The following is a 288,358-nucleotide window of genomic DNA, read 5'->3' as shown; positions in this document are numbered from 1 at the left end:
GGCTTTGTGGGAATCTCAAGAAATGTTCAGTCTATATTTCATCATTTCCTTGAACAAGTTGTTTCAGAATGGTAAGAGAACATAGAGATGTCTGGACCATTGATTGTAACCTTAAAAGAGAACTATTTTAATGCAGAGCTGTCTTTTCGAGTGTAAGCTCATTCACTGCCAACAGATACAATCCAGCACTTCTCAAACTTCTACTAAAGTTCTATAAGATGTCTCTGTGTTTTTTTTTAAGACGGGCATATAGCAGGTGTCTTCTATTAAGACCTGGATAGATGGCTAAACATGTTTTATATATAATATTCATAACAATGTATTAACTACACAGTTTCATTTGTAATTGAAAAGTAATATTTTTTATTTCATTATTATTTTATTATTAGTTATTATGACTTCAAACTATATGAATTCTATGATAAATTAGAATCCTTACATAGAAAGCTAGGTTTTCAGGTGTTCATAAAATGACACAATAGTTTAATACAAAGTCCAAAATTAACAATTAGACACCAATCACCACTTTTTTAGCCCGGTGCCAAGTAGCTGCAACAGCAAATCATAAAACATCCAAAAATAGTTACCGGCACTCCAGGGACTTCTTTAAATAATCACTCGAGAAACTGCAGTTTTCTAATAGTTTAATATATATATATAATATATACATAATCTTTTTTAGGAAAACTTTTGCTAATTGTTCATATGACACCTAGTACCGTGGAACACAAAAGCCTTCACTTACTTCTTTAATAATATCAACTTTTTTAACGTTCCTAATTTCTCAAGGAATGCTTAATTGTCAGATGGATTGATAATGTTTTGTGATACTTATGAATTCCCAAGTAACCTGAAGAGGAGAGAATAGGCCATTAACTTGTTTAAGCTGAAATAATATATGCATCTAACAAATGTAGTTTCTTGGGAACAGCAAACTGTTGTTACTGTACGTATTGTGCTTATTTCATCTTATGCATTACCATTAATATAAATGTATAAACTGTAAGTGTGGCTGCTTGAACAAACTGTAAGGGAAAATACACAATAACTTGAAACCTAATCACGAATAACAGATGTGCACCAGATTAGTCAAAACAATGATTTCCTTTATTTATTTATGTGTATGCTTTATTATATTTACTCACATATGTGCTAAATTGATACAATTTTTTATTTATAGAAAACAAAAATACGGATATAAGTATTTTATATTTATGTTCTGTCACTTTAAAGTCTTGATGAGAATTTGCAAATGGCTGGCAAGTGGATTAAGGATGTATGATCTCTCAATCCTGTTTAATTTACTCATAAAAATTCCAGTAGGTAGCCTGTCACCACACCATATAGCTTAATGATAGGTCTTTATTTTCTGTTTATTATAGGACTATTTTAACCCAGTTTCCTATCAGTTAAGGTGATTTGCATATCTTTATAAAAACTACACACTTTATCTGTATGCAACCATAATCTCCCCTTTATGGGCGATAGGATGTAAATTCCTTCACCAGGGTGCTATGGAATCCCACAACATAGCTGACTTCATTTTAATAATGTTAAAAATAATCCCAAATATATTTTCCATACAGGTTTAGGGCTTCTCTTAAATTATTCAAATACTAAAGCAATAAACAAAACTAAATATTAATGACATATTTATAAATTTGTAGCAGACATGTCATTTCCTATTCTCCTCTACGATCAGTTTTGTTATCCTTTGTCTTCCCAATCTATGTAGCTATTACATTTTATTTATAGAGCATCAGTAGATGCTCTAGGACTATTACAATAGTAGAAAGTGAAAATGACAACACCATTAAAATTGACAATATACAAAATCAACAATACTAATAACCATACCTGGGAAGAGTGAAGCACCTATTTTTCAGGTCACTACAGAGAATCTTCATGTCATAGGAGTGACGCCCCACTCCCAGCTTATTTCCGCTTTTACTGCTTACAATTTGTATGTGTTTGGGACTACCCCCCCACACAATATTGGTAAATCCTGCAGTCTCTACACTGAGGACGGAGGATATAACAGCACACTCTGTGTCCTCCAGGGGTGCATTGCCACAGTGATCACCATTTTCAAGGCTGATGTACCATAACCGTGCAAAAACCATAGGATGTACTATTATGCCCTCGGTCGTTTGTATTCAAGAACATAATTGTATGTCTTAAGGCGTTAAACAACCTCACTTATTAATGTACTATTATATAATTCATATTTTACCCAGTTTTTACTGGCCTAATCATATTTCTTTCCATAGTTCCATGGTTCTCTGTGCTTAGCTTGCAATATTTTGTGTATTGCCATCTACACTTTCTCTGTGTTTAGCCACATAGTGGTTTGGGTTCACTAAATAGTGAATAGCTCTACAAAAGGTGGGGTAGAAGCTTTAAAGAAAATTATTAGGATTGTTTCCTCACTTTTACTGTTTTGTTTGGTAGATATAATGTGTGTATGAATGAATATACTGTATATATATATATATATATATATATATGTTTTTAGGTCATTGTTTTAAATATAATTGTCAAACACTCATATGCATACAACTTACTGGAGACTAGTATGTTCGGTACCCACAAAACTTTTTTATAGTTGGATATACAGAGCACTGCTCCATTAATTTCTGCATGCTTGATGAAAACCTATTTCAATATGTTTGTAACCAAAACATTTTTTAGAAAAACATGCAGCTGTTTTTAATGTAATATCAATGGATTTGTGAGATATTTCGTTTTGATCCTGAGGTGATCAAAAGACAATCTGCTTACCATAAGTATAATTTCACATAATTCACTAAGACATTTAAATTGTGCGTAGGAATGGGAAGCAATTGTTTATCATTCTCATTTCTGTGCTCATGTGTGGATTGTTTTGTTACAATTAAGAACATATAGAAACAAATGTGATTTCTAAGGAAGATTTATTTTTGTAGGCAAATAATTTGCATCTGAACTTTTTGGATGAATTACAGATTTTTATGAAGAATTTTAAAAATGTGCAATAAACATAGGCAACGAAAATATGTTTTCTGTGTGAACCAAAGCAACACAAATATAGTTCACTCTCATTCTCGTTCACTCTCTCGAAAAGTTTTCCTACCTTCTCTGCCAACAACTTCTGCCAATCATCTTGTCTTCTATCTTCTCCGTTCTCTTCTATCTTCCTCTTCAATCTTATATCTGCTATCTTCACTCACATCTCCGCGGACATAACCTGGCAGGAACTTCCGACAAAATGGTGGTGCTTGTGGTGACATCCTCTCTTCCCATCCTCCAATTAAGGGAGAGGACGTCACATAAAGAACTGTCATTTTGCCCCCACTTGAGATCTGGGCAATATGGTGGTGCTTGCTGTAACATCCTCTGTGATCCTCCAATCGGGGGAGAAGACATCACCTAAAGCCATGTCATTTTGCCCTCAGTTTGTACCCTCTACAAGATTCTACAAGGTCTAACTCACACATGAGGTCAGGCAGTGTTAACCCTGTAAGGACAGCTTTGTTTTTATTTTATTTTTTTACCCTTTACAATTGCTGTTTTCAAATGTTTGCATTGTTTCGATTTTGCTGTAAACTTCTTCTCATTTAGTGTATCCACAATATAAAAAAAAGTAAAAAATTGTGAATTTTTTTTAACTTATCTACAAAAGGTAAGGAAAAAACCTGCTAAATAGATTCTAATATTTGTCCTGAATTAAGAAATATCCAATGTTTTTGTTTCTTTTTTGTAAGTTTTAACCCCTTAAGGACCGGGCTCATTTTTTCTTTTTGTACCCTGTGGGACCGAGGCTGTTTTAATACTTTTGTGGTGCTTGTGTTCAGCTGTAATTTTCTCCTCACCCATTTAGTGTACCCACATAAGTTATATATTGTTTTTTTTCAGGACAAGATGGGCTTTCTTCAGATACCATTATTTTGATCATATCATCTTATTTACTATAAAAAAAAATAAAAAAAACATGGTGAAAAATTGAAAAAAAACACATTTTATGACTTTATTTGAAAAATCTTTTACTCACCTAAAAAAGCAAGTAAAAAAACTAGCTAAATAGATTCTACTACTTGTCCTGAGTTTAGAAATACCCAATGTTTTTATGTTTTTTTGCTGTTTTTTGTAAGTTATAGGGCAATAAATACAAGCAGCGTTTTATGATTTCCAAACCTTTTTTAACAAATCTGGTCAGTCTGCTTCCATCTCCTCTTTGGAACATCTTTGAAGCCGGTTAACTCAATTTAACCCTGTCAAACCATATATTTTTGAAAACTAGACATCCCAGGGTATTTCAAATGCTGTTATTTCAACCCTTCCCATGGAACAGTTATACAACCACACTTTGTCAAACTTTGTAATAGTAATTTTTTTATTTTTTTTCCACACAAATTGTACTTTAGTTATAGATATACAGGTCCTGGTATATGTCACTGTCAAACAACACCCCAATGTGTGTTCAAGAACATCTCCTGAGTGCAGTGATACCCCACATGCATGGGTTTGTCGTGTTGTTTGAGATTTAAAATGCCACATTTGGGAAGTGCGCTTTTTTTCTCCATTTTGGTTAGTCTGTACCTATGCCCTATCTTTGAACTCGGCCACTCCAATTTACCCCATCAGCCATTTTTTTTTTATATTAGACACCCCTTGGGTATTTGAAGTGCTTTTATTTTAACTCTTTGTTGAGATTTTTGAGAAATTTTAGCACTTGCTCAAAATAATAAACTTAATTTTTTTATTTTATTTATTTATTTTTTATATTTTTTTACACATTTTGCTGGTACTGGATGGTTCCTCTAGTGACATCACTGCATAATTCTTTTTAAATGTTAGCATATTTTTTTTATTTTATTTTTTTTTGAATATTTTACTAATCACATTGTGATTAGAAAGCTGAGCTCCATTGACTTGCATGGTTGAATGCAGTACCTGTATTCAACCTGCAAGTGGAGCCAGAGTTCTCTAGAGGGTCTTGCTGATGGTGAAGATCACCGGCAGCAGTCACAGTCCATCCAGAGGTAAGTGTTTGGTGTCGCTGGATGCCTCCTGATCGAGGCATTCCAGAAACACCATTTAAGTTTAGGAGGTGATCGTTGATCGCCTCCTAAACACTTTCAAAATGGGCATCCGCCGCCGACAATGTATGGCGGATGTTGACGCCCCGGGGAGGGGCCAGACATGGCCCCCGATGCCGATCTCAGCGTTACTGAATGCCTCAACATCGATCGTTGATCACTTTCTAAGCTTATTTAACTTTTTGACGGTTCAGGACCGTCAAAGGTCGTTAAGTGACCGTTTTTCCGTGACGGTCCTGAACCGGCAAAGGTCGTTAAGGGGTTAAGGCAATAAGTACAATAGCGTATTGCTATTTCAGAACTATTTTTTTAAAATCTGTTCATACTACGCTCATGTACTATTTGTGAGATCTTTGAAGCCATCAAAAAATATATTTTTGAAAACAGACAATCCAGGGTATTTCAAATATTAATATTTTAACACTTTCCTTCCACCAGCCTTTGTCGGCATTTGTGGTAGTAGTATTTTCTTTGTGTTTTATAACACATTCTCTTTAGGTATGAATGTACAGCTCCTGGTATGTGTCACTTCCAAAAAACACCCCTATATGTGTTCAGCAGCATCTCCTGAGTACAGTGATACTACCCATGCATAGCGTCGCTTGGGGGCTAAAAGGCCACATTTGGTAGGTCCACTTGTTTGTGGAAATTTTGACATCTGGTCATACTGTGCCCATGTCCTATTTGGGACATCTTAGAAACGGCCAATTCAACTTCTCATCAATCAATTTTACAACTTGCACATAAAAATAAACTTTTTTTAATATTTTTGACTTTTTTTTCATTTTGACTGTGAAGTTGCCTCCTTAAAAATGTGTGTATTATATCTAGTAGTGCTATAATTTGTCTCCCTTTTAATTTGCTCACTAGTATGTAAATGATGACGAGTACATAAGGCCCCTCATCTCATCTCTTGAGCAGCACATTAACAGTAATGTCACCCATACCACTCTTGCTATGAGCATACTCCTTTAATCTGATATCTTTTCCACCAACTCTATTTATTCCAGCGTCACTGCTCATGACATTGTTATTATAAATATGCTGGAGCAAAATGCAACCTGCTAGGGTGGATGCATATTGGGGAAGTCTCCAGCTTTGGGATGGAGAAATCTGGGAGAAGCACTGCTTCACTGGTTCTCTGGGTCAACACCTGAATCCTCTGGGTCAAGGGAATGAGGTCACTCCCTGCCCATTTCTACTTTAAATGGGAATGGTTCCTACGATGTCAGCGAGGATCCCCACTTACATCAGGGGGAACGCCCCAGACATCAGCAGGAACACCCCTGACATCAGCATCATGTAACCACAATTATAATAAATATATATTTGACTAAGCTTGATGTTTTTTTTATATTTTCTGTTTTTTGGAAGACTTGACAGGGCAGTCATCTTTTGGCTATAGCCCCATATTATTTCTGTTTAAAATTGTTTTGTAGTTTTTGCTGAACATAAACTTTTAAGTACAAGTGTACCATGGTTTCTCTCATTTTTGTGTTTGGTAATAACAATCAGACTTTGTGTCGCCATTTAATACCACTGTTTCCTGCGACTCTCACATAAGTAATTCTTTATGTAGCAACCTCAATTAATTATATGAGAGTTTTTCTACATTCTGTTAATCTTTTCACTGTATATGTTTCTAAACAAGTGGCAAATAATATGTTAGCATTATTTTAATTCCTGTTATTACACTAACACCGTATGTTCAAGCCGATACTTTGTGTCATTTAAAAGATGTCATTTATTTTTCTGCTTAGGCTTGAGACATAAAACACTTGGTATGTTTATTTGTTTGTGGTTAAAGACTATTATTTTGAAAAGGCAGGGATCACAACTTTCCCATTTTTCAGTCGACCCCTACAACTACTTGTTCCTGTATCTTCCTTGTTCAGAAAGGGCCCTTTAACCTCGGCCCTTTAAAAGAAAAGTTAAACCGGCACAAGGAGACAGGTACGGCGCAGTGTCACATTATGTTACGTCACGTGACCCCATGGTGAAACCGAGGCTGCTTGCACATTGGAGAGGTAAGGTGGTACAGGTGAGAGGGAGGAGTTATATATGTTTGTATGTATGTGAGCATGAATGTCTATGTATAAGTGTACGTGAGCATTAATTTTTATGTATAATTGTAAGTGAGCATGAATGTATATGTAGAAGTGTGTGCATAGATGTGTAAGTGGTGTGAGATAAAGTGTGTGTTAGCATAAGTGTTGTGAGAGGGAGTTTGAGTTAGAATGAGTGTGTGCATGTGTGTTAGTGTGTAATGCATTCCGAAGAGGAAGAGCCCATTGTGCAGGGTAAGGTACGGGGTTAATAAGGACAACTGAAGCCAACCGAGATCAGGAACACTAGAAAAACACCAAAATGTTAGAGCAATCTGAAGTCAAGGGTAACAGCAAGGAGCAGAATCATAGATTATCTGAGGTCAGCAACAAAATATCAGCAAATATAAAGAGACTGTAGGTATTGCAGACAGGGCACCAAGCAATGAGGAGAAAGAGAAGTTGCCTTTTAAATGTTCCCAGGGATTGTGCCTTAGAAAGCGGTTCATGACTTCTGATCCAGGCAGCAGTAAGAAGGAAGAGAAAGCGACACACGTGCTTCTTAAGACACATCTGTTTTGGATGCTGCAGAGGTAAGTAATGGGGAAGGATCCTGGCGCACAGGTGAAGCCAGGTGTTCAGGAGAGGCGCTACGAATGGGCGCCTGATACAGTGAGTATGAGTGTGTGTTATAGTATGTAGATTTGTGTAAGTGTGTTTACATGTGTGTACCAGTGTATGTTGGAGGGGGGGCAATCATGGCACAGACAAGCTGTTTGAGGGAAAAGATGACACAGATAAACTATTTGAGGTTTAGGGGCATAAGTGACACTCACAAGCTGGTTTGGAGCAAAAGTGGCACTCACAAGCTATTTTGGGGTAAAGGTGACACGTGTTTCCGCACCGGAGCCCTGTAATTTCTAGTTACTCCCCTGCATATAACACTTTTTTAATGTTGTTGAACTGTATTAGAACCATATGGTAATAATTACTGTATATTGATGAACATGGATTCAGTTTAACCTGCTGCTTCACTGGAATTTCAGCCACAACACACTGGTGTTGCTCACATTTGTTTTTCTAACTGGAGTAGTGACAGAACTGTTTGACTCCTTATCCTTGTTTTACTGCTAATCTTTTCAGGGATTTAGTGACCTTTTAATTGGCTACATCTGCATACTGATTAATATGTATGTGAGATATTTTAAACCATGGTTTATTTCAGCTGTACCAGTGGGCATGTTTTATAAATCGACACTTATTTGCAAAATAATGTTTGAAAACCAGTTTATAAAAAAGGCAATTAAATGAACATTGTACTTACAGAAAAATAAACAAAATATCCTGTACCATTTCTCTTCTACTAGAATCTGAATGTAAGTTCTACCCTTGTAATGGGAATTTTCATATTTCCCAATTATTTAAGCACAGGTAAAAGAACCAAATCAATTGATTAACATATGCTCTCAACCTATGACCCATAAGTCTATAGGAGGCACGATACAATGTGATGGGGTATCTGTCGTTAAAGGATATTGTCTGGCTTATCACGCACACCATTAATCAATAAAGAATGAATACTGACAAGGAGGTATGTCTTGTGAAGGTTGAATATGTTTGTTCATTTATCTTATTTCAACCACATTAACTATGTAAATAGGAATGTTTAGCGTAATCAAAAAAACCCACTTATTTACACAATTGATAAATGTTTATTTACAATGTATCAGTTCCACCATTGGGAAACTGCAGGCCTTACATAATAACTATAATTCAATCCCTAAAATGATATGTAAACAATTTTAACATCTAATTATAATAAATAATCACATTTATTAATATTAAAATGCTTAAGCTGGAATTAATTGTGTTATTAAAGAGACACTCCAGCTATCATATGCACTTTCATGCATATGATAGCTGCTTGGTCCTTTTAAACTTTCATGTTGTCTGTTTTGAAAATGCGGGAAGAATCCCCCATATGCATTTGCACCTTTTACCAACCCCCAACTAAATGTCTCACAGGAGATGTGTTCAGTACCTATAAAAAAGGAATAAATAGCTTGGTTCATAAAGTAGAGGAGAGTCATTATTTTTTAATTTAAACATTTATATTCATATATTATTTCCCTTTTAAATAAAAAAGTATTTATTTTTTAAATTAAGAAGATTTTCTTTGATACCATTTAATTTCTCGCCTAGATATCATATATCAATATTATTTATACTGGATGCAATATACTGAGGTCATTCATGTTGCAGGTTTATCACTAAATGTAGAAGGAATGGAATCTTAAGTGTTTAAGAGAGCTTCTATAAAATCTGTTAAAAATGCGAAACTGAAGCAAATATAAAATAACTAATCCAGATCTCAGGGATTTAATCTCCATATGGGAGTGAAATTCATAAAGACAGAAAAAAAAATGTATAAATGTATAACCAAGATTCATTATATTTTCTCAGATTCCCTTCTGTGTCATGGAGATGAGTTGTTGGTTCCTGCTTAGTATGCGGGAAGTCTATCTACTGACAGGTGCTTTGGCTCACACCTAATGCTCCACAGTCCTGCCCCTTTATCTAATTTATATATGTCTCCAACCATATATAATAAAAGGACCACCCCAGCGATAATGCGAAAGCTAACATAAGGATTACATACTACTTCTGTAATGGGAATTTTGCTAAATAATGGAATTGAACCAAAGCAGGAATAACACTCGCTATTTAACTTAGTCATGGTAAAATGATATCATCCATTTTTCAGATTTAAGCTACTGCTTTAAAACAATGATCATAATTGTATATTTTTCAATTAAAAGTCTACACAAAAGTCTCTTTGCCCTGCCAGAACACATAAGGTACATTTCAACTGCATGTGTTTTCTAACTATTTTAAAATTTCTGAAGCATTAAGATTTGAAACAGATACTGTAAAACAGCACACAGAATGTCAAGTGATAGGAGCTATACATATGCTTACATCATTTGCTTTTAATTGAACAAGAAATCCAAAAATAATACATGTCTGAATTTACACACTCAATCATAGTGTTTTCTCTGATAACATAAGGCTATTACAAAAAAACTTAATTAAAGAGAATTGCCATGTCAGGTTCATTTTTCCCGAAGTTCGTATTGGAAACCATGCAAGGCTTTCCTGAGCCAACCACCTTTAGAATTTTTCATTAAATTCAAGCTCAGAAAGATTTACATATCATGCTCCTAAACCCTAATTAAGAGCAATTCCACTAAACACCTAGCTATTCAGAAATGATCTGAGAATTCTAATTTCATGAATATATTTTGTGATATGTGGTATGATTTCCCACTGATCAACACTTGGTTGATTTCCAAGTGGGGGAAATGTACCATATGTTGAGGAACAGAAAATACAACATTGTTGGTTTAGGTCAGCGTTGTAGTTTTCACCAAAGTGAAATCCCTCCAAATGAGTTGATTTCATGTAAAAATGTACCTGTATATTTTAATCCAGAAAGAATAGCATATGACCTTGAAGAGAGAAAAAAATTACAAAACATCTTTGTACCAAATCTTAAGGTCTACTTACAAAACTGATACAAAATGAGAACCACTTTACACTATATGTGCTAGGCATAAAAGCCTCTCAATGTCACCAAAAACCCTTTTAGTTACTATTTTCTGTATGACAGTTTCTTACTGATAAAAGATAATTCTATGCCCACGATTACTTGTACAAATCTCGATTTTGACATTTTTAATAATAGATTAAATATAGATTAAATTACTATAAAATCTAATTACGTGTAAAATGTGTGTTATTATCCTTGTAGACAAATTGTATACATAGCATAGGTTATTTGACTAGTGTAAATCAAACTATATATAATGTAAATCCCACAAAAGACATTTTCTTTTTGAGAAAAGAAAAATAGTAGATGGTCTATTTTAATGATATCCATATTGTAATGTTGAAAATAACATTCTTTCCTTTCTCTGTGTCTGGATATTTTTCATCATCTCCTTTATAACAACATAACTGTTTTGTTAGTTTATTAACAAGAATTTTGACACAGTCTGGGCTTATACGTGTGTGGATATAAGCAAATTAACATATATTACAATGGTGAGAATATCAATAATACACACTGATTTTTTTTTGTAAAACGATTACAGATGACACTTCTAATACCTTTATAAAGTTGTTTTTTTAATGGGATAATGGGAAGTATCTGGCATATATTTATCTATTATCTTAATGATTAGTGATAACAGAACTACTAAAACACAAGGAAACATTAGTCTGTTTAACAATGTGTTGTTAAATGTTTAAGGGGAATTCTACTGTAAATTAATGTACTAACACTGAAGTACTTAACCCCTTAATGACAAAGCCCGTACATTGCCCTTAAGGGGTTAAGAGAGGTGGATGCAGCAACACATTCTCTTGTACGCTACCATAGGCCTGACCCAAGGCAGTACCTCTAACTGCTACTGACATGGCCATTCCTAGTGTAGATGTGGGTTGGTTGGGAAAATCACACTTATAACTTTTGATTATAACTTATAACTTATAACTATTGAGCAGCAATGCCCAATAGGGAGATCTGCTGCCATTTTTTGGCTGAGGGGGTGCTGCCTCCCTGGGCTTGCTGCCTTAGGTCTAGTTGGCCTAGGCCAGAATATGCTGTCGGTGGGTGAAACATTTTCCCTATCCCTTAAAATCAGTGGAAAGTAGCACTTTGTAGCCAGTGAAAAATTCCATGGAAAAAACACATTTCCTCCAGTCATTGGTCATTTGTGTCACTTTGTAACATTGTGATGCATTTACCAGTTCAGGAAACAGAGGAATTGTAACTTCAGTCAGTTCTCCCCAAGGGATTTTAACCGGCAAAATAGTTACCTCCATGGTAATTCCTGAATGAGTGCTTTTTTCCAAGTAGTTTTTTTTCTTCTATATACGGTGTGTAAATAGTACGTTCTGTGGGCTAGTGAGAAAAGCCGACACCAACATTGTGCAGATGGACTTCCACTATTCCACACAATGGAGGCATTTTGTTTTGAAAGAAGATAAGCATACTTTGGTATAAGTATATTATAGCATATCAGTGTTCACTCTATGCAAACTACTATGGTACAGATGTACAAAAAGATCTAAGCAAGTATTGCATTTTATTCAATATAGTTTACAAAAATATTCAAGGCACAGTGCCTTCATTTTTTAACATATTTTCCATCAAGATTAAAAAGAAGCAACATATTGGTGATATTTTTGTGTAATGCAGGGTGTAATTATACTTACAGTCTGTAGGTGGCGTTCAAGTAACATTCAGACACAAGGGTTCTATTGGTTATTCTAAACTAAATAATAACATGTAAGTGTCCTTAATTGGGAATATTCCTTCCCAAGTTATTTTACATGTTGTAACAATTTAGACCACATACCATTAATATTCTTGATTCTGAGCCACTGGAATATTTGATCTTTTTCCACAATCAATGTTTGTTGGGCTGCTAAGATATAATGTGTCAAATATTATCATATGTATTTCAGTGGCATAATTGCCAAGACCAATTTGATTTAAAGCATTGGGAAAAGTGATAACTATAAATTATTTTTATTCAAGTGTAAAACTTTAATTGTTTGCAACCCTATTTCACTGAAAACTGCTATGACTTTGGAATAACAAAAACTCTTTCGTGATAGTTATAAGTAAGGGGCAGAGTAGATGAAATATATGTTATGTATGTTGCTTTAAATAGTTTATACTAAGTATATACAGTATACTTTATGTGTAATAAAATTTAATTTCTTGGAATCATTTATATAGCTTGATGACATTCTCATCAGTGACTATAATTAGAATTTCAGTTGTTTTCTGATTAGCTAAAAGCCTCAAAAAACACACAATAAGCCATTTTTAAAAATACAAGACTTATTTTCAGAAATACATTTTAGCTTCCTCCATTGTAGTATTTTATATAAAATCAGCATATGTTAATGCATTACTGACCCTAGATCCAGTTTATATAAGCTTATGTAATTGGTTATACAAACAAGGGAAAGTGACAATGGTGATATTCTTATTTATCATGTCACAAACACAATTCTGCTACAATACCAATGAATTTTTTTTCAAAAATGTGTAGTCTAAAGGATCAGTGTTGTCTATACTGTGCAGATAGATAGATTTATTCCCAACCTCTTTGGGATTATTTGTTTTATGGTTAGACCGTCGCCTGAGATAACAAAGGGCGATTATATAGATGGCAAGGTGCAGCACTTTTGGCAAATGTGCACAACACTAGGTCGCACACAGAAGATCTTACAACTCTGTGAAAAGACTCTCGGTTGAATTGTTGCAAATAAATGGCAAGGGAGTCTCCAAAAGTTTGAGACAGAACCCAGTGCCACCTACTACCAAATTTAGAGAACTTGGGTATAGAAGGTGAAGCCCTGACACAGTATGCATATCCTAATATTTGTACTAAAGAACTGTTCTCAGAGCAGTCCTACTGACTGTACAGACATAATTCACCCACAGTGTTATAGATTGCCAGCTACAGTATGCCAACCACTTGGGCTATCAAGAAAGAATCTGCTATTTCTACATTTATAATTTTAATCAGATTGTGAACAAAGCAGCAGAATGTTTCCCACAGACCATGACATAACGGAAATAGTTTCAGAAATATTAATTTTGACCCAATAGGGAAAATTTCCATATATCATTAATCTAGTATAACCATAAAATATGAAAAAAAGGATTCACTTATCTAAATGTTTCACATAAACTTATTTTATTTTCATCTTTATCCTTGAATAACTTCTACAAGGAGTCCAACAGCTCAAGTCTGCATGTAATTATACAGAAAGTTTTCAAAATTTGGTTTCTTGAGTATGAGATAGAAATGTAATTCCTTTTAATTCATATATATAGTATATTTATCTCAGTATATATAACTGCAAATAAGACATACTTTACCCCTACTTACTGAAATTGTGTTTATAATGTGTAAGAGAATAATCACTGACCTGACAAATTCTCAATGTTTTTGTCATTCACAACTTTCTACTGTATAAAAGTTCTGCACAAACTGAAGGTTCTCCTGACACTTTTTGTTTGATTTCTTATCTTGTCTGGCTTTAATGTCAGACAATAACCAAATTCAAAAAAATCTCAATACTGGAGTAATCCTGGAGTATAAATGTGCTAACCAGTTTAATTCCATCAGAAGATTCACAATCATGAAAGCTACGTTTCTGTATCTGGAAATATTTACACAGAGATAATTTCCCCATAAATGCAATTATTTTGTTCATCCATGTGAATTTATCCCACAATGGAACTGGAGAAGGACAGAATTGTCCTTAATAGTTTAAGATGTCCATGATTCGATTCAAATGATGACAGATTTACAGTCTGTGTCTCGTCTAGAGATATTGTAATTATTTGTGCTGGTGTCTTCTCTTCTAAGACCAGATGTTTCTGTCAAGTTTGTCTCATATTTGTGTTATTGTCCAAACAATACAGAGATAATTATAAAATACTACTTCCCCATCCAATATATATATAATGAGGCACCTGTGTGGCAGAAGGGGCTGCTTAACCCTAACGTTTGGTCAGAACCTGCAAATATGCATAGCACAAAAAATCTACAAAATAGGGGAACCCACAACCTACCTGGGCTACTTTGATATAGTGGCAGGCTAAGCAATATATGGCCATTTAGTGAGTTGGAATCCCCAATATTTATGTATTAGATTAATGTTTTTTGAATGGTATTTCCTGGGTGTGTACTTTATTCTTGCTTTGTTTTAGGATCAAAAAGCTAGACGTTTTCACTAGAGTGAACTTCTACAGGACCAAAAGAACTAAGTGGACCTAGCACAATTACCAGTATTTAAAAGGTCACTCACTATGACATCACAACGCATGATTCAATTAGACACGCTCTTTATACTGAATCAAATAGTCCAAAATGCATTGTGTAATGGATGACTGGTTGTTACACCTACTACTAATACCTACATCTAATAATCAACTATAACAGTAACACTGTGATCCTTTCGTGATTTACATTTGTAGCAAATAATTGTACAGCCTGATTGTACATCCACTACAATCCTCAAGGCTACAAATCAAACTAATAAATATATATATTTATATATATATATACATATATATATATATATATAGTAATGGTCTGTGGATCAGACTGCTATCTAACTACAATAAAACTGTAGTGTCCCGTATTTGAAATATACACATTGAAAATGATATACATACACACAAATACATTAAAATAAATAGTTCTTTCTGATTGCTAATGAGAAACAATAGCACACTATTTCATCTACAATCTGAGGATAAGACAGCAATGATAGTGTAGCCCATCCCCCTATTCGGAGAGGTCAACTGATTAGCAATGAACAGCCATAAGTCAAACCTTCACACCATGTGTACTGTTTTTCTAGAGTTCTAATCAAAATACAATCTTCTATTTTTGAAAATGGGACTGGTTTGTAGAAAGAATTGAATCTCTGTGAAATATTCCTCAAAGTGCCAGCATCCTTTTGCTACTGCAGAACACATTCGCATTACACTAAAAGACAAAATAAATGAGCGTAAATGGTTCTAATATCGAAATTAAATTTTATGCCGTTTAATGTATAAATAAGATTCACGACAATGCAGAGACAAAAGCATTTAATTGCGCAACACATAGACAATGTAATGGAATGATTTAATATTGTTTAGGAGACTCCTGCTGCACTAACAATATGTTATAGTGGCTTAACTATGGACTGTGATTAATCTGTACATTTCATGCAACCTTGCTACATGAATAAGTTTTAGACAGTTTGTTAAAATTTCGCTAGTTTAATATTTGTAAGTGTAAAGAAAGGAGTTTAAGCTGCAAAGGAATGCAGAGATCTGATGTTCTACTGCTCATGTATCTATCAATCGAAAAAGATCAAGTAAGGAGATCAAGTTACTGGTTTGTTTAAGTAAGAAAGGTCAACTGATTTAGTCACTGAGTTTTCACCTCACTTTTTTTTTTAACTTTCACCCTTTTGTAGTTAAAATGAATTGATATATTAGGTGCAGATTGATAATTGTCTAATTCTAGAGCAATCATTCTTTTACTTTATCACATTAGGGGATTTTAAAACAAGATTTATCAGATGCAGACAGTTTAAAATTAAAACCAATCTCCTGAATCCTTATATTCCCCTTATATTCTATCTTTTTTTAAATTAAATTAAGACACCATTTAATTATCAAAAAATACTTTTGGAATGTTACCATACGTAAGCCATTTAAAACTCACAAAGAAACAGTTTTTCTTGTTATATTGTCATACTGTGCATAAGTCTCAACATTTAAATGTATAATGTTTTATGGACCAAAAATTTGTCTTTCTGACACATAGTTATTTGTATAATACAGTTGTTTGGGGAATAACGTGTATTTAGAAAATAGAAACCTATAAGAGAATTTATTTTTCGTTACATAAAACAAATGCCCAACAATAAGAATCTGACAATGAAGTGCCACTGGATTCTTTATATTTTGTAGCTTACTTACATTGCCTTGGGATGGTATTTTTTTTTGTGTTACTTCCATAAAAATTGATAAAGCCCTTCCAGACCTCCAATGCACAGTAAACTCTGGATATAGACAGCAGCGACCAAGAAGGTCCAGATTTACTAACCCTAAGATTAGCTTTTTTTCCTAAACTTTCAGGCACCTGGTTGCACTTTAGCACAAAATTATCATGCCATGTCAGAAAATGATCTCTTCCTAAAATTCTTAGATTACATGAAATACCATGGAGCATCGATTGTTTAAGTATTCTCTGGAAAACTGCATGATTGAAATTTCCTTTGCTGGTGGCACCGGATTTGGAAAATTATCTGGAAAATACAGGGCAAATGTAATATTAGTGTTTACCTTTGCGTTCTAATAAATACAATACTGAGTATCTTTAGCTGTTTCACAGTAAAAAAAATATGGCAGGGCTAAATAATGATTTCTGAGTAGGTTTCCTCGAGCTATTCACAAGAATTTAACATTTGTTTTTGAGTAATGCCTCTCTACCTCCTGTTAAATGTGGTACATGAATTTAGGAATGCATTTGTTACTGAAAAGGCTGTCCTAAATATGGAACAACAGTAGATACAAAAATAGCATTCATCTCCTTTGGGATTTTTTTTTACCTATAGCATAAAATATGAATGTTCAAATGAACTGCACATGATTACAAAGAGTTTCATAATGACTGCAAAATCTTCTGTGTAATCAATCCTGAACTATGTCTCCACTATATGAGCAATGGAAATCACCTGCATAGGTAATTATATTGTATGCAATATACAATAATCAAATGACCCATATGAAAAAAAATTATGATATAGAATTTTATTACCATTTGATTATTGGAATGATTTTATTATTGGCATTCTGAAAATGTGTCCGTTTTCCTATGTTTATATCTGAAAGGTCCAGAAAACCAATGTATATAATGAATTAACTGAGGTTAGAAATAAATTTTGTGTGCACATGCTTTACACTCCTAATCATTTCATATTTTCAATATACAATAAATACTTCGAGGAATTCTGGCACAAAACATCATCATGTTTTAAGCATAACTAATGAATTACTTCATTTTGTGCCGTGGCTTGACAACGAAAACCAGGAAGCTCCCCTGCTGCTAGCTTGTTATCCTAAAATATCTGTGAAAGTGGTAAAAGGAACTTCTTCACAGGAACCTGTCAAAGAAACTAATAACAGATGTTAGATTCAGTGTTCAAGGACAGATGCCACAAGAATTTATAGACTTCTTATGACAAGGTTTGAAAAATAACATGTTTTAAATCTTCACGTGCACAAATTCTTCTGGTCTACAGGCCCTTCATATCTCTGAAACCACAATAAAGGCCATTGTTATAGCAATGAGCAAGGATGTGCTATTTAGGGGAAAAAATTATTTTTCAAGTGTGTTCTAACACAGGTAGAGCATACTGCGTTACACGATAGGCATTCAACAGAATATGATATAATATGGAGAAATTAATGTACAAGGGTCTGGACAGAGGGCTTCAATGCCCTCTAGAACAAAGCATATCTAAAGAAAAATTATATGTACTAGCAGATTAGTAAATTTATTGATTTTGGACTGTGAATATGCATTCTTATTTTTGGAGGATAATCTCTATAGAATGTAACAAGCAAATAATAGACATTTTTGTTTTGTTGGGGCATAAAAATATTTATTTTAAATCTTTGTCTGCTACTCCTCTGTATGCGTTATAATAATTATTTATTATTATAAGCATGTAAAAGAAACACAGAAAGCATCCAGTCATTATATAAATATTACCTAAGGTCTCTCTTTCTCATTGGGAAGAGATGTATTGGGACAGCTATCTTCTATGTATGCATTGACATCTGTCTCCTTCGCTGGTTCCTCTCCTTTTCTCCATGATCTGCCAATAGAGCCTCAGACACAAGAATTCGAAGTTGCCATGTTCCAGTCATCCACTGTATGATACCACTTAACAGTAATACCCAGTAAAACAGTAGTGTTTTTCCACAAACTAGTCATGTAAAATTGCAAATGATAGCTGATTAATTATGGTTATTTAATTATAACTTATTATGTCTTAACAATTATGTCTATAGTTCTGCCTAGTTTACTGATTGTTGGGATGGTTACATTGAGCACACGTGATAATGATATGATGGGAAAGTTGAACTACTAAGTATAGTGAGCCACGCCCACATCATATTTTAATCAGTCTGCGTGTCATATATGCATGGATTGCTTCCCAACTATACAGCACACATATTATGATATATGTTCATTTGATATTTTGGAGGCCTTACTAAAGAATTTGGAAATTGCTCGACGACCCTGATTATAAGACAACCCCCCAAAATTTGAATATTAATTTAGAAAAAAAGAAAAAGCCTTGATATAATACTACCCTATAGGAAAAACGTTTTATTAATAAAAATATTAATTCACATGTAACCTATTTTTTCATATTTAATAAAAACTATGAGAAAAATGCATTTTATTTGCCAACCTGCCCCGCAGGTATGCACTGCCCCACGGCTTGCTACTCTGCCCCCCCAGATATGCCTTAAACCCTCCCTAATATGCCACTCTGCTCCTCCGATATGCCTTATTCCTTGAATTAAATTTAGGCAGTAGAATTACTTAACTTTTCATGGTACCTTTTCAACCATATTATTTTTTCACATCTCTAACAGAACCATTAGTTACGTAGAGAAGTTATCATAGGGATGGGGATGAAACTGGAGTATATTACATACTTTCAAACTGTTCTGAATTTCCTGGGACACTTCTGGGACATCAGTAGTGGCAAGTGTTGGGTACAAGAAAGGTTGGGAAGATCACGGATCGCCCTCTAACCTTCAGACCTCTGCTTCAGTGCACCTAACACTGTGTGCTGGTGATTGATGTTGAGCTCCAGGATATGAGACCATCTGCCAGCTCTCAGCATGGAAGTCCACACACAAAGAGGGAATGCTGAAGAAGATGTCTGAAGGAACGGACCTGTCACTTCCACCGCAACTTGTGACACAAGACTTAAAGAAGAAAAAAGCAGAAGGAAAAAGGTAAGAGATAGGAAGAACGGTAAGATATGTGTAGAAAGGTGAGAGATTGGGGAGAAAGGTGTGGTAGATGCTAGGGAAAAAGGGCAGAGCTAAAGAGAAATGAGAGAAATGGGAAGGAGAGATAAAAAGAAAGAGACAGTGAGAAAGGATTATATAATGAGAAAAAGAGAGATAGGGATTAAGTGGGACATAATGAGAACGGGGGGAAATTTGGGTATGTTAAGGCAAGTGCGTTGATGCAAGGGCAAGTATGTTAGTGTACAACAGCAAGCATGTATGTGTGTATGGCAGAGACGTATCTACCGAAAATAGCGCCTATGGCAAGCACTGAAATTGCGCCCCTGTCCAAATATCCAAAACCCATTTATTAGCCCCTGCTGCCCATATATATATATATATAAATATTAGACCCTGCTGCCGATAGCAGGTATAGATCAACACACAAACCCAAATCAATTGAAATTCACTTGTGATCTCAGCACTGAAGGTATATATCAAATAAACAGAATCAGACATACAAATCCTATATTTGCAGGTATACAATAATAATATATGAAACGTAGCATCGCAGGTATAGATCAAATAAATACATGGAAACAGCATTGCAGGTATTAATCAACTGAATAAGACATATTAACCCTGTATTTGCAGGTATACATAAATAATGTATGGAAACATAGCATAGCAGATATGGATCTACAGAATAACACAAAAACCCAGCTTTGCAGGTATAGATCAATTAGAATTCACATAAAAACACGACATTAAAAGGTATATTTAAAACCCCCTAAATTACAGGCATAGATCACAGGTTGCACACCCCAAAGCCAGCCCTGGCGTCCACACTGCCCGCATAGAACCTGACCAGCACCCAGATAACACACATAAGATTTGCCATCTTTGTCCCCAAATAGCCCAGCACAAGTCAACTTTGTCCCCAAACAGTCCGGCCTGTGCCATCTTTGTCCCATATACACCCTGCCTGTGCCATCTTGGTCCCCAAGGCTCAAACCTCCTGCTAGTGCCATCTTTGCCCTTCCACAATTATACATCTATGATACACACAAACACTTTTACAGTCACTCACTAATTCACACTTTCATTCAGACAACTCATCCACACATTAACTCATGCTCTCCCTCATTCAGACAATTCATCCACACAATCAGTCATGCTCTCCCTCATTCAGACAATTCATCCACACGTTAACTCATGCTCTCCCTCATTCAGACAATTCATCCACACATTAACTCATGCTCTCCCTCATTCACTCATGCACCCATTAATCCACTCTTTACTTATATCACTTTCTAACCCCTCTCCCTCCCTTATCACTCCCTTACCCCTCTCCCCCCCCTTATCACTCCCTTATCACTCTCTAACCCCTCTCCCTCCCTTATCATTCTCTAACCCCTCTCCTTCCCTTATCACTCTCTAACCACTCTCCCTCCCTTATCACTCTCTAACCCCTCTCCTTCCCTTATCACTCTCTAACCCCTCTCCTTCCCTTATCACTCCCTTACCCCTCTCCCTTCCTTATCACTCCCTAACCCCTCTCCCTCCCTTATCACTCTCTAACCCCTCTCCTTCCCTTATCACTCCCGAAACCCTCTCCCTCCCTTATCACTCCCTAACCCCTCTCCCTCCCTTATCACTCCCTAACCCCTCTCCCCCTTTGTAGTTCTCACCTTGGGGTCCAGCGACGGGAGAACAAGGCTTCTGCCTTCTTGCACTGCTGCGGTGTCCGCTGCTTCACTGCTGAGCGCCTTAATATGACATCATATTTCGGCGCTCAGCACTGAAGCAGCGGGCACCAGCGAGCGGCTTTTAAACGCTGTCTTTTTTTTTTTATGAGGGGGAGAACGAGAGGCGCTGAGCGGTTGCTAGGCGCCCCTCTCTCTCCTCCGCATCAGAAAAAAACAGTGTTTAAAACCCGCTCGCTGGTGCACGCTGCTTCACTGCTGAGCGCCGCAATATGACGTCATATTGCGGCGCTCAACATGAAATGCCGGCACCGGGACGGAGGTAGGGTGCTTGTGGAGGAGAATGAGGGGCGCTGGGCGGTTGCTAGGCGCCCCTCTCTCTCCTCCGCATCAAAAAAACAAAGAACAAAAACAAACAAAAAAACGGCATTTAAAAGCCGCTCACCAGCGCCCCCTTTCAAATGGCGCCTATGGCACGAGCCATAGTTTCCATACCCTAGATACGCTGCTGGTGTATGGGCAGACATTTGTAAGGGCAGTATACTGCTACTGTTTTGGGGGTAAAGGGAATAGAACAGGGGTGTCCAACCTGCGGCCTTCCAGCTGCCTGCAGGACTACATCTCCCATAATGCGCAGTCAGCTAAGGGGCTGACTGAGGAGTATCGGAGATGTAGTCCTGCAGCAGCTGGATGGCCGCAGGTTGGACATCCCTGGTATAGAATGATTCACTGTAGCACACATTTAACCCCGGGGCACTATTTAGTATTGTTTTAAATGTCACTGTTTGAACCATGAACCATGTCAAGGCCTATCATTGGTTAAAATGAATGTGTGTGACTATAGGTGTCAGTGCACAGGGTGAAAATGTTTCTGTCAGTATACAGGGTTAGAATAAGTGTGGGGGTGACAGTGTACAAGTTTACAGTATGTGTCAGCATACAGTGTTAGACTGTGTATGTGAGCAATTATTTTTGGGTAGCTGAGCAAGGTACAGGGCCGGATTAAGAGCATCATGGGCCTGGTGCTGAGGATTTTGGTCTGCCTTTTTATGGAAATAAATAAAATAGACAGAATCTTAACGCCTTGGCATCCATGTGTACTGGATAAAAATATTGCAAGATAGAATCTTATGTGATGGGATTGGGAATACATCCGTGTGGTGAGTTCATTGAAGAATAGGCAGGGTAAGTGAGTGGCATTAGCATTCTTGAATGTGTATCTAGGTATGATAGTATGTGCCTCTTTATGTCATTGCTGACATTTGTTTTTCTGGGTATGTTAATGTGTATCTGGGTATGTGATTGTGTGTCTGCTTGTGTGTCTGGGTAGTATGGTAGCATTTGAAATACTCATGGGGTGTCTGCTTTTCAAAAATGTATTGTTTGTTGGGATAAATTGAATTGGCCGCGCTAGGACATGGGCGCAGACTGACCAGATGTTAACATTTCAGAGAAAAAACAGACAAACCTATTCATGGGTGGTATAACTGTATTCAGAAGATGTTGCTGAACACGTATTGAGGTGTTGTTTGATAGTGACATGTACCAAAAACTGTAAATTCATACCAAACTAGTGCAATGTTTGCGGAAAAAAAACACCAAAAAATGACTACCACAAAATTTTACAAAGGGCGGAAATAGAATAAGTGCATGGAAAGTGTTACAACGTTTGAAATACCCTTAGATGTTTTCAAAAAAATATATGATTTCATGGGGCAAATTGAACTGACTGGCTTCAAAGATGTCCCAAATATCACTATTGAGAGTGTGGCTTGACGTGGCGGGTGAGCTTAATTATGCTTTGGCCAATTCATATAACCAAAACCTCTCATTTATATTATGTTTATATATTTGTTGCCAACTTTATTAGGGTGAGAAGCGCAGACAGTATTTTGTTTTTTGTATAAGATGTCCCAAATAGGCAGAATTACCAGATTTGAAAAAATTAAGGTTTTGAAACAGCAATATGCCCTTTAAACCTTTCAGGGCCGGGGTTTTTTCTTACCAAGCTTGTACATGTTTTGCTATGTCTTTATTCAACCCTGATTGGCCACTAGCTAAAATGTGGTAAAAATTAGGAAAACATTTCACAGTTTCACCTATAAAAACTATAAATAACCAGTGCTAATGAAAAAACTCTAAAAGTGTATTTAGGTATTCGTCCTGTTTTTTGAAACACCTCATATGCCTGGTATTTTAAGTTGACATCCCAAAGTATTTTACTAGGGGAATTTCAACACTTTTGATTTAACCAGTTTAGTGTCAATTTTAAACATTGCAGTAACATTTCATTTTTCACAAACCCATTCTATCCAAACACAGTATTTCAGTAAATGTATTTCCCTGGGTACATGAAATTACTGAAACAATTTGAGATTGGTATCCAGAAACACCCCCCTGAGCACAGGAATACCACATATGCATGGGTAGGGCATGTATTTAAGGCACTGCAGGTCCAAAATGGAACATGTGCATTACAGTTTTCAAACATGGAATTTTGACATATCAGTTTGCTGGGTCCAGGTCTCATTTGAGAGACAGTAGAGGTCCCATGTTTCATTTTAACCCCCTAAAACTATATATTTCCTAAAATCAGACAGCTCAGGAAATCTAGTTAGGGGCATATTAGCCTGTCCCGTGCAGCCGATTCGAAACCAGCACCTTCCAAAGTTAGTCTAACAAAAAAGCAAACATTTGAGAAATTATTATAAGTATTATAAGAAAAAATATATATTGAGTGTGTGGGCAAAGCAAGAGGTGCTGGCCTAGGAAAATTGGATAAAATGTTTTATCATAAGAGGTAAAGTGTAACGATTGGATGAGGAGGACCCCGGATGGCCGAGTGAGCCAGGAAAACAGGAACCAGGAGTAGCCAGGAGAGCTGGAACCGAGAATCAGGTCTGGTAACCAGTAAAGCAGGAAGCCGAATCAAATCCAGAAGAGTAGTCAAACAAGCCGAGTCAATACCAACAATCAGAGAACAGGAGCCAAATCAGAAAACAGGAGCAAAGTCAGCAAGCCGGGTCAAACGAAGAAATAGTCACAGCAAGTCGCACAGGAAAACCACAGAATACACCAACCAAGGGTGACCCAGAAGAGGAAGTCCAGGTTTAAATAGGGACAGGTGGAGGTGTGTCCTGCATTAAGGAGGTCCTCCGAGGTTATAAGAACACGTTACAGATGTAACGTGTAATATTATGTTTTGACCACACGTAGCGCTGTGCTACCTGTTTGCCGTGTGGTCGGCCACGTGGTGAAGACACCGACCGGGTAGCGGTGGTACTCGCTGCCCGGGAAGCCGGCCGAGGAGGAAGCGTTGCAGGACTGGCCACGGCGTGGGACCGGAGAGGCAGGTAAGTCCTTACATAAAGTAATGGTAAGTACTGTGTGTATGTGCAATGGCAAGTCACTGGGTGTCCAGTGGTCCCTGGAAATGTTTTTTAAATGTTGGCAACTATCAAATTGGCTCATATGAGCCTTTACAAATTTTTTCAATTGAATGATGCCCACGGGGTCAACATAGACAGGAGCGGGCCCTGACAGGGTTTCAGAGCAGGGCTAGGCCAGGGGGTCAGGTAAAGTTCAAGAGGAGGGGGAGGGGCTGGCCCAGAGACTCAGGAAAGAAGAAGCTAGCCCAGAGACTCAGGAAAGCAGAGCCTCACCTGGAGACTTTGGGTCAAACTAGAGATTTACCAGTTATGTTCCCAGATGTGGAAAATTATATTGTAGTTGAGGAGGAATTCAAATAAAAAAAAAGTTTTCTAACTCCAATAACTAAAGAAGGCATGCACCAATTATCATACATTAAAATGCAATAAACTCCATGTGAAATGGACTTCAATATGCATTTAACATGAAAATAGGACTAAAGTGCTTCTTTAATTTTGGTTAAAGCTCAATCAAAATGATTTACTTGTTGTCTAGTCACCTTTGAAATAGACTAGAATATGACCTGGTGCAAATGCTTGAGATGACTGATATCCAGTTGTCTATGCAGCAGTTAATGGTTTTAATTAACATTGTGAACTTGAAAATGTAACACAGAATACCAGTTAGCCACTCACCGCATACCTACAGTGTCTCACGGAATTTGCATGCTCAACAGACATGTCACAAATGTTAAGAAATAAATGACAACTAAACAAATGCAGCTGGAAAACACAGAAAGTACACATATGTTGTCCAACATTCTTTCAGCCTGAATTTTGATTAGATACAGAACTCATAAGCTTTATCAGACTGCATAGTACATACATATTGGATTGATCAGTTTGCATGGAACTCATATACCTTGCTTATTATTGCAATTCCTTATGATTCATTGCTAAGGTTTCTTCCACACTTTGTGCAATCCTAATTCTTTTTTTTTCTTTTCATTTTGAGGAATTGAAATAGGCTCCAAAATGCTCACATCAGGTGTTTTACTGAAGCAAATGATCTCATGTGTACAATAATTTCTTTGTAAATGTAATTTATAGTATCTGTGTACCTGTTTAATGCAACATCTGATGAATGTATTAAAATATCTTGCCTTGGCTACATAAACAAAGACTAGCAAGCATTACGGGGGCACATTCCAAAAAGATTTACATTAATACCACTTTCTACAAAGAATCAATCGATCATTTGTTTAAGGAAGGTCTAATAAACAAGCCTGACAGTAATGATTTGTTTTTATGTAGTCTGAGAAATGCACAGATTTTGTTTTAAGTAGCTGATAAATAAACATATCTGTAGCTACTAAGTTCAAATTACTTGATGTTTGGAAAAATGGGAAATGCCTTATAAATGTCTAGTGTAGACTGTAAGGAGACATATATGTCATCCTTCTCATATAAAACGTAGGCAATCTTCCCCTTCCTTCCTCTCATAATCATCTCCTTCCCATCCATCTCTACCTGTCCTTAAACATCACAACTGTGATCCTGCCCCATGCCAACTTAACATCACATCATCTGTCCTACTTTTGCTGAGCCATTTTCTGGACAATATTTGGAGGGTGACTCCGGGAGAGTCAGGGGTGTGTTTTTTTAATTGACAAACAAAAAATGTTTTGTTCATTAGAGAGAGAAAAAAAGTAATTTCACACTTGTAGATTTCCTGAAGCATCCCAAGCCCTCTGTAGACATTCAAATTTGTATTAATATACATGTTTTTCCTGTGTATGTACCAAATACATTTGGGACATTGTTTCTTTTTGTTAGACAAATGTTGTTTACCTTGGGAATGTACATTCCTTTATCTTGATCCCCTCCTCCTTTGGCCTCCTACAGCAATAACTCTACCCCCTCTTCTAACCTAAACTATTTTCTCTTAAACATCACTCTCTTTCCCCTATTGTAGCTTTCCTGAAACATCTCAAGTACTCTGCAGACGACCATCTGAAACCAATAACTAACACACACACACATATACACACATGCCCAGACACCTACAATAACACAAGTACTCACACTAACACGTCCATACACATACACACTTACACTCACATACATAAAAATCATTGAATGTGAGCCTGAGTAGATAGCTATGATAATTTATTAATTAGGTGCATATAGAACTTCTAATAAGCTGTCTTCTGTACAGCCTATAGATTGTATATAGAATACCCGTAAGGAGCAGAAGTTTTCAATATATGCATTTTATTCACGTATCCAAAAATATTATTTTAATAAGTTAATGAGGAACAACCTCAATGTACCAAGATATAATAGATCTACCAATATATCACAAAACAAAATAAAAAAGTAAAATAAGAAAAAAAATGAATAGAAAAATGAGATCCCAAAAATATACAAAAGGTATAAAAATGATGTCATAACGTCCATATGTGTATATCTGTTGATTATAGTAATCACATCTCCTCCTGTAGAAATAGAAAATATAAAATCATCAAGCCACTGTAGTATTTAAATAATTGATTTGACCAGTTAATATATGTTCAAGGTAATAAATTAATTATAGCTTCTCTATCAGGGAAGAGGACATCACTGCAAGTGCCACCTTATTGCCCTTGCGATGACGTGTTCTTCCCGGTAGGAGAATTGGTGCGATGATGTCCCCACAAGCTCCACCATATTGCCCTAGTTCATGTGAGAGCAAAATAATGGCACCTTATTGCGGCCTTATTGCCCTTGCGGTGACGTGCTCTTCCCGAATGGAGGCTCAGGGAGAGCATGTTACTGCAAACACCACCATATTGCCCTCAGCTGACGCTTTTGGCGATGCCCTCCTACCCAATTGAAGGATCATGAGAGGAAGTCACCGCAAACGCTATCATTTTGGCGGAAGTTCCCGCTGGGTTATGTTCGCAGAACTAAGGATGAAGATAGCAGATAGTAGAACAAGGTTGACTCCAGGGCTCTGTGTGGGCCAGTCAAATTCTTTTCACACAAAAACTCATTCAACTATGTCTATAGATCTTGCTTCGTGCTGTCATGCTGGAATACAAAAAAGTTTGGGGAAGGCTCTTTTTCTATACCAGTCATCCATGTCAACTCACGTGGTCAGTCCATGAAATGAGCATGATGTATGTAACAGCAACCACTGTTACTTTACATTCACATACCATTTGCACCATACATACAGTGCCATCTTTATGTCCAAATACCTTAACAGTGCCAATTCTGTCCTTAAACAGCTTGTCTCTGACATATTTGTCCCCAAACAGCTTCCATATTTGTTCTCAAACAGATTAACAGTGCCATATTTGTGATCAAACTGCTTACCATTGCCATATTTGTCATTAAACAACTTAACAGTGACATCTTTGCCCCCAAACAGCTTAACAGTGTCATATGTGTGCCTACACAGCTTAACAGTGCCATCTTTGTGCTCAGTTTGTCTCTGCAATCTTTGTTACCAAATAACTTCCCACTGCCATCCTTATCCCTGGACACCTTGTCTCTGCCATGTTTATCTCTAACCAGCTTAACAATTGAGTCTCTTATTCTTGCAAGGTCTGCAATTTAACTGACAAGCGCTCACAGATCCCATCATCCTTTCACTAGAGGGTGACCAAACAAGACATGTATAGCACAGCAAAGAAAATTGTTGAAAAATGCAAAAAACAGAGGGTATAAGGTTAGAAAAAGATTAGAATAAAGGTTAGAAAATGAGATATTAAAAATACATATCCATCACATCTGTTTTATATAGTTACCTATTTTTCTTATACATTTTCATTATTACGTTTCAGTTTCTTGTTTGATAATGTCGCATACCAGATCAGATGAAATACTCAACCTGATTGATTGATTTAGAGAAAACCCCTCATTTTGAATCCATAGCAGATGAAGATGAAAATAGATTAGGATAACTGAAGAAGAAATAATAAATGGACTTTTAAGCTACAACATCCTTCTAAAATATACTGAATAATAATAATCACCGTAGTTTTCAGCAACTAATCAATTTATAACAGATATTATCAATTTGAATTTCCTGAAAAAAAAATTGTATTCTATTTAAATGAAACATTCTTAAAGGGTTACATTACATTTATAGCATCAGCAGATTCCATAACACTGTTACAATAGGGTACAGTGAAAGTAAATCCGAATTAAAATATCATTATTATATCTTAAACAAGCTGGTACAGAAGGAGAAGAGGGCACTATTTTTGCAAGCTTACAATATAGAGACCATAGAATTTTTCAATGGCACATTTGAATCTAAATTATTTTGCATTTGGCTTTTATGTGTTTCCCAACGCAGCTACACAGACTGCATTAAGGTTAAACAAAGCTAGGTCAGAATACCAGAACAGCAAGGTGATCAAACACAGCCAGGTTGGGATACCAGAACAGTATCGGGGTCAAGCGAAGCAGGGTCAGGATACCAGAAGAGCAACATTGACAAATAAACCAGAGTCAGGATTCCAAGGCCAGAAGCGTTGTCAAACAATGTATATAACAGGACAATAGTGAGGTCAAACAAAGCTGGGTCAGGATACCAGAATAGTAAAATAGCAACTCAAGAAGACACCAAAAAAGAGTACCTTCCATCAGTGTCTGGGCCTTTATATACTTAAGCAGGAAAAGAAGCGTCACTAATGTGCAGCATCATTATATCACCTGTGAGATCTGATCAAGGACAGTTGCCAGGGACTCTCCCTCATTGATGGATACAGAGCTCTGTTAGGTAAGTTGTTACACTGACAAAGATTTTATGATTTTTCTTTTGATATATACTAATTAGGAAAAACGTTGGTAATTTGATTTATGTTTTATGTCTGTTTACAAGTAAATGTTTGTGGTAATTTTTAACTTTAATATTATTTATTGATTTATATGGTTAATGAATAAAAAAACAGAACAAGTAGTGTAACATAAAAAAATTGGATTTACAGGAGAAAAGATGAGGAGATAACTGCTCAAATGATTTTACAATCTAGTAGGATTACAGGAAATTCCTCATGTATTAAGGGCTATGCTGGCCCAGCATAGTTTTATCAGTGAGATTTCTTCAAATATTTAGTAAGACAGAACCAACACAAGGAAGAGACTCACTAACATTAGTGAATAAACCCCTACCCTATGTCTCGTATATGCAATGTTCGAAATGTTAAGAAATATTTAATGAAAAATAATGTAAGAATGCAGTAAACAGATGAAAGAACTGGAAACTTGGAGGAAACCAGATCGTTGTTTAAAAATTATGTTTGTTTTAACTTGTTCATCATTCCGGTGATGGAGCTTGGAAAATATTGCCGGCACTGCCAAATCTTTGTCCAGTGGACTTCATGTAAGAGCAGGGGAATTCATTTAAAGACAGGATTTAAAATTTCAGCACTGCGCTAATTTTTGTGGTGCAAGTTTTGGAACTGTTTTCCTTATTAACGTGGTAATTTCACCAGCATTCCCTGGTGAGAGGGTGTGGGAAAAGGTTTTAAAAGTTTAGCAGCCAAAGCAAAACATATACAGTCGTGTGAAAAAGAAAGTACACTCTCTTTCAATTCTATGCTTTTACATATCAGGACATAATAACAATCATCTGTTCCTTAGCAGGTCTAAAAATTAGATAAATACAACCTCAGATAAGAAACACATGACATATTATACTATGTCATGATTTGTTCAGCCAAAATAAAGCCAAAATGGAGAAGCCATGTTTGAGAAACTAAGCGCACCTTATGATTTAATAGTGTCAGGAACCACTTTTTCACTGCCTGAACCATGGCTTTTTCATACATGTGGTATAGAACTCTGATACCACTAGTGGCCACCCTCCGCCCTCTGGAGCACTCAGAACTCAATTACTGGGATCAGGTGTGCCTTGTTACCTGGGTCGAGCCCTAGTCAATACATGCAGCTGGGCCTTGTTACCTGGAGTACCCTGCCTTTATGAACCTGCCCTGCCCTTCAGTCAGGGCCTTTGTATTGAAGTCTATGGACCTTCCTGCTGTGGCTCTGCACCTGTACTGTTCCTGGTTCCCTGCTTTGTGTCCTTCCAAGTGGACTCCTTGCTTTGTGTCCTTCCAAGTGGACTCCTTGCTTTGTGTCCTTCCAAGTGGACTCCTTGCTTTGTGTCCTTCCAAGTGGACTCCTTGCTTTGTGTCCTTCCAAGTGGACTCCTTGCTTTGTGTCCTTCCAAGTGGACTCCTTGCTTTGTGTCCTTCCAAGTGGACTCCTTGGTTTGTGTCCTTCCAAGTGGACTCCCTGCTTTGTGTCCTTCCAAGTGGACTCCCTGCTTTGTGTCCTTCCAAGTGGACTCCCTGCTTTGTGTCCTTCCAAGCGGGCTGTGTGCCTTTCGTGCCCGTCCAAGCGGGCTCCCTGCCAAAAGACTTATTACTGGTATTTTATTTTGCCATATGTCCGGTTTCTTGCTTAGACTGTATTACCCTTATTTGCTGGTCCTGTTATATACATAACATACACTGCATTACCTGGATTTCTGCTTGTGGTGTCTTTGTTTGCATAATCATGCACTGTGGGTTACAGACTGAACCCCAAGTATCCCCTGCGCATAAGCTCCTACCTGACCTGATCACCCGAGTCCTGACAAATAGCTTGTAAAACCAACAAGCAATAAATTGAAGTATTCATTTTCTGTATGTCATTACAGTCTCTTACATTGTTGTGGAGGAATTTTGAGTCACTCTACTTTACAATGGTACTTAAGTACATTGAGATTTCTGGACATTTGTTTATGCAAGGCTCTTATTAATGTGCCGCCACAGCTCAATCAGGTTAAGGTCCGGACTTTGACTGGGCCATTGCAATACGTTACTTCTTTTCTTTTTCTGCCATTCTGTTGTAGATTTGCTGGTGTGCTTGGGATCTTTGTCATGTTGCATTACCCAATTTCAGCCAAGCTCTAGCTGTTGGACAAATGACCTCATATCTGACGCTAGAATATTTTGGTATACAGAGGAGTTAATGGTCGACTCAATGACTGCAAGTTTCCTGGGTCTTGTGGTTACAAAACAAGCCCAAATCATCACACCTCCACCGTCGTGCTTGACAGTTGGTATGAGGTGTTTGTGCTGATATGCTGTGTTTGGTTTTAGCCAAACGCCGCGCTGTACATCATGGCCAAACATCCCCACCTTGGTCTTGTCTATCCAAAGGACATTGTTCCAGAAGTCAGGTGCAAACCTGTCTAAAAATCTCTTTTTAGAGAGAACAGGCTTTCAGTCTTTTTCTAATTGTTCAGTCATGAACTATGACATTTAACATTCTAACTGGGGCCTGTAGAGTCTGAGATGTAACTCTTGGTGAATTTACTTGGAAGATTTGCAACTGTCTTTGAATGTTTCCCAGTTTTAAATAATCTTTCTAACTGTAGTATAATGATCATTAAGTTGTTTGAAAATGCCCTTATAAACCTTCCCAGATTGATTTGCAGCAGCAATTGCTTCTCTAATATCATTGCTGATGTTCGTATTGTGTTAACACACACCTGAATACTCCAGACCAGCAAACTGCTAAAGCTTTGGCCTTTACAGAAGTGGTCACATTTGCTGATGATCAATTAATCATGGGCATTTCATTAGCAGCACCTGTCTGCTAGTTTTTTACACATGGCTTCTCCATGTTGGCTTTTTTTTAGTTGAATAAATAATGACATTGTGTAATATGTCATGTGTTGTTGTTCATCTTAAGTTGTATTTATCTAATTTTTAGATCTGCTAAGGAAGAGATGATTGTTATAATGTCCTGAAATGTAAAACCATACAATTTAAAGAGGGTGTACTTTCTTTTTCATACAACCGTACTTCAAACATTTCTTATTTAGTATTTAGAAAACTATTCCACTGTTGGGACAGGCAGAGGAATTTAGAACAGCAATTCCTTGATCCCAATTTCATTATGAATTATGTGACATCACAGAAGTGATGTCTACCTCCCAAGCTCCACCCCCATCTTCAGAATAGAAGGGGTAGAGGTTCTAATATAATATATATATTATAATATATGTTATATCTTCATCAGGGCTCAGTTCATGGACCTCAACTCTTCTTCATCTTCACCTCTTAACTTGGACAACTTACATCCTCACGACTTTGCTCTCTCCTTCATTCCTCACATCCAGCCCCTCACCAAATTCTTCTGCTTTTACCGGAAAAACATCTCCCAGAACTGCCCATTTCTCACACAAGAAACAACCAAAATACTAATTTCATCCCTTGTGATATCCCACCTGGATTATTGCAACTCCCTACTAACTGGTCTTTCCCATCTTTCACCGTCCTCAACACTGCAGATAGATTGATCTTTCTGTCACCATTCCTTATCTGCTGTGCCTCTTTGCCAATCGTTCCACTGGCTCCTCATATTCTTTAGAGTTTAATTCAAACTCTTGATCCTGACCTATATAGCCAGCCCTTAATAATGCCATACTCCCTTATATTTCTACCCTCCTATCCAAATACACCCCTAACTGCCCTCTTCGTTCCCTTTCATGACCTTCATCTACCAACATTACCTCTTCCCACTCCCGCATCCTGAAGCCCACGGGGGCCAGAATGGACTAGAGTGGGCCCTGACAGAGTGCTGAGCAGGGGTAGGCTAAGGCAGGAATTGTGGATTTTAGGGGAGGAGTTTTGGTAGGAGGATATTTAAGTTTGGTGATCACAGGGGTAATGATCCATTTTGTTTAACCTTACCTGGTGTTGTTTGTCCCCTTCCCCCTCCCCTTATGTGGTTGAGTTTGTGGAGTGGTGTTGCTGCATTAGTCACAGTCGTGGGCGGTAGCTTGCCAAGTATCCAAGGGGTTAATGTGGTGGTATGATCATTGGTGGGAGGTTCCTTGCAAGGAGTGGTGCTCGGAACCTCAGGTCCGGGTTGGGGCATCCTGGTATGTCCCCTCCCAAAATTGGTGTGTGGTATGGTACCTCGATAACTTGGCAAGCTAGGTTGGTTTTGGTTACGTCATTGTCTCTGTTAACGCATCTATGTTTATTTCAGGTTTTACAGGACAATGACTGTTAAATAAAACGGCTGTGGCCTTTTCAAACCCATCTTGTGTGTTTGTGTTTTATTAATTGAACAACTCAGCTGAGCCTGGCCCGTGAGTCGAAGCTACATCTGTCAAGGATTTCACCCATGTTGAGCCCTTTCTCTGGAATTCTCTTCCCCGTTCTGTCAGATTTTCTCCTTCATATGCAAATTGCAAAATCTCTCTGAGAGCTTGCCTCTTTTGAGAAGCATGCAACCTTTTCTCATAACACTCTCACCCACCATCCTGTCTAAGCCATCTGAAAAACCAACAACCTTGACGGCTCATCCTGACCCAACCAACTCATCATTATCCAAGCAATGGATTCACTTCCCCCTCAACCTACTAGACTGTGAGCTTGCAATAGCAGGGCCCTCTTCTTCTTTTGTACCAGTTTGATGTGAATTTGCACTTCCGACTCTGATTGTAAAGTGCTACGGAATCTGCTGGCGCTATATAAATAATTCAATGGAACCAAAGAGGGGCCCATGAACATGAATTTCTCCTGAGGAAGCCGACACATAGCTCGGCGAAACGCGTTGAGATATTTACCGGATTTTATCACGGACATATAGACTACTTTCTACGGACTTCACTTACCTTCTGCAGTCTCGGTGGAGACTTTTTTACCCACTGCTTGTATGCATAACCCGGTTGTTATGCCAACCTGCTTGTAAGTTGCTCTGATTCATGTATTAAAAATATTGTTTGAATTTACAGACCCCACGAAGACTCCAAGGTCTTTCCGATGAGCTGTTTTTAAAGCTAAGTTTGTGAGTGCAATTCACACTCCATATATTTCATTTACTTAAATTTATTACACTATTTTGGAATTTTTTTTTTTTCTCTACATGGTCATGTGCCCCTCTTTGGTTCCATTGACTTTTTGAACACTTATGAGGAGTGTTATTTGGGAGCAGCAGAACTTGTAGGGTATTTATTTATTTATTTCTTTATTCACACATCTACAAGTGAAGGTGGTTTCTTCGGTTTTTGCTATATAAATAATTGTAAGGTAGTCAACAGAGAAGGGAGGGAGACAGAGAGTGTGAACAAGAATGACATAGTGAGAGTGAATGTGGGGATTGGCCAAAAAATGTTAACAACTTAAAAATGCCCCCTGATTTTCATTGGAACGAATGTGCACATAACATTATTCCTTGCCTGAAAACGAATGGGCCCATTTGCACATGTTTAACCCCTTCGTGACAAAGGATGATTTTACTTTTTGTACCCTTCGTGACAATGGCCGTTTTAACATTTCTGCGCTGCTCGTGTTTAGCTGTAATTTTCTTCTTTCCCATTTACTGAACCCACACACATTAGATATTGTTTTTTTCAGGACAAGAAGGGCTTTCTTTAGATGACATGGTTTTGATTGTATCATATTATTTACTATTAAAAAAAGTATAAAATATGGTGAAAAATGTAGAAAAAAATGACTTTCTAACTTTTAGTTGAAAATTTTTTTACTCATCTATAAAAGGTAATAAAAAACCTGCTAAATAAAGTCTACTATTTGTCCTGAGTTTAGAAATACCCAATTTTTTTATGTTTTTTTTGCTTTTTTTCTGCACGTTATGGAGCAATAAGTACAGGTAGCGTTTTGCTATTTCAAAGCCGTTTTTTTCAACTCTGGTAATTCTTCCCTCCATGTGCCATTTCGGGTATCTTTGAAGCCGGCCAATGCAATTTACCCCATCAAATCATATATTTTTGAAAACTAGAAAGCCCAGGGTATTCCAAATGCTGGTATTTTAACCCTTTCCAAGCACTTATTCCACCATCAGCCTTTGTCAAACTTTATGGTAGTAATTTTTTTGCATTTGTTTTTTTCACACACATTTTACTTTAGGTATGAATAAACAGGTTCTGGTATATGTCACTATCATAAAACACCCCAATATGTGTTTAGCAACATCTCTTGAGTACAGTGATACCTCACATGAATGATTTTGCCTTCAGAAGATCCCCAGGTAAGTGTTTGGTGTCGCTGGATGCCTCCTGATCGAGGCATTCCAGCGACACCATTTAAGTTTACGAGGCGATCGTTGATCACCTTTTAAAACGGGCGTCCAATGTTGACGCCTAGGGGAGGGGCCAGAGATGGCCCCTTTCTGCCGATAATGGTGTTGCTGAATGCCTCGAGTTTCGGTGCAGAAAACGTAAATAGATCGCTTTCTGCACCCGTTTAATGACGTGCCGGTCCTGGCACGTCATTTGTCGTTATCGACTTGAATTTCTGTGACGTGCCTGGACCGGCAATTGTCATCAAGGGGTTAAAAGCCTTTCCATGCCGGAGAAGAGACGCTTCTCTTCGATCTGTAAATAAATTAAACAACTTCATTAATTCAGGCAGTATTCTTTTAGACTGATCTAATGTGAGATTAGCTGGCTAGGATGCTGGTAGGAAACCCTGATCCCTGCTGGCATACAGCTATCAGAGCCTATGATATTAGTGTTTCTCTCACTATAAAATGCCCCGACTATTTTAATTGTGATTTAATTTATAAAAAAATCATCTGATGAGCCTTTTGGACCATAGTTACCATTACACTGAGCCAGAATACTGATAAGAGTAATAGGAGTTGTAGCGGAGAAAAGCAGGTACAAAAAAGGGCATGCATATTTTACTCTATAATGTGTTTGCTTAACACAATTTACAGCTTTACCCTTTCTTGTGTGCTTAAACTGCATTGTATTGTGTACTAACATCTACCTGTGCTGTATGTGCAATTTACATATGTAAATATGTAGCCAGATCTATTAGGCACATTTTTAAAGTGGATGGGGCTTCTTTGGTTTCCATCATTTTTATGTGGTTTAACTTTTGAGGGAGAAATAACATACATTATTTGTATTAAGAAAATAATGAAATGGCCTGAGCCCGACATAAGCCACTATTTTTATTTCTACATTTTTTATATTTATTTATATCTATCAGCCTTACCTCTTCATCAGAAGACTGACTTCCAGCATTCCTAGTTCTACTATTCTTAGTTTGAATCCTCTACAAACCAACTTAAATATTATCCGATTGCTTGAGTAAAGAAGCCTTAAAGTGTATTGGCGTTTAAACTAGTATTATATGTCAATACAGAATTGACTATATTTTAAATGCAATAATGCAGTTTTCTCTAGATTGTAAACTCCTTTGAGCAGGGCCCTCCTCCCCCGTTGTTTCTTTAAGTCAAATTGTTATGCTATATACTACTTGTTATGTCCTGTCCACCCATTGTACAGCGCTACGGAATTTGATGACGCTATATAAAACAATAAATAATAATAATAATCGACAAGTGTTACTGAAATAAATCCTACAGCTTTACCATAGAATAGATTTCTATTCTTATTTTTATGTCATACAAAAAAGGACAGTATATGTTTTATGTTTCTAAATACTATGTAATAAAACATTTATCTATTTGTTAAAATAGACCTTAAATTTTATGAAAAAGATTCACATGCTAAAAGGTTAGTTTAAGGACAGCTTATATATGTATATTTGGAGCCAACATAAGTCTCCTTGAGAGAATCTGCTGTAAAAATTACATTACCGTTTTGACAGGGGCAAAAGTATTTCCAAATGATTATCAGATACCACAATAATGTATGACTATGGTATGCTCTTGCCAAGATTAACAGTCTTGTTATATAAAAATAGGCAAAAAAATACAGGAAGGAAACAGTGATCCTATAATGTGTAGAGGGAAATATAGTACTATTTGAAAGCATGGGACTTTCTAGAACTTGGATGCAATGCTACTTACTAAACACTTTGTATAGTTATATAGCTGGAGCCGTATAATAGAATAATTTCTGACCAAGACCATCATCCAACATAATTGTGTGTATGTATATCATGGCATACAGTCTTTGTACCACTTCCTGTGGCCGCCTTCTACCTATATCACATTTATGAAATAATTAACTAGTGATTTATTTCTACTACACGGTACATAAAACACAGCGACCAAATTCTAAAAAGGCGATACATATGTAAGTTAATTTATAAGGTTTATCAAGATTAAATGGAGCAACAGTGGTTCAGACTGCTAAGTGCAGAAATATCACATCAGACTATGTCTGTTTACAGCTTCAGATAACTTTTTGTTATGTTGATGGGTATATATTATTTAACAAGATAATACGTTGATATTAATAGTAGACTTGCGCATTCGTCTTCGGGCAAACATGTAAACGAGCACGAAGAGGCCGTTTTTTTGTTCGTGCCGAAGACGCGCCAAAGAGAATACAGTGCCGGCAAAACGTAGGAGAAGACAAAGACTCACAACCACGAAGAATCGAAGATCCTTCGTGATCGTCTTCGTTTTTGCCGCGCAGCCGCCACTTTAGCTTAGTGGGCTTGAGAGTGTCTGCCTAGAGTTAGACTAGAATACTAATATAGCTTTAGGTTTAGCATAGTAGTAGGATAGGCTCTTAGGCTCGTGTAAATTCAAAGTCTTTAATTTTTTTTATCCCCTTTTTTTTTTTCTTTTTTTTTTCGTTTTTAAACACTACACTACACACACAACACAAAATTTGAAATGGATCCTCCTTTTGGGACTAAGGAGAGACAAGCTCCATCTGCCACCACCACCAGCACCACCACCAGTTCTAAGATGCAGCCTTTGCGTCAGTCTGGTCGGCCAAGTAGGCCAAGCTCTCGCTTATCATTTGGGGAAGCATTGCTTGAAGGATCATCAAGTAAAGGAAAGGCACCAAAAGCAGGCAGTAGTAGTGCAGCTAGGCCCACAAGCTCTATGTTTTTTTACGGAAAGCCTTAAGCACCAGAAGTACATTCAAAGTTAAAGGGTAGCACAACTAGTACTTCTACTAGCCCAGTGAGTACAAAGAAGTGCCTTTTGCCCCAAGCAGCATCTTCCCCATCCACGAGCAGCATGCAAGGTACCAAGCAGAGCCAAATTAGCAGCAAGACTCAGAGGGGTCCCAAACCAAAGTGATCTCATTCCTTTGTAGGAAATGACTAGTGCACAATTTTCTCCTGAGCCTCCACCTTCTCGGCTACGATCATCACCATCACCACCACCAGCAGCAGCAAAACCTAGCAAATCTAAAGTTAAAGCAATTAGCAGTCCCACTATGGCCAGTACTGTTACCACCAGTCCCACCACCACTAGTTCTGCCTCTGTTCATCCACCCCGATCAGTAGGAGCAGCACCCAAGGCACACTACAAGGCTATGCGCGCCCCAATTTGGGAGCACTTTGAAAATGTTGAAGAAGGGCGCTATGGAAAGTGCAAACATTGTGGGAAGCTAATAAGCAGAGGGAAAGTGTCTGGCCATTTTACCAGTGCTAGCATGAAGCATCACCTCAGCACTCAACACAACGCTGTGCTATTGGGGAAAGATGCAGAAGTAAAACTTAGTGCAGGCAGCATAGCTGGTGGCCGTGGAAAAACCCCACCAGCTGCTTCTGAGCCGATAGCAGCAGCAGCAGCAGCTAGTCCTGGCAGCCAGAGACCAAGGCAGGTTGGAGCACTGCATGTCCAGCCCACCCTGGAACAATTTGTGGCATTGCAATCCAAAAGGTCAATGCCCAAACAGCAGGCCAATAAAGTAACGCTTTCAAACAATTGATGGCGGCTGTGGCTCCACAATATACAGTTCCGTCACGTTCCACTTTCAGCAGGAACATTGTCCCCTCATTGTATCGGTCCTGTGTTGCAGCAGTGAAAGAGGAGCTTTCCAAGACTGCTGGTCAGTCTGTTCATTTCACAACAGATTTGTGGAGTGCACCTAGTGGGCAGCATGCCTTTCTTTCTTTGACAGCACACTGGTGGCAGCCCGGTGTGCCCAAGGAAGCTGCTGCAGCAGGCTACCGATCATTCCTTCTCCATGCAGAAGTGATGGATGAAAAGCACACTTCCCAAAATATTCTGCATGCGATGAGGAAAATGTTTAGCCTTTGGGTGGGAGCAGAGGCAGGCACCAATGTTGAAGTTGGTTTTCTGGTAACTGACGGAGGTGCCAATATGGTGAAAGCGCTGCGAGATGGTCATATTGTTGATGTGCGCTGTGCAGCCCACATCATCCATCTTGTAGTGAAGGCAGCAATGTCAGAAGGAACTAATGTGGCAGCAGTAGTTCTGTCCCGCTGCAGAAAGATCGCTGGGCACTTTCACCATAGTGTTAAGGCTAGCCAACTTTTGAGGGAAGAGCAAGAGAGGTCAGGTCTTCCCGTACACTGCCTACGTCAGGATGTCAGTACACGGTGGAACTCCACGTTAGACATGCTGGAGAGGATTTTGGAGCAGTAGAGGGCAATCCATAATCTTGCCTCAGAGCACAATATTGGGATTACATCTCCATTGAATAGGGAGGATTGGACAGTGATCGCCCAGCTAGTGGCAGTCCTTAAACCATTCAGGGATGCCACAGAAAATTTAAGCTCAAACACTGCCAGTCTGGCCCAGGTAATCCCAGTGTTCTCCCATCTAGGCAGCAAGATGGATGTGTTCCTTGAAAACCGTGAGGCTGTTCAAGGTGGCACTCTACATCCTGACGTAGCAGCCATAGTCAGGAAGCTGAAGGATCTGCTAAAAGTACACCTTCGCAAACGCATGGAAGAGAGTCCCGAAATGATGCTAGCATGCCTTTGTGATCCAAGAATTAAGGGAAAGCTAGCTTTGAAATTCAATGTCCTCAGTAGCTACCAGGAGCAGTTGGTCAACAAGGTGCGTGACTGGCAGCGTAAAATGGGAATGCTGTCCGAGGAGGGAGAGGTGCAGGAGGAGGAAGAGATTATGTGGTCTGCTACTCCTAGCAGCAGCATCAACAGCAGTGCCACAAGCATCACAACAACACAGCTGAGTGGAGCAGCTGCGTTTTGGGAAGAGGCACTCTGGACCATCTGACAGAGCTAGCAGCAGAAAGGAGAGTAGTGCTGCTGAAATGGTCAAACTTTACCTCTGTGAAGTTCCTTCTGCACCTAATGTTGATCCTCTTAGCTACTGGGATGAAAAGAAGAGTGTGTGGCCTGCACTCTCATGGGTTGCGCAGCAGCTTCTATCATATCCGCCAACCACTGTTCAAAGTGAGAGCGTGTTTTCTATGACTGGAAACATACTGAGTCCACAGCGCTCACGCATGGCACCTCATCTGATGGAGCAGATTGCCTTTCTTAAATTCAATCTGCCCAAGTTGGGTTACCCAGCTCTTAGCTTGGAAAGTTTTTCTCTAATGTTTAAGGTAGTTTCTCCCCCTGGTTGCACGTGTTTGTGGTGTGGCAACGTCTGCTACCTCCGCCGGTGTAGCCAATTTATGTTAGGGCCTAGTGTCTGAGTTCTGGAAGTCCGCTCCCAAACGCCATGGACTGACAGACTTTGATGCTTTGCCCTGGGGTGAAACAGGTGAGCGGGTCGTCAATTGCCCACTCATTCGCCTTTCCCAATGCTGCTGCTGCTGGTTGTGGTGCCAGCGTCTCTTCTCTGCCAGTTCGCTTCCTGGCTAGTGTCATGCCTCAAATGTCCAAAATGTTTAAGGTAGTTTCTCCCCCTGGCTGCGTCTGTTTGCGGTGTGGCAACGTCTGCTACCTCCGCCAGAGTAGCCAGCTTACGCTAGGGCCTAGTGTCTGAGCTCTGGAAGTCCGCTGCCAAACGTCTAGGACTGACAGTTGTTTGGATGCTTTGCCCTGGGGTGAAACAGGTGAGTGGGTCGCCAATTGCCCACTCATTCGCCTTTTCCATTTTTCAATGCTGCTGGTGGTGGTGGTGGTGCCAGCGTCTCTTCTTTGCCAGTTCGCTTCCTGGCTAGAGTCATGCCCAAAATGTCCCTAATGGTAAGGGTAGTTTCTCCCCCCTGGCTGCGTCTGTTTGCGGTGTGGCAACGCCTGCTACCTCCGCCGGAGTAGCCAGCTTACGCTAGGGCCTATTGTCTGAGCTCTGGGAGTCCGCTGCCAAACGTCTAGGACTGACAGTTGTTTGGATGCTTTGCCCTGGGGTAAAACAGCTGAGTGGGTCGCCAATTGCCCACTCATTCGCCTTTTCCATTTCCTTTTCCATTTCTTTTTTTTCCGTCTGCTAAACATAACACACACAATAACACATATAACACAGTGACATAACACACATAACACATATAACACAGTGACATAACACATAACACATATAACACACACATGTACAATTCACAAATAACAAGGACCTTTCCTCTTGTTATTTGCCCTGGCCTTCACTTCTACACTAGCATTAACACTATAACTCACACTTCACCCTATAACATTTTTCCATCCACATAGCTGCCAACAGACCCAACTTTTTCAGGGACAGTCCTGCTTTTTTTCTGTCTCATCAAATTTAGCTAAACTAGGTATGCTAGTGCACATAGGTATAGCTGGGTAGGGTAGCACTACAACATTAAATAAATATAATAAAGTAAATAATAATAAATATAACTTTAAAATAAAATTCAATAAACCCATTAAAATTAAAATTAAATTATTATTTAGACATAATACATCTTTAACCAAAACAGTGCACTGCTAATAATCTTAAAAATAACCGTACATTAACCCTAAGCTATTTTTTAGTTCTTGTCCAACATTTTTCCATTCGCATACCTGCCAACACACCCAACATTTTTCTGGACAGTCCTGCTTTTTTCCAGTCCTGTCCAGTAAAAGTTGGGTTGTTGCAAAGTATGCCATTATAAATAGGTAGTAAATGTTAGCCATGTATGTGGTCCAAAATCAATTTAAAAATGTAAAATAATCCCTATTCTTTTATTAAACATCTATGGATGTGTGACTGTGTATGATAAAAACAAAGGAGGCCAAGTTTGTCTAGGTCATTTTGTGTACAGTACATCTCGGTACGTGTGTGTAACTTTATTGGTCGTTTCGGCAGGGGACTCGCCTGCCATCAACGAATGAGGTGCATTCTGCAGTTCTGCAATTCATTTGTTGATGCCAGCCCAACCCCCTTCCGGCGACCAATAGAGTCGCACACACGTACCTTCACGGCGCAAACGCATCTGCTGCTGCTGCTCCGATGTGTTCTTAACCCCGTATTAACCCCTGCTACGCAGCCGGGAGGAAACGAAGATGAAACGAGCATGAAGAATGGCCACGAATATTCGCCCGAAAAGAAGACAGGAACGGGCGAATATTCGCGGAATACGAAGGGTTTTTTTTCTCCGAAGACGAGTACGAAGACGAACACGAAGAGCCCCCTGGTTCCCAAGTCTAATTAATAGGCTGCATTATTACTGAAAAATGCCATTTTCATGTGAAGCAACTATATGACAAATGGATTTTTTCTACATTCTATACAGGGGTGTGATTTCAGATTTCACTCTTTAAATATAAAAGTCAGTGCATATTGAATGTCTTTTCACATTACTTTGCCCAAAATTTTACAATGCTGTTAACAATTTTTTTTTGTATTAGTAATGATTTCTGTCTGTGGTTGTTAACACATGCAAGGCAGAGTTTGCAATTATATCCTTTGATTCCAATTTAAGGCCAACATACTCAAACGTCAATGTGTTTAACAGATTATTGGCAACCAATACAGGGTTCATGAAGACCACACCCCATAATTCATTGGAAAATGAACAGCTGAAATTCGAAGCTGAGAAATTACGAGATATCTGAACCATAACAAGTCAATGACCAACAAAAAATTTAGATTGCGTGATTTTTAATGCTTCTTAAAAGCCTGGCATATAACACTACTCCCAATAATCCAAATACCATACTAAAGATAAGAACATAAAAAGGAACAGCAGATTGATACCTCCCAACAGTCTATCTTTGGGATACTTTTTATCTGTCCCGAGGTTACTGTTTGTAAATAGCTCAGAATGTTTCTGGGTTTATGTGAAGCACAGTTTTTTTTATCAACCCTAAAAGTGAATGTGTGTATATATATATATATCAGAAAACATGTAACTAAAGCATATGTCTAAATATTTCATAGTTTTACTCAATTAAAAGCTATGAAATGGTCGCAGTGACATAAGCCTTAGTAAAGCCATGACCATAAGCCATACAATGGTTCTGGCTATTTCAAATATTGCAAGCAATGTAGGTATAGAGGTTAGTATTGTACACCAGGGGCTATGCTGTAAGAACTGTAAGATTTACTGTAAGAACCCATTAAAAGGTTTAATATCCTCCTCTTCATCTTGTACAAATACAGTAATATATTGTTTTCCGTCAAAATGTAAACTAACCATTTAGGTATATATAAAATAAATAAGAGGACAAAGGAACACAATATATTGTATTATATGTGTGATTTCTTAAAAGGAACAAAAAGAAATACACTTACAATATTTGGAGCTCATAAAACAGCTTCAATTTGATGCGCTTGGGCGGTATCCATAAGTGGGGATCATCCAACCCAAGCACATCAAATTGAAGCTGATTTATGAGCTCCAAATATTGTAAGTGCCTTTCTGGCAGATGCCAGCTGGATTAACACAGGCGTTTTATGCTTTTGCAGTGTGGAGCGTAGATACTTATCTAGCCCAATGGCCGCACACTCAACTACCTGAGATTCTGCTATTGGACACCGACCCACCATGCATTTGCCAGGTGTGCCAGATGGCCAGCCTGGACTTGCACTACACCAGGCCAACTAAGCTCTTCCAGCAACAGAAGCTCTCTGAGGTTTGACCTTCCTACTGCATGGTGACGCTGAAACACAACTCTCCTGTCAACTTTGTGTCTACCTTTTCTCTTCATATGCACCAGGGTTAGAGTCAGGATTCTAATATTGGGTATAGATGTGCTTCCAAGTATTATAGAACATAAAACTGCCAAGAATATGGCTTGATTAAATGCTTTGCTAAAAAAAGCAAAACCTGTGGAATACAAATTTTCATGAATTTTCAGAATAAAATATAAATATTGATTTGATATTCATTTTCTTCTGTTTGCTTGCCTGTGTACTAGTTCTTGCCTTCACCTGGATTTATTCTGATGCTCCGTTGTCCAGTTTCTGCCCTTGTGTTCCGGCATCCTATGCTGAACGTTACAATAGCATATATACAATGTATTTAATCTATTGAAGAATTAAGGGATCTAAAAAAAATAAGATTTGACTTTGGGAACACTCTTTATGATCCTTGTGACTATGCATACCTTTCAGTACTTTACTAATAAAAGGATAACTACTTAGTTCCAAATAGTCAAAAGGAAGGACCTCATTTTAAACAGCACTTACTTGTCATTATTCATCAGGCTAGAGGGGGAGCCTTTTAGAGGTAGCAGATCCAAAGATTTCCTCCCTTGTACATATGTTTTTACTTCAGTTGTTTTTTAATATGTTATCACTAAAAAAAATTCTGCATAATATGCACTGTATTACCACCTGCTAAATATCATGCAAATACCATATCAAATATTTCACTTTTTACGTACTTAAAGAGTGCCAAAACAGCTTTTCACATTTTCAGTTAATTTTAATCTACTTTGATTGTTCTGCAATCATTCTTCCTGGATGATGATATAGGAAATATTGATTAACAGTCAAATATACAAGGGCAACCATTTACTTGAACTATGGAAAATCAGCAGCTATTCCTCACCTGAGAGGCCAAGCTAGTAGAGTAACTAAAACATTCCACACTTCAGACACTTTATCTGGGCAAAAACCCAGATAGTAGTAAATAATAACCATGTTTATCTTACAGGTATAACTTGGTTTTGCCCTGGCAGCTGCCTCTCTTGGATGTCCCTGTACGTAATAGATATCTAAGACATGAATATATCAAGTCAGCCTTAATTGTTTTTTTTTTTTTTTAATTGAAAGTAAGTAAGTGTGTGTGAGCATGGATTTTTTTAAACTAACAATAAATGCAAAACTTTGCCTTGCAAAATTATTCAGATCACTTACTAATATTACCTAGTAAAAATGGTGCATTGATGATTTTGTTCTGTTTGATATTTTAAAACTAAATTATTGTAAGGCAACATTAGTTTAATTTTTTATTACATTTTATCAAGAACAATTGAAGTATTCAAATCCAGTTTACACAGATCATATTGCACCAGCGGGGACGCAATTACCTTTACCATTAACCTCCACCTGTGAACTGTTAAAGTTGCTGTCGTATGTCAGAATAAAACCAACACCTTGGAAGGCTGATTGGTTATGCAGTTGATGGTAAGGAACATGAAAGTGGGAATATTAAGTATCTTAAGTGTCATTTCTTTGAATAAAACCACCCAGAAAGTAAAAAACAAACAAACAAAAAAAATTCATGGTATAGCCTGTTTAAAATTAGATCAAAATAAAACTAGTAGAGTATGACAAATACATTATATAAACCACACAACAAAATATAATACCAAATAATTACAAAACACAAGTAGATATCTACGTATTTGTTATTTTCTTCTTATTTGGTATTTTTTTAAAAATAAATTATTTTCATTTGAAGTAGAAATGCATGTATTGAGTATTCTCACTTTTATTTTAGACTTGACATGTCTTTAAGTAATAGCTCTTAAATAGTTGTGATGGAACCTTAAGGGAAAAAAGATAAGTGTATGAATATAACCAAAGCAAATAGGTATGAACATTTATCTAAATAGAATAATAAGTGACTAAATTATATAAAGATTTAGTCACTTTTAGTTACTTTATGTTCAGATTTAAGAAATACTTATTACATTGCTTTATAAAAAAGATACAACATTAAAAAAAATAAACAATGGAAAAGAACAGTTGAATTTAAGTTAGACAGATTTTTTTCAGAACCTTTTCCAACATGCTTGTTTGACATTTTACATCCTGCTATAACATCTGGACAGGTGTAATATTTTTATAAAATACATTTTGTTGCTGGAGAAAGTCTTGAAATGAGGGATGGTCACTTGGAAAACGAACAAAAATTAATATATTTAACATTGCAAAAGTATGAGTTGGTTGTAATTATGACTTGGCTATGCACTATATACATTTATTGTGTACAGTATAATGGCATATTTCCAAAAGTCCATTAGTGTTTCACAGGAGTGATAAAAGTTATGCCACAAACACTTAATATGTGGTATAAATAGAAAAATATACTTCAGTAAAATGTGAAAGCATTTCTTCCTGTTAAAATAATCAGAACTTTTAGCTTTGCTATATAAATGATTAGTAACAAAAAGAGATTGTCCTCACTACACCTTAGGAACTTTAACATTCTTAAAACCATGTTTGGTGTTGTGGAAATGGAGATTTATTGCAACTATAATTGCTTTAGCAGTAACTTTGGGCCTATATACTATAATTAAAAACTTCATACTTCAAACTTTAAAACACCTTATTCAATGCCGAAAAAGAAAGACACAGAGAAACAATCCTTGATTCATAAGTGAGAACGTCTAGGGGATATGACAAGGGCATGGGGCTGGCATTGTATATGTACAAAGCTAGCCCCAGCTTCATTTGAAGGGGTGGGAAGCAGGCAGAATGTGGTCAGAGAGTCCAAACATTGTACCATGTCTAGAGATTAAAGGAACTGGAGCCCTGAGGAAGCAGTGTTTCACCTGAAGACTTGTGTCGAAACCTGCTAAGTTCTTCTTTCTCTGGATTGTAGGGAACTGTATTTGCTTCTTGGAATGGCACATGCTTCCCCCAAACACATTAATACGCACTATTTTTATCCACATGGATGTTGTACCAGAGGAAATGTTGTACATGCAGGAAATGTTGCAAAAGCTCAAATGGTCATTTTGCCAATAATTTCAGTTTTTTAAATGAAATTTGGATACACCCAGAATTAAAACGGGTGTGAATTTGTTTTCATTCAAGTTTTGTGGAAACCTTAGAATTCTTAAATCCTTAAATCTTCCTTAATAATTCCCACTGTAACTCCCAGGGGCATACAGGAAACCGGCAGTTTGTATAATTGATTAGTCTAATCACATCCTTATAACATTAACCTTTAAGGAACAATATGGAATGAACTTGCTTTGGAATGAACCAAACAAATAAATTGACAATCTAGAGGGAATGATGTGGAGAAAAATCTAAGGTACTTACAAAGAGGGAGAAATGAATGTAGGAGTTGTATCAGTGGGAGATAAGTTCTTGCTGAATGGGTTGTACGCTGCGCTAAAACAGATTTTTCTTGAATATTGAAGGGGAGGATGAAAGCTGGAAGTTAGGTCAGAGTGAGTTCTAGAGGTATGAGGCAGCACAAGTGAAAAGGTAAAGTGTAAAGATCGAGTAAGGGAGTATTTTGTTTTGAATTTAATCTATGAGGTAAAAGAGAGTTAGTGGAAGGCTTTACAAAGTGGGAAAACAAAAGAAGAACGTTATCTAAAGAAAGATAAGCCTAGTAGCAGTATTTTGGATATTTTGCAGTTAAGACTGGAGACAATAAGGAACAAATTAGGGTTTTTGTGGCTTGGGTTAGGAAAGGGTAGATGCAAGAAATGTTTTTTAGGTGCAAGGTGCATGATCTAGTGAGGATTCAAGAAAAAGACAGCTTTTATTGAACAGTTATATGATTCTTAAAATGAAGCTATTTTTATTTGAAAGTGATTTGTTGAATGTTATATTTATGTTTTTCTCTTTTGATGAAAAGGCACCATGTTACAGCCTTTAAACCCTTATAACAAAGGAAGGAAAATCAAGTATCTTTCTGATTGCCTTGTAACGTTGCTTTTAGCTCTAAAAATGTTTTGCATTTATACTTTGGTGCACACCAAGACAAGGTATATTTTTACAAAACCGGAATGTATATAAACCTGTCTAATCACCGAGTAATGAAACATATGTAGGCGCGAATTGCCAGATATTTTCTCATAGTCCATATTTATAATCCTAATGTCAAAATGTCCTGTTACTCGATAACTGAGTATGTTTATGGGGATTTTGTTTTACAACATTCGTAATGTGTTGACTAGACAGTACATTTTTCTGTCCTGATAATGTTATGGGGCTTTCTGTTTAGAAGCAAACTAAAAGCATTATGTGGCAATGTAAGTGGGATAAAAAGGTTAATATTTGAAGATATATTTTGTTATGTTCAATGTGCATTAAAAGAGGAGTTTGGAAATGTACCCATTATTTTATTGAAGTATGCAAACATATTAAAATTAATAACTATGCAACAGATTTTTCATTACTCTGGGGAGGGCAAAGACTGTGCAACTAAATCCTTATTGGACAATAGCCCAAGATTCACTAACGCTATATATTAGCACGTGAAGTGTGCATGATGCTGTGAACACTATGTTAGCAAATGTGTGACGATTGTACAGTACAAGGCCGAAGAACCACAAGAAAGAGAAAGAACAGCCAATTGCTGCATGAGCACTAATGAGCCATAGAAAAACAACTCGCATCACACAAATATACAGGAAAACAATGTTTCTAACCCCTAACAACTACAATTGAAAAACATAAAGCACAGCATCCAGTGGGTATGTGCAGACTTAATTTGTGAAATATTTAAGGTATCAAATTAATAATTACGATATGAAATCGTAAACCAAGCAAGAGCCTTAACAGTATATACAGTAGATAATAAACATACTGGTACTTAAGTTCTACTTTGTCTATAAAGCCATCACCATAAAATGACTATTTGCTTAAAGATTTTATGATTATAACTGTTGATGTGATAAGAGAGATGAAAACATTTTAGCATTTAGAATTGTTTTACAGACTTGTTTACAAAGATACAAATCCACAAGAATGGAATTTGCTAAAAGTATATTAATTAGTAGAGAATTAGGGGGGTTTTTATCCTTAATTTGGTTAAAGTGTAGGAAAAATAGGAAAATGCAACTAGATTTTTTCCTGAATCGTTTGCTTATTTTTCGGAAAACCTTCTCGTCTCTGTTTTGAGTTTGATATTGTTATGTATCTGTTACCTAATGAGTGCTGAATTTGATTAAAAAAAGAAAACTTTTGTTGAGTAGATGCTTTATTCCTCTGCTTCCGTTCCCTCTACAGTGGAAAAAAAATCTTTCCCTTAATTCAGTCCACATCTATACATATGCCTGAAAGGAATACAATTACACAGACATATACACATGATATGTTACATTAATTGTTATGGGTATTTTTGTTGCATGAGTATTTTTTGATGAATCTTAGAGGCAGGTACTTCCTACAATGAATCATGGTAATAACCAAGCTGAGGGTCAGAATGAACAATCACAGAGTTTCGTAATCTAATCGACAACAAGAGAAAAGCCAAAGACCTCACCATGGATCACAGCTGAAAGGTGTTTATTATAAAAAAAGGTCTAGATTGGAAGCAGAGGCATCAAACTAGAACAGGACTAGGCAGGAGCAGAACCAGAGATAAGCCACGAGTCAATACAGGTAGCTGATACAACCACAGGTTGGGCGTTATAAGGGGTTAAGTACCTTCCCCCAGTAAAGTTACTGTGTTGCACACCAAGGCAAGCCTGAGGCTCACCTTTCTCTAATTTGGGAGTTAATTGATATATGTTTACAATTTAAGATATGTAACCAGTATACAGTAGCCACAGAATCTCTAAAAAAAATAATTAGCATTAGGGTACTTTAATATGCATTGTTAAACACCTGTAAAAATAATAAAAAACATTTACCTTAAAGGAGAAGCTTGAGGGTGCAACAAGTCCCCCCTGGGAACAGCTAGACTGCACCATCATTGCCCTCACACAAATTACACACACTTACTCATACTCACTAACACACACTCAATCTTACCCTACTTACACATCCATGCTCACACACACAAAAGTACACATCTGTGTTTACACATACACACAAAACTACACAACCATGCTCACACACCTCCCACCCCCTCTTACCAATCCCGTAGCTTTCTGTCCGGCTGCTCACACACTTTGACACCACGAGACGCTCCTGTCTCCCCGTGCCGGTTTAAAATAGTTTAGAAAGGGCCCTTCCAACCTGGATTGGTGTGGTCCAGGATGGAAGGGCCATTTCTAAACAATTTTGAACCTATACGAGGAGACAGGAAGAAGGGGTCAACTACTGTAACGACAATGTGCAGTAACATTCACCAAACCAACATTGGAGTTGACTGGTAAGCATATCACATGCTAGAACACATCTCTTGTATGACAACTTGGGAGAGGTACTCAGGGAATAGTGCAAATGCATATGGGGTATTCTGCAGAATTCCCCCTAACTATTTCTAAGGGGAACATCAAGTTAATTGAAAGGTACCTACCAGCTGTCATATGTATTAAAGTGCAAATGATGGCACTTTTTTATTATCTCTTTTAACTTACAATAAGTATTGCTCTACACCGATGTGTAAATATCTGACCTCTGGTCATATTGAAAACTACCTGATGTGAGATTCCTTTTACTAAATTATTTTAAAATCCAACTGTGTTTGGTAATAGACCAGTAAGCCTTACATCAATAGTTGGGAAATTAATGGAAACCATGCTAAAGGATAGGATTGTTAAATATTTGGAAGTAACTTGGAAGTTTGCATGATCCGAAACAGCACAGGTTTACTACAGGAAGATCTTGTCAAACTAACTTAATCTATTTTTTTTGACTGGGTAACTAAGGTAATAGACAAGGGAGGAACTGTTGACATAGCATATCTAGATTTTAGTAAATCATTTGACACTGTCCCTCACAGAAGACTTGTAAAAAAAATAGCAGTATATGGGTATGGATGCCAGAATAGTTGAATGGATAAGCCAATGGTTGAGTGATAGGAGGCAGAAGGTTGTAGTTAACGGTTTATATTCAAAGGAAGGACTTGTCACTAGTGGGGTACCTCAGGGATTAGTATTTACTTTTTAACATTTTTATTAATAATATCACAGAAGGTCTTAATGGTATGATATCTCTTTTTGCAGATAATACAAAGGTCTGCAAGAGAGTAGACATTCTGGGTGGAACAACTCAAATGGCAAATGACTTAAGTAAATTGGAAGAATGGTTGCGAATGTGGCAGCTGCAGTTTAATATTAATAAATGTAAAATAATGCACTTGGGATGTAAAAATCCCAAAGCAGAATATAGCATTGGTGGCGCTGTACTGTCAGTAACAACAGAAGAGAACAGGCAAGCTTATTTTAAAAGAGGAACAATGTTTGAACAAGAGGTCATGGTCTAAAACATGAAGGCTTAGATGTAATGTAATTTATACAGGCATGGTATATACATAAAGCTTTCCTCCCTATAGGACCAGACCAAAGACGGATAGAAGTTTACATCGGGAAACCTGGGCAGACTAGATGGGCCAAATGGTTATTTTCTGCTGTCAAATTCCATGTTTCTATGTGTTGGTTGAACTGTTACAAATGTATATTTATTGAGGGTTGTTAACTGTGCTCATGTGCAATCTAATTCTGTCCAGTTTACCTTTCCTAGCTTTTTCCCATTTCCCTGAGGGAAAATAAACATATAGTGCTTTTGATATATGTAAAAAAACTATTCAGCAAAAAAGATAAAACATCAGTTATAGAAAATATTACAAAACATGATAAATAAAACAAGGGTCAAGAAACTGCCCCCATAGGATATGAAGTATTTCAGACAATTTTTTTCCAAAGTACTTTGGGAAACTTGATGTGGTTGCCATGGTTATACTTGTAAATAGTTCAAGACTGGCCATATTCCATTAACACATTTAGAACAATTCTATAGAAATGGTGCAAGTATAATAATAGAAATGGCTCCACAGAGATTATCAGATAATCTCTGCATTTGCTTTGAGAGCTATTTGCTGGTACTATGTTATAAGGATATTTATGGAATCCATTAAAGCAAGCTTGGGTGACAGACGCCATTAAAGGTGTGATTCTAGTTAAACAAAACTTTCACAATTAACTGTTGTCACCCTTAAAACCGTAACGCATTTCCTAATGTTATAGCAACAAGGCATTTTAAGTGTCTTCTGTGTCACATGGCCATAGATTGCAAGTAGGCAGTATGTGAAGATTAAAAATATTGGTCGCCTGCAGGGGCCTCCTTTGGCATCAACCAATTCGTGGATGCTAGAGGAGGCCCCTGCCAGCGACCAATAAAGTCATTCTAATGGCCCTTTAACTCCTGACGGCGAACCTACGGATTTCCACTCCCGTTAACCCCTGCGATGCTGCGTAGATAGCGGGAGTGAAAATCCATAGGTTCGCCGTCAGTAGTTAAAGACCTTTAACTCTTGGAGCGGGGAGACCAGCGGTCTCCCCCGGCCAAGTTGTGGCACCAAGAAGTCTGTACGAGCGACTCTATTCATACCAAAGGATTGTGTATGAATAACACCAGCTCTTTTGAATTCCAGGTACTATTGTGAAGATCTTTTCTTCACGGCCAATATCAGACTGATAAACAGAGATAACAATAAACTCTTAGTTTTCCACTGGGAACCTTTAATCAAAACTGTAGCGATTTGGATCACCAAATTACGTCTTTTGTAACCGTATCCAGTTATTTAATTATAAGATTATCACTGATGTCAGGATGTACAGAAGTTTTATGTATATGCTAAGCAAATCTCTCCTAGCTGTCACCATAAGCTCAGATGAGATGTAAAGCAGTAAATAATACTATTCAATGGAATGCACACTGTTGTATAACATAAAAGAAGGAGTCTATAAACAGTTGATGAGTAACATTTCATGTGTGCACATTTTTATCTGACGCATATTTTATTTATTGATATTTCATAAAGTTGTGGGCACATATCGCTTCAGTGGTTGTACACATTGTACAGAATGCTAAATTTTAATTGAGAGACTATCTTCTTGTACATTTCTTGCTGTTTCTTCCTTTAACAGAAGAAATGAGAAGAAGAAAAAATGTAATGCTTAGCCATCTTATCATGGGCTACAAAATAGTTGGAAGGAAGTTAAAAATGACCCATGTGGTCCTGTGTCTTGGCAGCAATCAGACATGGAGAATATATTTATCACTCTGTTTTAAAAGCTTGCACTAAATCTTTACCGATGCTAAAAATAAAAACTTCAGCCAAAACCAGTGATAGATATTGCAACCCAATGGCACAGCTCCCAATGTCAAACTACCAGATGTGGGATATATGACGAAGAACATTGTGAGTAACCATATCAAGGCAATCAGCTGCTCATTGAGTACAAAGTTAAACGTATATGAATATTAGTATTTATAAACAAGTGAGAATGGAGCTGTTATTGTGTGGTTTGGTCTTTGTGCTGTGCATTTCAAATTATGTAGTATATATGCTGTGCGTTTGCATATCACTAAAATGCTTACTTTAGTTTCTAAGCATATATATATATATATATATATATATATATATATATATATATATATATATGAACTGTGAGGGATGTACCACCTTTAGCTTACTATTTAATGATCAGCTTTATGCTGTGTCATCATCAGTGCAACATCTACCTATCTAATATAATATTGGTGATTTTGTCACACTATATGTCCATATATTGTTTAGCCCACCACGGCATCAAGGTACCCTTAATTTCAGTAAAATAATAGCACACAAGCTTTAGAGTACCAAAGGTCACTGTGCTGTCTCATTGTCTGTAATGTCCCATTAAGCCCATGCAAAACACTTGCTCAGACACCAACCAGCACAAAGTGTGAATAAATCACTGGGTTTGGGGAAATGTGTGTTACTATTATTTTTTTAATTCCCTGCAGAGAATTCCCTTGTTATTTATTTATGTACTTTCCTCAAAATAATCTACTTTCCAAAAATCTAATCATTTGTAATCTAAAAATGCAATAGTTATTAGCTTTTCAGTGACTTTTCAGAATGCTTTTCTGTGACTAACAATGAATCAACATTAATGGAAACTGGAACCCAAAATCCAATTTGTAGTATATTTTACAAAAGTCATGTTCTGCAGATGTAAAAAAATCATCTTTAAATCTGTATCTATCACCAGCAATAGTCTTTCTCTTTTTGTTCTGATGTTGCAGGGGATGCCTGTCAGATCTCACTAGTATACCGTCGTTATTAGGACACTAGTCAGTCATTTGCAGCTGGGTACTTGATTACAAATAGGGTCCTTATAAGTGATTTAAAACAGAGACTTTAATCATGAAAAGTTAAGATTTAGATTATCATTTTTCCCACTTTTAATTTGTCTTTTATCAGGTCACAAAATATTATGCATAAATATTTTTGTATATAGACATAGAAATTGACATATATTAGACCACTTTATTCATACTAAACTCTTTTATCAACTATAGTCAAAACAAATCAGATAGTTGAGATGTTTCAAGATATTTGCTTTTTAACAAATCATCAAGCTAATATTAAGACCCATTATATTGATGATGTTTTCCTCCTAGCTTTATGTTGTGCGTAAAATTTTTTGAAAAAAGCATCTAAAGGTGTAGTTACTTACTCAATAGTAATAATGTCGATTCTCGTATCTTTCATGCGTCTATATAAAGTGTACCATCACTATACAACACTAGATACATACAGTATGCAGACATAAGATGCAGAGCAAATTGGGCAACAAACACAGTAACACACAACTTAAGATACTGTCAAATATAAATTATCATTGCATATAGCGCCACATTCCTGCATTTTTGTTACCAATTAACCTTGCTATTGTGCCCTTGTCTGTTTAGAGTTTATAATTGTCCTGAGTTTTCCTCAATGTGAAGGGGAGACACTAAATTCAGTAATACATGTTGTTATACCCTCACTGAATATTAATAATATCATTAAGATCTAGCATGTAGTCCAATGACCTGAACAACCATTGAACAGCTGAAGCCAAAAATACCTGAGAGATATACCGTCAGAAGGCTTTATAGTTCAAGAAGGAAGATGGATATTACATCTAATCTGCAGGTGATCCAAGCAATCTACAAAAAATACACAGCTTAATGTATTTAGGAATTGTATGATTTCTACCAGCTAAACTGTGCCATTCAAGAAGGCTTTTGGGCATAAAAAGATAGCTGATATGGCTGAGGGTGGAGGATGGGATGCCATTTATTTAATTTATAAATGAAATAGTGATATAAATATGTCGGCATTGTTCTGCTAGACACAAGCCATTAACTAAACCATTCCCAGAATAAGATATCATAAAAAAGCTAATTGATTTTTTTCACAAAAAATGAAGTGTTTGAGAACATGGATGGACCAACTATCATTTTGGATGATAAACACATAGACTTAGCCAGTGATATAACAACCTTTCCCTGGTGATGCCATTATCAATTTCTACTTTTTGTCAAATTCATATAGTCAGAGTGGTTTGTTCCATTGTGAAAAGAAATGGAGTCTGTAGTCTGTTTTTCTTTCTTCATCCTGTGGTTTGAGTTGTATTGCAACATTCTACTAATATTCATTGTGTAAATAAATTAACATTCAAATAGAATGCAGCTGATAGCTACAATCAGTTCAATGGAATTTATTCTGTGGTCTGTACTAGGTTTGACCTTACATGTTTCACCTTAAAAAATGGAAGTACAAGGCAAGGTCATGTTACACTGCTCATTATTACATTTCAGAACATTAACATTAATACACAGAGATGAAGTTGAAACAGCGAGACTACTTTCAAATGTTTATGAATACAGTAAAAATAAACATTACATATATCATCTTTATATTAGATCTTTTGTACAAATGAGTTACAGCCTTTGAATTGTTGACTACCCTTTTTACATGCAAAGTGTTAATTCTTATGGCATCCATGACATAGACTCTCTCCTGGCTCAAATGCTACCTCCCTGACCATAAGTTTAGGGTGTGCCTCAGGGTTCCATTCTGGGGCAGTTACTCTTCTCTATTTATTCTCTGTTTATAAATCCACTCTAAAACTGATCTCTTCTTTTGCATTTCAGTATCACCTCTATGTTGACAACGTGATAATTCACCTTTCTTACTTCTTGCCCTGTTTTCTAACTCACTGTCTCTCTGAAAATACATCTTGAATCCTGGCATCCATCTCCTCTAACCATAATTTTTGATCTCTTCATCACTGTGAAGAATTCCACAACCTTCCCAAAAGAGAAAGTCCTTTCCTTTACCCCTCACATCTATTCACTCAACCAACCCTCCCACCTTCACCTGAAAAACCTCTATTCAAATGTTTACTCTCCTCACACAAAAGACTACTAAAATCCACATCACAGGCTCTCATACCCACCCACTCTCACCAACAGAGCCTTTAACACCCTTCTTCATTCTTTCCACAGCTTTATAACTCCTTCCTTGTCAACTATGTAGAATCTTATTCTCTGAAGTTCTATAAACCATATCAGACACCCACTCACTTTAAAAACCTATTCAAAGAAACATGCGCCTGCCATCTTGAATGTAGTCAAGATAGCCCTTTTCAGGCTTAAAAGACTCAAGTGTGCTGATTCCTCTTAATCTGCTTTTATTTAACGTCAATTAAAACAAATTTTTGGTCCCAACATTGTTCCCTAAATACCTTAAGCAATGCTTCTCTGTGTCAGAATCTCCCTCAGTCCTCTAATGGCATTGAGTGGATCTATAGGAGCGCAATCTTAATGAAAAGTCTCAGACCCAGTAGGATTAATAAAACAAAAGGTCATGACATAGCAATAAACAGAAAAATTTGAAACAGACTTGCAAGCTCTGAATGAGCATAATGCAGTAGAGGGCTCATGATGTCTCTATTCAGAATTTGCATAAAAGTACTTTCATATAGCAAGGAATTAATCCTTGATATAAACAAATATATATTTTTTTAAATTTCTATTTGAGAACTTTGTAACTGGAAAACAAAACACACTTCCCAACTTATGACTCTGTGTGGCCACAGTGATATGCAGGGGTTAATGTTGTTAGTGAGTGAGGTACTGTATTATGAATTTTCATATCAAAACATGGAATACATTTTATGAAAATTGAAATCTGTATCTTATTATACACACGTGCCTATATAGTAGGAATCAAACATGAAGCCGAACTGAATTGTGATATACGTAGTGGAACAAATTTTGTTATCTGTTATCTAGGGGATGTTTTCATTCATAATACAATAAATAGACACTAGATTTAAGAACCATAAACCAGATGGGATCTTCCAAAGCACGCTTTTGAATATGCAATATATGATTTTTTTTTTAAATAAAAAGTATGGTGTTGTAATAAAGTGTTTCCACATTTCTGAGTATGAAAAGGGATATGTTGATTTGAATATTTGAAAGTGCTTGTAGAATGATTTGGATATAAAATAATTATTGTGATTTTATAAGTTTGGGTCAGCAGTAGGCATTGTAGCAAGGGGTGCTTTGCTTATGGGGCAACAGTTCAGTTTTTCAGCACCAGGAAAGATAAAAAAGTTTTACTTTTACTTAGACAATCACCTTACTTTTCTATTTAAAGGGACACTGCAGCCATCATATGCACTTGAATACATATGATAAGTGTGTGGTCCCTTTAAATTTCCATGTGGTCCATTTTCCCCACCCCCAGCTAGATGCCCTGCAGGGGATGCATTCCACCAAATTAATTTCCCTACTGGCACTGGGGAATGATGCATGAAGGCATCATGTATAAAGACTTTACATTGATTTCAACGCGGGCACTTTCCTGACACTGATTGACAGCTTAAGCAGCCAATCAGTGTTTATGTCAGTTTATTAAGGAAAATGAAGATTTTGCAGCTGCAAATTCTCTGTCAGATAATTGTTTTCTTTTACATTTTTTTGTGTAGAAGAACACATTAAAGTACTCACAATTACTCACAAGTACTCACAATTAAATATGCATTCTTCTATAGTAGGGTTGTCAAGGTTATTACACTGTTCCTTTAATAATGTTTTCTTGTTTAGACTGCAAGGCTAAGCTCAACTCCCGTTGAGTGATCATATGGCCCAGTTACACTGTGACTAGTCAGTACAGCTTTCGGCAACCTTACGCAGCACAGTGCATCCTTACGAAATTAAGCATTAAGTTATGATGTTACATCTCTCCACTCAGCACACACGGAGGCAGCATTGGTAGCAAGAGCATAGTTGGGGGCTGATGTACTGCCTTTAGTTAATCCTAGGTTAGGCAAAATACACCACTAATTGTAGTTACGGTATTTTATATCTGAAATACACATTGGAGCAGCTTAAATATGAGTATTCAATTGAGTTGAAACTAAGTATCCAATGACCTGCTGTATCTATACTCTAAGTATAGAGTGTGAGTATTTCTAAGGACAATGGTAGCAGGGCCAGATGGGGCCTGACACTTTTAGGCCTGAGGCCACATGCTAATCACTCAGCCTTTGTAGGGCTGCATGTATCCAGCCGGTGTCCAAGCAATCAATGCAGAATCTGCTGCGCAAGTGGAGATAATGGTTTGTGGGAGGAACCACCCTGCATTGGCCCTATTGCCTGCTGCCAGATTTTGGCCAGCCTTATAGATTTGTGAGGTTGTGGGACATTTCTTCAAGTCAAAAAAAATAATGTTGGCAAGAATATTTATTTCACAAATCTTTAACTGTATATCAACTGGAAAAAATATTCTACAACAAAAGAATAAAGTTATTAATTTAAATAAATAACATTTACTGAACAGCTATGGTACAGCATAATTCCCACCACTATACACTAAGCCAGACATTGACGTGGTAGGAGTCTGCCCCTAAAACAGCCTGCGTGTGCCACCGCTGCCCCTTTAGCAGCCTGATTGTGCCACCACTGCCCATTCAGCAGCCTACCTGTGCCAACTCTGCCCCTGAAGCAGTCTGCCTGTGCCACTGCTGCCTCTGAAACAACTTGCCAATGCCAAGTCTGCCCCTGAAACAGCCTGTCTGTGCCAACTTTGCCCCTGAAACAGCTTGCCCATGTCAAGTCTGCCCCTGAAACCGCCTGCCTGTGCCAACTTTGCCCCATAAACAGTCAGTCTGTGCTTACTTTGCCCCTGAAACAGCCTGTCTCTGCCAACTCTCCACCCTAATCAGCCTGCCTGTGCCACATCTGCCACCCTAATCAACCTACCTGTGCCATTTCTGCCCCTAAACACTAACTTACTCTCTACTAACTTCATTCATTCCTTCACTCACTCAACTATTCCTGCTCCCTCTGCGCAGGAAAAGAGTTTCCTCATACAGTGCGTGGGCGCCACAGCAGTAAGCTGTGGACTTGTGTTAGGCGGCCATCACCCTCCTGATGAGTGGGACCCAGGGCTGACCGCCCCCCTCCCCCCTTTAGGTACGCTACTGGTGCTATCAAACACTGCATGGTTCTAGAAAGCTATTTTGAGATGTCTTATCGCTTTTTTTATCTTCATTCTGCACTTCTCCTGTTTATATCTTCTTCAATGCACCTCTTTTTTACTTTGTCCATTACGGAAATTGATTGTCCTTTATGAAATCCCATATAATCTATAGTCACTATATGGAGGACATATGGGAGAATGAATGATACTCATGTATTTCAGTGTTACATAACTATGGAACCTTTACAGCGAGAGATTTTTTTAAAAATTCGACAAAATCCAGAGCTTCCCTAATCTATCACCACTCTTTTGAGAACAAAACAAATGAGACCAGGATTCCTCTTCAGATTCTCTACATTCCACAGTGGTAAGCCATACTCCATCTTAGATTCTACTTTTAGAAAGGGCATCTTTTGAGATCAAGGGTTGTCAGAGATAACCCCAGGAAAGGATGGAGCAAATTCAAGTTCTGACTTTATTCGGTTAAAAACCTGAATACATTTAGTCACAGGGGGGCAAATTTAGATCCAATTGATAATTCCTTTGTAGTGTGTAGGCAAAACCGTTTACAGACTTATTTAACCAGTCACTATTTACAGGATTAGTTCCAAAAGACTGGATGTTGGCAATTGTGGTACACCTCACGAAAAAAGGTAGCAGGGAAGACACAGCCAACTATAGAACAGCAAGTCTTATGTCAGTAGTTGGAAAATTAAAGGAAACCTGCCACGCACAGCAAGGTTGGAGACACTGATGCAGGTAGGACACAGGGAGCAGACAGGGTCAAGGTCAAGCCGAGGTCAGGATGCCAGAAGTCAGGAGTAAAGTCAAACACTGAACTCGAAAACCAAAACGCGCACTGAGGAATAGCACTATGAAACATAGGCACAACCATCAGTGGGCAAGGTCTTGATGTCCACTGAGGGAATATAAGGGATGGGAAGTGACTAGGCACCAATTAGGGGTTTTGGCGCCAAAATATGGAAAGTCTGATGTCACTTCCCATTTGGTGGAATCCGGCAGCCATCTTGAGTGTGGCAAGACCATAGCCTATAAGTATAGGCGCCTGCAGTTCTAGGTCTTGCCACCAGTATGTATTTCTGTATTTCTCAGTATATGTGGTGATCATTGTGCGTTGTTCTCCCTCATGTCCTACCCTGTCTGTGCCTGTCACATGCCCTACCCACGGACTTTAACCCCTCGTATCCCGGACCCCACCAGAGTGCCCTTTCATGGAGTAAACCCACAGGTGTGGGGTACAGACCAGGGGTGGTTCGGAGAGGGAGCTTCCTGTAGAGTCCCGGTCGCTTGGACCTCCAGGAGAGCGGAGATCAGCCGGTGCGGTTACCATATGCATGCCGGCTACCTCGCGGTCCGTTCCAGGGAAACATTGAACTGCTGCCCCTCAGGGTCCCCTTGGCCAATCGCAACGCTTTTTGGACAGGATATCCTCAGGACCCTGAGCTATCCATCGGTACCTCGGGGTCAGAGCCGCTCCTTCGGGATCACTCAGAGAACGACGGCTTAAGGTTATCCAGACATTGCAGGGCTTGTTGCCCTGAGAATGGCGCCAGGCTGTCTGGGCAGGGCGGGAATATGTTTAAGTCCCTTGCACTGTCAGACTGTATATAAGGCTGTGTGTTTCCAAATAAAGTGAGTCCTGTTTTCACCTCAACATGAGTGCTGTCTGATACTTGGGGTGGGCTGCTATGATCCCTTATTGTCCTTTTCAGGACAATCGCCACACTGTGTAGCTCACCTTCGGCTAGCCACAGTGCCGGTGCAGCTCTGGGCTGCTAGGATCATTTATTGTCCTTTTCAGGACAATAGCCACACGGTGTAGCTCAGCTTCAGCTAGCCACAGTGGTAAAGCAGCCCTGTTGCAGCGGTGTCCCCCCTTCTCTCTGCAACGCTGGTTCTGTCTGGCGATGAAGGGGTTAATCGCTGGTATCCTGATGGCCATGGGGAGAAGGAAGTAACGATTGGCGGGAGTACCCAGTCGGGGTACAGGTCGTTCCATTCACCGTATATTTATTCCTTTTTTTTCTGATGGGTGACCTAGTGAGGGCTAATTAAAGGGATTATTTATGTAATAGTTTTGCATGACTTCACATTGCCATTTGTTTCTGTTCCAGATTAGCAGATATATTTACCTGTAACCCAGCTAAACTGATCTTGTCTCTCAACAAGCTTTGTGTTTTTTTTAGATCTGAATAATATCTGAAACATGTGACTGTGGTTCAAAATAAAGTCAGACAGCCAGAGAAAATGTAATTATATTATTATATCACAATTATCTACCATACTAGAGAACTTAATCACATGTAATTTTGATATCTTGAATCCCTAGGCAAAATGTATTGTGTATATAATGGAATAAAATATGTAGCTTGATTTTAAGAGTAAAGACCTATACAGTGCAGCATAGGCATACATTAAAATGTAACGCTGTACTCAAAATTGGACATGCAATACATGCAATACACTTTTAAAAGGACAATTCAACACTATACTATGCATATGATAGCTAAGAGGTCCTAGTAAGAATAGTGTAGATTCCATTTGAACAAGTAACATGGGAATACTATATATATATATATATATATATATATATATATATATATATGTATATGTATATATATATGTATATGTATGTATATATATGTATATCTATGTATATATATATGTATATGTATGTATGTATGTATATATATATATGTATGTATGTATATATACATATATGTATGTATATATATATATGTATGTATATATATATATATATGTATATATATATATATATATATATATATATATATATATATATATATAGATATAGATATAGATATAGATATATATATATATATTGCAATTTCCCTGCTCTCTTTGATTAACTGCCGAAATGCATTGGAATTGACTGGAGGTTATCAACTAGTTGTGATAGAAGCATATATGACATGTTAATATGTTGTAGTGCAACAAAAGTAGTTGATAGGCCAAGCTGGATGAGAAGAAACTTCATGTTATTATTTTGCAAGCAAATTAATTCTAGATTTACAGCATTGCTCCTTTTCTTTTATATGATTTTCATCAAGTACTGGATTTGTAAGCAACAATGTTATCTTGCGTTTGGAACTTAAAGTAAAAACTGTACGTTAACACATAAATGGGATATAGTTTTTTTGTGATAATGTAGTGCTTTAGGTGCATTTTTCCTTTTATGTAAGATTTAGTAAATGTAGGTAAATGCATCTTTGTTTCCTGGTATTTTACAATATAATTTGTTATCCCTGCTACTTGTTCTGATAAATGAAATCTAATATTGATGAAGTTTGCCAACTACTCCAAAAGGTTATACACATACAATTGTTTTAGTAAATATAAATAACTATCATACATTAAAAGCATTGTGATTTATCCATGGTACCTTTAAAATTAGTATTACATATGTTGTATGACATCAGCAGCAAATCACCATACATTTACAGTATAGCTTTTTAGTGATGTTGCAGAGACAAACATCTCATTACCAATATGCATTCATGTTTTCTTGATCTTAGGAGATTTCATAAGGATCAAGCAACCACTGCCTTCATCCATCATTGCATGTGTGACAGCACCAAAAGATTTTTAAGATCACAATCAATTCTTAGTAATGGCCTTTTCTGTAAGAGAAATGCTGGGGATATCAATGTGTGAAGAGTTAAAATAAAAATCAATGAATTGGGAGGAAGTGAAATAAGTAATATACACCGATCGGCCATAACATTGACTATCTGCTTAATATTGTGTAGGTCCCCCTTTTACAGCCAAAACGGCCATGAGCTGTTGAGGTATGGACTCCACTAGAACTCTTAAGGTGTGCAGTGGTATCTGGCCCCAAGACGTTCGCAGCAGATCCCTTAAGTCCTATAAGTTGCAATGTAGGGTCTCCATGGATGCATCCTGGTGCCATGTGTTCTCCAGGTAGCCGACGCACACGCACCTGGCTATCCACGTATTGTAAAAGAAAACATGATTCATCAGACCGGGCCACCTTCTTTCATTGGTCCATGGTCCAGTGCTTATGGTCACATGCCCATTGTAGGAATAAGTAGGAATAACTTACTTTTTGTCTGGACCTGTACAATTTCTTACATAGATATAATCCCATGAGGAAAGCTGGCAAGATAGAAAGAAATTCTGATTTGATGAGGTTATGAAATTATTAGTGAGAGATAAGAGAAGTGAGCTCAAATCAAGAGAAGGGGTGATAATACATTATTGTAAACTAAATCCAGTAGCGTACCTAGTGGGGGGCGGGAGGGGGGGTCCGCACCGGGTGTCGCTCATCAGGGGGGTGCCAACTTGCCGGCACCCGGCACTCCTCCAGAGACGGACAGTAATGTCCGCCGCTGGAGGAGAAGGCTCGCAAGGGAGCGGTATCGGAGGTCTTTAACAGACCTCCGGCTCCCTTGAGTGATTTTAAGCCGGCTTAAAACCGGCTTAAAATCACTCAAGGGAGCCGGAGGTCTGTTAAAGACCTCCGATACCGCTCCCTCGCGATCCGCGCGGCAACTGCTGCTGTGCGCCGGGGTTTGTTGTCAGATCCCGGCGCACAACACTGAAGCCGCGCCCACCGCCGTCCGTGCCCCGGAAGAAGACAGAAGAAGAGGAGCGAAGAGGAAGAAAAGGAGCTGACTGCTGTAAAAAGAAAAGAGGAAAGGTAGGAAATCATTCAGTGAGAGTGACAGTGAGAGTGGATTGGTATGTGTGGATTGGTATGTGTGGAATCTGTGGATTGGTATGTGTGGATTGGTATGTGTGGATTGGTAAATGTGGAATCTGTGGATTGGTATGTGTGGATTGGTATGTGTGGAATCTGTGGATTGGCATGTGTGGATTGATAAGTGTGGAATCTGTGGATTGGTATGTGTGGAATCTGTGGATTGGTATGTGTGGATTGGTATGTGTGGATTGGTATTTGTGGATTGGTAAGTGTGGATTGGTAAATGTGGAATCTGTGGATTGGTAAGTGTGGATTGGTAAATGTGTGAGAGTGATGGGTGTTATGCTGTACCATTTCCAATGTCTTTTTCATTATGCTCTAAAGTACATCATAACTCCCATCACTCTATACTGTTCCATACAGTGGCAGAGCTGGGAGACAGAGGCCTTGCACCCCCACCGCAGGACTCCTGAAAGGTAAGTGAACTTCAAAGGGGGTAGAGGGTAGATAGTTAGGAGGGGGTAGATAGGGAGAAGGGAGTGAGACGGAGGGATAGGGGGTAGATAGGGAGAAGGGAGTGAGACGGGGTAGATAGGGCAGAAGGGGGTGAGAATTAATGAATTTGTGAGAATGCATCAATGAATATGTGTTTGTGTTAATCATAGGTGTATAGTTGATTTGTCAAAAAGGCAAAGATGGTATAAGCAGGGTGTTTATGGGACAAAAATGGCACAGGCAGGGTGTTTATGGGACAAAGATGGCACAGTTAGCGTGTTTATGGGACAAAGATGGCGTACACTCGGCTGTTTGGGAACAATGCTGACTCATGCTGGGCTGTTTGGGGGCAAAGATGGCACGTGTGTGTAATTTGGGTGCTGGTCAGGTTCTATGTGGGCAATGTGGGCAATGTGGACTCTGGTTTTTTTGGAGGGTTATTAAAGAAAGCACTGTTATATGTTCAGTAAATGTTATTTAAACGTGTTTATTTTACTTAGAAGTTATTAATTTATTTTTTCTCATTTCTTGTTGTTTACAGTTGACATACAGTTTACAAATTGGTGCAATAAATATTCTTGCCAACATAATTTTGTTGATGTCTTTACATTGGGGGGGGGGGTGCCACTTACAGGATCCGCCCCGGGTGCCAAATACTCTAGGTACGCCCCTGACTAAATCACACACGTTAAAAACTGTGCTGTTATAGGACCTTAAAGAAACCCGTAAGCATTAAACTCACATGATCTTAGCTTTAACTGCCAATATTTTCTCAATCTAACTGATTTATTTAATTGAAATAAACCTAGAGGTAAAATAACAGGTCTATATTTTTCACCATTATATAAGCAAAACCTGGGATAGTAGTTGCTAAACTATATCATCCCACATACACCGGTAATTTCATTGCAAAACATTTAAAATCTAAATGAAAATAAAAAATTGACAAGGTTACATAAAATATTTCTACCTAAATGCATAGTGGACATTTTATAGCAATTCAAAATAGTGTGCATGTATATGCCTATAATCTTATCATCAGGAAAAAATGTGTTATAATCATAGAACTTGTCTTAAAACAAAATAGCAAAATAGCAAAATCTAGCAATAGAAATTCAAGTTCATATATATACATTTCTTATTCCTAAACTTACATACCTTCCTAGAATTGGAAATATCCCTTATCCATTATTCATGCCTGTAGACGTACTTCTCATCTGGAACATTTGAAAAGGCAGTAGGATCAGCTAGTCTCATAATTTATCATATACGTCAAATGCATTATCACAGAACTCACTAGACCTATCATGTTTAAACTACATGAAGTAATTTACAGCTTCCCTTTAATAGCCGTCCAGGATGGAGATCATTTGACAGTGATTCTTTGATCATGTACCACATAGCAAAAAGAGATCTTCAAGGGCCTGAAGTGCTTCCTTTGAGAAGGAAATATAAAATGCAAGCAATGTTTCAAATATATTTATGTTAACATCTAAAGGATACAGATCAATGGCTGTAGATTTAAAAGTGGAGGCTGTGTTAAGTTTATTTCTTCCTTCGTCCAAAAGTATGATTTATTTGAGCTATTTAAATAAAGATCCCATGGGTGGCAGACCAAGCAGATTCGCTAAACATGGTTTTATGGAAAAGTTATGGCTGACAAGTATGGCATGAAAATGACTCCTTGGAGATAAGCTATATTTCTGTGTTTTTATCTGTAAACTAATTTGTTTTGTCAGTAATGTTTAATGTTGCAATATATATTCTTAATGTTTCTTCTTGGATGTATATTTTTATTGTTTATTGGAAAAAAAGGACTAAAATGTGTAATGCAAAAACAAACAGATACATTATATATGTATATATATGTATATATATGTATGTATATATATATATATATATATATATATATATATATATACACATATGTAGTAGAAGAATTATTAAACACTTATCTACAGACACCAGACAAGCTAGAAGGCTTGCTTTTTCCTTCAGAAATGGCACTGCCACAACTGCAATAGATTCTGGGTAGGCGCGTGCAAATAAGGTCAATAATTATCACCTTTTGAAGACAATGTAAGCTGAAATGATGTAAGTCAAGGCTGAATTTTACATAGACATAATAAAGCTAAAAATGGGTTTAGGCCTATTCGGTATCACGCATGGGTTTATCGACTGATTTATATACATAGCATGCATTTTACCAAATTCATGCTTTTTCATATAAATCTCTGAAAACGAGGAACGATCCTCAAATAAGCAAATTGAAAATATTGAGAAAATGATGTAAGTCAGGGCTTAGAAACACACTTACTCATAAATGAACCTTCCTCAAAAACCGGGCATGGCTCCTTCAAGCCCTGCCCACTATGTCATAAACCAATCATTCTCAGTGTTCCATCCGAAGCCTCATTGTGATGTTATCAGGAACAGAGGAATCCAATAAAAAACACAGAGGATAATGTATTTATTTATTAAATTATATCAAAGATATATATTATATATATATTTATATACTCATAAAAGAACCTTCCTCAAAAATGGGCGTGGCTCATTCTAGCCCTGCCCACTATGTCATAGACCAACAATCCCCAGTGTTCTGTCAGCAGCCTCATTGTGATGTCATCAGGAACGGAGGAATCAAATGGAAACACAGAGGGGAATGTATTTATTTATTTATGAAATTATACCAAGGAAATCAATTATTCAGTGGGTATGGCTTGAAGGTGGGCGGTGTCTTCAAAAACGCATTCAGAAAGGAACCTTCCTCAAAAACTGGGTGTGGCTCCTTAAAGCCCCCACTACATCATAATGCAATCTTTTCCGATGTTCCATCAATAGCTTCACTGTGATGTCATCAGGAACAAAAGAATGAAACGCAATTAGAGAGGAGAATGTATTTATTTATTAAATGCTATTATTTAGTGGAATGATTCAGTGGGTGTGTCTTGAAAGTGGGTGGTGCCTTTAAAAACACACTCACACTCGTAAAGGAACCTTCCTCAAAAAAAGGGCTTGGCTCCTTCTATGTCATAAAGCAATTGTTCCTGATGTTCTCGTCAACAGCTTCATTGTGATGTCATCAGGAACATAAAAGTAAAACGGAAATATACAGGAGAATGTATCTATTTATTAAATTCTAGTTGAATGATTCATTATTTATTTATTAACTGCTATTATTTAGTTGAATGATTCAGTGGGTCTGGCTTGATAGTGGGCGGTACTTTCAAAAACACTCCTACAAGAAGCTTCCTTTAAAACTGGGCGTGGCTCCTTCAAGTCCCGCCCACTATGTCATAAACCAATCATTCCCAGTGTTCCGTCAGCAGCCTCATTGTGATGTCATCGGTAGCACAGGCTATAAATAGAGCGCAAGACTCATAAACAGGTCATTGCTCAACAGAGCAGGCGACCGTGAAGATGTGCAAAGCCGAGCGCGATGTGTATCTGAGCCAACTACTGTGTGTGGGGTACATTGGAGCTTTTATACTCCTCTGTATCATATTATTAACACGCAAAAAGAGAGACGACTCTCGCAGACAACGACATGGACCCGGACTCCATCTGCACCTCGTGCATTCTCTGGTCAACAACTCCATGTTCCAGAATCAGATGGAACACAGACGGTCCATGTCCTGTTTTATGGACAGACTCTCAAGTCTGGAGGAACATCTAAAGCCAGAAGGTGACTACAGGAGGCGGAGGTATGAAAATCAGTCACCAGGACACAGGAGAGAACATTGTGAGACCCCCTCGAGAAGCTCTCAGGTGTCACGAGAAGACATATCTCGGAATTATTTCAATCTGGCTGAAGACCACGCCCATGGCCTGTCCCAGGAGAACAAAGAGCTCCAGTCAGTTATCAACAGCCTTCGTAGGCAGAACGAAGAGCTGACAGAGCGTCTGGAAGGCATGAGTAAGGCAGTCCCCTTGCTTGAAGAACATGTGGCCTTGGGATTCAAGACCTGCAAGACAGATATCATGCCATGGAGATGTCCTCACGTGAATCTATTGAAGCGACCGAGGAACTTGACAATGAACTGTTCAAAGTTCTAGAAGTCAATGAGCAGATAGCTGAGGCCAACAACCAGCTACAACAACAGCTGTCTGCCCTCCAACAGGACAACTGGAAAGTGGTCAAAGTCGTTGAAGAGTTTGAAGATGCTGTCGGAGAAATGAAAGCCTCTCTGCTGGGAGAAGAACAGCTGAGCGATCCACATAGAATTTTACCTCTCATGATTATGGAAGAACTGATCACCAAAACTCATCAAAACTCACTATAACTGATGACCCACCAATTTGGGCTGTGGCCCACATCACCAAGAGGCTGCCCTTTGGGAAACTATCACCCAGCCCTTAGTTTCATGTCTGGCCACAGCAATTGAGCAACCTCTGAGGTCTCATCAATGTACTTAAACATCTTCAGGAGGAAGCTCCCTTGGCCACCAAAGAACATCAGAATTTTCCGCCTGTACGGTGGTGATTTCTAATGGAGAATCTTCCATCGATCTCCAATCATAAATGTCCAACCATCAATCAATTTGGCAATAAAATTTAATTTAACATCTAGTATGGATCATACCATTTATTATTCAGACAATGGGGGAGGATTCACAAAGGTTTGTAATACATGTATATGCACATTGTACAGCGCTGAAGAATATGATGGCGCCATATTAATAAATAATTATATTATTTTTTCAGTAAACACCATTACATGGGTTTATCGATTGATTTATATACATAGCATGCATTTTACTAAATTCATGCTTTTTCATATAAATCTCTGAAAACGAGGAACAATCCTCAAATAAGCAAATTGAAAATATTGAGGAAATTATGTAAGTCAGGGCTGACTTTTACATAGAAATTAGAAAGATAAAAGTGGTTTAAGGCCTATTCGGCATCACGCGAGACCCTTAAATGTGGGGGGTGGGAGGATGGTCATAGTAATGCAATGTGGCGGTCTTTAAAAGGGGAGCCACAGGAGAAAAATAGCCTTAGCAGAGGCTGAGATTAATGCTAATTGCTTACCTACCATACTCCAAGTTAATTAATAGTTTATTCTGGTGCAGAACATTGTTGTGGGTTGAATTGAAGCTGTAGTGACTACTATAGTGTATTATAGTGACTGCAATAGACATTTTTCCCCTGTTCCTGAGTAGAGTGTACTTAATTAAGACAGTAACCCATTTATGCTTCTAGCCAAACCTATAATTTGTGGGCAAGTTATTTATTTTCTTTCTATCATGTCATCTATTATTCTTCATTGATAAATAAATATTGATGGCAATATAATATATATAATATATAATATTGGGAAAATTCAGTCCTGCTTCAATGGGTTGCATGTTCCTATCATTTGCCAGTGTCTTCCTGCCCAGACCCAATGCCCTACTACTACTGCTGCACATCCTTGACTGTTCTTCCTCTGTAATGAAAGGCGAGTCCAGAAGGTGTCAGGGACCTCCCCCTTTGGGAACCCCCGAATGTTGTTCCGGATAAAAAAAGGCCCCCGGGATTTCATGTGAGCTGAACGGCTGGGAAACAAAATTTGTTGCTCATAAACATACGCGGCAAGAACAAAAATTGATATCGTTGCTGAGAAGCATGCAGAGCATCTTTGGATAAACAAAGTCATAGTGCTCTGTACTGTATAACAGTGTAGTTTTTTACTCTTTTGTTGGGAATCATTTAATAATCATTTAGGTTCCAAGTAAAACATGGTTGAGATTTATGAATGTTAATTACCATTTTACAAATTATTTGTTCTTTTCTAACCCCTTAAGGACAATGAGCGGTCCCTAAACCCATTAAAAACAATGCATTTTGAGCCTGTACGAGCGTACGTGTACGGGCTTTGTCATTAAGGGGTTAAAAGAAAAGTTATTGTGAAATCATAGCTCGTTTTAGCAGGGCCCTCCTTACCTGTTATTTCTGTCAAATTGTTATGTTATATATTACTTGTTATGTCCTGTCTACCCATTGTACAGTGCTACAGAATTTGATGGAGCTATATAAAACAATAAATTATAATAATAATACATCACATCATAGTACAAAATCGTTAAAAATTTTAATATTTAGTTGCTGGTTTTGACATCATTTTATATATTTATGATCACATGCATTTAATGTAGCTTTTAAAATATTTTCATTTGCCCTTAAAGGTGTCACGGCTACAAAGAAACCTCTAGGGTTGGTAGTCAGGTAAAGGGTGCTTTGGGCGGCAAAGTGAGGCCTCTTCAAAAGTGCCGCCTGGGGCAATTGCCCCACTCTGCTCCATGGCTGTGGCCTCTCCCCAAGTGGCCTCATCATAAGTGGCTATTTCAGAGTTACACTGGAATTTAACTGGAGGGAAACGACATACCAGGTACCACTGCAGAAAGCGGCTACAACACATCATTGAAACCAGATCAACACATCCGCATCCAAGCAGTCCTATAAGTGCATTAGTATGTGTTAGAGTGTGTGTTTGTGTGTATGTAACATGAGTGTGCATGGTTGTGTGTATGTGTAAGTGCAAGAGTGTTTAAATATATGTGCCACTGTTTACCACTGTTGTGGCACATTTTAGTTACCAAAATAATTTTAGGAGGCCGATGCAGCTACTTGACTTTACCTGCCCTCATGGCAGAAGGTGCAGACCCTCCCTCTAGGAGGGTAGATCAACCTCTAGGAAATCCATTTGAACAAAATGAAATTGAATATATATTTTTTGTTCAGCTATACACCACATCGAATAAAGCATTTCATTTACCTGCACTTTATTTTCCTGCATTTAATTATGAAAAACTGATTATTGCAACCTCCATTTCTTTGTTTTAATGTTGCATATAATCCATTTGATGATTATTCATATCATTCCCCATCTATGTCTGAATCAGTATCAGGCATAGTTTTTCAGCCTCTAGTTAAGTTTGAATCTTTGAGTCTTTATTTCTGGCTGCCAATGTGAATTTGAAACTCTATAAATGTCATGGCTTCACAGCCACACTTGAGATTTATCTAGTATTGTGAGCTCTATGCCTTTGAAACTTCACCCTGCTCTAGCCTATATAAGCCTACAGGAGTCCATTGCCCTTGTGTTTTGCTCTGGCTACCAAGTGCATTCCCGTGTTCCTGATTTTCCTGTGTATGATCTGGATTAATAAGACTACACTTTAGGCTCTAGATTCCTGGATATTGAACCCTGGCACCGCTGACTTCCGTATTCCTGACTTTGGCTTGTCTGCTTACGTGTTCTGATGCCTGACCCCGGCTTGTTTGTAGGACTACAATTCTGCATTATGTTTTTGCTACTTTATTGTTTATTCAATAAAGGATTTTTTCATTTTATATTTTTGTGTCAGTCTGGTTGCTGGTCTCTGACAATAACAGCAACCATAAGAAAAAGTTTTAAAAACCTGGACCTGTGTTGTATAAACTTTTAAAAACCAAAACTGGTTTGAAAAAAGTAAATCAAATTTTGTTTCTTGACTACCAGATAGTCTGTTGATTGTGTTGAAAATGCCAGATTTTCAGTAGTTATAGGTACAATGAACAAGAAACAAAAATGTAACCGCTGATCTGATCATGGTTGCTGCTGTCCAAGGTACTGCAGTCATACTACTGTAGATACCTTAATGTTGCAGCATTAAGTGTTTTATAATTCTGGTACAGTCATGGCGGTGTTATGGTTGACACATAACTTGGTTTTAGAAATATAAAATTAGTTTTCTTCCTTTTGTTTTTTTCTTTTTCTCTTTCATAAAATGGTTTTGCTGAGAAGGAATTATTTACATAATTTTAAAAGTAATTTAACAAAATATATTTTAGTGTGAAACAGATTATAAATGTTTGTAAGTCCTTTCTATTATGAATACTTTTTATACATTGAAAGAATTTATGATGATTAAATACACAATATTAAGTATTTATATATTATATTATATGAAATTGACTGTGGTACATATATTTTCATAATATATATATTTTTCATGCATGCTGTAAAATGTTAATAAAATAAAAATGATAGAAATATAAAACTTGAAACACATCAATTAAGCAGAAATATAAGCATAAAATAACAGTGTGTGAAATACTACAATAAAAATTGTGTGGTATATTAATAAAAAAAAATCACAATGTGATAAGGAAGCCTTTCGAAAAGCAGATGGGGTCAAATCTTCTTACAAAAAGTCTTTAAAAAATCTAAAAAATCCCAAAAATATATATAAAATAAAAGTGAACATATACTACAGAATCAATTATACATGGAAAGTCCCTCCAATATTGAAGTCTCTTGCAAGATGTTATAGAAGTGATAGAATCCAGCAAACAGCAATAGAAAGCAGCAAAACAACAGATAAAGGATGCATAAGTATTTTCATAGCCTTTTAACACGTTTCTCTGGATCAGGTCATGGCTCCACAAGAAGAAAATCAGCAAAGATGCTACGTATCATATGGAGCAAGTATATTTATTGATTTATTGGTGGTTTACTGGAGTAGACATATGCTATACCTGTTTTGGTATTTTCTTTGTTATAGTAACACAGTCACAGGTTTTTTCCTTGGCAAATATACTCCAGTAGTTTCTACATTGATTGATGTTTCCACAAGTTTATTATTCCCACGCACAATTCCAAGCTTTAACCCCTTAAGGACCGGGCTCATTTTTCGTTTTGTACCCTGTGGGACCGAGGCTGTTTTGACACTTTTGTGGTGCTTGTGTTCAGCTGTAATTTTCTCATCACCCATTTAGTGTACCCACATAAGTTATATATTGGTTTTTTTCAGGACAAGATGGGCTTTCTTCAGATACCATTATTTTGATCGTATCATCTTATTTACTATAAAAAAAATAAAAAAAACATGGTGAAAAATTGAAAAAAAAACAAATTTTATGACTTTTATTTGAAAAATCTTTTACTCACCTAAAAAAGCAAGTAAAAAAACTAGCTAAATAGATTCTACTACTTGTCCTGAGTTTAGAAATACCCAATGTTTTTATGTTTTTTTGCTGTTTTTTGTAAGTTATAGGGCAATAAGTACAAGCAGCGTTTTATGATTTCCAAATCTTTTTTAACAAATCTGGTCAGTCTGCCTCCATCTCCTCTTTGGAACATCTTTGAAGCCGGTTAACTCAATTTAACCCTGTCAAACCATATATTTTTGAAAACTAGACACCCCAGGGTATTCCAAATGCTGTTATTTTAACCCTTTCCATGCACCAATTATAGAACTACACTTTGTCAAACTTTGTAATAGTAATTTTTTATATTTTTTTTTTCACACAAATTGTACTTTAGTTATAGATATACAGGTTCTGGTATATGTCACTGTCAAACAACCCCCCAATGTGTGTTCAGGAACATCTCCTGAGTGCAGTGATACCCGACATGCATGGGTTTGTCGGGTTGTTTGAGATTTAAAATGCCACATTTGGGAAGTGCGCTTTTTTTTCTCCATTTGTTCAGTCTGTACCTATGCCCTATCTTTGAGCTCGGCCACTCCAATTTACCCCATAAGCCATTTTTTTATATATTAGACAGTATTTGAAGTGCTTTTATTTTAACTCTTTGTTGAGATTTTTGGGGATTTTAGCACTTGCTCAAAATAATAAACTTTATTTTTTTATTTTATTTTATTTTTTTAATACTTTTATATTTAATATTTAATATTTTTTTTACACATTTTGCTGGTACTGGATGGTTCATCAAGTGACATCACTGCATAATTATTTTTAAATGTTAGCACATTTTTTTTTTTTCCATTTTTTTTATTTTTTTTTTTGGAATATTTTACTAATCACATAGTTATTAGAAAGCTGGGCTCCATTGACTTGCTTGGTTGAATGCAGTACCTGTATTCAACCTGCAAGTGGAGCCAGAGTTCTCTAGAGGGTCATAGAGGGTCATCGTTGATCACTTTCTAAGCTTATTTAATTTTTTGACGGTTCAGGACCGTCAAAGGTCATTTAGTGACCTTCCTGTCATGACGGTCCTGAACCGGCAAAGGTCGCGAAGGGGTTAATCATTACTGTTTATTGGATAAATATTATGTACTCATACAGATAACTTGGGATGTGTGTGAAGGCAGCAATAGGTGTGGTGTGTGAAGGCAGAGATGTTCACTACACAGGTCCAGGTTTTTAATGCTTTTTTCTAATCCTGTTTGGCCATCTGCCTGTCAAATGGTTATAGAAACTCTATTAAGGTCAGTAAATAGCCATTTAAAAGATTTTCTAACAATTTTGATGTAATTTGTTTTTTCTTGTTAAACTGAAAGCATATGGAAAAAAATCACAAAGTCTATGTAATTTTCAAGTTAAGTATTATAACATACAATTCTCAGTTTTGATGTATTAACTAAATTGTACTTGGGGTAACTTTTGATCGATTTTTTATTGATTTTTAGGAAAGTAAAATCTTCTAAATGCTAAAACCTATAAATGATAATGTCTTGGTAATAAACATGACTTTTGTTTTTTTCTTCCTATGTCCTAATAAAACAACAGTATGAGCATGCACACATAACACAAGACACGTCACGTTTTGGTTTCTTAATCATAGTTTTGGGCTTCATCATTTACATATGCCTGTTGTTTTAGACCAAGCCAAGCCCTAAGTACATGATAAGGTTGTGCATTCCATACAGTTTTCAGGTGTTGAGTTATTCCAAGACAAAACATACTTATCATATACAGGGAATAATGCAGTGCAGAATACAGTCATCCACTGCATAACAAGGCATATACAGGCATAATGTGCATAGTCGATTATAAAAAACAGTACACCTAAAATGTACAAGTATATGAGGTTTTTTTTTAAAGTCCTGTACTGTGAAACAGAACAGCCCAATTGAGCATACATTAATATAAGACATAGTACATAAAGGCAGCAGTAACATGGCAAAAACAGTAAAATGTAAATAGTTTGTCGCAACTATACAAAAGCAATTGTATGGTTGCGACAAGATTGAGACTTGGAAATGGTAAGTAAGTGCAAAGATCAAAATAGTTACAAACAAAAGAGCTCGGGGGAAGAAGAAGGGTGATAGGATTAGTCCTACTGCTGTTCAAGACTGTCACTGAGGATCAGCCTGTGTGTCAGGACTCGGGTGATCAGGTCAGGTAGGAGCCCATGCGCAGGGGATACTTGGGGTTCAGTCTGTAACCCACGGTGCATGATTATGCAAACAGACACCACAAGCAGAAATCCAGGTAATGCAGTGTATTTTATGTATATAACAGGACCAGCAAATAAGGGTAATACAGACAAACCAGATAATACAAACCAGACGTATGGCAAAATAAATACCGGTATTAGGCTAGGTTTCCACTTTTTTTTTAGCTAAAAACGCCCATAAAAACGCCAATAGCGCCACCTGGCGTTTTTTTAGTGAAAAAACGCAGCAGCCAGATGTTAGCTGTTCTTCAATAGGAAATCGCAGAATGCCATATCCACTTGGCGTTTTTTTGTTTGGCGTTTTTTCAGTCCTCTTTGGCGTTTTCTGCTTTTTTGGGCTCTGTGGCAGTTTTTTAAAATCGCAGCATGTTGACACTCTGGCGTTTTTTGCAAGGAAATCTTGGCGTTTTTCTCCAATAGAAGTCTATGGGAGAGAAAAAACGCCATGAAAAAGCCATGTGGGTTTATTGCATTGGCGTTTTTTATGGCGTTTTTTCCACAGTTACAATGCAGAGGATGGACCCAGTATCTGTGTGTCCTACGAGAAATAGGCTGGAAACAAACAGTTTCACACAAAACAAAGTTCATATTGAATTCTACACCATTTGGAACAAACATGCCATTACAAACAAACATACGCGACACATCAACTGGATCCTGCGTGCCAAAAGCAACAGCAAACAATTTGCACCATCATTTGGGGCCAATCTTCCTAGAGGAGCAGACATTCGGAATAAAGCATGCCTTACAAACCACAGAAAAGTGACAAAAGGGTCCGCCGGGGCGTTTAAGTAGAACTCTACCAAGTAAATGACATCAGGGGGCAGATACTTGCCATTTATCCTAATCCCTTTTAGCTGGGTGAAACTTCTAACTTGTAAAGGCTGGAAAAACTGCCTAAGGTCAAAAAAAGCAATTTCCACAGAAAGGCTAAAACGCCAGAAAAAACTCCAGAAAAAAAACGCCAAAACGCAGAAAAATGCAGTGGCAGTTTTCTTGGCGTTTTTCATCCAGAAAAAAAACGCAGGACAAAAACCCAAGTGGAAACCTAGCCTTAAGTCTTTTGGCAGGGAGCCCGCTTGGAAGGGCACGACAGACAGAGAGCCCGCTTGGAAGGGCACAAAAGGCACACAGCCCGCTTGGAAGGGTACTAAAGGCACACAGCCCGTTTGGAAGGGTACGAAAGGCACACAGCCCGTTTGGAAGGGTACGAAAGGCACACAGCCCGCTTGGAAGGGTACGAAAGGCACACAGCCCGCTTGGAAGGGTACGAAAGGCACACAGCCCGCTTGGAAGGGTATGAAAGGCACACAGCCCGCTTGGAAGGGTACGAAAGGCACACAGCCCGCTTGGAAGGGTACGAAAGGCACACAGCCCGCTTGGAAGGGTACAAAAGGCACACAGCCCGCTTGGAAGGGTACAAAAGGCACACAGCCCGCTTGGAAGGGTACGAAAGGCACACAGCCCGCTTGGAAGGGTACGAAAGGCACACAGCCCGCTTGGAAGGACACAAAGCAGGGAATCCACTTGGAAGGACACAAAGCAGGGAGTCCACTTGGAAGGACACAAAGCTGGGAGTCCACTTGGAAGGACACAAAGCAGGGAGTCCACTTGGAAGGACACAAAGCAGGGAGTCCACTTGATCAGGACACAAAGCAGGGAGTCCACTTGATCAGGACACAAAGCAGGGAACCAGGAAGGGTGCAGGTGCAGGTGCAGGTGCAGGTGCAGGTGCAGGTGCAGGTGCAGGTGCAGAGCCACAGCAGGAAAGGTCCATAGACTTCAATACAAAGGCCCTGACTGAAGGGCAGGGCAGGTTCATAAAGGCAGGGTAATCCAGGTAACAAGGCCCAGCTGGATGTATGGACTAGGGCTCAACCCAGGTAACAAGGCACACCTGATCCTAGTAATTGAGTTCTGAGTGCTCCAGAGGGCAGAGGGTGGCCACTAGTGGTAGCAGATTTAATTGCCACAGGTATGAAAAAGCCATGGTTCAGGCAGTGAAAAAGTGGTTCCTGACACTGTGAAAATCTCTCTCATTTAGTGACCTGTTGCCTCCACAGAATGAGGGGGGACCTCCCTATATCCATGTCAAACCCTTGTGAAAAAATGTTTGCCTGTTCAATTTCAAATTAATCCAGTCTATCAGGGAGACCTAGAATCCTTGGCTCTGATGAGCTTATTGTTCACTCAAGGGGACCACAAGTATAGTTTCATCTTCTCAAATTGGTGTTCCCTCAAAAGCTTTATAACATCCAAGTAAAACTAGTGTGTATTCCAGCTGTGTGAAATGGAGCTCTCATATTTCGAGAGTCAGAGTCTTAAGCCCACAATTTCAAACAAAGGAGACTTTCCCCATGGTTTGGATATCAGGCGCAACTTTTGCCTCTTTTTAAGTTTTTCTTGTACATGACCTTTGCACTACGTTTTCTATGCTGAAGTCCCAAATGAAGCAGAAAACTGTCTTGGTTGTGTCTTGAGTGACTGTAGTTAAACGGGTCCACACCTGATTCACATACTGCTACATTGGTAGAATTTCAGACTATATACAGTCTGACTTTCCAGTCTGATCGTTGCACCTGAAGCTTTGTATGAGTCCTCTGAACAGGAAACTGTCACACTATACATACAGAGAGGGGTCTTTCTCAGTGCCTTGTTGCTGTCTTTTGGTGTGATGATCCCTTATATACAGGTTACACAGTTGCAGTTAAATACATTTTTTTTGTATAGTATAGGGTTAGAAATTGGTGCTCTGCTCTTGGGTGCTTACTATCTATTAGACTCGTCTAAGACCTGCACACAAAGACAGATATGCCAATTATTGATTTTATATATATTGATGCATTCCATTAGAAAAGGTAAGGTTGTTACAGCCCTTCTATTCTGCTATTTGGTGTCAATGTTCATCACTAGAAGAAATGTTTATTTCAGTGGCAGATCAGTAAGTGTGTGAGGTCATGTTTCTAAGACAACTATACATTTACCTTTGTATATCAGACTCACATTTAGAGGCACAAATTGCTTTTTTCTTTAGCATGAAGTTGGAAACCTATAAATATCAAAAGGTAATAGATTTTCATTGGAACAAGAATACATACTCACGTCTAAAATACATCTTGTTTTTACTTGTTTCTTTAGGTAATTGATTCTATAATAGTAAGCTAAGAAAAGATGAAGTGACTAAAAGACTAAACAGAACTTATAAAAGTCATTTTAGCATATTTATTGTACTGATTGTACTTCAGCCAACATTACTGAAGTATGCGTGTAACCTCACCCTGTCCTCCTTCCACATCCCATATAATTCAAATTCCTTCCTGTATGAAGACTCTGAGACCTTAAAAGGAATATCATGTTCATATATAACACAAATTGGGTATCTGACTGAAAGACCTTCACAGGAGCTAAAGCTAATGTGAATTGCAGATGCCACAGTCACAGTGATGATGACAAAACTCCCTTGCAGTACTGTGCATTATGCATCTATTCATCAACAGATGTGTTAAGTGGATTTCGTTGCAGTGTGCTTAGGAATAATTTTTTTATTGGAATTTCATATCCCATCCCCGCATGTCACTTTAGCACAGCCTTGTATAATTTGGCTTCAGAAGTTGGATATGATTTGGGCAGAATTTTAAAATTCAGCACCCAATTCCACCATATTTAAAAAGAGCGTATGATATCAGCTAGATCCTGTAGACTTCCCAGATTTCTGGGTACAATTATTTTTGTACTGTTGAAACAGTGACAGTGTGCAATGTGGGGCTTCACAGTATTTCCCAAAGTAGTTAATAGGTAAAATAATATATTTTCATGAAAATTAGCAGACATGACAACATGACAACGTAGATATGATTATTTCTTTGGATTGTTAAATAGTTAAAATAGTAAATACTAATATTATGTACTACAACTTTGGTTTGGCTTCTAACACATTGACAATGGTGGTAAAGATGCAGACCTCTTATGCAATTTTTTCCTTAAGACCCAACAACAATCTTCATTTATAGGGAATATAGAGTTTCAGTCCAGATTGTTGAAATGCCGGTGAGCTGGAGGCCAATGGCAGCAGAGTGCAGGCACCTTCTGGCTCGGGGAGAAGGTAAAGCCAAATTTGCTTTGTTAGGTCAAGTTGGTCAAGTTTTAGGCTCCACTTAAATTATTTAATTTGCCACTGGAATTCCCCTTAAAAAATATAATCTTTTCTTTTTTTGGAAGATTACTAAACTTAACAAGTATTTATGAAGTGATCTTTTTTATTAAGATTAGAGTACTATAACAGTACTATAACAGCTCTACAGCTAACAGCTAAAGTTGAATGATCAGATGGACATGAATTGTAAATGATGCACTTAAATCGAATGATATATAGATAAATACACTTTAGGCATGTTACTCTCTGTCGGTCAGGTAGCGGGGGAGGATCCAACTGTGCAGATATATGGACGTAGCGTAGTCCAGTAAACAGTCCGGTCAAAAGGGCAACGGCAAACAGCGAGGTCAAAACGTATCCGAGGTCGAGGCAGGCAGATAAGAGGCAAAACGGTATAACAGGTCCGAGGTCGAGGCAGGCAGATCAGAATCGTAGTCAAAAGAGCAGGCAAGGGTCGGTACACAAGGCAAGATAATGTCACAAGGAACAGCACACCCCAAAAAGCAATATACTTTGAACGGGTACAGAAGAGAAAACAAATGGCCTATAAATAGGGAATGCCTACTCACAATGAGGCTGCGGCGTGCCGTGCGCGGCGTGCGTGACGTCATCGCGGCAGGCATCTGATCCGCGATCCCGGTGGAGAGAGGTGGTGATGCGCCTGCACGTCCCTGGCATACGTACCCATAAAACTCAGGTGCCAGTTGTGAGTAAACTGTTGTAGATTCATTACAGGTTAAAAACAACAGAGATGTGTAAATAAATATTGCTGATGTAGAAACTATGAAATTCCAACTGCCTCAACTGAAACTGTGTACACATTTGAATACTGCTATGTGATTGGTTAGAACATACATATGCAAATATTACCCTGGCTTAGCTGAGTCTGGCAGGGAAGTGAAGTGAGTAGTTAGGATGGTCAGTCTGCCATAGAGTACTCCAACGGGTGCTTGGCTTTATTTTCATAATTTTGTTTTGGGGATATTGTGTGCACCAGCACAGTGTTTGCTGCAAATTGCTGTTCCTGAGCCTTTTGCCCCAGAGGACAATGCTTAAGATCCTTAAAAGTGACATTTAGGGCCCTCATGCTACAGGATATGTCATGATATATATATATATATATATATATATATATATATATATACGCACAATTCTAATCTGCTTTACTGACAGTGCTCGCTTGATAAAAGCATCTGCATACAAAATATACCAAATATTTAGTAATTTTGGATTAGGTTTCATCAGATTAAATACAAATGTTACCTGTAATGTGAAAACTCCCTGTTTTAAAAGACACGCATTTGTCAGTGTTACGTTATTAAGAGGAGGTTACTGTTTCCCAAGGTACTACTGAAATTAATATGTGCTTTGATGGTAAACTTTGATTTTGAAAATATACCTCAAGTATTCTTAATAGATGGGGTGTTTCAACATAAATGGTGTTTTTGGATTATCTCAGTGTTTATATAATGAAATCTGTTTTGCAGTGTCAGTTTTCCCACAAGACAAAAAAGGCAACATTTAAGGAGATGTCTGATGTTTCTGCTATCTTTTATATTTTTATCACATTTTAATTGAAATGACATAAACATTGTTGCGATGTATAAATAGAATCCAAAGTTTCCCTCAAAAACATCTCTTTTATTGTTGTGCACCAAATCCAAATAGGACAGGTTTCAGATAACTAAGAAAATGAATGCATTGTTACATTTTTTGCATATCCAGGGCATCTGACAAAATACTAAGTATTATGTTCACTTTTTTGTTGTTGGATTTTTATTTTTTTGTATTTCACCTAAATGCTACATGCATTTTCTTCCTTTCTTTAGGAGCTTCTTTACTAATGGAATCATTTGCAGTAAAGTTGTAGTTTTAACTTCCTCTCTTCACTATTCATAATTAAGGCCCAACACTGACAAGTTTCACCTGGAAGAAAGCCTGGCCCTGATTAATACATAATTCAGCACGTGAGAAGACACCGCTTTAATCATGCAGGGCCAGCCATCTTTGAAATCTCACTGTGGTTAGGCCATACTGCAAAAGGATTCCAAGCAGGGCCGGCCCAAGGCAAAAATGCCACCTGGGGCGAATTTTAAAATGCTGCCCCCCCCTTATCTACCCTTCCTCTCCCTCCGTCCTTGCCGCCCCCCCCCCTTATCTACCCTTCCTCTCCCTCCGTCCCTGCCGCCCCCCCCCTTCTTGTACTTACCTTTCAGCAGTCCTGCGGCGAGTCTCCCTGTTTGGTCTCGGTGCCGGCTTGTAATGCTGAGCGCCGGAAATCTTCCGGCACTCAGCATTACAAGCCAGCACCGAGACCGAACAGGGAGACTCGCCGCAGAGGAGAGAGCGAGGGGCGCCGAGCGGTACTGACAGCGGCGCCCCTTTCTCTCTCTTTCGCTTTAAAAAAAAAAAAAAAAAAAAGGGGCTTGGGGCGGCGAAGTGCCGCCCCTTCAAGAGTGCCGCCTTGAGCGGTTGCCCCACTCGGCTCCACTGATTCCAAGTAGCGGAAGTAACTGTCCCATTAGTAAATAGATCTCAGGTTTGTCTTTCTTCGGGAGTCTTTATATTACTAGAGGTTTACATACCTGGCACTGAATATTACAGAGTTCACTTTTAAATTGATAACTGTTGGATTAAAAAAACTAAACTAATCAGTCTAGATTAAGGTGACCCCAGGTGCAGTTGTTTTGGACTAAGCAGGATACTTTGGACTAAGCAGATTATACTAGCCCATAGGCCAGGTACCAAACTGAGTCACAATGTTTGTACCTTTAAACCTAGTATAACGTTTCCACACTTGATATACACAGCCATGTATCGTTTGCCGTTGCCTGTAGTAGATGTCATCACTTCACAGTCATAGGCAGTAGCCTAATGTGTTTTGTAATTGGTACAGCTTCATTTTTTAAGTCTGGTCAAATTCAGTTCTAGCAAACAAATGAGGTGCAGGAGAATGAGTCTGTCCTGACAGAGGAACAAATCTCCCTTTTCCGCCTCTAGACCATCTGAGACACTGGATATCCCTGCCATCTACTTGCAGATAAATGTACCATGGGCACTGCACAGGCATGAAAAATCCTGAGTTAAACAATATAACAAGGGAAGGGTGGCACAACAAGATTACTTAAATGAAAATACACCTATATATGCCAATATTCAAACCGGTGCACACCCAGGTATATAGAATAAAGACAAATAATTGAATGGAGGTCAATTTGGTACTCAGTCTTACCTTGATAAAGACTTTATGTTGAAACGTTGGGGATCTCACTATGTTGTGGGAATAAACCTGAAAGACTTTTTACGTATACTTTTGTCTTTTTCTCCTTTTTTGAACGCAAATCATTGTAGCCTTCATTCACGTTTTAAAGGACATTTTAGGAGAAATAATCCTAAAGAAAGGATAAAGCAAAGCTAAGGTGCATTTGTAAGATTTTAACAAAACTGTATTATGTATTCATCCTTTCTTTCTTATTAAATTTCAATCTTTGTGTGAATTTCCTTTTAAACTCTATACACTTATTTTGTCTTACTTTCAAAAGGATTTAGGAAACAAGACAAACCATGGATTGTGACTTTAGTATATCAAACTTGGTGCAGAGTCTGATAATGACTGCTGGGAATGGAGGTCCTGTTTGTTTTAAATTTGGGCCCTGCAAATTGCATACTGTGGCAAGGTAATGGAGTCTGTCTACATAAGTGGCAGATTGGAACGCTCATTATTCCCAGCTGAGGGGGTTAATTGCTGGAGGTCAGCAAGGTGTGAGCCAATTAACCTGCACTCAGGTGTTTAAAGGGCGGCCGTTAGAGGCATTAGGTGTCTGGCAGTCAAGCCAGAGGCCCTCAGACTTTCTAAAAAGGTACTGTCCTAAAATACGGTGTTGTGCTGCTATTACTTTTATGACTGGGACTGGATTAGCTGGCCGGTTAGTGAGTGAGGTAGGAACCTTGTATAGTTAGTCTCCAAGATGGAGTAGGATTTGTTTTTGTTTTGGTTTATTTATGTATCCTGTAAAGTGCAACGCTCTGTGGACCTTACAGCATGCTGCAATAAATTACATTGTGCTTTTATTCCGCTGGTGTTTTGGAGTTTCTTGTTTTGATCGGGCCATCCTGCCACAATATGTACGAGAAACATTTATTATTACATCGAGTAAAATGTTGCAACATCTTTTTTTCTGCATCCTTTAATGTTACATTAAGTCTTAAATCATTAACTAAAATATGTTTCACACAATTTACAGTTGTTCAACTGACAAGCATCAGTTCTGGCTTTCATATGCAAGACAATAGCCAAGGTATGTTTAAAGTATTAAGCACAATGCCAAAAACTAGTCACAAGTTAAATTTAGTAGGATGGTTCTATGTTTACATGATGAAGTATGATCTAGTTAGGAGTCAGAAGTCAAATATAATAAGATGCCAGACAGATGATTCTATCTTCCCAAGGGATCCCCTGAAGCCTCATTAGTTTTTAGTGATTGTAATAAGATTTTTAAAGGGTAAAAGGACAGCGTTTAGTCGAAAAAAATTTATAGCTTAACATCAGGCAAAGATATTCTATTCTCAATCAGACACTTTTTCACAAAACAAAAAAAAACACTAAATTCTTAATCCAATTAGCCCAAAAATCACTGAAGCAGAACTTCACTAACAGAGGTCCCTCTGCTCATATAATCAAAAACATTTGGCTCCCATAACAAATATCTAAAACCTAACACATTTTCTATTTTAACTAATTGGTGACATTTATGACAATTAGGTTAAGGTCTCATTAACTGGGGCAGGTCTCAATCAGATTGTTTTTCTAGCTCTTGAAATAAATATATTCTGAATTCTTCCCAAGAGACTGATTTAGTCCTGTAGGTAAGAAAGACAAATCAAGGATGGAGGACTGTGTGTCAGTATGAATGGAGAACAGTATTTCAACAGCTGGATACCTGTGGAAGCAAGGGTAACAAAATAAGTGAACACATACAACACTGTAGCAAACTGATCAAGAACCAGAGACAGTGGTAGATTCTGCAACCAGTTAAACAATAACAAGAAGGAGGAATGCAGGTCAAGGCACAGGTACAAGGACCACTAGGATCAGGCAGTTAGCACTGGATGGTATCTAATAACTAATCAAACTGCTGGACTGCATGATTGCTCAGAAGGAACAGGTGTAGGAAGAGGGGAGAACAATACCCATCTAAATAGCAGTCTGCTAGGGAAAGCTCCAATGAATATACAAGAACACAAGCCTCATAGTGATTACAGCAGTAAAACTACCAGGTCCCTGGTTTGAAGCTTGTGACTGAGTTCTGATGTGCCTGCTGGACGGTCAAAATGTAATGCTCCACAGGAGGTCCATAACAAAAATGTGAATATGTTACCTATTTTACAGTTAGGTAATAAATGTCTGAACTAGAATATGTGCCCATCTTTACATACCAATAGGATGTGACAACAACTCAGTTGAGAACAGACAGCTGCTTAATAGCCTGCCCCACAATGTTCTCCCACTCAGGAGAGTCTCAAGTTTTAGCAAAGGAAAGATCTCCATAAACATATCAGTCTGATCAGAAATAAAATGTGAGGCAAATTTCCTTGAGGGGGCCAACAACCCTTTTAGCCCTCATGGGCCTCGTCAGTAGGGTCTGGTGGGGATCCCTTTAGGTACAAGTGAGCAAGAAGGGCCACATCTGGACTGAATTTTAACCTTGTGGTTGACCCAAATACATTTGCAAATGACTTGCATTTTCTGGCATATCCTGTCCTCCCTGAACACAACACTATCAGACAGACCTTTCCTTTATACAACAATATGTAGCAGCATTGTACCCCTCCCGCACACAACAACATAGGGCAGTGCCTCTCCTGCGTGCTCACAGCTCTTAGCGGCAGCTCTTCTTATGCACGCAAAACAATCCAGCAGCCCATCTCTCTTCAAAAATATCCTACTAAGGTTGCCTGATGTGTTACTTATTTAGCTTGCAGGGTTGCTTTTAAAGTAAACACAGTTTATTTGATAAAATATGTGTTGAGTTAAAGGTCATCTGATTGTACTCTTGGTGGAAGCGGTTCAAAGAATTGACAACATTTTTATTTTTAAGACTTGAGAAGATATGAAGGAAATCAAGCTTTACTGCCAGGCTTTTGTAAGCACATTGTATTATTAGTCCTATTGGCTTGCACTACCAAGCTTACTTACCATATTTACATTTTGTCTCCAAACTGAAATACAATTTATAAAGCACATACCTACAACCAGGAATAGAAGGGTAGAGCGTGAGACACAGAGAGATGGCAGAGAGGTTGGGGTACTACTATTTACTTTATACAGGGCACTTCTATGAGGATCTGAACTACAATATATTCACAAGCGTGTGCATGTGAAAGGTTTCCAGAAATGTTTGCCGTGTTCATTAGGAAGTGCTAGGAATCCAGTGGCTGGCCCTATCCATAGGATAAAGAGCTGTTATGTCCATTGCGGCACAAAACAGGCAAAAGTGAAATAAAGTACTTTCAGTGTTAGCACAAGAAAACACAGATTTTCAAATTGTGGACCCCATTTGCAAAAACAGTCAAATATGAACGTTCCTGACCTTTTAAAGTTTGTTCTAAATATCGCAAACTAATTGGCAATTAATATGGCAAATTGCATGCCATACTAATTAAAAAATAAACCATTAAGTTCTTTTAAAAGAGATATGTAAATTAGATAGCATCAAAGGATGTTTAACTCATTAAAAGCCATCAATTTAAGCGGTTCGACCATTTTCCTTATATTTTATTTTTTTTTAACGACAAGGAAAATCCTAGGAGACAAGGTATGCTGCCTATAACAGTCATGCTCCTCTTGAGGGGTTGAGCTTCAGGGTACAATGACCCCAAGATGTAATGGCTTCTCTGAAGCAAACAGAAAGTGGGAAAAAAGTCAAGGAATAGGCCAAAGCGTCAGGACACCAGAGAAGCTGAAGAAGAATGCAAAGTCAAAATTGAAGAGACCAATAAGAATCCTGACATATAATAGGGCACTTGTTCATCGTTCAAAAGCTACTTTGTGGAGAACATAGTTGTTTAGAGCTGAAATGTCTCACAATAAGCTATTATATCTGTAAGAATGACACCATGACTGTTTTATTTATTATTTACATCCTTTTGTATAGTCATTTTACCATGAGGAAATGTCATCGTAGGGATCTTTGATTTTACAAGATAAAACTACTGGAACAAAATATTGAGGTGGAACCCTGCTGGGAAGCTCTTGCACTCCTTTATTTACATTTAATCCACACTACATTTACTTGCCATAAGAGGGTTTTACAATTGTAAACTAAACCTATTTCAACAAACAAGCAATATGGATTCTGACAAAGATTTTATCATCACATAAACATAACTAAATAAGAGCTAGGCTGCCATTTCAAATATTTTAAGTCCATGTTCTTTGTAACTCAAATACGTTTAGATTCAGTAAAAAAAATCAAAACTGTATTGAGGCTTTTTACAACTCTCTATGTAATCACCGATCTCATACAAAAAAGAATGATATCTTTTACCTTGGGATTCTGGTGTAGTTTTCCATATTGTTCCAGCTTTGTGTCAAAGATTTTGATTAATGAGGTCCAAAGATTCAATGTAAACACTTTTAATGGCAGCATTTCAGATGAATAATTATAAATACAGCACATAGCATTATTGTGTGAAAACGTACTGTCTGCATAAGTTAATTGAGTTCAACAAAATTATTATTATTCAAAAACAATACATTTCTGAACTTATATATTGTGTTAGTCAAAAACAATACATTTCTGAAATTATATTATACGTACTATAAAATACTGTTGCTTTTAGTGAATTTCACATTTTACTAAGAATACTTTGTATTATTTTTTTTCACTATCCATATATTATACCATATATCAAATATATCTTATAGCAAACAAAAACATAAATTTAAAAACTCCCTCATTGGAGGGATACTATCGTTTGTTTATATTTCCTGATTATATTATTTAAAATCCACCAAGATGTTACATGCTTCCAATATAATGTCTTTTGTTGGCTTTTATCCACCTTTTCTATAACAAACTGCCGTTAGCAAATTATAGCAAAACGGATGGAAATATACCTCTGGGATCATTACGGCTGAAACCACAACAGATACCGCTTAACAGATGTTTGTAAAGTGTTTCATAAATAATATTCCTGAAGAATAAAGATCTGAATCTATGATATGCGGGATAATCTGTCATTCTAACCAAGTAGTATTGCTAATAGTTCATCTTCAAATGTATGGGAGTAGCCGTCAGATCTGCTTGCATTACACAGACAAAAAGCTGGCAATAGATTATGGGAAAATGGAAACCATAACCTTTTTTTGCTGACGTTTGATTTGGACAATTAATAATTTTGAAATGCAGATGTTGATTTTATTGGCAGGAGTAAAAGGGATCACTTCACATGTTAAAAGATACTTGTCTACTTAATTTATCTCTTCTACATACAATCAATTTTGTAAATTGTGTTTTTTAAATTAGATATATATATATATTGTTTATATTTGTATGCATTTTTACATTTTAAAAAATGTTATGTAATGCTTACAAATATCTAAAAATTGCTTTTCATTGCTAAATTAATCTGAAATCAATATTTTATTGAACAATTCTTTGCAAAAATGACAGGCTTTTTTATTGTTCACATTTATTTACAATAATAATTTCATTATTTCTGTGCAAAATTATCAACATATCTATCAAGATACACAATCACCTTTAACCTATGTATTAAAAGATTTCCAGAATGGAAAGATTTTTCTGGGGCTCCTTTTATTAGCCTAATAAACTGTGAAACATGACACAATCTAGAACTCTAATTATTGCCATGTTCTTTTTAAAAAAAATATTCTCAAAGCTGTTTCCAATTTTTGCAACAGTCTTTGGAATCTATATTATCCCAGCTCTAATTTCATTTTATGATCTATAAAGATGTACATCATATCATTTAGAATAGTTCACAGTTTGCCTGAGAAGGTTTCATGTTTCTTAACATAATCTGCTATAGAGGATGTTGTTATAAAACACCAACAATAGGCTGGGGATTTGTGGGATGCAAAATATCCTATTTTATATTATAGCAGTTATGCAGTGCATAGCTGATTTCTGCCATAAGATATGGAGAATTAGCCTTCAATATTAATTTGCCATTTTCTGTGTGATTTTTCCAATGCCAGTACTAGTGTCAAATTAAAAGGTTTTAAAGCTATTGTCCTGCTTAATGATATTTGTGGTTTTCACATAGTATAATGTTAATCGATAAAGCCATATATGTTATTTGTATGTGTTGTGGATCGGTTATTTTAGCCTAGTCTACTAGACAAATACAATCCTTGTCATACTTCCTCATTGTAAAGAATAGAATGTCTGAATCTTAGCAGGGCCGGACTGGGAATGAAAAGCATTTGGAGACCAGCCCCATATAGTTTATCTCGCGCTCGAGCTTTTGTACCCACACGCACCCCTTATACATACCCGAGTCACACTATTTGCCATACAAATAACTATAAAACATTCTTTTTATCACATTATTTGTATTAAAATGCCAGAAAATACAAGTATTAAAAGGCCCTAATAATTTAAATATTTTAGACATAATGGAATCAAAACATTTGCTACTGCAAACATTTTTAGATGAAAAAGTTCCATTTTATTCAGTGGAAAAAAACTGCGATTCACAATATTCTTGTAAGAAACTTTTGGCTATTAATATACCACCACAACTGTTCTAGCACTGCATCATTCAATGAATACCTCATCCCAGATACATTATGATTTTTTTTTAATGTACACAGTTCATGGTGCAAAGTGGTCTGCCAGTACGTTTATGTAAAAGGTCCTCTCTTAAGGGGGAAGGACTGGATGGGAATAATGAAATCAGATCTCACAACTAAATTGGGTTTCACTTTGAAGATCCCAACCACCATTCAAGTTTCCGCGATTAATCCTTTGTGATAAAATATGCAGATTGAAATAAGAGTAAATAACACAATACCTTTACTTTTCCTCTCACTGATTTCTGGTCCTAGAAAATGTTGACTACAAATTCAGGAGGACTACAAATTCAGGAGGGCGTTTTATCCCTGGATAAGTAAACATTAACATCTCTACCACACAGACACACCCAAACACACACACACACACACACCAGGACAGGCTCTACCACACCGATATACCCAAACACACACACACACCAGGACAGGCTCTACCACACCGACATACCCAAACACACACACACCAGGACAGGCTCTACCACACCGACATACCCAAACACACACACACACCAGGACAGGCTCACGGCTCACCCAGGCTCACCCACACCGACACACCCAAACGCACACCAGAACAGGCTCTGCCACACTGACACATCCAGACACACACCCACCAGGACAGGCTCTACAACACCGACACATACAAACACATGCCAGGAAAGGCTCTGCCCCACCGACACCCAGACACACACACACCAGGGGAGGCTCTGCCGCACGACACCCAAACACACACACCAGGAAAGGCTCTGCCACAACTTACGCTGCAGCCGGAAGGAGGTGTGGCTAGCAGCGGGGGTTGTCTGCGTCCATCGCGCAGACCTTCCCCGACTGTCAGAGAGAATTCCCTGCACCGGGGACGCAGACAACCCCCGCTACTAGCCACAACTCCTTTCCGGCTGCAGCGTAAGTTGTCTACGCGAATCGCCCCGGCTACACACCGGGGACTCAGAAGCACCGGTAAGTGGGGTGGGGGGGGGGAGACAGCAGGATCCAGGTCCCCTGCAGCTGCGGGGGATCTGGATCTTAGTCGTCTCATAGTCAGACCTATTTGAGGTTGAGCATTTGCTCTGAAAAAACCTTGTCTTATAATCGAGCAAATACGGTATTATAATTATTTTTATTATTTATTTTAATTTATTATTATTTATTATTATTTACTGTTTTATATAGTGCCATCATATTCTGTAGTTCTGTACAAAATGGATTTAAAGTTGCATTGTCTAAAATAAACGACATTTTAACAATGCATAGATGAAGACTTTACATTTAAAAAAAAATATTTTTACTGTTTTTTTTGTTTTTACTTTCACGGACATTGCAGATCTGTTTTCATAGATTTGTATATATTTTAGAATAATTCGTGTCAAACCGTTTCTACATACTTTCTACTTTGTATGTATGAAAAAGTAAACTCAAAATATAGTCCAATATAATGCAGTACTATACAATTTTGCAAATGTTTTTAATATCAAAAGTTCACCTTGATTTGAACACATTTTATGCTGCCTTTTTAGGATAAATATTTCGTGAAAGTTTGGCTAGGGGGCAGACTACATGCCACTCTCTGGTCAAATGTTTTATTCGTGCAAACAGCATGTTAATTTATAGGGACACTCTAGCTATCAATTGTATTAATGTATATGATAGATGAGTGGTCACTACATTTTTTGTAGTTCTAACCCCAGTTCTTAGGCTTGCAGGAGATGTTCAGCCGAACAGACCTCCTGATGCCTGCACCCATGAGGTTGTATTCACCTCCAGCCAGCTCGGCGAGAGTTCTGGGGGGGGGTATAATGAGATCCCCCTGTGTATGCAAAGAAAGCACTCACACTGATTTAAATCAATGGCATAAAATGGAACCCCCACAAAGGGAGCATAGCAGCTTCTTCTAAAGGTAAGTGCCTTGAAGAATGCATATTGAAGTACGTACAAAGTTATTTAATATGGATTAGTCTTTGGTGAGGCTGCATGGGACACTGGAGTGTCCCTTTAAATTCCTCAAACCAGATCACCCAGAGAGCCTTATTGCCCACCCCCAGCCTTAATTTTTTTCAAATGCAGCCAAAGACCACAAGGATACAGCCTATATTTATCAAATACAATCTGAGATTTTGTAGATTGCCGTTCCTAAAAAAGTAAAATTATAATTATAATTGCAAATATGATTGTATTTAATACGGCAACTAAAAGCCAATATTGTATTTTAGCAAATATTGTGGCATTTTACTTTAATACCAAACATATTTGTATGTCACTGATAGCAATCTGTCAACGAGGCTTTTTATTATCCTGAACTAATTCAAAAGCACCTAGGGGAACTTGGCAGCTGGAATTTAACAAGCATGGAAAGCAGACAATTCAATTCATTTGTTTTTGATTTACATTACTGTAAAAAAAATGAATACAAGAATGCAAAATGTGTTGATTACGTTTTTAATTTTATTTACAAGCAAAAAGGAATTTCCATTGTACATATACAGCATGCTTACTCTACAGTCCTAATTAAATACAGATATCAATGTAAATGTTATTGTTAACATAAGCCATGCTGCGGAGTATATTAACATTCCTTCATCGTAAAGCTTGACTCTTTCTCTTTATACAAAACATATCGACACAAGTTATTTTCTATGCTAAGTGAAAGCAATTAAAATATAATTATTTGACTTTTAAAAAAAAAATTCCTGCTTACGTATTGTACAAATAAACTAGAAAAAAAACTTGCAATGTACACTATATGGTATTCACAATGAGAAGTCAGGGACAGAGAATATGCTACTGTTGGTCTGTGGAGAATTAGTTCTAAGATCTCTTGAGACTCTACAAAGATAACATCTGAAAGTTTGTTTGGAACAGAGCTGGTCTGAGGTCACTTTTCAGAACAACAAACTGTCTGATTCGGTGACCCTGAAAGTTTGCAGTTGAGGAATTTCCTGGAGTGCTTGTGTTTGGTCTAACATTTCATTGACACTATCAAGGGAATTCAGAGAGTAATCCATGAATTACTTGTTGTGTTTAACGTTTTCTAGGTTTACATAGATGGGATACCATTCACATTACAGTTTGCAAGGCAAACGTGAGTTACATCATCAGAAAAATGCCACAATTGGCAAATGCAATCATAAAATATTAAATAACCCTAATAAAACAGATTGCATAGTCTTGCGCGATCTACATGGGGGATGTATACATGGTTTAGAGCTTGTGTGTATTGTAAAAACTTGGCTTATTTGAAAACACAAGTAACAATATTTTTTAAAACTAATGTGATACTAACAATAAAAAAGTAGTGAGATCAAGCAACTGTGCTCTGAAAATGCGGAACATCTGGTCACACTAAAGAGAAAAAAAAATCTTTTATAATAATAAATTACTTTAATTATTTAATTTTTAAGGCTGTATAATGTAAAAATGGGAAGCATATTGAAATATACATGTAAAGGTACATTCTCTTTAAAGCCTGTAGTCTTTTATGTAATTAGAAAGTCATCATTTTATGATTATGAAGAGTATACAGAAGGTGTTAATGTGTTACAACTTGATAGGCGTGCTATCATGGTGCTACTTTATATAGTTTTTAAAGATGCCTTCACCAACCACATTTTGGGTAGTTGAATGACAAAGTGGATGGATGTTTATGGCACCGCATTCTAAATACATAGACATTAATATGTAGTTGGTTCCCCCATCAGTGGAGCTTTTGAAGTTCCGTCCTGCGCTGCCATCATATCTGCTTCCATTAACAGAGGGAGGCACAGGGTCATTGCCGCAATCGCATCCCTGACCTTCCTGCACCTAGGGCTCTGATGAGGGCTGTAGAGTAACGTGCTAAATATATTTTTTATAGACTACAAGCTTTATTTGCTAATATGGTGAGCAGCATTACTATACATCTGATTATTATAATTTTTTATTGTTTTATATAGCGCCATCAAATTCCATAGTGCTGTACAATGGGTGGACAGGACATAACAAGTAGTATGTAACATAACAAATTGGCTTACAGAGACAACAGGTGAGGAGGACCCTGCTCAAACGAGCTCACAGTCTAGAGGTTAGGGATGGTCCAGCCACACTAGTAAAAGTATTGCAGGAGAGGGACTAGGAAAGGTGAGCTAAAGGAATATGGGAGGGCGTTAATGTGCAGTGTTGTAAGCGTCCTTAAAGAAGTGGGTCTTGAGGGATCTGATCGCATGCGTCCTACTGCAAAGATTCAAATTAAGAGGTACGTATATGTGAGTTTTGTTATTATATCATGAAAATGCAAAAAAAAAAAATATCTTTAAGACAGTATGTCTTTTTTCTGGAACAGTTTAAGCAATCACAGTTAATAGCCTGTGTGTCTTTTAACAGAACACGGAAAGGCAGCTATTTTAATGATCTTGTAATCTATGATGCATTTCCCTTATCAAAACATGTAGCAAACAATGCAAATGAATATACAGATATAGTACATATTAGTAATTCCACTGGCACACAATCGCACGGCTGGGAGTGTATGTAAAGGGCCGTAGTGTTTAACCCCTTGAATGAAAGGGTTTGTGCAATGTATGGTTTTACAGTAAACAGTACAGCTCACTGAACTTAATGCATTTTAATACTAAATGATTAAAAATACATTAATTACAAAAAGATTTCTTCTATATTTATCCTTTTTACCACTGAAGGAGTCGAACAACACATGTATCTGTTTTTAGAAACATTACTGTAGTACAGTGAGTTGCTTGAATTTGTTCTTAAGAAGCTACTTGCCAAAAACCATTAGTAGCTTTAGGACCATTTTCATAAATGTGTACCAAGGTAGGATCTGTAGCTCTACTGCATTTAATATTGCTTGAAAACGGTCAAGAGGGTAGGTGGACAGTACCTGTACACTGGTAGTAACATGCACTGGCCATCTGGCAAACCAAGCAAAAGCTCGATGGACTACAGCCTAATGGCACCACTTACTTACCTTTAGTGCTGCTGTGTACAGCAGATTTGGTCTTCCAATGTGTTGCCACTTGCTGGATACACGTCGCTTGCAGCAAGAGTGTAGCATGTGCCATGTGTATCTAGCAGGTTGCTGTACATATGTTATGTATTGGCCAATTAGCCATAAAGTGCCAGATCTAATTTTAATCTCTAGATTGTAAACTGGTTTGAGCAGGGCATGGGCGTGGGAACCCCTAAAAATCTGGGGGAGGACAGCATTTTCCCCCATCAGATCCCCACTTTCTCTCCATCTCTCACACTATCTACCCCCTCTCCCTCCTCTCACACTTTCTTACTATCTACCCCTCTCCCTACCCCCCTTCTCACTAGCTACCCTCTCCCTACCCTCCCTTCTCACTAGCTACCCTCTCCCTATCGCCCCCTTCTCACTAGCTACCCTCTCCCTACCGCTCCCTTCACACTAGCTACACTCTCCCTACCCCCCTTCTCACCAGCTACCCTCTCCCTACCCCCCCTTCTCACTAGCTACCCTGTTCCTAACCCCCCTTCTCACTAACTACCCTCTCCCTACCCCCCTTCTCACTAGCTACCCTCTCCCTACCCCCCCTTCTCACTGTCTACCCCAGGGGTGTCCAAGTTTTTTCTGCAGTGGGCCACTTCATCAGAATGGTATACGTGCGTGGGCCGCACTCAATTTTCACTGTGAGAAAATATGGCCTTTAATAAAATATGCAGATTAAAATAAAGTAAATGACACAAAACCTTTACTTTTCCTCTCACTGATTTCTGGGCCTAGAAAGTTTTGTGACTACAAATTCAGGACTCAGGATAATTAAAAATGAAATAGTTCTATTTATTCTAGGGATGCACCAAAATGAAAATTCTGGACCAAAACATTCACGGTTCACGGCCAAAACCGAAAATGACCCCCCACCTTTAAAAATAATAATAAAAACTCACATTTTTAATAAAAGTAGGTAACACACCACAATTGGACAAAAAAAATTAGCAATATGACTTGGCATGATAGGAGTGTGATTGCTAACAGCAATCACACTCCTATCATACCCAGGCAGCCAGTACATGCTGGTACAGGGTGGCTGTAAGTGATATGCAGACCCCATATTGCTGGCAGCATCAATACACAAGGGGGGCAGCTAGCTATGTTTCAGCATGTACTGGCTGACTTGGCATGACAGGAGTGTGATTGCTAACAGCAATCACAGTCCCATCATACCTAGGTTCCAGCACTTACACATCCAACCAGTAAATGCTGGAACCTAGGCATGATGGGACTGTGATTGCTGTTAGCAATCACACTCCTATCATGCCAAGTCAGCCAGTACAAATTGTTATGTTATATACTACTTGTTATTTCCTGTCTACCCATTATACAGCGCTACAGAATTTGATGGCGCTATATAAAACAATACATAATAATCCAACCCTGGTAACATTTTCTTTGATATTTGGTTGTCTGATGATTGCACCTATGATGCCAGCCTGTAGGATGCAGAAGACATCTTACAAGCCTTGCGAATATGTGTCTTGTTGGCTATGAAGCTGAAGCATTCCAGAGGTAACCTTACACATATGCAGCCCTTGTAACTATAATTTTGCAAATTGCTCGGTGACCCTTTTACATATCTTACTTGTAATAACATAACCCCATTACACATATTTCCTTCCTATAATTACATTCACTGCCCCTTTTTTTATGACTCCTGTCTACTCCCATAGCCAGTTGTAAAGTACAGAGAAAACCAATAACATTTAAATTGCCGTGGAACTGTCCATTGAGGGATTTATTCCACATATTGATGTTCTTAATCAGTAATATAGCCTGTGTAGTATATATATTCACAATCTGCAGGTTATTATAATAATGAAGGCCAATTACTACTTAAGCATTGAACTTCTGGTTAAGCTAAGCCAGTGCATAGGCAACCATTTATGAGACTGTTCAATAAGCTGATCTCAATAAGCAAAAAAAATGGTTCCCTGAAATTCCATACTTACTGCCCTGCTTACTATGGTGGCTCTATGCTGTTTTTTTTTTATGTTTTCTCAGATGAACCATCCTCTGAGCTCCTGATATGTTATCTGCATGTTCTTCTCAATAAGAAAAATTGATATAGCCATGTTAGCCCAAGAAAAGATGTGATTTTATGTCAAAGTTGTTACCATTTTTCATTCCACATATTCTTTCTAGACCTCAGTGGTCTATTTCTCTGCATTGGCCCAATAAAAGGTAGCAACTTCAAGGCATTGCTAAAAACTAACTTAAATTCACCAGGCAAGCCTGAAGACTTTTCCCATAGTTCTGTAGTGCAAGTAATTTTGGGGAGGCATATGCAAATCAGGTTAACAATGATCACTTTTTTGCCTCTATACCAATGTGTAAATACATGTTTTCTATTAAAGATGTCCATATAGGGCAGGCATGTCCAAACTTTTTTCGAACAGTGCCAGATTTGATGAAGTGAACATGTGCGAGGGCTGACCATTTTGCCTGACATTCTTTGAACCATTAAAATTAACAAATTAACTATTTTATGCAAAGTTTATTGAAAACGGCATTCTTTTCATTTTGTGACTTGGATGACAAATCTAAACAGATCTATATTTGGGCAACTTATCTGTGGGGCCTTATCAGTCCTTATCAGGGCCGGACTTTGGACATGCCTGATATAGGGAGACTTTAAAAAGTAAATCTTCGGTACAGTAAAATAAAGTTGCTATTTGTGAAGGTGATATAATTGCTCCAAAGCAATGCAAAACGTGTAACAATATATTGAGATAAAAGGACTAATGTTTTAACAGGATGAGGAGTCGGAAAACCATGGGCATCAACATTAGTTTAAATGACAGCAAACATTAAGTGCAGATTGCTACACAGCTGTTGTGTGAGCTACTAAGAGGGTAGAGAAAAGGAATGTTTTTCAAACATTACTACAAGTGTATATGTGTTTAAATGTGCAAGAGGTTATTAATAATAAAAGAAATCTTATTAACTAGCTCACTTAAATATTGCCAGATGCAATTTCTCTTTTTAAATCCCACAAGGCAGGGCCGGATTGGGGACCATGAGAGGGCCCAGGCTGTGGCTGCACACTGTAGCCCTGATCTGCTGCTGGACTGACAGATTGGGTATATATGGAGCGATACCAGCCAGCGGCCCCCGGCATTTGCCCAGTGTGCCAGATGACCAGTCCAGGCAATTTGTATCATTCAATATCTGACGTATTCTTCCTAGGGTTTGTACATTAGCTACCAAAGCTACTTTCACGAGGGGAGAGAGGGAGAGAGAGAGAGAGAGAGAGAGAGAAAGAGAGAGATTCTAAACACAATCTTTCCCTCAGTGGTGTGATGAGTGTTGTTGATGATGAACATAAGTACTGCTAGACGGAATGGGGAGTGGAAAGTCTAGCCTTAAAACATCTCCCATAAAAACAGGTGATGCCTTTAATATGTTGTCAAATAATTACTTTTATAAATTGTCTTTCACCTTGTCCCTTTAAAATCATTATACCAAAGCCGATAGATTTGTCATGTTGTCTTAGAGAAAACACATGGGCACTTATCACATGAAGCACAGCAATAAAACTGGCATGTCTAATTACCTCACTTCAGTGAATGGGACTACGACTGTTTGGATAAGGCTGGAGTGCTCTACATAGATATAATAACTTCCCGATCCGTCTGCATTTCCTTGTACATACTAAATGTTTTAAGTTATCAAAATATTGTATTTCATTTATACTCCCATTCATCACGTCAAGAGAATCTATGACATTTGCCCTCTTGCTTTTGCAATTTAACAACCCTGTAATGGGCTCTGGAGACAGAGACACACATTTGGTTCATACTGAAATGTTCCCTTGAATATAAACTAATAAAACATAAAAATACTTTTTTTTTTACTGACCCTGAAAGATGGTTCAAATGATGTGTATTAATTTCTTCAAAAACAGGGAAGCATATGATGTAGTTATCTTAGAATACAGAATAATAAACAAAAATTTAGATATACCTGATATTTCTTCATATTCCCTTTTTGCAACTGGTGGCACTGAGCATTAACAATTTATGCTTGTCTAAAGTCTTTATAGTCAACTTGCAGATGTATTGGCAAAGTATCAGTGTATCAGGGATTTATGACTCCACTATATGAATTAACTGTTAAGAAAGAATTTTAGTGGGTTGGATAAATACAGATACCTTTGATAGATTTTGGATGAGCCCCTATTATGCCTGAATGTGTTTTGGAACTTGGAGAAACGACTTGGACCTAATATGTGTTTTTTGGTCAAATATATGTCTTTGTTTAGTTGGAGTGTACAAATAATGACCTTAACCATTGATGAAAGTGACTTGTAACAATCTAAAGGTCAAATTCTTCCATAGTAAAAGCGGGATTTCATGATATACTTTTTATTAAAAAAGTATCACCCTAAAAGAATGCGAAATGTTCTCATAAGTAGCACAGACACGAAGAACCAGACAATATTATTTATAAAGTCACTTTCTACTGTAACAAGAATCATCTGTGGATCTTTATTAACCCCTTCAATCCCCTATAGACGTACCGGGACGTCCAAAAAACGCCTATTAAGAAACCCCTATGGACGTCCCAGTACGTCTAGCCCTTCTTGCAGCGTCAGGGACACATCCCTGCCACTGCACGGGAGACCAGGCTGTCGTTTGACAGCCTGCACTGCCCACTGACAGCAGAAGCTGGCATCGCCGGCTTTCTGCTATCCGATCTGCTTTAACAGCTTCCGGCATGAAAGCTGGAAAGCTGTTACATTTCAAACTGCACTATCGCGCGATCGGGCAGTTTCAAATGCCCGATCGGGCTATCGGGCATTCCCTTCCGGGTTGCGTCACTGCTGACATAACCCGGAAGGTCATCGGAGGAGGGGATATCTTGTCCTCCGATGAGGCACAGACTCTGCGATCTCTATGCACGTCTGTGAGGACCTGCATAGAGATCACAGTGTGATTGGTGCAGGGGGATCACGGGGAGGGGAGTGAGAAACCATGTCTCTCACTCCCCCTCCCGTCCTGAAACAGAAAAGCAGAAAAAAAAAGTTTATTCATTTGAAAAATAATAGTAAAAAAATCATTAAAATAATAATATAAATAATAATAAAAAAAATAATAATGTGAGCTGTGATGTCATTGTGACATCACTGGAATGTTCAGGAGGTCCCTAAGAGGGCCTCTAACCATTTTTGTGTAAAAAAATATATATAAAAATACAAAAAAAATAAAATAATATAAAAAAAATTAAAAAAATATAAAAAAAGATAATTAAAAAAAAATAATTAAAAAACTTTACATCCCATTGCCCTAGCATAACATCTACCCAGTATAACCCTCCTGCCCCCGTTCACAACCCCCAAACCCGTTAAGCCATAGGCATAAAAATTATACAAAAAATGTACACCTTATAGTATGCTCCCTGGTGCTGGAAAGTATGGAAAATCTATATAAATTAGGTATTTATGAAATCAGGACACCTGAATTGATACATTTGGAGGGGATTTTCCATCACTTTAACTAATTTTGTGAGGATTCAGAGGGAAAATGTAAAAAAAAATCAGTTTTTTTTTTCAAATTTTCTCTAGTTTTTACTAAATTTCTCATTCTAAGTTTTCAGCTAATCATCCAACTATGGTATCAAAAGAAAACTCTATCTCTCCTTCAAAAAACCCAATATATAGTTTACATGGGTACACTATTCACAGGAAAAGAGAATAATCTCTGAACTGACATAGCGCAAAAATGGCAAAATTGCTCCGGGCTTTGAGGTACCAAAAACCCCTGGGATTGAAGGGGTTAAAAAATATGATTACCAATAAGCAATGCTTGTGAAAAGGACCCTAACACTCCGCCCCAACTAAATGAAAAGCTTATTTTGAAAAGATTGGTGTTTAAGATAAGATATGGAGATAACACATGTACAGATGTTACTCTACATTAGCCCAAAGCTAAGCATTAAATATACTATGCCATAATGTTGATACTACCAATGTAAGTATGTAAATGATGCTATAAGAATGTAATAATCAAGTGTGTTTATGAAATTTGGAGAATAATATAATGTATGCTTGTTAATCTTACAGGAAGCTTGTACGGCTAATGAAATAGCATGTGCGTTCTTCTAAGACAGATATAGATTAATTTTGCATCAAAAAAATAAAAACAGAACCAAATCCACTCTGCAATAATGGATACCATATCACATTTACTGTTTAAAGAACTGAGTTAAGAAACTGTGCCCTACATTACTATATACAGTATAGTTGTATTATGGTAGTTGTTGTTATTTTTGGATAAACAATTATAATACCTGGGTGTGCATAAAAACATTTTGCATGTCATTTATATTTTTTGGTAATATAGCTCTCCTTTTTTAGGTGAAGTTTGCAGATAACCCCTTTAACTAAAACTGCCCACAACCACAAATTAACAAACGTTATGTTATTCATGTATAATTTTTTTATATAGATATATATATAACAAATACATTTAACTTATTCAATATACGCATACAAAATTTAAATGCTTGTGTATGATTAATTATCTAAATATGTTTTTAGATAAGGAAGGTAACATTGTCTGCTTAACTTTTCAAGTCAGTTTTAGTTACTGTAAATAATATTTTTTGTTGTTTTGCTTTTAGATAAGGAAGGTAACATTGTCTGCTTAACTTTTCAACTCAGTTTTAGTTACTGTAAATAGAATTTTTTGTTGTTGTTTGGCTTTGACTCGTAGAATTTATACATCCAGTCATCGATAGAGCATTCAGATAATCTTTGTCTTATTATCAATTAATTGAGTATTAATTAATTTTGAGTATTCCTTGGCATCTAGATGGCTTTACCCACTGTATACAAGAGCTCATAAAGAATGAACATTCACTGGTCTTCCTACAAGTCCTAAAACATAGATTATTGTTGATATTTCTGTGCATATTAGATCCTGAGAACTGTAACATAACATAAAGCATTCCCATGATTTTCAACTGCAGGAATTATACCTCATGATTTAGAGGTCATCAATTTCATACTGTTGCTTTTTTTGTAATAGCGCTATAACTGTATGTATCCATATAAAATGTTATACACAAAACATGGGTATTCCTCATAGACGCATTGACACATAGACCACACCAAATCACGCAGCCTAACTTTCCATCTGAGAAGCACTGAACGAGAGACACATTACAGGTTAGTGATGTTAGGCAAAACCATAAATATATACAATATATATATTGTAAGCTCATTTGAGCAGGGCCCTCCTCACCTGTTGTCTCTGTAAGCCAAATTGTTATGTTACATACTACTTGTTGTGTCCTGTCCACCCATTGTACAGCACTATGGAATTTTATGGCGCTATATAAAACAATAAATAATAATAGTGTATATATATATATATATATATATATATATATATATAAACTGGGGTTATGTTAAGAATAAATATAAATATATAGCTGATCTGGGTTGTTTCCTTGCTTGTGCTCCCTATCCAACCATGTATTGCAGCACTGTTCTGTACCATATCAGTCTTTCCCTCGATTTCTTCAAACTCTTGAAGTCACTATGGCAGGGAAAGTAAACACCACACAGAGAAGGATCAGAATGTGATTAAATGACAGAAAGAAAGATAAATTAGAGGAGAAGTAATAGAAATTAGTAGTACATAATTAAATGTGAAAGGAATGTTGGACAGAGGGAAAAAGTTAATTGAGGATATTAGGATGAGTTGGTATTAAAGAGCAATTAAACCATATGGAAAAGTTTATGGCAGAATGATGTAACTCAATTAAAATAAATGGGATTGAATAAAAAGGATTTATAAAAAACAATAATGGATATATAATATTGGAGACAATAGAACATGTAAATTCAATTCAGGAAGCAATAGAATATGAAAGAATAATGCAAGGTAAGTGGAATCGGTGATATAAAATAATATGAAACAAGGAATTTTGAATGCAAAATATATGTGCATGCTTACATAGTCCTAAAATATAGTGTTGTATGTATACAATATCCCATTTTTGTAAATGATCTTTGCCTTTTTGATGAAGATTCTTGAATTAGTGCCTTGGAAGTAACAATTCTCATCAGACTTGAAGATCAAGGCAAAGTCAGCAAGAGAAGTAAATACATTTCATCACTTTAGCCCATATGGAGAAGGCAGAAATGTTGACAAAGGAGTACTCTGTAAAATGTCAAAGTTAAAATCACTCATAACATGGAGTAATTCTCTTGTCCGCATGTCTGTGTTGATTAGAAACAGTATAAACTCAATAAAGATAATATAGGGCTAAATCTTCTTTATATCCCAATGACATATTGTAGCTGTCATATAACACAAAATTTTTAATCCAGGTTTTCAACTGTTGTACATCTAAGATTTGGAGCAAGCGTAGGAAGGTCAATGATTAATAGGTTCTTTTTAGAAGCTGTAAAACAGAGGATTGATCGAGTCTTCAACTAAATACGAGAGGTCTTATAAGGTTTTGGTTTTTTAGCAGTATTTTGAGTAAATATATGTATATTTACAATAATTTTATTTGTCGTAAATTTTTTATAAAACTAAAATGATGACTTTGTAATTTAAAACATTCTTAAATACTGTTTTCTACCAGCTGTGCAATTAAACAATAAAAAATATTGCACACTTGGTTCAGGATTAAACTAAATCATTGACTTATAGCAACAAAATACTTTTGAAAGCAGTTGAATTCACCTTTATGTAAGAAATACTATTTTTGTGGTTAAAATGTTAGAATTTTTACATAAAACAATCAAGATCCTGGCTTTGAAAATCATTTATGAGAATTTAATAAAATGAGCATAGATATGTTTTCTCCCCAAGGTGCTTATCTGACTGCTGTCTTTAAAGCTGCCAAACAAAACTTACAAAAGAGACCATTCATCAAAAAATACTTTTTACAGCTCATGGTTTGCACAGTCATTATAGTATTAGTAACATAATAGCACATTTTTACTTTTATGTTAGATTTGAAAAGGGTTAAGTAGGAAAATAATAATTGTTCCCAAATGGTTCCAAGAATTCTGACAATTCAATTTATATATAACTTCCTTTGGAGTATGTATTACTTGATTCAGTGGCTGATAGATGGCTGTGTCAAACATGTATGGTATATACTATTCGTACAGTTCGAGATAATAGCCTTTACAAATGCTCTGGATAGAGTTATGACATCAAATACAGTACATGACCTATTAATTCAAAGTCAGCAACTGCTAAAAACACCTGTGCAGCATTACTTCATCTGCAGTTCAATAACCCCTGCATTACAAAATTCCACAAACTAGTACCTGTTTTTGTAGTTTTCACTTCATTATGATAAAACTGCAGAAGAATCATAGTACAATAATGGAATTATTAATTTGAAACTGTAAATGAATACAAAAAAATGTTGAGTTTATATGGGGGGCTCGCAAAAAACTTGATGGTACCAACATTCCACTACAAGCATTACAACCACGAATCGGTGTCTAGCTGCAAATGATCACCACCAAAGAGATAGCTAGTCCCAAAGTTCTCCATGAGATGCTACCCTCTTGATTTTGCCAATTTACACATATGATATATCTGAGGTTAATATACAGAGTTCCATTATGTGAAATATATAAATATATATATATATTTATATATATATAGAGAGAGAGAGTGTGTGTGTGAGAGAGAGAGAGAATAAATATATATAATACAAATAAATAGAGGTAAGGAAAGAGTTAACTATGTGTAGTCTGGAAAACCTTAAGGAATGTTGGGATAATCGAGACTTTAAAGCTTCCAGAAAAAGATTCATATGGTGTAAGGGACTTTTGGGAGGTTAAGCTGGGGATACATAGATTGTATAGAGTTTAAAGAAACATTGTTTTCAGGGGCCTGTTTATTCATATGAATTAAATCTATGTGTGTTATTTATTATTGTCAAATAGATTTATTGCATGTTCCACGTATATGGGAATGTACAAAAAAGCCTCTTTTGCATTATATTTATTGAAATTAAATTCCTCCAAACCATTATCAAAAAAGAAAATGTTAATGATTTCTTGTACATGGAATATAACAGTATTTTAATTCAGAAATAAATGTATATGCTACTAAACAAACCATCATTCAAAGTTCTTTGTGAACTAAATTAAATGAATTCAAACACAGACCTCATGTAAAGCTTAGGAGAGCAATTTCTAGAATTCTGGTTTATTAAACATAAATCCCATACATAACTTTGTAATTTAGGTAATTTTATCAAAATGTTTTCTAAGTAGTATATTTCTGGTTGAAGAAGTGGTGTGAGTAGTATGTTGAAAGAAAAAAAGCAAAAGAAATACAAAATATTCATGAAAAGTTCAGTAGCAATTATTTGTTCTTTTATGGAAGAGTTTAAGAGCCCAATGACCATTATTTGTTCTTATCTCTCCTTTGGGTTCTCCTACTAGATGGCAATGTCCGCTGGCAAAGTCATCTCTGATCCAGTCACCTTCTTCAATAATATACCAATGGAGAACTCTCTGGTGTTAAAGAATGTATTAAAGAGTAGGGTACCATCGTGAATGTTTCTAGATAAAGGCACTTTTTACTGTACCCTCCACACCGTCCATGATCCTCTGGCCCTGGGTGGTTCACACATGTTATACATCAAATGGCTGATCTATCCAGTGGCATATTTATCTTCCGTGCCTCTTGCCTCCCCCTTCATGCAGATGTCCTTTCTACTGGGCATCAGGATATAACATCACATCCTGGAGCTCTGACTCAGCACAGCCTTCCATAGCGAATAATTATGATACAGGGAGCCTGTTATGCCGAAAAGAGTCTGCCACCCCCCTGGACCTGCCCCCTAGAGCTGAGCTGTCGTTGTAAATACGGGTATGTGTGGGTAATTTAGGTGAGTCTATCTCTGTATTTTGTCCAGGATCTATTCCTTTGGATACATGATAACAGGTAATAAACTTCACACTCTTCCATAACAGACTTGAAATTCATCCACCAAGATATACTTACCATAATTCCACAAGGAGATCCGATATGAACTGACTGAAAATCACCTTGTTGAGTAAACTGTAGAACACAAAGGAGAGCTAGAAACACATAATCGCTGTTTGATATATGTGAAACATTCATTATTTCAGCTAATGCATTTTCTAGGATGTTTTTTCATCCTTTGCTGTACCTGTTAATAAACAGACCCAAGCCTTTTGAACGAAGAACATGACTTAGAGTTTTTCCTGACCCAAGAAGTCAAATCTCAGACAATTCCCATACAGCAGAGCTGGTTTGTCACAATATATGTGCATATACTATTAATTGATTTGAATACCTTTGTTTAAAAGTGTTCTTTTATGGCTTCTGTGCTAAAGCCTTCTGTTCTGTGTAAGGGCTAACAAATCCTCTCAGTGGATTCCTTGGGATTAACATCATATTAATCTTCGTATGCCTATATAAACGTGATTTTTCTGTATATATTTGTAAGTATTCAGGGTGTGCAGGTATGTATACACACACACAAGGCGAAGAGCTTGGGGCATCTTGGCTTGTACTGCTGGCCAAAAGGCTCCAGCCCCAAACTGTATATATTTGGCAGTACTATTTACCAAGGATAAAATTCTATCTTGATGGTTTTATCCAATTTTACAGTTGTTCACAGTTGAAAGTTCCGTCTCTAATTTAACAATACTTTTTAATGATTAAACATATTTGAGTGGCTACAACAGCAGAATCGGCACATTTATTTGTATAAAGACAAATAAAATGTCCCATGATCATTGGCCCTACTTCAACATTTTGAAAACGAGCAATCACAATATTTTTTTCTTATTACATTCCCTCTAGGCTTCTTATGTGTATACCTTTCATGTAATTAGCTAAATTGCCAATACGTTGCTACCACAGACTCTGGGATAGATTATGTTTCCCATGATAAATATATTCTACTGCAAATCCAGTCATTGAGAATATAGAGATCCAAACCAATGATACACATCTTCAGGTAATAGTATGCAAAACAAAGTATGCATTCTCATATTACATTAAAAGTTAAATTCTGCAAGTCTAGACCACAATGATGTAATCTAAAACATATTGCTTCTGTTTTGTTTTTACTTTCTCAGCTCCTTGACATCATGGGGTATGTTTAAATTGACTCATCTGGTTGGGGATAAAACTAAGGAGGAAATAGCAAATAAAGCATTACGGTCATTTTCAATGGAACGAAAAGCCATTAATCTGAACAGAAAGAGGCAAAAATGTGCTTGTTACAAAATACATGGAATTTGCACATCGCAAAAATATCTAACCACTTTGATAAATGGAGCACCTGTGAACTTATTCTGAAAATTGGTAACCAGAGAAAAACTAATGAAGAGAGACCAAAGAAAATAGATTAACGAAACAAGATATTCCTGTGAAAAATCCAGCCACATCACAAAAGCTGGAGGATGACTATTAAAGAGACCTCTTAATTTTTTTTTTCAGGAAAAACAAAACAGACAATTACGAGAAGGAGCAAGTAGTAATTCTAAGGAGGCTATATATACAGTAACTTTTGAGAGAGAGAGAGAGAGAGAGAGAGAGAGAAAATATACATTTTAAATTATTTTAAATGTACAGTATGTAGAAGAAGATAAAGCTCTAGCTGACTGCCTCAATGAATATTTCTATTCTGTTTTTACTAATGAAAATGAAGAAGTGGGACCTCAGTTACGAAAAAAGTCAGAGTAACTCATACCGAGTCTAGACTAATTTCATAATGATGTAAGTTCCAGCCACGTATTATAAAAGCTTTTTCCAACGCAGTGTGTAAACTGGGCTGCAAATACAAAACGATAGAGTCATTCTTCTTGCTGAGACTTGAAAGGTGAGCAAAGATGAAGTCTTGACTATTCAAACGAGACACGCTAACTTAAAAATTGAACACGGTAACAAGCATTTCCAGAACTCTGCATCCATGTTCCAGTCTTGTAGTAGTCTCCGCCTGTCTTGAATAGTAGAGATTATTTCCATGTTTTGCATATGATTAGATTGACTGGGAATTCTCATTTATATGAGATGGCTTCTTCCGTCCTGTTATAGGACTGAGCTCTCTCCTTTTCTGTATAATGTATAGATATAAGTCTTGGAACACTTGAAGGTGATTATATTTAGCTGGTATGTTATCTAGCTGTCTGCATTTTTGCATGATAGAGGCTTTGGTGTGAAAGAAATGTACTCTTGTGATAATATCATGTGGAATGGATGCTGCAACGGACTTAGGTCTTGGCAGTCGATGTGTGCGATCTAAAATAATGTCCGCTGCTTCCATATTTCCCAAAAGTGCTGCAAAGAATTCTTATAAATATTCAGCAAGTTGATCAGTCTGTACTCCGATCTGAAAATCAGATTTTATTCTTGTAGGTGAGTAATCTTGTTAGTTGGTATTTGTGTCTTTTGTGCAGCTGATGTAGCGGTGTAAGACTTGCTGACAGTGAAATAGCCATCGACGCTTCTCCCATCTCATCAGGCCCCAATGTCTCACTGAAATCTGTTTGTTCTGGCTTGCTCGTCTTCTGCTGGAAGGAATTTAGTTCCCCAATTTCTTCTGCCGGACTGGATGACATATTGTGCCCATTTTATTTTGCCATTTCGCTCACTGCAACTGTTTAACTTGATATCAAGGCCTCCCTTGATATGGAGCTCCTTGAAATTGCAGCCATAATGGTCTGAAGTTGGCGCCATGCTCAAAATAAGCGTTTCTTTCAAAACAAGGACATTTCTAAGTGACCCCAAACTTTTGAATGGTGTATAGTACCGTGCAACAGTTTCAGCAAGATGTGAAAAATGCTCTAAAATATGAATTATTTTCAAAAATTAGACGTGTTTGCATAAAAAAAATTTAAGTGAGTAAACAGAAGAAAAATCGATATCAAATCAATATTTGGTGTGCCCATCCTTTGCCTTCAGAAAAGCATGAATTCTTCTAGGTACACTTGCTCCTTGAGATTTGTGTGTTAGGAAGTTACAACATTTCTGTGCTTTTAGTTCTTACAGAACACACCAAAGTGGTATAACAGAAACCATATTAGGGTTTCTATATGTTGTGAGTTTTGTTATACATTTGTGTCTAGTCAGTATAGAAATTATCTAGGTTCTTGGACTTAAATATTATGTTCTCTTATCACTGGTATTTGTTTTATGATGTACTTTTGTCTTGTCTTTTGTGTAGCTTTAGTCCAAGTAGTCTGTCAGGTTTATTACTTTTGATATAGAGACTTTGTCTGCAATATTTTTTTTGAAATTTGGAATATTAAGAGCATGAGGCCCGTGTCTAGGCTAGTAGACTGATTTTGTTGTGTTGTTATAAATGTGATAGTTGTCCTACAAGTGTTATCATGTTATTTTTATCACTTCATTTTTGGGAGGAACACTGAATTTGAAGCACACAAAACTGTAAAATGTTTTAAATGATCTGCTTTTAAAATATGTTTTTTTAATATTAGAACTATGAACATATGTTCCAGACTTTAATTATGTGTTATTGCAGTTTCCAGTATGCTGGTCAAATTGAAATGTTATCATTTATTGACGCTTCAATCCACAGAATTCTATATGCATTATGAAGAGTGATCACTAGTACAAGAAGCAAGCAACAAGAGTTTAAATGTCCTTATATCATGGTTATTAATTCTGAGATCTCTTGAAACTCATGCCATCAATTGAACAATGCATTATTTAGGGCCAGTCTAACCCTTTATGCAGGAGAATCTTGTCAAGATTGACACTTTCTTATCAGAGAAATCAAAGTAGAAATTTCAACTCTCATCCGTGTAAAACTCCAAAATCATGCTTTAGCAAACAAGCAAAAAAACTCTGAGATACTGTTACTTACCTGCCCCCGGCTCCCACGTTGCCTCCGCAGCCACCACGCAGGAGAGGGAGACCCCCTTCCAACACACGACCACTGGAGCCGCCACGGAGGAGAGGGAGACCCCCCTCCAACGCACGGCCACCGGAGCCGCCACGCAGGAGAGGGAGACCCCCCTCCAACGCACGGCCACCGGAGCCGCCACGCAGGAGAGGGAGACCCCCCTCCAACGCACGGCTACCACCGCAGCAGCCGCCTCGCAGGAGAGGGAGGCCGCCCTCCAACGCGGTGCCGCTTCCGCCATCATCTTCTGAACTGCCGCGCAGGAGAGGCAGACCTCCTGGAACACTGCATCCGGCTTCGGCACTCGCGCGCCCTCTAGTGGCGAACTCCCAAACTGCAGGCATATATGAGGGGAGATTGCGCCACAATCATCATGGTGGCGATTCCCGGACATTGGAAGTGACGTCATGAGGTTTGGCGGGACATTTGAACTTCCTCTGCGGTTCCTATTTAAACCTCTTCAGTTCTGTCTGACATTGCCTTCTGTTGGTTGTCTATGCCCTGTGCTAGTACCCAGATAGCGTTTTTGATTCCGTATTCCCGTGTATGATCCTGGCCTGTCTGACTTCGTTGATTTCCTGATTCCTGACCGCGGCTACGTTTACGTTTATCCTGTTTTCCTGAATCCTGACCTCGGCTTCGTTATATGACTATCCTGCTCTCCGGAAACCTGACCTTGGCTTGTTTGACCTGTTCTGTCCTGGAGTCCTACCTGACCACGGTGTCTCCTAACTACTTGTACATGACAGATACACCTTTCATTTTCAGGGCAATCTGCAAGCCATGTCATGGTTAAGACTTTACCTTTGTCTTTTGATGGCTCAAAAAACTTAAGACTAAACTATGAAACTACTAAAAAACTCAGATGATGAAATATCCAGTTCTAATATAATTTTATCAGAATTTCTATGTAACCAAATAGACAAAGCTCAATGTAGGACTGTTTGGAATGCAAAACAATTGCACCAAGAAAGGAGATCTCAGTGCAGGAAATTATTTTATCACAAAAATAAAAATACTTTGTCAGACTTGTATAGGGGTCCATAAGCAACTGCTTAATTTGATAATTTGGTGCCACCAACCATTTTTGGTTTCATCATTTTAGGTGGCCTCCAAGATGGTGAATGTTTATCTGAATAATATTTCTCACTGTAAAAGGATGGACTTTTAATTGTTTGGAAATTACCTTATAACCCTTCCCAGATTGATGGGCAGCAACAATTGCTTCTCTAAGATTATTGCTGATGCCTTGTGTTAACACACCTGAATGCTCCAGACTAGCAAACTGCAAATAATTTAGCCTTTTTTAAGGTGGTCACATTTACATATAGTTACATTTGCTGATAATCCAGGGCATTTGATTAGCAGCACCTGTGTTTTTCACACATGGCTTCTCCATTTTGGCTTTATTGTTGTTGAATAAATTATGACACATGTATATATGAAATGTGTTGTTCATCTGAGGTTGTACTGTATTTACCTAATTTTTAGACCTGCTAAGGAACAGATGATTATTTTTGTGTCCTGATATGTAAAACCATAGAATTTAAAGAGGGTGTACTTTCACACAACTGTATAAATTGGTATGCATGTTTACTGCCCCACTTAAATTGTACAGTGCTGCGTAATTTGTTGGCACTTAATAAAAATTATAATATTAATAACTCTTTACTTTTAATAAATAAAATGATTATTTAAAAGCTGCATTTTGTGTTTACTCACAATGTTTTTGTCTTATATTGCACTTAGTTGGATGATCTCAAACATTTAAATGTTTGGGACACAATATGTATATAGGTTGAACTTGGGTCTTTTTTCAACCTTATGAACTATGTTACTATGTTACACACCAATGTTCTTTTTAGAGTGTTACACACCAATGTTCTTTTTAGAGTATTTAAAAAGGTATGTTTTGTATTTAGTCTACTTTACAAAAGTACATTATTATGTGTCCCAAATGAGATGAGTCTGCTATTTAATGCCAGTACGCTGCATCGTTAGCTTCCAAAAAGAAACCGTCTACATCTGGGTTATTTCTCTAATCAGGACACATAGCCGGACAGGTTTTAGTGGATTTCACTGCAGGTGCACATAACCTGTAAAAAAAATCCTAAGCAACAATGAGAAATATGTGAAAAAGAAAACAAAGAAAACTAATACTTTGCCTAACTTTGGCAGAGTGGCAAAATAGTTGCATGAAAAGCATCCAGATGGTCCTACGAAAATTCTTGTCTGTTGTCTGGTATTAAGAATTATATTCTTTAGTGAGATTTTTGTGAGATTTTTTTCTTCTATTAAAGATAGTTTACAATGTATCCTATAGTCACGAAAGGTTTAATGTTTAAATATTTTTGTTAACATTCATAAATGGTTTCATCAACTGTACAGTTACAAGTATGCAATAATGCCATAGGGCAGGGGTGTCCAAGTTTTTTCTGCAGTGGGCCACTTCATCAGAATTGTATACGTGCGAGGGCCGCACTCATTTTTCACTGTGAGAAAATATGGCCTTTAATAAGATATGCAGATTAAAATAAAGTAAATGACTTGAATTCACTTAGCCAAAACCGAAAATGACCCCCCCACATACTTTTAATAAAAGTAAGTTGCACAACAAAATTGTACAAAAAAATTATATATTATGATTGTTAACAGCAATCTCAGGCATACCCAGATTCCAGTATGTACTGGTTGGCTGCGCATTGTACCAGTAATTTTTGTCCAATTTTAGTGTGTAACTACACTTTTATTAAAAGTAACACACAATTGGACAAAAAAATCAACAATATGACTTGGCATGATAGGAGTGTGATTGCTAACAACAAACACACTCTTTCCATACCCAGGCAAACAGTAAATGCTGGAACCTAGGCATGATGGGACTGTGATTGCTGTTAGCAGATTGCTGTTAGCAATCACACTCCTATCATGCCAAGTCAGCCAGTACATACTGGTACACGGTGGCCGTAAGTGCAGACCCCATACTGCTAGCAGTTTCAGCATGTACTGGCTGACTTGGCATGATAGGAATGTGATTACTAACAGCAAACACACTCTTTTTATACCCAGGCAACCAGTAAATGCTGGAACCTGATGATGGGACTGTGATTGCTGTTAGCAGATTGCGGTTAGCTGTTAGCAATCACACTCCTATCATGCCAAGTCAGCCAGTACATGCTGGTACAGGGTGGCTGTAAGTGCAGACCCCATACTGCTGGCAGCATCAATACACAAGGGGGGCAGCTAGCCAGGTTTCAGCATGTACTGGCTGACTTAGCATGATAGGAGTGTGATTGCTAACAGCAATCACAGTCCCATCATGCCTAGGTTCCAGCACTTACACAGGCATACTCATTCAAACAACCTCCCCCACCCCCTTACCTACTACAGCTCTCGATGCCGCTCACAGACTTCAGCAGGGGGCGCGGCCTCCCTCGTTCTCCACACAGAGGAGGCAGGACTGGAGCAGAGAATAGACCCTCCCACAAGTAAGCGGCAGGGCTTGAGATCCTGGCTGCCGATCTCACGCGGGCCGCACCTCGAGGTCGCATGTTGGACGCCCCTGCCATAGGGCATCGGGGTAATACAAACTCTTAAGGACCCACTGCAAGCTTTCTTCAGGGACCACACCCCATATATACGCGGTTTTAGATGTAAATGGCTGTGGCTTGGAACATGCCTTGGAACATCTAAAATTTGTGTTAACTTATATGCATACCTGGGAACATTCTAAATGAGCTGACCCTGAGACTGTTTAAATAGTAACTCTTTCATGGCACATCATAAAGATTCTATGTAGCAACTCATCAAATGTGTTAACTAAATTACTATGATACTTGTCCTCATTGAAGCATTGATTTATTATTTAAAGATATATTTAATTGCAAAACATGCATTCAAACAAGCATTTCAACCATGGCATACTGGGAGCACTAATGGGGCATCGAAGATACAGTATCTTTAGCTCAATGTAGGGTATGAATGAGTCAGTTTCAAACTGTATGACCCTGGGATTTACCCCCACTATCCTAAAACAAGTTACCAGGCATGGTTATTTGCACTTTTATTATGGAGCAACTAAACACAAATTTGCTCAAAATATGAGGCATAAGTAGACTTGTGCATTTGAGTTAATCCGAATTTGAATTTAAAAAAAACAATTGCCCATTTCTTTAATTCGTACAAACATTCGAAAAGGGACCACCAAGAAACAGATTTTAGGTTTTTTGTGCTCTCACTCTTATTCACTCTCTCTCACACTCTCTTTCATGCTTCTATTCATACTATCTCTCTCTCTCAGTGTCTCCCTACCTTTTCCACCAACCGCTTGTATGTGCCTGCCTCATTATCTTGCAGCTCCGCTTCCGTGAGTACTTCTGCAAAAGGGCAGAGCCAAGGAGACAACCTCATCCTTGTTTCTCCGGGATGCCTGGAGCGGATATCGGGAAGAAGACAGAAGACAAAAGAACAGGAAGGAGGTAAGAGAACAAGAAGAGCTGCAGGAAAGGAGACAGGGACATGGAAGAGGTTGGCGGAGAAGGAAGGGAGACATTGAGAGGGAATGAGTGTATGATTGACAACTTTTTTCATTCAGAAATTAAATTTATTATTTGAACCACAGGGGCAGAAAAATTGATTTGTCTATGTGCACAGTTCTAGCCAGTAGTAGGTTAACTAATACTTTGTACATGCTCGGAAATAAAATGTTGATGATATAATTTACACTAGAATGGGGCTTGTTTCAAAATGCCAATTTCAACACAGAGAAAGTCTTGAAGTAACCCCATCCCCTGTACTTCAGCTGACTACATACAGAAGCATCAATTATTTTGCTATAGCTGTTCACTGTCTAAGCAGTATAATTAGATGTAGGCCTCAGTCTTTAAACATAATTGTAAGGAGAAAACAGATAACCAGACAGGCAAATAAATCATCTAAGGGCAACTGTTACATATAACAAACGTATCACATTAGAGATTCAAAATATAATAGCATTTTTGCAGGGACTTATCGCTCATCATTTAGACTGATGACGCCTTGTGCTAGTGGTTTTCATGGAATGCTTTAGTACAACTATGTGTTTCATTAGAATGAGTCAGACTAAATATAATATTGTATAAGTGAATACATACTTTTTTTTTGCAATGCTTAAAGCAGTAGTACAACCACAGCACCAAAAATGTAAACCCAAAGGTAAGGTTTTCTGTATAGTATAGCGTCAGACACCATACCATATAGGTCCTCAGTTGGTTTATGGGGCCCCAAAAGATGTGAGAGAGGTGAGAATTTTATTATTAGGTTTCATTTGTTTTAAAAACAAACACATGATCACAAGTATTGTGTTCCATAATTGATTTTTTTATTTTCATCACATATGAGAAAAAGGTCACCCTCAAACCTTTACATCAAGGACTTCTAAAACACTGTGTCAACCCTGACTGGGAATAAAGAGTCCATGGGCCATCTAGAAGAAAATATATTTATGTTGAAGGACCCCTTAACCCCTAAAGCCATTGCTGGTTTGCATCCCATGGATATGTTCACAAGTAAGTCTAAACACTAAGGTGCAAGGGCTTGTGAGATGGCTAAACTACAAACTTCCCCCAGCTGGACAAAAATCCAGAAGCCAACACACATAAGCAATTAAAAAATTTTTTTTTAAAAAAATACACTTCATATACACCTGCACATGATATGGGTGCATGCATGTTTAAAAAATATTTTCACCTATATAATATACATAGCATTTATATGCTTAGGTTTAGCCAGGTATTCCATGTGTTATTGTGTAGTGTTACAGAATGAAAATAGCTGCAGTATTAATAGAATAGTACACAGAATGACTACTGAGACTTATCCAAGCTCATCCTCATGTAGGTATTGTTTTGATTTATTCCTCCACATTGCACATGTATGCAGGCCTTTTCCACTCATACATCACATTTTGCATGCTACTTCACTGTGAAGCCGTACCGGTTGCTTAAAGAATTAAGCCCGAAATTCTGATTCTAATATGAATACCCTTCACCCATCCACTCTTTTCAGCTTTCTCAAAACCTTTCTTTCCTCTTAGCAGTTTTAAAGCTTTTCCCATCTCCTGACATTCCTACCTCTATGCGGTGTGGTGTTATCCTTGGGTCTCACGTTTACATTAGTTCCAGCTCTGTTCCTTAGTCATAACATTCAAAAGATCAAATAAGTAACCTTTACTTTCACTGATCCACCTAAAGGACCATGTTTTCCACTTCTTCTATACTTTGTATTAGTCATTTTTTAATTTATAATACACAATGTTCTATATAGCATTTCATAAATTGCTAGCTTTGTATGAATACATAAAAATCATAGGTGCACGTTAGTTCTCATAATCCTATTATATTGACAGTTTTTAGCTGGGGTATGAATATTTTACTCTTGAAAGTTATTTTGAGGTACATACACATATACACATATATTCATGAAATTAACTGAAAAGCAAATATACGGTAATACTTGGGCATTATCATACATAATCTACAGGCTTTACGGAATGCGGTAACTTTAAGGGACATGTCCTCCTGCAAGCTTATCTCCAGTAGCTTGTTCTGTTGAATACGATATGACCCTCCCACACGCAGCAAGAGCTGCTTTGCTGAGAGTTATTACAGTGTAAAAAGGAAAAAGATAAGATGAGGATTGTCTAAATGGATGTGGGTAATTGTTTTTCAAGTTTTAGGAGCACATCAGTCTTTGGCAGTTGATGAATTTCTTCGTGCTGAACTCATTTTGTAATCCTCTCACATACGCGTAGGAAAGACTGACTTCCTGCCAATACAATCACTTTTGACCTAAAAGTGACAGTAAGATTAGGGATGAGGACAGACAAAAACCAAACATGTTCCAATCCCAAATACTCTTTTCTCCGACATGAAAAACAAGAAAATAAAATAATCATCATTATACAAGAGCCCACAAATAAATAGTTTCTTTAAAATAATTACTACAGGTACTCATTCGGTAGAGTGACATGTTCTGGCCTGGGGGGGGGGACATAAAATCAAGTACTCACAGTCAGTGTGAACCAATCAGGTAATTAGATGTAGTCCAATAGGATAGCCAAGAGTCAGTACACAGGTAAGCAAATAATTCAGAGGGTAATTTAATAAAAATAGCTAAGGTTCAGTACTTAGGTAATCAGGTAAGGCAGAAGGTAATCCAGTAATATATCTATGGTTGGGTACACAGGTAATCAGGTAACCCACTACAACAAACCACAGAGGGACAAGTACTCTCACCGCAGCTTGCATGACAAACAAGTGCTGACCTGTAAGGAAGCTGCACTTTTATACTACTACAGGCTGGCACCCTTCCTTCTACACCTGTGTAGCATCATTTGAATGTCTTTAAGGGGGCAGCTATTGGAGTGCTTCATCTCCTTGATTCTTGGCAACAGTCTCTTTGGCAGGACCTCCTCGGCATGTGCATGCCTGTCCAACAGCATAATGGGTGGCACACACCCCTCCACATACCTAGCGGTATGCACACACATTGCACCCATAACTACAACCTGGGGATGTGGCCTACCATGCAGTCGCTGAAGACTGTTGTGAGGTAGACAGGTAACTTGGTATGGGGGCTTGTCATTTGGGCTGCAAGGAATGGGGCCTGAGAATATTCCATCCTTGTTTTCAGAACTCTGACATCTATGCTTACAGGTTATTGATACAAATATTGGAAAGGTAGACAGGGTATTTTGTATGTACTTGGAAGTTCTATTTGGTGGTCTCTATTTGGTGGTCTTAATTCTTAACTTTGCCAGGCATATAAGGGAAAAACACTTGACACGTTCTTCTCCCAGTGTTCCTGTAATTCCTCGATGTTGTGGCATTCAGAAACACTGTAGCAGGGGCCCCGTTCAATCGCTCCACAATGTGATTAGTAAAAAAAATTTACTAAAAAAATGAATAAAAATATAAAAGTAATTCTTTACAGATGTCCGCATCAGAGGAACCATCCAGCTCCAACAAAATGTAAAACAAAAAGTCCAAAAGTTTATTTTTATGAGCATGTCCTAAAATTAGGGGTGGGACGGAAACCTCCATCACTGGGGCCACTGGAGAGGACTGATAGCCGGCCTCCTCCCTATTGACTTTTGGCCCTGACTTTGTAAAGACTTCTGTGGCCCCCCCAGCAGTATATCATCCCATCACTTGCTGAGGGAATTATCTCTGGCAGACAGCCAGATTCTGCAAGCAGGGAGTGGCTGCCATTGTTTCCCCACTCCCCGCCACCCCATGGTGCATTAATGTGTTGTATAAGTCAATCTACGTTTTGGTTTTACCCTACACTGAGTCTCGGCTAGTGACTGGGAAACCGGGGAGAGCGTGTGTCCCAGGCTAAGGTAGCACAAGCCAGCGGAGGTAGTCGGTCGGACTATCCAGCTCCGTGACAAGGGATACATCTTAATCACAATAATCCTCCCATGAAAATAGGATTTAGTGAATGGAATACCCTGGGGTGTCCAGTTTATATGGTCCATATATGGTTTGATGAGGATAAATTGAACTGTCTGGCTTCAGAGATGTCTCAAATTGGACATGTGGGTAGTGTGACCAGAATGGAAAAAAAATGGTTTTGAAACAACAATACGCTACTTGGACTTTTTGCCCTATTGACGAAAAAACCTTAAAAACATTGGGTATTTGTAAACTCAGGACAAATATTAGAATCTATTTAGCATTTTTATTAGCTTTGTAGATAAGTAAAATATTTTTAAATAAAAGTCAGAAAATTTCCTTTTTCCACAATTCAACATATTGTGTAATTCTTTTTATAGCAATTTATACGATACTATAAAAAAAATGGTATCTAACGAAAGCTCTTTCTTGAAATAAAAAAATCTAACTTATGCAGGTAAATATAAGCACCACAGAAATTTAAAAAAAAAACAGCTCCACCCTTTATGGGCTAACCTACCAATTCATTTGAATACCACATAAAACAGAAGGAGTAAAGGAGTACATGCATTGATTGGGAAACCAGTATATGACAGAAAAAGCCATAGATAATAAATCTGATTTTCATGTTGCAGGTGTAATTAGAGGAATGGTATAAGAGATAAATGGCATGGATATTAAAGAGACACCTGGATAACGTGAGAGACTCTTTTTGGAAAATACCAATTTGATCTACAAATATGACCTAAGTGACATAATAAATGACAGTTACTACAAGGTGCCAGGATCTCAAAAGAGAACTTTGGATGATTCTGTGATCGTTTGATAAAAGATCATAAGTCAATTCACATCTTGATACTATAAGGAGTTTTTTCTGTGCAGGGGGTGCTGGCAGTTGCTGGCCTGGGTGGCAATTACAATGCAGTGGCCAGTTGGGCATCTTCCTGGCCTATGCTTCTATTCATTACTTTTATTTACTTTCTTTTTAATTTGCTTTATTTTAGGCAAATGTATAAGCACACACTCTTGCATGCACACACATGTGTACACACCTAGACAACTTTATTCTAGTACATATAGTAAGACTATGAATATATATATATATAATCTATATACTAAAGTTTTTGCTAAACTAAAGTCTGAAAGAATAATCCTCACATACTGGCTTAATATAAAGACCTCATGTATTTATTTTGGCATACATGTGCCCTACATTATAAAGAGGGAGTCAGGTCTTGTAATATATGTACAGAAGACAACTTGCAGTGTATTCACTTCCACAGACTGTGAGATGTCTTTCAACATCAGAAGCTTTGTTGTGACAAATGACTACTCAGTAATAAATCAGAATAGCTAAAATATACCAAAAAGTCAACCGTGGCTTCTGTATGTTTAAAATATGAACAACTCAAGGAAAGGTTGAAAAAGTTTAACAAAAAGTACCTATCTGAAAATTTCAGTTATAAAATATTAAATGCAATTTTAAACTTTATGGTTTGTGCTCAAACACAAACAGGTTAGCAGGAGACTTTCCCTGTTGGAAGGGCAATGCATTGTTAACTCCCTAGCCCAATATAAGGGTTAAGCTAACAACAAAGGTAATTAGTGGAAGTCATACGTAAACAAGAGCTATGAGACAAATGTGTGATTTTGGCAGTTAAATGCCATATTTCAAGAGAAGGCGTCTATAAGACTCTGATGCATTTGTGCATATAAGACTGATACATTGGTAAGTATTTCCTAATTCGCTTTACCTTGCATATCAATTTACTTTGAGTCCTTTAAGTGCAGACAAGTTTTATAATTGGCTGGCAAGTGCTGCCTTTTGTGCAATTACTTTAGTCTTCCTTACAAATGAACTGTTTACAAAACCGGGCTTTTGTTAAGCACAGTAAGTGCAATGATGAAAGTTTTACAGGAAATATGTACTATAGAAAGAAGTACAATCCAACGCCCTACTTAATGTGATTAAAAACAGGCCTTTGAATTCAAGTAATAAATGGGTCAGACAGAAAAGAATGTGAAAGCAGTAAAGAAGAGCCAAGATCCAAAGAAAGAAACAAATAGTTGCCCATTTTGTCTGTACTAATATATTTAGCAAAATGGTGACCTTGTGTAACATTAGATTTTAATAGCTACTATGTCTTAAAACAGCTGACAGTTTTAAAATAATCTCTTGCCTATCCTTATTTCACAAGGCTGAGCTGTTTGGCTGAACGAAAAACTCCTGCACATTATAGAAAAATTTAGTGTTTTTTTACTATATGAAAAACTTTTTCTATGACTCTTTTAAGCTTATTATTAACACATTTGTTTACATCCTTAAGGGAAACTGAGCAAACACAATCAATGATATATTTTTATGCCAAGGTTCAATTGCTATCTCCCTTGATCTAAGATTTAACTCTGATTTTGACTTCCTATAATAGTCTATAAAGTTTAAAAGCTCTGATGTCCCAGAGGTACATCAAATAAATCTTCGCATCTTTACCATGTGTGCTGCAAAACTTTTAATTGTAACCACCCCAGGATTATGGACACATGAAAAGTAACAATAGATAATGTCGTTGAACTCACTAAAGCTGGCATGAATAGAGGCGGACAAGGTTGGCCTAGTCACCTCAGTTGAGGACAGGTTTCAGAAGATGCATAGAGACAGAGATATGCAGGACTCCAATATGTTATAGCAACACAATTATGTGGTGGACGGGTGGTTTAAGCCACCTGTGATGTGAGCAGTTAACAATGTGGCTACATCTTTTAACATCATAGGTATCTATCATGATATCACCAGCACCATATTATGGAGTGACTGTTATAAACCAGGATTAAAGGATATTACGTAAAGCAGGATAAGTATTGAGAAAGCAGCCACTTTATGCTACTTCCTCCTGCTTTCCGGGTAATGTAGATGAAGAAGCCACTGTAGACCAGGGTTTTCTTAAACAAGACATGATAGACATGATATATATTCACCCTGATACTATTGTTTATTACTATATAATTAAATGCAGATATTTCTCATTAAATAAATTGGTAGGTTAGCTATAGTAATAGTGTAATTTCATGGTCCCGTTTATAGTATAATGGCACTTAGATCATTAAAACTTGTTGCACCATATTGTATTATATCTAGCATATATTATGAACATCATAGAACAATAAACCAGCCAATATTATAGGACCTAAGTTTGTCTCCACCTGCTATGAATGAGGCTTAAAAATAATCTTGTACACGTTAAAAGTAGCAAAAATATATACATTGATGTGGATAACAAATGAATCATTTCCAATGCTAGTTCTATCTTATTTAAATTCATGCATCTATGTTCTTCAGATTATTTTTACAAATTCTGTAATTTTTTTATTCCACTACCACTTACATTAAAAAGCTGCTGCAAATCATTATTACACTTAATGTAACAAGGCCATGTATTCTTCAAAACTGTGGAGCATTGAAATGGTGTCTATTGATGGTGCTGAGGATTTTGGTGGCCATTTTATGGAAATAAATAAAATAGAATCTTAACTCCTTGGCATCGATGTGTACTGGATAAAGATTACATCAGTGCGAGGCAGATAATACAAGATCGAATCTTATGTGATGGAATTGGGAGTAATTAGCACACTAAAAAAAGTCATCATACACGGGATGTCTGAAGCCACGATTTAGTTCCACTAATCCTTTTTAATAAAATATGCAGATTGAGTAAATAACACAAAACCTTTACTTTCCCTCTCACTGATTTCAGGGCCTTGAAAGTTTTGTCCTCTGAAGTGACTACAAATTCAGGAGGTAGTCTTATCTCTGTAGAAGTAAAAATTAAATAGTTCTATTTATTCCTACAGAAAGTAAAGTGTCAGGAAATAGATGACCAAACACACCCCAGGACAGGCTTTGCCACACCGACACCCAAACACACACCAGGACAGGCTCTGCCACACCAACACCCAGACACACACACCAGGACAGGCTCTGGCACACCAACACCCAAGCACACACACACCAGGACAGGCTCTGCCACACAACACGAAAACACACACACCAGGACAGGCTCTGCCACACAGATACCCAAACACACACACACCAGGACAGGCTCTGCCATACCAGCAACCAAACACACACACACCAGGACAGGCTCTGCCATACCAGCACCCAAACACACACACCAAGACAGGCTCTTCCACACCGACACCCAGACACACACACCAGGACCGGCTCTGCCACACTAGCACCCAAACACACACACACCAGGACAGGCGTTGCCAGACCAGCACCCAAACACACACACACCAGGACAGGCTCTGCCACACCGATACACAAACACACACGCACCAGGACAGGCTCTTCCACACCGACACCCAAACACATACTAGGACAGGCTCTGCCACACCGACACCCAAACACACCACGACAGGCTCTGCCATACCAGCACCCAAACACACACACACAAGAACAGGCTCTGTCACACCAGCACCCAAACACACACACCAGGACAGGCTCTGCCACACCAGCACCCAAACACACGCACACCAGGACAGGCGTTGCCAGACCAGCACCCAAACACACACACCAAGACAGGCTCCCCCACCCTGATAACCAAACACACACACCAGGACAGGCTCTGCCACACCAACACCCAAACGCACACACACCAAGACAGGCTCTGCCACACCGGCACCCACACCAGGACAGGCTCTGCCACACCGACACCCAGACACACACACCAGGACAAGCTCTGCCACACTGACACCCAAACACATGCCAGGACAGGCTCTGCCACACCGATACCCAAACACACACACCAGGACAGGCTCTGCCACACCGACACACACACCAGGATGGGTTAAGCTACACAAAGCATAAAAATGCTTTCCACACTGCTTTGTTGTTTGTGTGTTTGCCCCCTTGTGTACTAATGCCAGAGCCAGGCCTCCTTTAGTATTAATGTACTCCCACACCCTTGTGTATTGCCCCATGTGCATTTGTGCCCCCAGCCAGCTCCCTTTGTGCATTCATGCCCCCACAACTTTGTACATTGATTTTTATGTAATGCCCCAGCCAGCCCCCCTTCCTTGTGTATTGATGCCCCCACCCCCTTTGGTACTGGTTAATGTAATGCCCCCCATACCCATGTGTATTGTAAACAGACAAACATCCACCCACCCACCCCTTTTTGTATTGATTTATATGTGATGCCCCAACCACCCTGTTGTGTGCTTATAACCCTCAGCTGCCCCCTTTTTTGTATTATTAAATTGTTGCCCCAAGGCATCCCCCCTTTGAATATGGGTCCCCTTCCACCTATCACCCCAAATATTTTTTTTAAAATACTTACTTTTGCTGGCTTCTTCCCCTGCAGACCGCTCTTCCATGTGAGCCCACCCCCTTGAGAATCACGTAGTATCATTAAAGGGGCGGGACGAAGAGCCTCATTAAGGCACTGGGTGGCATGGTGCCTGCACGTCGGCCGCTTCAAGATTTCCCCGGGGCCAGCCCCTGCAGTAGGCTTATACTAGGTAGCTGCGGAAGAGGCTAACCATAGACAGTTTGAAGTTTGAAGAATAGGAGGAAATGGGCAGAGAGTGGACTCTCTTGCCCTGCAAAAGGTGACCCATAGAGGCAGGAATGCTAATAACTCCCTCTATTTATTAGCTTGTTTACATTTCATTTAAATACACATTATGTGACTTTACATCTTACGTTATAAGTATTTGTCACCTAAAAGGATCAGTATAGAAATAATTTTTCAGAACCTTTGAGATGACAACAGTTGGAAAAAAAGACTACTGTAAAGATTTTCATGTTGATTATAGAAGTTCATGGATTATACATTATTTCTAACACCTCAACAAAAATCTTAATGCTACATACCATGGTGTAACCAGCTGGATCCTTTTAGTTTTGTAACACATGATAGGTGTTATAGTGGAAGTGTGGAAGTGTGAGGTAAAACTATAAGAATAAAGGAAGGATGATGCATATGCTTCCTTGAGGATGTGATCTTTGAGGTCATGCTTGTATATGTGCGGGGTAGGGAAGAATCTGGTGTTACAACAAAGGTTATTCCATAAAACAATGGCATGTATTTCTGTTTTAATACCATATTCGTGATCTGGAAGGTTCTTTAAGAGATATTCAAATAGAATCATCTGGTGTCATAAAATCCTTTATAAACTGTTACGTTGATATGCTCTGGATCTCCAAATATATTTATAAAATGGTTTTACTAAGTGCATAATACTGGGGAATGTCTCTGTCAGCTTTCTTTTTGTTTAGTTTTTTTGTACTTCAGAGTTAACGTCCTACAAAAGAATTTAGGTAATTTAAAATGCACAGCCTTTAGATTATAGGTAGTGCCCTCTTCACTTTACCTGTCAGTTTGTTTCTGTTTTTGAGAGTTACTTAAAACGCATGTACTATATAGCATCTACGTTTATATTATATATACCGTATTTGCCCGAATATAGGCCGCACTCCCCCCCCCCACTTTAAGTCTTTAAAGTGGGGGTGCGGCCTATATTCGGGCAGGCAGCAGGGTTAGGATGCAGGGGACCTGTATCCTACTCTCCGACACGCTCAGACAGCCTCCCTTTCCACGGGGGGAGTGCCAGCACGGGAGATTGTCTAAGTGCATCGCGAAGAGGTTCACCGGCTGCGGCGATGCGCGCGTAAACAACCTCCGCTGCCGGCACGTCTGCTCGATGTGCTTTAACAATTTCCCTTGCCGGGAATTCCCACGAGGGGAGTCCCGACAAGGAAGATTGTTAAAGCACATCGTGCAGAAGTGCCAGCAGCGGAGGTTGTTTACCCGGATCGCCGCAGCCGGTGAACGTCCGCACGATGCGTTTTACCTCTGCCCCCAAGACTTACCAGAGCAGACTCCCGGGTGTCTTGCGGGGCCGGCGGGGGACATCTACGCAATACGCGTATACAACTTCCGGTGCCGGGGGGGAGGGCAGAGTGGCAGCATATCTCGGGGGGGGGGACAGAGTGGCAGCATATCTCGAGGGGGGAGGACAGAGTGGCAGCATATCTCGAGGGGTGGAACAGAGTGGCAGCATATCTCGGGGGGGAGGGCAGAGTGACAGCATATCTCGGAGGTAGGGGGGACAGAGTGGCAGCATATCTATTACAAAACTTTTTCTTTAAAAAAGCACCAAACTTTTAGGGTGCGCCCTATATTCGGGTACGGCCTATATCCGAGCCAATACGGGACTCTGTATAAATAAACTATATTATAAAACACTGATCAATGTTTTTAACCATTTCATTTAGATCTCACTTGATGTATGATGATTAGTTCACATGTAGAATATGGGACATGTATGCATTATCCTCTCCTGATTTACTACCTGTATTTTTTAATAAAGTTGTAATTTGTATCACTTACTAAGATGTGCTCAGTGGTTTATTCAGTTACACAATATTACCTAATTAACTGTATAAAAACAATTAAAAAAGAAAAAGTCTAACTATGTTTTAATCAAATTACAATGAGCACATATACAAAAGTAAAGTTGGAACCTATTGAATTTAACATACTTATTATGTTTTAATTATAGGAAGTCAGCAGATCCAGTATAGTTATACATAATAATTATAAAAATAACTTATTATTTCCATACTGTAGAATGTTCACATAACAAATATATTCACATGTACTTAGACACCTGCAGTCTTGAAATTTCTTTTGTCTTGCTTTAAGAATGCAAATTGGTGTATTTAAATGCTCTATACGACACATTAGAGTGGACCTAAAATTAGTAGGTGAATAACATTGTGAGGTTAGGACCTGTGGGTCATTTGTTGTAGCGTCACAATAGATTTGAGGGTAAATTAAAAATAATTGATTTCATATGTTTGGCCAGAGTTCTGTCAAACTGAAATCTGAAACCAAAAAAGTGCTACTTTTGGAGAAGTGATCAGAGAGAGATTTTATTGAAAATGTTTTTTAACCACTTTTTTTACCAATGCTTTTTAGTACTGTATGTGGTTTTTCCGTATGTGGGTTTAATCAAGAATCATTTCTGTGTTTGATGTACAGGCAAAAATATACATCCCTTTTTCAGAAAAAATAGGGATTTTATTTGAAACCATAGAAAAATACCCAATTTATGTTCTGCAACATACCCTAATTATAGAGATACCCCACGTACGTATTTTCTTATGTTCTAGATGGCCACATCCATAACTTGTATAGTACTATAGTATTTTTAATACTTCTGGCTTAAGTGGTTTGGGGGTAGTGAGCTGGGGCTGGGGGTTATAATTTTTACATGTAGTCCTAGAGCAATGAGATGCAAGGCCTTTTTTAATATGTATTTATTGTTTATTTTATTTGTTTGCACTGTTATCAGTGTAGTATGGATATATATATATATATATATATATATATATATATATATCTTTTATGGATCTCTTGTACATCTTATGTATGCTATTGATATCACAATGTCATCACTGAGCTCTCTACATTGTTTCTCATTCTCTTCCCTCTGATTTTCCCTGCACTTACACACTGTGATCAGCAAGCAAGGCTCCAAAGATACGTATGCGTGCAATTAGCCAGCAGATCCTAGACAGACCCTGTTGAATTTCTCCTGTCTTTCAATGACCTTAAGGTTGGTGTCAGCCGTCATGCGATCAGGCATTCCTTATGTAACGGTGTACCAGTCGGTCAGCAGGAAGACTTCCTCCTGCTGACCAACTTCTTCTTCTGCTGCGAGAAAAGCAGGGTGTACAGGCATGGGCGTAGGAACCTGGGGGGGGCAGATCCCCCCCAGTAACTCATGCGGGGGGGACCGATAATGAAGAAATCCCCCCCAGGGCCCCCCAATAGAAACGCCGCAAATGCGGCCCACGAGACCTCGAGGTGTGGACTGCGTAAGATCGGCAGCCAGGGCAACCGATCTTACGCGGTCCGCACCTCGAGCCCTGCTACAACAAGAGCCCTGCTACTTACCTGTGGGAGGGTCTTCTGTACTGCACAGAGGAAGCGGAACCCAGCAGAGTTCACGTGACATCACATCCTGCTTCCTCTGTGCAGTACCAGAGACCGCAGAGGGAGGCCGCGCCCCCTGCTGAAGTCTGTGAGTGTGTTTGAATCAGTATGCGTGATTGAGGGAATGAATTTGTGAATGAATGAGTATATGAATGAGTGTGTGTGTGTGATAGCATGGATGCATAAGTGCTGGAACCTAGGCATGATGGGACTGTGATTGCTGTTAGCAATCACACTCCTATCATGCCAAGTCAGCCAGTACATGCTGAAACCTAGCTAGTTGCCCCCCTTGTCTATTGATGCTGCCAGCAGTATGGGGTCTGCACATCACTTGCAGCCACCCTGTACCAGCATGTACTGGCTGACTTGGCATGATAGGAGTGTGATTGCTAACAGCAATCACAGTCCCATCATGCCACCCATCATGCCTAGGTTCCAGCATTTACTGGTTTGATGTGTAAGTGCTGGAACCTAGGCATGATGGGACATGTACTGGCTGCCTGGGTATGATAGGAGTGTGATTGCTAACAGCAATCACACTCCTATCATGCCAAGTCATATTGCTAATTTGTTTTGTCCAAGTGTGGTGTGTTGCCTACTTTTATTAAAAATGTGAGTTTTTATTATTATTTTTAAAGGTGGGGGGTCATTTTCGGTTTTGGCTAAGTGAACCTTGAATGTTTTGGTACAAAATTTTCATTTTGGTGCATCCCTAGAATAAATAGAACTATTTCATTTTTAATTATCCTGAGTCCTGAATTTGTAGTCACAAAACTTTCTAGGCCCAGAAATCAGTGAGAGGAAAAGTAAAGGTTTTGTGTCATTTACTTTATTTTAATCTGCATATTTTATTAAAGGCCATATTTTCTCACAGTGAAAAATGAGTGTGGCCCACGCACGTATACAGTTCTGATGAAGTGCCCCACTGCAGAAAAAACTTGGACACCCCTGGGGTAGACAGTGAGAAAGGGGGGTAGGGAGAGTTTAGCTAGTGAGAAGGCAGGTAGGGAGACGGTAGCTAGTGAGAAGGGGGGTTAGGGAGAGGGTAGCTAGTGAGAAGGGAGGGTAGGGAGAGGGTAGCTAGTGATAAGGGGTTAGGAAGAGGGTAGATAGTGTGAGAAGGGAGGGGGTAGATAGTGTGAGAAGGGAGGGTAGGGAGGGGGTCGATAGTAAGAAAGTGTGAGGGGGGGAGAGGGGGTAGATAGTGTGAGAGATGGGGAGAAAGTGGGGATCTGATGGGGGGAAAATGCTCCCCCCCAGATTTTTAGGGGTTCCTACGCCCATGTGTACAGGTACGTCCTAAATCTTGGCACACCTTTTGAGAATATATATGTATGTCCATAGGGCAAGGAAGGGGTTAATGATGCAAACTGTAGTGAAATGGGCTACAGATTGTTTTGGGGTAGGCAAAATTGGGGTTGCAAACAAGGTAGGCATGTTTGCAAATTATACTGTGACAAAAATGTCTTCCAAGATGAGCCTCCCTTCTGTGACACTCCACAAACCTAAATCCTCATGTAACAAACTGGAAGATAATTTATCAGCCAGAATCATAAAAGGGGGCAACATGTCAACATTTTCCCCCCAAATAAATTACTCATTTTTATTTTCATTAATTAAAATTCTCCTTTAAACAGTTGGAAATCAAATCTTCATGAGGTCAAATGAATTGATCTATTTAGGGTCTTCCCCTTTAGATTGCCATAATCTAAAAAATATTTCTAGGTGGCACTAAACAAATTGCCTTCATATTTAAATACACAATGTACATGGGAAACAATTTTTCATTTTCAAGAAATAATTGGGAAAAACATTACTTTTCGTATTGGCTTAAGAAAATGTAAACAACAATTTACATATCTGTTGCACACATTTTTTGTCTTTGCTAAACATAATGTCCACATAACATTCATAAATATTAGGAATAACTTATATTTTCTTACAAATAACAGACACTAGTTTTCATTTGAAATATTATACTTATTACAGGACCTATAACATTTAATGTATTATAATAATGAATCAGAAGTGTTGTTAACATCCCTAAGAACAAAAGAATTTGCTGCAATAGCTGTTCTTTCCCCTGAGTGTCATACAAAAACGCCAAAGAAAAAGATGTTCCTGTGTGTTCAAAAGGTTTCTTCATATTTTATAACTGTGCTGAAAAAATCTCATAATGTAACACTAATGTATGCTATATATTATAATACCCTCTCCATTATATGTTATCTGATGAAATGTGGTATATTTTATTTTACTCTGCTATACAAAACATCATGAAACTTCAAACCTTGTCCAAAAACAATATCTGATTTAGTAGTTGGCAACAGAAAAATTACACTCTAAATTTAAAATGTGCTTTCGGTGTCAGCTAGAAACCTACCATCAATATTTAGTTTTGTTTCTACATCACACCCCAGAGTCTAAATGTACTCTCCTTTACATGATCCCTTTAAAACTATATTGATAGTAATCAGTTGACGCCTTCCATGTGAAGCTATAGAGGCATTCAATGTTAAAATAAAAAATAATTAATAAATTAGCTGTAATTGTTTAACTGATAAAAATGGGGAAAAAATATTTTTTGCTGTTGAAATAAAAGGAAAGCATTATAATATAACCCTGACTTAAATGTAGTTACAAAAAAATTAAAACATACTAAATGTATTAATGTTAACAGATGGACATAAATAAGATCTGATTTGTCATTGTTCAGTTACAAATTTGACTGCAGCGGGAAACACCCCCATTTAAAGGACAAATGGGTGGGAGTGGGGTGTGTCAAGACCCCGCTCCTGCGACCCAGAGGATTTGGGTCTTGTCCCGGAGAACCGGTGCTTCATCCGGCAATCTCCGGGTCAAACCCAGAGAGTTCCCAGGTATGGTAATGACATGACACAATAATGCACACTGATGGGCAGAGATTGGGGGAGCGATGGAGTGCACATACGTAAGGCAGTAACCGCTGCCAGAATTCTTCCCTCCAAGTAGCAAAAACTTGCAGAAGCCAGCTGTCTCTGCCCTGCTTGAATCCCCTGAGACCAGACACCGACTCTCGATGACTCTCGATGACTCTCGATGACTCTCAATCACCAAGCTGCAATATGGAAAGATGGCAAGAAGCAGTAACACTATGGAGGTAAACACCAGCAAGCCCACTTAATAACATGTTTCCAAAAGCATTATTGCTCTCTACATGGATCGTTTGGATAATCTGGACATCTATTATAGAGGCACCACATCTCAGAAACCACAGATTGGGACAATTGCCTACAAATTAATCTTGGAATTAGAAATGGATTTAATTTAGCACCTAACTATTTAAATAAAGCAAAAAACTGAACTTCACCTGCTACTGAAAAACTGCCTTCTAGATGTGCTTTTAAAGAACTGTCTATATTGATATTGATATATTAATATAGTCATCTTATCTGCATGAGAATGTTTTACTGTGGAACACTCTACTCACTTTTGTTAACTCTCCCAAGAAATCCTTACCAATTTAATTGCTCGTGACCTTGTGACTGAATACTTCACATCTGTATAAATACTTTGGCTGCTACCGACGCATTTGTATTACCTATATATAAGAGTTTCAAATGATAATGGAGATGTAACAAATCTCACTTTAGGGTGCACTTTAGAGTGTGACGGATCTTTCTATAAAACTAGGTGCAAACAAGACAATCAGAATCCAAAGCCCAGCAGATTTTTATATTCTATTGGAAAATGAGGAAAGGATCAACAAGATAAATCCCAACACCTTTACAGCATTTAATATAAAGCAAACAAAATTGTAGCAGAACGTTAGAAAAAAAAAAATAACAAAGCAATACTATATCTAAGAAATGGTACTGTAGTAACAACAGAGTAAAAAAATCACTCACTAATAAACTAAAATATCTACAAAAGAAGGAAATAATAAAAATAAATTGGAGTGGGGAATAAGATCCTTAGATCGCCAGCACGGATCGGTAAGGCATTTGCAGAAATGTATGCATTATTATATAATCTCCAAGGAACTGTAAAACTAAGGATGAAATCAGGAATTTTCTTTGGAAAAACTTCCTAAGGTATTGGAGGAGAAACTGAATCACATTAACCAGCCATTCACTTTGGAAGAGATGAGAGATGCCATTAAAAAACCTAAAGAATGGTAAATCTCTTGGCCAAGATGGTGCTTTTTGTAAAAAACTTGAAAGTCGAATATCTCCAATTTAACTAAAATCTTTCTTAGAGCTTACGGTAGGAAAGCGTATTCCCCCAGAAATGTTACAAGCAGCTAGACTAAAAACCGGGAAAGACTCATCCTATAGTATAACTCTAACTATAGACCTATATGCCTAATGAATTAGGATATAAAAATTTTCTCTAAAATCTTAGCTGTTAGCAGCAGATAGTAAGGAAATTTAGGCAGATTGTCCAGATTCTAAGTGTAACTTAGAAGGAAAAAAAACAAGTATAGTTGTATAATAATTCTATATATATGACAACCACTACTACAAAGGTTTACAAAAAAATAGGATTATTCAAATAAACTTTGCTGATAACTATATAGATGAGATACAAAAATATTCAGCATGAAAACAGTTTTTACTTTGAATGTATGCCCTGAAATCTCTACATCTGCTGGAAATGAATGGGCATCTTTTCTCCGGGATAGGAGATACCCTTTAACTTGAATAATTAGTTGACTTTCAGAGATTCGGGTCTTGACCTGGAGAACCCGAGAACCGGTGCTTCCCCCGGCAATCTTCGGGCAAACCCGGAGAGTTCCCAGGTATGACTATATGGCCATATATTGCTTAGCTCGCTACTAAGTCAAAGTACCCCAAGTTCGGAGTTTGGTAAGCAATATAGCCATGTAAAATTAGATAGGACTCGCCAAACTTGGGGTACATCGACATCTATTCACACCCCCATCCTGGAAAATGATAAAATACTGGGATGATTAAAACGATGATCTCAGAAATGTAAAAATAAATAAATAAAGTAAAGTGAAGAATTGGGAAGTACGATTAACAAGGTAGACAACAGAGCTGAGGTTAAGGGGTGATAAAGATGCATTGTACAGTTTAACTAGGGTTAACTAAATAGTAAATGGGGTTAATTATAAGAAAAAGCACAAAATAGTATAGTTAGTGCCAGTAAGAAGCAAAAAAAGGTGGGGGCAACCAGATGAGAAGAATAGAGGAAAGAAGAACACCTTGATAGGAAGGTGGCAGGTAAGGAATAAAAATTATCTCTGGCCAGGAATGATGATGCAAGTCATAATTTTCTCGTTGTGCCAGATGGCCAGTCAAAGCCTTATCCCAAACACCAAGCTTCCTTGTGATTTCTATGTCACCTACCTGTATACACAATGGGTACGCCAGAATTATTCAGTCCTGATGAGTTTCCCAGTCACGGGGCTGCTTTATTGCTTTGTGTAACCAAAGTTGGATGTTGCTGCAGCTTAACACACTTTCATTACAAAGGCTTGCCTGCTGCCAACTGCACTATGGCACATCCTCATATTTCCATGAATGAATATGCAATGAGGTTGCAATAATTTAAAGCACATATTTAAAATGTGTGCTAAGTCCATTTGGCACAATCAGTTGGCTTCCTTTTGTTGAAGATGTCTTCATAAAACTGTGCAGATCATTTTAAAATGAGTAAAATACCACTTTGTAGGCCAAAGCCTCTTACAACCCCAGATAATAACCACTCAAGAGAGATCTTCTGGCAAAGCACATTGAGAAAAGCTCTAAATATTCTTGCCTCACTGTTATTTATAAATACACTAATAAGAACGTTTCCATTTAGGAAACACAAGCTGCACATGACGATTTACCACTGGGCCAAACTAATGTCCCAGACAGTTTTACTTTTCAATTATTTGTTTTCCTAGGAATTTTTGAGAAGTAGAATATAACTAAAGTCACTTTAACATCACTTTTTTGTATCGGACACCAAACAGAATTAAACATCACATTCTTTTAACTGCATGTAAATGACAGGATGGGGGGGAATCATGTAAAAATAAATCATGGTGCATATAATACTGTCACCAACTTACTACATTTTGAAACTACATGTTAACTTTAAGTGGACCAGTCATCAACAAATGTGTGGATGAGCAGCTAACGTTCATCTAAAATATACAACATACACTGTATGTATATAGTATAAGGGTGCAAAATTAAAGAGGTGGCATGCTGCCATAAAGCACCTGGTCAAAATGGAGCTCTGATCTACCCCCTTCAAACCAATGGAGCACCTTCCCAATGAAGACATAAATATGTAAATAAATATGTATATAGTTCTACCACATTACAGCTATGGTACAACCTGCCATGTCTAGAGCCTGATTTGGACATTGCCCATGCAAAGTTGTGAGAGTTCATGAAAACTGAGACACTGGTAATGACAGCCAGAGGGTAAGACATAAGTCCTAATATCAGTTAATATCTTAATAGTATAACAAAAGTATAATGTCTACATACCTAATTATTGAATTAAAGCAGTTCTGAGAATGAATAGACGTCTAATATTTGAAGGTATAATAAACCATGTAATGCGTAGAGGAGAAAGGAATTGCAATCTCCTTGAGTCACTCATTCCAAGAAAACAAGAGTAAAACAAATATGTTATGCAAATTGACCATAAAAAAACTCGAATTATATTTAAAAAAGCTTAAATGGAATGTAAAATGTTTTGATGACATATTAGAACCATTTAAAATTGTTAATGGGCATTTAGATTTAAATTTTAAAACATGCACCCAGTAGTATTTGTTCTTGTTGTTTAATTTAGTTTAGTTTGTTTAGTTTAAGTTTATTGCATAGCACTGAAACTCTCGTGCAGTCGTGATGTAATCCACGCATCACATTCATATGAAATGTCACTGTTAGCGGTAGTTAAGTTCATTTTATTCCTCCTGTGGACCTAACTTGTCCTCTCCACAGTTGTGGACTTTGTTACATTTTGTTATAATTTGCTTTTTGTTGTAGTAGGTTTTCAACAACCTATAGCCATACCTGTCTTGCTCAGCTCACTGGGAAATCCTCTTGGACTACTGGAGAGAGCTGTCAATTCCATATTGAGACCTTGAGGAAAAGTACCAAAAATGTAGTGAGTTGCCTCGTATGTTTTCAGCTATTTTACAAGCATATGTGAAGATTTCCAGGTCCACAAATAATTTCCTTTAACGTAAACATCCTTAACCCCTCTCATAAATGGAGGCTAGCATTAGAGAAAACCCTAAGGACTGTCCACAGACCTTTTGCAACATATAGCATTCTTATTTTGTATTGCAAAACAAAATCCATTCAGCATTCCCACAACAGCAAAGATGGCTTACTACTTTAATATTGTACATAAAGTGGAGCCATTCACGTTGCAGACAGATTATTTAGACTCACGTGGTAGATTCCTTATATTAATTTGCATTATCAATGGGTGAAAATACACCATCTCAAACCTGCATTCCTGATTACATTTTTTAGACCATTAAAAGGTGTGATGTTTATGTATGAGCTAACTATTTCAGTGAGTGGAATTTGTTAAATGTCGGTAAATGTGGATTAACATCTTATTTCCAATACATTTGATGGTCTATGTTTATTCACGCTCACTCCCCTTCGTTTGGAGTGAAAAGTTAGCAATCCTTGGAAAATGGTCACTAAAGGCGCGCACTGTCTGTTACAGACCAAATATGGCATACGGCACTTACAACTTCTTAAAAATTTAGCTTTTGATATAATGTATGTATGTCTTAATGTTATCCTGTCTATGTTAGTTTAAAGAAAGTGTTTGTTTTCTCTCTAGCCACCACAATAAAAATAAACATTTATATCTTATAATAAAGAGGGCAAATTGTTTTTAATATTATTTTTGCGTTCACTAAAGAAAATCATGATTTTCCCACTCTATGTTGGTTTTAAGGAATATTTTCAGGAAAGTCTTCTTTAACACAAAAATTCCAACTTCCTTGTTCCATTATGACTTTGTTGAAAGGATTCAATCTCTGGCAAGCATGAGCAGAGCTGGGGATGCTCACGCTTTGACCCCAAGTTTCAAGTATTTTAAACCAGATTCAGGATCTCACTGTAAATCAGCAGATTATCAGGATGATACAGCACACAATTCTAGTTCTATACACTCATTTAAAGATATTTTTATCATTACAAAATTATAGCTAAAATCCATGAAAGGTCTCTTATTTGGTACGAAAAGTATTGGGCCATTGGTATAGTTTTTTTGGTTGCCCCTATTAGTGAGTCACTGAATTAGAATCTTTTGGATGATATATTAAATGGTTAATGTTGAAACTTATCATGACCAGCTCCAGGGTTAATTGGAAGCACACAAGCTCATTCCATTGGTTGCTTTCTTCAACTTTCAAAGCAAAGTCACATGCCTTAAGTGGTTAGGAGTAAAATCCATTTAGTACTCTACATTTTACATATAGCGTGCCAGCAGATGTCACTCTTAAACAGAAAAAAATAAAATGAATCATGTCCCAATTTTTATTTATCCACTTAAAAAAGTCTGTTCCTTCAAGATTTATACTGGATCACCTATTTTAGTATATTAAAATTAATAATTATAACGTTGAAATAAAGGTGTTCCAATGTTTCTTTAACCTATTCTATTTTTTTACCCTAAAAGCTGTGCATTTTGAATAGATATTCATACTATTAATAATAATAATTACATACTTTTTCTTTAAATGTCACTGCCTCCTTTAAAGCTACTTATGCTTCTTATTGTATACTTTGAATTATACAATTGTTTCCTGTCATTTTAACAGATAATTAGACAAATTTGTGTGCCCTGCTTTCTATCATTCCCAGCACACAACTTTAAAACCAGGATCTAATGTCTGCTTACAAAAGAGACAGTATTTCTAACCCACAAGAAAGGAAATAACACTGCCATCTGCTGGTACAATTTGTAAATCATTTGTACTACTTGTAAGTACGAGTTGCACCTATAGTTTTCCCAGTTTCCACAAATGGGGTGTTTATTGAAAGAAGAAATATTTTATATTTTTCTTACAATGGCAACACTGGAGCTCACTTAAGATTTCTTACTAAATCCGCTTAGTGTTCACGAAGCATTCTGTGTAGAATTACTATTCCAAACTCCAAATGTTTCCCATGTCCTCTTCAAAAGAATTCTGAATTGGCATGTATGGGTATCTTCAGTGGTTGCCTAAAACAGCGCACCCTTAGCCACAAGTCAAGCAGACTCTCAGATCTTTCTGTGGGTACAGATCATTAATAGAGCCTGGTAATTAAAAGGCAAATAAAAGAATCTGTTGAGATAGAGAGATTTACTTCACAAATTTCTATAGGATAGGAAGGCCTTGGTTGGACAAACCAAAACCTTTCCTTTTATTTAATGCCAAACATAGGTTGGGTTTTCTTTTCATGTATTCATTGATACGGATTATTGTATATGCTGTTCGTTCATATTTTACTTTATGCACATTTCACCTCACACCTCACCCCACTTAGAAACATCTAATTATTCTTTTTTCTTTAAAGAGGGACATTGTAATAGATTATAAGATTTTTTCTTCTCCTTTTTACCGGTCTGTCTTAACTTATGATATTGTATATTGTCCATTTTAATGTTTTTGTTAGTTTTCACTGTCCTCATATTAGTATTATGTCGTCAGGTTATCAGTGGTCACTGATATTTGTTCAGCATAGTATATTTTGGCTACTTTACTTTTATGGAATTGATTCATACCAGCACATTTATCTATAGTGCTGATATAGCTCAAAGTATCCTGTAATTAAGCATTTATGTAATCAATGCAAGATGGTCTTTAAATACATGGAGGTGTTATTAGTTCTAGTGAAGGGTTAATGTTAGGGAGTCTGAGCTAGTAAGTTTATAATTATAACAGACTAGTAATTAGCATTAAGAAAGGGCTGTCCCACTATATCTTAATATCAGGTAAATGTGAGGTGTCAGAGTAGTCAGAGCTTCACTGTGTAGTCTACTGTGTTGTATAGTAGCCCATGACTTAGTATTAACAAGTAGACATGTGCAAATGGGCCAAAACGATTTGGACATATTTTTTAGTATGTATCTGGCCCATTTGTTTTTGAGCAGTGAATTACATTCCCTGCCCATTCAATTCAGACAAAAATCGGGGGGGGGGGGGCATTTTTAATTTGGAAATCAAATTTGTTGCCTTGTGCATACATTAATTCCCATTCACTCTCTTACATTCTCTCTCTCTCACACTCCCGTTGACTCTCTCTCTCAATCTCTTTTAATGTTTCTCTACATTCTCTGCCAACCACTTCCATTCTGTTCACTTGGCTGAAAAAGTACTATTTGGAGACATGTGTGACCCATAATTAAAGTTCTCTCAATATAAGACATTTTTTTAAATAATGCCGAGGTCCGTTGCACATATTGCTATAGTAACTATAAAATGATGATGTTCTATTTAACATAAGTAAATTAATTCATCAAACTACACTAGGAGTTGTTGATTGGACATATTTTGAGATACTAAGCTAAAAAGTTAATTATATGGAAGCTGATGCTATATGGAATAAATGTACGATGGTCTTATAGTTTGGTTATTTTAAGATGTAAACACTATTACATAGCTTATTTAGCATATACATTTTTGAAATATAGATTGAGGAAAATTGGTAAATCCTCTTTAAGCCTCACCATAGACCACGGAATTGATACTCTTCTGATTGAGTTACCAATGCTTAAGTTCTAATCGTTAGAACATATCCTGCTGGTTGCCCTTGGGGATTTGTATTCTGCTGCCCTACATTAAGTTGTGGAAACAAACCTGGGTTAACACACTTTTTTCATCATTGTTGATGTTAAGGGAGTACAAATATGCTACAGCCCGTTTGAGGTTACAAAGAAAACATGCAAGCTGTGTGGACCACACAGATAATTATCCTTGCATGCTTTGCAGATGGATCCCAGTACAAACATCTAAGCTATAGTCTCAAGATCAGAATGGAAAAATGGCTGCTCATTCTGAGTCCAAGTCATGTTCTTTAAACATATCAAAAATAAACATCAGCTTTTAACATAATTTATTCCCTTTTTTGCCTAATTTTTATTTCATAAATCACAGTGTGTATATTAATTAGGATAACTTAATCTATACGTTCTACTAACGATGAACATAAGTGAAAGAGAATCCACACTTAGGTTGACCTTGTGCCTTCTCTTAGAACTAATATATTTCAGAGCTATGAATTATTTTTGCTTCATCAGGATAAGGTTTCCTCTAATGTAAGGAATTCCCGAGTTAAATACCATTAACCACAGAAAACATACATTCTGCGTCAGAGTGATTTGGTAAACTATTGAGAAGTCTAGAATGAAGAAGCAAATTTTTGTGATGGCAGATTATCACTGAAAATTAATGGCTGACCTTTGCCCTTACATGTCAGCTTAAGATAATGTTTTCTTTTTTTTAATGGTTCCTCATTGACAGTTCATTGCTAGCTTGCCGCAAACTAATTCCTTAATGAAAGAGGTTTTGTCAAAGTTGACGAAAAATACTAATTTTTGAACTGACACTGTAATGTGTATATACACAAACACACATATCCAAGACATTTGTTTAAAAGCTTTTTTTAAAATGTTATTTCCATACTTTGTATAGAGTAACTGGGTTCCCAAACAGTTTACTCTACCTGTGACATAACTTCAAACATTAAAGCACAATATTTATTAATAAAAAAAGGCATACCTAATTCACTACATGTCCTTAACTACCTTTGCAATTTCTCCATGTTCCATGAACAGTTGTCAACCAACACCATTATTAGCTATTAAGCCAAGCTTGAATTTGCCAAGTTCAAATTCCCCTTTCTGCATGCAGGTAAAGGTAGAAAGATACTGGTGATGAAACTGCTAGATTTGGCGGTGGGGGGGTTGCTTTGCTGCTTCAGACAGCCCACCTTGAGCTCTGCCTTATACATACATGGTTTACCCGTTTTCAGCTTTCCTGGACTTCTAATGTGCGAATCCTTGGGTCCTTCATCAAGCAGAGGATTTTTTCATTTACCTACTGAACAGGAGGTGAAGAGTCCAAAACAAGTGCTTAACTGGGTATGGTTTGCAGTCGTTACAGAATATATCAGCAGCTTTCATCTTAGATAATTAATAAAACCACACCTCTCAACATTTCACATGCCCAAAGAAAGGCACTTATAGAATAAGGAGTGTGGTTAGAGATGCGGCTAGGGATGGGGTCTTACAAATATTTTTTTTTATATATATATAAAATAACTACTTAGTAAAGTAAGTAAAGCAATTAATTCCTTCACTATTATGGGCGTAGAGGATATGTCACAAAAAAATGGTCCTTGAGGACCAAGGATGTATCCTCTATGTCATGACCTTTTTGCACAGGCAGTGGCCGGTTTCCCTTCTATGAACTGGGGCCAAAATTTGGGGTCTTGAGCTGCCAGATTACTGAGCGTTGTTACATTCGTCTGGGATTTGAATGCCCTGGCGTTGCTGGAGAATCCATTTGATGTGACAGCATGGGTCTGCAAACAGCAATTGGAGGGCTCCCTCTAGGATCCTCCTGATTGCTGTAAAAGGGGAACCCCGTGGGGAAACCCTCTGCAGTAGAGGATAACCACCTGATTGCTGTGCAGGGGAATTGTACTAGTGATGTCAACAGTGACATCACAGGGATGCTTCTGTGCTAATATACAAAATATAATATAAATATACAAAAAATACACTGGGTTGACTACTTTTTATAAAACAAATGTATGGGGTAATTAGAATCAGGGGCAGCTAAACTAACTTGAGAGATACTGCTGGACATATTTTTATTTGACTAATTTGAAAAATCTTTTACTCATCTATAAAAGGTAATGAAAAAACCTGCTAAATGGATTCTACTATTTGTCCTGAGTTTAGAAATACCCAATGTTTTTATGTTTTTTTGCTTTTTTCTACCCATTATGGGGCAATAAGTACAGGTAGCGTTTTGCTATTTCAAAGCCATTTTTTCCAAATCTGGTAATTCTTCCCCCCATGTGCCATTTCGGGTATCTTTGAACCCGGCCAATGCAATTTACCCCATCAAATCATATATTTTTGAAAACTAGACAGCCCAGGGTATTCCAAATGCTAATATTTTAACTCTTTCCATGCACCATATCTACCACCAGTTTTTGTCAAACTTTGTGGTGGTCATTTTTTTGCATTTGTTTTGTCACACACATTTTACTTCAGGTATGAATTAAAAGGTTCTCGTTTATGTCACTATCACAAAACACCCCAATATGTGTTCAGCAACATCTCCTGAGTACAGCGATACCTCACATGAATGATTTTGCCTGGCCGTTTGGGGGAAAAAGGGCCACATTTGGGGCATGCGCATTTTTCAATGTTGAACTTTGGCATTTGGGGATCCACTGCCTATGCCCTATTTGGTACATCTTTGAGTCGGGCCATTTCAGTATGCCCAATAAAACCATATATTTTTGAAAACTAGACACCCCAGGGTATTTCAAATGCTAGTATTTTAACTCTTTCCATGCACCATATCTACCACCAGTCTTTGTCAAACTTTGTGGTAGTCATTTTTTTGCATTTGGTTTTCCACACACATTTTACTTCAGGTATGAATTAAAAAGTTCTCGTATATGTCACTATCACAAAACACCCCAATATGTGTTCAGCAACATCTGAGTACAGCGATACCTCACATGAATGATTTTGCCTGGCCGTTTGGGGGCAAAAGGGCCACATTTGGGGCATGCGCATTTTTCAATGTTGAACTTTGGCATTTGGGGATCCACTGCCCATGCCCTATTTGGTACATCTTTGAGCCGGGCCATTTCAGTGTGCCCAACAAAACCATATATTTTTCAAAACTAGACACCACAGGGTATTTTAAATGCTGGTATTTTAACTCTTTGCATGCACACATTTTACCACCAGCATGTTTTCAAAGTTTGCAGTAGTATTTTTGTGTGTGTATTTTTCACACACCTACTTTATGTATGAATTTACAGCTCCTGGTATATGCCGCTGTCACACGACACCCCATAATGTGTTCAGCAACATCTCCTGAGTACAGTGGTACCCCACATGCATGGGTTTGTCATTTTTGTGGGAACTAAAAGGCCACATTTGGTACGTGTGCATTTTTCTAATTGGAAATTAGGTGTGTGGCCATCCTTCCCCCGGTGTTAATTGGGACGTTGTTGAACCTGGCCAATTCAATTTACCCCATCAAATCATACCTTTTTTAAAAGTAGACACCCCACGGGCATTTAATATGCCAGTATTTTAACTCTTTCCATGCGAGAATTGTTTTAAGCTAATATGCTAATTTTAGGACTTGCTCACAAAAATATATTTTTTATATATATATATTTTTTTTTTGCCTTTTTTTTTAATTTTTTTTAAAAAAAAATTCAACTTGAAGGTTCCCCTGATAGTGACATCAGTGGGAAATAATTTTTACATTTTACTGTTTTTTTACTATTTTTTTTCTAATTATTATTAATTTTATTTTATTTTTTATTTATTTTTTCTAATCACACTGTGATTAGAAAGCTGAGCTCCATTGACTTGCATGGTGAATGCAGTACCTGTATTCAACCTGCAAGTGGAGCCAAAGTTCTCTAGATGGTCTGGACCATCTAGCGAACTTTTAAAATTTGTTGGTTTCTGTTACAGGGCAGCGGCCATCTTGCTTGATGGCGAAGATCATCGGCAGCTGCGGCTGTGACCGCTCTCCGGAGCAGTCACAGCCCATCGAAAGGTAAGTGTTTGGTGTCGCTGGATGCCTCCTGATCGAGGCATTCCAGCGACACCATTTAAGTTTAGGAGGCGATCATCGATCGCCTCCTAAACGCTTTTAAAACGGGCGTCCGCCGCCATACAAAGTATGGCGGATATTGACGCCCCGTGGAGGGGCCAGAGATGGCCCCGTGGAGGGGCCAGAGATGGCCCCTTCGTTCTGATCGCGGCGTTGCTGAATGCCTCGAGGTCGAGGCATTCAGCAACGTTTTTTTGGGTGCAGAAAGCGAAAACAGATCGCTTTCTGCACCCGTTTAAAGACGTGCCGGTCCTGGCACGTCAATTGTCGTAAAGCACATGCTTTTCCGTGTCGTGCCAGGACCGGCAATTGTCGTTAAGGGGTTAAAGAACATTGGCATGGATGTGTAAATGTAAAATGCTTGTCCTGTGGATAAGAAAGGGCTCTTGTGGCCAATGCAATTGATGTATATATTACTACTAAACATTTCCAGCACCATAGGTGGCTCTTCATTATTACCAAACATCTTTTTGCCTGCATTATCTATGTTAGGATAAATCATAAGATATTCGCAGAACGTAAAGGGGAAGTGTGACGGGAACAGCCTGTACCCTGACTGGGTACACCCACCAGAAGAGCCTTCCTTCTCCCCATGGCCACCGGGAAAACGAAACTTCAACCGTCAGGCAGGACTATCTTCGAAGATAGCAGGAAACAAGGTTCTCTGAGAACCTCGGCAGCACTGTAGTATACAAAAGCATAGCAATACAGTGCTTTGCCGCCCTGACAAGGGCAGCACCAAGGCTTAACCCAATAACCCTGTACCCCTAATCAGGTACAGGGTGACGTAAACATAAGTGCAAGCAAAGGAACCAGATATTGCACTGCGATTAGTGTCCACTGTCGCCTGCTGAAAGTCTATAACGGGAAATACAGCCTCTGGGTCCCCCCCAAGTCACAGAGGCTCCCGTGACAGGAAGCCTCTGGGCACATCCTCTCCCCTGATTTTAAGGAACAGGAGAGACGGTGCACCCAAGGGCTCCTTAAGTCCACTGGGAGTCCAGAATAAGGAAGACAGATTCACAGAGAAAGAGAAGTGTTACTGCATCTCGGCAAATCTACTTGCATTATTCTGGCCTCTTGGTGCACTTCATTAAATGGGCAGAGCCACGTGGACAGTATCTCCTCTGTTCTGCCAATAAGGAGAGTATGAGAGAAAGCAAGTGAGAGTGTAAGAGAGCGTGAGTCAGAGTACGAGAGGGTGTGAGAGCGAATGAGGGTGACTATATTACCTTTGTTTAAATGAGAGTGACAACAAACTTATTTTCCGCATGCAACAAAACCCTCTGGATGTCGTCCAAACTGAAAGGGAAGAAAATGAAATTTGTTGTCTGAAAATGAATGGACCAAAAAATAATTTTTACTGTCCCCTGTTATAAATAAATGTCATGGTACCCAAGATTAACACTTTCCAAATGACCAAAGAAAAACAGTTTTATTTTACAGGTTGGTTAAAGACACAACTAGGGCTTTACGAAGAAATATATGCCTTTGTGAATGTTTGATAGCTACTTATGTAATTGGTAAGGCGTTTATAGGATAAATAATTTCATACACATTATTATGACAATTAAGGCTTTATGGCTGTGATATTGTCATACCCAGTAAACATTCTGAGCTCCTAAAAAAGAGTATTAGGGGAGGAAGTAAGGACAGATGGATTTGGATAAGGCACTGTCCCTCCTAAAGAAGTAAAGTACACTTGGGGTAGTATCTAAAAGTATTTGGAAGTAGGGAGTATAGATTTCCTATCCGGGGTTCTTAAAAAAACACCATATTGACTAAACATAGCCAATAAGAAACGAATGGAATAAAATCCAACAATGACATGTGAATATTACAGTACTGCACATGTAGAACTCAATAACTATGTTCACACGTGGCCATAGATACTCAAGTGTACTTTTGACAAATAAGGTCTGACGTTCTTCACAAGGATGACGTATTTTGTATGCACTATTTAGTCTGGATGTTGTTTGTGTCTTGTAAAACAGGGCATGCTGTGTGTTGATAAGGTATCTAGCTAAACAGACATTCTACACAAAAAATGTTTCACAAATGAATCAGCAGTTTTAGCAAGAATAACTAAAAATGTTACATCAGGCATACAATCTATAAAACCCTGAAAAGGTACTACATAACACATTCTATTTATTTTGTAGTACAAGCTACTTATTACTGTAATAATTCTGCTGGTAAGATTTATTTTAGGTGATAGGTAGATGCACTGACCCAAAGGGTGTATTTCTCTTTTACAACCAATGTGGACATTTGAACAGGACCCACTATTGATGCTGTACCCCACTATAAACAAATTTCCAGAAGAAAAAGGACAGGCCAGCCACTAATTTTTATCATTAAACTTACCATTAAAATAACCATATATTGTCTCTGTTATTATTAGATACCTCAAGTAAAATCTGTGGTGATTTATTAGTGGGGGCTATAACTACCTCAATAAAAATACACTGATACTTAAGGTGCTTTAGTATACATGGCAGCATTGTCATTAAAATGTACTCATATTTCTGGCACATTTAACTGATAATTTATTTTACACAAAATGGGATTTACCAGCATACTGTAAATATGTGTAAAAAATTGCATTTCACTACCATTTATGAGGTAGCGTCTGTTCTTCTTTACATTATTGGTTGGTTATAAGGAGTATGTGACATATAAACTGCATTTGTGGTAAGATGCCTAATAAGTATACTATTAGTAGTAAGATGCTTTATAATCTTCTTAAAAAAATAATGTTCCAAAATGCAACCACTTGTCCGCCCCTTTAAAGCCACTAGGTGTTTGTAATACTCACACCTAATGGCACAGAGAGTGTAGAGATCATATCAGATGATCTCCCACAATCTCTCCCTGCACACTGTGTCTGACTGATCCAGTGGGCAGGAAGTGACATCACATCCACTTCCTGCATGCTGAATTTTTCGGCACACAGCACGGAAGAAGAGAGACACATCACTCTTGCAGGTAAGTGGTGTAAGCAGGGGCACAGACAGGCTATGTGGGGGCCAAGATGGGCCTTCATTTTAAAGTCACTTTTGTGAGTGCATTCAACTATACTTATTTTAATTTTGGACCTGAATTTACTACACTATTATTCTTTTTATTTATTTTTCCCACATGATTATGCGCCCCTTTTTGATTTATTGATTCTTTGAACACTTGTGAGGAGTGTTATTTTGGGAGCAGCAGAACGTGTAGGGTACATATTCATTTATTTATTTATTTATTTTCACGTGAAGGTGGTTCTTTTTGTTTTTCATACTGACAAGCAGTTTGATGGCAAAGATGGCACAGACAAGTGGTGTGGGGGCAAAGATAAGCTATCAGGGGCACTAACAAGCTGTTTAGGGAAAGTGGTTTGAGGACAAAGATTGTACAGACAGGCTGTTTGGGGGCACTGCCAAGCTGTTTGGGATCAACAATGGCACATACAAGCTATTTGGGGCACTGGCAAGCTGTTTGGGGGCAAACATGGTACAGGAAAGTTGTTGTGGGTAAAGATTGCAATAAATTAAGTGTTCTAATGTGTAACCAGATTGATCACATTTTTGGTCAGTCTGATGAATGATCAAGAAGTGAACATCTACATGGCATGATTTTTTTTTTTTTAATTATTCATTTAAATCCATCTATAATGGAGTTTAAGTATTTAAAAAAAAAGAAAAATCCACTTACTTGAATGTTTCACATAATTTAATCCATGCTATCTATACTTTCTCATTTTTAGTAGAGAACACAGATTGGGGGGGCAGGTGTAGAGCCAGAAACATTGTATTGGGGTGATGTACTCCTTGACATTTATGGTACTATTGTGTCCATTATGGTATTTTACTCCAGCTCCACTACTAATCCAAGATCCGTGTGTTACAGGGTCACCGTACCCAAGGCTGGGTACCCCTGTTTGAGGGCTGAGGAATCACCAGTCAGTCCCTCATACGGATAGCACTCAGCTATCCACGGATCATCCAGACCACCATTCGTAGTAAACCAAGAAGAACTCTCTTTATTACAAACACACAGAACTTATATACAATCTCAATGCAATGTGTACCGAACCCAACCCCCAATCCCATCAGCCACATCCTATCACAAATCCCATCAGTATACAGGGGATGTATCAGGTGAGGGGATTACAGAATACAATGGGTTCCCCCACCTGTGTTATCCCCCCTGTAGTGCGGGTGCCGTCTGGGCAGACAGGGCTGTGTTGGCTGATTAAGAGCCCCAGCCAGATTATAGGATCGTCTCTTTGAAGGCTGGGGCTGAATCCACATCAGTCTCTGGGCCGGTTACACAATAAACACAATATAATATATTACCGGGTCACAGTATACAGAACCGGACACAAAAGTGCTCCATGACCCGGCTAAACTTCATATGACATATGAGCCAGCTAGCCTGGCCCTGTCACACCGTGGTTTGTCCATTTCTGTTTTGGACATAAAAGGTATCACTGTTTTTATCGGCACAGTACCAAATCAACATATATGGGACGCCGGCGATGTTACACACAACTTCTTGAATAACCACAAGTGGAAAACTGAGGCTCATTTAAAAAAAAACCCATAGTGAAAATGTACTTATTCAACATTCATAAAATTGTAACTAGTCATTTTATAAATAAATAAAACAATATAATATATGACAGCCTTTTAGAGCATCATTCTTTACACAGTCTTTGTATCTCTTTGTCTTCAAGTAACATACAGATAAAAGTCATAGTAATATTAAGATAGTTCTTCTTACTGCATTTGTTTTATTGTCACAATTTGTGATCTGATGACATGCAAGAATGTCTCTTGTGATTGTGTTTTGCCTCATATAACACTGTACTGTCTTTGCAGCTCTCTGTCATCTATTGCTCCATCACCTGCTTTTTCTTGTGTTCAGGGGTAAGTGTTTTACACTTAAGGAGTTCAATCAATAGCAAATATAAATTGTTAACAATTTATCTTCATTGTTGCACAAAAACAAATCCCATTCTATGGTTGACGACAACTGCTAAATGTACAAATGTTAAATTATCATTTTAATTACCGTAATTGTATTCAAGGTCCATAATAATAATCGAAACTAAAGATTTTGCTGCCTAAAATAGTTTATATATATATATATATATATAAATATATATTACACTGAGGTGGGGCCAGGTAGATGAAGGAGATATTGAGAGCTGGGACAGGCTCTGGGAAAAGAATGTGGATATGATGTAAATAAAATAAAATAAAAAAATATTGCAAAATCACAACTAATCCTTAATTTGTTTAATGCTGGCTGTTTACAACCCCATAAAAAATAATAAACAAGTAACAATGATTCAGAAAATAATAAATATATATCCAGTGATACTGGATAACATAACATAATTTCAATACTGCTGGAAGTACATATGATATGTAAAAGCACATGTAATATCAAAACAACAGGCACTCTTTCAATCCTCACAAATGTTTATTATAATTTCACAGTGCATACAACTGTAGTCCGGAGCCCTTACAGAATCAGAACAGTGCCATACCCTTTCTCATCCTTATCTTTACCCAACCTCACAAAAAATCATGTGGCAAAATCATGTGGATTCTGACAAGTAGAAGTTAAGATACATCATCGCATGATATCAAGTCGGTTTTAATACCAGATCTCACCCATCAAGCATTACTTTCTAACAAGTAGCAGAACCCCACCCCACCATAGGTAACCTCCCCATTTCCTCTTTTCCCATCTCAACAAGTCAAAAACCTAGGAGCAGAAAACTTTTCAGAAATTACTACAAATTATGTTTAGAATTGCACATCTCAGGAAACATAAATTTGACCACAAATTTTGTGAACTTATGTAACTACATTTGCTACCAGTGCAGCAACTCCTCATGATGGTGCACCAGGCTCTATATCAAAGTAGACCATTAAATCTACGTGATATGTTGACCCTACACCCTTCGTCCAGAGATCTCCACTCGTCCTCAACAACCATGGCAACAGTCAAGACATACTGCAAGGGAAAAGATGAGGCAACAGAACACTGCCATGCTTTCAGGTGGTAGCTAAAGACTTGGCTCTATCACAAGGCATTCCCATCCATCACCTCCTAATCTCTCTTGCTTTTTCCTGACAATCCACCTTTTGCCTCTTTCCCTTTGCTGGTCCTCTTAAACTCATAGACGGAGGCTTTATCCTGTTTATGCTCTATATAAGCATAGAGATAGATAGATACATATCATTGCTAGAGCACAATCAGTCCAATCTAAATGTTGAATTTTATGAAATCACTTGTCCTCAATCAATTATATACAGAAGTACTGGTATGTTCCCAAAAGCCCTGGAGTTCGACCAGATCAACATAAATAAAGAGCTATCTATATTCACAAAGAGCATGCATTTGCAGGTTGACTCCAACTAGATATATATACATATCGTAGAAGGGATTTTTTTTATGTGTATTTTCAAAGTGTAGGAAACATACATCTTGGCTATTCACTCCTAATGCATGGAAATCTCTGCAAATTCCTGTTGAAATTATGGAAATAAAATGATTTCAAAAGTAAAGAAGAAAACTTCAGTGAAAAAAAGACTGGCTTACACTAGTGTTCCCTTCCCCCTTCCTACAGGTTCTATTCTCTTGAGGCTACCCTTAGTGATTAGTAGTACAGTAGAAGTTTAAATTATGATGTCATGTCCATTTTTTCCATTTTCTTAACAGCTTTAGAATTATGCCAATTTTTTGGAATAACTGATCACTGCTACTTGTACTGCTTTTCCTAGAATGCTGTTCAAACTAAGTCGGAATTTTTCAGCCTTCCCACTACAAATTGTGCTATCTTAAAGCACCTTTTTATCTATCTATCTATCTATCTATCTATCTATCTATCTATCTATCTATCTATATAGCCCCCCCATTTGTAAACTGTAACACATGCAAACCCACTGGGTCTACATGGTTACATTGTCTACCCCCTGTCATAGGGGCTTTCAAGTTTATTAAGCTGACTGACAACTATTCTAATGGTCATCTTGTCCAGTTATTAGTCATCCCTTTGTGAAATACTATATATATATATATATATATATATATATATATATATATATATATATATATATATATATATATGTGTGTGTGTGTGTGTGTGTGTGTGTGTGCTTTGGCATACAGTTTTTAATGCCTAACTCAAATGACTACCTGGTAGGTGCTTGAAGAGTCATTGAAGATTAAATAACCAGTGGCAAGGATAAATCCTCACTTCTTTAACTCCAACAAAATAGCTGCTCTAAGTGCTCGGCAATGAACAGCTGTTCATCACAATAGAGCAAAGAATTTTCTGTAATAGTTCAACCTCCTGCCACTGACAAGGGGGAGGGGTAAGAAGGGAGTGAAGGAGGAGCAGTGGGTTCTCTTACAATCAGAGGATGAGAGGAGGGGAGGTATTATTGTGTGTGTGTGTGTGTGCTTCCTATGCCTCTCACACTCACTGCGTTAAACTTGCCATGCTTGCAAGCAGTTGCTCAGGAGGACTGGACTCTCAAGCTCTCTCTACTTACCACTGACATCTTATGCTACAGCACTACAAGAGGATCTAGGATTGTACTCATCGTCCACGTGCATGACTGTAGCTACATTGTAACACTGTATTTTCTGCTGGCTTCTTGCACAATCTTCCTTCATGTTGTCATTATAGAGATGTCTCAAAGTAACCTACAGTAATCAACTCGGATGTCCACCTTCCTGGGACTATTTGGTTTCCTCAACTGGCTCCCTTTGGATCACTTGATTGAAAGAGGTTGATTATCCGGGACTTGTTGGACTGAGTAAGGATTAACTATAGGAGCCCACCCTGTACTTGTACCCTGCACCTTTTAAGAGACCCCCCCGTACTGGACTGGAAAATGCACTTGCTGGAAGTAGCCCTACTTTTTCTTTACTCAGTATTAATCCAGGGGGACACGGCTTACGAGTCAGGACAAGGGTACTACGACGATCCGGAATTTTTCGACACGAAGGTAAGGGCATTCCCAATGTCACCGTGGGGTGTGAGCCACCCTGCTGAGTGACAGTATCCACAGCTTGGAGGTTACAAAGTAGCAAAGTCTAGATCCATCCTGACAAAACCTTGATGTGGTTCAACCTGTTGGTGACAATGCAGAAAAAAATGTTTCACATATATCTATATCTGACTCTTAAAGTAGTGGTACTTTTGCTTAAAATTAGACTTGTGTGGTTTTAATTTTCTGGGACGTTTGCCTTAGGAGGACTTCAATAAATAATTTTAATTTCTTTTTTTAAAAAAAATGGAAAACAGAAGACATGCTTGGCAGTAAATCTTTTTTATATAGAGATGAGAAAGAAGGTTCTTGAAAAAAAGCCTGAAAGCATTTGAACTTATTTTTATATTAATGATTTATAGCTTTAGTGTGTCTAGTTCATTTTTTTGCTAATAGGAGGAGGTTGTGTGTGGTCAGATCGCATGCCAGGACTTGGCTTGGTAGCCCTTTGTGGCTAGCGGTGCCCTGTGCAATTAACTAGTGCCACCTTCTCACTCTCAATCTCTTGCACAGATGGACTGTCTACAGTCAACTTCCCTTCCGCATCAACATGGAACAAATTGTGCAATTTTATTTGGGTTATTTTTAACATCCATGGAGATCCGTAACATCTGCAAAAATATAGTGGTATTTTCTTTTTCACACCTTGTATGGTCTGTGTCCAATAGTGTACACTACAATAGAGTGAGCTCAGAAAATATGTATTTTCTTCATAGGTAATAAGTTCCAGTCTATAGTTCAAGGAACATATGGCTCCAAACAGGTTAAAAAAAATTTTTTTTTTACTACCACCTAAAAATTCCCTGCTCCATGCACAAGCACGTGTTTCCACTCATTTTGGGCTTTTCATAATATGTCTCCATAATTAGAAAAGCTTTTAGTTTTGGGACAGCCATTCCCAAAGCCCCTTTTCACTCCTACTTGTGTAGGTACATCTTGTGTGGTATAATGACACTGTTGGTGCTCTGCTTTCACAACTGTAGCAAAGCTGCTAGCTGAGAAAGAAGCAGTGTTATTATTACTTAATTACTGTTAGGTAAACAGAGCCACAGTGAGATAATGGTATTGTATACACAGAGTGCTACAGAAATCCCCACTTTTTCATGGAATTCCTTGGGTCCTTTTTATTTATTTTTTTCCTGTACTTGTACCTGTATAAGTTTAAATATAAAACCTAGGGCTGTTAATTATATCTTCAGATAAAGTCTCCCATATTCATTATAGTGATTATTAATAAGCAACGATTGTAGTATTGCAAATGCTACCATATAAATTAAGGTGTTCTTTACTCTTATAATCACAGCTGTATGGATCCTAGTGAGTTGCTTGGGATAGAGACTATCTGGAAATAAAGCTCCAATTAGTACAACTCCCATCATCCCAGCCAGTGGGCATTAGCAGAGATTTGCCCATTCTAGGCACTGTGCATATTGTAGGCAGGTCAGTATCAATGGACATGCCAAATTGTGAATCATTTAGTTTTATTTTGTTCCTTTTTGTTTTGTTTTTTTGCCATCCCTGGAATAGTGTAATCTGTTCTGGATAAGCTTACATCATGTTGTCTTCACGTGCAGTCCTTGCAGTTTTGAAAGATGATGGATTGGGATTTTGAGTGCTTATTAAGTGCCAGATGGGTGTTTAATAAGCTTTGCTCACTCGCCTGGCATTCAGAAAAAGAAAGAAAAAATGCTAACCCATTTCAGACCATCACCATCTGCAAATACTGTTATCCAAAAGAACACAGCATACAACCATTAGTGTCAACACAATAAATGGTCAACATTGCGTCAAAAAAGGCCAATGTAATTTCCTTGTTGGCTGCACATGTACATGCCACCCTTAACGTGGACATACCAGTGATGGCACAGGTTTATACAAAGCTCCAATTTTTTCTGAAAATTTTTATTAGTTTAGCTAATATATAATATATGCTTCTGAAGGAAATGTGTTCCCCCACATAGGTTATTGCATGCTATATGAAAGAGAATAAGTCACATGTAATATATGTATTGGTACTGTGTGTACTCCAGAAAGTGATTTCTTTGCATTGAGCTGGAGAGAACTAAAAATGTTTAGTGAAAATAGCTGAAATCCCAAAGGAAATGCAGCAGGTGGAGGTACGTGGAATTTTAGCCTCCAAGGCAGCTATCGTCTGAGTGAAAAGTTTGTATATTTTGAATGTGAATCAGATGGAACCCATAGCATACAATTGTTTGTTTTCTTCTTGTACTAGTAAACAGATTAGCACTTCCAAGTAGTGGAAACATTGCATTAGTAATTAGCCAAGAAAACATAGCATTCTGTGAGCTTGCATATCCCTTCTTCAGACCTGTCACATTGTAATAGCAACACTCGGAGCATCAGGCTAACAGAATATATCATGTTTCTCGTTATGACCCTCAATGGGTTAAATTGTTTGGAAGCAAAAATCATAGTCTTTAGAGCTATGGAAATTTGAATAAACTGGGATTACAGTACTCATGATACAGTATAACCGAGGTAGTGGATTAGTCCAAGTCTTCTGACCCTTGCTCACATTTTTAGTAATGCATACAATACTCTTCCAAAAAAAGCAATTTGACATTTTGCAACTTTTTATTTTTTGGCAGGTTTTAGCACCTCTAATCTCAAATACACTAGGCTTGTATGTCATTTGGTATTTTTAATGTTTCACAGTAAGTATTTTAAATTAGGATACATTCAAGAGGGAGAAATTGCTTCAAGCTCTTGTTAGTGTTATAAGATAAGCTTTGCACTTTTGCGTTCGTGATAACAAGGGGTAGAAAACGTAAGGAACTCCAGCTGTTGTGAACTTCTAGTCATGGTGAAGAAGCCTTTGAATAAAATGCCAGAGGCCGCTATTGTCACAGCCTAGAAATAAATGCATATGCATCCAATTATGAAATCTACCACTATTGCGTAGCTACACTTAAAACCGTTCGTATGGATTGGCTGTGTTTCTGCGTGTGACACTCAATGAACACAAGACTTGGAGTAGAAGATAGTAAGAGAAATAAAGTTACAGCTATTGAAGAATTAAACTCTGTTGCTATGTAAATAATGAGGCATATGAACAACTTTATTAATAAAAATGTGAAAATTAACATACAGTTTTCATGGCATGTTTAACAGTAATGTACTTTTTCTAAAAGCGGTAGTAAAAGAATTAAGAATAGGTACAGGTGTACCACATATTTTCAGAGTTGCTGGAGCGCCACCTTGTGGTGGCAAATGCTACTTGTACATAGTAGGTGCTTATCGTCTCAGCTCGGTACCATATCGGTGGTACATTGCTATAGCTACAGCTGGCATTGCTATATGCAAATTATTTGAGTGCCGGAGGGGAATTTTAATCAGTTGCTTTTAAACAGTGCGTGTTTTACTACTCTTTTGAACCCAATAACCAGTAGGCGCAAACAAATTACTACATGTTTAGTAATTGTGATAGGATGTGCACAGAGTACATTTTCACTGACCTTAACTGAAGGGAGGGGGACTTTTGTTTAATTTGTTCCATCCAAAACCATAATCATGTAATCAGTGTTACATGTACTCCTTAGGAAAGTGATAGCGAAGCAAGATAAACAACCCAGAAGATAGTTTGTCAGCTTTCCAAGTATTTACAAAATAGGGCCTGAAATATATAAAATTTTGCCCCAAAACCACAAGTTTTTGATTTTTGCCTTTTGATACTTATGTTACTAAGACCTAACCTAAGAAATCTGTGCCTGCTGCAAGTTTAGCTTGCTTTGAAGTGCTGTATCACCTTTAAGCATCTTTATATAAAAAAAGAAATCACATTTTCTGGTAATGGTTTATCATCTGAAAGAAAATAAGTCATACTACAGGATCTATGCAGTGAAATGTTCAAGCAGCTGTAAAGGTAAAACATTAGGATACCACGCACGGCAATACGAATGGAGCAAGTAGCTAGCATTACAATGTTGCAATGCGTATGCTGCATGGCCCTCAAAATTTTAATTATTTAATACAACATGACAAAAGGTAAACTTTTCTCTCTTCACTAGATGGAAATAGGGCTTGTGTTGAGTACATCGCTAGAACGAGGCCCTCGTATTAATTATTTTAACAGAAGTTCTCAAAACAGTGTGGCCAACCATTCAACAGATCACTCCATTTATCATGCTCTGCAACCAGTGAACCTGGCATGCAAATGATCTTAGTGACGCATGAAAGACAGGTTTGGAAAAGCATCATTGCCCCGTGTATGGTTAACCCATTGACATTATACAACAATGTAGAATTCTGAAAAAAATGTCAGGAAATGAGGATTACGGTTACCTTCATGGACAAATGAGCTTAAAACACGGTTTGATACATGAACTTAACACATGGGTTGGTTGTGCTGCACAAACAGTTAAATAAAAGGAAGGCTCTTGGCATAGCAGAAGTCCTCACACATCTGGACAAGTGCTCTCGCTGACTGGAGGTCTGTGCAGAAGATAGACAGATCTTTTAGATCACGGAAGATGAAAATGTTATCTTCCACTATTTTGGGTGCACTAGTTGGCCACACTACATGTCTCTTTCCAATTTTTAATCTATGCTTATATTCTAAAGCCCAGACTATATGAATCTTTTTTTTGGTGTCTGGAAATTACTCTTAAAAGGCATTGGACCCAAAACAAATAACTGAATATATATATATACTTGGAATTTCCTGGGGCAACAATTTTGTGAACTAGTGACACAGAGGTCTGGAAGATCATAAGACAAAGGGGGGGGGCAGCTCTAGATTCTGCAAGAGGCCTAACTAAATAAAGAACTATAATCAGCTCCTACATAATATCTTGGGAATTTAGCAGTCAGGGAGCTTTGTTAGTACACGGTCAGTAATCACACTATTGGAGTTAATATTTATATTTAAACCAAAACACCACAGAAAAGTTAAAACAATATGAGGCATACGTCACCCCCTAGTAATGCTAGCCCTGTATATGCTTAAAAAGCAGGAGGTTTTTCTTTTTGTTGCAACTGGATAGATATTTGTATAATACACCTTTATTTGTAACCCTCCTGCTTTCCGCCACCACCAGCTGCCTTCCAACTCTTATTTTGCCCATAATTCTTAGCTACCCCCAGTTTTATTTAATTTATTATTACAGCGGGACATGAGGCATTTGAAAATAAATATTTGTAACTGAATTTAACCTTTCTCTAGATGCATGTATTAAAGCAGCCTGTCCATCTTTAGTAACTATAAAGAGAATATAAATGTAATTTTGAATCTGCAATCGAATGAAAAAGATCTCTGCTATAGCTTTTATAGTTTCCAACACCCACCAGTTGCTAAATATTGCAAATGCATGTGTTGGATGTACTGGGTTCTGTGGGTGCATTTTATTTATGGAATGTAAATATATATATATATATATATATATATATATCAATTGATTTTATGTGATTGGTAAGCTTTTACTGGGTGGTAATTTGAATTTTAAAGACTAGTGTGGGCAGTACAGCAAAGACGACACTATGACAGGCCACCATACTCTCCTTTAAATCAGCAGTGCCACCTACTGGCCACTTTAGCTGCTGGCGGCATGACATGCTTCCAAATGTTTGGAATCTGCTATGATGTCAGGGCATGTCTGTAAAAATGGCCTTCACTGTATCATTGGCATTAGTACATCTAATATATGCATTTCCGATATTTAGCAACTGATTGGTGTTGGAAATTATGAAGTCTATAACAGAGATATTTTTCATGTGATTGCAGAAGCAAAAGGACATTTACAGGTATACCCCATATTAACGTACACAATGGGGTCCAGAGCATGTATGTAAGATGAATCATCAGGTCTTTTACAACACAAAACACAAAATGCTCAAAAGACACAAAGGATGCTCAAAAGAAAAACTGACATGCTGGCGTTGTGCTGTTATGTGTCTGTTCTTTCGAAGCGTAAACAGGGGAATGGTTGTGCTGCAACTATGTCCTTACTCGCTAGTGTCCTTAAAGCGAATGTCCTTAAAGCTGGGTATGCCTGTATATTCTCTTTATATTTACTGAAGATTACTGCTTTAATACATATATCTTGGGAAACATGACATTCAGTGTCTCAGTCTCTTCTTTATTTTTCATGTCTTTGTGATACATCTTATTCTGAAAATAGCAATACAAAGGTGGGTTTTTAATAATCTGTATGCGTTTACTAGTCCTCTAAAATGTATTGGAACATGTTCCAGTATTACAATTTTGCTCTTTAGTAAGCAAATCATGTCCATATCCTTAAGTTCTCCAGACAACCCTTTCCAGTATCATATCAGTGTTGAAAAAGTATATAGATTCTTCCCCAAACAAAGTGAAATAAAACAGAGGCATGAAACAATACATTTCCCATTTCCTTCTGTTTCTCTTGTTTTCCACTCCTTATGTGCTGATAATGTGCCACAACATTGTTTAATCTCTCTGTAAAAATATACACAACCAGTAGAATAAAATCCTTAATTAAAAACAGGCAGAGCTTATGTTGCTTACAAAAAAAGTATTCCACATTCCAGAGCATCAACACATCAAACGTGAAATTTCTTCTAGCTGTCAAAATGATTTTATATATGTGTATGTAAAATGTATTGTGTGTATTTGTGTGTGTATATATATATATATATATATATAATTAGCCAAAATAAATACAAATTTCTACTACTAACATTTGTTCAGTTCATATATTTTCACCCCAGTTTTTTTCTTGTAAACTGTTCATAGTACACACAGTACTATGCAAATGTATTAGGCAGGTGTGGAAAGTAATACCAGTACTTTAAAATAAAAAACAGACATGTTAATATTTTTTTTTATTATTTAACAAAATGTAAAGTGAGTGAACAGAAGAAAAATCTAAATAAAATAGGCATTTGGTGTTACCACCCTTAAAAACAGCATCCATTCTTCTACATACACTTGCATTTTTTTAAGTATCTCGTCAGGTAGGTTGTTACAGATATCTTGGAGAAGTAACTACAGGCAGCCGCTGTTGCTTCTTTCTCTTTGGGGGCCATACCATCACTTCTAGTTCTTGTTTACACAGAAGATAGTTCTTAATGACTTTGGCTGTATGTTCGGGGCTGTTGTCATGCTGCAGAATAAATTCGGAGCCAGTCTGATGCCTCCCTGATTGTATTGCATGATGGATTAGTATCTGCCTGTACTTAGCATTGAGGAGACCGTTAATTCTGACCAAATCCTCAACTCCATTTGCAGAAATGCAGCTGCAAACTTGCAACCCCTGCCATGCTTCACTGTTGCCTGCAAACACTCATTCATGGACAGTAGATGGGTGTACCACAATCCAGCAACGTTCTGCCAATGCTGAGCTGATAGCACTGCTGGACATCTTTCATTTGTGAAGGGAAGTAAGCATGACGCTGCTGCACTAGGTTTCTTTGGCCAGCGGCAGTCTACAGTCCTCAACATTGCCCATTGCTTTGTACTTCTTCAAAAAGGCTTGGGCAGAATATCTGGAAACCCCTGTCTGCTTTAATATTTTTGCCTGGGAGAGATCCTGATGTAGTATAACTATCATGTGTCTTATTGCTCTGCTCAGTCTTGACATGGTGTATGACTTTTGACATTAAACTGTCTGCAGCAATCTCACCCAGTTTAGTTTCTCCAGCTGCTTAAGATTTATTTAATAGTCGTGTTTTAACCTACATATTAAATTGATGATCATTAGCACCTGTTTTGATCATACACCTAACTATATGCCTACAAAAGCACTGATTATTCATGAGTATCTAGAAGAATTGATGCGGTTTGAAAGGCAAAGGGTGATCACACCAAATATTGTTTTGATTTAGATTTTTTATCTGTTCACTTTGCACCTTGTTAAATTATCAAAGTAAACTATGAACATTTTTAACGCATTCCTACTCTGCAGCTTCTCCTAAGGTTGTGTTTTATTTCATTTAGTTATCTTAAAAAAGAATGCATATCCAAGTACCTGCATTCTTTGTTAATGCAGCTACATGGGACACGGGAATGCCTCTTTAAGAACAAAAATAGAAATACTTTGCAGGCAAACAAATATGTTATCTTTGTTATCACCCTGAAGCCAATAACCTGACAGAATGGATCATTTCCCCAGCAAGCATGGATTTAAACTGCAGCTCTGCAACTGCATCTGTCCTCCTCCTTCTCCATGGCTGCTTGAAATCAATAAAAGCACATGTGCACAGGGTTCTGAACAAGCCACTTTTCATTTTTACGAGTTGGGATACGGGAGCTTTAATGATGACAGCATTTTGCCGACGTCGCATACGATGTTGCTGCCAAGCGGGCATTCATGTGGACATCTGTTTTTGTGGTTTTTCTCCCATCACATTCAAATCTAATCTATCCTTATGTTACCCATGAGTAAAACTTTCATTACTAAAAGCAAAACGCATCTTAAATACCCTGGCCCTGGTCAGCTCATAATGGTGTTCTCCAGTAATGGGCTCTGGACAAACGCCCATAATCCATTTTAGATTTACCAGTCGTGATTGAAGGAATTACTGTTCTGTAACTGCTGATGCTATGTGTGCTGTAGATGGACCAATAAGTTTCCCACTATGATAATATAATATAATAGTGACTGTTCTTAGTTCTGTGCATGCTATATAAACTAGGAAATTCACCTTGTTTAACCTATTCAATCAGCATAGAGTCCCATACGGCACTGCAACGTGCGTCAGCCTGCTGAATATGCTAGGCCACAGACTATGAGAGCATAGAAACGTAATGCGTGGACGTGCATATGCAGCTGTCGGCGGCATTTGCATCATCAGGTGGCCCTGCCACCGCCAGGCCGAATCTGCATTTAACTGTAAATAAAAACAAGTTGCTAGCAGAATGTCCTACTGTGTTCAGTAATATTTATTTAACCTATTTGTTAAAATGTGTATACCTAAAATGAAAGTTAAATAAAATGACTTTTAATGCAGAAAACGCTAAAGTACGTTGCCATGTTTTACTGTTGTTACGATATGTTTTCATTTGTGAGTGATATGTGTTTGTTTTGGCTTGGTACATATTTGGCTGTAGGGAATTGCAACTGATATATTAATAGTGTGTGGATTATGAAGAATTGTCTATCTGGAAATTGCCAGCTGTCTCATCATATTTCAAGTTAAATTTATCAATTTTACCATAGTTATTAATTCCACATGAAATAGTAAGAGAAGACCGTATAGAACGATCCAAAGTCTGTTAACATTTTCAGAGCTAAAATATAAGTGTCCATTGTCTTACTTTCCACCTATTCCTGAACAGTAATCCTGGGGGTTGTGGGAAAGTTTGGTCAAGAACCCTGAATAGCTTTATTTGCACACATTTCCTATTTTTTTTTAAACAAGGGGTCTGTCTTTTTGGTAAAGCTAGGCAAGCTCTACCTGGCATGTCAGGAGGGAAGGACTATGGCTAGGGGTGGCTTTTGTGCATTGTGGCAAAGCAGGAGTGGTGTTCTGCCAAACACATCTACTGCAAGACTAGAAGAGAGGGTAAAACATAACGGGGGGTTCTGTAGAATCCCTCCACGCATTTGCAACTCTCTGTAAACTGGTCACACAGGAGACACCAACGAAGAATTGCATATTAAAGCATTTAGCGAGTTTTAAAAAAAAAGGAAATAAATAAAAAATAAACGTTAGATAGAAGCTGCAACTGCCCCACTCCTCTGTGGTCCAACAATTCTCACCACTGATTGGAAAGAAAGCTTCTCTATTGAAATCAGTGGGAGTGTTTTCTGCACAAAGGCTTGAGGAGTCTCATTAGAGACTGTGATGTTCCCTAAGTCATCACAGGATCTGACTGACAGTTGGTATATGACGTGCCAGGAGATGTAAATTTAAAGGGACCTCTCAGCTGTCATATTATTATACAGTATAACGCCATTATATTCCACAGTACTGTACAATAGGTAAACAGGACATAACAAGTAATGTATAACATAACAATTTGGCTTACAGAAACAACAGGTGAGGTGGGCCCTGCTCAAAAGAGCTTACAATCTAGAGGGAGTAAAGGTATATCACACCAGAGGTAAAAGTGCCAGTATTGGACACCAGTAAAAGTATTGCAGGAGAGGTACTAGGAAAAGTGAGCTAAAGAAATATGGGAGGAAGGGTGTTAAGCTAAAGTTTGTTTTGAAGCTCCCGAAGACGGCAGGAAAGACTGATAGGCCTGGGGGAGAGGATAGATGCAGCCCTTGAGAAATCTTGCAAGCATGCATGAGAACTGGAAATCAGAAAACAGACCAAATGGAGATCGTTGAATGAGGGGAAAGACGGATTGGGAGTGAATTTTGAGGAGATGTAACTAGGGGAACCACTAAGAGGAGCTTTGAAAGTAAGAAGAGACTGACAGTGTGGAGAGGTCTTATTAAAATGATGAGTAAAGAACATATCAGGCGGCATCTAGCTGGTGGATTGTAGAGGGGCGAGACCGGTATGAGGGAGACCAGCTAAGAAAGAGTTAAATAGTCAAGGCGGGAGGGAGATAACTTAGGAGTCAGGAGGATTACAGTGCGTATGATGGCTGGAACATCACTTTAACTCCTTGCATTTTGTAATTAGTTATAAATAACAATCAAAAATGTAAAACTGTTATATGGCTTAAACTATATTTACAGGATGTAAAGCATGTAGTAGACTATATGCTCTTTAGCTTTTATTTAAAAAAAAAAATGCTGTTAAGCAGTTCTGTGCAAACATGTCCTTACTTGTTGTTTTCTTTTTTTTAACTTTTTTAAGAAACTTGAATATACCGGGATTGCCCAATTCTTAGGAATCTTGCTGAAGCAGAGCAATGAAATCTGCATGAGAAATCATGTTGCAATTCCATGGCCTTGTTGATGATGTATATAAGAAATGAATCAGTTTGTTCGTGTTCATAGAATTCAGTGTTTTAAGGTTATATAGAAGAAGTGGATCAAATAAAAATAAATTATATTTGCATGTAGGAGAAGGAGGGTTATGGAACCAGCTATTGCTGTATGTCTCAGTGACATTTTTATAAATGGAGGAACATTGGAGGAGTATTTGGCTTTCAAACCATAGGGGTTTATTAACTAAAGTGCATGGGATTTATTCACAAAAAAAAGTTTGCAGGAGAGTTGCAGTTTCTGAACATTAAAAAAGTAAAATATATTTTTATGTTATCTGGGTAAGTTTTGAAGAACAAAATCTACTAAAAAAAAGTTTGTTTATATCCTATATGCAGATTCTCATAGGAATCTCAATGCAAGTTAGATGAAAAATACAACAATGTATTCATTTGACTCTGTAACTCATGATGTAAATGTGTTTCTGGAACTTTAGAGCAATGGATGCTGGAGAGTAACAGTATCGAGTAAATATACCCAAGGCATATCTTTGACAAAATTATCTAAATTAAGAAAAATGTAGCATGCATCTAATGGAACGTCAATTGAAAACTGATAACCTACCAGTTTAGAAGGTGCAAATCCTTCCAGTTAAGCCACAATAAATTAAGCCAGCTAATGTGATCACCACATTATCGGCGCCGTAAACTGATACCGAAACTGTAATCAAAATCAAGATACTTGATGTCCCAGGGAGGATAACGTTTTACCATATTAATTAGTAGATATAGGATAACATTTTTGTTGAGCAGTTTACTTAAGGCACACTCCAGTACTTCATGCAGCCTCAGCAATGAAAAAATGCATATTAAAGTTATTTTATTATGCAAAAGAAAAAAAAAGTTCTTGAAGAAGCCAGTGATGGGGATAGCTGAAGGCAAGTATAGCATGCATCTACACTGCCAAGCTGCAGATCTTGTGGGGTGGGGAAAGAGAGCAAATGTGGTGGTGGGTCTTCTGATTTAATATTTCCATGCATTTTCAAGAGGGTAAAACTTTTATGGAAAGGGGACAGTCAGGCTTGAGTGTCCTTTTAAAGAAATTGTTGGGACATAAGTGCGTAACCACAGAGACAGCAGTTCCTGCAACCTGTGCATTCAAGTTTGCAGTATTTGAAAAGCCATAAGCCACTTTATTGATATTTGTCCTGTTGCTATCTCATTAAGCTACACAAGACACAAGAAAAAACATTATCATGAGATAATCATGCATAGATGTGTTTATAATTATAACTACCTAAAAAAACAGAGGGTCTTTAGCTTAGCTAGACCACAGATGGACATTCTGATACAAAGAAGAAGGCCATATGTTTAAGAGTAATACACATAAAATGCGTTACATTCCATCTAAATAAATAGTTGTAAAAGAATAGGTCTCTTTATTTGGTACAACTTTGGCTGTTGTACCTTTAGGTTAGCAGTCTCTGTATAGATGCATGGCCTTGTATAGTAAAATGACTCACATTTTGCCATACCCTAAATAGACATGTATAGTGATCTTTACAGTTAAAAAAAATCATATTTATTACAAACTCAGTTGCTTTGTATAAAACAGAAGCAGCCACCTTACCTCTCTGATCAATGAACCTGCCAGATTATTCTGTTGTGTGTTCTGTTGTGAAGTTGCTATTTGTTGCTTTATTGGTTCAGACATCACTTGTAAAAGTTGGGTGAAGAAGAGATAACATAAAAACATGGAATTAATTGATATAACTCTTTGCCACAAATCACAGTTTTTAAAACTTAAAACAATCCTTAATTTTCAAAAAATAATAATTTCAAACAATTACACTGATTGAGGAACAGATTGCATACACTACATACAGTTCACCTTTAGGCTTGTTTGGAAGAGATACTTGATTTTCTACATCTCCTTGTCAGTAACCAAATGTAGCAATGAGAACTTTGTAATGTGGTAAAAGTGGGCCAGGAAGAAGCCTATGAGTGAAGCTGCCGGTTTAAATTACACATTTGGTCCCCATATTAGATCACTATAAAGACCTCTGCCAAAAGTTTCAATCAGATCTCTTATGACAATCCCAAGGGGGTCGGCTTTGTGCAGCGTTGGTGTTGATGACACTGATGGTTATTTGCCAAGCAGATAGATGTCTCTGGAAATCAGCATGCTGTTAAAGAAAGACAATTTATTGAATATAGCGTGATCGTAATTAAGTTACTCCAATTTAACTAAATACGTTCAGTGTTAAGTATCCAAAGCATCTTCAATGTTTTGCTTTCTGTTGACTATATTGTAAAAAATGACTTCCTGGCAATAATATTTAGTTAAATTAGTCAAATCCAAGCAACTTTCCAAGAAAGCAATACAATTATTATTTGTATGGTTTAATTCAACCTAACATAATTCACATGAACGCAAAAGTGGACAGAAAAAAAGCATTAAGTCACTAAGACATACATTTATCAAAATCCCCATCTTTAAAACCAATGTTTTACTTGGTAAAAATGCAGTTCAGCGTTTATCACATGACGGAAATCCTATTTTGAGCTTGGCTGTTAGTTATTTAATATAATTCCCCTCAAAGGGGATCACTCTCTTTGATAAATCTGCAAACCTCAAAATACAATTCCCTGGTTTAGGAAATTATAAACAGCGGAAATAATTGATGTATATAGAAAGCAAAATATATCTGAATTACAAATCACAGAAATATTTACATGAAACGCACATGTTATGATTTTATTTTGTGTGTGTGCTGAGTTTTTGTGATTCCTGCTTATTATGTTGCATTTATTTAGTTTTTCTATTTATGAGGGTAAAGCCTTCCTTGAATTGCCATTTTCTTTTTGAAAAATAGATGCAATTGAACTTGTGCTACTGGCAATTGAGCTACAGGAATGTTGGTGGGGTAACTAGATATGGTACAGAGACCTAGGAATACATTGGTGCATCAAACATTTCATGTTGTGTAATAAGAAATGTAAAGATATACAGTACTGTGCAAAAGTCTTATGCGCTTTTGCAGGGCCGGCCCAAGACATTGTGCTGCCTGGGGCGAAGTGTGAAATGCTTAAACTTTACTTCTATACTTTCTTAAATTCCCTTTATGTATTTAAATATTTCTATCATGTCTCCCCATTCTCTCCTTTCATCCAAGCTATAGTCTCTCCTCATATCTTTTATCCTACAAACCATTCACGATTTTAGACGCCCTCCTCTAATCTCTCTCCAATATGTCTATCATTCTGTGTGCAATTTTCTAGGTGAGGTCTGACCAGAGATCTATAAAGTGGAAGAACCACCTCTCTCTTTCTGTGTAATTAGCAGAAATAATGGGCACACTAGATGGGAGTGATTGTGCCCAAAATGTCTTCAAGTTCTATGTTTCTGCGTTAATTGGTGTTCAATTGAAATGATGTTGTAGTCAAGATGTTCTCTGCATATATTTAATAAAAAGTGTATTTGATTAAGTAACACACACATACATATATACCGGTAGATTGTGCTTGAAATTACTTGAAAATGTACTCTTTTACCAAAGAGCCACAGTTGTTTTTTTAATAACAAAAGGTATTGGATAACATGATTTTGGGGGTGTCTTTCCACAAATCTAGAGGTTAGGGCTAGGCTTCTTTCTTCATTTTAATATGCCCTATCCATTCCAAGGTCTAATACATGCTGAAGAACATATGTGGATCTGTAGCTGGATCTGTAGCTGGATTGCATTGAAGAATATTGAGATCCATCAACTGAAATTATTTCCATGTTGTCCAAAAGTGGAATTGTGTTAGCCTGCCATGACCCTTCTGGAAATAAGTTCTGCTGGTGGTATGGCGAAGCAAACTATCTCTGTGCCAAAAATTATATTACATGCACATCGTCATACACCTTCCATGCTTGACAAGTGCTTCCATAATTGTGGGTGCAAGGCAAACGGCTTTAAGCCACTGAGGAAGTATTCTCTTCCATATTATGGAACTGCAATGTAAAATTTCCTTTCTATATTATTACAGAATTGCAATGAAAAACAAAGTGTATTTGCAGAAGAACAACCACTAGTACAAATAGTAACCCTTTATGAAAAAAACAAGAATTAGGTTTTCAAATGGAGTTTTTATAAAGTGTACCCATGGGGACTTATTTTGCCTTGTATCCACATTGTAAGGATTGCCCTTTGGCTATGTGCCAGTCTGTTGTTTTAAATGGCTCTTTGTTCTTTATATGGACCACAAGAATTTTTTTGGTAAACCACAAAATTGTTGGCTCTCATTTAAGTTTCTACAAAAAGCATCAACACGATCCCTTATAGTTTTTATTTTTTAATAAATGAGACCACAATAATAATATGGTTGACATTCATGATGCTGATGTGTGACATTTCAATTCTATTATTTTGGATATTGTTCTAAATTAATACAATAAGTAATTTAAGGTCACAAGAAGAGGCATATGTATTGAAGAAAATATGTACTGGCATACTTTATAAAGTTAAAATTAAAATGCATACAGGTACTTTAAGTATAGCTATAACTGTCACAACTGGGGGTACTGGGTCAGGCAGGAGTCTCTGTGGAGGGACAGGTGATTTGTTCAGATCCTTGCATGGGGTTGGTAGATTCAGGGTCTCCTTTGCAGCCTTTGTTCTCTTTTTGAGGGCCATCTACAGGCAAGGCTGGGAGTACACAGGATATTGAGACAGGGTCTGGCAGACAGTAGGAGGCTGTGACAGGGTCTCACCAAGGTCATGCACAGGAGGAACAATAGGACAATACAGAGGTGTAACCAGAAAGAATAATACAATTCCAGACCAAGGGTCAAAATACAGATAATCTCAATCAACAAGTGAGGTAACAAAAGGGCAAGGAAGGATCGTAGTTTGAGTCCAAGGCCAGGAGTCAAAACCAGAGGATGCACAACGTAAACGCAAGGGAACAGCCAGGACCAGGATATAATGCTCCATCAAAGGAAACTGCGACCATCCTCAGTTTATCAAAGTCCTTGATTAGTAGATGAGTCACAAGTGTGTCAGAATCCTGACCACAGAGCTTCCTGTTCGCGATATGGGCATGGTAATTACTCTAAGGCTCTGTCACGCCAGATACAGGCGTTAGTATAAGGATCTGCAATGCAGAGTTGATATAACTGGTACATAGGAATAACACGATCATAGTCAAGGCAGACTAAGGTCAAGTATACTGGACTAGTACCCAAGACATCAAGCAGAGGTCTGGTACCAAAGGCAGCAGTACAATAAGATAAGGCAGACGCGTGGTCAAGGCAAGGCAAAAAAAAATGGAATCTAGTGCATGACTCAGAACAAGCAATATTACAGAACAACACCCAGAGACTATAGATAGCTCTTGCATGGACAAAGGCTACAAGAACAGTGTGTTCCCCTTTAAAGTAGTTCCACTGTGGATTCCTGTCGTGTGCCAGTAGCACGCCAGTAATGGTATGAGCAAGCTTACCCCCAGGGTACCCACCATTAGTACTCCAGCGAGCGGGACCAGAGCAGCGGGAACCCCGGGGTGGTCATGACAGCTCCTGACAACAACATAGAAACAGAATTTGACAGCAAGTAAAAAAGCTCCAGATAGTAAAACGTACTTGAATCATTCTTAAGGAGATAGAAAGGGAGCCATAGACAAAGCTGGAGGGCATCATGCAAACCATTTTTTGCCAAATCGAGCATTCATCAAGTATATTCATGTCAGGACTTTTTACATTGTAGTTTAGTATTTTGTTGTAACCAGCAGGTGCAGACCATGCAGATTTAAACTACCTTACACAAAGGCACGGAAGACACTGGTGAGGAGAGAGGAAATTCTCCCTGTGCTACCAGGGTAAAGAGAGATTTCATCTCCTCAATCTTACATTGCATTATGAAGGGAAACACATGCATGTTTTTTCTGCAGAAATACTCAACAGACCTTGTATAATACCTTGTTCAATCACTGATTTTACTATGCATTTCACACGACCAACCAAGTTCTTCAGTTTTAGTAAGTGACCCTATTATCTGCTTGGAAAAACAGTAATATCTTGAGCATGATTTTTAATGCCTTGCTTAGCTGGTTGTGGCAGGTTGACCAAGACAGTGAGACATTTTAGACTGATTAGGTCAATTCCCTTGAAAGGCCAGGTAGAATGATATATCCGGAAAAGTGACTCTTAATTACAAAGAAGAAGGTTTTTTCCCCTAGTTGTTACTCTCTCCTACTCTCTCTTCCTAAGGGTCTAAGTACAGGTCATTTAAGGAGGATGTGAGCCATAGTTCAACATAGGTTGCATATTTACCTGTTAGCTAGACCTGATCTACTTTATACTGTATTCAGTGTTATCAGAGATGAACATCCTGCTATACTTTTAGAATTATGTGCCATATGATCAGTTAATGCTTTGAATCACCAAGCATTAATAACATATTGTTGGAAATCACAGCCTCCATAACTGGAATTCACCGACACGGCTTTCCATATGGATATGAATCTTGTTGTGGCTTAGAATAATGGGAGTTGAGGCAGACAATAGCTAGTTCTACAGTTTCCTCAGCTGTTATTTACGTGTTCACGTGCGGTTAATTGAATATTTCCTTGAATTCAAAAGGCTCGTTCATTTGTACAAAACCGTATGGTAAAAACCTAGACAGATCTGAAAAGCCTAAAGACTAAAATCACTTGTATTGCAGAATAGTATCATGCATTTGGTATTAGCGTGGGCTGAAATTTCTTAGCAGTTAATCACAGATTAATGGTTCTGTGTGAACGTGTTTCTTTCTCTAGAAAAGAAATCATGCTCCAAACATTGTATGTTTGGATACGTAATTAGTGATTTTTATGACCTGGTTTTTGTGGCCTGGAGAAATCATTTTCTTTCTTTCTTTACAGATTCATTTTTTTTAACTTTGTTTGTTTTGTTTTTTGCTTTTTGAGCTTTGCAATCGATTGTTGATACAGTTTCAAACCTCCCTTTTTAAAATAGTTTCTGTACCTATTGTATAACCTGCATTATTTAACGGAAAAACACCAAGTGTCTTAATGTTTTACTAATGCCAGGCAAATATCATGTTACAGAGGGATAAGTGTTCAATGTGAAACACTTCAAGTTACTTTGTTGGCGATAAGAACTTCCTTCCTTTTTTTGTCATTAACAGAGGTTACATTTGCTTAATGTGCAAAAATAGAAGCCTATAAGTGTGTACTTAGCAACGTGTTTTTAAAGCAGCGGCTCCAGGGGCAACTAATGTGGAAACATTTTATAAAGACGACCTTTATTTAAAAGGTCAAAATTCATAAGGGCAAACTTTGAAAGAGCCATATGTTGGTTGTAAGATTTTCCTGTTACACAGTAGTCAGAAAATTAGGAAAAATAAGTTTCCATTCCTTACAAATTAATATTTTTTCTTTGACGACATACTCATTACATTTTGATGTTTTACCAATAGTTTCTGGATAATAATTGGACAAACCAACGGTCTCTTAATAGGCATGTTTATTTTTATATGTAGTAGTAGCAGGCTTATAACTATTTAGGTAAATAATGTATTAAAGTTTATTAAAGAGGCAATTACGTTTGATGGTTAATTATCTTTATCATACCTACCCTTACCGCTGCCTTATTCATACAGAGTTTAACATATCCAGGTTTGTATTTTTGAATCTGTAGCCTGGTCTGGTTTCCCCATCATAGAAGCATGTGTGCGTGTGTTCATTGGTGTGTAGTGTAAGCTAAACTATAAAAGGGAAAGCTAAAAAATATATTTTTTTAAAAATATCACATTCAGAATGAGTGTTCAGAAGTATTGTACTGTTTTCTTTTTCAAGATCAATTTTATTTTTTTACAATATGCTTTTATTTGTATCTAGTTTTCTAGCTATGTTATCTACTAGACAAATTCCTGGACTTGTTATCATGCTGCCTTGTGGAAAACAATAGACTGAGTCTTAATCACCCAGACATTGACTAACAGCCCAGTGTGGTGCCTGAACAGGGAAAGTCACTCAAAGTATCATATCTCTGTTTACAATGGTAGCCTCAAAGATACTATAAACTTATTGAAACAAAATTAAATAATCCAACATTTTCATCAGTACTCTTACATTACTGTATACATCTCTGTATTTAATGTTCAAAGAAAAATACTTGATTTTCCATGGGACTTCCCCTTTAGCGTCTGCTTTATCTGAAACTATTAAATGTGTTTTAAATGTGACTATTCATGTTAATTATATTGGTTTTAAAAGCCATACTAACAACCATTAACTGCCACATTTTACATGGATTATTTCCTCTTTAAATCCAATTACATCATAATGGTATTTTTTGTTACTTGTTGAAGTTGTTCACACAAGGTCTGCAATGCTCAATGGTTTAATTGGCTTGGAGAAGGGTAGTGAGATTAAAAGTAGGAGAGGAGCATCGTTTGGGGAATAATGAGATATGGATTGGGGACGAAGTGGCTAAAGAATTATGTCATGAGGATTTTCCAGTTCTATGCATCTTTTAAATATTTTACTTGCGTTTTTATCTCTCTCTTTTCCACACAAGCAATCAGGAAAGTAAACAATTTCTCTTTATCAGTATCCACTCCCAGTCCCTTGATAGAAGTTATTAAAATGCTGGACTAAACTGAGAAAAATCATCAGTCAAATTAAATTGGCTTTCTCTGTCCAGCATCGGTTAAGTAGTCTAAAGGCCAACAAGGCCCAAAGTAAGAAATTGAGTTTGTTATTCATGTAATCAGTCTCTGCTTCGTGATACCAACACTGACCTAAGAGAAAATATCACCCTTAAAATGGATTAATAAACATGAATATATTATGATATTCAAGAATTAAAGGCAATTACGGAAAAACAGTATTATTACATAAACAATGTATGCGTGAGTACAGGAATACTTGTTTCAGTTGCCGTGACAGTACTGTTTGTATTAAACAGGCTGATTTATGATTGAATGTTTGTTTTTTTGTCACTTTATTAAATTTTACAAAGCATTTTTTACATGTCATATTAATTGCAGTGACATTGCATTAATACAATTGTGAGAATATGAGTACACAGCTTGAAACATGGCACATTTGTTACATATGGTAAACAAATGAAGAAGATGTTCTTTTAAGTTTATCTGTATACATGTTTCACCAAGTTCGATTAACACTTTACAGCTGACCTAACATCATAGGGGAAATACAGAAAGCCCATACGTAGACTAGTCGTAAAGTAAGTAAAACCTGTGTCCTACCCTGCGGGAGTAATGAGCCATATAAATGCCTTGTGTGGGACAGAGGTGTTTATTCACTAAAAGGAGAGCTGGTAGGAGAGTTGTGGTTTCAACTCCTTCATTTCAAAATTTATTAAATTAAGTTGTTCAAAGTCTCTTCTTCTTCTAAGCAATGCAGGGTTGGCAGGGTGAACCTTCCAGTGTTGCACCTCCATGATGTACAGTGAAGTGAGCTGAAACCACAATTCTCTTGCCAACTATCCCCTTCTCCTGGACTGGTTCCTGCAAGTGTACAACCATCAATATAGAGGCGATATCTTCCTAAAGAAAATAGCGTCGGTGGGGGATCTTGGCAGCATTTAAAAAAAGTCTCTGCAGTCTAAGCTAAATTGTCCCACAAAAGCTTTCTAGCTATGCATGTTTTCCCCTCAATGAAAGGTAGACTGCAAGTTGGTAATGACTGCCGTGACATCAAAGGAGAATTATTTGATGTTTATTTACCAATCGTCATATACTGATGGTCATATATAACATTGAAAACATCCACCTGGTTTATATGCCCAATCCCACCATACTAGCAAGAAACATACAGAGGGAAAGGTCACTATAGAAGTTATGCATTGCTTCCTATTGAAGTGATTTGTATTTTAGCTGTTATTTTTCTTTGAAATCTCCTTCAACACCACATTCGGAAAGATGTATTATATTACTGGCTTTTGAAGGATTTTGTTTTGTAAAGGAAGTATGGAGAACATGTTAAATACATTTTTATCCCTACATCTGCAAAACAAGAATGCTGTTCATAATTGTTAATCGCTGATATATTACTTAGAAAAGTTACATTTCAAAACAAGCTAAGCTAATGAATTATGCCACATCTGTTACATTATTTTTTCATTCAATGTGGGGTTTTGTATAAAAAGTAAATTGTGCAAACAGGAAGTTACTAATGATTGGACAATCCATCTGTTGCGATGTTCCACTTTTAAAACTTTTATCCGGGATCCCTTTTTTATTAATTCTTTCAATTCTGTGCTTGTAAGATTTGTCCCTGTGATTCATTCAAACTACAGTTCATGGAAGTTTCCTTTAAAAGTGTATGGTGTCAAACTAAGTAGAGCACACAAAAACCCAATCCAATGGAATCCGTATAAATAAAGCCAGGGTGCTTAGATTAAAGTGTTTCCCAGAACAACAAACATTGTTACTACAAACATTGCAAGTATATTTAATCACATGTGAATGATAGTGGGTTTATTCACTTAATGGAGGTCCAACAATGGCAAGTTTTCTAGTGTGAAGGACTGAGCTGACCCTGTGTAATGCATATTTTAGTGTGTATGTAACCTTTGATGTTATCTCGCTGGTTTAACTATACATTGTACATACCCAGCCAAGCTCTTCATACAGCGGAAGCTCACTGGGTTTTTTTACTATGCGTATGTATAGAGAAAGAGCTGAAACCCAACATTCCAGCAAACTCTATCTCCAACTCTCCCTTTAGTAAATAAAACCAAAAGAGGTTTATTTGGTAAAGGATGCTATGGAGGGAGGGTTTGCTGGTGATTACTGATTTACCTATGCATTATATAAAGCCAACCAAGCTGTTCCTCCAGCAGAATGTCACTAGGGTTGACCCTTCATACTGGGAAAGTGACGTGAAGGAGTCAAATCTTAGACCACACAGTATCAAATGTACATACCAGAGGCTATAAGAGATATATAATACAAAATGGCAGTAAATAAATCAATTGTAGTAGAGACCCTTAACAAAGGAGCATTTTTTTTAATGACCCCATTTAGGTAATTAACATTACCTTTAAAAAAAAAAAAAGTCTGAATAAATCTTCTATATGTAGAAATAAAGTTTAATGTTGCTTGAATTTTTGGGGTTTGTGTTTATATAAACCAAAAATGTTACTAATAAAGCAAAAACATTTCTTTACAGTGGGTTAATACATCTGAAATTAATTGCTTATACATAGGCACTTGAAAGGTTAATATGCTTACATTTCCATGATATACCTCCTAGTCAGCAAAAACATAAATAGCATAAATCATTTCTAAACAAACTTAAAGAAAAAACTGTTGACATTGCATATATCTTGATTGATGGCAAGATTAAAACAAATGTGTAGACCTCGGTTAGGCATAGAAAGTATTTAAGGAACGAGGGCAGCGTCTTAAGTCTTTGTCAGTTTTTTTAAGTATGTGTTTCTTTTAAATTTCAAAATCCTGAAAATTTTAGATATGCAAGTAAAAATGTAAGCAAAAAATAAGTAGTAGTTAATGATGTTCATTCATCACAGATAGGTTTTTCCTTGTGGATCCCAACTGGAAGGCGTATTAGGCTCTTCATTCTACATGAACTGTGTTGAGAGATGAGTTGACAGAGAGGATTCATTTTGTAGGCACAGCCAAGTAACACAATAGGTGAAATAGACAGGAAGATAGACTGTATAGAATGACATGTTGAAGAATGGGAAGGTTATATTGCATAAGTGGATAAATTATCGGTAATGCACTTGGGTACCAAAAAAGGGCTATTTGTCTGCAGGTTTCGGATTTCCACAGTTACACTTGGCATTGTACAGTCACTTTATTATTCACTGGTGTTTTTTGGATGGTGGAATGAATAGATACAAAATCAGCAAGTCATATATATAGATATCTCTCTCTCTCTCTCTCTCTCTATATATATATATATATATAGATATATCTATATATATATATATAGATATATATATATATATATATATATATATATATTCTCCCTCTGCAAATAAACACCACTGCCTGAGTTATTACAATAATTTGGCTCATATGAAAAAAGTTTTTTTACTAAGCAAAAGTATCATTGACACTGGTTCCATCTTACTTCATTTTATGAATTCAGGATAAGGTTTTATTGAACGATGTACAGGGATCCTGAGTAAAGACTTGATAAGTTGTCATAGCTTCATTCGAGGGATGTTCTGATTTGAGGAAATTATTTAATAGCATGATTTTTTTAATCCTAAATCTATCAACATAAAGAACTGTCCTAGACACTAAGATATAGTCAGGGGTATTCCGTAATGCAGTGCAAAACAGATACATTTATACATTGTAAGAATTACAGAGGTGTGTTGACACATAATGTGGTTGACACATAATCAGATTTGCATTACTAAACATATTCTAAGGCATTCTGCTCAAAAGTCTTGTTTTCAAAGACCCCATTTAACCCCATGTTTGGCAAGGTCCCTAATAAAATGGGACTCGAGTGAAAATCCAACTAATAATTTAGATTTCTTCTTTCCTTCTCCCAAAACTCTTATATTTTTACTTGGCTTTATCCCTGCACCCTACAGCTGCTTTAACGCTGTATGATACAGATATGCTTGTGCAAACAATGAATTATTTTACTATTGAATTCCAAATGCAATGTTTTCAAGTACAGAATATTAGAGGAATTGACCACCAGTCCCTCATTTTAACTGTATTTGACACTGGGAAAATGTACCAAAGTAAAAATAAAAATAGTTATGAGTTTAACTTACACCAAATAAACTTTACACTCTTTACAAAATGTGTGGGTGCGCTCAAAAAGAGCTGACCAAGAAAACATTGATAGAGCTGCTTTAACTTAATTATCTGGAACTGGGCTTTATACCGCTATTTCCAAGTAGTTAACTGTAGTTCCAAACAGTCACCAAGTCATAATTCAAAATATTGAATGAATAGTGAATGTGTCTCTTAGGCACAATCGGATAAGGTGGTCATGCCCCATCTCTGATTGGAGGGACATAAGATTGTAATTTTTTATTTCATGTGAATTGAGTCGATATGTTTCTACAGAGGAGAAATTATACAAGATATAAAACCCCTATTAAAGAGTACATGGACCATATAAAATGTATGCATTGCTTTATTTGTTTCTTTAAATAGCAAAACATTGTAAAAATGTATGTAGCAAAAGTTTAAACAAGATGGCAAACAAGAATTAGAAAAAAAATGTTTCTAAGACAAATGAGGTGCCAGTAAGACTCCTAGACACGTCCATATGACAAAACTATTTAATCTGGCAATCCTTCTAAATACAAAAGTCTCATGTTTGTAAACATCGGATTTTGGCAAAAATTACACACTTGAATTTGTGGACGCCTACGTTCTTAAGATCACTCTAGATATTACAGACCAAATAAAATAATGGTTAAAAAGGAAAACACATTATTTTCAAATTTGGGCAGAACACTCTATCCCAGTCCTAGCTGTTTCTTAAACCCGTCAAGCGAACAAAAAGCTCATTTTGGCAGTAGGTCTCTATGATGTGACTTCACCCAATATGAAGTTGATTTCACTAGCAGAGTAAAGTTTTCTCAGATGTCCAGCCATGTAATCTGTTAGGACTTTACCATTTGGTTTTTGTATTGTCCCCATATACAGTAGTTGTGTGCAAGATTTTGTCTTGTCCCATGCTCTGGCTGTTTTTCGGTGCCTTTTCTTATTTAGAATGAGGCCAGATGCCGTGACCTTACATTCCAGCTAGACAACTCCTGTCCAGACAACTCTTTAACTCGGACTCTCCCTTTTCCCGTATAGTGAGCCTATTTTGGTGATCTTTGGGAGCATTTCTCCATTTGTTGATTCTGCAGGTACTTGACCCTGGCCTCTCCTTTTGACCTCCTCTGATCTCATCCTGTCCTAACCATCTGGTCTGTTTATTGAATTTGAGATACGATTTCCTTTAGTACTTCGATTTTTAAGTGTAGCAGTTAAATCCTGGCAATCCATACCAACAGTAGGCGCTGTGCGTTTATAGTATTCCGAGTTCTCCAGTTATCTCTGTTTATATACAGTATTTTAAACTAGTGAGACAATATGGTGAAAATGTGACTTATGGTACAAAATTGTTTTGGACCAATTTTTTGTTTTGCCACATTCATTTTTTTTGGACAACAAATTTTGTTTCCGGACCTTTAGGTTTGGACGTAATTCAGAAAATGTTTTTTGTTTTAAAGAAATTCTGTGGAATATTATCTCACTCACCGTTATGCACATTCATACTACCCTGTAGACAGTTGCACTGCCCTATACACATGCAAACTTTACAATGTATTTACACCACCCTAGACACAGCCAATACACATTGCCAATACCCGGTACATAGTCATCCTAGCCTATAGACAAGCATCCCAAACAATTCACTGTGGCACTATACACATTGCACAATACACAGTGCTTTCCACATGTATGCTAGCTATACTATACAGTTACCCTACCCAATGCATGTTCAATACTACATCATTATTATCATTAATTATTTACTCACCTCGCCCTCCTTCTACTTACCTTACTCATTTAGAACCTGGCCCAGATTTTTGGGATCTCATCCAACAGTAAATTACTTCTTGTTACATTTAATGACTTCGATAAAATGTAACAAACGTAATTAACTGCTGGTTGATACCCCAGAATCATCAGAAATCATGCTAAATGATCAAGACAGGTGCATTTAATATCAGCCCAAAAACGGCCACTCTAACTCATTTATATGTAATGTAAATATGTGAAAAAATGTACTTAGAACTTTTGGATGACTTTTTATTGAATAAATATTATTCCATGACTGTTCTTTTATTTCAAAATCATATGTGACTAATATTGCATTAATGTAGGTATTGTTAGGTAGTAAAAGAAAAAGTCCAAATTCCGACATATTTACTTCCTGGTGTATGGGTTTATATGGTTTGTAAGAAAATGTAGACTGAACAAAATAATTGTATTTCCTTTCAATAACTATACATTACATAGAACATAATTAGTTGTGTGTGATTTTTCTTATAACTATGCTGTGTCATGTCAACTGGCTCAGAAATCTGAGAGGTGTAGAAGGTTGGTGTGTGTCGCTAACCTGCCAATTCTGTCTGACTTTATTGTCCTTGATTTTTCATAAGCACAAAAACCATTAATAATCAACTGACTATGCTCACTTACTTTAGCTTCTCTACAAGTAATTAAACTATTACGTCGTTGTATATGACTTTATGTCTATAAATTTCCAACATAAGTTGATACAAGTGGCAAAAATACCTTAAGTGAGACTTCAATATTGTCCCCCACAAATTCTCCTTGACACCAAAGGCAATCAGATCTTTCCCTAGGTCAACATTATCTTTAAACTTCTTAGCCTAAGACATTGTTTGGCTAACTCAAGCTTTACTTGCATGCATTCAACGACTATAGCTTATTGGGTTTTTTACCATTTATAATAAATGCTTGTTGGGGTTATATGTGATGAAAGATTTTTTGATGATGTAAGGACATTTATTGCGGCAGGTTTGGATAGTTTACACTTTCCTGACATTGTTTACAGTGGCTGAGGCACACAATACATGTACGTATTCAATAACATCTGGGCACCTACTGTCCAAAATCCAAAAGGCTGGTGGAGAATGTATGGGAATGTCCTAGCAGAAATGTGCGTGAAAAGTAGATTTATTATAGTCATACAGACTCATGATTTATGATTGTGCCTCTTCTGAGAATATTTTGAATTTATTTTACTGTTAGATAAAGGAAAGAAATGAATTTGCAGGGCATTGGAATTAAGTATTACATTACATTCTCCTCTATCCTTGAAAATATAATATTAATTATTCAGATACTGATATTGTGATATACTCTTCTGTAGTGACAATAAATAATTTCATCCCTCAGTCTCAACTCAAGTAATTACAGCTATAACAGCCGTTTATTCCAAATATTTTTTATTTAAGTATTAGCATTGCCGTAGATGCAAGGCTGAATAATTAATCTGAGCTCCCAGGATTACTTTAAGTGTAGCAACTATTTCTGTAATTCGGTAATAAAGAACAATTCCGCTTCTGTTTAAAGAAATGCACCAGCTTTATTAAAGGTATATAAACAAGTCTAAAAATAGCTGTAATTACATTTGGTATCTTACTGCATGATGGAAAATAGAACACGTTATCTCTCAAATTAAATCTATACCAATATAATAAAAATCATAAAAATAACAAAGCTACAGTGCCTTTGAAATAATCTTTGCCTAAAGTGCCAGTTAATATCCATTTGTCCATCCTACAAGTCAAGGCAATTTATATAACTATGAGAACAGAAACCTATTGTTTCAAAGGTAATAACTAACATGTAATGTCTTATATTATTAGATTATTATAGATTATAAAATAACTATAATTAAATTGAATTCCAGATGGCAAGTACGATGCTTCAGTGAATGAGAAACATTGGTTCCTTCAATGTGCTTCAGTTTATGGTAGATGTTCTGTCTCATTTTTCACAGGTTGTGGACAATTCTTACACAACTTGGCTGCCTCCTTGTTAATCTTAGCAAGTGGAACTCTGAAATTCAATGTTCTTCGAAAAGTTCTGAAAGCTCTGATGTTTTCAACTAAGGTGAATCTTTATATTTCTGAACAGGCATTGCAAAGCTGAAATAGCTAAGGCTTGCAATGCCCCAAATTTGTCAGCTTTGTAGAATTGTCGTTGAGTTTAACGGAGATAGCATTTGATTTTGCATTGTAGTCATAAGGCACCAAGCTGGTTAGGGCCCTAAAAAATAAATAACTAATTTACTTCTCCGTTTGAATCTTACTTATCTATTTTGTTATGTGTTTTAAGTTTTGTTATAAAAGGCACAATTTAATAAAATTGTGATAAATCCAGATCTCCCACACGGACTTTTATGTTGTTAGTAGAATCATTTGCAAACATTCTATATTTTTTCCCACATATGTCTGGTTTCAGTGCAGTGGAGCAAAACGGTAAAATTCTAGTGTGTTTTTAAGAACTGTTTTAATAACAATACTTTCCATATTATTATTTTTATTATATATATATTTTATATATATTTATATAATGCCAACAATTTACGCTGTCATATTACAATATATATAATCAAAGGGAATGACAAAACTACAATTGGCAGACAAACTCGATATTAGCTTAAACTCTCTGCTAATCCTTATTTATGAAATGACTGTGTGATGTTCATTCCATAACGTTTGTTTTCTCAATCAAGTCACTAATACTCATACCTGGGAACTTCTGGGCTCCGGCTACCTGGAGCCTTCCCTTGCATGATGTGGCCAGGACTGCACACTGATGTTAGTAGAAGGTTCCTACTGACGTCAGTGGGAGTTCCTGCAGACGTTGCGGGAGTTCCCACTGACGTCGGGGGCGTTCCAGCCGACATCAAGGGCATTCCTGCAGACGGATGCGGGAAACACCACCATTTAAAGGGAAAATGGGCGGGAAGCGGGCCATGTCAAGACCCCCGCGACCCAGAGGTCAAACCCGGAGAGTTCCCAGGTATGCTAATACTTAGATAGGTATTTTTGCAATGCAGAATTTTTACTGCATTTTTGCAATGCAGTTAAATTCCATACATGATCATTTTGAATTATCAAATTTATTCTATTATCACCTTAAACACAGCAACAGTCCTCCTCCCGAGGTCAGGCTCTAGATCTGCCCTTGGGAGGGACAAGAGTAGACAGGATGGGGTGGTAAGTGCAATTTTGCATATTGTTCCAAATGCTCTTCAGACTACCACCACTGATTAGCTATTTAGTTTTGTAAATAAATGAGATTTTTCCAGCTATCTTTATTGGTGTGCTGGTCGTACTTTGCTATGATGTATATTTATGGTCCTTTTTCTGTGTTGTTTTTACAGAATTTATAACATACAGGTGGTTAAAGACAGTATTTGTACATTTAAACGATGGCAGGTTTGTTGGGCAGCATCAAATAAATGTACATTATTGTCGTCGTTGAGAAATGCAGTCTTGTCTTTTGGTCTGTGAAATGCATGTGCATTTTTTGCATATGACAGCTCTATTTAGATTGCTAATGTACTTCTAGTTGTGCAGCTAAATGACTTATAAGTACTTGGCCTTAGATAAAATATTTAATCAGTGTCAGCCTCATTTGCAAGAATGATAAGCCTTGTAACCTATTTTTTTATCTTTAAGACTCTGCTGTGATTCTATGTAGGTTTAACAGTCACTGATAACTGCTGTGGCATCAGGGGCATGCTGCATGACATTACAAAACACGTAAAGTAACTAGGCAAAACATATAAATAAATGACAGGTTTCAATAAATTCCAGATTGTTTAGTATTACCTGATTACAGAGTTGATGACTTACTAAAAACAATTGGAACATGATCATACGAAACCTAATTGTCTCTAAAAATTTGATGCAAATGTGTTATAGTTGCAGACAAAAGACAATTGAAAAAGAAAAAGCAACAAAAAGAGAAATGAAAGATAAAACCGGAAGAAACTCGTGCTTGTTGCCCCCTAGTGGTAGAATAGCTGCCTGCAGGGACACAATTGGTCCTCTCTGGGTTACATTTGTACTAAAGAACCTGGTTTTTGTGGGCCTTTTCTTTTTAAGTTAGTGAAACAGAATGTAGAATTCTAGCTGCATACCTGTTTCCACAATCTGACATTTTCTTGGCATGTGCTTGGTTTTCCTTTGTTTTGGTTTTGTTCAATGTTTTGCAGTCATAGTTCAAACTTAATATTAATAGTCCAGTCAAAGAAAGGCAATGGGGTTATTTTGCATGAGTTCTACTAGCACAGTAAACTGCACATCTATCTCTGAGAAAATTCAGATTAAAGGGACATTACAGGAAGCTTTTTTTGTCTTTTTTCTTTTGTTGGCATGTAAATGTGGTGTAACATTGTAGCATTGCAATACAAAAATGGTGTCCTATTTATTATTCTACTTTACTGTTAATCATGTAAATGATACCTACTACTTTTTGGCTTACAGTAGTTCCATTCATTTAAGTGGCTTTTTCACTTATTTTTGAATACATCAAGACCACAACATTTTTGTGTTTTGCTATATCTTTATTAAAACCTCAATTTCCTTCTTATTTAGTTTACCCAGAAATTTTTTTTTATTATTTTTGCAGGAAAACTGGGGCTTTCTTTTGTAGCCATATTCATACAAATACCACTATTTATTAAAACTAAAATATAAAAAGTGGGCTACAATTGTACCAGTTTGAAACTAGCACAGGAATACCCTACAAGCTTAGGTTTTTCTTGAGTTTTTGGAGGGTCACAATACTCCTTTATGTAGAGTCACAGTGCTCCAGTCACAATACTCCTTTATGTAGGGTCACAGTACTCCAGTACTACACAACAAGAACAAGAAGTTCAGTGTTTTTTGGTATTAATTACATAATAATTAATAACATAACAAAATGTGTTATGGTCCATCAGAACAGAATGGGAATATCATGACATGCCTGACACTCTCCACCCACATATCTCCCTTATCCATGACCTTTGTGTACTTACTTCACAGTAACTTGGTCATCGTCACCGGGCAGTGGCTAAATATACCACTTGTTGAGCCATTAGTTGGGTCTACCAGCCAGTCAAAATCTGGTCAATTATGTAATTAGTGTGACTACAGACTTGCACATTTACTATCATTGTATAACATTGGAAGACAGGATATTTTCATTCCAACACTGATTAAACAAGTATTGCAATTTGTGGTGTGACTAAACCAATGTCCAGTAGAAGAAAAACAGTACTTTCCTGTGGGAGGATGTGGTTTCACACTCAACTCCTCAGCAATTTGCTTGTAAGAAAATAGAAACAAAAGACAAATGACACATCGGTAGAAACGCAGCCCTTCTGAGTAATATGATTAAATGCTAATTATCAAATAAAAGGAGATTTACAGTGTTGGGTTAAAGCAGCTTGGTCACTTTTTTTGTCAGGGGTTTTATTTCATTTAGAGGAACTATAAATAGCTAAGAGAATACTAATGGATTTTATGGCCTTTCTCAAAACATACTATTTGGGGAAACTGTGACACACACAAGGGTTTTTTTCTTTCAGCCTAACAACTTTAAATCTGTTGAAATGAACACAGATACTCATTTATCCTTAATGGCTACAGTTAAAGAACTACATAGCTATGATAACTCACATTAGATTAGGGTCTGGTTACTTTAATTCATCCATAAACAAAATATGTTTTCTAAAAGAAATATATTTCCGTTTGCTTATTACGGGGAGTCACAGGGTTTAGAGGATAGTGAAAGGAACAATAATTGAGTAAGAGATTTGAATTGGCATGTGATTGGCTTTACATATTACTTGAATCACTTACTCAACAATTGCCTCTGTATATGAAGTAAATGTAATGTATATGCACTATATGTATATACATTACTGGGACACCTGACCGTTACACCAACAGGGACTTTATGACATTGCATCCAAAATACTTAGACATTAATATTTACTTGATCTCCCCTACTTTGCAGCTACAGTTTAACAGCTTCCTCTATTCTGGGGAGACATTCCAGAAGATTTTTGGAGTGTTTCTGTGGGAGTTTTCCCCATTCATCCAGTTGGAAGGATAGAATTGTCCAAAATGTCTTGGTATGCTGAAGGGAACATACCAAGACATTTTGGACAATGCTATGCTTCCAACTTTGTGGGAACAGTTTGGGAATCGCCCTTTTCTATATATAGACATAGTTGGACGAGTTTGATGTGGAAGAACTTGACTGGCCTGATCAGAGCCCTGACCTCAATCCCATCGAACACCTTTGGGATGAACTGGAACGGAGATTGTGAGCCAAATTGTCTCACCCATCATCAGTGCCTGACCTCACAAACGCTCTACTGGATGACTGGGCAAAAATTCCCACAGAAACACCGCAAAAGTTTGTTGAAAGCCTTCCCAGAAGAATGAAAGCTGTTACAGCTGCAAAGAGGGGACTAGCTACATGTTGTCTATGTACTTAGAATGCAGTTATAAAAAACCCTGTTGCTGTAATGGCCAATGTTTATTTAAATGGTTAATTACAGACAATGTATGTCTGTGTTATGTACTGTTTATAAAATTCCTTTAGCATTCCTTTTTTTTTCTTTGACATTGTGTATGTAGCATTCAAAATCAATCTGTAATCAGTTGATATCATGCTGTTTGTCCTGAATGATGCAAGGGTGCAGTTTAAACGGTATATTAAAAATGTGTATAAGCTGATCAAGGAGAAAACTCAAAGTTGAATCTTTTCTGCAAACCTAAGAGACAAATTGTGAATATGGTTATTTTTCTGTAGGTGGCACATAGTTTGTTGGGTTTCAAAAGTATTTGTCGGTACATAATAGCCTAAGGCTATAAGGGGGAACATTTGCCACAAAGTTAGAAAATGCTGAGGTTAATTCAAGAGGCTGGTAATTATTTTGCTGGGTTGTAGAAAGGCTTGATTTAAACCAGTAATCATCCGAAGAACCTCCGAAGGCATCCTCACTTGATTGAATGCCATTTTCAGCTCTAATCATTAACTTGTTCCAAGTTTTGTAACAAGATACTTAGTGAACAGCACTACGTGCTATGCATATTTACATCCTGCTGTATGACTGTTTTCATTCATACACTAAATAAACATACTGTACATCAAGCTAAAATCCTGCAATGTAATACAATATCAACTTCATAGAAATCCCACTGTCTAAAGAAAATCTCAAATGTCTTGGTGGAATGTTTTAATTTATGGGATAACACTGCCCTGAGAGGTCAATTATGTCTCATATTTCAAAGGTGACAAATTATGGATGAGGAAATATCTGCAAAAAACACAGTCATAATGCATTTGCAATGCATTAGTACTAGTATTATTTAACTCTTGTAATCTTACTAATTAGCGACCAGCGCAGTGTATAATATTAGTCTCCGTACCCCAGTCAACGATGTAGATCATAAGAGATCCCTTGCAAAATCACAAGAAGCATCTAAAAAATATCAAAAATTGTTTTTCAGTCCAGGATAGGTCCAGGTAAAATAAAATTATAGTCAATACTGTATACTACAATGAATTATCTGATCAAAAATGTTCTACGCATGATTAGATGGCCAATCATGATCTAGATCAGGACTGGATAAAGTGCTACCATCCAGCTGTTGTACAGTTAAAAAATATGATAGTTGTGGTGCAATAGTAGATATTGGAAGTTGCTGGAAATTTTGTAATCATCATCAAGACTTTGTGGGAGACCAGTCAGAAAAATGATAAATCCATTCTGGATGAGGCCATCATTAACAGGAATGTAATCTTCTCAAGGGCATCAGGAGAGCCGATTGTAATTTCTTTCTACTGTTGCATTATAAGCAGTTTATATGTCACCATTATGTCATAGATGTTCTGTTATTAAGAGTTTCTTTTGCTTGTTTAGGATGCCTAGAAATGTTTTTTTTATTAAGAATGAAAATATTTACATTTCACTTGAGACAAACAGCTTGAAGTCAACAGACTTTGTGAATGTAAATAGTTGCAAGAAGGCATGTTTACCGTTTCAGTCCAGATGAGATAATATTTGCATTTACAAAGATTAGCCATTGAGAGAAATATTATAAATTATTTTGTGACGTTCAAGTAGCAGTTATTGAATGTTTCATAGCCTGCCATGTTTGAAATGATGGCATTACACAATATGACAGACATTATTACTGTGTTTCACCATCAATAGTACTGTAACTTTTGCCAGGAAAATAAGCATTTTGACCTTTTAATACTTGTTGAGAGGGGCATGTGGAAAAAAAGTGAAACCACAGCTTTTGCAATAAACACTATCAACATCAGGATGTAATTTTTCTGTGCAACTTCATTTTTCTAAATCAGACCACTGGCGTTAAGAAGACAGCTTCATTTGTTGAGAAATTACATCTGGAATGTACAAACAACTGGGCTAATTTTACAGTGTTTTAGAATAGCTAGAAATGTTTCAGTCAACTCTTGTGTGTTGAACACATTTTTTGGCATATTTTGAAAGGTTGCCAGTTTGACACAGAGCTTTAAATAGCATTATATGGGACAGATGTGATTAGTTAGAGAATCAATCTCTGTGGTCTTTCAGTTCTGATCAGGATCCTTGTGTGGATAAATACATGGCTTCTTAGAAAGAGTCTAAGGGATACGTTTTTTAAGTGACTACAGAATTAAAACATGACATCAGAGCATGAAAGCATGCCTGCCCTGAACACAGTTATGACCCAATGCAAACAAGAATGCTTTGGGTCTGCAGCAACATATGACAGTCTGACCTGGTGTTAAATCACCACCAATGTGATGTCCATTATATTCAGTTAATTGAATAGCTGTACATTGAATCACTTGTCAATGAAGCAGTTAATTGCTTGAAAACATAAAAAAGCTGTTGATGTTATTATTAGCAATTTTAATAGGGTAGCAGTTTAATGTAAAAATGAAGGGGGTTTGCTTGGGGAAAACCACATAGTGCTCACTACCTTTTTTTCAAACTGTATAAAACATAATAACAGACAGTTTGATATAATATAACTGTTATTTTATTTCATTAAAAGGATCATCTAAATAAGGAATTGGAAGAGCAACTACGGGCTGTGTCCAGTGTGGATGAACTTATGACACTTCTTTACCCGGAATCTTGGAAAATGTTCAAGTGTCAATTAAGGCAAGGAGGACTATCCGGCTTTGATGCTAGAAGAGATCATAGTGTTAAATTTGCAGCTGCACATTACAATTACAATGCTGATATCTGGAAAAGTAAGTGCAGGAATAAGGCACAATACTACTACTACTAATTAGCTCAATGGTAATGACCGCAAACCTGAAAGTCAGGCATTCTGATGGTCTTTAAATGTTGGCTGCAGTCTAGTATGTTAACTAAACAAATAATTACTTAAAAGAAACAAACAAAACCTTGTTTATTTATGGCCATCTTTACAAACCGGTGTTAAAAAAACACCGTAGATTAAAGCACAGGGAATTTCTATATATGACTTATCTAATAAAGAATTACTTTAGCAATCCTTGTTGAAATCAATATTTTTGAAAAACAATGGCAATATTATATACAATACTTGTATCAAAAACCAAATGCTGTTTTTTTGTTTCTTACTTTACTTCTTTAAAAATCTATTTTTATTTAAATACTATTAATATGTATTGAATTATTCAGAGCAACCAGTGAAGTATGACCTACCTCCAGTTTTCGTTCCTTTTTTGTACTTTACTAAATTTATTCCAGACCCATTTTTTTAAAAGAAAATATTTCTCCCCTTTGATGCTTATTAATTAGGCAAAATTTCATGGGGGCAGATTTTTTTTCTCTTCTTTTTGAATTTTAGACACCCATGCTTCCATTGAATACTTTTGCAAAAAAACTACCACAAAGAATGCTTATATTTATGTTAAAATGTTGACAAAAATATTATAGTAATAGTCTTTTAACCTACTTAGTCCCAGATGTGAGCTCTATCCCTCCTCATAACAGTACACATCTAAAGGTCACCTTTTAGTTTTGTAAATATGGCCCTTTAGCCGCCTTAAAAGGTAGGAGCTTTGAAGAAATGTGTTACAAATATAGGCATTGGAGGACTATTTAGATCAAAAGGAGGAATAAGAGTGAGAGATAAGCTTGTCTAACTTTAACTGATTCAATGAGGTCTAATCTACAATTTACTTAGAGTTCGCATATACCAAAACATTCCATTGCTAAATGTCTGCCCACACCACTCACATCCATGCTGACAGCAGTGGGGTTAATGTTATTCCCCACCAGGTACAAGCACTGGTGGCAACTTTAATCCATTCACATATCCATGAACTGCGATACTTTCATGCCATGGTATTCCGTCAAATGATTATATACTGTTTTATTCTGGATGTCTATGGAAATTATAGGTGAACAAAATCTAATGATCATCATGTTGTCATTTCCAACATGCAAAGCCAAGTTCTCCATAAGGCAATGTAGACATTTAATAGAGTTTCAGGGTGCTGTAAGGGGCAAGTGGTGGTTTGATCTTTTACCCATACCCCGCTTACTACATTTCCATGCAGAACCTACAAATCGAGGCATCAGTGCTCCTCCAAAAATGTTTGTTTCATATCAATTTATTTTGTGTTTATGGCAGCTTGTTAACATATGACATAATGCTTTTTTGGCAGGCATTGAAATTGAGTGGAGAAAAACCCTGTGCATGCCACGTGAAGTATGTGTAGATGTGGGGAAAGAGTTTGGAGCTGCAACAAACACCTTCTTTAAACCTCCTTGTGTATCCGTGTACAGATGTGGGGGTTGCTGTAATAGCGAAGGTCTACACTGCATGAACACAAGCTCAACATATGTCAGCAAAACAGTAAGTTAAATGGCATCCCTTTTTGAGACTGATTTTCTTGTTTGTTTGTTTTTTTTGTTCCTAATTCTTTGACTTTATGTCCATCTTAATCTACAACAAAGATGAGGATGATTAAGACGTTCTAACATGGAATATTTTTGCTGTATGTCTAATGTAAATGTATTTATGTAAAATTTTAATTAAAAAAGGTTAAATTGCATCCATATCATGTCACATATCTCATGTATCATAATGTGTGGGAAAACCTGTGTTTAGAATTGCTTGCTGATGTAAAGGTGCTTTACAATGATCCGCTCATACCATTCAGAACCATTGAGTGCCTTGTGTAATGCAACTGAATGTATGGGTTTGCCAGACACTATTAGAATGATGTAATGCAACTTAAACCATGGGTTTGACAGCAAGGAATATGTAAAATATGTATTTCATCTACATTTCAGGGCTCTATATAATTAGGTCTAAGTAATAATCTAGGTCAGTGGTATACAACTCCAGGCCTTGAAGGCCACAAACACTAGCCTTTTTAATGAAATATTTTTTTACATATTTTGTCACATGACCTTTTTCCTGTCCTTTTCTTATTTGTGCATACATATGTATTATTAACTAGGAAATATGTCAGTACATTCACACTAGACAAAACACTTAGAGCATAGGGGAGAGGACGTCACCGCAAGTGCCACCATATTGCCCAGAGTAAAAGTAAGGGCAAAATGACGTGATTTTGGTGATGTCCTTTCCCCCGATTGGAGCATTGGGGAGGAGACGTCACCACAAGCGCTGCCATATTGCCTGGGTTCAAGATAAGGCAAAATGACAGTGCTTTCAATAAAGTCCTCTCCTCCAAGGAGAAGACGTCATCGCAAGTCCCGCCGGTTTGGAGAAAGTTCCTGCTGGGTTATGTCTGTGATGCTGACAAAGATAGAAGATAGTAGACTGAAGATAGAAGAGAAGGGAGAAGTATAAAGATAGAAAATGAAGAAGCGGAAGTGGTTGCAGAAGCGGAAGTGGACAGAAAAGGTAAGGAAACAACCTTGAGAGAGAGAGACAGCACATTTTCATTTCCTTTTAACATCACTACAGGAATGTATAATAATCCATTAATAATCTCTGTACCTTGCTATGACTGTCTGCATGTTAATGTATAAGTGTATGACAATGTCTGCTTTAAATGTACAATCTGCCTGAAGAAGAGGCCTAGATACTCTTGAAAGTTTACAATCCATTATATGTCAGTTTTCTAATAAAGGTATCATCTTTACCAAATTTACATATTAAGTGTGAAAGTTTATCATTCTTCTATCTACAAAGGAAATCTTTTCCCCATTACGTGTACATTTGTACAAATTTTCTATGTGTTTTCTTTTCTATATATAATGTGTAATTTACATATTCAATTATTTTAGGTAAACCAATCTCTGTTGATTTGTTTCAGTGGATAGTATAACATTCAGAGCATCCTGACCTTTCAGAAGGCAGATCGTGCAGATGAATTGCACGTCTCATGATCTGCTTTTTGTTATTTGTCTGAAATACGTTATTGTTGTAAAAAAAGCCTCTGCATTAGTTAACCAAAAATTGTCTGTATGTTACCAATTTTAAAACGTAATGTGGGCACGTTTAGTTAAAGATTTTAACCTACTTGAAGAAAAAAAACGCTTTCATTAGAGTACAGTACAAGAAACTGTCAACAGACCTCACTTGTCTGGAAAAGTCACAACAAATGCTGGCTGTCCTGGTCACCAACCCGACCTTTGGTATCTGCTACTGCATATGCAAAATGTCCAAGTTGGGCACTACGCAAGCTCAAAGGGGTGGAGAGTGTTCGTTGTATGCTGTGTGAAATGATTACACAAGCCAAAGCAATAGAAGCATTTAAAAAAATGTTTACGGAAAAGTCAGTGTGGGGAACATACTAGGATACATCAGCTTAAGCAGCCAATTAGGGAGAGAAAAGTGCTTTAATTGGAAGACTTCACACAGATGCACTGCATGCATTTGGAAAACAGAAGGCACCTAAAGTGTATATGATGGCTGGAGCATCCCTTTAGTGTTAGTTGTGTCTGAACACATTGTTACAGAAGCAAAATGTATCTAATGGTATATTTTTTTCCACCACACACATTAATACCCCATACTCAAAACAATTCTCCATTTTGGAAGGGAAGGAGACCTGCCCAACTATCTACAGAACCGCAGACATTCATAATTGTGTGTAAACTGGGAAATACGAGACTAATTTAGGAAACCACATTTTGTTGTTATATGCAGAGAATGTCTGTTGGGCTACATAACATTCCGTTTTAACAGGTTAATGCTACGTTATATGATTTCGAAGTACATAAACAGCAAAATGATCTGTATTTTTTCTTCTCTTCTTGAATTATAATAAATATATCAATCTTTATGTTTTTTTTTATAAAATCAGGTTCAGTTAAGTATGATTTCTTGCATTCTTGTAGTTTCATGATGCAAATTAGTGATGCCATTTTCAAAACCACATATTTCAAAAACAAATGTTTACTACAGAATTTATGGTGTATGGTAAGTCTCAACATTTGTCTTCCAAAGAAAATAAAATGTAAGTTTTATATTTTAATTAACAAATACATTATGTGTGTGGTGTAAAGTTTGAAAAATGCCTTGTCTTAGAGATGTTACAAATAGCTCAATGACTTACTGGGATGCTATGGTAATTGTACCACTTTTACTCCTTTTATACCCCAAATACCGTATTTGCTCGATTATAAGACGACCCTGATTATAAGACGACCCCCCAAAATCTAAATATTAATTTAGGAAAAAAACAAAAAGCCTGAATATAAGACTACCCTATAGGAAATTTTTTTTTACTAGTAAATATTAATTCATGTAAACAATTTTTTCATATTTAACAAAAGCTATGATTGAGAAAAATATATATTTTTTTATTTCCTTTTATTTGCCAACCTGCCCCCCCAGTTATGCACATCTGCCCCCAGGGTTGCCACTCTGCCCCCAGAAATGCCTTATATCCCCTGTTTGCCACTCTGCCCCATGATGTGCCTTTTAACCCTCTATATGCCACTCTGCCTCCAGAAATGTCTTATACCCTCCTATATGCCACTCTGCCCCATGATATGATAAAAGGCATATCATGGGGCAGAGTGGCATATAGGGGGTTAAAAGGCATTTCTGGAGATATATATATATATATATATATATATATATAAACTGCTTACAGCAATCACACTCCTATCAAGCCAAGGCAGCTAGTACATGCTGGAACCTGGGGATGATGGGACTGTGAGTACAGCCTCCTTATGCCATGCTTCCACCACCACCCCCCTTACACATCCATGCTATCACACACACACTCATTCACAAACATTTAAATACTCATTCATTCCATTAATCACACATACTTCACACATTAATCATAAAAACCCTCCCCCACCCCCTTACCTGAACTGCAGATCTCTCACTCGAAGACTTCTGCAGGGGCCCGGCTGTGCGAGCAACTCCTCTGGCCCCGCCCTAGAGGAAGGAGGGGGGAGGCAGAATTATGTGACACTCTGCTAGCTTCCTGTTCTCCTGCTGCTAGAAGAGACGCTGCTCGCGACCAAAGCACCGGTAAGCAGCCTGGCCCCAGCGGACATTTTTTTTGAGGTATGATTAGAAGACGACCTTGATTATAAGACGAGGGGTCTTCTATAATTCGTCTTATAATCGAGCAAATACGGTACATTTAAATAAATGTTTCCACAGTAAATCTGTAAAACATGTTTCTGATAGATGTGGGGGATTATTCTATATATATACATATATATATATATATATATATATATATATATATATATATACATATGTCTATACCTATGAACTTTATTTATACTAGCTAAAGCACGCAGTTATCACTATTGTAGAGGCCAAAGGCTGGGTCTAGAGTCAGAGTCTCCCGGCTTTCCTGGCTTTCATGGTTCCATAGGTACATGGTCTTTTGAGTTTAACTCTTTGAGCGCCAAAAGTATGAGTAATTTGTTTTTTATAATGAATTACGCATCATTCAAACAGCCAACAGCCTAGGCAAGTTACTTATAAAAAGATATCATGAGATCTTAAAGTTTTCCTATCACCATTGTGACCAAAGGATTGTTCAAGCTTATTGGACCATTCCATTGGATTTCACAGTATGATTATATTTATCTATCCGTCTACAGTATATACACTAATGTTCAAAAGTTTGGGGTCACATAGAAAATATATTGTTTTTGAAAGACAAGCACGTTTCAGCCATTAATGATCAAATGGATCAGAAATACTGTGTAGACATTGTAACTGACTTTTGTAGTAGAAAAAGGCTGATTTTTTTTTATAGAATATCTTCCTTTTATAAGCAACCAAACTTTTTACTGGTAGTGTATGCAGTATATATATATATATATATATATATATATATATATATATATATACTGCATACACTACCAGTAAAAAGTTTTAGAACACCCCCATTTTTCATTGAAACTTATGCAGTTGAATGCCTATGTAAAATAAAGCATAGAACAAATAAACAATTGGCCACAAAAAGAAATCATGGAATCCTTTTCTTTAACAAAATGTATTCTAAATTTCTGACTCATCAAACACTTGTGGTGTTCTTTCCACAACAGAAATCAAATATTGTTTTGAAAGTTCTTTCCAACACTGTTGCAGAAGTTCCCACAAATGTGTTGTACTTGTAGGTTGCTTTCATTTCACCCTACTGTCCAGTTCATCCCAAACCAGCTCAGCTGAGTTTAAGTATGGAGACTGTGCTGGCCATTCCATGATTTGAAGCCTACCATTTTGTTCTTTTCTTAGAACAAACCTGAGGGTATGTTTTGGGTGATTATCTTGCTGTAGGATGAACTCCTGATCAACTAGGCATGTACCAGAGGGTAATTGCATGGTGCTGCAAAATGCTGTGGTATTGGTTCATGGTGCCACTCACTCTGCAGCTTGCCAACTCTGTATCCAGCAAAAGTGCCCCAGACCACCATGCTTGACAGTTGGTGTCACACACTTAGGAACCATCATTTAATCGACGGCGTACAAAAACCATGCATGATTAACCGAAGATCTCACATTTTGATTCATTGGTCCATAAGACCTTATTCCAGTCTTCAGTAGTCCACTGATGGTGCTTCATGGCCCAGACAAGCCTTTTTTTCTTATAATGCCATCTTAGCAATGGCTTTCTTACTGTCATTCGACCATTCTAACCTGCAGCTTTGAGTCATCTCTTCACCGTTGAAACTGAGGCTTGCTTACTTCGATCAGTGTTAAGCTATGCACTTGAAGCACTTCTTCTGTGAGCCGTCACACAAACTGTTCACTCTGAGAAACTTGTCATCTGATTCAGAGTTTCCTCTAGTTTCCAAGTGCCTTTTGATGGTGTAGGAAAATGTACTCACTGACACATTGATTTTCTTTGTAATTTCTCTAAAGGAAAGACCTACACTTTTAAGGGTTATAATGGCCTGTCAATCATTGTTTGTTAATTGATTTTTTTGCCATTTTGAGAGCAATATACTACTTCCTGCAGTACAATACTGTGCACATGTTGCTAAAGAGGGTATAGTAACACAGTCTGTTCCAACACTGCTTGTATACAGAGAGAGGGCTTGTAAGTTATCAAAAAAAGTTGGGACAACAGTAGGTATTGTTAGCATCAACTTTCAAGGCTTAATGTATTGTCAAAGTTGCAGAACAACTGTAAGTTGTTAACCCATTACATCTTCCTGGAAAAGGCCTTTTTTTGTACATTTGTACCATTTAGGTTATTCACTGGAGTTGAACTGTGTAAATGTCAATAAAAACTGGAAAAATCGGGGTGTTGTCCAGTAATGCGTGTGTATGTATATATATATATATATATATATATATATATATATATATATATATATATATATATATTTAAAGTACGACTTTTCTTTACCCAGCCATCAATAGGTCAAAACAGCATGTGAAAAAAGTCTTGGAAGTCTTGACTCCTAACCACATCTCTGACACCACTCCTAAAACTATTTTCTCCAGGGAACTTTACAATCTAGAGGGGGTGTCCCAAGGAATAAAATCTGCTTGCTATATATATAGTCATGAACTTTTTTGTCATGTAATATTTTGTGTGACTTTCCCTGCTCAAATACCATGCTTAGATATTTATGGTAATTAAGTCTGTTCCTTCATAGATTTTAAATAGTAATAGTGTCCACCTGAATGATTTAAGCCAAGTCATTCTGTCTACCACATGCAGTATATTAAGGTGTTTTAGATTATTATGTTTTAGACAAATAACAAGGCTAAAATAACTTGAACTGTGAAAAAAGAAAACATGTTAGCAAAAAAAAACCACATGGTAGACAATGGGTAAACTGCAAAGCAATTTTATACTACAAGAATTGTATAACTGGCAACATACTGATATAAGAAAATCAAACCAACATGGCACAGCAGGCTGTGAATATTTCAGTTCTACAACAGACTGTTGAATATTTTGGTTCCTTTAGCAATTTGTGAATTGGCTGAACATTCCTGCCAAACAGAACTTTGGGAGCATGTTCAATGCAACTGTAAAAGTCTTGCCTTTTTAGCATATCTTTCACATTTGTTTTGTGTCGTTAATAAGATATTTAGATTTTTCGGATTTGGAATTCTGCCAACTCCTGTAAAAACGCAGTCATAAAAACTTATTGGTATTCATTCTTATTGCTCTACACTAGAGAGTGGGAATAAATCAAAATATTTGTTGACTTTTTTCTATAAGCAGTTTTTATATAATTTGTTTTCAAAATTTTTACTTAACTACATTTGATATTGGTGAGAAAAGAATTTTTTCTGAAAAAAAATGCATAGCAGAAAGGTCATTTGTCTAATAATAGCTGCTTCAAAAGAATTGCACAGATATAATTAACATTTTATTAACAGTAGGAGCCTAAGCACGAAGGAGCGGATAAGAGGGAGATGCTTGTAAAATTGTCCTGCCTCCACCATGTTATGTTTAAATTATATCTGGAGTACAGCGAGGAAACTAATAATGTCCAATTATATTGGACGTAGGTCACTGTGTCTGTGTTTAAAACTAACATTGCGATCTTTTATTTCTTGAATTTTGAACTTAAAGGGTTAAACTGTAAAATTTACAATTTTTGTTTGTATCTGCTTGTTTCATAAAAAAAAATCATGTGTGCTTCCGTGGAACGCTTCTTTGTATTCACCCAAAAGTATATTACTAAACCTACAGTGGATATAAAATGTCTATAGACCCCTGCTAAAATGCCAGGTTCTTGTGATTTTAAAGAATAAGCCAAAGATAAATCATGTCAGAACTTTTTCCACCTTCAATGTGACCTATAACGTGAACAATTCAATTACAAAACAAACTGAAATCTTTGAGGGGAAAAAACCCAATAAACCTCACAATAACCTGGTTATTTTATATCCACTATAATACGAGCTCATTACAAGTCAAAAGTCCTTATTACATTCCTTTTTATATTCACCCCAACAGAATGAAACCCACAACACAGATGCCTTCTGGGACACAAGTCTCTCTGTCTCTCTCTAACCTGTTTTACTCATACCTCGCAATTTGCTGGGTTTGACCCTGAGCCTCTGGGTGAAGCAGGTCAGTTTATTCACTCTCTGGAGAGTAAAGTGGTGTTTAGTCTTGTCCACGTTCCTCTACAGGTTCTGACCACCCATTGCCCATTAAAGTCTAACTAGGACTGGTACTGCTCCTACACCCAGTTTCTCCCAACCCAAGGCCACATGCTTAAGAGTCCCAAGGCATGGTTCTACAGCCCTAAAAGTCAATAATAGAAGTAGAAACAGCAGAACATATTTTTTAAAGAAACTATTAATTTCTAAACGTACATCCCTAAGGCCAGCCCAAGTTATATAATATATTACAAGGTAACCACAACAGTACCCTTTTCTCCAGCTTTAACAGTATCATATTATTATTTATTTTGTATTTTCAGATCATGGCAGTAGTGCTATGGAAACTGCTTTGCACTTTATAGGTAAAATGTAATGCAATAAATTTAATAGTATGCTACGCATAAGAGAAGACATTATAATAGTAAAGCAACAGCTATTTACTATGAAAATTACCAAAACAATTTATTTTTTTATATCTTATTCCTGATAAATATTTGTGTTTATATGTATAAATATAGGTTTAAACTAGAGTTTAATTTTGTTCATGTCCACTAAAGTAGAAAGAGGGGAATAAGTCTTAAAGGAAAAAAAAAAAAAATACATTAAAATAGCTCTGGTCCTGTAGGTACAAAAGAGCCCCTACTCCTTAGGCGGTTAAGACTGTTTGCGTTTTTTAGCAAAAAGGGATAGCAGCATGTACATTGAATAATTATAAGATCATGTCATTTAGAGACTTTGCTTACGTATCATCTACTTATATATCAACAAATATAACAATTTAACAAACCTCCTTAAAAAGCTATTACCACTTAAACGTATATGCTTTGTTTGGGGGGTTTTGAAAATAACTCCAGGCATTGAGGTAGAATGATTTATGCCTATTTCATTGAACACTGTCTATACCTATAATATTTTTCATTAGCAGATGGTATTAATGATTTTTGAGCTTACAAATCATTTTTTTAATCTGTTCCTTCATACATTCCCCTTTACTCATGTTCTAATAAAGTGATTGTTATTGTCTACTCTAAGGTCTATGTGGCACATTTTTTATTTCATTTCCATTACTGAGAGGATTTTGTGCGGTTATAAGCAGAAAGCAGTGGGAAATGTAGCCTATATCCAAATAATTATGTATCAGATCAAAACTGTATATTATTTGTCTATTATTTCTGTCACTTAAACTCAATGGCTATTCCAGCTGCGACTTGTCATACAAGTTATAAAACAACTACATTTTTGTAATGACAGAATTGGAGTAAAAAGAAAATTAAAAACAATGCCACTTTTTTTAATGGGAGGCTAGTTTATGACATAATCCCTTACGTCTTTTTTCTTTTTTTTTTTTTATCTTTTTCATCCATTTTCCCGAAGTGTGAAAAAATCTTCCATGAGTCGGTGGTTAGAATTGCCTGCCTTATGATCCATGTCACCTTTAAAAGCCCCTAACAGAGTTCTCACATTTAAAACAGCTGCTAGGAGAAATGCAAGAAATGTCTTTGTGGCAGCTGCCAGAAATTGTTAACTGGATGCAGACCCCAGAATTACAGGCCTTACGTAGTTTGTTCCAACACTCAGCCTTGGGATGCGGTCTGTGTAAAAGCCTTTACGTCCATTTCACATGTTTTTCTCTGTGCGACCACTGTATATCTTTCAAATACCTTTATGTTAAAACACACTGAAAGAAATGAAATATAATGCATCATGTAGTTAATAAACATTATTAACAAAAACAAGGTTTATCTGCAGAGGCCATGTGAGCCTAAATATTATGCTATCCTGCTGTAGAGAGAAAACGAGAAAAATATGAATGGTTGAATGCAATATATGAATGTAACAAGCGAAGACAGAGAACGCAATGCTGGTGACATAGTTGGCCTAGGCCATGGCAGTCCCCTGCCACAAAACATCATAGACTATTCTGAAAGCCGCTGTGTAACTTCAGGTCCCATTACAGTGCAGGTCTCCATACTTGGTGATTCGGTGGCATATACTTTGATAATGTGTGCAGTCCAATCACCTGGGTGGCATAGAGACTATATTGTTAATTGATTAAAATATATGTATATACTGTATATATACAGTTTAGATTTATATATATATGTATTACATTTCTATGGCAATTAAAAGGAAACTTGTGGAAAAGCCCAAATTTTCCCTTGTGGCCAGTTTGTTCTCAGTTATTCATATTGGCTCTTTGGAATATATCTCTCTGTCTAGCAGTTGGTATGACTTTGCACAACAGATTGGGTCTAACAAACTCACAGACAGAATTAAGAGAATACATAAAAGTAAATAAAGGCCCTACTCACACGCTCACAAACTCCCAAATGTCTCTCTTTGGGACCTCAAGGCCTCTTTCCTTGCTTAATATCCCTATTTTCTAGGAGGTCACAGTGTTTGGTGGGTATGAGTGTATCACGGCGTTCTACGGCAAAAGAAGTAACAATAATGTGTATAGAAAAAGCAGAAAAAGTGTTAAACGCTACGTTGCTAGATTTGTTTTAAAAATACCTTAGTTGGATACATAATTATCAAGAGGTCTCATAAACACTAATAAACTATGAGTAAATCCCCTCAGCCCCACTCCATAAAGCAAAAATGTCCCATTGCCTACTTAAAAGCACAACTGATTCAGAACTGAGATAAAGCTGCTCAATGGAAAGGAGTTCGGGGAAATATTTTGACATTCTGGAGTATGTATATGCATAAATTTTTTTTTTCTTTTAAACTTGTGCTCTGTTATATGTACCAGTCTCGAACATCTTGTGCATTTACACTTTTTTGTTCTGTTTAAACTTAGCTTCCTATATTTGAGTTTATATTGTAAAATGGCATGAAGTAGCTGGGTACTGAACAGCAGGTTTTTTTCTCTTTATTCATAGCTTTTTGAAATTACAGTCCCGTTGTCTCAAGGACCAGTAAAGCCAGTAACAATTAGCTTTGCAAACCATACTTCCTGCCGGTGCATGTCGAAGTTGGATGTTTACAGACAAGTTCATTCAATTATTAGGAGATCTTTGCCAGCAACCCAAACACAGTAAGTAATAAGCTTCCCTTCATTTTCCATCACAATTTTTGGGCATTTGTTTAACCATATTCGGCAATTGAGAATTGTTTATACAAAGAGAGTCAATGGAAGGAAAGTCAAAATATTATAATAAATACAATTCAGGTTTTCTTGCGACAGCATAATGAAATCAATTCTGAATAGTGAGTAATTGTCAAAATGAATACTTTTTATTAAGCTTTTAACTATGGTCCAACACACTAGAATTAAATAGGTTGGCAAACCCGCTATAGTGAGACACAAGTTAAGGCCAAGCCAGGCTGACGTGAGCCAAGCTGTCATCCATCCAGAGACATGGATGCTATATGGGCTTCTAGAAGGATCCAGTAACAAAAGGAGAGGATGCCCTTTAGATTCTTCTAACCTCTGACATATGTTAATAAAAAGTTGTTCCATCAAGATGGGAATAGTTAATGTGTAGTCTTAAGGATGATACTGCAATTTTACAAACTAGAAATGTGAAGGTTACTGAGATATGCTTGACAAGGCTGAAGGCACTAGGGGATTGATTTGGAGCTTAAATCGTCATGCCCCATCTCTTTGCAAATGTCATGCATTTAAAAAAAAAAAAAAAAGTTAAATACATAACATAAAACAAATAATTTAGCCCAATAATTTACAAGGGTAATATATTCTGCTGAGCTCACTCTTGTTTAGCTGGCTCATCATGTGTTTTGATTTTAAGATATTCCCTGGATAATACTCATTGGGTTCAGCTTTAGGACGTCTAGGTAAGAGCTGCAGTGACAAAACGCTATATAGAATGTGAGTTTGTAATAAAAACACAGGAAATGTTAGGCTTTTGCCATATGACATCTGGAAAATGTTTTATACTCAGTTTCCATGAACCACATTCAAAGATGTGTTTTCTAATAATAGATATACAACCCGATTATTGTTTATGTGATACTATATGAATTTAAAACTATCTTCGACATGATTTGGAGAACGAGTATACATGTCAGACTGAAAGGGACCCGCAAGCATAGTTTAGATTTACCGTATGTCTAGCCAAATGGTAGCTTGTTGAACTTCAAATCCTATGATCCTCAGTCAGCCTGGCCTGGTTAAACAACACATGGAACATATGCATATGAACCATTTCAGTGTCTTTATGGCTTCACTAGTAATGCAACTTAAAAAATTTCATTGCATGATTATGTTTGTGAAAATATGATATATTTACTGGTAAAAAAAAATAGCATCTATGACATAAATGTTGATCATGTTTACTTTAGTTAGTGGAAAGTTAGCATTAAACATGTTTTTTTGTTTAGTTTTGACTTTTTTTACTTACAATACAGTTTTTTGTTTATAAGATTAATAAGAAAATGTGTAATTTTAACATCTCATGGATAGATTTACTAGTTAAAGCATTCATATTAAAGTATTTACAAGCTAATATTAATTCATTGTTGGTGAGGCTGCATGGGGCAGTAAACTGATACTTTATGGTTAATTTCTTTCCAAATAGCTGCTACAAACATTTTAATATGAATTGTTAAAAAAAGAATGATGTTTTACTATTGTATAAGCCTTTCTCGTCTGTGGCCAGTTTCTAGTGCTGATTTTACACAGACCATCAGTCTTAGATGTTCCCAGCAGCTATCCAGCTTTTGTGGGAAGCATGGACCGATTCGGGCCTAACTGGCTCAGGAGGCTGTAAAATAAATGGAGGTCTGTGAAGCTGCCGCAACATTGCCATTGTTAGGGGGCTACTTGTTTTAGAAGGGCAAGTGGCCACACCAAGCCCGACCAACTTCTGGCATTGGTATGCCCTTTTTGGCCTGGTGCCAAACCCCCCAACACAGGTGCCCTGATTTGGAAAGGAATGTCATAGTACTGGTGCCGGTGACATCACCGGTGTTCAATCGCATCACTAGCCAGCTGGACTCTAGAGAGTGTCATTGTGTATCCCCCTTGTAAAAATACCATACTAGATCAACAGGGAACAAGTAATCAAGACATTGGGGTGCAGAAAGGGAGGAGAAATGGTGGAATAAAGCAAGTAAATCTATACTTTTTTTATATTTTAAAGTGGAGGGTCGTGCTAAATATAGGATACACCCCGGTGACAAATACTCTAGGTACGTCACTGCCTAAGCCCATTGTTCTCAGAGGGATTTCTATGCTCTGTTCTAACATACACGTACACTCGTTTACACAGACATACATGTAATCTTGCTTACTAGCATTCCATTCGTGAAGGTCACTCATAATATGATGTTTACATGTGGCCACTATGGCTTTTTTGAGAAGTGTTTCCCTAGGGGTAACTAATATGTATTTCCTCACACGTGCAGATAAATCTATCTGCAGAAGCATAGTCCATCCTAAATGGCAATTGGCAATGGCAGCATTATCACCTTTCATTGACTGGAAAAAAAATTCAATACTCTTAATTCCAATTCCAATGCTGTGACTGGGAATTATTTATCTTCCATGCAACCCAGATGATTCAGAGGAGTAACCATGATTGGTTAATATTCAAGCTAAGTTTTTGGATGGTAATATGCTTAAGTTTATGTTTCACATCACCCTTTGTTTCATGTGTTGAAATCTTAGTGGAATAGTTCAACTGTTAAATGGCAAGCTTGAGCATGTCTCATAGGGAGTCATTCCTATAAACCCATTGTAATTATTTTATATTTTACGAATGCATTGTATACCTATTTATACGAATGCTTAAGATACTTTTTGGCCAGGCTTGCAAGTTCTGAGATCATCACTGAATATTCTATTGTAGAAATTTTAAAGTGGAAGGGAGGTACAGAAATTGGAAAAAGGCTTTGGCCCTTTGAAAGAAGCCAGAATAAGTGAAAGCACAAAGCCTGGTTAGTCATAGCAAGATTGTGTAGAATGAGATAGAAAAAATAAGTATAGAAACGGTTCAAGTGGACAACAGGTGTAAATCTAAGTAGGTTCGAAAGGCAAAAGGGAGGATCTGAAAGAAAAGGTAGTGTTTTATGGAACAGATATAGCCTTGGGAAAACCAGGGAAACTGGCAATAGTGGTAGCTGATAAATGCAAATATATAAAGTAGGTACGTGTATTGAGCTCCCATACCTGTTAATAGAGTTTGCTCTGTAATATGCGTGCTGAAATAGATCAAGCGTTCGGTTAAGCTTTAGGTGCATCTGCCAATTAAGTTGATACAGAACATGAACATCTGGGCAATGAATCCTTCAAACAGTGCGCACAAAAGATTTGTTCAGAAATGCATTGAGACACATATGACGTATGAACGGGAAAAATGTCAAAGTTATTGCAAAGGCACACACGAACTTAAAAGGTTTTTTTATTACTATTTAAAATGTTTAATGTTTTTTTTTTTATTTATGAATACATTTTTTCTGTGTATAAGTAATGGATTTGTGTCCATTATCTAATGTTACATCACAATTCTTTATTAGTTATAATGCATCATGACAGGTGATGCATTTAAAAAAGGTATCTGTTTGAATAGCATTGCTTATTTTTAAAATGAAAAAATCATTGCATTTTTGTAGTTATGTAGTCATTGCCTAGAATATTCTGTTTAGTAAAGACACCAGATTGTTTGCAGTCCCATGAGCCAGATTTGCAGGGGGCATCTTCTTCGGAAGGATTTATCATGACGTCGTGTGTGTTAAAGTCATAACTCATCTCCTATACTCCATATTTTCATTAATCATCAAACACTGTGAAATGTGAAACAGACAGGGAAGGTTTAAATTACTTTTCTGAAGACAGAGCAGTGTTTTGGAGGCATTAATTACTGTGATTTAAGAAAATAGTTATTTAAATCATTATTTAAGAATCTTGAACAAATTGCATAAACGTCTGCTTTGTGTCCCAACCCAGATTAACACAGGGGGCTCTGAATGCATTTCAAATGCCCTAATGCTCTTTTAGGTTTCAGAGAAAACCACTTACTTTATAGGGATGTTGCAGCTCATCTTTTTCCATGGTCTGACGATTCTTGACACTGATCTGTTTCAAAGAGGAATACCATGATTATTGATCATTTAAAAGGGCTTCCCAGCTATCACATGCACTAAAGTGCCAGATGGCTCAAATGTCCCTTTAATTTCTAGGTTATAGTTATAGTAAAAGTTGGTCAGTTCTCTTCTAAACCTATTACCAAAGCACATTTTGGTTCAAACTAAGAATAATACTGTAGTCCCCTTAAGTCGTTTTTTCTCTGTGCCTTCCTCATGACCTTTATATGCCCCATTCAGCTTTCATTCAACTGTATTTTTGTGTGGGGACACTTGTAATAAATGGACCAGAGAAAAGCCTTATAGCAGCACTTGCTACATTACAGGCACATGTCCCAGGGAGCGTTTCCAAAGAGTAATAGCGTGGTCTGACTGTGCTACTGTTATGTTATTCCCATGCTCCCCATTTCAGGTGCCTAAATGAGGACACCATTGTTGGGAGGCAGGTTAGAATTGGTGTCAGGAGCATGGGTAGAGGTGAGGCCAGGGTGGGACCACCCATCTATCTTGTGGCACATACCTTCAGTGGGCCTCCATGTGACAATGTGGGAGCTGTGTAGATGTCTGTCCTGGTGCAACATGAAACTCTAAGGATGCCATAGCTCTCTTTGACAGTCAAAGCAGATTAGAGGATCTCCCAAACCAGCAAAGGAACCACACTGCTGACAAAAGTGGGACACATGGGCAGCTCCACCAGACAGAGGGTGCCTAAAAATCAGGACTGTCCTTCAAAACAAGATGGTTGGGAGGTGTGTATATCTGGGGGAGCCACAGATTTGTTTGGAGATTCCAGGTAAACTACAGTAGTAATAGGATGAATGAACAGTGATTAGAAAAATAGTAAGAAATAGTGTTTAGAAAAAAGAGTATTGTTTTATTTTTTGTTTACAAACCATATTAAATATATATGATATAAATAAGGATTTCATGGCTAGTTGTGCTGCACCCATTTAAAAAAAACCTTGTGGTACAAAAATAGTTGATGACCAGCTATAATAACGCTATATTAAAATAAAAGCTTTCTTCCAAGGTCATTTACAGTTCAGTTCCAGATCAAGAATGTAACATCCAAATGTCTAACATAAAATAGTTGCTGCAAAGGTCTAATTCTGTCATGCTGAGTGTGGCAAAGTATTTGAATCCATTAGTTGTGTGTATTTTTGAAACAGTTTTTATTGTAGGAACTTCCAGAAGAATAAAGCTTTATGTGATTGCTGTTGTAGACATGAGTGATTGGGCTGTGATGGCATAAGGTGCAAAGAGAAGAAAGCTTTGGACAGTGCAGAGACAGCAACTTGGATGTACTAAGAGATTCATAGTTGTCTATTTAACATGGGCCAATTTTGCAGCCAATTTTTTTAAAAAAAATATGAATAAATCACACACAATTCTTTTATGCACCTCTTTTGAAAACAATTATGTGTAGAAGTAAATCTCTTGTAAAATCGCCTTAAACATTCCTTTGGCAAAAACACCTTTTTTCAAACCTTTAAAAAGCTTTTACAGAACTGATATATACTATTTATTAAAGGATTACTTAAAGTACCTGCTAGACACTAGTATAAACAAACGCGTTTTTTTGTTTTTTTTCCCTAGGAATAATTGGAATTTGCAAATTATATAGTTGGCTGTGGGGCTACAGATTCATTGTTTTTTCTTTTTAAATATTTTGTTTAATAGGATCTTGTTGCCAGGCTGCCTAAATTAATAATACCCATGTGCACCTTATGGGGGGTTGCAATAAAACAACTTCTTAAGCACATGTTAGCAGTAGAGTGCCATGTTTCAGGAAGGGGTACTGCATCGTTTCTAGGTTTCACAATGTCACATTGTAAGGCCACCAATGGTCATGAGTGGTGGATGTGGCAGCATTACATGGTGGAAGAGATCTTCTTTAAAAGTGTGGGCATACAAATCTGTTACGCCAGGCCTTGTAGGCTTAGGTTTAAGTATGTCCATTCCAACATACTGAACACTTTTTCTAAAGTGACTGACATCCCATGTACACACATAAGAAAGCAGTTATTTCTCCGCTCATGTGAAAACCTATTATGAAATAATACATCTTGAGCCACCCATCACAGTGAAACATTTATCAAACACTAAAGTCAGGCTTCTCGGTTGATAAAAGGATAAAGCCTAATAGCAGAGCATTATGTTTGGCCATTTAACTAGGCTAAGACAGCGATTCCAATTGAATCCAGATTTTGTTACAATTGCCACATGCTATTAGAATAAGGGTAAACAGAACACACACGTTAACTTTCTACATTGTGAGTCATCAAACTGTTCATGACATTGACTGGTGTCCTAATTGCATAGCAACTGCAGTATTTCTCTTGTGATCTTTTTGTTTCTTCTAAGGGTAATACAATTGGCACTTGTTCCTGTCTAGAACAAATATTGCTAGTTTATTTTTCTGGCTCTAGGTCTCACCTGGACAGACAGCGTAATTCAACAAAATAAAAAGTAGGTACAATACATTAGCTAGAGATGAAAGAAGATCTGATTAAAAAAAAAAAAAAAATCAGTGGAAAAACTGAGCTTTTTCTTTGCAGTTAAAGTTTTATTAAATAAAATAACAGCAGAAGCAAAAGGGAAAAAGCAGGAAGTTAAATACAAAAAATTGCCATATTTGCTTATTGTTATTATAAGATGACCCCCTACAACTTGAATATTAATTTAGAAAAAAAGGAAAACCCTGAATATAAGACTACCCTAGAAGAAAAGTTTTACTAGTAAATATTAATTCACATGTAAACTATTGTTTCATATTTAATAAAAACTATGATTGAGAAAAATGCTTTTTTTGTTTTATTTCCTTTTATTTGCCAACCTGCACATCTGCCCCAGGCTTGCTACGCTGCCCCCCAGATATGCCTTATATGCCCCTATATGCCACTCTGCCCCCTGATATGACTTATACCCCCCTATGTGCCACTCTGCCCCCTAATATGCCTTATACCCCCTATATACCACTCTGCCTACCAGAAATGCCTTATACCGATTAGCCACTCTGCCCCCCAGCTATGCCATATTCCTCCCCTATTTGCCAATCTGCCACCTGATATGCTTTATACCCCCTATATGCCCCCCTCAACTTACAGATACATCCCTATACTTGTCCCCCGTGCTCCAGACTCCCTGGTGTCAAGTGGGGGCAGCCGGGGGACATATGCGCGCAACCTTCTCTGCTACCTGACACTCCCGCTGGGGCTTCTATGACTGAGCACCAGAAGCTCACGTCACGCCGGTGCTCCTTCATATAAGCCCTGCTGGAAGCTTCGGGTAGCAGTGGAGGTTGTCTGCTCGCATCGCGCAGACGTTCACCAGCTGCCAGAGAGGATGAATCAGGTCTCCTGCAGCACTCTAAGAAACTCTTTTGGTTACAGATGGAATATTATACTATATAGCTTTGTTTTCCATCAAATATATAGAATTGATAGCGTGTATTTGTTTTGTTGTACTGAATAGTGAAATCTCCAGCGTATAGAAAAAAATTATGTCTGTGTAGCTTGATCAAGCAGCAGGGTGTAGGGGATCTTATTTGTAAATTGAAAACTGGTTAAAATATATTTTAAAAAAAGTTTATTCTAATTGAGGTCCTTTGCTTTTGGTTCTTAATATTAGTAACCTAGAAGTGGCATAAAGATTCACTTCACTGGTTGTTCTACAATTGCGTCATAACCACTGGTTCACTTTTTCTTGTCTCATTCATGTTTGTTGTGTGCCCGCCATACCCTCTTACTCTTTAATCAGCCTGTCCGTATGTCTAATCATATTTCTTTAAACAATATTCTGTACACTGTAAAGATACAGTTGTGTGGCTGGTCCACCTGAATCATTGTCATTTTAACCTCATGTGTTATGTACCCACACCTCCTAGATTGTAAGATCATTTGAGCAGGGCCCTGTTTACCTTTTGTTGTTTATAAGCTCAAATTGATATGATATACTATTTGTTATATCCTGTTTATCCAATGTACAGCACTGTGAGATGTGATGGCACAATGTAAATCAACAAATAATATGTAATTTTTTTTGTTACAGATGTCAAGTCGCAAACAAAACATGTCCTAGAAATCATATGTGGAACAATCATTTATGTAAATGCATACCACACCATGACTTTGGATTTTCCTCTCATGCAGATGAATCAGGTAAGAGATTTCTACCATATTGAACTAATTAGAAAGAAACAAGATATTCCAGGCTATAATGGATTCTAATGAAGCCTATTCCAATCTGAACATATATCTTCATTTCCTGTAGAGATAAGAATTGCATGTGGACAAAGATCATCATAAAAAGACCTAATCATGATGATCTAGATCATCTACAATTTCTTATTACTTATGCAATAGGAGTGATGTAATATTAGAGTCAAAACAGTACCATACTCTTGTTTACTTGTTTTAATGCTATGGATTGGTGGAACAGAAAAAAAAAATATTACAGTAAAGAATAGTGAGCTGTATTATAGTGATACATGCAGAGTAATCTACTTAGACTGCACACTGAATAAGAAACTGGTTGTATAGAAAATAAATTATATTAGTTATTATATTACAAATTTAAAAAAGTATATAAAATGCATAGGCATTCAGCAGGGAATCAATATATGTCAAATAAAACTTAAATGTTTTTATTAAACCTAGTAAAATATGGCTGATTGTCTGTATTATGTTGTTTCCATTTTCTACATGTTAAACTATTTATGCTTAAGATACTTTTTAATCATCATTGTCATATCTGTTGCTTACCTATATTTCATAGTAATCTTGTTGGCATTTCAATCGTGAAGCACGTTTAATTGTGATAAAATTCTGTTGAATTTTTATTTAAATTAGTTATATTATCGTGACAATATTTTTTTTCTCTTTAGTGTATATCATAAATGAATATTTGTATTTTTTTGGTATTAGAATCAGCTGAGGAATTTAGTGACATATGTGGACCAAACAAAGAGCTGGATGAAGAAACTTGCCAATGTGTCTGCAAAGGAGGTTTGGTACCTTCGAGCTGTGGCCCTCATAAGGAACTGGACAGGACATCATGCCAATGTGTCTGTAAAAATAAACTCCTGTCAACGTCTTGTGGACCCAACAAAGAATATGATGAAGAAAGGTGCCAGTGTGTATGTAAAAAGTCATGCCCAAAACACCAGCCACTGAATCCCACAAAATGTACATGTGAGTGCTTAGAATCGCCAAATAAATGCTTCTTGAAAGGAAAAAGATTTCATCATCAAACATGCAGGTAAATGAACTTTATATAAGACGCAAGCATAGTAACAAAACAAAGTACATTGCTGTAAAACAGATAGAAACTATATTGCTTTGCATTTTGTAATTTATAATGGTTTTGGTGTTTTAGTAAAAGTGTGTGAGGTTATATATAAGCTCTGGATGTACTTACATAAAAAAATCTAAAACATAACTTTTAATCTGAATATTTAAAATGGGAAAATCTATAATATCACCAAGAAATCAAGAGGGGTTAGGAACCAAAAATCTAAAGAGTGGACAGATGGGTATGACTTCCTAACACATGTAATTGATTATCTGAGACACACTATTATCATTTTGCCTTTTACCCCTACTCAGGGTTGGACTGGGAATTAAAACCAGTCATGGAAATCATATTTTTGGTCATACTGCACATATTGGGTCCCCTGCCCAATATTTTTGTTTAGAGTAGGGACAAACCCTGCATTTTAAAGTATATTTGAAAGAGTTTGTGGTGTTAGAGTGGCTGTATGTATGTACATATGTGTTAGTGCCCCCTGACCATCATCATACCCCCCAACATTCTAATTCATTCCAATACCCAAATAGCATCATTATCCCCTAACCACCATATTCATACCCCATTATCATATTCCTTTCAACCATAATCCCCTAACATTATCACCCCATATTGTACCATAATCATGCCCCTCCACCTTCATGCTCCCTAACATAACTTTTTTTCATCTCTATACCCATATTTTATTTCCCCACTATTTTAATACACTTCCGTTGGCATGCCCCACTTCATATTCATACACTATTAAACACTACTTTTTATTAATAAACTTCACAAGCAACATGTCTCTTGTTGCCACCTTTGTCCCCAAACAGTTGTTTGTCCCTAGCTTGTCAGTGCCCCCAAACAGCCTGCATGATCCATCCATGCTAAACTGCTTGTGGGTCTCCCTAAACAGCCTGCCTCTGTCATCTTTGCCCTTCAAACACTTACACATCCATGCTCACACACACAAAGGCCTACACATATACACGTACACATTCATGCTCACATACACTTACACATTGATATTAACATGCAGTTATATATATACACTTTAATTCTAACATACATTAATTTATACATACTCCCTCCCTTAGCCTCCCACTCACATGGTGCCCTACTGACTGGTAAAAGTGAGGCTGCCCGCTACTATACGCATGCCTGTGACTGCAGCTACCGTTGCAGCTGCAGGGACAAAGTCTCTTTTGCTCCTGCAGCTTCATTGGAGGCTGCGTCTGCGGGGAAAAGATAAATCAGATGGCCAACCCTAGGGGAGGCAGCCTACAGGGAAATCTTCTGGTATTCTGCCTACTCTGCCTACTCAAAATGCATCTGTGAAAGACTGCCTGCATTCTGGAAATCACTTTACTTCCAACAATCCTGTTTATTAAACTATCCATAGCTACAATAGAATATGGAAGTCATGTGCTCTGTGTAAAAACCCAAACGTGTATTTCACAGAGTCAATCCCAGCTTTGTCAGAGATTGTACTCTGCTAGGCTACAGATTTCCTTGTTTTTGAATCTGTCCAGGTATCTACACTCTTGTCTTTTCTACAACCCGGTATGCTAAAATACTCTTCTCACTCATCCATCTCACTCTTCTGTCTGTGCCTTTCTTTTATTTCTTTAGCTTGGTTTATAGTTTCTCTAGTCTTTCAAGCTGTTCCTGAATAGAAATACAATGTTCATGAGCACACTTATGTCAGAGTTGGCAGACAATAAAGAATTAGCATGTCTGTATAGTGGTTGTATATGTGCATAGTTATTGTTACTGCAGCAGGTTAATAGCCTGCCCAGTCCTCAAATTATCCACAAGAGCCAAGGACTTAACTATATACTTATGACAACTGAGGCCATAAGACAAATGCCTTTGGCTGGTCCACCTGTATTCCGAGCCAGGTTACTCTTTAGTTATGCATTCTCTGGACCTTATGTTTGCTGCCACATGTGAAATGGCATTTACCAATATTTAAGTACAAGTTAAGAAAAAAGAGCCAAAAGTGTAAATATTGAGAAAATTACTCAATGTGTTCTCATGCTGCCTTATGTATTTTTCATATGTGTAGACATAAAAGTACATGTTGAAAGGAAACTGCATTAGTTAATTCTAATTTGTCTTTAATTTGTATGCTAAATGTACCAGGACTATAAAGTTAGTGATTAAAGAATCATGTGTTCCGGGTATAACCTCTAACTAATGACCATTAAATTAATTGGCCATGGTTAAGTGGTGGAAAGTGAGTTATTGCAAGGCTCAGGTATAAAGTACTGACAGGGTTTTACTAAGACTATTTTAAGTCAAAAGCTTCCATGGCAAACAAAATGATTTGTCCCAGACAGTACCTCATATTCATTGTGTTGACTTGGTAGGTTGAAGTCTGTGGAATAGAGTAAAATGAAATTTAGCAGACATCCAGTGATCTCCAATATGAAAACTGGGTAGCAGCTCTATTAATATGAGGGGTGATTGTGCCCAACACTATCGTTCAGTAGGACAATGAATATGACCGATCTGCTAAAATATGTTGCCACAAAAGACTATAGCACATGTAGAGTCACATAAGCTCTTCTTAAAAGGCTACTGAGGACAGAAAGCTTATAAGACACCATTTTTTCTTGAAGCTGGTTGGGTATATCCATTTGTCACACAAAGACCACAGAAAGGACTGTTACACTGCGATACTGAAATAAAAACATACATTTAAAACAGCTAAAGTACTGCAGATGTGAGCAAAACCAATGTTCCAACATTCTTGCTCAAATAGCTTTACCATATTCTTAGTGCTGTTGGGGGTGCCAAGACTATATTCCTAATGCTTAACCCCATCCCCCATATGATGTCACCTTACTATCCCTAAATACATAGTCCTAACCCATATTCTATTGTCCCAAAATTAACCTTATTTTAAAAGTAGTGTCTACCTAAATGTGTTAAGCTTTATGTCTCCATTTACATACGTTAAATTGTAGATACCATAAATTAAAGAAAAAGGATAAAATACACTATTGGTTTTATCACTATTAATATTATGTATTTATTTTTACTAGTTGCTACAGACCACCATGTGCAACTCGACCGAAACGTTGTGACGCTGGGTTTTATTACAGCGAAGAAGTTTGCCGTTGTGTTCCTACGTACTGGAAGAGACCACATATGAAATGATTGCATTCTCCCAAGACAGGCTTCACACACTTTTGAAAAACATGGACAACATTGTTTCAAATTTTGGATTACTTTTATATTGAAGACCCAAAACAGGATTAAGACATTTTGTGCATTCTGCAAAAGTATGGAATTGAAGTTTAAAATGAGCTGAGACTGTCATTTTAAGGACTTAACAGGACTTTTTTTAGCCAATGACAAAGCAGCCCGGGTTTTCCAAATATTTTTTTTATTAAGATAATGACTATATAATTTATTTCCACTAGAAATATTGTGCAGCGTTTGTGTTTATAGCAGTAACAATGTAAAAGTGCACTGTGATCCATATTTTTATATCATGTAAAGTATGTTTAAAATAAAAAAAAACACAAATTTGTACTATAAAATGACAAATATGCTTAATGAGAATCAGCATAACATAATGAAGACAAAAAATTATCAACTGTGTTATGTTTTGTCTTCTGGTGTCAGATATTTTGGGAAGGTTGTACTAAGGAGAGATAACATTAAAGATTTTCAGTCCACAGAGGAAATCCTGTTCCAGTTCCCAAGTTGTTCTACGTTCTGTGCAGTACAGTATACAGTCATCCTCAAGTTCATATATGGGATTCAACTACCCTGCTTCCCACCATACAACAATGAAACATCCCATGAAAAAGTTGAATGTTACTTTACACATTTTTAGCAGACTTGTTTTACAAAGACATTCTTATTAAATTCTGTAAAAATAGTGTATTTTCCCATTAAAATATAAAATAGATTTATTATATTTACTAAAAAAAGAGTGACAATTCCCAGGCTCAATTGAATGACCTGTCTGCAGGGCCGGCCTTAGGGGTGTGCGACCTGTGCGACCGCACAGGGCGCCATGGTAGCAGGGGCGCCTGCCCGGGACTTAACTTAAAACATCAGGGTTTTTTTGTTTTTGTTTTAACTTTATTTAACATCATTCATGTTAAATAAAGTTTAAAAAAAAAACAAAAAAACCCGATGCTTTAATCTAAGTCCCGGGCAGGGGCGCCGAGCGGTTGCTCGTGAAGTTCTCAGCAACCGCTCGGCGCCCCTTACTCTCCTTGACTCCGTCACGGTGCCAGCATCTCATGTTGAGCGCCGGACTATTCCGGCGCTCAACATGAAATGCCGGCAGCGCGGCAGAGCGAGAAGACGGATGCCTCCCGGTCTCACCGCAGGACTCCGGCAACAAGTTAAGTGGGGGGGTGTAGTTTGAAGGGGCAGAGGGGGGGGGTTGTAGTTTGAAGGGGCAGAGGAGGGGTGTAGTTTGAAGGGGCAGAGGGGGGGGGTTGTAGTTTGAAGGGGCAGAGGAGGGGTGTAGTTTGGAGGGGCAGGGGGGGTGTAGTTTGAAGGGGCGAGGGGGTTAGTTTGAAGGGACAGGGGGGGTAGTTTGAAGGGGCAGAGAGGGGGGTAGTTTGAGGGGGCAGTGAGGGGGGGGCGCCAGAGGAGTAGTCCGCACAGGGCGCCACAACGCCTAAGGCCGGCTCTGCCTGTCTGAACATTAATTTGTGATAATGATGGTGAAAAATGAATGGTTTCATATTCAAATCCCTGTTTTGATTCAGATATGGAGTCACTGAATCTAGATTGAAGAAGCAAAAAAAAAATCTACATTGAAGTCAATAAAAAACAACTTGAGTAAAGTGATCCAATAAGGCATGTAGCACATTCACTAACTTTCATCACAATATGTAATATATTTTACAGTGTTATTATACTGATTGATTCATAGTAAAACAAAATATATTCATTTAACTCTAAAGTAAACAGACATCAAAAAAAGCATTGTATCCACACTATTGTCTGTACCACATTGATTATAATGAGCTTCAGCTATGGCAATGACCTGACATTCCTTAGAAATTTTCCTTTTGATGTTATTAGGGGCTTTAAATATTTCAATTCTTGCTGTATCTGATATATATTAATGTCTTGGGATTTGAATTGCTTGTTTGTCAATGTGATTATAGTGTCAAATCTGATTTTTCACAAAAAGTCCATTTTTAAGACAGGTCATTCCATTGAGCCTCCTATGTTTTATCCCAAACACAATAAACCATGCACTACTGGTGAAAAAAATGTTTTAATTTATTGTGGTTATGCAGGTGAACTGTAACATTAAGGCCCCAACTGTATAATATGTTTTCTCCTGTAAGTAAGGACAAAATAATGCATAGGTCTTTAAGTATTCTGACAAATTGAACTATGCATTATCTAGATCTTGCACAGTCTGTCTTGCAGGGGAAACCTGCCAGGGATGGCCCTTCATAAATCAGTCAGTGTTCCAACTCTATGCATAATGAGTAAATCCAACATTGTTATGAATGTGTGTATCAGCTTTGCCTTGATAGCCAGATTGTGTTTTAAATGGCTTTGTATGTATGTATGCCTGTATATTTATAAGCGCATTCCAGCCAGAAGCAGGGCAGTATAATTGTTCAGCGCAAGGATCTAAGTGTTTAGAGAACTATATTTCATGTCTAATTCCTCATTTTGTGGTGAAGCACCAAGAAGATTTTTTGAATAAAAAATGATTATATGTGCAACACAGAAGTATTTCACTAAATACCCAGGAGGCATCAATTACGTCTACAAGCTTTGTACTTAAGTTTTGTGTACTCTTTGGTATATTCATATAAGTTAACCCATTAAGCCAACGCCAATTTCACTAAAATCCACAGTGGCAACAAGTACATGAGTGGATGTGAACCTTTTGTTATTGGTCTTTAATATCCACATATAGTCCCACTCACTTTCATAAAAGGTGTATATATATTTTATATTCAATGTGAGGGTAAGCATGAACGCACATGTGAAATGCCTCTGCATGCACATGCACAGACCAAGTAGTGGTGCTTGCATCACTTTAATTGAGTTTAGCAGCTTTCCCAAACTAAATACTTCTCACTAAAAATATACAGACGTGTATAGCAAATAGGCTAATAATCTAATCTAAATGTTGAACAGGACAGTCTTTAAAGTGTGGCAAAAGGGGCCAGCTTCCCAGAAGGGACATGCTTGCCTTTGGTACCCACAGCATTTGTTGGACCAGGTCCAACCCCACCATATAACTTAACTAAGCAAACTCCTAGGATGTCACAATGACCACAATGGCTGGGCTGGTTGAGGAGATCTATGATGTCATGACATCCTGTCATTCTGCATCACCAGCCTCCACATTGTGTGAGGAAGGGTATGATGCAAGGAGCTTTTTTCAGTCCCTTACTTTGTATTTTCTTAAAATGCTGAAGGACCTGTTAGCATCAAGTACAACTGGAGAGGTGGGGGGTCAATGAGGAGGCCCGCTATAGGGAGGTTTGTCCACAGCCCCATTTTCATTAAGACATCTCTGACTATAGGCAGCTCCTCTCTATAGTCACATTCCTCCGTGACTTAAAAACATCTGGAGCTGCCTAGACTCAGGGACGTCTTTAATGATAATGAGATTGTAGACAAACCCCATTGGGGTTTCAAAAACTGATTATTGCAGTCATTACTTTAATAGCATAACTGGAATACTATCAGAACATGAAATTCTAGAAGTTTCCCCATTGCCTATGAGAGATAAGTAGAATATATCTTTGTTGTGATGGTGGAGTCCGAGACTTCCCAGGTTGTCAGGATAATATATTAAGAGAAAGTACACACATCAGAAATGTAGTTAGTAAGAATTCTGGTTGGCTTTTTGTGCCTGCAGCAATTCCTTAGCGAAAGTCGCATACATCATCAATTAATCCCATGTAGTCTGTCATGTTCCATGCAAAGTATCACAGCAACTCACAAATCACGTCTTCACTTTTTTTCTTCATTCCAGCATACATTTTTTCACGTGGAATTTTGCAGAACAGTTGAGCATTATAACCATTTCAATGTATAGATATTTCTTGAGTCACCTATTTAAACTAGACACAATACAAGGCCATCTCGGCTTTTCTTGTATCAGAAGATACTGGCTTGGGTTGTCCCTTTATAGGTCTATACTTAAGTCAAAGTCTTATAATGTTCATCTCTTCTGCAAACTCCTGTGGTTATTGAATACACCCTGAGACAATTACTTATTTTAGGTCTTTAAAGGGAATCTATCATCATGAAATATTTAATCTAATAGAAAAGACCATAAGATTTAATATTTTTTTTGTATGCCAATTTCTATAATTCATTGTTCATGACTTGTATATTTAAAGTGAGTTGCTGTAAACGTAAGGTTTCTATACATAGTATAATACTATAGTCCACTGTTCCTATATGTCATCTTGGTGTCCATGAAATCTAGCAGAAACAACACTCCACATGAATGATTAAACTATTTACTTTGATAATGTAATAAATAATGTAAAACTGTTTTTTTTTAATTAAAAGGTACTTTAATCCATAAAACAAAAGACATCTTATTTACTGCAAAAATCAACATTCCATGGGTATTCATTCAGTAAAGTTCGGGAAATAAATGAAGAAGGTTTCATATTTTATTTATAAGCCCAGTACAATGTGAGCAGTTTTGTAAGTATCCGTCACTGTTGTTGAAGTGCTTCAGATATCACATCATTCAATAAATGTTTCAGAAACTAGTGTCTATGTTGTTTGATTGTACATTTTTTTTAGACATAAAGTTTTTTTCTCGTTTTAAAATGAATTTGTTAGCATTAACAGAATTAAGGGTGACTTTTAAGTTCTAAATGAAAAAATGTATGTTCATCATGAATGAGAAAGCAATAAGGTTTTATATTATTCAGTAGATATCTTATGACTAGGGTTGATAAACTTCCAGATACCAGGTCAACGTTGCAACCAGGATTTGCTTCTAGACACCTACTGGTCAATAACTGGCTCTATACAGAACTAACTTTCCCATGTCACTTCAGAACTCAGTAACCTGGCATTTTGTTATTGGCTCTTACGTTTTCAGGTGATATTTCCACCAGTCACATATGATCTTCCCACTCCAAAACTATCCAAGAATTGATCACAATGGGTACATGCAACAGAAATGTCTTTCCCCAGCCAACTTAATAGCACCTTAGTAATGCTGCCCCACTTTCCCTTCCATTTAAAAATGTCACTGCACTCTTGTGGGTGTGCTTTTTAAAATACAGTTCTGTATATTCTATTAGTTCTGTGTATTACACACCCATACTTTTGTTTATATAGCTGGTTAAAGATTGTTTGCAAGGACATTTTTTAAGAAAATTGGATATCACATACTAGGTCGGGAACATAGCCCAATTTAATATACATTTTCTCTGTTTTACTAGACCTGACATAGATCATTTCAACTCAGATCACATTTTCTTGGAATCTAACATGGTATCAGTGGATGGCCTGTATATGAGCTGACACTGATAGGACCACTGCACTTGGATGACCTGAGATAGCTGTATTTCCAGTTGAGACTTTAAAGGATCCTGAAGGCATGTCATGGGATGCTAGTCATGAAAAACATGGAGTGAAAAGGGCCTCTTACATACAGTATTGTTGAAGGCATATTTGGAACTTTTAGAAAAGTTTCACACTGTGACCCCCCCCAAAAAAAATCCCACAAACCAAGAGTGGCGCATTCAGATTCGGCAAATTATAACTAACAAAATTTGCCAATTTCATTAATTTGTACGAATACACAAACAAACATACATACCCATATTATATTACTGTGTACATCACCTTATTTAATGCTCAAAGAAAAATGTGTGTCCATGGGACTTCCCTTTTAACTTCAACATCTGTTGTATAAATGTAATAAATATCTTTCAAGAACTTAGACCATTAAGACATTGTTCTATTTCTGTACATCTAACCATCTGTTATGCTGGTAGAATACATTTCTTGCAAATATAAATCATCTCAATGATGGCACCATAAGACATATCAGCAAATCTCAAAAAATATCCTCAGCATGATCTGGCAAATATCACAAACTTCTCAGTACTGTACAAACTGTTCCAACAAGTCAGAATATTCTAGAGGGAACAATATGGCATACAGTAGTTTTCTTATGGGATTTGAAGGTCATCTGATATCAAGTACAAACAGTTGAAAAAATATAACTATTCATGAAGGACTCCCAAGGGAGACATTACACAGGCTATGGACTTTTTATTTCAATAGGATTGTGCCTTCATTTTTCTCAATAAAATTTATTGGCGTCTACTGAGCTATTGGCAAGATGAACAGCAGAAGGCCAAGTCAATGCTGTTCAAAATAGTACTCTGTGGGAAAGGGGTAAAGGTGAACAAAAGTTTATTCTAGGCTTGCTGCTGTATCTGATCTTTCCTTTAAAAAGGTCTCGGGGTCCTTCGTGTTATTTATTACAGGGCATTCATTCCAACAACAAATTCAGCATCTCTGGAGAAAGTTAGATCAGATGTTGACTATGAGAAATATTTTTGCAATTTAAAATAGCTAAGGAATTCTACTCTAATTTTACACACCTTTTAAAAATGTAAACCAATTTAATTTCTCATGTTATTTTAATGGAGTTTTGGTATTATTTTTGATTTATTTATTTTACTATGTTTCTCCTTTTCTCTTCAATGGAACTTGACAGTCAAAATAAAATTAAAAGCATGTATTGTGCAAAGGAACAACTGAAAGCTACTATAGAAGAATCCTTAAATATCAGATATATTTGTAAGAGAAATAAATATAAAAACTTTACCTTAAAAAACACTGACATATGTATTTGCATGGGCACATGCAATGTATTAAAATTCTTGTAAGGAAATAGCAAAATACAATCATCTTATGGAAATATCCTCCATAAAATGTGTACGTTTGTCCATGCAAAATGTCAACTAAATGAAATCTGACTGAACTATATATATAAAAATATTTTTAAAAAAACCTCTACTATTTAATATTATAATATTTTATGTGTATAACCATGGATGTCATATTCTACGAAAATATCAGTTCATATGAAGGGCATTCCAGAGACTGGGGACGTCTCTAGAGAAGTTTTGTATATTTGCATGGGATTTAGAAATCAGTGCAGAGGACAGAAGAAGATCATCAGATGAGTGGAGGTACTGGGTAGAAGTGTATTTGTTTTTGGTAGGCGAGGAGCTGTAGGTATTGAAACCGCTATGAAGAGCTTTTAAGGTGAAAGTCAGGATTTTAAATTGAATCTTAAAGCATACAGGCAACCAGTGAATAAAAAACACGAGGTGGGGTGTTAGTAGATCAACGGGTAAGGAAGATAAGTCTGGCCACAGCATTTATGATAAATTGTAGGACAAGCATGAGGAGGACCAGCTAAGATGGAGTAGCAGAAATGAAGATGGGTGATCATGTTGGAATGAGATGCATCTTTGGAAGGGGTGAATGTAGGTAATTTTTTTAAGCTGTAGGAAGCAGCATATACACTGACAAACTCTCCCTTCAGCAAATATAGACACTTTCCCCAAATACGTAACCAGCTGAAGCTTCAGTTTTCAGCTAGTTAGCATGTTTAGATTTGTAGTTGACAGCACATTGCGGCAAGTTGTTCTAGTAATGTTCATTGCTCATACATGAAGTGGATGATGGATCCTACTTGTTGGCAAAATTAGCTCTCATCTTTTTTGTAAGATTTTCACCATTTATAGTGAATAATTTTAAGCAAGCATCATTAGGATACAGAATGACTTGTCAGTATAAACTAGCAATTAGTGATTGATATGTCAAAGCAGCCTGGCGCTCACTATGGCTAATGTGTATTTGATTAATAACTCACGCTATATCCCATATGTACAAAAACAGTAGTTAACAAAAAAGATGGCTTTAGAAAATGTCCCCTGGTCCTGATAACCTACAAACATATAGTATACAAGCTAGTCACGTTATGTCAATAGAATAGAAACAGTCAGGGGCGTACCTAGAGTACCGTATTTGCTCGATTATAAGACAAGGTTTTTTTCAGAGCAAATTCTCGAAAAAAAATACCCCTCGTCTTATAATCGGGGTCGTCTTACAATCAGACCTCAAATAGGTCTGACTATGAGACGACTAAGATCCAGATCCCCCGCAGCTGCAGGGGACCTGGATCCTCCTGTCTCCCCCCGCCCGCCCCACTTAACGGCGATTCGCGTAGACAACTTCTGCTGCAGCAGGAAGGAGGTGTGGCTAGCAGCGGGGGTTGTCTGCGTCCATCGCACAAACCTTCCCCGGCTGTCAGAGATCAGAGTTCCCCGCACCGGTGCCGTTGCCGCACCGGTGCGGGGAACTCTGATCGCTGACAGTCGGGGAAGGTCTGCGCGATGGACGCAGACAACCCCCGCTGCAAGCCACGCCTCCTTCCGGCTGCAGCGTAAGTGCGTGGGATCTACACGCTGCCTCGGCTACATGACAGGGAAGTCAGAAGCACCGGTAAGTTTGGGGGGGGTGTTAAATGGGGGGCATAAGGCATTTCTGGAGGCAGAGTGCTCTGTGAAATGCCTTTTAACCCCCTTAATGCCACTCTGCCTCCAGAAATGCCTTTTTAACCTTCTATACGCCACTCTGCCTCTTGAATGCCTTAAACCTCCCTATATGCCACTCTTCCCCATAATATGCCATTTAACCCTCTAAATGCCAGAGTGGCATATAGGGGTATAAGGCATTTCTGGAGGCAGAGTGGCACATAGGGGGTCAAAAGGCATATCATGGGGCACAGTGTCATATAGGGTTAAAAGGCATATCATGGGGCACAGTGGCATTTAGAGGGTTAAAAGGCATATCATGGGGCACAGTGGCATAGAGGGGGTATAAGGCATTTTTGGGGCAGATGTGCATAACTGGGGGGCAGGTTGGAAAATAGAAGGAAATAAAACCAAAATATTTTTCTCAATCATAGCTTTTATTAAAAAAAAAGTTTAGATGAATTAACATTTACTGGTAAAACTTTTTTCCTATAGGGTCGTCTTACATTCAGGCTTTTTCTTTTTTTCCTAAATTAATATTCAGATTTGGGGGTCATCTTATAATCGCGCAAATACGGTATTTGGCACCCGGGGCGGATCCTGTAAGTGGCACCCCCCCCCCAAATGTAAAGACATCTATAAAATTATGTTGGCAAGAATATTTATTGCACCAATTTGTAAACTGTATGTCAACTGTAAACAACAAGAAATCTGAAAAAATAAATTAATAACTTATAAGTAAAATAAATACGTTTAAATAACATTTACTGAACATATAATAGTGCTTTCTTTAATAATAATAAAAAAACAGCGTCCACATTGCCCACATAGAACCTGACCACCCAAATTACACACACATAGGACGCTATCTTTGCCCCCAAACAGCCCAGCATGAGTCAGCATTGTTCTCAAACAGCTGAGTGTACGCCATCTTTGTCCCATGAACACGCTACCTGTGCCATCTTTGTCCCATAAACACCCTGCCTGTGCCATTTTTGTCCCATAAACACCCTGCTTATACCATCTTTGCCTTTTTGACAAATCAACTATACACCTATGATTAACACAAACACTTTTACAGTCACTCACTAATTCACTTTCATTCACACAATTCATTCACACAATAATTTATTCTTTCACACAAATTATTTACACATATTCATTGATGCATTCTCACAAATTCATTAATTCTCTCACTCATTCACACAATTCATCCACACATTAATCCATTCATTTTCGCTCTCTCATTCTGACTCTTTATTTAAATATTCTTGCTACCCTCCTTTCTCCCTATCTACCCATTCTCACCCCCTTCTGCCCTATCTACCCCTTCTCACTCCCTTCTCCCTATCTACCCCCTATCCCCCCGTCTCACTCCCTTCTCCCTATCTACCCCCTCCTAACTATCTACCCTTTCCCCCCTTTGAAGTTCACTTACCTTTCAGGAGTCCTGCGGTGGGGGTGCAAGGCCTCTGTCTCCCAGCTCTGCCACTGTATGGAACAGTATAGAGTGATGGGAGTTATGATGTACTTTAGAGCATAATTATATAATGAAAAATACATTGGAAATGGTACAGCATAACACCCATCACTCTCACACATTTACCAATCCACACTTACCATTCCGCAGATTCCACACTTACCATTCCACAGATTCCACACATACCAATCCACACATAGCAATTCACACATACCAATCCACAAATTCCACATATACCAATCCACAGATTCCACACATACCAATCCACACTTACCAATCCACATTTACCAATCCACAGATTCCACACATACCAATCCACACTTACCAATAGACATTTATCAATCCACAGATTCCACGCATACCAATCCACAGATTCCACACATACCAATCCACACATACCAATCCACAGATTCCACACATACCAATCCACACATACCAATCCACAGATTCAAGGGAACCGGCTTAAAATCACTCAAGGGAGCCGGAGGTCTGTTAAAGACCTCCGATACCGCTCCCTTGCGAGCCTTCTCCTCCAGCGGCTGACATTACTGTCCGTCTCTGGAGGGGTGTCGGGTGCCGGCAAGTTGGCACCCCCCTGATGAGCGGCACCCGGTGCGGACCGTCCCTGCCCCCCGCTAGGTACGCTACTGGAAACAGTTCATATTACTCCTGAGGATAACATTTTCCAGTTTTATTTAAAAAATTATATCTGTGTAAATATAATATTCACAAAACTGTCTGTGGCATGCATGTACCCAGGGGCAGGAATGCACTGATGTATTCCCTGCAGGTTTTATCACATCCCTGAAATGTTTTTATTATGAATAATTAAAACATCATTTATAAAAATACAAGTGCTTTTCTTTCTAAAAAAAATGAAAATCTGTGGGAACATGTTATATTTAGGTTTGATAATAGATTCATGTTCTTTATGTCTTATAAAGTGTAGCACTTATTTCCTGAGAGGGACGGGTCAGCCAGGGTGGCAGGGTGACACTGATGGCAGCTGGGCCAGTTCCAGTTTCTCATTGGGGGGTAGTCTGACTCTGAGCAGGGTCATTTAATGCAATGTGATGTGTCAGACAAGTACTCCCATGGCATCTTGTATGGTAGGTAAACTGGTATGGCTGGGTGTGTGCTTTAGAAGAACAACATTGAAGCGTAAGCTAATATACAGTGTGTAGGGGGCATTTGGCTATACATTCGCCTTGAGCAAAAAGTTGCAAGCCATCCACTTTTTTATTATGTGACTTACTCATTGCTACTGTTCACTGTGAAAATATAAGTATATAGTATATAGCTCAGTTATGAATGCACCCTAGTATACCCAATGCGAGGGTATAGTGTCAGCAGCCCTACCGAGAACTAAAAAGGTTTATACAAGGGCACTGTTTTCTCTATTCAAACCTGTTTCTACCATTATTTGAGGTATATTTGCCAAACTGACTTTACTAAGAAGTGCCAAGCCCATTGAGTTTCTCCTGCAAGAAAGGCTGAGCTGGCCTAATGCATATTTAATGTGGGAAGAATTCTTGAACAACAATTAGCTTGAAACATCTTCCTTCTGCACCAATAAGCTTTATGTGCGTTCATGTTATTGTTACTGTTGCACTACTGTTCATTTTAATATTATTAGTAATTTTGTATTCTTCCCTTTAGTAACTGTGCTCTAGAATCTGCTGGTGCTCTTATAGGGAACTCGATGAGCCGAAATATCTCCTCTGTCCCTGCTATTTCTGCTGTTTTGGGATATAACAAAAGCCTTTATGGATCATGACTGAGAATAACTGACAAAGTTGTCAAGCAAATTATTTTTTTTCTTGTATGACACACTTAATGTCAGCTCACAAGTCTGACTTAAACCTCTCTGGGAATTTGTGGCTATTTAAGGAAATGAGAAAAAATAATGAAGAGTTGACAGTTATACTAGACCTTTTATCACGTTCCAAATGTACTTAGAAGCTTTCATGTGGGTTAAACCTGTTTAAAATGTTATTTGAAATATCCATTAACATCACACAAATTCAACAGCAGTTTATATTCACTTCACATATTCCTTCTTTGTTTTTAGGCCGGTATTTTCACATTCATTTGTTTTTTTAATTTGATTGTAGGCTTATAACAGAATGTGTAAATATTTTCAAAAGTCTATCAGCTTAACTAATATCCCACCAATAACTGTTTTAAATGGGACACCTTTCTTTAAAAGGACACCATCACATGCACTTTTATGAATATGAGCTGAGAGGTCCCTTTAAATTTGCATGGTGCTCCCCATATATGTCATCTGCATGTCTATTAATGTGATTTAATTTACATGAGGGCACATATTTTGTGATTTAAATGGTAAAATCAGTCAGTGGTCATTTGAAACATTGAGATTAATTTTGTAAGTAAGATTTGTGTGCTTCGAGTCCTGTTTCTAGGCTGGTACATAGTCCAATGAGTTATACGTTACACAGTAAACCTACTGTAAGTGCTTTCTTGGAGCATTGGAGTACCAGGCTACATGACTACTGCATAATTCCAAAATATCCTGAGAAATTTTATAAGAACAATCAATTCTTGTATCAGGAAGTGAAGAGGAAGCTCCAGCCCTGTGGAAATAGCACATTAGATGTAATGTTGAAATGCTGTTGGAATAACAAAGGTACTTCTTAAATTTCAGGACAAAGTTGCCTATTGATGTCACTATAACCTAATTTAATCTAAAATTCAAAGAGTTGAAAATGTCATTGGCATGAGAAGGTTACCCATAGTACTACATTGAGAAGTCCAAATAGGTTCACAAGCTTATTTTTCAAGCTTTATTATAAACAATTCTGAATGATATCCAGGGTTGCTGATAGACCTTTAGGCCTAAAATAAGCCGTTTCACTCATTCAAGCCCTCAGAAGATGAGGTGTACAAGCCCCATAAAGTGCATAAAATTTAGTAGGCCTAAATCCATGAAGCAGGGCTGCAGCAGTTCAGAGGTCCCTACTGATAAGCATTTTTCTCCCACACTGTTTAATGAATAAAAAACAAACCAGCATTGCCAGCTCAAAGACAAGCCTATGGTTATGCCAGTAAAAGTGCATTATAAATCCCATTATCCATTCTGAAGTAAGGTTTAAAAAAACACACACGTATACGTTGGAACTCTCAAGCAGCGAATAGGCTTGAGGTGGGGTATAGCTGGGGGCATATTTCATCACTCCCTAAAATGTGCATATTTTAAATATTGCATATTTTATATTGAATAATCTATGTGGGTGAGTTTGTTATTTGTTACTACATTTAAGCACCTTTAATTCCAGGGTGGATTTTGTCCCTGAAGTTGCTTATGGCAACTAGGACAAGATTGCTGGTAAAATGTGGTGATTGTGGGGTTAAACGCTGCCCTCATGGAAGTGATTACGCAACAATTCAGGTATGATACGCATGTCTTTTATCAGAACTCCTAAAAAAAAGGGTAAATTGTGGGTATTATACACAAGATTTTACGGTACTTCCATTGTTTCTCTCTCAATTTTGTTAATCGTCTCCAGTTCACCATCAATCTTTGTACTCTAAGATGAGTTTAATTTAAAAACTATCATGATTCATTATGTAGTTAAAGAGGTATGTTTCACCTTGTTTTATGAGAGAGCCATATCCGAGTCTGGTTTGATGTAACCAGCTACATCACTGTTTATAGAGCTCTGAGTCAGTCTGTGGCTATAGTTTGAAAGTACATTTTTAACAACGCCAACCAAAAGGGAGGATGAAAATAAGAGCCTTTGCTATACAGATGCCATGCACGTCTGTTGATTCTGCACTATATTCCAGTTGAGTTTTATCAACACATTAACAACAAATTATTGCTAAAAAGCAGTCTCAAGTACAATAAATTGTTAACATATAAACATATAAATACATGAACAGTATTTATTGCCATAAGAAAATATTATAAGAAAATATAGTAACATAATAAAAAAAACACCATACTCCAATTGGATCTAGTATATGTGGAGTTATGCTTTGGCCAGATTGCTCTTTCAAGGTGACTACATTTTCTCAAAATACCACTATAGTTAATGTTACTGTTAATGTTAATGATTACTGTTAATAATGCTCTTCTTTTGTTACTTTTAATGTTTGTGCCCCTAGATATAAATTTAAAGATATATACACACATGATAAAAATAGTATCTGTAAGCCATTATTATGATCCATCTTAAAACCATGCATAGAATATTTAGGATTGTTTTAAAAAAATAACTTCAAACAGATGTTTACATAGTTTGAAAAAAAATAAGTGGGCTGTTTTAGCATAGCAATATGAATATGCACAGGCTTTTTGGAAAGAATTCAAGAAAACTGTAAAGGTCCAAACAAAATTCATTCCCGTAAGGAAAATTAGAATTTTAAAAAACAGAATTCATGCTGGTTAGTAAAAGGAGTGGTGCTATTAATGAATAAAGAAATCAGTTTTGGATCTACAAACAGTTTTAATATACCTTTGGCCTTAGCACAATCCATATATGCCAGCAGAAATGGTAAAAAAAAATCAAAAGGAAATGAAATACAGTTTTTGATTGTAGTACACCTTAATAAGCTAAAGATTTAGGGTGGATTCAAAAAACTCCAAAGGAGTTATATCGTCAGAGAAAAAACTTGCTTAAGAACTTCAACATAAACTTCAACTTAAAATACCTGGATTAACCACCACACAAGGTAATTGCATTTGAATAAAAATCAATTTTGAAAAGGAGCATATTTTATGTATTTCATCATTTAGCTAACCTATTAAAATGGGTTTACCCCTTTTAGCAATCTCTGAACATTAGTATATCATAAATCAATATCTGTAAGTTGATTTTAAAACAACCTCTGCATTTGACCTTATACTTTAGTCAAATGTCCATATTTGATAAAATGAAGTGTTTAAAGTACCCATGAAGTGACATCTAATTTTCCAACCAAACTCACACATTTCATGACTGACGTAGTGAAAGATAACACAATAAAAAACCAAAAGTAACAGCTGCCATGAACATCACAGACTAGGCTGTGTTGTGGATGTTGAAGAGCCTCTGAATGTTTGTTACAGCACTGGCAATGTTATATAGAGCTGGTTGCATTGTTTAGTATTTAGTACCATACCATTGATTCATGGGAAAAGAAGAGCTTTCAATATCTGAAAAGAACATTCTTGGAATTGATATAAAGGGCTGCATGATGGTCATACGGTATATGTAGCCAGTTATTAGTTTTACGGCAGACCACCTTACAGTATACAGTCATATGAAAACAAAAATAAAGCTTGAAGTAATGGTTTTCTGTGTAACTTTATTAGTCTCTCACATCGTTGTGGAGGAATTTTAGCCCACTCTTATTTACAATGTTACTTCAGCTCATTGAGGTTTGGGGGCGTTTGTTTATACACAGCATAAGGTAGGGTAGACATTGAAATAGAGCATGAGATAGTGTGAATGAGAGCGTGTGAGAGAGTGAAATAACATGAGTGAGAGTGAGAAAACACAATGAAACGCAAACCAAAATACAGAGGTTAATTTCCGTTTGCTTCGTTGGGGTCCCTTATTCTTCTCGGACATTTGTATGAATTGACAAAAATAGCAAATTCTGTTAAAACTAAAATTCAGACAAATTTGAAAGTCTGGTAAATGTTTTGTGGTTGGTATTCAGGAGCACATGGCAGGCTGATTAGGGAGGACAGAGGTGGCACAGGCAGAATGATTAGGGGGCAGAGGTGGCACAGGCAGAGTGATTAGGGGGCAGAGGTAGCACAGGCAGGGTGAGTAGGTGGGCCGAAGTGGCACAGGCAGGATGTTTCAAGGGCAGAGTTGGCACAGGCAGGATGATTAGGGGGCAGAGGTGGCACAGGCAGAATGATTAGGGGGCAGAGGTAGCACAGGCAGAGTGATTAGGGGGCAGAGGTAGCACAGGCAGGGTGAGTAGGTGGGCCGAAGTGGCACAGGCAGGATCTTTCAAGGGTAGAGTTGGCACAGGCAGGATGTTTCAAGGGCAAAGGAGGCACGGGCAAACTGTTTCTAGGGCAGAGGTGGCACAGACAGGCTATTTCAGGGGGAGAGGTTGCACAGGCAGGTTGCTTCGGGCAGAGGTTGCACAAGCAGACTGCTTCAGGGGCAGAGGCGGCACAGGCAGGCTGCTTCCGGGGCAGCGGTGGCACATGCAAGCTGCTTCAAGGGTAGAGGAGGTACAGGCAGGCTGCTAAATGGGCAGTGGTGGCACAGGCAGGCTGTCTTAGGGGCAGAGGCCTACCACGTCAATGTATAGTAATAGGGGTTATACTGCACTACTGCACTACCGTCAATGTCTGGCAGGGTGGTTATGGGACAAAGATGGCACAGGGCGGGCTGTTTGGGGACAAAGTTGACTCATGCTGGGCTGTTTGGGGACAAAGATGGCAAGTCCTATGTGCATAATTTGGTCAGGTTCTATGTTGGCAATGTGGACGCCAGGGCCGGCCTTTGGGGTGTGCAACCTGTGATCTATGCCTGTAATTTAGGGAGTTTTATCTATACCATAAATGCTGAGTTTTTATGTGAATTCCAATTGATCTATACCTGCAAAGCTGGGTTTTTGTGTTATTCTGTTTGTCCATATCTGCTACGGTATGTTTCCATATATTATTTATGTATTGCTGCAAATACAGGGTTTTGTGTGTCTTATTAAGTTGTTCAATACCTGCAGTGCTGTTTCCATGTGTTGTTTATGTGATCTATAACCTCAGTGCTGAGTTTACATGTGATTTCCAGTTGATCTATACCTGCAATGCTATGTTTCCATACATTATTTATGTATACCTGCAAATACAGAGTTTTATTGATTTGATCTATACATGCAAGTGCTGTTTTTGGTGCTCAAAAACAGCTTCAGCTGCTAGATGTCCTTAAGTGTTCTAGCATGGGAAGGGTCACAGACCTCATTGTTTTAAGACTTTCTTATGATTTACATTGATTGATTATTTTTGATTTTATTATGTTTAAAATTTATTCTCTTCAATCAGATTTTCATATGTGCATTTCTGATACATTCATATTTTTCTGATGAGTTATTTGTTTTGTACCTGACATTTGTTTCTGATATAGGCTGGGCGTTACCATATGAATGGTTTGCATTGGGTGTATTTATTGATAAATCACACTGTACTATTGAAAATGCCAGATTGAGAGGAGTTAATTGCTTTTGGCATTCATTTCACTGCTTTACTTTCTTTCTTTTTTTTAATATAAAGCATATTAGTACATATGCTGATTTCAAAAATATAAAAACCAATATACTATTACCATATTAATAATAATATAACCTCTTCCGAACCCTTCCTTTCCCTGGGTATAGCCCAGGACTATGCCAAACACTGTTTCCTTAAGTTTCTTAATTACTGGAAAAGTAATTAGTATTTTTTTTTATTTAAATAAATCAAGGTGAAAAACACATGTAAAGTTGAGAAAAACCACTAATATTTTACGCTGGTTCCTTAATAACTCGTACCGCCAGATTTGTTACATAGTTACATAGTACATAAGGTTAAAAAATGGCCTAAGTTCAACCGTTCTACATAACCTTTGTACTCTTGATCCAAAAGAAGGCCAAAAAAACCCTACCTCCGATGCTCGCGACGGCTCACTCCTTCCTGCCGCTGACGCTGTGCGGCCACGTCGGGGTCGCGGTCCCGCCCCCGCGGCGACCCGACGTCGGCTGAGCGTCACACGCGCCGCTGCGGCACGCGACCGGACGCCAGCAGGGTAGCCCTGCCTCCACATCCTCGCTCGGGCTTGCGCCTGCACGCCGGGGACGTGCAGGCGCGTCACCACCTCTGACCGCCGGGATCGCGGATCGGAAGCCTGCCGCGATGACGTCACGCGGCGCACGCCGCGCACGCCATGCCGCTGCCTAATTGTGAGTGTTTCCCCTATTTAAAGTCCATTTTGTTTTCTTTTCTTCACCCGTTCAAAGTGTATTACTTTTTGGGGTGTGCTGTTCCTTGTGATTCATATCTTGCCTTGTGTACCGACCCTTGCCTGTTCTTTTGACTACGATTCTGATCTGCCTGCCTCGACCTCGGACCTGTTATACCGTTTTACCTCTCATCTGCCTGCCTCGACCTCGGATACGTTTTGACCTCACTGTTTGCCGTTGCCCTTTTGACCGGACTGTTTACTGGACTACGCTACGTCCATATATCTGCATAGTTGGATCCTCCTTCGCTACCTGACCCCGTGACACCTATTATTTAAGTTAACGTAATAACTTTTATACTATATTTTTGGTAGAGAAACTGTCACTTGAATTATGGTATCATTGATAATTTTCAGCCAAATTTCCATCTGTATATTGAAAAATGGTGTTACAAACTCAGGTATTTCCAGTTGGATGTCTATCCTTAAGATCCTTATTTTTTTTCTTTTAATTTCTGTATTTTTTTTCTTCAAGGCATATAATCAAGAAGATTATCAGTTTTATTCTCTTCTTTCCTGCCACTGATTAGATGTTTTTAGTAAAATACTGTTTTGTACATCAGTAAATGGTAGAAAAATGGTGTTATGTAGTTGCTAGATTTCAATTTCAACTGTGCACCTTTAAGACATGGGGTGCAGAAATGTGACTGGTGTTTAGTGTCTTAAAGGCATGGCACAACTTTTAATGCACATCGAGGATGCTGAACGATGGGGGGGGCAGCTGGGGGTTTGGCCCTTGGCCTGATCTGGGGCATCACCCCCAGCCGCCCTCCCCATCATCGGTCAGGGCAAAACAAAAGATAAATATATTGCTGCCTCCAACACGTTAAGGATCCTCTCTCTATAAAAAAAATCACCTGGGTCTTCCAGTATAAAAGAATCATGCGTTTGGCTGCATTTAAGAAATGTTTGCTTAGTGAACACTTATATGTATATGTAGATCGTCTGTGTAGTCTATTGAAGGGGGTATTACACCCAGAGTAAAAGGCGATGGTGTCTGAACTATATAGTTTTAAACCTTCTTTTACCAAAATAAATTACATTGGGGCCCTCACAACAGGAAAGTCAATATCTGGTTAACCAATATAGGCATTTGTACCAAAAAATAAGAACTTTATAGGTGGTTTCCTGACTTTTGGAGTCTGGGGAAAAAGCTTGCGTCAAAATACATATCTTATCTTACTGTTGATCTAATAATGTTTGCTGTAATAACTCCTCCCATTTACCCATGAGGGGATAGATATTTCTTAAGCATGTGCCTGTAAAGGATGGAGATGTTGGGGCATCTGTATCCAAATTTTATTAAGTCCCAACTCAGATGATGTCTTCCTGGTAATAGGTAACCTAAATATATAGAATTCCATCTAGTCCACAGGGCCTGTGGTTCTGGAACATTGCAGATGTGGACAGGCAAAAGTTTTTGAAGAAAGTAGGGGTGATAACCAAATAGTAAGCAACCCTCTCTTTCACCCAGCATGCCAAATCCTAATTGTCACTTCCATGAGTAGGTGCGCACCCACTGCCTTTCAGACCACAATAAATTAAATGACAAGCACTATCTCAAAGGGAAACAAACCTTCGATTTCTCTAATCCAACCAACAACTTATGGGGTGGGTGGTTATGCCATTCTGTTGATCTCTGCAGATGGTAAACAAAGTAAAATTTCTGGTCTGTTAAACCTAGTCCCCCTTCTTGTTTGGCCTTCATAGTAACTTCAAATCCCCACAAGACATATCTAATAATCTCACTTCTATGAAGGAAAGACCTGGGAATATATATTGGATGCATTTGGAATAAATAAAGAAGCCTTGGGTACAGGTTTATCTAAATTTAATTTATAATACTTTTCCTTTTCGGACAACGAATTCCTTTCCCTGCCCATTCGTGTCGGACAAAAATCAGGGGTCATTTACTCTCTTAGACTCTTACTCTCTTACACACTGATTGTCTTTCACTCTCTTTTGCACTCTCCCTGACTTCTCTGCTGACCACTTCCGTGTCTCACGGCTCCGCTTCCATGTCTCACATTTTCTTGTTCTGCATCTTAATGTGTTTTCTCAGTCATAGCCTCCGCAAAAATGATCCTCCACTCGGGGAAAAGAAAGTCACCAGAAGCACCAGTGTTTTATTGGAAGTTCACACACGGTTATCATAGCACAAAATGGAGGGGGGGCTTCCAGTGACATGTGACAGAGAGTGTTGAATCGTCTAGCACATAAAAACTGATTCACTTCGCTACAAATGCACTTTAGCCTTGATTTCATTGATTTTTGGGGATATTGGTAAACCATGATGAATAATGTACAATTGGATGTAGCTATCTTGGTCCTAATCGTTATATTTTCCACATAGATCTGAAGTAGGTTTAATATTCCAATTATTTGAATTCAGATATTCTATAAAATGCAGTTATTCAGGTTCCAGGCCCTCCCAAAAGAAAAAAAATTGTACACTATATGCAATGGCGTCGCTAAAGGGGGGCAAGGGGGGGCAATTGCCCCCCTAGGTTATTCCTTGCCCCCCCTGTTGCCCCCCGCCGAATTTGGAATCATCCAGCGGATTGCCTAGGACAGTCCCGCAATGGGACTTTAAGTCCTGGGCAGCCTGAAAAGGTTTTTTTTTTTTGGACGCGGAGGAGATAGAGGGGCGCATGGCAACCGCTCGGCCCCCCCTCACTCTCCTCCACGAGGCCTCTACCTCCATACTTTTCATACTGAGCGCCGGTATATGACATCGTATCCAGCGCTCAGGAGTGAAGACAGAAGCCTCGTTCTCCCGCCGCAGGACTTTAAAGGTGAGTGAAATACAAAGGGGGTGAGTAGGGAAAGAGGAGGGATAGGGGTTAGAAAGTGATAAGGGAGGGAGAAGGGGTAGAATGTGATAAGGGAGGGAGAAGGGGTAGAAAGTGATAAGGGAGGCAGAAGGGGTAGAAAGAGATAAGGGAAGCAGAAGGGGTAGAATGTGATAAGGGAGGCAGAAGGGGTAGAATGTGATAAGGGAGGCAGAAGGGGTAGAATGTGATAAGGGAGGCAGAAGGGGTAAAAAGTGATAAGGGAGGGAGAGGTACATGTTAATGAGTGAGTATGAATTAATGTGTGGATGCATTGTGTGAATGCGTGAGAGTATGCATTAATGTGTGAATGAATTGTCTGAATGAGGGAGAGCATGAGTTAATATGTGGATGAATTGTCTGAATTAGGGAGAGCATGAGTTAATATGTGAATGAATTGTCTGAATGAGGGAGAGCATGCGTTAATATGTGGATGAATTGTCTGAATGAGGGAGAGCAAGAGTTAATATGTGGATGAATAGTCTGAAGGAGGGAGAGCATGAGTTAATGAGTATGTGTGTATCATAGATGTGTAATTGTGGAAGGGCAAAGATGGCACTCACCGGGGAATTCAGAAGCACCGGTGATTTTAATTTTTTTTGGGGGGGGTGTTAAATGGGGGGCATAAGGCATTTCTGTAGGCAGAGTGCTCTATGAAATGCTTTTTAACCCCCTTAATGCCACTCTGCCTCCAGAAATGCCTTTTAACCCTCTATACGCCACTCTGCCTCCTGAAATGCCTAATACCTCCCTATATGCCACTCTGCCACATAATATGCCTTTTAACCCCCTAAATGCCAGAGTGGCATATAGGGGTATAAGGCATGTCTGGAGGCAGAGTGGCACATAGGGGGTCAAAAGGCATATAATGGGGCACAGTGGCATATAGAGGGTTAAAAGGCATATCATGGGGCCCAGTGGCATTTAGAGGGTTAAAAGGCATATCATGGGGCCCAGTGGCATTTAGAGGGTTAAAAAGCATATCATGGGGCCCAGTGGCATATAGGGGTTTAAGGCATTTATGGGGCAGAGTGACAAGGCTGGGGGCAGATGTGTATAACTGGGGGCAGGTTGGAAAATAAAAGTAATTAAAAACAAAATATTTTTCTCAATCATAGCTTTTATTAAAAAAAATTGTTTACATGAATTAACATTTACTATAGGAAACTTTTTTCCTATAGGGTCGTCTTATATTCAGGCTTTTTCTTTTTTTCCTAAATTAATATTCAGATTTTGGGGGGTCGTCTTATAATCAGGGTTGTCTTATAATCGAGCAATTACGGTAATACCTGCAATGCTGTTTCCATGTATTTATTTGATCTATACCTGCAATGCTACGTTTTATATATTGTTATTGTATACCTGCAAATACAGGATTTGTATGTCTGATTCTGTTGATTTGATATATACCTTCAGTGCTGAGATCACAAGTGAATTTCAATTGATCTATGCATGCAAAGCTGGGTTTGTGTGTTAATGTGTTGATCTATACCTGATATCGGCAGCAGGGTTAATATATATATATATATGTATATATGTATATATGTATATATATATAGGCAGCAGGGACTAATATTAATATATATCGGCAACTGGGGCTAATATTTATATATATATCAGCAGCAGGATCCAATATTTATATATATATATATCGGCAGCAGGAACTAATATTAACGAAACTGCCAGTTCAGCTGTAATTTTGAAATCATGTTTCAATCATAGTCTTTACTTCAAAGAGATAAGTACTCATTATGTAGATAAAAATGCATGTCTAATGCGTATATGTGATGGGCCATCACATAAATCAATAATAAAAGGAGGGGCTTGATGGGGGCATTAATACAAATAGTGGTGGCTGGAGGCGATTATACAAGGGTGTGGGGGCACCACATTAATCTATACTAAAAGGGTGCTGGCTGGGGCATCAATACACAAGGGTCAAAAACACTAAGGGGGTATAAACAACAATGCAGTGTGAAAAATCCATCCTGCTGTTTGTGTGTTTTTGGTTATCAGTGTACCAGAGCCTGTCCTGGGGTGTGTGTCCGTATAGGTGTTGGTGTGGCACAGCTTGTCCTGGTGTGTGTGTTTGGGTCTCCGTATGGCATAGCCTGTCCTGTGTGTGTTTGGGTGTCGGTGTGGCAGAGCCTGTCCTGGTGTGTGTTTGGTTATCTGTTTCCTGGCAGTTGGAATTATTTAATTGATACTTATCCAGAGATAAAATGCCCTCCTGAAGTTGTAGTGACTTCAGGGGACAAAACATTCAAGGCCCTTAAATCATTTAGTGGAAAAGTTAAGGTATTGTGTTATTTATGCTATAATATTTATTTCAAGGATTAGTCGTACTAAATTGTGGCTTCAGGCTTCCCATGTTGAATGACCGAGTATTATGTTAGTCCAATGACAAAAGTATCATTCCATAGCACATTACTTTTGGCAATATATATATATATATTTTCTCAGTGGTATGATTTAATGGTGGAAATTATGAATGCCCCCCCAGTTTGACTGTGGTATCTTGTGTGCCCCCCCTATATATTGTTTCTAGAGTAGCCACTGACTATATGTGTTCTAGATCTACATTGTATATGTATTCTAATTTCACATTATATGGTATCCAGTACATTATTTCTTGCACTCCTCAGTCACTGTTGTGATTTAAGGAGAATAGCTTGATTACTAAACTTAAAGGCAGTTTAAGAAAAGAGTAAATGGGGGCGTGGCCTGGCAACGGAGCTGCATGGACGTGTGAGAGACGAGCTCCGCCAGCACACGAGCGATACCAACATTATTTCTACCGGACAGTATCTTCTCCGAGTAGCGTCTAGATCCCTGAAGCAGAGGAGATGTCTACAAAACATGTAAAGAAGACCCCAAGCAAGTTACAACACTACTTTCCCAAGCGTACAAAGACGGGTGGTGAAGATCAAGATGGCGACGAGTCTTCTTTCCCACCATCGCAGCCTGATCACGCAGATGGTGAAGTGGATCTTGATCCAGAGGCTCCCGTGACCCCAGGAATCTTGAGACACATGCTGGATACCATGCAATCCTCTATGACTGATGCCATTAAAGGTATGCTTTCAGATTTAAAGCAAGACCTGGCGCATTTGGGGGCACGTACAGAACACATAGAGCATAAATTTTCTGACTTTTCATCCACCTTCAATGAATTAGTTGACACACACAATGCATTGGAAGATAATTATGCTGCGTTGCTTACTAAAATGGCTGATATAGAAGATCGCTCTCGGCGCAACAATTTACGCATTAGAGGCATCCCTGAAGAGGTGACAGTTGAGGCCCTGCATACATACCTTCGCTCCTTTTTCCTTGTGCTCTTACCAGACATCCCGGAATCGGACCTACGGCTTGATCGGTGCCGAAACCGAAATCCCTGCCATCCACGGTTCCCAGGGATGTGATTTTAGGCCTCCATTACTTCTCGGCTAAAGAGGCTATTATGCAACGGGCCCGTCAACATCCCTCTTTTCCTGCACAATACACTCACCTGCATATTTTTGCGGACCTTTCCTCTGCCACACTTGCTAAACGCCGTACTTTTATCCCGATTACATTAGCCCTGAGGAAAAACCACATTTCTTATAGATGGGGCTTTCGCACAAAGCTCCTCATCACCAGAAACGGATCTCTTCATGTTGCCTGCACACCTATGGAGGGGCTTTATCTTCCACAACAGTGGCACCTAGTCCACGAAGACATCACAGCCATAGACCAACTGGACTCCATGCCTGTTCCTCGACGTTCACCCATAGATGAAGACATAGCGAGACCCAGCAGAAAGCGGACAACGAAGCAACACCATTCCCGATCACATGCGAAGTCTGCTTCGGTGTCGTCCATTTCACCCTCAAGGCTTTCTCCTGTGTCTACATGACTCTCAGATAAGCTCTATGTTTTTGCTTCGCTTTGGTCTCCTTTGACTTTTTCTGTTGATAATTGAAGCCCATTCCTTGGTCTTGTTGCGTAACTACAGTTTTAATGATTTGGGGCTATTGATATGTTTATTGGTTACTCATTTCAACTGTTGTGGGGGTGCTGCGAGGGGTTTTTTCCCCCTCTAGACCCCGCATTTCACCACTCATACACACATACACACGAAATATTCCTACATTTTTGCCACTTATTCATTTCTGCACCACATGGTCTCACGACTTATTGATTAATATATCTCGGCCTTTTTGAGCGGAGGAAACTCAGTAGGTTTTCCTTTTTTTTTTTTTTTTCTCATTCTTACATTTTGCCCTACTCGCCCCTTGTGGGCTTCGAGCTTTAATATTTGTCTCACTACAAATATATAGCTGAGGCATTCGTGCACCGCATACACACATGTTTCCATTTCCAGACAAATCTCTTATATTCATACATATTGCTCTACTTGGGGCTTTACTATTTGCCTCACATGGGAGTATACATGTACTATGATTACACACTAAGTTCACACTTGTTTCGGTTTACAGACAGCTTCATGTGTTCTGCATGCTCTATATGGGATGCTAAAGTGTCGCTGTGTCGGCACTTGGTTCCCCCTTTTTTTTTTTTTCATTCTTACATAATGCCCTACTCGCCCCTTGTGGGCTTCGAGCTTTAATATTTGTCTCACTACAAATATATAGCTGAGGCATTCGTGCACCGCATACACACATGTTTCCATTTCCAGACAAATCTCTTATACCTAATATGCTCTCTGAAGGGCATTGGGATATCGTTCCGTATACATTTGGTGTTACTACCTGTTTCTATTCCCGGCTATCACGATTAGTTAATGTTTATTTTTATTCATACATATTGCTCTACTTGGGGCTTTACTATTTGCCTCACATGGGAGTATACATCTACTATGATTACCCACTAATTTCACACGTGTTTCCGTTTACAGACAGCTTCATGTGTTCTGCATGCTCTATATGGGATGCTAAAGTGTCGCTGTGTCGGCACTTGGTTCCCCTTTTTTCTTTTTTTTTTTTTCTTTCTTTTTTTTTTTTGTGTTGCTTCTCCATATTGCACTACCTGCCTCGTCTGGGCCTTACTATTTGTTCCACAAATGGTTTACCTCTGCGTCGATTCTGCACTACATACACACATGTTCACAGTTACGGATATTTTCCCATATCTAATGTGATTATAATCACATATATCTATATGGGGCACTGTGACTTGGATATGTATACATTTGATTCTACTGTCTGTTCTACTCACAGTTATCGTGTTATTTTATTTCCAAAAATTTTCCCTTTTTTTTTATTTTTTTTTTTTTTACTTTTTTTCCTCTCATTCTTACATATTGCCTTACTCGCCCCTTGTGGGCTTCAAGCTTTAATATTTATCCCACTACAAATATATAGCTGAGGCATTCGTGCACCGCATACACACATGTTTCCATTTACAGACAAATTTCTTATACCTAATATGCTCTCTGACGGACAATGGGATATCATTCCGTGTGCATTTGGTTCTACTACCTATTTCTATTCCCGGCTATCACGTTTAATTACTATTTATTTTTATTTATACATATTGCCCTACTTGGGGCTTTTTGCCTCACATGGGAGTATACATCTACTATGATTCCGCACTACATTTACACGTGTTTCCGTTTACAGAGAGCTTCATGTGTTCTGCATGCTCTATATGGGATGCTAAAGTGTCGTGTTTTTTTTTTTTGTTTGTTTTTTTTTGTTTTTTTTTAAATATTGCCCTGCCTGCTACATATGGGCTCTACTGTATGCCCTACATATTTTCTATATTTGTGACGTTGGTGCACTGTATACTCAAATGTTCATGACAAACTCAACTAACTACTTTGTTGTTATGGGATTGCATTACATGTTTCTGTATTGTTCATATGCAAACTCTTCCACAGGGCTAAGTTTTGTGCCCACCCATCTCCTTAATGAATCCGTAAACAAAATTTTTTTGTTTTTTTTTATGGCTATTGTTACTCGGGGGTCTCTATTTGATTCAGCTGTTCTATCCTCCCTGTGTCCGGGGATTTCTCAGTTCACTATATTTGTCTCGCCTGTGTGCCAGCAAGTCCTAGCTACTGCTGGTTTTTTTGTCCCCCCATACGGTTCAATCTATTTCTTGAACACATTGTTCTGTATGATCGTTAGAGTTGCGCACGGATTGTGTGTTTCTTGAAGTGCTTTTGCAACTCTCATTAATTCCCTTGTCATTCCCCTTTCTGCCCCCCCTCTCCCTTCCTTTTTTTTTTCTCTTCTCTTCTTTCTTCTTTTTTCTAATTCCCTCTCTCTTGGGTCGATTTGGTCGGACGGTCACCATCCGTTTGCAACTGATATCCTACCAAGATGCAAATTACCTTCCTCTCTATTAACTCTCGGGGATTAAATACCCCGCACAAACGTAGGATGCTATTTCAAGAGCTTAAATCGCGTAAGGCTACGGTAGTGTTGATTCAGGAAACCCACCTAGCTAAGTCCCAGGCACGCTTACTGGCGTCCAAGTACTATCCCCTAGAATATCATGCACGGGCCGCCAATAAGACTATGGGAGTGGCTATACTTATTAGTAGACAAGTTCAATTTCAGCTAACGTCTCAGACCTGTGACCCGAGGGGCCGCTACCTTATTGTCCGTGGTTGCATTGACGGTACGCCCTATACTATTCTTAATCTTTATGCCCCTAACACCGGTCAGACCGCTTTTTGTGACCATGTATTCACTAAACTTCACCGGCTGCGACAGGGTAAAGTGATTGTTGGAGGAGATTTTAATCTCGTATCTACTCCTTCCTTGGATTCCTCTGCACGATTGTCTTCTAAATACTTGAAGACGGTGACAGATCAGGGGGAAAAAAATTCCAAGATTTACTCCATCAGTACTCCCTTTTTGATACATGGCAAGTATTACATCCTTTAGGTAAGGACTTTTCTTTCTACCGGAATGTTCATTCGAGCTACTCTAGAATTGACATGCTCCTTGTAGATGGTGAGGTCCTGCAAATGGTTAAACAGGCAGAGATAGGACATATATCGTGGTCGGACCACGCTCCTGTGTGGATTTCCCTGGTCAATGGTCCCACTTCGCCACCTTCAGCCCGGTGGCGTCTTAATGAAAGTATCCTACAACAGTCGGAGGTCAGTGTGGAAATTGCAGACGCCCTCACCGAGTATTTTCAAACCAATGCCACTCCGGAGATTTCACCCTCCACCCTATGGCTTGCCAATAAGGCAGTCATAAGGGGTCATCTTATTAAAATTGCGTCTGCCCAAAAGAAGCAGAGATTATGCACGATTTCTGAATTTACTGACCGCCTAGTGTCCTTGGAGCTTTCTAATAAAGTTTCTTGGTCCAAAGATACTCAAAATCAGATTAGAGAGATTAAAGCCGAATTACACAAATTACAGCTCCATTACACAGAACTCGCGTTGCATCGGCTTCATCTGCAGTATTATGCAAAGGGGAATCGAGCTGATTCCCTGTTAGCTCGTAAACTCCGACTCCAGACGTCTTCTTGTACTACCCACTACTTACAAACTCCTCAAGGTGTGAGTGTGTATAATCCGAAAGAGACTTCGAAACTAACCGGAAGGTTCTCTTTAGGTGGTATTATGTTCCCTCCAGACTCGCTAAGATGTTCCCATCCTCTTCCCCCCTGTGTTGGAGACAGTGTGGAGAAGTGGGTACCATGCTCCACGTATGGTGGAGTTGCCCTGAGCTCAAACCCTACTGGACAGCAGTTTTCCACCTTATAGTGGAATTACTGCATATTCCTATCGTAGCTGAGGTGGAAATAGCTTTGTTCGATATGTTTCCTCAATCACTAACCTCTCCGCTAAGAAAGTTGTTGGGTCATGTTTTGATCGCAGCCAATGTTTGCATTGCGCGTAGGTGGAAAGACCCTCTCCCTCCCACGATCCAAGACGTCTTATATGCGCTTACCACAACCCGTACCTACGAACAGATGGCAAACTCAGCCTCTAATACTCCACATATTTTCCATGATACCTGGGCTGCCTGGGACGAGTACTATACTGCTACTTTCCTATGCCTAGCGGTTTTATCCTGAAAGATTTGCGGACCATCTGGTATCGGAAGGTGACTCTAGCAACCTGATTGACCTTCGGCTTCTTCTCTCCATTCTACCTTTTTCTACTTCTGACTTTTTCTTGTTCCCCCCCTTGTTTTTTTTTGTTTTTTTTAATTTATTTTTTTCCTCTTTTCTCTCCCCATCCTACCCCCCTCCCGGTTTAAAAAAAATAAAAACTGACATCTGTATGACATATTGTATGTATATTATACCGATGTATTGATTATGATTTTTGTCTTTACACACTTTACGACGGAATGTTTACTGTGCTGTCCAACGGTAATGCGCACTTATGTTATTCATCCATGACACACTGATACTGTATATGTTCTCTTTTATGTCGGATCTCAATAAATATTCAGTTATAAAAAAAAAAAAGAAAAGAGTAAATTGTGAATTACATGCCAAAACTTTGGTGGAATACTTATGACATAAAAGAATTCCATGAGGCCTCAGGGTCAGGTTACAACCCACAATTTCTAAGCATAATAAAGAGTTGTGCACTGGGTGGTTTATGATACTTAGCAAGTGCTCCATAGACTTGATGACTATGATGATTGAGACACTGCAGAGAGAGATTACAGGTTTAGAAAAAAAAACATTTACCAATTAGAAAAAGACTTAGAAACCACGGTGGATCATTCTCAGCTTACAAACATAAAAAAAACAACTGGACAAAAAGAATAAATATGTTTTGGAGGGAAAGAGAGCCCGAGAGAAAGAAATTGATTAGAGAGAAGTTTATTTAAATAACAGAATATATAACTGGTACTTCAAGGATCCACAAAGGACCTACAAAAGGGACCAGCCTAGATAACAATGGCATTCACACAATACTCTCCTCATCCTCCTCAAGTTCCTCTTATTTAAGCAATCCTTTACACCAGGGTTCCGACTGATTTGCCAAAGCAGAGGAGACTCGAGGATTATGAGGGAGACCAGTATTGAGGAGCCGACCCTCCACAACAAGACTTAGTACACAATATATCAGGTAGGGCCCTGACAGAGATTAAAAAAAACACATTGAATAAGGGGGTTATTATTTGGAGTGGAGTGATATGAATATGATGTGGATTTATATTGTTTCTTTAGATCACGTAGGGAAAAAGCAAATTTTCCACAGATACCAATCAATGCTTGTCTAGATTAACTGTCATTTCTTATGTACCGGAAGATATTTTAGACAATACAGCACAGAGTATTCCACTTATGGGTGAGAACATAGCAGATTCCCCCCCTAACACTCTGTTGAAACCTAGAAGTGTAAGTATTTACATTTGTTCCTACGCCAGCTTGCACCCCCCCCCCCCCGTGTTGCATGCTAGCCCTATTCACGCTTCACATTCACACACAAAGGTGCACGGTACCCATATCTCCCCACCTGGAACCTGGAAGCCAGGTATTTAATGATCCCTACTCCATTTCTCTGTTGCCCTTGGTTGGTGTTACTCATTGTGTTGTTCTGCGGTTCCTGTTCTGTTATTTTTGGTGTTTTGATCGTGCTTGACCTGAGATCTTGTTTTTTGATTCTGCTTTGACACTTCTACTATTTAGTTCAGAGCCAGCTTGTCCTGAAATCTTGATCCTGGTTACTGATTCGCCTTTGATGCTTCTGCTCTTCTAAGTCCCTCTGTCAATCTGTATCCAATAACTGCTATTGTTAAGCTTTTTGATTTGTGTGCGTGTTGGACCGTTGGACTTTCGCATGGACTTGGTAGAAATTCAAAGAGCTAAACTAACTATAGGTACTGATCTTCACTGATAACAGACACGTCTTCTGGGAGTTGAGCCATTGAGTTGTTGGGGCCACCTGGATTAGCCAGAGTCAGGGAATAAAGATGCTAGATACAATGGAGGATACCCGGGTCTAATAAGCAAAATAAACCAGCCTACTCTTTCCACTCAGCAGCTTAGTTCTCACGGCGACCCAAACCAGGAAAAACACAAACTGAAGCTGAGGAAAACCTTGAATGAAGAGAACAACACTTGTGAGGGTTTAAATTAGACTTGTGCATTCGTTTTCGTACAAATGCATTTTCATGACAAATTTTGGCGTTTCGTCCATTCGTCCGTATAACTAACAAATACAACATTGGACGAAAGAAAGAAAACAAATGTGCACAACATGAAAATATTATAATATTATATATATTATAAAAATAAAATATTATAATATAATACAGTGGCCGGTGCTGCCATTTTAACTACACTAAGAGGAGGAGAATTTCACCATTTTAATTAAAAAATTCTATTTCTTGTTTCCATGGCCATCCGGACTGGGATTTCTGAAAACTAAAATATTGGATGAATTTCGTTTAATATGAAGATGGCGACGGACAAAGTTTGTTGAATACCAAGAATATTTTCCCCCGAAAACAAAGACAAACTTTCCACCGGCGGCAAACTTTAGTTTATGTTAATTCCAAGAGACCTTCTTCATTAATTCCATTTATTTTAGGATAACTCTATGCTAAGTCTGTGGAAACTGCATAGCCTAGCATTAGCTCTTACACATAGGCATGTATAGGCAATAAAGACGCTAGCTGGGCTCAGTCTCAATCAACTCACTGGAAACACACTAAGCTTACTCTTCACTGGGTAGATGGCACATTGGTAAAGTGCAAGAGACCTCAAAGTGTTTGTGTAAAGGTGTTACAAGTGCAATGGGGTAAAGGTATGGAGTGCATGTTTTGATGAATCTGATTATGACTCAAGGTGTTTGTCACATTTTGCATTATCCTTGGTCTTAATGCACACAGAGATGTTTAATGTGGACTTTCTGTAACTTTATTTGTGGTAATAGGAACTTTACAGAGGAACTGCATGTAGTAATATCTAGACCTCTGGATTATAAACTTGCGAGTAGGGCCCTCTTTACCAAATGTATCGGTTCATCTTAGATTGTCAGTTCTAGTTTTGTCATAACCTTTGAATGCATATAATGTAATAAAACGTGTAAGTTGTTGGTACTGTATAAATAAAACATGGTAATAATAATAGAGGCATAAACTTAATCCCCTAAAACAGTTCATAGGAGGGGTGTTGCAACTTCCTGTGTGAGTTGACAGTAGAATTCCATTGAGGGATCTTGAGAAATGAAAGAACATTTGCATGAAATGCCCTAATTATGAATTTGGTGAAAATCAGAATTCAAAATACAAATATTAAAAACAGAGTATTAAATAAACTTAATCTTAACACAGGTGTTAGTTTTAAGTGTTGGATTCAGTTTTGATTTTATTTTAGATGTGTCATTTCCATTTAGGTTTTATATGTTCTATCTCTTTTAGCTGAAATTTCATGAATGAAGTGTGCTGGTGCCTAGAAATCTTTAATTTTACTACAACATGGCAAGAGACTTCTCTTCACAGGAGACTATGTTCTCTATATTTCATATGCAGGAATTCTGGTCTTCAGTGCTGTGCAGTGAGGTACAATACTTGTTATATTTAGAAATCTTAAAACAACTGACTGGGAAACGTCAAATGCTGCTTGCTTCTATTTTAATATTAGAGTTGTGTGCATTGTGTTACAATTTTCCCTTGGGAAACAAAGTGAACAGTTGACCTTTCTTATCTAAAACAAGAAAAAAGGCAATTAAAGGGAACACTATACAGTTCATCTTGTTTTTGGCATCATGTAAACTTTAACCTACTGATTAAGTGTACTAACAGATAATGTCAATCATGCGGACAAACCAGTGACTTCAAGAGCCTTAACAATACAGATATTTATTTTCTTTGAATGACATTTTATTTTACAAACAACATCAAACACTATAACCACAAGTGTTTTTGTATGTGGCCCGGTGGCATGCTAGCTTATCCAAGTATTGTGCCTATATCATGTGCTTACATCATCATAGCTGTCTGGTCCTTTGAAATTTTAGTGGTGTTTCTTTTGCAAATGCATGGTGGAATTCTGTTGCTATCATATGCATTAAAGTTTACATAATGGGTGGGGTTTCCTTTAAAGTATACTTGACAAAATGTTAGACATTTTTCCATACCCCTTGCTTGTTTTCATGCAGGAGATGTGCAGACATTGACGGTGGTACAGCATAACACCTACCACTATATACTGAGGCAGACATTAACGGTGGTACAGCATTACACCTATCACTATATACTGAGGCAGACATTGATGGGGGTACAGCATAACACCTATCACTATATACTGAGGCAGACATTGACGGTGGTACAGCGTAATCCCTATCACTATACATTAAGCCAGACACTGATAATATGGCAGCATAACTCCTATCACTATATACTAACCCAAACATTGATGTGGTGTAGGCCTACCACTTCATGCACAGAAACGAAAATTCTGGACTGAAACCGAAAATCCAGCATTTAACTGTCCGAAACCAAATATGACCCCCACCATAAAAAAAATCTCACACTTTAAATAAAAGTAAGTAACACAGCAAAATAGGACAAAAATTTCAATAACAATATTATATATATATATATATATATATGATTGGTAACAGGAATCAGACTCCTATCATGCCCAGGCATACCCAGATTCAAGCATGTACTAGCTGACTTGGCATGATAGGAGTGTGATTGCTGTTAGCAATGATATATATATATATATATATATATATATATATATATATATATATATATATATTGTTATTATTATTGTTCACATGTGAACTCAGCACTGGAGGCATAGAATCAGACATACAAATCCCGTATTTGCAGGTATACAATAATAATGTATGGAAACATAGCAAGAGATAAAACTACAGGCATAGATCACAGGTTGCACAAGGCAAAGCCAGCTCTGGCGTACACACTGCTCACATAGTACCTGACCAGAACCCAGATTACACACATAGGATTTACCATCTTTGTCCCCAAACAGCCCAGCATGAGTCAACTTCGTCCCCAAACAGCCCGACCTGTGCCATCTTTGTCCCATTAACACCCTGCCTGTGTCATCTTGGTCCCCAAGGCTCAAACATCCTACTTGTGCCATCTTTGCCTTTCCACAAATCAATTTTACATCTATCATACACACAAACACTTTAACAGTCACTCACTAATTCACACTTTCTTTCACATAATTCACACAATCATTTATTCTCTCTCATTCACACAAATTTACACATTCATTAATGCATTCTCACTTCCTCATTAATTATCTCCCTCATTCGGACAATTCATCTACACATTCATTCATTCTCTCACTCATTCTCACTATCTACCTTTCCCCCTTTTCTACCCCTTCTCACTATCTACCCCCCTCTCCCTCCCTTCTCACTATCTACCCCCCTCTCCCTGCCTTCTCACTATCTACCCCCCTCTCTTCTCACTATCCTCCCTGCCCTCCTCACAATGTATCCCCCTCCCTCCCTCCTCACTATATAGCCCCCTCCCTCCTCACTATCTACCCTCCCTCCTCACTATATACATGTTCGGAGCGTAGTACTAAGCCTTGGCTAAGTCTAGGTGTTAGCACTTGATATCCAAGGCTTAGTACTACGCTCTAAAGCTTTTTTTTTGTTCCCCCCACAGCCTAAATATTTGCGCTCTTTATCTTGGGTTTAGCGCCCTTATTGGCACAGTTACTTCATAACATGTTATTGTGTCTGGATATTATACCCCTCATCACTATCTTCCCCCCCTCCCTCCCTCCTCACTATATACCCCCTCCCTCCTCACTATCTACCCCCCTCTCCCCCCCTACCTCCTCACTATCTACCCCTCTCTCCCCCTCACTATCTCCCCCCCTCTCCCCCCTCACTATCTATCCCCCTCTCCCCTTCCCTCCCCACTATCTACCCCCTCCCCACTATGACATGCCCGCACTGCGACGGAGTTAGAGGCCTTGCGAAGGAGACTGAGGGGCGCCGAGCAGTTGGTAGGCGCCCCTCTCTCTCCTCCGTGTAAAAAAAAAAGTGACAAGGCTGCCGGGGATCCTGGGACATGTGGTCACCCTAGCCCGTGGCACCCCCCTAAAGAGCGGCACCCGGGGCGGACCGCCCCCCCCCCCCCCGCTAGGTACGCTACTGAATACAACCTCATATAAGGTATAATTTACACATTTCTTTCTTTTCCTAAAATGTATAACTTTGCATTTGTCAACATTGAATGTCAACTCATATAGATGACTGCATATTAATATGGAAGGGAGATAAATGTATTAATTATCGTAATTTTAACCCATACAATTTATCTGTTAGACATTATTACTTACAGATAGCAATATCATTTTTAGATTTTTTTTTTTTATATATATCAATCTTTATTAGAAATATTTTCCATAAAAAAAGTAGATTTAGACAAATAACAAAGACATTCAGTCGATTAACAATGTTGAGACATAATGGGTAAATAGAATAATTCATATACTGATAAGTAATCCCAACGATAAGCGATTTCCAAGTTGTATATTTTAACTATTGACAATCATACCAGGCATACGTGGAGGAGATTCACAGGCGACGGGGGAGTGTTACCACAAGTTCAATAGAAGAAAGATGGTTATGGAGATAGATAAGATTTTCATTTTTTTGTTTTATATATTTTTTTTTTTTACAATGCACAGGAATCATGCACCAATAAATGGAAACCACCTATGCCAAATCATCTTATATTTCTCATCAGCCTTAGATCTTTTAAAAAAGAAACTTTCAGCGGAACATTGTTGGTTAATCTGAGTTTTAATCTCAGACCATGTGGGGAGAGTCGTATTCCTCCAGTTCCTAGCTAAGCAAATTTTTACTGCTAATAAAATATTTATCCAAAGAGTTAAATCATTTCTATTCATATCTGGAAGATCTAAATGAAGAATAAAGGCCTGTGGAGAGAGTATTGAATTAAATCCAAACAACGTAAAAAAAAGATTAGTTAATTGATTTTTAATCTGATCTAGACCTGAACATTCCCACCAAATATGTTTGTGTGTACCAGATTCAGTATGGCATCGCCAACAGGAAGCACTTTTAGATGGTTGAAATTTAACTAAGCGGACTGGAACCATGTACCATCTGTACATGAGTTTATAAAAGTGTTCCTGAAGGTTCAGACAATGGGACGCCTTTCGGGTAACTTGCCAAGCTTTGTTCCAGTTAGGTAAGGAGATAGATAAATCGAAGTCCGTCTCCCATAGTTTTTGTGCCTTACTCTTCTCATAAGTTTTATTAACCTTAAAGATTTTCAAGATTTTAGATATTAGGTTCTTAGGGGTAGTAGACGTAACAAATTTGAGCCAGGGGGTAGATTCAACTGGCAAATACGTAGAAAGAAAATGTCTAATATACTTAAAGATATCTTTAGCTGGTATATCATAAGCTCCAATCAGGGAAGGGAAGGAAGCCAATTGAGATCCAATAAAGAGATCGCCTATCTTTTCTACACCCAATTGTCTCTAGCTTTCCAGCGAAAGATCGGGGATAAAAAAGGAGAGGACAGTGATCGGGCAACCCTTAGTAAATGTAGTCCCATCTTCCAAACGTTTCTTAATTTTAAAAAAGGTGGATAAAACATCATTAATAATAAGACTAGGGATTTTTTTCCTTTTAAATTGAGTTTGAGGCATCCAAAAAAATAGGAAAGGGTCGGAGTTTTTACACACATAATTCTCTATATCATACCAGCCTGGAACATTTTTCTCCTTTGTCAGGTTCCAGGCTAACATGAAAGATATTTGTGAGGCTTCATATAAATCGTTTAGATCCGGGATCTGTTGGAAGTCTAGTCAGTTTAGCTGCCCATACAAAACGCGAAAACATATTATCCCATTCTGTTATAATCTGCTTGGAGACTTGAAAGGAAATTAATCTAAAGAGATATAGAATTTTGGGTACAATGTAGGCCTTAAGAATGTTTATGCGCCCCATCCATGAAGTCTCTAATTTAGCCCAATTTAAGAGCTGATGTTTAACATCAAAAAGAAGTTTTTTATGATTGAGGGTAGATATTTCTTCAAGAACTGCACCAATTTTAATTCCCAGATAATCGAACTGCATTAGTCCGGAGTCAAATTGAACCCATGTTTGAATTTGATCTTTCTGAGAGTCAGATAAGTAAAATGAAATTAATTGGGTTTTAGAGAGATTCAACTTATAATTAGAATAGTTTCCAAAATTCAATACTCCCTCTAGCAAGGCTGGAATAGAAATCGATGGTGAGGAGAGTGATAAGAGAACATCATCGGCATACAAAGTGATCCGATAATCAAAATCGCTGATTTTTATGCCTACAAGATTCCTAGAGCTTCTAATATACGCCGCAAGAGATTCAATTGAAAGGGCGTAGAGCATAGGAGCCAATGGGCATCCTTGTCGAGTACCGTTCGGAATAGGAAAGTAATCTGAATCTAATGCAAGGCCTTTAATTTTGGCCGTGGGAACTGTATAAAGAGCCATAGTTGAATTAAAGAAGAGTCCACATATACCAAGAGCCTGAAGAGTCGCGGCCAAAAATCTCCAATTCACCCTGTCAAATGCTTTCTGAGCATCTAGGGCCATTAGCACTGAAGGGGTTTTATTTTTATGAATAAATTCAACTATATTGAAAATTCTACGCGTGTTTTCATCCCCTGCTCTTCCGGGCATAAAGCCTGCTTGATCGGGGTGAATAAGATCTTTAATCACACGGGCCAATCTCAAGGCTAGTATTTTAGAATAAATCTTAACGTCAATATTGATAAGAGAGATTGGTCTGTAGTTAGAAACTATCAAGGGGTCTTTGCCTGACTTTGGAATAGGAGAGATGCTAGCTTCTAGCATTTCGCTAGGAAATTCATTCCCTGAGGCAATTGTGTTGAATGATCTCAATAGAATAGGAGAGATCCCTGGATCCAAAATTTGGTAAAATAAAGCAGAGTAACCATCAGGACCTGGGGCTTTCCCCTGTTTAAGCTCCTGAATTACTTTAGAGATCTCTTGTAGTGTAAAGGGATGATTCAACTCTATCCTTTTTTGTTTAGTAATTTTTGGAAGAGATAATGACTCTAAAAATCGAGTCATATCCAGAGTGGAAGTAGTAGATTCAGAAAGATTATATAGAGATTCATAATAGTCCTTAAAAGCATTGCCTATTTGTCTAGGTGATGTACAGGTTTCCCCTTTATAGATAATCTTGTTAATTCTAGATTGTAAATTTTGCGCTTTAAGTCTATTAGAGAGATCTTTACACACTCTATTATTGTTGGTATGCCAACGCGCTTTCAATCTCTCCATCATTAATTCAGATTTAACTTTAAGTTTAGTCAATATGGATTTCTGAGTACTCTCTATCTGCCTACGAAGGTCCGTGGAAGGATTATATTTATTTTGTCTCTCGAGTAAAGCTAACTCAATATAAAGATCTGCCAGTTTTTTTCCTCTCTTCTTTTTTTCCCAGGTCCCTTTTTTTATTAAATAGCCTCTGAGAACGCATTTAAGAGTGCACCAGAGATTCAAATCTGAGGTCTCAACGTTATCGTTTTGATATAGAAATAGCTTCGCCTGTTCTAACAAATCCGCCCTATCAGCTTCACTTTTTATAAGAGCTTCGTTAAGGGTCCACCTATTTCTCATCTTGAAATGAGGATTATCGTTCAGGGAAATGTAGATCGGGGCATGGTCAGACCATAAAATATTGCCTATGGAAGAATTGATACAATAATCCAAATTATGACTTCGCATGAAAAAAAAAATCTATCCGTGAGTAAGAATTATGTACTTTAGAAAAAAAGGAGTAATCTGTATCATTTGGGTGTTGAAGCCTCCAAATGTCATAAAGATTATGTTTAGATAGACACATAGAAAATGCCTCAGCTTTGGTTTTCAAATATGGTTCTGTTTTACGTCTCTTAGAGGTTTTAGTATCCAACTCTAAATCTAATATACAGTTCATATCACCTGCCATAACTAATATCCCTTTAGAGACTTTCTCTATTATTTCCATTGATTTATTTAAGAATCTGGTCGATGCTTCTGATGGGGCGTATAAACTAACGAACGTATATACAACGTCATTTATACTGCAAATAAGTATAATCCTCCTACCCTCTTGATCAGTATCGTGAAAAATATATTCGAATTTATTTTTGGATGCAATCACTATAGCCACACCTCTTTTTTTTAATCTGAAAAAGAAGATGAGAACACCTCACGATATTTACGATATTTCCAAACTGCATCACCTTTAATTCCTTTCCAATGCGTCTCTTGAATGAATGCTACATCTACCCTATCCTTAATTAGCGTATCATATAAAAAAAGATCTTTTATAAGGAGAATTTAATCCCTGTGCATTGATAGACATGAATTTAAGTGGCATCAAAATAGAATACCTCCATACCACCCATAATAAGACTCCCATCCAGATATTTCTCCTTCCTATGAACCTCTAGCACGAAAACTTGACAACACAAACAATCACACCCACATAAAGCAATCAACCTCTTCATGCCATGTTGGGGAAACAGTTTCTCCGTCATTGGCCTAAAATAAACTTCCTGAACCATCTAGGAAAAAAAAGAAAATAAGAGGTTCAAGTCAATTTTTAGATTTATTTTGTTATGGAAATGTCAGAGTTTAAGAGAGTAAAACTTGAAGGTAGAATATTCTAATTACGTTAAGACCTTCTAGTCATCATCTCCCTGCTTGGCAGCATCCCTTTGGCCAATTTAGGCACAGAAGGATGAAATGTTTGGAGGATTGTGTCTTTAAGGAATTAAACAACATTTGGTTAGAAAGGCAGCCCTAAGGGCATGCTCACCAGATAGAGATCAGATTTTGAAAATGGATCCTAAGAAGAACATTGATGGTTTTAAAGAAAAAATACTGTTTATTATACAATATAACTCTCAGACAAACAAGATTAAACATATAGACAAATAGTACTGGGGTATTTTGAAATCAATTATTAGAAGGGGTCAACGTGGATAGTCCGAGATTTGTTTTTTCTAAGGCACCAAATTGAAAATCTCTTCTGGCACCTACTTACTATTCTAATAAAAAAAATTCTTGGCTTTCCCACTTCCTCTCCTCTGATGTCCCCCTTTTCATCCTTGGAGACTTCGACATTGCAGTAGATACCCCTTTGAGTCCCATAGCTTGTAAATGTCTTTCCATTACCTCCTCTTTGACCTCACACAGCATATTAATCCCTTTATTTATAATGATGGTCACACCCTGGACCTTATTTTCTCTAACATGTGCTCTTTCTCTAACTAATGTCCCTTTTCTCCTCTGTGACCACCACTTCTTATCCTGCTCTCTCACCTTGCCTCCTAGTCCTTCCCTTCCCCCAAAAAACACTGCCTAACCAGAGACCTATACTCTTTAAATCCTCAGAAATTCTCAACTGATTTATTTCCTCTCCTTTTTCCCATCTCAAACATATCATGCCCTAACCTGCCGCTTTTACAACTCCACCCTCACCTCTGCTCTTGACAATGTAGCCCCAACTACTACTCACTCCTCACAATGCTCACATTTACAACCCTGGCACACAAGAGTAACCTGACACTTATGACATTGTTCTTGCACTGCTGAACATAGCTGGAGGAAGTCTCATTCTGTGTCTGATCTTCTGAACTACACTCTTCTGAGCCACACTCTTACTATTCTGCTCTCACACTTGCCTAGAAAACCTACTTCACCTCCCTTATCTCCTCCTTGTCTCGTAGTCTCTTCAATTCTCTATTTACCTTACTGCCTCCTGCCTTGGCACAATAATAAAATTGAAACTCAGATATGAAATATAATCACTGTGCCCCCCACCTGCCCTTCTCCTCGCTTTGACTCCTCACCCTACTTAATAGACATTAAGTAGATAAAGTGCAGCACTCAATAATTTATAACAAATATATATAATAAAAGTGAATAAATGAAAAGCTGTTGTTTCAATGTAACACCAATGCGAATAAGTGTAATTGAAAAGTAAAAAACATACAATAAAATTCAAATTGTGCATGATGTCTTCTGTGAGACAAATGAATTGAACAACCCAGTTTGTTGAAACTGAAAAACATTTGTAACAAAAGTTTGATGTGATCTCCGCTGTTTGTGGTATCCACAACCTCTAATACAAGGCTTCTGTCTTCATGAGCATCAGCTCAGGATAAAGATAATCGCCACTCAAAGCTCCGTCTGTGTAGTCCGTGCTACTTCCAGGTGGGCATGACGCCCATGAGCATAACATGTTTCGCCTAATCAGGCTTCCTCAGATGTAGGACTGGGGCTCCTTATTCTGTGATGTATATCATTTGAAGCACCATATGAAGACATTGATTATTTTACATGTATATAAATATATATATATATATATATATATATATATATATATATATATATATATATATATATATATGTAGATGCTGGACATAATTAGAGACTAATTTGCCTGTAAATGTTATTATTTTAACTTTTGGGTTTTATGCTGGTTAGATACTTGATATTAACTGCGTTGTTTCTGTGAAAAAAAAATTGTGAGGTGAGGACCTATTTTCAGTGTCTGTTAGACAATTGTCTGAGTGTTTTGGTACCTTGTTTTTACAACATACCTTTCTAGTTTAATAAATCTCATCTGCCACTTGGCTGCCCAGTCCTCCAATTTGATCTAATATCCTTGCAATGAAGTAACATCTTGTTTAGACTGTATTACATTCTCTAATTTTGTGTCATCTGCAAACACTGACACATAACGTTCAATGCCCACTGCAAGATCATTAAAGGAAAAAAAAATATCATACTGTCCAATAGATAATAACTAAATTAAAATGTCTGCCAAGAATCATGGCTGCAGCTTCTAACTCATAACTTAGATATGCATTCTCCTTTAGAGGGGATTAGACTTGTGCATTTGTTTTCGTACGAGCTTTATTTTTAACGAAAATTGCATGTTTCGTGTGCTCATGCAAATCAATGAAAACGAGGGCCATCGACAAAATTAACGAAAACGCATTGCAAAAGTGACGCAATTTTTTTTGATTCCTTAGATTCGTTGCCAGGTGTAGCTGCCATTTCATGCCATTTTGGTGCTATTACAAGCTGTTCTGGCTCTCCTTGATGAGGTAAAGTGGGAGGGACTGTGTGTGGGAGGGTACATATCAATAGCTGATAGGTAGAAATAGCCAAATAATGGGGAAAGTTCTCATTGATGGTAATGGCTTCCACTGAGTGCCGGCACCGGAAGTTGTATACGCGTATTACATAGATGTCCCCCGCCAGCCCCGCAAGACACCGGGGAGTCTGCTCTGGTAAGTCGGGGGGGGGGGTCAGAGTGGCAGCATATCTCGGTGGGGGGGAGGGCAGAGTGGCAGCATATCTCGAGGGGGGTTAGAGTGGCAGTATATCTCGGTGGGGGAGGGCAGAGTGGCAGCATATCTCGGGGGTGGGGGGGACAGAGTGGCAGCATATCTCGGGGGGACAGAGTAGCAGTATATCTCGGGGGGGCAGAGTGGCAGCATATCTCGGGGTGGGGGAGACAGAGTGGCAGCATATCTCGGGGGTGGGGGGACAGAGTGGCAGCATATCTCGGGGGTAGGGGGGGGACAGAGTGGTAGCATATCTCAGGGGGGAGGGCAGAGTGGCAGCATATCTCGGGGGGGGAGGGCAGAGTGGCAGCATATCTATTACAAAACTTTTTCTTTAAAAAAGCACCAACCCTTTAGGGTGCGGCCTATATTCGGGTGCGGCCTAAATCCGAGCCAATACGATATATATATATTATTGGGAAGTTCAGTCCTGTTCTACTGGGCTGCATGTGCCTATGATGTACCAGTGTCTGCCTGCCCAGGCCCAGATGCACCTCTTTGACTGTCCTTACGCTGGGGGAACCTTTTTTAACAATTTTCTATAGTGAAAAGTGAATCCAGAAGGTGTCAGGGACCTCCTCCTATTTGGAACGCCCCCGAATGTCATCCCAAATCAAAAAAAGACCTCTGGACTTTGTCTGAAATTAACTAAATTTGGCCTTGAACTTGGCAAAACCGAAATGAAAATTTCATCCAACGGGATTTTGCGCGCCATGCACATGTCTGGAGGGGATGTCAGGGACAGTAAACTGTTCCCCCGAGGGCATTAAACGAGTCTTGGGTAACTGATGTTTTCTTGCTTTTATTGATGCAACTATAGTGACCATGTCTGTCCTTTACACTGATCCATCATCACTCAGCTTCCACAGCTGCATTTTAGAAAGAGAAAGTAATTCCTGTATATAGCCTCTGAAAATTCTGAACCAGAAGAGAAGCCAGCAACCTAAGAAGGATTTAAAAGCATTACAAAATTACATATAGTGTCCAATACAATGTGGAATTGTAATACATATACTATGCTATACAATGTAAAATTGGAATAGGTATGCTGGGCATGACCGTTGTAGCCTCAACTCGTGGGCTAGGCCCAATAATTAAAGCACAATTTTTTTATTAAAGTAAATAAACTTAATAAGGGGAGATAGGGACAGAAATAATAGCTCCCAAGCCCCGGAAATCATCACCATAAACAACCTCCCACCAAAGCCCCTCCCCTAAATCCCAATTCCTGCCAAAAGACTATTCCTACTCTGTGCTCGAGTCAAGGACCACTATAGCCCATTCTGGCCCCCATGGGCCTCAATACCATATAGAATTACGCATATGGTGTACAACCTATAACAATGTAAATGATTTAACCATAATTATACCCTACAGCCTGTAGTAATAAGTCACGTGAATGTGTGCATTTGTCTTCATTTTTAATTGCACATAGGAATTTTTATTTTTAAATAAAACCAAAATTTTGTGATCTAGCATTAAAAATATATAGGTCTTTCCTTGCATTATAAACATTGGAAATAATCAGATGAAATGGTCACAAATTATGTAATGAATAAATGCAACAGTAACCTGGCAGGAAATATAATTTGAGACTATGATTGTAAAGTAATCTGTGCTGCTGCAGGCTCCTTCCGAACATAACCCAGCAGGAAACACATTTTTAAATAATTCAAGGAAGCCTTTTCTTCAACACCCATCCCTAAAGCTTCATCCAAATATGCCATTGTTCCCCTGTCTAAAATTGAATATTATAAACCAGATACTGGATGAGTTATTCTGTATATGTACAGAGGATGAGAGAAACCACGTGACACACTGAGGGTTTTTTTTGCATGAACATTTAGTTAATATTTAAGTACAGTAATCATGCACTGCATAACATTACATGTCTATAATCAGAGTTATAAAATCATGGTTATAAGGAGAGACCTAATGTTAACACTTTAAGATCAGTTACGCTTTCATAATTTTGCTATAGTTATATCTAGGTAACAAAATGATAAACTGCTTTCACTATACCTAGGGAAACCTATGTATTTTTTCCAGCACCAAGTGGAACTATTCATAGTTTACTTTAAGGCAAACTACGAGATCAAATCACATGACATAATGGTACGTTACAAAAAATATTCTCCATTACAGTCTTATTATTCCTGCCCCCTTTATTTATCAAATGTATTTAGTTGTCCATATGTGTAGGTTACACACAGCTCATATAGATGATAGTACACAACAAATGCCATGTTTGGTTAACCCGTAAAGTACCAACTATGTATGCCATAGTTGGCAAACTGGGCAAGCTATGTAGCCACTTCAAATGCCGCCCTGCATGGAAAGAAGATAGCGGATCTCCTGTGTGTGTGCTTGTGCAGGTTTAACTCTACGATCACTGGTTTACCTGCAATTGAGCCAAAGCGTCAAAGACTTAAAGTAGGAAATTTGCTATACTAGTGTGGAGACATTCACCTGCTGCACGGTTGCTCGATGTATCATGCTATGTTAACCCCTGTAATGCCTTGATCACGTCCTCTATGATGCAATTATGGGTGTAAAAAAATAAAAGGCTCTTCCAACTCAGTTGCTTTTAGTCAAACTCTGCAGCAGTTGAAATTGCTGCAGGGCCAATCTGGAGTGGGCTGGTGATGATCAAATCACTGATGACCAATAGGAGTAATCTAATGGTTATAATATCCACTGGATGGCCCCTCCTAACAGCAGCATCTGTCGGAAAGTGCATGAGGTCACCCAGATCAATTGGTAAGAACACATGCACATTTTGTTTTTTTATTTTTTTCAACTTAACCAATTGCTATCTGATCACTTATTAGTGACCCTTTAATCACTGATCATTGATCAATCTCACCAACCAATAGCCAGTGGCATACAATGATGATCAATGATGAGCATCTAACCCAACCAACCCCACCACTATCCACCAACAGTACCCCAACACTACCACTTAGACTCCTAGCCCAACAGCTAAATATAATCATTAAGCTGTTTCCTTCATTATTTGTATGCTTGTTTGTTATGAAACATGTAACAAAAAACATTTTAAAAATGTCCCCATAGCACAGGGAAGGAGAGACAGTAAAAAACACATGGAAAAACCACGCAATATGTGCTAAGAACATTTCCTGATATGTGCACAAAAGTGGGCGATTGTTTCTTTTGTGTTTTCATTAGACTTCTGCATTCGGAAGAACATTAAAACGAACACGAATGGTGCATTTTTGTTCAAACCGAATAAACTAATATGGCGGCAGGTAAACGTACACGAAGACGAAGAAGCACAACACGAAGAACCTTCCTGCTTGTCTTCGTTAATATCTCCTAGCTAATCTTCCTGGTCCCTTCCCATGGCCTGTAGCCTTCCTTGTCTACATAGCATTGCAGGAGTTAACGGGGATGGAGATCTAATGGACCTTTAATTCCTGATGCAAAAACTTGGCCCAGGGAGGATACAAGAGTTAAAGGTCTGTACAAGCAACTCTATTGGTCACCGACAAGGAGCTCCTCTGGCATTAACCAATGAAGGGCAGTTAATGCAAGAGGAGGCCCCTGCCGAAGACCAATAGAGTCGCTCTAACAGACTTTTAAAATCCTGGGAATATATATTTTGTTGGGTTAGTTATTACCGTAAAATCAATAGCCAGATTTTGTATTGTTTGACAACAAAAATTAAAAGAATGCAAGGGTGGAAAGAACTGGGTAAAGGTCTTCATTTTCAATATCCTACAGTTTCTTCATATCATCTGGTCAGTATCTAGCAAGAAAGGTTTATTTCTTTCCATATGAAAGATCATACCCATCTGCAAGCAATAATAAGATAGAATGTTAACCTGACAATGACTTCACTTAAATAGCACAGAGAGTTATGGTAAAAAGTAAGTCTATTTTAAGGGTTGACAAATTTAATTATCAAGCATGGTTCAGAAAATAAGCTGCTAATATTTAACACTCACATGATATCATTAATAGCAGAGGCCTTAAACTTATTGAGTAAAATTCACAATACAGTATATTGACTAACAACTCAATCTTTTCAGGGTTGGACTGGCTACCATATCAAAAACCTCAACCTGGGTTGGCTAAGCAACATAAAAATTATGATTCCACAACAGTTAGCCAGTTTATTATAAACTTTGTCTGTAGTATGCCTTAATTGCCAAAGGTGGGATATTTAGCAATTCATTATTCAAGGCACTGTGCCCAACCGTTTGTTGAATGTTGTACTGTTACAAACCAACAGAAGTGTGCGTTTTTAGAGTTGTGGTAACAAACATCAGTTAATAAATGTAACCTACATTAAAGTGCACCTGCCATTGACAAAATGACATGTCACTTAAAGGAGGGTAACTTTTCATCTATACATTTTTCTAGCCAATTGACTAGCTCATTTATGGGCGAAAAAGTCATGTTTAATCTTAAATTTGTAAAAATTGCCCCAGGATGCATGCACACCCATAATCCACCACGTTATGGCAGACGTTTTTCATGCAATTCTGGGATTGAACAGATGGCTGTATGGGTGAGCAGATCTTTTACAAACGGCTTTTACAAATTCATACAAGCAATGTATAAGTAACCCACTTTATTTGTATATAATAGGAACAACCATCTTCACTGGATTTTTCCAGGATCTGCTTAATTAGTGTCCCCTATTAAGTTATTGCTTCACTGTTAAGTATATTATTGTTGATTGGATCAGGAACACTTTGAAATGGACGGGTGCCAAGTAGGTGACTTCCAGGGAAAATGAATAAGCAGTTTTCAAGTGAAACACTCTTTGTCTATACTAATGTCTATAAAAAAACGTTCCAGCATTAGTGGCTCCTAATATGCAAAGAAAAATATATAACTTTCCTTTTAAATTCACTAACTCGCCCATGCACTAGTGATGTCCGGATCATGAACGAATCGTTCATTTGATCCGGTTCTTTTTAGTGATCCGGATGAGTCGGTTCACTAGACTGAACGATTTGTTTGTAGCGGTTCAGTCTGTGAATCATCATGCAGCTGTAACCTGATCCTAGAGCTGTGAGTCATCTGCAGAGCACTCTGGGGTCAGGTTACAGCTCATTAATTCTCACAGGAACGATGACTCATAGAGTCAGAGATTCGTTCAAAGAGTCGAATGATCCGAAGAGTCGAATGAACCGAAGAGTCGAATGAACCGAAGAGTCGAATGAACCGAAGAGTCGAATGAACCGAAGAGTCGAATGATTCGAATCTTACAGGGATCCGGATCTTACAAGGATCCGAATCTTACAGAGATTCGAATCATTCAGAGAAAATCACTGATACCATACTTTTATAAATAAATACATTAATAATGTTCACACTGCCCCCAGGATTTAGATTCCCCTGAGTTTGCCCCCCTTTACCTATAACTGCACCTACAGTTAACTTTATTAAATTAATTAAATTAACCCTCAATCATCAGCATAAAATTAACCCTTATACCCCATCAACCATAACTGCCCCTGAAATTAACCGTAAAGATCCCATTAACCATAACGGCCCCTGAAATTAACCCTAAAGACCCCATTAACCACAACGGCCCCTGAAATTAACCCTAAATACTCCATTAACCATAACTGCCCCTAAATTAATTGCATGTACTCCAGATAAATTACCTAATAAATTGGTATGGTTGATGGGGTCTTTAGTGTTAATTTGGGGGCAGTTATGCTTAATGGGGTGTTTAAGGATAATTTAGGGGCAGTTATGCTTAATGGGGTCTTTAGTGTTAATTTAGGGGCAGTTATGCTTAATGGGGTGTTTAAGGATAATTTAGGGGCAGTTATGCTTAATGGGGTCTTTAGTGTTAATTTAGGGGCAGTTATGCTTAATGAGGTGTTTAGGGTTAATTTGGGGGCAGTTATGCTTAATGGGTCTTTAGTGTTAATTTAGGGGCAGTTATGCTTAATGAGGTGTTTAGGGTTAATTTGGGGGCAGTTATGCTTAATGGGGTTTTTAGTGTTAATTTAGGGGCATTTATGCTTAATGAGGTGTTTAGGGTTAATTTGGGGGCAGTTATGCTTAATGGGGTGTTTAGGGTTAATTTGGGGGCAGTTATGCTTAATGGGGTCTTTAGTGTTAATTTGGGGGCAGTTATGCTTAAAGGGGTCTTTAGTGTTAATTTGGGGGCAGTTATGCTTAATGGGGTCTTTAGTGTTTATTTGGGGGCAGTTATGCTTAATGGGGTGTTTAGGGTTAATTTGGGGGCAGTTATGCTTAATGGGGTGTTTAGGGTTAATTTGGGGGCAGTTATGCTTAACGGGGTGTTTAGGGTTAATTTAGGGGCAGTTATGCTTAATGGGGTGTTTAGGGTTAATTTGGGGGCAGTTATGGTTAATAGGGTGTTAAGGGTTAATTTTAGGGGCAGTCATGGTTGATGGGGTGTTAAGGGTTAATTTTAGGGCAGTCATGGTTGATGGGGTGTTTAGGGTTAATTTAATGGTGAGGGTTAATTTAATTAATTTAATAAAGTTAGCTTAAGGTGCAGTTGCAGGTAAAGGGGAATGTAAATCCTGGGGGCAGTGATTATGAATGTATTATTTATAACAGTATGGTGACATTCTCTGAATGATTACAATGCCAATGAAGGCAGAGAGTCGTTCAAAGATCCGGATCTTACAATGATCCGGATCTTACAATGATCCGGATCTTACAATGATCCGGATCTTACAATGATCCGGATCTTACAGTGATCCGGATCACTGTAAGATTCGGATCCCTGTAAGATCCGAATCTTTGAACGACTCTCTGCCTTCATTGACATCACTGGAGGCAGGGGGGAGGATTCATAATGAAAGGGGCGGGGCCAATCGTTAGTGTGCCTGCACGGAGTTACTGGAAAACAGTAACTCCGTGCAGACACACTGAGTGATCCGAAGATCCGGATCATGAATCGGATCATTTCAGTGAACGAATCGAAATGATCCGATTCACTTTAATGATCCGAACTTCCCATCACTACCATGCACTAGTCCCTCCTTTAGTTTGTGCCATCAAGTTCTCCTGTAATGATATGATACAATAGGATACAATTCTCCTGCACACTCTTTACCTTCCTCTTTACAAAAATGGCAGAACCTGCTAAAAAAAACATATCTCCCATAGTTAAAATAGGTGGTAGGTATTGACCTAATTCTAAATTTTTAACTGCACTGCCCCAGATAAATAACTAATCAGCATACATTTCATAAATATAATAATGATATTATGTAATATACAGCATGCATTAAAAGAAATAAGACAACATCTCTAAATTAAGCTCATTTATCAACATGACAAACTTTCATTCGAAAGGAATGTTCATTTTATTTTAGAATTTGTTACTAGTGTTTAAATGAACTCATTGCTGGCTTTCCTTCAACACTTGATTATAACATTCTAAAGTACAATGCATCGGATAAGGAGTAGATATCCGTTTCAATCCCATTTTCTTTGGCCATGCACTTAATTAAAATGCCCACTTACCTCTTATAAACACGACCAGAATGCCTAAACTAGAAAATGTGCCTAAAAATTGAAGTGGAAAATCTGTGAGACGTGTGAATATGTATGTATGTATATATATATATATCTATCTATATATATATATATATATATATATATATATATATATATATATATATCCATACAAAACAACTGTTTTGCATACATTTCCTTATATGGTTAAATTTGCTGTTCCACCCAGAATACCTCATAAAATATCACTAGATACGTGCTGCATCATGTAAAGAGAAGGAAAATAAGCAAAACATATTTATTTTCTCTCTGGCTCCTTAAGGCTTATTTAGGATACATATAAGAGAGGAATATAATTGTTTAAGTATTTAACAATAACAGCCCAGATTAGTGTCCCTGGCAGCCCCATTAGAGAAGAATGCATATTAAAACACTCTGTGAGTGCATTCATTCAAAACCAAATCAAAATAAAAATGAAGCACTTACCTAACATAACTTGCAACCCAGCAAAAGCCGTTGTCCTCTGTGGTCCAGCATTTTTTGCCACTGATTGGCTGCTTGAAGCAGTCAATGGGGGGCAAGAAAGTGCTTACATTGGAATTAATGAGAGGGATTTCCACACCAAGAGTTTACCAAGACAGTGCTGGCGATAACTGGAGGTGAGTATATCACATGCATGCAACAAATCTCCTGCAAGACATTTAGATAGGGGGTGTCAAAAGGGGCAAATATGCAAAAGGAGAACACAAAAATGTAAAGGGACCATATAGCTATCATATGCATTAACGTGCATTTGATGGCTGGACTGTCCCTTTGAGGAAAAGTCAGCCCTTGACTTTGTGAAATGGTTTACACTAGATTGTAATGCCGCTTTGGCCATTTTGTTAGTCAGTGTGCAGCATCTGGACCAATACAGACACCTGTGTCTATTTTGCAAGAAAACCCTGCTAGTCCACTTCTGAACCAAAGTATTATGACTTGACTTCCTCAGACAAAAATAGGGGAAGTCATTGAGGCATATTTTTCCTTGGGAAATAAATCACAGCTGTTAGATCAGCCCTGGCTGTTGCTAAAAGCAAAGCCAAAATAAAACCAGACCATCTCATGCAATGTTTTATTTACTCAAAATAAGGAATCCTCCTCTATAATTGCAATTCATTCTTTTTAATAAAGATGCTCATGTCTGAAGATAGAGAAAGGTTTGTTTTTTTTGTAGAGCCTGGGTTAACTTTTCAGAGAAGAAAAAATCATATACCATCATCCCTAAGAATATACATTTTCATTTTAAAAGGAAAGTTCTTAATAAGAGGAGATCATTTTTATGATCAAACATCATCATAACTTCTGAACAGATTAAATATCTTCATTAAGTTGTGGTTAGAAACTGCACATCTCTAGGAGGTTTAAAGGCACAAGATGTCATAAAGGGCAATATTCAGTGCATATAATTTTTTTCAGTAGTGATACCCAACGGCGGGTGCCACTCGTCAGGGGGGATGAAGGGAGTCAGGGAGCAGATGTCAATGGGGCCCAACGGCTGTGCGAGGAAACTCTCTTCTCCCGCCCAGGTTCCTGCTTCCCCTGGGTGGCAGAAGATAGTTTCCTTACACAGTGTGCAGGTGTCACAGTGGGAAGCTGCATAGACGCTTGCGCGGCTCCAGTGATGCTTACGGGACCACATACAGAATCCACCCCTGGAGCCAAATACTGTAGGAATGCCCCTGATTTGTATACATTGACAACAGGGATAACTATACTCTTGAAGTATACTTTCTTAGCTGTCAACCTCTTATCCATGGACAATGGATACTACAAACAGAAATATTTCAGAAACAGACAAAAGCTTTGGGCCGTTCACAACAGTGTGTTCTGAAAATAAACAGTAACATTAAAATTGTCATGGTACAATAATAAGAAACATTAAGACATACTAGTACAGAAAGAGAACAGGGACTTGCTCTTGCAAATTCACAGTCATTTAATAATCCTAATGAACCGTGGTGTATCATGGCATAGACATTTAAACTCCCTGAAGCCTCATAATCAGGGAGACTGTTGAGGGGAGAGGGAGTTCTCCTGTGCTGCCAGGGCAAGGAGAGGCACTGAAGAAGATGCCTCAACCAAGCGAGGCAGTACCTGCCTGGACCTGTGTGTGCTGTCTGGAGGGAGGTTCTACAGAGCCCATCTTAGCTGGGTCTAGCAGGGAGGTTTAAGTTAAGAGGGTGTTTAGGTTGGTCAGCCTGGGCCAGCAAAGTATAGGAAAGGGATCCAATGGGGAGCTAGGGTTTTTTAGGATTTTGTTTTTTGGGGTATTTGTTCACCTGTTAATAAAATCACAGTTCACCAGAATATTGTCTGTTCCTGCAGGTTATATTTCTAGATGTTGACCTCTCTCCACTCACAAAAATGTATATCCAAATATGCATTAACAGCATCATCTGTATATATAAAGTTGTTATACTGGTAAATTATTTTTGTGAAAAGTAATGTGAACACTAAAGAATAACTTTACTATACTTGTGGTATAACAGAACTGGGATTTCCTTTCAATACCTTTTGTTGGTAACTAATCATTAATAATGGGTAATGTTAACACGTGTGCCTCATGGTGCTTCTCAACATGTGAAATGCAGTGTAAAAGTACATTTGATGTTGCAATGTTAATATTTTCTAATATTATAATCTCTCCTTAACAATTGGAACATATTGGCCAATTTTTATCTCACATAACAGGAATCTTATCTGGCATTATGATCCCTTTCAATGCAATAATATGTCTTGGCAAGTTATATTTAGAGAAACAGTTTCAGCATTACATGCTGCATTGCTTAACCAGTACTATGTTCAGTTGTGCTCAAACGTTTGCATACCTTGACTGAAATTGTGAAATGTTGGCATTGATTTTGAAAATATGACTGATCATGCAACAAAATTGTCTTTTTTTAAGGCTAGTGATCATATGAAGCCATTTATTATAACATAATTGTTTAACAGACGTTTAAACTGCAACTGGATGGATACTTGGAAAAACATAATATTCGGGGATATAATCTTTAATTATGGGGAAACAGCTTATTGATCCAAGGAGAAATCTGATGGACGCATGTCTTTTTTCAGCCTGTATAACTATATAACTATATAACTATATAACACAGGTCAAAATGGCAATTAAAGGTTAATTTCCCACACCTGTGGCTTTCTAAATAGCAATTAATGTGTATAAATAGGCAATAAATTTTTTAGCTCTCACGTGGATGCACTGAGCAGACTAGATACTGAGCTATGGGGAGCAGAAAAGAACTGTCAAAAGACCTGCGTAACAGGGTAATGGAACTTTATAAAGATGGGAAAAGGATATGAAAAGATATCCAAAGCCTTGAAAATGCCAGTTGGTATTGTTCAATCACAAGAAGTGGAAAATTCGGGGATCTCTTGATACCAAACCAAGGTTAGGTAGACCAAGAAAGATTTCAGCCACAACTGCAAGAAGAATTGTTCGGGATACGAAGAAAATCCCACAGGTAACCTCAGGAGAAATACTGGCTGCTCTGAAAAAAGACAGTGTGGTTGTTTCAAGGAGCACAATATGACAATACTTGAACAAAAATGAGCTGCATGGTCGAGTTGCCAGAAAGAAGCCTTTAATGCGCCAACGTCACTGGAAAGCCTGGTTACAATATGCCTGACAACTCCTTGACATGCTCAAAATAGAGCTTTATGGTCACAACCGTAAGTGCTATGTTTGGAGAGGGGTCAACAATGCCTATAGCAAAAAGAATACCATCCTCACTGTGAAGCATGGTGGTGGCTCACTGATCTTTTAAGGGTGTGTGAGCTCTAAAGGCACAGGGAATCTTGTGAAAATTGATGGCAAAATAAATGCAGCATGTTATCAGAAAATACTGGCAGGCGATTTGCATGCAAGTTCATGCAAGATGACGAAGACTTTGCATGACTTGGGGGCAGTTTGCAATGATGAATGGGCAGCTACACCACCTGCAAGAATTTGAGGCCTTATAGACAACTATTACAAAAGACTACACGCTGTCATTGATGCTAAAGGGGGCAATACACAGTATTATGAAGCAAGGGTATGCAGACTTTTTAACAGGGGTTTATTTATTTATTGCCATGTTTTATTCTATTTTATGTGCCATTCTCTTATAATCTACAGTTGAATATGAATCCCTTAAAAAATAAAAAAAAAAATGTGTTTTTGTGTTTTGCCTGCTCACTTTAAAATTGGTACGTATATTACCAATTCTCCAAGGGTATGCAAACTTTTGATCACAACTGTATAGTATACAAGAACATTGGTTAGTACTATATATAGTATCAAATACATATGTTGACAATCCCAGCGGCATTGGAAAATTGAAGGTTTCATAGACAACAATAAGGACAATGAATGTATGGAAATCACTGCCATGAGAGGTAGTTCTATCAAATACAACAAATACCTTTAAAAAGGGTCTAGATATTTTTTTAGAAACACGCAGGGCTATAAATTGATCCAAAGAGAAATCTGATTTGGAGCCATTTGGAGTCAAAAAGGATTTTTTCCCTTCTAAGTTGCAAAGTTTGCCTTCTTTTCAATCAAAAACAGGAAAGGTTGTTAAAAGGGTGATAGTCTGGGCAAAATTCCCCCCCCCCCCGGGAGTTCAGGACATTTTCAACAATTTACCCACAGAAAAACTGTATATCATTTTTTAGGCAGAAGTTCAACTTTTCATTAGTAGCTGACTTCAGAAGAATTTTGTACTGTGGGAGAAGATATAAAAGCCTTAAGTACATAAAAAATAATCATACTATTTTATCTAATAAAACTACCAAAATATCTAAATATAAACACCTATTAAAGCACACCTGTTAAAGATTTGAAAGACACACAACTTACCTCTATAAGTGGCTCACTGCAACCACAAATCTAATGGGAACACAGCATTTTGAAGTTTTTTTCTCTATTCTTTTACATGTCAGGTACATGATATTTAGGTTTTTTCTTCTACTTTTTCACTTTTTTTGCATCTATCAGGATTAATGCTGCACATTGGAGACTTTCCTATTTTTTTTAATCGCTATAATTTACTTGTTAGGGACAAGTTTAGCCACCTGACATTTATCAGTGAGACTGACCAGTGACCTAATGTGTCACTAATCAGTGATCAGACACTGTAGTAAAGTAAAAAATATAATAAGCATAACATTTAATAAAAAAATTTTTTTATCAGTAATGTGTGTGTTTTGTTTATTGAAAAGGCCTTTGATTTCTAAGTAACCGCTGTTTATGATTTTTTTAAAATATTTTTTACTTTCAATGCTAGTGCTCCATTGCAGCACAGCATTGATTGTGATCGAGTCCCCACAAGCTTATGGGGGCTGAAGAAAAAAGGCACAAATCTTTTTAATGCCGCAATCACGTTATAGGTGTGATCGGGTCATTGCTGTGATTGCTCAGCAGAGGAAGATCAGAACTGGTAAGACAACATTAACCCTGTCCTGGAAGCTTCCTATGGCAGCTGTGACGCAAACACTGGCAAACTAGGAATTTAACAGGGTTAATGCTGTACAATTGTTCTCAAGTATTTTCATGAGAGAAAAGCCACTGATTGGCCTAGGGAGAGCCAATCTTAATTCATTATTTATTTATTTTATACAGCAACAGCTTCCTGCGATGTAATACACTAAGTAAGTCAGGACCTATCATTGGGCTATATAACAGCACCACTTTTGCCTTGATAACCTTCTGTGTGCATAATTGCCATGTTCTATGATGCATAGCCACGTTTGTTTACAAATATCCAAGTAAAATTAATTGTTTTTTCGGAGCACTTTTTTGGAGGGGGGGTGCTCCGTGTAATTTTAAAGAGCTTAAAACATCAAGAGCTTGTAAAACATCCTGCAGTAACACGTCCCAGGAAATTCTGTTGAAACAACGTAGCTTCAGAAAGTCCAGAGATGATTCTGCGCCATTTAAAGGTTAATTAATTGATCGGAGATTTAAACATGTTTAATTTTCAGAGTTTACTTTGGAATTATGTTGATGTGTTAAGAATTGTGCTTTTTATTGAGCAAAGCACATGGAATTTTATAGCCTGTCTTTCATTTATTGCATCCACACTGTTTGTTTTAGCCAAATAATATAAAATGCAATTCATCAAAAAGAACTAAATCAGCCAATTTCATAGCAAGCAATAATCACTGAGAACCGTAACACTGCTGAGAATGTGTGTTAAATTAAGGTAAGCTCCATTATTTCTCTGCAGTTAGTGTTACTTAAGAAATAGGTTTGTTTAACTGTGAAATAAGCTGTGATTTAATTTACTATGAATTTAAAAGATACAGTTATTGGAAATCACAATTTGGTGTCCAAGGCATGGTCAGAGGTCCAGCCCTGTGCTTCCACCATATCTGTTTCTGTAAGTGGAATGGGGCACTGGGGCATTGCCACTAGATAGCTCAAGTGCAGTCCTCACCTTGTGGTACTCGTGGTAGCCTTTCTTACCCTATGGATGTTACAGGCCTGGACTTTATTTTCTCCAGCTAGTTATGGCCAACATTATTGGCACCCATGAATATTTTGTACATCATGTACAGTATCCTGAAAAAGTGTGTAGTCAATCAACTTTGGTCTATATTCACTTTTTGATCTATATATTTGATACAGAACAGCAGAGGAAGAAACAATAACAATGTAAAAAAAAGAAAAGTATAAAAATGGAACAACTGATTTTTGCCCCCCTCTTAAAGAATTATGATACTCACTTGTGATAAATTGTTGGTGCTAACAATGCTTGAATTAACCAATCAATTATGGCAAGGTTTTTGCCATTATTTTTATGAAGAAAATGGCAACTTGTCTTTATTTTAGTCCATAATAAAACACCACATAATGAATGAGGATAGAAAATCATTATAGAATTCATAGAAAAAAAAAGTGACATGTTCCATGTAGAACATACCCAGAGGTTGAGGCAATAAACACAGCTTTCGGGGGGGGGACAGGATTTTTTTCTCTCTAAATCCAAGTAAATATATAGGGAGGAGAGTTTTTTCTTATACATAGATTACCACTGAGATACCTACTATATTCACATTAACTGAAAATGTACAGTATATTCATGGCCTTCCAATGCAATATAGAGACTGGGTTCTGGATCAATCCTCATAATGTCCTCGCTGCACATGCCTTTGTGGTATGCTGGGTTATTAAGATTAGCTAATTAGCAAATTGTAACACACACCTCCTATACTCCATGGGGCATCACCATTCAGAAGCCCTCATATTCCCTCAAAATATGCAAAAAATGGAAGCATAAAATAGTAAAGAATAATACTCACAAGCACATGGTGGCTCAGATATGCCAACTGCCTCATGCGTTTTCCGCTGAAAGGTGCTTAATCACAGGCCTAATATTTTCTACGATGAAGAAGAGCTCCCATTCTATTAAGATGAGCAAAAGAGTTGAAAAAAGGTAAAGAATATTGGCATCATTAGTATCTTGTGCAACTACAAGCATTTGCCAAGGCATGGGTAGGGAGTTGGATTGGGATTTACTTTTTTCTTTTACATAAAAAGCTTGCATATAAAAAAGTTTATTTGATCTTAAATACAATAGATCAAAGCTGTTGAATTAACAAATTTAATAAGATTAAGAAATTACCAACAGCATTAATGCTAATTTACCTGTGTGTATTCCAGTAGAAAATTTCGGTGTACATGTACCGTGGACATTATTACTCAAAACGTAAAACATTTTTTAAACACTCAATTGATCAAAATCTATGTACAGCTCATAGTTTATACAAATGTTATGTGACTGTAGATTTAGGAAACCTATGCCTTACTTAAAACAAAAAAAAAACTGATTTGGCAATCAAAATGAAAATCGTTCCCATTATGAAACAGAAAATGAGTTCTCCCTTGGCTGTATCTGAACATGAAAAGTTTAAATATTGACATTTAAAGGACAGGTCACTTTTTGAAAAAGGCATGTCACCTGCATATAACCCTCAATAGCAGATAAAGGGCATGTTTCTGCTTTTTCCATTTGATCAGTGTTTGTTAACATAATTTATAGTTAATAGAAATTGCTAAAGAAGATAAGGATTAAAACGCTTAATCTAGCAAATGAGATTTCCTCTAATTGTGATGAAGAAAATACTCCCTTTTAGTCAACGTAAGTGGAACAAAAACTTGCAGAATGTCAGTGCAGTGCCAAATCCAACTGTAGTCACATCTGTAAACAACTCGGAGTACATTGTTTCCTGAAAGTATTTAAACAATGACTTCTTTAGTGCTTGCCATTGTATATCCACTTTATCATACAAGCACTGTCAGAGGATGCAGCTAGATGCTCAATAGTCGCTGTTTTATTGTTTTGAGTGAAACATAACAATTCTTTTTATACTAGGAACATCCATGGCTGATAATCTAATATACAACTGTCATTTTTGTTTTGGATTAACAAGCATCAAAGATAAATCTGAGGGAGGCAGTGTAAACTAAACTCCCAGTGTCTGCATTTAATCTTAATACTTTTGGACCATGCTTTAATGTGGATTTAAGCACTCTTGCTCTTTTACATCTAATAGTTTTGTATTTACATCTGGTAACAAAATGAGCTAATGGGCAAATACTGATGCCAATAGCAATTTCCTTGAGATTATGGGATTAGAAAACATATCTGTTCTTATGTCCTTGGTCCATGGTAGTAAATAATATAAAAGTCAGTTTTACGTAGATAAGTAAAATAAGGTGTTCTATGCAAAAATATACCTCATTTATTAATCTAGCAAAATAAATAATAATTTATAGAACAATATAGAGCAATTGACAATTGGTCTAAAAAGTATTGCCTTTTTAGCTGGCCAACATATTCATAAGAGTAAGGCCTAAAGTTACATTAATTTAAAGATCCCAGAGGTCACTGAGAAGAAAAGTTGCAGTTTTAAAGGTATGTTTTCTCCTATAAATACCCCAAGCCCATTTGACGTGGCATCTTAAAAAAGTATTTCATTCTGTCTCATCCCCCTTCCTAATAGAATGCAAATTTAAGAAGAGCAGGGTGCGCTTCTGCTATTGTACCAGTATGTCTTAATTAAAATGTGTTTATGTTGTTGCTACTTTTTTATATTGTCAGTTTTCAGGTTATTAGTAACTTTGTATTCTGTACTTTTTTAGTAGCATGGCATAGTTGAATGTAATATAATTGGAAGCACACTTTTTTGAATGTTCTGAAGGCATACGTACTGTGATGTCAATATGATAATAGAAACATAAACTCTAATATAAAACCACATATGCAACTAGCTTTGCTTTTTTCGTGGTGGCTGTACCATTACGTAAGCAAAATAAGAAAAAAACGACTACATCTTAATAACTAAATAAATGGCACCTAGAAGTAAAAAAAAGATTTCTAAAGTAATACAATTATAATCAATGACACAGGAAAGACATTTTTATTTAATTCCCACAATTCGAATAGTTTTAAACTACTATAATATGTAAAAGATTTACTGATATGTTCATAAAACATATGCATTGGGTGTAGAAGATTAGCAGGATCCAATATATGAATGCTCCTAAAGTGAATATGAGAAATACTGGCAGCAGCTGAAAGGAAATTATGAATGTTGTTCTTGAAAACAATGCACATTTGTCACAAATCATAAAAACAATAGTTAACAAAGTCTGTAAGAAAAGAATAATGTAAACCATAAATCAACTATTTGCAAGCATGTTTTTTATGGATTAAGAAGTGGTAGCTTTTCACTTTATTACAAAGGCTTTTAATACATATGTGTCCCTTAAATATAGTTGTTGTACTTCAATATCACTATTTTAGGCATGACCAAACTCTTAGAAACATATAAACTAGAATTGGCTTTTGACTGAGACCAGCCCTTCCCTTTATAAATAAACTTATACTTATAACTTAACTATCTGGTAACCAGATCACACTCTATTATATAACCTGTTCCCAGGGACCGTAACTCTTTCTCCCCAATTTAAAGGATCACGTAAGCAGGATCCCGTAAGCCTCCAGGTACCCACCAGGCACCAAAACTTAAGACGGACTGCCTGTTCCTGGCCCTGAGTCATGTTACCCTTCCACCCAATCCTCTTACCCCATTGGCTGTTCTTTATTTTAATTTAGAATTACTACTTGCCCAGTTGGTCATAGCGGAAACATTTCCGCTATGGAACGGTCTGCCTAAAGTGTGGGAAATCTTGCCCAGGCATCCTGACATATTGGTCATTTGAATAAAACAACTTCTTGCTAAGTATGTACTTTGTAGATGCAATGGAATACTGTGTTTACTGGATATCATTAAGTATCTCTGTCAACGTATTTAAAATGTCCCCACTAGAGAAGTATAACAAACCTTGCCATAGTTATATTGGTGAGAGATTGTGTCATTAACTATGCATTATCAGAATACATTATGAAGTTAGGCCTTAATAATGCATTGTGAAATCACTTGACCCAAGGAACAATAGGTGTGAGTATATTTTAGCATTTTACCAAATAGATCTATAAACATGGGGCATCATTCAATAATTCCCCATGCTGTGCTTATCTCAGTATGAAAAGCACATGTACCTCTTATGAGTCTTTAGGATTAAGGAATATATCAAAGACAGACTTCAGTTTAGTTACTGTTACAGTTAGAAAGTTGTCATCAGTAGAATTGCTGTGTAAGTAATGCAAAGCTCACAATCAATACATATTTTCAGGAATGATGTCACCTTTTGTAGAGAAGCAACCCCCTGATTCCTATTACTGATCATCACAAATCACTTGAACCAACCAAAAGCTTGGCTATCTGAGTGGCACAAAAAAAGTGAAACTTTACTGTTCTTTTATGTTGAGCAACAAATTATATATGTAAAATAGATGTATTTTAACAGTTTGTTTTTGTCAGGCTGAGAACTTAAATGAGACAGAAATCTCAATTTCTAACTCAAAAAACAAAATAATGCACATTACATGCAAAAAAGGACTCCAACATGTCTAAAAAAAAATGAATAGGTAAAAATATTTAATGCTTTGTGTGCTCAAGGTCATGGTCCTCTGGGAGACTGGGCCAAGTTTTGTGTTTTTGTGTTACAGAAACCAAATAATTGTCTTAACCCCCTCCCTTTAAAACTTTTTTTCTACCTATGCTTCCATTGCAGCAAGCAGCCATATTAGGCTGTCTACACCATGGACCAATCGCTGCCTAAAGGCAGTGATGGAATCTTACTTCCTTTTTTGTAATTCATAGAAAAGCTGCAGATCAGTCACAGACCAATCAGCAGATATCTGTACTCCACAGAATGGCTCCACATTTAACTTTAACTGTGTGGCTTTCCTCTTTAACAGTGGTGTTCTATGTGCAGTTAAACATATATGGCTTCCAACGGGGTCCTGATAGATAATTTTTCAGAGATTCAGACCCATTGAGTTTACAGTGTAAATTATAGAGCTGGTAAAAATAATGAGATAACAATCTACCACTGGGTATCATGCCATGTAGCCACTCGGCACACATAGGATGTCCAATGAATATCAGACTGTAAATTGAGGTCTGCCAGTGAATAAGCGTTATCATTAGAAATAACCAATAAGAATGCTAGAGGGAATAAACATCTAATTTTTTTTTGCTGACAATTCTACATTATGCTTCATCTGTTTCATATATTTTATCAATGCAGATATCTTATATTAAGTATTTTAGCAATAATAGTATTTTATTAACCTAACAGTACTATAAGAAAATAGTAATATTTGTGAGATTATATTCATGGGGAAACTGAATTCACAATAGAGTCAGGATATTTTAATCTATGATGGATTTGGTGAGTACAATGGTTTAGAACATAATTCTTGCACTTGGTCACATCCTGAACTTGACATTCTGTGACCAATAATTTATCACAGTGCATTAACCTTGATTGTGTTTAATACTCCTCCTGATTTTCTTGGGAAAATAGCAAACATTCCTACTGTGCACAATGAGGGTAATGATATTGAATAGTATTTTGTTTCACATTTGCTAGTGATTAGAGGTTGTGTTCCACCCATTCTGTTGACTTTAATACTTTTACAGTATTTTTACAGATGTTGATATGAATTCTACATAAATTTGATAGGCTGATACTCTTTCAGTGCCAACCCCATACATTTTTGGCAAAGTGGACCCAGGCTGCCAACCAAATATCTCCTATGCGTTTGCACTGTAGGGTCGACACATCGTGACTGGTAAAAGTAAGTAACATTTAATAGTTAAAGGCTAAAAGTTAAAGGCAAGAGTCCAATCATATATCCTCTTCATGTTTCCCTTTTTAAACATAATATGTTTTCCCTTTTCTTTTAAAATTTGATGACAACACATATTATATCAACGAAAGTTGCCTTTATTAGTGTTATCACTTTTTTTTTACTGTTACTATTTCATTTTAGTTTTAGGTGCATTGATTTATATGCTTTTAAGCTTGGCTTGTAGGTATTTCTATTTTACTTTTTGACTAACATTTCATAGTTTCTTTTGTTGTCAACCCAGGGAACAGGCAATCTAACATGGCTGCTTGCTACCATAATAACATATTGATGTTAAAAAGGGGCAACATACAGCCAACTGATCTATTGTGAGCTCAGCTGTCTGGCATACTTGTAAAGAAAAGCACATTAACAGGGATCAGGACACCACAGATGCTCCCCTTACCCTAAATAGCCCCCCTCTAATAAAAAAGGTTTTAAAAAAGTAAGAAAATGAATACATTTATATGACCAATAAAGTAATAGATATGTCATGAAAGATGTCCCTTCAAAATGGTCCCACTGCACCTTGAATGTGGGGTCACCGCTGTTGATGACTGCTCCACAATCTTGTATAGCCAATGGCATGCACAAATACAGTCAGATGACAGAAAGGGTACCTGTAAGCACTGCCTTTGTCTCTGTCCTCTGCCTCTCCCCTACTCTCTGTGATCAGGAATTGTAGAGAGACAAAGAACAGTAAGAAACATATATTCAATGAATACCAAGAGGTTTTTAAAAAAAATTATATATACATTTTTGTTTTCAAAAGGGGTTAATTCTTTTTATAAACGTTTTAATTGATACTGTGTAGTTAGTGTGCTGGGGGATAATAACAGTTGAATAAGCAAAAACACAATAATTGCTCTGGTTCAAAGAGTAAAAGATTGCCCTGGTCTTTAAGGTGTTAAATTGGACTGACAAGCTTTTGTAGAGTACAAAGCCAGCAATTTTAATAAATTTCACATGCTGAAGTTCTTTCCTTATTCCTCATCCATCCTTACAAAAGCTGCTGAATCAAACACCAACAATCAGCAACTTAACAACCGTAATGGGAAGAATAATCATGCTGAGCATGAGAACTACAAGACCTTCTGCCATGGTATACACGTAAGGAGAGTTAATAGGTGTGTATGCATACAGAAATACAGTGTAGTTAATGTTGTAAATTGGAATATCATCTTAGGTGTTCAGAGGCCCTTTATCAGCAACCATCACTCCTGTGTTCCAATTGCATGTTGTGTTAATCCCAATTTATGTTTAAAAGGCTAATTGATCATTAGAAATCATTTTGCAATTATGTTAGCATTGCTCGATATTTCCTTGTTTTCCAATAAAACAGCTAAGGTTTCAAAAACTATTCAAAAGTAGGGTGTAATAAATTGACGTGACTATTTGGACACCATATTGCTGTGGGAGGGATTTCTTTCTTCATTGCAAAGCTGAGGCAATCAGCCCAAATTAGGTTAACCAGCACTTGATATTCTAACTTAGTAAGGTATGATTCTTGCACCCGCTGTCTGCCAATTGCTCTAGTGTTGCTGCCCAATCACCTTGCGTCCTCTGAGGGATCAATTTATCAAAATGGTCCAATTTTGGAGGAAATTTTGTCCCATACCATGTGGTTGCATGTGTCAATCTGCCAACATCTGTCTGTTGCCCTACTGATGTTTCTGTTGCTGCTGCTCTATCACTTTCCTTAATCTAAATGATTCTTTCAGTAATTGGCATCATTGTTTGATAAAATACTGTCCCATAGCATGCTGGAGGATGTGTGTCCATTGGTGTAGTGATGCTGTTGGTGGTCCTGCAATGCACAATCTAGTCTAGATATCTCCCTAAGCCCTTTGATGATGCTGTTTGAAATAATTCTTGTTGAAATGTTAGTCCAGTGGCTGAAAACGTAACAAAAAATTCATTCGGATCGCTTTTACTCATCTAATTTCTGATTAAAGCTTAATTTTAATAGTTATTCCAATAACTTTAGTAGCTTTAGTTATTCCAGGAAAGTTATACCAAGGAAAGAAACTTGACTTCCAGTGCCTAAGAAGATCATGCAATTTCTGGTTAGAAAGTCTGTCACTTCAGCTGCACTTGTACTCAAAAGTTATAACCACAACACTTACCTTTTTATATATTCAGGTTAGAACAGGTTCAACTGAAGTTGCTCCAGTTACACCTATTATACTAACAAAAAACAAAATACTGTCTGCGCTTCTCACCCTAATAAAGTTGGCAACAAATATATAAACATAATATAAATGAGAGGTTTTGGTTATATGAATTGGCCAAAGCATAATTAAGCTCACCCGCCACGTCAAGGCACACTCTCAATAGGGTGAGAACCTACTCTCACCTCCTACATAGTGGGCACACAAAGCAGTTTATACTGCTACCAAAACCAATTCATATAACCAAAACCTCTCATTTATATTATGTTTATATATTTGTTGCCAACTTTATTAGGGTGAGAAGCGCAGACAGTATTTTGTTTTTTGTTTTTTGTATACATTGTACAGCCAACACACTGTTTTTGCAGCATGCTCACACTGTTTGGTAGGCCTCATATTATACATTTGTATTATTTGAGCCTGAGACTAGCTTAGCGCACCGACATTTTTTCTTTTACCTATTATACTAACAAATACTTCTCACAATATGTAATATTTTTTTTTAAAATAAAGCCTCTAGCACATTCTCCACATCAGCATACACTGATACTGTTAACCTTCTGAAACCTGAGCGGATAGGATGTTGAATTTTCCCTTGTGTGGAGATAACCTGAGAAAAACAATACCTAATACCTTTAAGCAGTGCTATCTAAGAAGGTTTTCAAAAGCATTGCACTGTTTTTTGTTTTTGAAGAATTCTAGTTTTTGCATTATATAATGGTTTCAGGCAGCCGCATTTCAGTAATTTTATGTGTTATTTTAGCTCAGTCTGCTAGACTAACAGTGAATGGTTCAGGCTTAACCATCCAGACACTGATACTAGCTATGGAGAAAAGGGTCTACATTTTACAAGCCACATTTCATTAACATTCCATATAGAATCAAAGAAAGTATATTGGGGAAAAATGTAATAAAAACAAGGCTTTTCTTAGTCCTAACCTAAATTTCAGTAGCTCTGTATTTTATGCTCACGGAAAAAAATATTTTCCATGAGACTTCTAAGAAATAGCATTTAAACCTTGCAGTACTTCTGCCTCTTTTAGTATGCAAGTCTTAGGTTAAACTGTGTGTATGACAAGATCAACTACATTGGGATAACAACAGTGAAGTAAACTATGTTAGTTTCACTATGGGCTAAATTTGAAGTCTGACGAATACATTAACAGGGTTCCAACTGAAACATGAATGGTGATAAATTAAAGACAGTGGATGGTCCCATAAAATGATGACCACAATGTGGAATTCTGATCAGCTTTTAAAGCCTTACTACAAAGCAAGCGTATGGATCAAAACAGCTGCATATTTCAAGTGAGACTTCATACTAACAAGATAGAAGACCCTACCACTTTGTTTAGGAGCAGACATGTCACACTGTTGCTGTCAAAGTCTGCTCCAGTTTGGATTGCAATGGTAGCCATATCAGGTAGTTTTGGTTAAAGGGGATGGAGATAAGGACTGTAACTTCAGTTATTCCTTTTCTAGGGATGGCAAGTATACACAAAACAAAAGGAGTGATTGTGCAAATCCATTAGTTAACATCTCCCATACTGACTGCAAGAGACATCAGATATCTGATTAATCATATATTCTATAGACAATCAAATCTGTTTTAGTTAGGCCAGTTACATTAAGGCATACTATATAAAATGTATAAAAACAAAATTAATCAATCTTAATCTGGTTTACCTAATCAGTAGTTAATGCTATCTATCTTCCTTCCCAGGGCTGGCCCAAGGCAAAATGCCGCCTGGGGCGAATTTTAAAATGCCGCCCCCCCCTTATCTACCCTTCCTCTCCCTCCGTCCCTGCCACCCCCCCCATTATCTACCCTTCCTCTCCCTCCGTCCCCCCCCCCCTTGTACTTACCTTTCAGCAGTTCTGCGGCGAGTCTCCCTGTTCGGTCTCGGTGCCGGCTTGTAATGCTGAGCGCCAGAAATCTTCCGGCACTCAGCATTACAAGCCGGCACCGAGACCGAACAGGGAGACTCGCCGCAGAGGAGAAAGAGAGGAACAGCTTGGTAAGCGAAAACCACTCGGCGCCCCTTTCTCTCTTTCGCTTTTTAAAAAAAAAAAAGGGCTTGGGGCGGCAAAGTGCCGCCCCTTCAAAAGTGCCGCCTGGAGCGGTTGCCCCACTCGGCTCCATTGTTGGGCCGGCCCTGTTCCTTCCACTAGGGCCTGCTAGTGCATGGGAGTATATGTACATGCTTCTGTGTAACCAGTACTTTTTACTGAAGTAGCACCTTTCCATGGGCCAAAAATGCGAAGTGGAGGGATATTTGCATAATGCAATTTATGTTACACATAAAGAAGGACCTAAGTCAAGCTCAACCCTTCTACTTATCATTCCTGCTTTTGATCCAAAATTTCCAAATTAAGCTCTAAAAAATTTATGCTTATTCTACATACATTCTTAATATATAAGAATACCTTTCCAAATGAATAGGATCCCAGTTTTTAATTAGTAGCCTCCATAAATTTTAAATAAATATCCCCACTTGTTTGCTTATAGAGAGTTTTTTTTGCCTTTACTTAATAATACATAGATCTGTTTTCATGTATTTTATAGACAAATCTTATACTGCAATTCAGCAAAAAATACCCGATATAGCAATATGAGAACATTTGAGTCAATTGTACTCTTATTCTTGTAAAACATACAATTTGACAGTAGATAAGAACCATTCTTATTTTCTAGTCCTTGGTCTTGTCTTAGATTCAGGATATCTTTATGTCTAGCCATAATAGACTCTACCACTTCTGATGAGAGGCTGTTTCATTTATCTATGCCCCCTCTCTGTGTCCCAGCACCCTGTATGGATCTCCAATTGCTAATCACTTGGAGTCCTGCTTTGTGATGACAGTGAGATCAGCACAGACAAATCAAGAGGAGAAGAGGGGAAAAAACGTTTTTTCTCCTTTCAAAAAAATGAAAAAATAAATATGGGGTATGACTGTAATGAAAAGATTTTGCTGAACTTAAATTGGGTCATTGTTCGCCCATGGCACCTACAGAAAAATGTTTACACAAAATTGCAAAAAAAAAAAAAAAAATTCTATTTTAATATAGGTTTTTTTTAAATCTATTATCATTAATAATTATTATGTTTTTTGTATTTCTATGATTTTAAAAGAAGGGCCTACTTCTCCTAAAAGAACAATGTATAATTTGTGTTCATCAAACATGGAAAAGGGGAATCATGGTTTAACAAACATATGGTAAAAATGACAAAAAAACCCTCTTGTCATCAGCATATGAAAAAGCCCCAGCCCCGAAGGGGTTAAATTTGCTTTTTGGACCTCTTAATGAAATAGCAGAATTCCATTGTTCAGAACATTATTGCCGTGATTACCTTTTGGAAGTATTGCATGTAGCCAAATTCCAAACACATCATGTACAATCTGTTTGACCATCTATACAAGCACTCTAATGATTCATGTCTATTCTTTCCTTATCAATCTTTAGCCTTTTTGGAGGAAAACGTTTTTGGCATGTGTTGTGTATGTTTTAACAACCAGAACTGTGAAGGGTAAAGCATATTGAAAAATAATTCTAACAACTTGCAGCCAATGTCATTTTGGACAAGGTTGTGAATTCCTGAAGTTGCGTTTATGTTTTTACTGTTTTTATATATATACTGTAAATTTCAAACACATTAATATATATACTGTATATAAATATATATATATATAAATATATATATATATATATATATATACACACACTATATATATATGTGTGTGTATATGCTGTGTTTCATTTGTGAAATATCTAATAGGCAAAAAATCAAGTCGTTATTAGAATTAAAGCATTTACACAACTGGCAAAAATAATCATGACTAATTAAATTGATTTAAGTTTAAAATATGTGTGTACTCAGTTTAAGCTTTGAATTAAAAATATTTCCCCTGTAAAACATTACACAATGTGTAGGTGAATTGGGAAATACTATAACTGGGCATGGCTGCACTAACCACTTCTCTATTATATACGCTTTAGGGTCAGGGTTTATAAACATTGGGATGCGGTTGACCAAACCAATACTCCTCTCGTCCTCTTTGTTGGTGGGTGGTTTATACTTAAGAAATAGCCTGGGAGATATACCCACCATATATTCCTTTTGATTAAATAGTTATATTGTACTGGACATGCCAAAGCAACAGTAGCGTACCTAGCGGGGGGCGGGCGGTCCGCACCGGGTGCCGCTCATCAGGGGGGTGCCAACTTGCCGGCACCCAGCACCCCTCCAGAGACGGACAGTAATGTCCGCCGCTGGAGGAGCAGTCTCGCAAGAGAGCAGTATTAAAATCACTCAAGGGAGCCGGAGGTCTGTTAAAGACCTCCGATACTGCTCCCTTGCGATCCGCGCGGCAACTGCTGCTGTGCGCCGGGGTTTGTTGTCAGATCCCGGCGGCACTGAAGCCGCGCCCACCGCCGTCCGTGCCCTCTAACCCGGAAGAAGACAGAAGAAGAGGAGCGAAGAGGAAGACTGCTGTAAGAAGAAAAGAGGTAGAAAAGAAGGTAGAAAATCATTCAGTAAGACTGAGTGACAGTGAGAGTGGATTGGTATGTGTGGAATCTGTGGATTGGTATGTGTGGAATCTGTGGATTGGTATATCTGTGGATTGGTATATCTGTGGATTGGTATATCTGTGGATTGGTATATCTGTGGATTGGTATGTGTGGAATCTGTGGATTGGTAAATGTGGATTGGTAAATGTGTGAGAGTGATGGGTGTTATGCTGTACCATTTCCAATGTCTTTTTCATTATTATTATGCTCATCATAACATCATAACTCCCATCACTCTATACTGTTCCATACAGTGGCAGAGCTGGGAGACAGAGGCCTTGCACCCCCACCGCAGGACTCCTGAAAGGTAAGTGAACTTCAAAGGGGGAAGAGGGTAGATAGGGAGAAGGGAGTGAGAAGGGATAGATAGGGCAGAAGGGGGTGAGAATGGGTAGATAGGGAGAAAGGAGGGTAGCAAGAATATTGAAATAAAGAGTCAGAATGAGAGAGCAAAAATGAATGGATTAATGTGTGGATGAATTGTGTGAATGAGTGAGAGAATTAATGAATTTGTGCGAATGCATCAATACATATGTGTAAATAATTTGTGTGAAAGAATAAATGATTGTGTGAATGAAAGTGAATTAGTGAGTGACTGTAAAAGTGTTTGTGTTAATCATAGGTGTATAGTTGATTTGTCAAAAAGGCAAAGATGGTATAAGCAGGGTGTTTATGGGACAAAAATGGCACAGGCAGGGTGTTTATGGGACAAAGATGGCACAGGTAGCGTGTTCATGGGACAAAGATGGCACAGGTAGCGTGTTCATGGGACAAAGATGGCGTGCACTCGGCTGTTTGGGAACAATGCTGACTCATGCTGGGCTGTTTGGGGGCAAAGATGGCACGTCCTATGTGTGTGTAATTTGGGTGCTGGTCAGGTTCTATGTGGGCAATGTGGGCAATGTGGACGCTGTTTTTTTTGGAGGGTTATTAAAGAAAGCACTATTATATGTTCAGTAAATGTTATTTAAACGTATTTATTTTACTTATAAGTTATTAATTTATTTTTTCAGATTTCTTGTTGTTTACAGTTGACATACAGTTTACAAATTGGTGCAATAAATATTCTTAACATAATTTTGTAGATGTCTTTACATTTGGGGGGGGGTGCCACTTACAGGATCCGCCCCGGGTGCCAAATACTCTAGGTAAGCCCCTGCAAAGAAATGGGTTTTATACCCCCTTCTACAACTTGAAGTGGCAGTCTTGAAGTTGCAGCTCCCCACTTCCTACATGATCCAACTGTTCCCCCCACTGATTGGCTGCTTGAAGCTCTCAATCAGTGGCAAGAAAGTGCTCCCATTGAATCAATGGGAGGACTTTTCACGTACAAGCCCCTGCACACAATGTTCAACACAGCCAGTGCTGGGGTTGACTGGATGTAGTACTGTACCTCTAAAGTATAATCTCTTGTGTATAATCCACAAGCACAAATTTATCCTAACGTTTTAGGAAAAAGTTAAGTACATTTGTATAATACACACCAGACTTGTGTATTTGGATTTATACAAGTCTAAATGAGGAAATGGGGATGGAACACCCAATGAAACAAATGAAAATAAAGCAGAGAGCTCTGGATTTATATGTTTTTTCCACTCTCCCTCACGCTTGTCACACCAACTGGTGTAGTACGTACATGGACTGGCTACCCAGTAGAGATGGCACTGCCAATTTCAGTATGTGAGGGGTTAATTCGATTGTATAGGCATATGGTGCCAAAACGTCTTTTAAGATAAATTGGTCTTTTGAAGCTGGGACTCCAACCAAGGCCTTCTACAAGGTGTGAAATCCTACAGTGGAGCTGCCGCTTTGTCTAGGTTCAAATGTAGACGACCATATGCCTGTATCCCCTCATAGATAGTGGATTCTTTGATCTGCTAAGTGACCACTAGCAGTCAGGAAAACCATTTCATATCCAGGTCATATTCAACACATATCAATGATAACTCATATATTCATTATCATACCTCCTTGTGTGCATACCTAGAACGGGGAAAGCGCACCCTACAAAAAGAGTACAAACATGGGGGCGCCACTTAACCAGTTTGGAAGGAATTGTGAAGTCTATGATGTTCAGTCATAAGTAGCAAGTGTGACATATCTATGGACTTCACAATTTACAGGAAATTCATAAGTGCATGAATTATGGCTGTGGCAAGCACAGGAGGGACGATAAAATGAAAATAAGTTATTTGGACTGATATGTTTCCACCACACAAGGGGGAGGTCACTTATGATACACCTTATGATACAAACTTGAGATGAACTGGGAAAGAGTATAAAGCTAATGAGAGAAGATTGGTCAGTGTGCTTACTAGGGGCCAAGATCTAATTTTGAGTAAGTCGCCATCTTTCCTTGCCGGAGCCATTACGGACAGAAAAACTGTTACTTGACCATTCGAGTGAGTAGTTAGGTTTTCTGTAATTTTCTCCTTTTTATTTTATCTGTTGGTGTAAATAATCTGTTTATCATCTTTTTTTTGTATGCACTGCGATTTTTTTGTTCATAATAAATATTCCTTTATTAAGTTCTGCCTTTGTCTGGTAAAGACTCACGTTACCTGATTACACCATTTTATCGGTAATCTGAAATCACATAATTATTGTGTTAAAATATATTGTGTGGGTTTTTAGTCTGGTTCGCTTGGGGTACCAAGGCACCCCATTTCTAAATTGTCTTGGTGGTGGCAGCGTTATTTTGATATTTGTTATATCATTATAGTTAATTGCAGGTGGTATTAAGGGTGGAGATTTGTATTTTTATCACTATTTCCAGTCTAGTGCAGACAGCTAGTGAATTTTAACCCTTTTACCACCAGAACCAAGTCACGCGCACGCTTGGAGTAGAGTGCGTTCGTGACAACGCTCTCTTACACTGTCGAAGCACAGCCACCAGCAAAACCCTCTCCATCAGCGTTAGGATATGGCAGTGTTTCCCGGCTCTCAAACTCAGACAGGATCGGAGGACTGCGTTGGAGCAAGAGATCAGACACAAGCTGCATTGCAACCACAGTTTAGGGTTTTTGTTTGTTTTTGTTCTTTTTCTTAGTACTGTGGTGTAATATGCACCCCTCTTTTTAGGAAGCTTGAAAAGCGGGTAAATTCTGCGCATTATACCCAAGTTTTTTACTGTATATATTACATGCAACAGGATGTGTTTAGCCAAACACATCTACTGCAAGGCATTTGGCTGGGGCATGAGGAGAGGGGAAAATGCATTTGGGGGATGCTGCAGAATCATTTTCAAAATGGACTTCACAAACATTTTAAGGGACCACACAGTTATCATATGCATTTCAGTGTGAAAAATGGCTGGGGTGCCCCATTAAATAAAAAATTAGATCACATAAGGTGGGGTAAAGTTCATTCTTACATACCCTTTGGGCTGAAATTTGATGATTTTTTTTTCATTTAAAGGAAGAAAAAAACATGCACTTACAATATAATACATATTTTAATTATTTTCTAAACTTACTAGTATTATTTTCAGTATTCAATATTGCAGCCAATATTTTGTAATGTAATTTTCAGTTGGACTCACTGATTTCAGTTTATTAACATGAAGAACTTTGGCTCAAACTGTTATTATTGTCAAAACACTTGTAAATATAGTGTAATGTATTTTTTTATAAACCCCTTGATGCTTATTTATTGTATTTATAGGGTAAATTGTTCTCTTTATTCCATCGCTAAATAGTAGGCTGACGGGATGGAATATCACATCTAAGCGAAAATTCTTGTGACGTGGAGAGCCTTGACGTTAAATTCAAATATGAACAAAATCGTGGTGAAGGTTTCAGATCAGCACATACTTCTGTGTGATTTGCTGGCTTGTGCTACACACAATGTTGTTATGTGATGTCATATTCCACTGTCTGCTATGTGAACCATGAGTTAGCTGACAAAGAGGGCTGTGCCAAAAGGTCACAGAACTTGCATGAATTGGTTAACATCAGTGGGTTAATTATAGCAGATCACCAAGATTGATTTGGTGACTGTTGTTCTAAAGGATCTTCTTGATTAAAGATATACTAAATGATAAAACACCTGGAATATTTATAATGATTATACACTTATGCTGTTGTTATAAGTCTAAGATTACATTTAGGATTTATTTACTAAGGGCCCAATTTTTGAAATTCAGAGCACCTTAATATGATTTTGATTGGAGGACTGGGTAACCAAGTAGCAGATTGAGATTTAATATTGACAAATGCAAAGTTATGCACTTCGGGAAAGGACAGATCCACATTCTACCAAAAATCTTGTGTTTTGGAAATCATTAAATGAGAAGGAAAATAATTGTTGACAATAAACTTAGCAAAAGTGTTCAATGTCACCTAGCTGTTACAAGATATTGTCATGTTTAAAATAGGGGTATTTATATTGACTCACGTGAGGAAAACATAATGTTGCCTTCTATAAAGATTCCACCTTGAATATGCAGTGCAAGTGTGAAAGCCTGTTCTTGAAAAGGTGTCAGAGGTAGGCTACAAAATTTATAAGAGGAATGAAACACCTTAATTATGAAGAAAGGCAAGATCCTCGGAAGGATATGATACCATTATATAAATAGATATCAAGACAATACCACCCTCGCTCTGTTCATTAATAAGACTATGTAATAAACAAGAGGTCATGATGTGGAATTCAATACTAACATAGGTTATATTTAATTCAATTGATGCATTTAAATATGGACTGGAATATATTTTGTTGCCAATGTTTAGAGATTAATGGCTGTGTGTTGAGTTATTTTGAGGGACAGCAAATTTACACTGCTATACAGGCTGTACACTCACTACTTTACATTGTAGCAGAGTGTCATTTCTTCAGTGTTGTCACATGAAAAGATATAAGATATTTACAAAAATGTGAGGGGTGTACTCACTTTTGTGAGATACTGCATTTGTGTGTAAGTTTTTGTGTGTTACGTGTAGTATTTGTGGCAAAGTATGTTGGGGGGTGCACGGGGCAAAAACAAGCTGTTTTGGGGCAACCATGGCACAGGTAAACTATTTGGGGCACTGACAAGCTAGGGCAAAGAAGGCACTGGTAGGCTGTTAGGTGGTTAGGATGGCATTGATAATATGATTAGGGCAAAGGCATCACTCTTGAGCTGTTCAGAGCAAAGGTGGTACTGTGGGACATGTTGGTCGGTGATGTTTGGGGCCCCTGGGGTAATTTTCACACTTAGGCCCTGTAGTTTCTAGTTACTCTCCTGTTTTAATCATTAACAATTGTTAAAACAAAACAACATTTTTAATTTGGAAAAGTGGAGAATATCAATGGCTGGTAAAATCTTTACTGCATCACAGTATGAGACTGAGCATATGTCTGCTGTTACCTGAAGAGTTAAAAGTCTAAAGCTTGGATAAAGATATTTTCATAGGTCAGCTGAATTTCCTTTCTTTTAATGTACTTTTAAGGTCATTAACTAACCAGAAACAGATAAAAAAGGTATGCAGCCAACATTACTTCACATTTCTATACCACATTTCAAATGAGATGAAATGTTGAGCCATTATATGTCTTGATGAGGGTAGTGGTTTCTGTTAAAGTATCTAAGTGTCAGTTCATTAGCACTTCTAATAAGTGTGAACTCTACCAAAGTTGCAATTGAATAACACAAAAAATAGTGAAGTATCATCAAGGATTTGGAAAAGTGTGTGCTTTGATTTAGCATGAATTAAAGAAAAACATGCAGACTTGCTCTGAAAGTATGCTCACTTTACTTAAAAAAATAAGATATTATTATTTAGTGAGTATAACTGCTTCTTTATGTGTAAGAAAACAAGTCTGGAGTACTTTGATATAATGGTGGGCCAAGAAATATATTACCATATATTGTGATGGAATCCCCAATATGTATGCTTCAGAAAGGTGTTTTTAAATAGCATTTGCAGCATGTATTTCCCAGGTCGTTGCTGATTCCTTACCTTGTACTAATCATAGACCACGACTGCATCTAATGTTAAGGTGTACTTTAGGAATCATCACAAAACTGACTGAACGGACTTAAAACAAGACTTGAACCATGTTTAAGATGGCTGTACAGAATGACTTCCATCACTTTATACTGAGCGAGACACTGACGGTGGTACAGCATAACTGCCATTACTTTATACTGAGCCATATATTGACGGTGGTACAGCATATCTGCCACCACCATATAATGTGTGAGACATTGATTGTGGTGCAGCATAACTTCCATCACTATTTATTGAGCCAGACATTGAAGTTGGTACAGCATAAATTCTATCACTATATACTGAGCCAGAGATTGACAGTGGTACAGCATATCTGTCATCACTATATACTGAGACAGAAATTAATGGTGGTACAGCGTATCTGCCATCACTATATACTGTTTCAGACCTTGAAAGTTCTACAGCATAACTGTCATCGCTATTTACTGAGCGAGACACTGACAGAGGTACCACAATCAGTGTCTGGCTTAGTATATAGTGATAGGAATTAAGGTGCACTGTACACCTTAAATCTCATCACTTTATGTTGAGTCAGACACTGATGGTGGTACACAATAATTCCCATCAGTCACTGGAGTTCTTGTGTACCAGATGATCAGTGGAGTATTCTTAAGGAGTTGCATCGAATAGCAAGCAGCTTTTGAATTTGACATCTAAGGGGGAGATCTGGTGTGTTAATATATTACTTCCACAACTGAAAAAAGGTCTTGGTCCTTTTCATAGGATACTTCTACAGTCCATACAGAATATAAATTTCTGTGAAAATCAGACATAGTTAAAGTAATAGCTGCAGGGGCATACCTAGAGTGTTTGGCACCAGAGGCATATCCTATATTTGACCCCCCCATCGGCCCCCTGCCCTCCCCCCAGGCACACACTTTTACACACTCTCTCACATTTGCACAGACTTACATACTGATGCCAAAATACACATACATACTAACACACACTTACGCACTCATGTTAACACACACTCCCTCTCACACACACATACACATTCATGCTCACAAATATTTACACATATGCATGCTCGCATATACAGTATACATGCATGCTCACACACATTTACATATACATGCTCATACACACTTACACATACACATTCATGGTTACACACGAACACATACACATGGTCACACAGAAATACTACACTGTAGTACATGCAGTCATGCATGCATACTTCCACCCTCTCTCTCCTTCCCTCACTCACTTTCATAACTCCACTCCAGCTTTTCGTTATATGACCCACTGGGCTGGTCCAAAATTGTTCACAAAGGCACTGTGTGCCAGTGTCGCACCCTTCGATGAGTGGCATCCGGGGTGGGAGGCCCCCCTCCCCCAGGTACGTAACTGCATGGCTGCCTTTGCCCATAAAAACTAGGTTTAAAACTACAGTTGTTATAGCTTTGTGAATGTTTATGACTGTTGAGTTTTGAAGGTTCCTGGTCTTGGTTTTGCTAGTTTTTAATTGGATACATTTTTTTACTTTGCCTAATTAATCTGTGGGTTAACAGGCATTTATGGACATTGAATTATTTCTCTGAAAAGGTTTTAATGCAATAATAATATATAATAGTATAATACAACGCATTGTACAATTGTCATGCTGGATTGCTCCTCTTGGAGGGAGCAACACTGGTGACAGCTAATGTGATTATCAAAATACAAAATACAAATAAATCTCAATTTCTTTCTCAAAATATGAAATGTGGTAATCTGATGTTCTTATTATAGCCTTTTTAACAGTGCATGACTGTTGTCCTTTAAAAAAGTTTAAGTGGAAATAGAAAAGGAAAGCTAATGTCATACCATTTGTGATATTTTCTTACATTCACTGTGCAGCACATAATCCCTTCAGACAGTTTTGTAAACATTGACAGCTGATATAATGTGCTGTACGCATTTTCCATAAATATGTCAGTAATCTGTATAAAAGAAATACTTCTATGCCAAATTTGTTTTAATTCAATGAATTTAATCCACATCTGCGTAAACTTTCATGCGATCCTTGAAGTGTTTATTGAATAGGGCTGAGTATTTAGAAGCAGGCAGAACAATAACTAGAAACAATGCAGATACCCGATACTCAATGATATAACTTTTATTTAATTTCACAAAATTAGAACAAGCTTCTCCCAAGAGCAAATAGTTACAATTACCAATTCTAGAACTTGAAACCTTGTAATTGTAGTAATATATAGTTACATTTAACCTGAATTATTTAGAGTTACATCATCTCAGCTGAATGGCCTACTGTACATTAAACTGAATTATGGCTAACTTTTTAATGTGTGGGTGTATACATTATAAACATAATCACAATTAAAATAAAATGAAACATAATTCGATAGTTGCTACTGATTCTTGAGGAATCCTTGAACAATGGTGATGACCAGCATGGGGTCAGACATATAGGCACCAGTGTAAAGGCACCCTGATTATCTAGCAAAATATTATTTATTTTAGGGACTTTAGGGTACTATGCTTGTTAGCAGGAATTGTATGTATGCATCGACTGCAGAATGTACAGAATCACTATTTGGAAGCATTTAATCAAAACAGAAATAATAAAAATCATATAAACATTTAGGACATGTCATTATCAACATTTTTCTAGGCAATAGCATATTTGCATTTGTAAAATTATTTGCAGAATATTTCAGGTTGCTTTTATTATTACAGTCTACAAAAAATCAGGAATGACTTTTTCATATGGCAGAAACTCAATATTAGATATTCGACATAAAATACGGTATTTGTTTCAAGAAAGAGTTTTGTAGTTTGTTTGAGTGCATTTCATCCAACACTTTTGCCTTATCCCCCATGCTGAAGGTTAATAAGATGATATGAGGACCGTAAAATAATAGTCGAGCCAACTTCAACATAACCTATGTAAGAAAATGATTCATAAACTGCTTGCGGCTGGTCTTTTTGACCTCAGAGAGTTGGAGCTCTAATTTCCAAGGTTACTTATGAAATACTTTTCTATTCCTACATGACACTGTCCAGCTCTTCATTGGAAATACAGATAAAATATTCTACGTACTCTTCATAAGGGAGGCCATAAAGTGATTTTATTTCTTTCCGTGAATTACTGTTGAAAAAATATTTGATATCCAAATGATTCCCAACCATGCTGAAACATAGAAACTATAAAATGCATGTATGTTTTATAGGCTGATAGCAGGTTTTCAACCAATGTTTTGTTATGAATTTGTTCAAAGAAAAATTCTTATATTTTGTTGTTATAGTTATGAAATAATTAACATTTTTCAAAGCCATAAACTCAGACCAGTGACGTATCCTGGCCTAGGGAGACAAGGTCCAGAAGGGTGACAGTCCGCGTGGCACAAAACCGTGGGACAGATTACCCTCTCATGCAATCAAAGCCCCCTTTGTTTCAGTGGGCCAGTAAATCTAATTGACATTTTCATCTATCAGAAGTGGTGGAGGTTAACATAATGAGCTTATTTAAGCATTTCCATGACAGACATAGAGCTAATCTGAACATAAGACAAGGCCAAGAACCAGGTCATGGCCACATTGTTATCTGCCATGAGATTCTTTATACCTGTGTAGCTACAAATGACTTTGTAAAATAGTGGTTGAATATAACTGCTCAGTTCATTTTACAGGAGCTTTGTTTGTCAAGGTATATTCTTCATAAAATCTAGATGGCATTTATATTATTATTTCCCCTATTTTTGTTTTAAATGTGTCTTTAATTCTTATATTGCACATGTGTTTTTCATCTAAATAACAAGACTATGTACTTCTAACAAAACTACATAAATATACATACA

General features: G+C 37.6%; 1 protein-coding gene across 1 annotated transcript; it reads left to right on the top strand.

The window, feature by feature from the left end:
* Positions 1-68,642: 68,642 nt before the first annotated feature.
* LOC149285548 (vascular endothelial growth factor C-like) lies at positions 68,643-210,039 on the top strand. The gene is made up of 8 exons (XM_089495162.1): positions 68,643-69,138; positions 177,972-178,084; positions 185,056-185,257; positions 186,665-186,855; positions 197,421-197,575; positions 205,636-205,745; positions 206,511-206,844; positions 209,925-210,039. The coding sequence occupies exons 1-8, from the start codon at positions 68,643-68,645 to the stop codon at positions 210,037-210,039; spliced, it is 1,716 nt and encodes a 571-aa protein (XP_089351288.1).
* The last annotated feature ends 78,319 nt before the right edge of the window (positions 210,040-288,358 follow it).

This window comes from Sceloporus occidentalis, unplaced genomic scaffold (genome assembly GCF_023333645.1).
Source record: "Sceloporus occidentalis isolate IW3139 unplaced genomic scaffold, rSceOcc1.0.p SCAF_77, whole genome shotgun sequence".
NCBI classification, from domain to species: Eukaryota; Metazoa; Chordata; class Lepidosauria; order Squamata; family Phrynosomatidae; genus Sceloporus; species Sceloporus occidentalis.
The sequence above is the reverse complement of the archived record's forward strand: the minus strand, read 5'-3'. Positions and strand labels throughout refer to the sequence as shown.

Coding starts and splice junctions, on each gene's coding strand:
- LOC149285548 (XM_089495162.1), top strand. CDS start 68,643: ATGTGCAAAGCCGAGCGCGATGTGTATCTGAGCCAACTACTGTGTGTG. Junction 197,576..205,635: donor TTGCCAGCAACCCAAACACA/GTAAGTAATAAG, acceptor TTTTTGTTACAG/ATGTCAAGTCGCAAACAAAA. Junction 205,746..206,510: donor CTCTCATGCAGATGAATCAG/GTAAGAGATTTC, acceptor TTTTGGTATTAG/AATCAGCTGAGGAATTTAGT.